The sequence below is a fragment of the Passer domesticus genome, chromosome 5 (assembly GCF_036417665.1).
Source record: "Passer domesticus isolate bPasDom1 chromosome 5, bPasDom1.hap1, whole genome shotgun sequence".
Classification (NCBI taxonomy): Eukaryota; Metazoa; Chordata; class Aves; order Passeriformes; family Passeridae; genus Passer; species Passer domesticus.
Genome location: NC_087478.1, coordinates 46,892,484 through 47,146,074, shown reverse-complemented (window position 1 = coordinate 47,146,074; position 253,591 = coordinate 46,892,484). Strand labels below are relative to the sequence as shown.

The 253,591-nt window shown below is 46.4% G+C and overlaps 10 protein-coding genes and 1 long non-coding RNA gene across 37 annotated transcripts; 6 read left to right on the top strand and 5 right to left on the bottom strand.

The window, feature by feature from the left end:
• The first annotated feature begins 5,468 nt into the window (after window positions 1–5,468).
• Window positions 5,469–9,835, top strand: SMIM45 (small integral membrane protein 45). The gene is made up of 3 exons (XM_064420079.1): window positions 5,469–5,836; window positions 8,340–8,412; window positions 8,958–9,835. The coding sequence occupies exon 3, from the start codon at window positions 8,960–8,962 to the stop codon at window positions 9,164–9,166; it is 207 nt and encodes a 68-aa protein (XP_064276149.1). The 5' UTR covers window positions 5,469–5,836; window positions 8,340–8,412; window positions 8,958–8,959; the 3' UTR covers window positions 9,167–9,835.
• A 1,635-nt stretch (window positions 9,836–11,470) lies between these two features.
• Window positions 11,471–25,784, top strand: SEPTIN3 (septin 3). Of its 6 annotated transcripts, XM_064420044.1 has the most exons (11): window positions 11,471–11,618; window positions 12,445–12,632; window positions 20,116–20,307; window positions 20,562–20,690; window positions 21,377–21,458; window positions 21,831–21,968; window positions 22,336–22,453; window positions 22,886–22,981; window positions 23,799–23,898; window positions 24,365–24,416; window positions 25,625–25,784. In XM_064420044.1, exons 3-11 carry the CDS (start codon window positions 20,145–20,147, stop codon window positions 25,758–25,760), a joined length of 1,014 nt encoding a protein of 337 aa, XP_064276114.1. In that variant the 5' UTR covers window positions 11,471–11,618; window positions 12,445–12,632; window positions 20,116–20,144; the 3' UTR covers window positions 25,761–25,784. The 6 variants fall into 6 exon arrangements, with proteins under 6 accessions (XP_064276114.1, XP_064276116.1, XP_064276113.1 ...); XM_064420046.1 differs by lacking the exon at window positions 12,445–12,632 and having other exon boundaries at window positions 11,477–11,618; XM_064420043.1 differs by lacking the exons at window positions 11,471–11,618; window positions 12,445–12,632 and adding an exon at window positions 14,843–14,971.
• A 2,945-nt stretch (window positions 25,785–28,729) lies between these two features.
• On the top strand, window positions 28,730–38,197 carry WBP2NL (WBP2 N-terminal like). 2 transcript variants are annotated; one of them, XM_064420051.1, is made up of 8 exons: window positions 28,730–28,889; window positions 31,790–31,898; window positions 32,445–32,580; window positions 33,874–33,966; window positions 34,750–34,938; window positions 35,296–35,424; window positions 35,756–35,832; window positions 36,694–38,197. In XM_064420051.1, exons 1-8 carry the CDS (start codon window positions 28,831–28,833, stop codon window positions 36,739–36,741), a joined length of 840 nt encoding a protein of 279 aa, XP_064276121.1. In that variant the 5' UTR covers window positions 28,730–28,830; the 3' UTR covers window positions 36,742–38,197. The 2 variants fall into 2 exon arrangements, with proteins under 2 accessions (XP_064276121.1, XP_064276122.1); XM_064420052.1 differs by lacking the exon at window positions 28,730–28,889 and adding an exon at window positions 28,979–29,240.
• NAGA (alpha-N-acetylgalactosaminidase) lies at window positions 37,842–44,561 on the bottom strand. Its single transcript, XM_064420031.1, has 8 exons — window positions 44,324–44,561; window positions 43,186–43,360; window positions 42,866–43,043; window positions 42,495–42,589; window positions 41,677–41,838; window positions 41,007–41,204; window positions 40,656–40,799; window positions 37,842–40,424 (listed from the first exon to the last, which is right to left on the bottom strand). The coding sequence occupies exons 1-8, from the start codon at window positions 44,479–44,481 to the stop codon at window positions 40,260–40,262; spliced, it is 1,275 nt and encodes a 424-aa protein (XP_064276101.1). The 5' UTR covers window positions 44,482–44,561; the 3' UTR covers window positions 37,842–40,259.
• Window positions 44,562–44,581: 20 nt separating this feature from the next.
• PHETA2 (PH domain containing endocytic trafficking adaptor 2) lies at window positions 44,582–51,252 on the top strand. Of its 2 annotated transcripts, none has more exons than XM_064420054.1 (3): window positions 44,582–44,782; window positions 45,914–46,010; window positions 46,535–51,252. In XM_064420054.1, exon 3 carries the CDS (start codon window positions 46,543–46,545, stop codon window positions 47,347–47,349), a length of 807 nt encoding a protein of 268 aa, XP_064276124.1. In that variant the 5' UTR covers window positions 44,582–44,782; window positions 45,914–46,010; window positions 46,535–46,542; the 3' UTR covers window positions 47,350–51,252. The 2 variants fall into 2 exon arrangements, with proteins under 2 accessions (XP_064276124.1, XP_064276123.1); XM_064420053.1 differs by having other exon boundaries at window positions 44,582–44,985.
• A 198-nt stretch (window positions 51,253–51,450) lies between these two features.
• SMDT1 (single-pass membrane protein with aspartate rich tail 1) lies at window positions 51,451–54,174 on the top strand. The gene is made up of 3 exons (XM_064420078.1): window positions 51,451–51,673; window positions 52,392–52,532; window positions 53,884–54,174. The coding sequence occupies exons 1-2, from the start codon at window positions 51,518–51,520 to the stop codon at window positions 52,527–52,529; spliced, it is 294 nt and encodes a 97-aa protein (XP_064276148.1). The 5' UTR covers window positions 51,451–51,517; the 3' UTR covers window positions 52,530–52,532; window positions 53,884–54,174.
• A 1,174-nt stretch (window positions 54,175–55,348) lies between these two features.
• On the bottom strand, window positions 55,349–57,945 carry NDUFA6 (NADH:ubiquinone oxidoreductase subunit A6). Its single transcript, XM_064420076.1, has 3 exons — window positions 57,764–57,945; window positions 57,474–57,589; window positions 55,349–56,303 (listed from the first exon to the last, which is right to left on the bottom strand). The coding sequence occupies exons 1-3, from the start codon at window positions 57,888–57,890 to the stop codon at window positions 56,172–56,174; spliced, it is 375 nt and encodes a 124-aa protein (XP_064276146.1). The 5' UTR covers window positions 57,891–57,945; the 3' UTR covers window positions 55,349–56,171.
• A 140-nt stretch (window positions 57,946–58,085) lies between these two features.
• On the top strand, window positions 58,086–85,628 carry LOC135300535 (uncharacterized). Of its 4 annotated transcripts, none has more exons than XR_010362354.1 (2): window positions 58,086–58,490; window positions 68,173–85,628. It is a non-coding gene; the product is annotated as an uncharacterized LOC135300535 (long non-coding RNA). The 4 variants fall into 4 exon arrangements; XR_010362353.1 differs by having other exon boundaries at window positions 67,103–85,628; XR_010362356.1 differs by lacking the exon at window positions 58,086–58,490 and adding an exon at window positions 66,263–66,471.
• LOC135300513 (cytochrome P450 2D17) lies at window positions 58,552–68,466 on the bottom strand. Its single transcript, XM_064420028.1, has 9 exons — window positions 68,254–68,466; window positions 66,095–66,266; window positions 65,216–65,368; window positions 63,786–63,946; window positions 63,486–63,659; window positions 61,582–61,723; window positions 60,864–61,051; window positions 59,844–59,985; window positions 58,552–59,715 (listed from the first exon to the last, which is right to left on the bottom strand). Exons 1-9 carry the CDS (start codon window positions 68,464–68,466, stop codon window positions 59,537–59,539), a joined length of 1,524 nt encoding a protein of 507 aa, XP_064276098.1. The 3' UTR covers window positions 58,552–59,536.
• Window positions 85,629–90,388: 4,760 nt separating the features above from the next.
• Window positions 90,389–220,077, bottom strand: TCF20 (transcription factor 20). Of its 9 annotated transcripts, none has more exons than XM_064420025.1 (7): window positions 219,815–220,077; window positions 208,251–208,361; window positions 131,482–137,106; window positions 105,189–105,282; window positions 98,568–98,617; window positions 95,447–95,541; window positions 90,389–91,665 (listed from the first exon to the last, which is right to left on the bottom strand). In XM_064420025.1, exons 3-6 carry the CDS (start codon window positions 137,068–137,070, stop codon window positions 95,491–95,493), a joined length of 5,784 nt encoding a protein of 1,927 aa, XP_064276095.1. In that variant the 5' UTR covers window positions 137,071–137,106; window positions 208,251–208,361; window positions 219,815–220,077; the 3' UTR covers window positions 90,389–91,665; window positions 95,447–95,490. The 9 variants fall into 9 exon arrangements, with proteins under 9 accessions (XP_064276095.1, XP_064276087.1, XP_064276088.1 ...); XM_064420017.1 differs by having other exon boundaries at window positions 95,447–95,574; window positions 219,815–220,076; XM_064420018.1 differs by lacking the exon at window positions 219,815–220,077 and adding an exon at window positions 215,672–216,124 and having other exon boundaries at window positions 95,447–95,574.
• Window positions 220,078–222,635: 2,558 nt separating this feature from the next.
• On the bottom strand, window positions 222,636–249,107 carry NFAM1 (NFAT activating protein with ITAM motif 1). Of its 9 annotated transcripts, none has more exons than XM_064420057.1 (7): window positions 247,928–248,076; window positions 247,660–247,769; window positions 242,081–242,407; window positions 240,929–241,038; window positions 238,375–238,476; window positions 233,759–233,845; window positions 222,636–227,068 (listed from the first exon to the last, which is right to left on the bottom strand). In XM_064420057.1, exons 3-7 carry the CDS (start codon window positions 242,313–242,315, stop codon window positions 227,006–227,008), a joined length of 597 nt encoding a protein of 198 aa, XP_064276127.1. In that variant the 5' UTR covers window positions 242,316–242,407; window positions 247,660–247,769; window positions 247,928–248,076; the 3' UTR covers window positions 222,636–227,005. The 9 variants fall into 9 exon arrangements, with proteins under 9 accessions (XP_064276127.1, XP_064276128.1, XP_064276129.1 ...); XM_064420058.1 differs by having other exon boundaries at window positions 247,678–247,769; XM_064420059.1 differs by having other exon boundaries at window positions 247,681–247,769.
• Window positions 249,108–253,591: the final 4,484 nt, after the last annotated feature.

The window sequence follows — 253,591 nt, the reverse complement described above, 5'->3', positions numbered from 1 at the left end:
GATTTGAGCTGTGGCCTCACCAGTACCAAGTATGAGGGGAAAATGTTAACACAGTTAATGCACTTTCATACTATAAAGACTGCTTGATAACATAGCTAGGGAAGGGAATTTCCCTAACACTGTGTGGCAGTAGAAACTGGCTTTGCACACTGAATTATCCTGTGTGAGGTTTTGCAGCAGCTCCAGCAGGCTCGACCTCCATCCTGCCCCTTCCTGGGTGCCTTCCCCCTGACCCCCAAGTCTGGTCAGCCTCTCCCCAGCCCAGTGCTCCCCTGCCTGTGGCACAGGCAGGAAGGGGCCTGGGCAGAGGCACTGCAGGAACAGAGATAGGCTCAGTTTCCTCATTCCGAGGTTAGAGCAGGAGGATGACATGCAGTTATGTAAAACCTCAGAGGTCCAGTGTACCTCAGTGGCCTGTGGTCCACCTTGCTGCGTGTCCTGATCTTTGCCTCACCCCTGAGTTTGGCTCCACCTTGGTGTGGAAGGGGGTCCAGAACCCATTCTGCTGCCTGATGGTGCTGGCTCTCCCTGCCCTTTCAACCAGGGTACCTCCAAATGGCAGGAGATGTGCCAGGGCAGAAAGAAGGCTGCAGGAGAATGGAGTCACATCTGCCACTCTGCAACAGTCTGGAGAGGGGAGGCACAGGGGAGAGAGACAGGGTTAACAAAAGCTGACATCACATGGCCACTGTGGCGTTTTTGATCTTGACAAAGGCAGACGGTTTCCCTCATTGCCAGCATGAGACAAATTACAGGTGAAGCAGAAGAGATTACAAGATATTTCTGGCTGTTTTTGAGTTTGGTGGGGGGAAGGGAGGATGAATTCAGGGCAGACTTGTCCTAAAGATGGGAGACAAGCAGATGCAATAAATAACAAGAGCCAGCTCCCAGGCTGGGGGGATGTAGAGAGCAAATAGAACAATATTCATTTTGGGCTGCTGAAGGTGTGGAAATACATTAAAAGCTCTGGCACCCACCTAAAAGGTGTTTGTCCTCTTTCTGCCCCATTACCTATTCTCTGGCCCCACTGAAGGACTTGGGTGGCTTTAGGGTCTGCTCAGGGACATGCTTGCTGTGCCCTGCTGCTGCAGGCTTCTGTCTTCTCACCATACTGGTGTCTGTTGATATTCAGCAGATCCAGATGAGCTACCACTCATCCCACAGTTAGAAAATTATTTTTCGTAGTAGAGGGCATTGTAAGGAAGTGGAGACTCAGGCTGGCACTGTGTGTGCAGCTCTTACCTAGATCTGTAGGTTGGCAAGGAGAGGAGGGCAGAGGGATGAGGTGTGGTTGGTGTTGGAAGCCAGGGTGTATTGTGCACATCCCTGAGTAACTGTGTTAGGTTGTTTCACCTCTTACTGCTCCATTTCCAGTTTGCAAAGTGGGACTAATGAGTTGATCTCTTCTTCTGAGTGGTGCAGGAGAGCTGAGATGGGTGTCAGGACACCGGCCCAGAGTGTCAGCAGAAGGGACAAGAGCAGGGCATGATATGGAAGGAGAGAGCTCCTGATTTTACTCTGTGGGCCATTGTACATTGCTCTGGTAGCACAAACCATTCCACAAATGGGTAGAAGTGTATTGCAGTCAACATAAAGATGTTCTGATGCTGCCAAAAAACCACAACTGACATCAGCAAGATTTGGCCTGGCCATCATGAGTGCTCCCTTGGAATGGAGCAGCTGCTCCTGCAGCAGGACTGCACCAGCCAGTACAGAAAATGTTCAAAAGCACACCTTGTCCTCATGTATCCATGGCCAGTTTGCTGTATGATTCATCCAGTGGCTCATCTCAAGGTATTTTCTCTCTGATTTCTCCCTTGGTTCTCTCTGAGCAGCCAGAGGAGCACAGGAGACAGGTTTTGGAGACGGTCTGGAGAGGAGCACTGACCCCAGCATGATCCCAGCTGTCCCAGTGACAGCTCCCAGCTCCTGACAGCCCCATGCAGTAGGAGCTCTAGGAGATGTCACCTGCTCCTGCATTACTGGCTCCAGGCTGACTTCTCTCTGTCCCTCCTGGGAAGCCTGCGAAATAGAGCTCGTGTGTATTTGATTGCACTTGTTCTTTCACTAATAGACAAAAATTATATCATTTGCAGCAAGTGCAGATTATTAGAGAAATTAATGACATTTTCACATATGTTGCTGGCAACTTCTGCTTCCTTTGGCAAAGGCTCTTCACAGCTATATTTAGACCCAAAGTAAGTCAGCTTTTTTCATTCTGCTCTTTAACTCACTGTACACATTTCCTTCATTTTTTATCAACTCAGCAAAGCTTCTCTAATGTTTTTATTGGTTTGCTTTATTTTTTTTTAAGTTGCAGTAGCACCCAGAAGGTGGGTTAGTCTGCTTTCCCACCAGACTATCCCCAGCTGATGCCCTGCCATGCATCCCATGTGCCTTCTGCATTCTGCAGTAGCTCCCTCACCTCCTGCAGCTGAGCAGGGAAGCGTTTCTGTGACCCTTGCTGAAGTTTTGTCCTCTACTGCAGACCTTGGGGAAGCAAAGTTGGATAAACTCCATCTTCTCCCATGCTTCCACCTACATTGGGAGAGTAATATTGGGAGATTGGTGTTGCTTTAAAGATAGGCATCAACCTGGGTCTGGTCATCTCAGAATGGTGCTGCTAAAAGGCTAAAAGACACTAAAGCCCAGTGGAAAAACTTGTTAAGAAAGACTGGAATAACACTTAAGCAGGCCTGGGATTAAGCTGAGCTCAGTACATTGTTTATGCTGTGATTTATGGACGTGCTACAAGCAGGAAGTATGGAACTGAGGTTGCCTGACCATCTCTTTTTTTTTTTCCAGCCAAGACTTTTGTCTTTGATTTTGAGAAGGGTTTCTTGATTTCTGCTGTGGCTGGGTGGCCCTCTCACATCAAACCTGACCCCATGTTCGCCTTCATCACGCAGGTGAATTTGTGGTTGCCCAGAGATATGGAGGGAGTCAGGGGCTTGGTGGTAGGCAGGTGTCAGGGGATGAATGGCTTTGAGGGGCTCAGTGTGTGCACAGACATTCAGAGGCTTCCTGCAAGCCAGGTGAAGGGGGCTGGAAGGCCCTAAGGCACCAGGCAGAATGAGATGCACAAGCTTATGCCTGGAAGACCTGAGTGGCACACAGCTGCCTCATCTGAGGTGGAAGCTGAGCTGCAGCTGAAGAGTTTCCATGCAGATGGAGCTGCACTGGCACATCAATGCCTGGAGCTGTCTCGCAGCTTTAGCTCTTGTTGGAAACCAAAGGATGTGACAGCACCTGAGAGCCCGGTCACAGGCAGCAAGCAGCTGAGTCAGAGGCACGGGGTCTTCGAGCATGTCCCAGCTCCAGCAGCACAAAGCCCCGTGGTTTTTTCTTGCTGCATCCAAGGGTGCTTCAGACTCATCTGGGGGAATTCCTGCTTGAAGCAAGAGAGGCTGCCATGTCGTGACCTTGCTGCTGCTGTAGTGGTGGCTGCAGAAAGACGTGATCACCATCCCTTGTCACGTCCTCCCGGTGTTTGCGTGGCAGGGAAGTGAGCCAGAGGAAAAAATGACCTCGTGAGTCAAAACTATTGCTGTTCTGGGGTTTTGGCTGCAGGAGCAGCATGCTGGCATTAAGCCGAGCTTAAATCTGGGAATAAGTTGAAGACTGGCAAATACACACTGGCTCTGATGTGCCCCTGAGGTGACCTAGATCAGAGAGTTGGGACAGTTGGCCAGGGACAATGGGAGGAGCTTACACGCTGTGGCATGAATGTACCTGGCCTGGCAGGCTCTACTGAGTGCCTGCAGCTTCACCACAGACCAGTCACCTGGATAAATTAATAGTCTCCTGCCTCGTGCCACTGATCTCCCTCTCATTTTCTCTGCACACCTGGAAAGCAGTTTACCTTTTGCCCTCTCAAATGGACTGTCTTTGCCTGCCCTAAAGATTTGCTCTGAGGATGCAATAAACAATATCCTTCCAAAGTTATTTTTGAAAATCTTTTTCTCCAAACCACAGGTTTCTCTCCTAGTATGGTCAAAGCTGTGGGGCTTGAGTTTTCTGCCCCCTGAAGAGAGATTAGTGAAGCAGTAACTGTGCTGATGGTCAAGGTGTCATGTCCAAACTTCACTGAGGTTAAAATTAAGGCACGATTGCAGGCTCCACTCTGGCAATCATCTGGAGGGCCCACCTTACTGGGGCAAACCAAGAATCAGTTAGCTAAACCTAATGGATCTGATCCTCCATGCAGATATCCTGCTAGGTATGGAGGGCTTGCTAGGCCTATACTCAGTGCTTCTAAGCTGTTATGAAGTTACATCAAGAAGAAGTGAGGCTTAGGAGGACCTAAAGAGGATGAAGAGGAAGTCACAGAGCATATCAGTCAGCTCCATCACAGCCTTGTCTCTGCCCTGGTGGATGAAACCCTGGCACAGACCAGGTGACAGACCCTTATCATGCATTCCCCTTGGAGCTGGCAGGCGTGCATGGGCTCTGTCAGCATCCACAGCTTGGCTTGGAGAGAGGCTGAACTCCTTTGTGCCTGAAACACAACCTACTGGGAATTAAGACCTCAAATCTCACAGCTCCTGGTGTGTAGCAGACACAAATTCGTGCCTCATATTAATAGTATCCACTGCATTTCAGTGGATACTATTAATCCTGAAAACCTTTACAATAACCCACTGTGGCACTCTGCAGGGCTGTAAGTGTCAAAAACTAAGTGGGTGGAGCTGGACAGCACAGGCAGGAGAGCAAGCAGTTCTTCGGGCTGGAGCCAGTTGTCTGATTGATTTTGCTAAAACTCTTTTGTGTTGAACAATTTCTGGGTCTTGGTGAAAATTTCCCTTTGTAAAAAACAAAACAAAACAAAACAAAAAAACCCTAAAAAACCCACATGCAAACAAAAAAACCCAAACAACAAAAAACCTCAATATGAAAAAAAACAAACCAGTTTGCATGTTCCTATTTTTGTGCTGCTGAAAAGCTAAAAATGTTTTAACAAAACATCTCTTCTCAGCAGCAGCAATGACAGAATTAGGTATGGATTCAGGAAAAAGGTATTTCACTGAAAGCAAGAATAGTACTTCAGACAGCATTGTTTTTATGTTTCCTGAGGAAGATTCTTTTGGTCAAAGTATTAATTGTTTTAATTTTACATAAAAGCCCTGAAGGGAGTACTAACCCCGTTTTGCCTCTAACCCCCCCCTCTCTCTCTGCCTCCCGCCCACTGACGAAAAACCACCAGCCCCAGTCCTTGGGCTGCACAGCCAGTAAATCTGTGGAGCCGGCAGGTTCTGTCCGTCTCCATCAGCTCGAGCTCACACACGTGTGCCCCAGCATTTCTCCTCCTCCGGGGCTGCAGCCGGGCTGCGGATGATGCGGGAGGAGGGAGAGCATCCCGCGGGCAGCTCCCTCGTGGCTCTGACCCGGGTACCATGTGCGGGGGAGCTGGGGATGCTCGTTGCCATAGCGACCTCTCTAAAACGCTCCCCCCTCCCCGCGCAGCCCGTTGCAGACAGTCGTTCTTGCGTGTGTGGGGGAAGGGGGCGGTGGGGTGCCCCGGGGAGGCTGCACCGGGGCTGACACTGCCGGGGAGGCGGTGGGGGAAGCCCCCGGGAGTCCCGCTGGGCAATGAGGCCACGCTGCCGGCTGCCTGTCCTTCCCCGCCCGCCGCGGCTGCTCCCGCCATCCCTCCCTCCCTGCCTGCCTCCCGCCCATCCGCGCCTGTCGCCTCCCGCTGTCGCTCAGCTCTCCCGGCGCGGGGTCCCTTCTCCCTGGCACTGCCTGGCCGGGAAAGGAGCCTGACTCATCCCGGCTGCGACCCGGCAGATGCCGGAGAGAGCAGTCTCGTCCCGTCGCCCTGCACCCGTGGAAGAAGGTAAGTGACAGGTGTCAGGGCATGTAGCGGTGCTTGTTTGGGATGCGGTGCATGGGAGCGAGGTCATGTCTGGGTCCCGAGATGAAGCCTGCCCCGGGGTGCCCAGGTCTGCAGCCTGCCCCGGGGTGCCCAGATCTGCAGCCTGCCCCGGGGTGCCCAGGTCTGGGGAATCTCCTGTGATCGAGGTGAGCCCACGGCTTGTAACGCTGCAAAATGAGTTGTGCTCCCAGCCACGCACACGGGAGGGTTCTGTACCCAAATTCTCCTGTGGGCTGCTCCCAGCCTCCCCCAAGCAGTTTGCGCCCTGCCACTACCAATGTGGCCCCTGGGGCTCCTGTCACAAGTGTACCCACAGCTCCTCGGGGGCAGTGGGAGGTGGCATAGGGGATCCACAGTGACAATGAAAGCAAGAGGCTGGAGTGAGGTGTAGCACAGGTTTAAAAGAGGTCAGACAGCTTATCTATATAAGACACGGTTTTGGATGGAAGACCAAGGACTCTTTTGTGCCTTTGGGGACACGTGGATGTCCCAGTGCAAAATGAGGTGCTGAAGGTTAAGGCATATTTTATATCTACAGAACTGCTCCAGAAAGCTAACATCTTTAAAGGAAACTCCCTCTTTTCAGTATTTGCAGCCAAAATCTGCTCACTCGCCTGACAAAAGCAAGTTGCTCCTGCAGGCCAGCCCTGCAGAGGCTGGAGGGGGGGCTCTGACACCTCATCCAGTGCTCGGCTTGGCCACGATGAGGATCCTTCCTGAGGGGGCGGGGTGGTGAGCAGCGTGGGGACACAGCAGGATAGGGCTGCATAGCAAGTAGACTGAAGAATAGTTGCTGGCGAGGAGCTAGGAAGTGCTGGCTCTACTAGTGATGGAGGAAGGATGAATTGGGAAGTGTGTAGGGCTGCTTTTTATTGCAGTGCTTTTTTGGATGGCAGCTTCACTCACACATTTAGGAAATGAATTATCAGGGAAGGGAGTGAAGTTCTTGGCTTTCCTCCCATCAGCCCAGGAGGTCCAAGCTGAGCTCACCTTCACAGTGTCCCTAATCCTGCCCATTGCTGTTGCCCACCAGGGGCAGATACCAGCTGCTGAGACACCTCTGAAAAAGGGGTTTGCAGCAGCTCGAGATACCCAGGATGTCTGCAGCTGCAGCTGGGGGGTGCAGGGGTGCAAAGGAGCTACTTTTGCAGAGCATGTAGGAAAGCTGTGCTGAGGGGTTTCTGGCCCAGGGTTCAGACCCAACTCCTGTTGCAGAAGGGGTTCATGCCTAATCCCCTACATGGTCCCCTATGGTGCCTTAAGGGAAGCCCCACAACTCCTCACAACACCTCTGTGATGTTGTTGCAAGTTATGGTGGGAGCTTTCCTCAGCAGCTGTTCATCTGAGGAAGGCACAGGCTGCCATGAAGAGGCAGCAGCAGTGCTCAGATCAGATCCATGGCAATAAGTGGGAGGAAATCAGGCATTTTCTGCAGTTTCTTGCTTATGGTAATAAGAATTGCAGCTTGTTTCAGATCTTACCCTGTGACAAAAAACTTGCTGTTACAGGCCCTCCTGGGACAAGAGGTGTCCAGCAGATAAATGCTGCTGGGCACTTTGGAAACAGCTGATGGCTGTGGTATTAAAAAAAAAATAAAAAAGCCCAGCCCCTGGTGTGGAAAAGGCACCAACCTTATGGGCCAGGAGCAGGGAAAAGGATGGAAATACTCAGAGCTCTCCCCAACCTCCTCTTAACCCACCCTGTTCAAGGAATTTGGGGATATATGGTGATTGCAGAGGGATGACTTGAGTGATGGTCAGACGTGACAGCTGTCATCTGCCTGGAGAAGCAGGAGTTTGATGTGGGTGCACTTCACTGTGTCCCCACTGAAGTCAATGGGCATTTCATCACTCCCACCAAAGGGTGAGGGTTATGGAAAGCCCCCTTTCAGGACTGCGTTTTTGTGCCCAAGTCTGGCACCACTGTGCTCTCCCAAGCATGAGGGTGCCAGGTTTAATCCACCAAAGCCTTTAACAAGCAGCACATTTGCAGTGAAAACCCAGAAGATCTGGTGCCTGGTGAAGTTGTAGCCATGCTTTTTGTGTGGAATGCTTTTTTATCCCCTTTTCTGTCCCTGCATGATCCACACCCTGGCTGTTATTTTGGTGCAGAGCAAGCAGCAGAGCTGAACAGGCCGGGCACCTTTATGGATTGCAGTGTGGGTTGCTGTCTCCCTCACAAAGGATGGGGATAAGGGGTGGGATCAAATGTGATGGCATTACAGATTTAAATGGCCCTAGGTTAGGGTGCATGCCCTAAGCATGGCATCAGCAGGCCCATAATGGTGGGGAGATAATGTGCCAGGGAACCAGCAGGTTATGGGGCTGGGACCCCATTTGTTCACCCCTCCAGAAATATTCAGCTCTGACATCTTAACAAGGAGATGTTTGCTCCTTCCTGCTCTCCCATTTTTAGTGCTGGGCCAGCAGCAATCACACAGTGTGATGTGTTTTGTGTTCCCCAGGGCAACGCTGCTCCGGACTCACCTTGCACCCGGCTGGCCAGGGGTTCTTGGCAAGGCAGATCGGCTGCTCCCGGTGAGTGCCCCCACTGCACGGTAGCTGATGTGGTGGAGGGATCTCAGGTCTGCTCACAGACTGGTGCTGAACCAAGGACCCTGAGCCCTGGCAAAGCAGGACCTGAAATAGAGGTGCAGTAAGGGAGGGCTCAGCCCTGAGCCAGACCAGCTCAGACTGGGAATTCAAAGGGGTAATGGAGTGTCAGGGGAAGCAGAATTTCCCTCAAGCAGGAGGTGAGAAGCAGCTGTATTTACCCACTGCCTACATCTAATCACTGGCAGCAGGGTTGGGGGCAAGTAAGCTCAACCCTCTCTGTGGGGAGGGAGTAGGATTGACACACTGTGGAGGGGTCCCAGCAATGATCCCAAAATCATTGACCTCTCCCAGTGGATGAGGTGCCTTCATGTGCAACCAAGCATGAACCAGGGCTGTGAGGAGGGACTGGGCACTGCTGATGAGGCAGATGTCTTATGATCAGTCCTGGTGGAGGAGGTGGTTTTGGGTGGTGGAGGTGTGTTTTGGGTGCTCCCACTGCATGAGCTTTCTCTCCTTTTCTCTGGCAGCCATGCCCCACTTCTTGGATTGGTTTGTGCCCGTGTATCTGATGATCTCCATTCTCATCCTGGTGGGCTTTGGAGCTTGCATTTACTACTTTGAACCAGGACTCCAGGAAGCCCATAAGTGGCGAACACAGAGGCCAATCATGGAGCGAGACCTTCGGAAGACGCTGATGATTCGGGACAACCTGGCCTTTGGGGTGCCTGAGGTCTGACAAGCTGCCTGTCACAGCCAGAGGAATCTCTCCTGGGTAGGCAGCAGACCACGAGCCTCACTAGGGATGGCAGTCCTGTCCTGGTAAAAGTGGGGCTGGTCATCACTTTGCTCTCTGCTGATGTGGGTCTCGTACTCATCACTCACCATTCTTCCCCTTTGCTTCTTAGTCAAGATTTGTCTGGCTGGGCTTTCCATGTGCTCACAGCTCTTCAGCCAGCCAAGGACTTCTGCTCCTTCCTGTGGCCAAGACTGATGAACCACTCAAATGAAGTATCCCTTGTTAATCACTTGAGTTTGAGCTGCCTGGCATCTTGACAGAATCTTCAGTGGGAGACATACCAGGTTTTTCAAAGGGATACAGAACCATGTACTGCTATTCCCTAGGTTAAATCTAACACAGTCTAAGTCCAAGGGGTATTTTGGGGAAAATAAATGGGGTTTTAATACAAATTGTTACTTCAGGTGAGCTCTTCCCAGCACCACCCTTGATGGTGAGCTTGCTGAAGCTCTGTGCAGAGGGACCAAGGGCTCAGTGAGCCTCAGAGACTGAACACCTTTATCCTTGCTAAATGCACACCCTTTCTGTGTCTGTTTGGGAGATGGAGAACATCCATCCCTACATCCATTCCAGATGCACCACACACAAATTAAAGGTCTTTATTAAAGAGGTTGGTTCAAGTCCTGCATCAAGCTGAGAATGTTCTGCAGCTCTCCATGCAGGGATACTGCCAGACTTAGCACATCAGCTGCTCCTGGTCTGCCTGACCTTCTGCTCCTCTGTCATGGAGGGGGATGGGACAGTCTGTGAAGCTACTTGCACTTGTTCAGTCCCCTGCACTGAAGAGCCCTACAGCTTGGACAGGCTCTTTTCTTAACTGTTTCCCCATGAAAGCTGTGAAACATCCCTCAGCCCTTTCCCCCCCCGTGTGTCTCTGAGAGGGAACATTGAGCCTGCCATCTAAAAGGGCCCATTGTACCACCTTTGCTTCCTGGACCCAAGCTGTATAATGTGGGTCTGGCACAAAATCCCATGTTAATAGACTTTCTGCACTGTCATGGGGATGACCAGCCACCAGAGTGCTGTATGAAGCTGTGACAGTGGGGCTGAGAGGGATACCCCCATCCTCTCTCTCCCTGACAGCCCGGTGCAATGCCCAGTGTGTACAGGGAGGTTTGAGAGAGCAAGGAGCCTGTGGCAGGAGGTTGTGTCTCCTCTCCTCCCACCCCAACATCCACCCTTTGCATGCATGTAGGTGCCATGGTGCTACCTGTGAATGCACAGAGGGATTCTGTTGCCCCACTCCTGCATACCCCAGGTATGTTAGCTGGTGCCACCATCCTCTGTGCACATGTCTGTGCATCCTGTGCCATCACCTGGGCCAGCCAGGATATTGGCAACCCACATCTACAGCATCCTTGCATTGTTATGGCTCTGTGCCCTAGTCCCCAATGGCTCCTTTCAGCAGCAGGGGTTCCTCAGGCCAGCTGTGAAAATCTGCCACAGCTGCTAGCTTGTGTCACTCAGCCTCACCTGTGAACCTGGGAGCAGGAAGTTTTCTCCTCCATTCCTAAAGAAACGAGTGTTCATTTGGCTGCTGGGAGTGATTTATGCAGTGAGTGGGATTACTCCTGCACCCAAAGTTTTACTTGCCCTGGCAAGCAAAGGCTCAAAGCATAGGTGCAGCCTGAAAGTTGGTAATTCTCTGGGGATCCAAGTTAATTTTTAGCTCTAAGGAATAGATCAGGACATTCTGCAAATATCCTGGGTCTTCCTGGGACATTTCATCTGCCAGATTGCAATTGCATCACCATTCTTTTCCACACCAAAAACAGGCACCCAAGCAGGAGCTTTCTGGCTCTGTTTCAGACAGAGGACAAGTCAAGAGTCCTTTCATTCAGCCAAGTAACAGAGGCTGGGATGCAAGTACCCTAACTGGGGAGTCTCACTCAGCAGGGGAATGCAGAGAATAGGATTACTGCTGTGCCCAAAGTTATACTTGGCCAGGCAAGCAAAGACTCAAAAGAGCAGGTGTAGTCTGAAACAGATACATTTTCATGACTTGGGGCTGTGAAATGGAAATGACAAGGGGCTGGGTGGCATGGTATGATGTGCCACCCTCGGTTGCATGGCTCACATTCCCTGTCCTCTGGCACATCACAGCCATATCTCCAAACACAGCTTGGAAACCTGCTTCCTCACCTCAATTCCCTGATGGGTGGGATTGCCCTGTAAACGAACACAGCTGAGCTGTGGGGTAGCATAAAAACCTCTCCACTGGAGGGGCTTGGAGCAGTCAGGAAGAAGTTAAACTGGAGGAAGGGGAGCCTGCAGTCACAGGGGTGCCCTCTCCCCTGCTCTGTGTTCTCCTCTGCATGTTGCCGTGCCTGTGTGGAGCTCCACTCTGCCCATGACTCAACACAGAAACTGAGCAAAAGAAGACAGCAACCAGGTGAGGGCTGGATTAGAGAGAAACAAATTGTTCATCTCCTCTGGCTTACTTTTTGTGCTGTTCAGTCCTGACACAATCAGCATTAAGCCAGGTATTTTCCATGGCTATGAAGGACTTTATTGTCAGCAGTGTCAAAGGCTTCCCCAGTGGAAGTGTGTGACAAACTGCACGGCTGATGCTTTGTTTTCCTGTTGTTCCCCCTGGGAGCTGCCTCCCTCTAGCACTGGGCAGGCAGCAAGGAGCAGTGAGGTTTCCTTTACAACAGGATAGGTCTCCATCCACCTGGCTCCTGTGCCAGCTACCCTGCCAGGCTATCTGGGAATAATGAAAGGCAAATGCTGCCTGAAAACTGAGATTGTTTCTCCTCTGTGGGATCTGTACAGCCAGAAAGACCTCAGGGGAGAAGGAAATAGTCACAGACACTGAATTAAGCTGTATAAAGAATCAGAGAAGGTACTTATTGCTGGAAATACTACACAGTATCAGGTTGTTTGTTTTTTTGTTTTTTTTTTTTTTTTTTTTTCCCATGTTTTCTGTCTCTTTGCTCTTAAGGAAGCAGAGAACTCACACTGTCCTGAGCTCTGCCTTCTACCAGCATTCCCAATGACTTGATGTGGGTCATTGGATGGTGATTCCTCCTCCACTTCCCTCAGCCCTGGTCACTAGAGATCATGCAAGCATTGTCCCTTCCACACTGTAGGTACTGTGGGTGCCTGTCTCTCCTTTTCTTTGCTCCCACTTGCCCACCAAACCATTCATACTCTCATCCCATCCCACCAAAACACCTTTCTCCTTTCCTCCTTGTTTATTGTGTTGCCCTTCAAAGTCTCTTACAGTGAGGAAGGTGTAAAGTGGCAAGCTGAATCCTTCTCGATTCTGAAAATGCCACAAAGCTGGCAAAAGTAAGAAACAGTCATAATAATGATGATAATGAAGAAGCAGAAGAAAATCAGAATAAGGGAATGAAGCATCAACTTGGATGAACACCCAACAAGTAATCACTGAACTTGCGTGGTGAGATATAAATTGTTGCACTGGAATATGCCATTTGAGGGGGAAAAAACTAAGAGAGGAAGGGAAAGCATTTCAAAAATTCAAATAGTTTTAATTTTTTTTTAATCACACCCAGTGTCCTTGGAAGCAGGCAGCACAGGCCTGACCAGGCAGGTCTGCATCACTCCTGCAGCTCCTGCCATGGAGCAGGGCACGGGGCCATGCTGTGGAGCTGCCCATGCTGAGGGGCTGCTGGTGGCAGAGGTGGGGACGGTGCTGGCCAGGGGCAGCAGTGGCCATGGCACCCAGCGTGGGAGCGAGCCGTGCAAGCCACAAGAGGCCCATTGTCGCAGCTGGAGGCGGGCTGGCCGGGCAGGGCTGGAGGTGGGGGCTCAAGCATGTGGCTGACAGCAGCCGCAGGGAGCCCCGCACCCCGAGACAGCGCAGGCTGACAGCCGGACAGCCTGGGCCCCAGCCCGGCCTGGCCCCGCCGCCCCTGCCCTCGCACCTCTGCTGCCGGCCCACAGCCATGGAGGAGGAGATCGCCCTTCCCCGCAGCTGCCTGTCGGCCCCGGGGAGCCCCAGCGGCCCCGGCCGCAGCCCGGGCCCCGCACGGCCGCGGGACGCTGCGCTGGCCGCGGCGGCCCGCACGAAGCGGAGCTGCCTGTCGGTCACGCTGCGCCGGGCCCCCCGGGAGCGCCTGCGGGGCCCGGGCCCCGGCACCCCGCTCCCCGGCACCCCGCTCCCCGGCACCCCGCTCCCCGCTCGGCCCCGGCCCGCGGCGGCCGAGGCGCCCCAGCGGCACGGCAGCTCTGAGGGGGCCGAGGCCACGCCGGTGGCGAAGATGGGGCTGTCCTGCGCCCCACCACGCTCCGGTGGGTCTCCGCTGACGGGATGGGCTGGGCGGAGGGCGGGAGGGAGGCACCAAGGGATCACTTGGGATGGCATGGAGCCCAGCACGGGGCAGGAGCCTTCAGGAGAGGTAGGGTGCTGAGAGGGAGGACGGGGGCTCCCTCACCTTGGAGTGATTTCCTCTTGACCCACACCAGAATCACGGGTGGGCAGCAGCTGGTGCGAGGACAGTCGTGTGTTTGTGAGCCTGGCAGCCAGCAGGGAGACAGGCAATTGTGGACACCGTGTCAGGAGATTTTCTGGGTGTCGGAATGCCTGCCTGTCTGTCTGTCGGAAACCAGTCTGTCTACTGCTCAGCCTACCCGGGGTAACTGCTGACAATTAATTCCACATGTTCATGTAACCTGCAGTGGGTACAGTTTTCTTTTTGTCCCAGAGCACTGCAAAAGGAGGAGCCCCAAACCCTTTGCCAAGTCTGCCAGGCATCCCACAGCCTGGCCCCCACCCAGGGGGGTTGTCTTGTGGTGGAGGAACACATGGTGCTGCTGTCATGCCACTGACTGGAGGGTCAGAGCATTCCCAGATCCTGGTGCCCCAGCACAGCATGACAGGGACACAGTTCCTGTTGGGGCCAGGGCTCACAGATGCAGGAGAAGGAAATGCAAAGCAGGGAAAGGGCATCCCCATCCAAAGATACGAGCAGCCAGAGGCATCCGCACGGCTCTCCAGGCACAGGCACATCCACAGGGCACATGGAGGTGCCTGCCAGAGCACACGGGGATGTGACCTGTGTACCCTAACCTGGTCCAGGTGGGAGGACCTGTCCCTGCTCTCCCCACACAGGCACACACATGTTTGTACACATACATGTTTGTACACACGCACGCAGAGGGGACAGCGCTGGCTCTGCCTCTGCGCCTTGGGCTGGCAGCCAGGAATCATGGTGCTGGAGGAGAAAAGGTTTCTCACACCTTCACAGCAAAGCTCAAGGGCAAATCGCATTTGATGAACCAAAACATTCTCAATTTCCTCCCTCTGGGAAAGCAGAAGGAGATTTTTGCAATCACCTGATCCTACGAAATACCTAGGGGCAAAGAGCACCCTTTCTCAGCCCCGCCGGATCTAAGCAGTGAAGGGTTAAACATGCCCCTCCCTAAACAAGCGGAGATGCTGAAAAGGCAGGGGAATTGGGAGGGAAAAGGGCAAGAAAAGGCCTGGGGGGAGTGGGTGTGCAGTGAGGGCCCCTCCAGGACATGGGGGCCCCATCGGCAGCGGCCCCTCCAAACCCGAGGCCGTGCTCCCCCCGCGAGTCCGGGATGGAGCCGGGGGCCTGGGATGGAGCCGGGGGAGGGTGCGCGGGGGGAGATTTTGCGGAGATGTTTAATATTCAGGTCACATGACGATGGCAGCAGGAGCAGCACCAGCATCCCCGCTCTGCTGAAATAGCCACTGGAGAAGGAAGGGAAGGAGAGAGGGGGGAGAAGAGGACGCAGGGAAAAAAGACAAAGGTAAAAGCAAGCGGAGCTTTGTAGCCCACCGTGCTGCTTCATCAGCGTCAGGCAGGAAAAGTGGGGGTAGACCCACCCCCTTGGGAGAGGATTCGGAGACAAAGGAAGCTTCATGTTCAAAGGTAGGATGCTCCGGGCTTGGCAGGGCTGGGCAGCGCCAGAGGGACACCGCTGGGGCTTTTTGTGCAGGCATCCTCTGCCGTGCCCCCACGCTGCCCAGCTCTGGGCAGGGGGGAGGGATAGCCCCGAAGGGCAGCGGGGGAAATCGGCCCTGGCTTTGTCTTTCCTCTGTTTTTTTTCTTTGTATGAAGAAGGAACAGGGCTGGTCGTGGTGCTGATGGGGAATAGCTAGTGCCAAGCACTGCTTTGAAAGGAAGGGATAATCCAGCTGGGGAGTGCCCACAAACTCCTCAGCACCTGGCTTGTCCCTTGCCAGTGACAGGCAGTGGGGATGTCCTGTGCCTCTCCCTGGGCATCTGCACAGGAGCCAGCAGGCATGCGGGCAGGGCACAGGCAGCTGTGGTGGTGTGGTACCATGGTCCAGGGGTGCTCAGCATCCTGTGGCCTTGTGACACAGCTGTGCCACCCAGGGGTGAACTGGGACACGGGACAAGGATTGTACGGCTGGAGAGCAGCACCAAGGCCACGGCTGGGGCTGTGGTGGCTGCGCTGGGATGTGCCCAGCTCCTTCACCTCCAGCTTCTGCATCTCCAGAGCGGCTTCGGCACACGCTGCCCTAGATTTCACTGCAGCCGGGCTCTTGCCCAAGCCCTTTGCAGAGTGCTGAGGGGAAGAAAGGCTGCTGTCGGGAAGGCTGCGGCAGCCCAGAGGATTGGGATGATCTGCAAGCCAGGCAAAAAGACCTGGTAAGAAGAATGGTTTTGTTCTGTACTCTGATGTCAGGCAGTGCATCCGGCAGGGCTCAGCCATTGCCCTGCACAGCTGAAAGAAATGCCCTGGGGTCATCATGGGAGCTGAGGAGGGAAAGGTATTTTTTCAGTGGAGAGATGCTCAGGCCAGCACCTCTGCAGATCAGAAGCAAGGAGCAGATCCTGATGGCTATGAGCTCCAGGGAGGCTGTACTGCTGAAGCAGCTGCTTGCTTGCTTTCCTAGGAACCGGGCATCACCCTTTGAGGGCCTGCTTCTGCCAGCCACCTTTAGGTTTTGAACCCATCCCTCCTCCCTGTTCCATGTCTGCAAGGTGTGGGACTGTGGGTCCAGGACTGTATGGGTGGAAGGGGCTGGGGTGAGATGTGTGTGAGGATCACTGCCTCCAGCTGCAGAGGGACAACCTTGTGCTACACCAGAAGAGAGCTGCAGCGAGGCCATCCATGTGTTACCTGGGGGTTAAATAGCTTTTCCTTGCTGGAAGCTGGTTTGTGGTGAGCACTGTTTGCAGCTCTCCCTCCCTCTTGCCAGACAAAGGATGGGAAGGCAGGGGGAGGGGATGCGACTGTATCTGGGTTATCAGGACATGGGAGATGTTGGTCCCCATACCTGAGCCCCCAGGGGACCTGCAGGGCCACCTCTGTCCCCACACCGGTCCTGGGAATGTCAGAGCATGGAGGGTGCTAGAGCAGTAGTGGTGTCTGCTGCTGGCCACATATGCTGGCCTTGCAGGAAGAGGTTCTGGGGTGGGTCAATGGGGGTCAAAAGCAGGAGCTAGCTGGGACCATGAGGACCTCTCTGGGCACTCATTCTGGTTTTACCTGCCTCAAAAGCGGTGCCTTCCCTTGGTCCAGTCACATGGAGCATCTCCTGTGAGCCAGACATTATTCCCTAAGTGCCCAGCCCAGGGCCACCTCCTGCTGGATCTGGGCAGCTGTGGGGTATCACCAGCTACAGCCCTCCTAAAGGAGCTCCTCTTAGCACACAGAACAAAGCAGCAGGGAAAAGGGGGGCCTTGCAAACAGCAGATGCAAGTGGTTAACCTTGGCTAGTCCTCTATTCATTATCAGCTGTACTGGCTGTAGTGCCCTCTCGCTCATTCATTACAGGGGACAGCTGTAGGGCTGCGGGATGTGCCCAGGACACAGAGTGCCACCCTGTGACTAGCCACTCAGCGTGCTCAGGAGGCTTCCTGGCACCATTAGCTGTAGTGCACACAAAACAGAGCCACTCCCAGGAGAGCAGGCAGGCATGTTTCATGTCTCAGGGTGCCTCTTACGGGTCTGCTCCTGGTTTTGCACACCCCAGCAGGCTGTTCCTCAGCTGGCTCCTTGAATTCATCTGTGGGAGGCAAAAGGTGAAAAGGCATGTGCAGAAAGATGAACCCCGGGCAAATTTCTGCAAAATGGGGGCTTCCCTGCTGAGGCTGTATGGGAAGGAACCCCACACAGAGAAGAAGGCAAGTGACCTAGAGGAGAAAAGCAGGTGGCTTTCTCCTGGTCTCAGGGTTTTCTATAGCTGCCCTAGAACCTGAATCTGAAATATCTGCCCTAGTCACTGCAAGCTCCAGGCTCCAGCAATGAAGCTTGCAAAGGAATGGTCTTGTACTATGATGTCCACAGCAGTTAGCAACATCTACTGGCTCTGGGCAAGGCTTTCCTTGGTGAGATTGAGAGATGACTTACGAACCTCTCAGTGAGCCTTGAGGCTGACAGCAAATTCCCTCCTTCCTCCTCCCTGTGTAAGAACAAGGGTTGAAGGAATAAAGGAGAGGGCAACAGATTCCCTGAGGACAAGCTACCCCCCAGGCAGTGAAAGGGTCACAGTCCACATGTTCTGCACCCATCCCATGCAGCTGCTCAGCTGGGCTTTCTTCCCATCTTGACCTGTTCCCTTCCACCTTTGGGATTTATTTGCCCCCATTTCTCCAGTAGCCAAGTGCCTCACTGGGGCCACAGCCCCCTGTCCCTAATTCCCTCATCATTCCATTTCTCTCTCTCTTCTCCCACTCTTAGGGCTAGGTAGGACCCCAGCAGGGCTGTGTGGGGTGTGTATGGAGAACGCTGCAGCAGCATAAGGGACACGGCACAGCCACACAACCATGACAGAGGTGATGTGGGCAGCCTGGGAGAGCACGAGTGAAGGCTGGGGTGCAGGAGAACTGGCTGGCCTGGCCCCCTGTGCTGTAGCAGAGAGATGGGCTTTCCTGGCTCACATCAGCTTTGATAAATCTGAAAAAAGACAACGGGAGCCTCAAGGGGTGTTTCGTCAGCAGGAAAGGCACATACTAGTTGTGATGGGTGTGAGAGAGCATTGCATCTGAGAAGCACTTGGTGTGGCAGGCTGCCTCCTCCAGCAGCTGCCTGGCAGCATGAAGGGCTCCAAATTGCCAGTCTGACTCAAGCAATGGTCCATCTTGTGCTCTGGTTCCCCCAGGGTGCTGCTCGCTGCCTCAGGAGAGGGTGATGATAGTCCAGGGTGCCTTCACTCAGTGGGGAAAAGCAGGGGGGGGACATCCTCCCACTGACCTCTCCTGTGTGGGCAAGGTGGAACAGAGGTGACACAAGAGCCTTCAGATGTCAGCCACAGTGCTGTACATGAGTGGCTGTGCTGCCATCATCTCACACAGGGGAAAACTTCTCCCAGTTTAATATAAAAGACTTCCCAAGCAGTAAAAAGGAGCTGGGTGGAGGCACCCTTCTCCCTGCCAAGGGTGGCCCTTTCACAAGGCCTTTCCTTAGCACGTGATAGTGGGATATTATAGCTTATAAAATGTAAAATCTTCACTGTGTAGAGCAGCCCTTGTGTCAGCACTGGAGCTTTTATGTGGGAGTGCCAGGCAGGGTCCCCATTCAGCCATGGAGCCTGCTCCAGCCTAACCCTGTCCTTGAACAAAATCTCTCTGACCTCTTCTCAGTCTGTCTCTGCCTGGCTTGACTAAACTGTGACAGGAGCCCCAGATTGGTGCCATCAATGTCACCAGTCCGGTGACTTCTGAATCATTTTCCTTGTGAAGAGGGGCATGTGTCACCACCAAATGGCAGTCGCCAGCCTAGCTGTTCATGTCCTTTTCTGCTGCCAGTGGATTCTGATAAGTGGAGAAAAGAACTCTGCCAAAATGATGGAAAGGGATAATTTAGTATGAGGTACTTGAACTGAAGTGGTATCCAAAACAAATGAAGTACTTACCAAGCAAAAATGCATTCTGTCTCTGTCCTGGAAAAATAACCCTCTAATGAGACAAAGCATGGGGGAGTCAAGTAATTAGAGTGGGAGGACCTCTAGTTTTGCAGCTGGCTTTTATATGAAAGGTATTTGATTCCTATCCCCTTCATCTTCCTTTCCAGATTCATCCCTCACGCCTGCCTTCCCCACCAATTAGAGCTTTTCTTCCATGCCCTGTCCTCTCCCAACCTCTGCTTCCTCCCAGCGGGTGGGAGCTACTCATTAATGAGACAGAGATAAATGGGTGAGGCCTGCCCCTAGCAATGTGTGCCATCACCAAAAAAGGGTGAGGGAGGCTGGAAAGCCCTCGGGGTTTTCTTTTTAGCCGATTGTTTTACATGGAAGAAGTGAGGAGGGAAGCAGAGGAGGGAAAGATGCAGATAATTAATTTTCTGATTATAATGATTAGTTTCCTGAGCATGACAAAAAACATTGGTCTATGGGTGGGATGCAAGAACAGAGATTATGGCCATGCTTTCACTTCCACCACTGTCTTCTTCTGAGGAGCTCAGCCTGTGCACCACAGTCAGTAATTGCCACCCGTGGCAATGGCCAAGCGTGCACGTCCTCATGGTACATCCCAAACTCTGGTTCAATGCCAGGACTTGACACATAATTTTTTTTAAGTCTGTTCCATCACAAATTTTATGGTGAACTTGGAGAGTCAAAACACTGGTGATCCTGTTGAAAACCAGGAGACAAAAATAAGGAGACACACCTGGAGCTTTGGGCACCCGATTATCAGCCCAGCCAGCCTTGCTGCCCCTGCTCCTGCTGTTTGGAGGGAGCCATCAATACGCTGCATTCTCAATGATCCCCACTTCACCTCCTCATCTGGAGTGGGACATAGCAGAGTGTGCTGGAAACTCAGTAGATGTTGCACCATGATGAGTGTTACGACTAAAATCTTGACATTCAGTTATCCTCCACAGCCCTTGAAAAGTCTGCTCAACGCTGCCCTCAGCCCTTGTGACAGGTCAGGCTGTTGTTACACCTCAATGATGATTTTTCAATCTTTGTCCCCATGCAGGATCAGTGGAGAGCAAAAACGAAGCAGCCATGTCTGAGCTGGTCCCAGAGCCACGACAAAAGCCAGTCGTACCAATGAAGCCCATGGGCATCAACACCAGCTTGCTGGGCTACATCGGTATTGACACCATAATTGAGCAGATGCGCAAGAAAACCATGAAGACAGGTTTCGACTTCAACATCATGGTCGTAGGTAGGCAGAGACCAGCTGAGGGACTGGGAGCCATGGCCAGGGTCTGTCCCAGGGACTGAGGCCAGGTGGGAGAGCAAGCCCTGCAGGGAGGGCATGAGGGAGCGGACAGAAGCTGCTCTGAGGGAAAACAGAGCCTGCACAAGGCAAGGAGACACCTCCAGCCCCTTCCCCTGCCAGGCTGGCTGTGTTCCTTGGGCCTGCTGTCATCCCCAGGCTGTGGGAATTGTCACAAGCTTCCTCTCTGCAATCCTCAGGTCAGAGCGGACTGGGAAAGTCGACGCTGGTAAACACCCTCTTCAAATCTCAGGTGAGCCGCAAATCTTCAGGCTGGAACCGGGAGGAGAAGATCCCCAAGACAGTGGAGATCAAAGCCATTGGGCATGGTAAGAGCCAGGCTGCTGGGGTGGAAGCAATACTGATGCCTCAGCATAGTCCTGCAGAAGATCCCAGCAGTCTTTTGGTGTTAGGCAGCCCTTTCTCCATAGGAAGCTAAAGGACAGTTTTAGATGGCCTCAGAGACAGACAAGGCTTTTCTTAAACTGAAAGACCCCTGATGCCACAGCCAGAAGTGAGGGATAGACAAATAGAGAGACTTCATCACCTAAGACATTAGTGTGCAGTTGTGGATTAAGCCTTGCTGTAAGTCATTTCACCTGCATTACATTTAATAAGCTACATTGTTGGGTCCCATCCCAAGCCTAGCAGTGCACACCTCCTCACAAAGCATCAGCACAACTCCTGCAGTGGTGCAGGGTAATGAGCATCATCTCAGATTCAAGAGAAGTTCTGTTAGGGTAGGTACTACCTTTGGGCCACAGACCAAGCACAAATCCATTTTCTGGTGACAGACTGGTGTAAGGTGGCTTTTGTGTAGTTATTACCAAAATCTGGGGTCAGACATGGAAATGAGGGTCATAACTGTTGAGGCATGACACAAGCTGGTCTGGTTATGCTTGCTGGGCAGGGATGAGGGCAGAGCTCTGTTGTTCCCTTGTGGGACACAAAGACATGTTTCATGTCAGAGCAGGTCCCCAGGGAGAAGTATAATTGTTTGCAATTTTTCCCCCAGTCATTGAAGAAGGTGGTGTCAAAATGAAGCTGACAGTGATTGACACACCAGGATTTGGGGACCAGATCAACAATGAAAACTGGTGAGTTTTACAAGGTCAAGGCCTTGTGTCCCAGAAAGGGCTGAAGTTAGGATGGTATATAAGTGACTGTAATCTGCTTGGCCCTTGAAAGCATCTGGGATCCTATTGCACTCATTGGAGTTCATAATGGGGCTGTGGGATTGAAACCACGGGTCTGTGTGTGTGATTGGGGATATGCACATATTACATGGTGAATGCTTATTTCTGTGGCCAGTTACAGGATCTCTCAATGTGCTGTGCTGATGGCGAGATGCTTCAGGTGGATTTTTAATGCCTGAGACTGCTTTGCTGCTGTCAGAGCTGGGAACACTGTAGGCAGGAACATGAGGAGATTTGTACCTGTCTATTCATCTCTCTTTCTCACTTCAACAGCTGGGAGCCTATTGAGAAATACATCAACGAGCAATATGAAAAGTTTTTGAAAGAGGAGGTGAATATTGCAAGGAAGAAGCGAATTCCAGACACGCGTGTGCACTGCTGCCTCTACTTCATCTCCCCTACGGGGCACTCGTATGTACACAGTCCCTTCTGTCCTTCCTCCAGCCCCTGGTACCTCTGTGCCAGATATATACCCTACACTGCTGCACCTCAGACATGGATCCAGGGATCCTGCCAGCAGGACTGGGCACTGTTTAGCTTAACTTCGGGAGCTGTGGGGCTTGAAAGGGTCTAAGCTTACAAGAGCGGGAGAAATGCCACTGTGTTTTTTGGGAGAGGACAGAATGGATGGGAAGAAGGAGGTGAGAACATGGTGGCAGCAAGCAGGGTGTGTACAAGGGAGGGTTCACTGGTGCCCTGGTGCTTGGACAGTCATTAGGATGAAAGGCAAGGAGGGTAAAAAGTGACCCGTTCCCTCTTGTTCCTTCTTGGGCTGCAGCTTGCGGCCTTTGGACCTGGAGTTCATGAAACATCTCAGCAAGGTAGTGAACATCATCCCAGTTATTGCTAAGGCTGACACCATGACCTTGGAGGAGAAGACCGAATTCAAACAAAGAGTGAGTATCTCCTCTTCTGGATGGGATCCTTCCCTGCCCTGGCTTGGAGGTGGGAGAAATGAGTGGTATCCTTCTTCCTGGGATTGCAGTGCAGTCCCCAGGGTGTGCACAGAGTCCAGTGCTGGGTTAAGTCCTAAAGATGCAGCTGTGTATATCTCTGAGGGCATCTGTTAGAGAAGGGAGAAATGTGTGTATCCTTGTGACATCTTGTGTATGTTCTGTCATGGGAACTGGAGAGCCAGACAACTAACTGAGGTTGGGAAGAAAGACTCATTGCTGCCTTGTGTCCTCACTTTACTGTGCACTTCCTTGGGACAATCCCTCCAGCTTCTGCCCACTGGAAGGGTGTCCCAGATGTGTTTGCCTGGCCTTGCCAACTGCCTTCCCTTCAGGTTTGTGCAGCTTTGTGCTCCAAAATGTCTTTCTGCTTAGGTGCGCAAGGAACTAGAAGTAAATGGGATCGAATTTTATCCCCAGAAAGAATTTGATGAGGACTTGGAGGATAAAACAGAGAACGACAAAATCAGGGTAGGAAACATTTTATTGTGGGAGGGGAAGGGTGGATGAGGAGGGCACCACATTGTGTTCTGCACTTCAGTATTATTGCCCTCACACATAAGAAATAAACTGCTCTTTAATCTCCATTCCTGTGGTAATTGCAGTCTCTTTCCAGGGATATCTGTAAAGCAGAGTAAACCTATGCTGCACAACCCTATGGATTGCAGAGTCTCCTGCACTCTGTGCTCTGGAAACAGATAGTTTCTCCCTGTGCTTAGAGATAACTGGGTCCACAATAGCTTCACCTACTGTCCTACTTCCCTGGAAAGCTGCACACTTACTCCATTTCTGGCTTTCCTCAGTATAATTTCACCCATTAAACTTGATGAATGTTCATGTGGCTTATGGGGAAGGATTATTTGAGTCCCTTCTTTCTATTGTAAAGAACTACAAATTTGTCAATAAATATTCACCTCAAACTATCCATATGAGCAGCTCTGGGCTGACAGACCCTCTGTTGATTATGCTGAGGTACTTCTCTGCTCATCCCCCTCCTCAGAAATGCTGCAGAAAAGCTCTGTCCCAGCTCTGGAGCCCTTGGCACTGCTGCAAGCTACCCATACAGCTTGTTGGGGTGCAAGGACACCTGGAAAGCAAGAGTCCAGAATTCTAGGGATAGCACTGAGGGGTGAAAAGGCCAGCCAGTGAAGTTTTGCTCTGGAGAATCTCTTCCCTTTGAGAAGGCCTTGTGTTTGTTGAGCTGAGAGGTGGAAAGGTGGATGGGGAACCATGGTGGTGCTGGTCTCTGGAATGGGTTCAATGGATCTTTCCACGTGTCTCTCCCCAGCAGGAAAGCATGCCCTTTGCAGTAGTGGGCAGTGACAAGGAGTACCAAGTGAATGGCAAGAGAGTCCTGGGCAGGAAAACACCTTGGGGAATCATTGAAGGTAAAAGACCTCTTGCTTATGGGAGCTGGAAGTATTGCCTGCAGATCACATTAACAGACAAGGGTCCAGATAGCATGTCCTGTGGCTACCTTTCCATCCCATTTGTGACAAACTGCTTGAAACCAAGCAAAAGGAGAATTCTCAAATAGCTGTGCCAGGAGGAACTGCCACGGTCAATATGGTGCCACTGTCACCACCTGGCAGAAGCTGGAGCCACTCTGAACACCATGGTGTGTGAAGCTAAGCTCCTGAGGTTGCCTTGGTTTTCAAATGAAAATTCATGTGTGACTGCTCAGCATCTCTTAGTGTGTCTCCTCAGTGCTCAACAGCGTGGCGTTCAGACAACTGCCTGTCCTTTCTGAAGCACTTGGAACCTGCCCCCATGGCAGTGACTTTCCTATGCTCTGTAACCATAAAGGGGCTGTTGAAAAAAATCAAATGTAACAATTGCTTGCTTTCTTTTCAGTGGAAAACCTCAATCACTGTGAATTTGCCCTACTTCGAGATTTTGTCATCAGGTAAGGTCATGGTCGTGCTCTTGATGAGCTGGGAGTCTTCCTGAGATCCAGTCAGAATGAAATAGCTCCTACTAAAAGGGAAATGAAGTAAATTTCAGGCAGTGGAAGCTTATGTGGTGTAGGGTTGGATTGAGTTAAAGGGTAGATGTTATAGTGCCTCTCTTGGTGACATGACCACTGTGTCAGGTAGGTGCTGGTTTTCATGTGTGAGCTGGATGCCTGGAGAAAAGCAGGATACTACCACCCCTCTCAACGCTGCAAAAACTCTCATTAAGGGAGTTAAGAAAAATCCCATTGTGGTTGCAAAAACTTTTATTTGCTGCTGACAACAGGTCAGTAATAAAGAGGTCACTACCACATCCTAGATTGTGTTTCTTTCCAGGTTGAAGGATGTGCTGGAACATATGAGTTGGAAGTGAAAAGCTTCCTATTCAATTAACTTTCATTGTCCTGTCTTATTTCTACTCTGTTTCATGAAGTTGCCTCAGCACAAATTTTGCAGGAGAGCTGTAGATCCAGGGTGACCTCTCTTCCCTATAAAAATGACAAAAAATAAGAAAATAACAGAAACACAGTTCAAAACCAAAGCCCTGTGGCTCATTCCACTTGTGGGTATGGTGCCATTGAGACATTTGGCCAGGTACAATGCTTTGACATCACCCTACTTTTACAAAGCTATTTTTGCTTTGTAATACATTCTGCAGCAGAGGTGCTTTTCCAAAGTCTTTCAGTAAAAAACATCCTACCCAAATGATCCTCACAAAGCCTATAACAATCCAAGCCCCCAGGCTGTGTGTGGAGGTCAGGGATGATGCTCACAGCAGTGTTGTGCAGTGAACCTGATACACCTCCTGATGCTTCCTTGCCTCACCACTGCTTCAGATAAGCCCCAGTCTGCAGTGACACACCAGGGTGGCCAGTGGCTGGGCCAGCTGCACAGGTGAGAGAAGGGCAGGGCACTGGCAAGCACAGCCAGGAATTTTAGCCCATGTCCTGCATCCTGCCTGTGTGCTCTCAAATGCTGACACTCTAGCTCTCAGTTGTGTATGATGGCACCCATGCAGAAAGAGGGGTAACAATAATTAGTTTGATTGACTGAAAAAATATTCCATTTATTTTGGGTAATAAAATTATCATCAGAAGAATAATCCTTACTGTGCTGATATTGGCTATCATGTCCTCTTTCCCAACCCACTTTGTCCCTGCAGGACCCACCTTCAGGACCTAAAAGAAGTGACCCACAACATCCACTATGAGACCTACAGGGCCAAACGGCTGAATGACAACGGGGGGCTGCCCCCCATGACTGTGGAGACAGAGGAAAACCACGAGAGTAACCTGTGAAAGAAAGAAAGAAAGAAAGAAAGAGTAACCCCTCCACGGTCACCTGGTGACTCTGGCTAGACACCCCCCCCTGCTCCCCTTGACTGAGCCGTGGGCCTGTCCCTGCAGCACGTGGCACGTGCTCCGTGGAGGGACAGGATGCAAGTGTGAGTGCGTGGGCGTGCGTGTGCCTCCCTGTGTGCCGGGAGGGACAGGGGCACGGCCCCCATCCTTCCCACAGTGTCCCCATGCTCGGTTTGTTCCTGCACAGTGGACTGTCCGTCGGCTTCCTTTCCCTCGTTTCTGTGTCTCAGCTGTGTATCTTGCCTGGGGGGAAGTAGTGTTGGGGGGGAAGGATTTCTAGGGGCATGGATTTTGGAGGGGGGAGGTGTGGGGCATGCTGTAGTCCTGTTTTTATCACTTGGACACATGGCAAGGAGAGACTCTGGGAGAGATGCTGGAGTCAATGCATGCATGTTTCAAGAGATGTCAGCAGAGATTTCTCTTGGATCTTCCATGGGTGTAAAGGCAGCTGGTTGGTCTGAGGGCATGGTGGCCTGGCATTTTATCCCCTTTTCTTGCTGTGGCTTCCCAAGGGGAAATGGCAGCTTGGAATAGGGTAGATGAGAGAAGACTGGCACGTTTTGTGGTTCAGAGCAAGTGACTGGTGGGAGGAGACAGAATTAGTTCTTGGCCTGTAGCATCTGTTTGAGAAGCATCAAAGTACTGGGGGAAAATGGATATAGTTTCCAAAAGAAGCAAAACTCAGGGGGAAGGAATGTGTTCCTGCTGCAGAGGGTGCATTTGCCCCATTGCTGGGGTCACCCCATGTCCCTGCTGCCATCCCCCACTGCAGTGGTGTCTCTCCACCAGCAGCGAGCAGGTCCTGGCCAACCCTTCCCCACAAGAGCAGGGGGACACAGTGCCACAGGGGTCCCTGCTGGGGCCTCCCCAGGGACAGCTCCGCTGGGCACAGCACCATGGGGATCCTGGAGGAGTGCACACAGCCACGGATGAGAAGCACTGGGCCGGGGTGGGGGCACAGGAGATACCTCTTGCTCATTCTCCTCAAATGGCTGCATTTGTTACTGCAGCAGTGCTGTTCCTCTGCTCTCTTACTGCCCCATGTCCTCCTCCACTCCTGTGCTTTTGTCCTCATTCCCTTTTAGACCTCCATAGCTTTTTTCCTTCCTTTCTTTCCCTGTCTCACTTTCTCTGCTTTTTATCCTTTAAGTCTCTCCCTCATTTCTCCAAGAACTTGAAAATTCCTCTTCTCCAGGCTGTTTCCTCCCTCTCCCAAGCTCTAACACCTTCTTAACAATGTGCTTTTGTGTCCTGTTGAGGAGCTGTTGTTTTACCTTTCCCTGGAGGGGATGGGGAGGGAAGGTAAAGACCTGTGAGCACAGTGAAGAGGCACAGCTTCACTGAAGGCTGTCTAGCTGGTGTGTCAGCCGCTTTCTGGGTGTCCCTGAGCGAGGTCAGAAGTGTCAGGGAGGGGAGAAGACCAGAGATGTCCTGAGCTTGTCTCTGCGTGTCACGTGGCCGGCAGGGGCTGTCCCCTCCAGGAGAGTTGCCAGCCACACTTAAAGCACCCATGTGGAATGCCATGGCAGCACTGCCAGCAAGGGGAAGTGCAGGGGCTTGGGATGGGGGTTAGAAAGGCTGGCACGGGAGGGAGGGAGAGGAAAACAGCAAATGAGCAGCAGAGGAGGACTCCAGTCACACTTGATGTTGGCTGACGGAGCTGCATGGGGGCCAGGGCTGCAATGGGGCTCTCCAAGCCTCAGCAGAACTGTCAGGAGTGTCTGTCCATCCTGTGGCTTTCTCTGGGCTGTCACTGCAAAGCAAAGGCTCTCTTCACTCCCACTCCCACCTGTCCACGCACATCAGCCATTCTCAGCACCACCAGGGCCATTCCTGCACTCCCATCCTCTCCCCAGCCACGTTCCCAGCTCCTGGTGTTCCTGTGTGCAGCCTGGCACACCTTCCCCCTGCACCAGGCTCTCAGTCCTGCAGGGAACAGCAGCCCTGTCACCGGTGCCAGCAGCTGTACCGTGGACCCCTGCAGAAACCATCCTGCCACGCTGCCCTGCTCAGCCCAAGGACATGGAAGACGTGAGCCTCATCAAAGCACTGCCAGGGCTCTGCTGCTCTCAGCACCGTCACCCTGGGCTACAGAACAGGGATGTTTGTGACTGCTGGGCCCCAGCACGCATTAGGGCAGACACACAATGCTGCCCTGCCTAAAGAAAGCAAAGCAGACCCGTGCAACTGAAGAGAGAGACTTTCCTTTGCCTGCAATGTGGATTTCAAGGACGAGGTTGTGTGTTTCGCCCTATAGGTTTAGGAACTTTTATTTCTTTGTAATAACGTGGTTTTTACACCCTGCTCTGTAATTTCTTGTCGGATCACAGACTACATCGAAAGGATCCGTAACAGCTTGTGACAAAAACTCGCTCAGGTACCCCTCACTGCCATCTGCTCGTGCCAATATCCTGCCAACACGCCGTGCACCTACCGGGAAGTCCACAAACGGCAAACACAAAAAAGAAACAAAACCCCCCGCGGCATGACAACGGGAAGAAGCCTCTGTGAATGGATGAGCCGGGAAAAGTCTGACTCGAGCGCCACCAGCTGAGCTCCAGGACGGGCACAGCACGTCGGCTGTTCCCTGAGTTATCCCGAGGGATGGTGCACAGGGGCAGAGTCCAGACCTCACACCAGCGATGCCCGCTCCGCGCGTCCGGGGGCTCCCACGCTGTTCAGCACAAAAGCCGTTCGCCAGAAAAACTTTACTGAGCGCGGCAAATCCCGGACAACTTCCACCGAGGCAACCGCGGCGGCGAACGGGCGCGGTTGCACGGAGCAGAGAGAGCCAGAGGGGCGAGCAGGGCCCCGGTGCCCGCGGTGCGTTGCGCGGCCCGTCCCGCCGCAGCGGCGGCCATTAAAGCACCGCGCGCCGCCTCGCTTCCGCCTCGCTCCCTCTCACTTCCGCCTCGCGCGGGGGGCGGGGCCGGCGGGAACGCGTGCCGGGGGCGGGGCCGCGCTGGACGTGACGTCACTGCCGTTACCGGTCAGGGGCGGGGCCAAGATGGCGCTGAACAGGAACCACTCGCAGGAGGGCGGTGTCGTCATCCCCAATGCCGAGAGGTACCGCGGGCCGGGCGGGTCCCCCGAGCCCCCCGTCCCTTCGTCAGGGCCGGGCGGCGGGGCCCGGTGCGGGAGGGCGCGCTGGGCCGAGCCCGGCCGTTCCTGCCCGGCCGTTTAGGCCCGGCTCGGCCCGGGCTCTGCGGCACCGAGGGCTCCTGGCAGGGCGGGGCGGGCCGGGGGCAGCGGGAGCAGGCCTGGCTCAGTCCCTGGGGCTGCGCCTCTTCCCCGCGGAGCTCGGGGGTCCTTGAAGTCTGGGTGCAGACTGCGGCTACCAGCGCTCTTAGAAGTCAAGGAATCGGGTTTGTTTAAGGTCTGCACTCAGTGACGCCAGAGAGGCAGAAACTGTTTGAGGTAGGAGTCTTGATCGCTTGAATTCCAAGTTGCTCTGCGCGGAGGAGCGCCTCTCTCTCCGTGGAAGCACAGGCGGCTGCCCTCGCCCCGGGCGGGGACTGACAGACCTGGACAGACTGGGGCTTCAGTGCGGTCCTGCCGGCTGCTCCTGGCAGGAGAAATCCCAGAAACCCGGGGCCCAGTAAAGGATCGAAGTACACGGATCAGAGGAGTTGGTTTGGGTCTGGTGATTAATAGGAAAATTACACTCGAAGAATGTGCTCCATCTTGCGTTGAGTTTGGAGCTGACTCCTGATGCTTCAGTCAGGAAGGCCCTCTGAGGTGTTGGGGTTGTGTCAGTTTAAAGGAGATTGCTCCTTGAGTCCTGGGCTGCACCCAAAGCAGCGTGGGCAGAAGGTCAGGGGAGGTGGTTCTGTCTGTATTCCACTCTGGAGTGACCTCACCTGCAGTGCTGCATCCACTCTGGGGTCCCCAGTGTAAGAAGGATATGGAGCTGTTGGAGCAAGTCCAGACGAAGTTGGTAAGAGGAATGAAGCACTCCTCTGTGAAGACAGGCTGAAAACATTGGGGCTGTTCAGCCTGGAGAAGAGAAGGTTGTGTGGAGACCTCATTGCAACCTCCCAGTGTGTGAACAGGACCTGCAGGGAAGGCACAGAGGGAGCTGCAGTGCTAGGATGAGGAGTAATGGGCACAAGCTGAAGGAAGGGAAATTTAGGCCTGACATTCGGGAGAAATTCTTTACTCTGAGGGTGGTGAGGCCCTGGAATGGGTTGCCCAGAGAGCTGTGGGTGCCCCAGCCTGGGCAGTGTTCAGAGCTGGCTTGGATAATGCCCTGAGCAAACTGATCTAGTGGAGCATGGCCATGGCCATGGCAGGGAGACTGGGACCAGGTATTCTTCAAGATCCCTTCCAAGCCTTAACACTGGCTTGAGATCATGAAACCACACATTCCTTGGGGTGCTGCTCAGTCACAGGTGAGGCAGTGTGGCTCCCCAGGGACACAGCCCCCGTGACAGCCCTGGACAGGCACGCAGCTGCAGACCGGTTCAGCAGCCTCCTCACTCTCTGTGGGGCTGGCTGCAGGCTGCCTGCTCGTGCCAGTGGCTGCAAAGCAGTAAACATTGCAATGACTGCATGGAAACTCTTCCCAGTGAGGCAGCTGTGTGAAATGCTGCTCCAAGACATGATTGAGGGAGTGTTCTGGTAAGATTAAAGCTGTCAGAAAGTTGGTTGTATTTAGCCTAGAATATATGTTTCCCACTTGCATTTTGGAAGTGGAAAGAGCTCTGCTGTCTCATAAATCTGTCCCTTCCAGCCAGTCTGAGAATCTCCATCTAGCTCAGCCATGAAGCAGTGTCCCAGTAGAATTTCTTGGTCAGGTTCTTTTTTCTCATCAAAGCTAGACTTTTCAACATCTTCATTCTTGGGTAGCTGCATTTTTCATATACATCTACAGTGTTCTTCTCTTCCCCAAAGAGCAAACAACCTGAAACTACAGGGCATTTGGTTGTTTTTCCATATGGTGGCCCTGAAGATTCCTCCTTTCCCCAAATAATTCCACAGTTTCCTGACTTTGGCTTCTACAGTATGCTGAGCAGAATTTATAAGGATTATTTTAGATCCAGCCCATTCAGGGATTGTGGTTAGATTGTGTTGGTTTAGGGTTTTGTCACTTTGTTTTTCATGCTCTTGAACCATAAAACACCTTGGAGTCTTCTGCCACTGTAACATGCTGAAGGTTTATCACCCTCAAGGTTCTTTTGTTTATTCTGCAGATTTTCTTACTCTGTGGTATGTTTAGATCTGCACCATAGACTCAGTGACATGCTTTCCCAAGATGACTCATTTTTTTCTGAAAATATATTTAATTTTTCATGCAGCTCCATACCCCTGACCCTGCAGCGTTCACAGCTCTCGTTTGGGTTTGTGTCATTAGGAAACTCTGCTAATGTTCCCGTAGATCTCCAGCAGTAATATCTTTGTTGCTGGCACTGCTGACTCATTGCTTCATTCCTCAGCGTGGTGCTGTTTGCTCCAAAGCTTGCTTCAGTCACGGGAGGCAGGCTCAGCAGCGAGGTTTCAGTGCAGCCACTTCCTCAGCTTGCACAGTGGGTGTGGTGACACAGCAGTGCTGTTCCAGTGCAGTGGACTTGATGTGAGCATGGGCTGGGAGGGAGGATTGCTCTGAGATTGCATCTTGGCATCACGGGAATGGTTTCTGACACCTCAGCCCTTTTGTGCCCTGATCTTTGGGCTGAGGGTCTTTGTGTGTAGAGTGGAATTCCTCAGTGTGACACCTTTGGAGATGGAAACCCCCCTGTGTATTAGAGGTGCCCTTGTTGAAGGAGGAGCAGGGCTTGTCTGAGATGAGAGGATGAATTCTTCCAGTCTGCATAAATCATCCCTCTCTGTTCAAAGTCAAAACAGCGGGGCCCACAGCAGGACTTTGGGATAATATTCAGAGTTCTGCTGTGCTGTTCCCTGCCCTGTGTGATAAGGGTATGTGTTACCAAGTTTCTCTCTCCAATTTGTCTGATTTCTTCCTGCAGTGTCCTCAAACAGTGCAAAGATGTGGAGCTCTCCTTCAGTGACGTGACAGGCAAGCCTGAAGTCTTCAAAGGCACTAAAAAAGGAATGCTGTATCTCACCCCTTACAGGGTAAGTCTGGTGCCAGCAGGGTTGGTTCTTTCTCAAGGGATCTTGTAAACTTTAAACCAGAAACGTAGTTGATGATAGAATAAGGGATTTTTGTTGTGGAAGGGACCACTGACAGCACTGCGTAGGAGAAGGAAAGGTGGAAATGGGATAGTTCATACCTATGCCACAAATGGGATAGTTCATACCTATCCCAGTCACCTACAAAGGCACACACAGTCCTGGAAATCACTGTCTAGAGTGATTATGTTTCACATAATGTTTTCCTTTGCAAAATCTCATAGATTATCCTTAAAGAGCAGAATAGTAAAACTCCATAAACGTGCAGGTGTGTTCTAAGTGGTTTATTATTTTGGAATGTACCTGCCTCAGGTGAGTGAGCCATGTGCCGTCAAATCTGTTGGGGCTCCCCAGTGCTAAAGCTGTGAAATAATTCAATGCATACTCATACTGGAGGTTGTTACCCTCTTTTTGGATACGGTGAGGGCTCCATCATCACTCTCTCTGTTGAATTCAAGTCATTCAGAAGCATTCCCTGCTGTCTTGCAGATGATCTTTGTGTCCAAGGGCAAGGATCCGATGCTGTCCTTCATGATGCCGTTCTATCTGGTGAAGGGGTGCTCCATTGAGCAGCCTGTTTTCTCTGCCAATTACATCAAAGGACAGATCCAGGCTGAGGCCGGAGGTACGTGCCTGTGCTTTGCAGATGGAGCTCTTCCCAAGCATCACAAGGCTGTTTCTGCTGAACACCACACCAGCTTTTGTGCACAGGAATGCCAGAGTAGCTGTGGTGGCATAGCTGGTGTGTCCACACCGGGCTAACTCCCCTCTCCTGCGCTTTAGGGCACTGCTGCCATGTCAATTCCTGCCCTCAGGCCAGGGACTGACTTGCCCAGGACGACTTTTGTATAATTATTTAACTTTGTGTATTGTGTTTACTCACTTTCCCAATGTGCTTGTTTTTCTCTTTTCTTTGACCTGAAAGGGTGGGTAAATGACCAAGGCACCAGTCCATGCTATTGATACACAGAATTAGAATTAGCCACCACTTTTGGTTTTTGGGAAGTCAAGAGCCCCTTGGGTATGGTTTGCATGGATCTGGGAGTCTGCTGTCCATCATTGATTTAGCTCTGATCCCAGTTTGATCATGAAGCCACAGTAACACTTAACAGAGGTGTTTATGACCAAACATGGGGAATTGCAAAAGATAAACAGGGATTGGAAACATGGCTTTTGGTTCAAATTTCTTCCCTCTTCAGCCTTTTCATGTGCATTTTCATGGCATCTGAAGTGTTTATTCTTTTTGTTTTCTGTTTATAACAATATTTTAAAGTGACTGAGTTGTCTGGGAACTGTGGATCAGCTCACTTTCTTGGGCTGAGGTCATACTAAGACAGTGATTTTGTGGAGGTGAATCACCAAATGATTGACTTTATCCATGATGGACTCTTCTGTTGTATTTCTATACTTTATTTCTATTTTGTCCCCAAGAGACTATCTCTCTTGATACCAATTTAATTGTTAGACAAGGAAGATAAATCTTACATTTAAATGACACATATTTTTTGTTAAAAACACACATTTGATTTAAATCCTAGCTTGAGGTGCAGGTCCTGATCTGTAGTTCACTGAGGATATCAATAAAACTTCATCTGAGGGCTTTAAGTTAATATCCCCAGTGAAATAAATGTTCCATCTTCACACTGCTCTTTATTAGGTTCCATTAAACCTTTCAGGAAAGAACAAAGCAGTCTTGCATCTAGAGTGGGCTGCTTCTACATGACTATGCCTTTCAAAGGGTAAAACAATAAATTCCTGATCCTCTTGAGATAGTACTTTGGGGGATGTCTGATAGCAGTGCCATGACACTTTCTTCCTGGTAATAGGATGCAAAATAGTTTTGAAATAAAGAAAAAAATAATAATTAAAGTATAAACAATTTTGTTGTCTTGGATTAAATTCTAATTCTCTCTCCTAGGTGGCTGGGAAGGGCAGGGGACATTTAAACTGACTTTCAACAGTGGAGGAGCCATTGAGTTTGGACAGCTGATGTTGAAAGCTGCTTCTAGTGGTAAGGGATTTTCAGATCCTGTGGTTCCCCCATGGCTGGCTGAGCTAGTAAGCAAATTGTGCTCGTTCTGAACTTCATGGGAAGGGGGGTACCCCTGGCCCTCTTCCACAGCAAAGTATTTTTTCTTTTTCCAGGGGAGCTTTTGGTTTCCCTTTCAATCCTTTTTCTTTATTTCATCTTAGTGCTTTGTGCAGTCAGAGTGTTCTGGGGTTTGGGCTTCTGAGGTGTACCACCTTTTTCTACAGAACCTTATTTCTACTGGAAAAAAGTTGAAATATGTGATGGTGAAAAATTGCTTCACTTAGCTACTCCCAGTTCTCAACTAGTGCAGTAAGATGGGGAAAGCTAAAGTGCATATTTGGAGAGGGGAAAAATAAGTTTTAAAAAACAAATTCTTTTAAAATTTTCAAATGGAGGAACAAGAACTCTTTTCCTGATGAAGTTTTCTTTTTTAAAAAATGTGTGTTTTAAAATGTACTTGTTTTCAGAACAAAAGTATGTTAAAAAAAAAAAGGAAAACATGCTGTACTGCTACTTGCTTTAGAGAGGTCTTTCCTTCAGGCAATGGGAGCTCTGTGGTGGGACTGGGACCTGTGGGGTTGTATTGTTGCAGCTGGTTTCCTTCAGCACTCTGTGCCTAATGCTTTTCAGGCACAGCACTATGCCAGGACTATATAGCGAATCTATTGAGGGGAAACAGCGCTGCATTAACAGCACTATTTTCATTTTATTCTCTACCTTTAGTTTTAAGAACTAAAACTAACCTACGCGTGTGTTCCTTAGCCTCCAGTGGCGTTCCTCTGCAGCAGCCTGGCTATGGCTACACCCCCGTTCCCGGAGGATACGCGCCTGCCCCCGGGGGCTACGCTGGCCCTCCGCCCCCCGGCGGAGCCTATCCCTACGCACCGCCCCCCGTGGGTGCCTACGGACCTGCTCCTCAGCCCATGGGCTACCCCTACGCCCAGGCTCCAGGTTGGAAGCTGTGCATGATGTCTCGTGTTAGCTGTGAGGAGGTGACAGTGCGGGTTGCTGTAGTTTTGTCTCCATCAAGGACCCTTGTCCTTGCAGGAATCTGTCACGTGCTGTTGATCAGACCCGTGTGTCGCTGTAGTTGTAGCTACGTGACGATGTGGTTTGCAAATTGTGGTGCTGCTTGGTAGAGAATTATTGCCTGCTGACATGACAGGCATTAGTAAATTATCAAATCCCTGGGAAGCCTGGAGAGCCCTTACCACTGCTCTCATCCCCAGCTAATGTGCTGTCAGGCCTGTGAGCTCTCTGTCCCATGGTCTGTGGTCCAAAGCATCAGCCTGGTGTTGTCTTTTTCAGGTATTTACCCACCACTTCCAAACATGAACCCCATGTACATGCCACCCCCACCACCCTACTCTGGGGCACCCCCTGCAGGATCCTCAGCCCCCACAGCTCCCCCAGCCTGGGTGAGCCCAGGAATGCCAGGTAAATGGGATTGGGCTGTCAGGGTCTGGCTGCAAATGGTGCCTGGGGGCTTGGGCTGAGGGTGGCATGGGCACAGCATGGGGTGGAGAAGCTGTTGTTGCAAGAGCTCCAAGTCTTCTGTAGGAGCTACTCTGCCTTGCACTGCACAGCTTGTGGTCAGCCCTAGCCAGCTTTGCTGAGCTGCTCTGAGTTCTGACCCAGCTTGTTGCAGCTCCTCTTGGCTCCTCGGGCCTTTGTTGCCTCCTTGGAAGAGGTGAAGCTGGGGAGAAGGCTCTGGGACCATGGCCATTGTCTCAGATATTTAAGGTGGCTACTTCTCCTTCCTTTCCAGGAGGCAGCAAGGCCATGGAAGCAGCTTCCAGTGCATATTACAACCCTGCCAACCCCCACAATGTGTACATGCCCATGGTGAGTACCATGCCTGGTCTTCAAGTGCCTACTCCCTCCTCTGTCACTAGCAGAGATGGTGCTTTGCTTTCTTAGAAAGTCTAATGCACCTTCATGTTGAACATGAGCAGAAATTTGTATGGGAGGGAGGCTTCCATGAGGAAGACTGGTGACTTTTTCAGTCAGGAAAGGAGGAAGGCCTTGAGATTGATCCATTGACAGCCATTTACTTCCTGTCTTACTCCTAAAGGCATAGCAGCCTTGCAGGGCACGTAGAAAACACAGAGCTCTCTGCATCCATTGGGCCTGAAAATGAGGAGAGTTAAAGAATAGGTCACTTGAGGAAGATGGCATGTGGGTTTCTGTTTTGCTTTCTTTCTGTGTTGGGTTTCTTACTGTTCAGTCAGTGGCAGCCAGTAGGTTGTCTGTAGCCTCCATCTGGTACATGGCAGTCTGGCTGTGCCCCTCACTGCCTTGCTTGGCTCTGGCAGGCTGGAGAGTGATGGAGCAGCAAAGCTGGCCCTCAGCCCAGGGTTTGCTGTCTGCTGGGTCAGAGCTATGAGCTTCAACAGGGACAAAGCCCTGGAAGGGAAGGGAGAATGGCATTTAAAACAGATTAAATGGTCCATTTGCAGTAGACCATTTGTTACCTGGTTTTGAGGGGACTTTTCCTAAAAATGTTATGGAGACAGCATTTGTCATGGAACATAGCTGATACTAGAGAGGAATGGTGTGATGAAATGACAGCTTAAACCATAGAACTTGGTTCTGTCTGTAGCTCACTGCAGGGCACTCATTTCTGGTGAGCCAAGCCTGGGAATGCCTGGAAAGAGCTGGCCCTAAAACAGGCATGGTTGTTGACTCTACTGTATCTCTTTCCAGGATCAGCCACCTCCTTATGCACCTCCTGAGGATAAGAAGAACAACTAGCAGAAGGAAATTGCAGCCAGCCTCCCACCTTCTCTCTCCCTGAAGACAACTTGGCTGTTAGTACCCCTCAAGTTAGCATATCTCTAGATCTCTGTTTCTCTACAATAGATACAGTGCTGGGCAGCTGAGCACCTGCCCTCATTAAACACTGAGTCAGTGGCAATACAAGGCAGGACAACAGCACTTTCCTACTTACTTGCTTTATCTCATGGGGTCGAAGGACTAACCTTGTGCCCTGCCGTTGGCTTGGAGAGAGAGATGGACTTACTAAATTGTATCACATGACTAATCTAGGACTAAAATGTGAAGGCTCTGGGATCTTGTTGGAGTGAAACAACTTGGAATGCTAAACTTTTGACTTCTGAAGCACCATCCAGGAGGAAAGGTGTGGAGAGCTATGAGGTTCCCTGCACAGATCCTCTGGTGCCCTAGAAAGGTGTTAAATGTCCTTAAATTCTAGGGCAGTTCAGTTTGAGATGGGACTTTGGAAATCCTATATTGTTTTGGAAGTGTGTGGCATTCTGAACTAACAGTTGAGGGGTCATGACCTTGGGAAGTGCATTCGAAGAGATGCTGAAGCATTTGGCTACGAAAGAGGGAAGGGGATGGGTCCCTGTCTTTGTAGCCGTTGAACAGAGAAGCAAACAAAGGTGTGCCTCAGGGCAGTGAGCTCACAGACTGGCAGGCCTGGGGATCAGTCTGTCCCACATCTGTGCAGTGATCCTGTGTCAAGCAGCCATGCCTCGAGCATAATGGAGTCTGCACAGGAGACTGCCTGTCTTGGAGCAAAATATGTGACATTAGGCAGATGACCTGGCAGTAGCCTTGTCAGGAGACAAGTCCTGCAGCCCTGGCTCCCTCTGCTGAGCAAATCTGTGCTGTGTGCTACCTCCACAGGGGAAAACTGGCCTTCATCTTTTCCTTCAGCTGCTGGAGCCAGGCTGTGCGTGGGCAGGTGGGCACTGTAATGCCAGAGCTGGTTGCTTACAGGTGCAGTGCCCTTGGCTGGGAACTGCTGTCTGGGTGGGAGTTACTAGTGCTTGGCTCTCTTGCAGGGACTCTGGCTGCTCAGCCACAAGCTTTCCTTTTTCCTTAGGACATAGTGCTATTAAACCTGCTCTGAAGAGCCTCTAGTCTGGTGGAGACCCTTGTGGTTCTTTACATATAGGGTGACTGTACTTCTTCCCTACAGCCTCCCTGCCTTCACAAGGAGGGGGAAGGAGTGTTTTCCCTCTTACTTCCCTGTATGCCAGGGCTCTCCTGCAAGTCAGGTTTGCACAACTTAAAAGTATGAATTCCTAAAGCAGTTCCACATGGGGGGAAGTAAATTTCCTCATCTATAAACACTTTTTCTGACTTAGAGATATTCTAACAACTCTGTATTTTAAAAAAAAATCAACCTTGAATGTTTGTTACTTTTTGAATTGCACTTTAATACAGGAGTGTTGATACTTTATCTGCCAGTTCAGTGTTGTGTGTGTTGTGTTGACCTTAATTCTTGCATACTGCACAGAAGGCTGGAATGAACTACAGCCACTGCTGCTGTTCCCTTGGGTCACCTGTGGGTCAGGACATCCCTCTCCCTGGTATGTGGCTAAGCTGGACCTGGAATCAAGTGACTGGGGGGAGTGAAGAAGGTGGGGCTTATCCCCTTGCTGCCTGGGAAGGGTGGAAGGCTGGCTGGTGCCTGTGGTTATGCCCAGGTATCCAGAAGTGGCACATGTTCATTTTCCATCACTCCTTGTAACAAGGGCTGTGTCACACTGCTACTCATCACAGCTGCATTTGTAGCACCTCTTCTGTGTACATTACACCAAAGGGGAGCCTTTGAAGTCTTTAAAAGAAACTCCTCATCAGCAATGGAAAAATAAATATATAATAAGGAAAATGGCACTTGGTTATAGACTGTAAAATGTTTCCCCTTGTGCCAGGAAATACTGCTGCCCTGCTGAACATGTAACTACTGGAAAGCCATTTCCTACTCTGCAGCAGTCTAGTTTCTGACAGGAAACCAGTTCTATTTCCTAGCATAGTTGTTCCTGTTTTGAGGTAATGACCCTGTAATCCTGCATTAACCAAGCAGGTATAGCTAGCAACACATGAAACAGAGTCTATGATCTACTTCCCTTTATTTCAATCAATTTGCCTCAATCACTCCCCAAGAACAAAGCCAACACCTTATTTAGCTGGCAAGTCCTCCCTTATTAGAACTGCAAGCATTGTGGTCAGAATCTTGACCCTGCACCTCAGAGAAAGTTTCTGGAAGGGTCCAGAATCAACCATTTGGTCCTTCAGGAACCAGACTGGACAACAGATAACCAGGAAACCTCCCACAGCTGAACAGAAATAGAGAAATTTTTTTCCTAATCTAAAATGTGGTATTTCCCCATTCTGAGGCTTAATCTTGTGTCACCTAGAACTCTTCCATGGGTAGTCTGCTCTATGAAGGTGAAGCAGTTGAGGGCTTTAGAGTGTCCTGACACTCACTTCCAGTTTATTAGTGCAGGCTCCTCCTCAGGATAGAGTTGTGGATGCAAGGGCCCTTGGGAGAAGAAGCCTTTTCCTGAGACATCCTGAGTTTTCAGCCTGCTGAAGTAGGATCTGATCCTCCTTTTAGCAGAAATTTCCTTCTAGAGAAAGAAAGATGCAACTTTCAGCTCGGAGGCATCTGTGACCAACTCCCAACCCAAAAGACCACCTCAACTGAGCATCAGAATCTTCCTGCCAGCACTCCTACACAACGTGCCATAGCTCTACAGTTTTTGGTGTGTACCACAGCGCAGCTCCTGGGGTTGTGCATGGCTCATGGAGATTTTTGCTTCCTGTAAACTTCTACCAGAGGGGCTTTAATACAATGCGAGCACGCACACCAGGGTGCAGTAGTGCTGGCCTCTAGAATCGTGGCAGCAGGATCAGGCCTGCAGGAAAAGCCTCACTGCACAGGGCCACTATGCCTCCAAGAGCTCTTGGTCCTGGTGGGGATATGTGTGGGAGGCAGCCCAGCTGACAGCTCCTCATCCTAAACCAAGCTGATTATAGCAAAAGAAAGAAGGTGACCAAGTCTGATCCTTGAGGTTAATGCCATCACACACCTGGGGAAAAAGGGAAAGTCACAACCCTCAGAGATACTAAAGCACCCAAAGCCTTTCTAGACGTGTAGTTCAAACAGACCCTGCAGCAGCCAGCAGAACCCAGCTCAAAGCAATGAAGTTCTCAGGTGTCAGAGCTGACAAACTTCAGTGGTGGTGGACTCTGCTTATATGGCATCTTCCATAAGAGAATCTCAAAAGGCTTTGCAAGCACCGAGGCACTACGCTCTGCACACCTTAGGCAGTGGGTAACAAGAATTCCTGATTTGTGCAGATGGAGCAGACACCATCAAGCTGGTACCAGGGGATGGTCAGTGCCCAGCACTGCTGGGCTCTGCAGCAAAAGGCACTTGTGCTGTGAAGAGCCACGTGCCCCAGGGTCTCATGGCTCACCCTGGCACTGGTCCACACCCCATCCACTGGGCCCTGTCACAGAAGGGCTGGGCCTTGCTGTCTGACAGCCTGCCAGGGTTGTGGCGGGAGTGCCGTGGGACGCAGATACCACATCACCACCCCCGAGGGGTTAATAATGACTGAGAAGTTGTCTGCTGTTCTCAGGGCCCCAACGATCTTCCCGGCGTACACGTCTTGTACCTGAAAGAGAGAGATGGAGCTACCAGCAATTCCAGACCTTGCATCTTGGGGTCCAGCTGTGGTCACGGACATGGCACAGTGGGGCAGGGCACAGCAGTGGGCACCTGCCCCTTCATCCCAGAGGCACGGAGTGAGTACCCCGCCTCACGCCCCAGAACACAGAGATCTGGGAAGAGAGGGATCCATGTGCCATGGGACTGCCCTGCTATGCAATGTGTCAGTGGGGCTCACCTCATACACAGCATCCTCAGGGAAGTGGAGCTTGGCCAGGCTGGTGGTGTAGCGGAAGGGCATATCTGTCCTGCGGCTGAAGAACACAAGGGCGCTGGCAGCCCGCGACAGTGGGCGCAGGAACACCTCGATGTGGGATTTCTCCTAGGGGCGGGGATAGGTGTGTGAGCCAGAGTTGCCAGGAGCAGTGTGACTTCTGACTTTGCCCTGTGGGGCTGCTACACCAGCAGGCCCACAACTCCCACAGCTCTCTTGCTCCTCTTTCTCTGCATCGCTTCCCTCTCCCTCCTTATTCTGATGTTCTGTGCTACTTCTGTCTGCTCTCCCAAAGGCATCTGCTTTCCCCCTAACCTTGACAATCCTGCGCCCCTGGATTCCCAGGGGGTCCTGGTTGATCTGGATCATCAGGCGGTTCTGCAGGATCTCCTTGGCACTGGGGGAGATGGTGCGGAGATCCGTGGACATGAGGAGCGGAGCTGCCATCACTGTCCACAAAGCCATTTGGGAGCGTGACTGCTCGTAGCTAAGGCCGAAGTTTCCAATGATGAGCTGGAGGGGAGATGGTGAAAAGATGGAAGTAGCAGAAAAAGGTTAGAAACATGTCTGTTTGTCACCCGTGGTGATGCTGCTTCCTGCTGGGAGGGAATGCACAAGGGAAACCTCCCACTCACTTTTGCTTCCCCTTAAGTAGACCACCACTGCCACTGGGAGATCTCATCCCTGCTAGCAACATACACTCAAATACACTTGTTAACACCCCTTGTTTCACCACTATTTGCCCTCAGGCCGTGCAGGGAAGGACAAGAACACCTGAAGAACCTGAGAGGTAAATTCAAGTGGTGAACTGTTCATTGCAATCACTGTGGTTTTTCCCACAGCTTAGCCAAAGGCAATACCATCTTTGCCTCTGAAGCAACAGGGCTCCTGCTCCTGGAGCTCTTCCTTTGCCCTGCCCCTAGGAGGGGATCCCTGCAGATCCTCATCCCCAGACAGGACCAAAGCACCCATCACCCAGCCGCACCATGTCCGGGTCGTTCCAGTGACCGGGGCCAGCTGCCGGCTGCAGCACATCCTGGTTTGTGAAGAACCAGTCCACGATGGAAAGTACACTGTCCCAGGAGTCCTGGATGTCGTCATAGTTACGCCACAGGTTGCAGATCTCTGCCAGGATGGTGTAGTTCACCTGACAAGGGGAACAGTGTCAGGCAGGAGAGGAAAAAGAACTGCTCTGCAAGGTGGGGGAGGCAGGGCAGCACTGCTGAATTGTTGAGAGCTGCACTGTCCAGCAAGTGTGTAACAGAGGAATCTGGAGAAGGGCAAGGAAGCAAGACAGAGACATATCCCACTATGTCTGGGCACACCCCAGTATTATAGAATGTCTGGCAAAAACAACCACTGAGGCCATGGGGAAATCTGATAACCTATCAGCTACAAGAATGAGAGCAGCTCAGGACTGACTTCAAAAAATGAAAGAGGAAATATGTGAGTGCAAGCAATTCTCAAGAAAGATATACTAGGAAGATTATCCTATTTCAAGTACTGAAACCAGACAAGATTGTTTCACAAGAAGACTGCCAGGACCAACCCCACACCATCTGAGTAGGGTGGAGAGGATACACTCCAGAGCCTTTTTCCTACAAACTCCCATCTCCAGCTGTATTGGGACCCCCAAGTGTCCCCGGGTACCTGGCAGGAAGGCCACATTCCCTCTGGAACCTGCAGCACCATCCAGGGGTGGAAAATTAAGGGGGTGCAACTCCCTGCTCATGGTGCTCCAGCAAGAGCTCCTCCAGGGCACAGGGGACACGGGAACTTGCCAACAGATGGGAAATCCCTTACCTTGGGGGGAAGACCCCCCTGATATGCTGGCCAGCTGCAGGAATAGACAATGGGGCGGCCTGTGGCATTCAAGGCCCTCGCCATTTCTGGATATCCTTAGGGAGAGAAGATATCAACCAGTGAAGGGGGTGCTGGCAGCAGCCCATGTCCCAGTAGCAGCCTTTGTCCCAGCCCACCCAGCAAGGGGAATACCAGGCTAGCCTGGCTTCCTTCCTTACACCAGCTCCAGGGCACACAAACTCGCCTCTTTTCCCAGCATTTGCAATAGGAGGCACAAGGGAAGAACTGGCTGGCCCAGTGCTGCTGCAGAGGGCCAGCTGCCCCAACCCAGGCAATAGGGGGAGGAATGCCAGAGGCTGGTGAACTTTTACCCTTTGCCTGCTCCTCTGCAGACGAGTAGCATCCATCCAGCTTCAGCATGTCCACACCCCACGCTGCAAAGGTCTGGGCATCCTGCTTCACATTTTCCAACATGGTGCCTGGGTAGCCCCCACAGGTGAAGATGCCCAGGTCACCATAAATGCCCAGCTTCAGGCCCCTGGCATGGACCTGTGAGGAGAACAGAGCTGCAAGGAGCAAATGAAGGGATCCAAGGTGTCTCCCAGGTACCAGAGTCCTCTTTTCCCTCCCAGCTCTCCCACCATACTGGCATGGGGACAGAGATCCCCAGTGGCCCCCAGCGGGCACTCACATAGTCAGCCAGAGCCTTAATCCCGCTGGGAAATCTCTTGGGGTCGGGAACCAGCTGTCCGGCCGCATCCCGCTGCTTGGCAGACCAGCAGTCATCCATGTTGATGTACTCATAGCCCAGCTCCTTCCAGCCATCCTCTGCCAGCCGGTCTGCCATCTCCAAGAAGAGCTGCTCGCTGTGGAGTGAGGAGGCATGGCAGGTGAGACCCTGCCACCCTTGCACAGGTGACCTGCACCCTCAGCAGGTGAGGTAGGCAGAGGGAATTGGGGTTAACTGGGGGCTCTGGAGGGCTGGTCCTCCATTAAACCCTGGAGACGGGAGCTCTTTTTCAGAGTAGTAATTGTTAGTTAATGTTGATGAAGTTGATAGGGTCTTCATTTGAAGTGTTGGTCTGTTGTTGAATATTGAATGTTAAGAGTTCTGGGACTTGCCTTTGGGTGCCACTTTTAAGTGTTACTGTCTTTCCCTGTATTTGTATCCCTTTCCATCAGGAACCACTTCCCCTGCTCCCAGAAGGACTTACACCCGGACTGAATTTAATGAGGGGCTGTTGGTACTATATGGACCCTCTCAAAAACAACAAACTAGCACATAAACTATGAATTTAACCTGGCAGCACCACAGGGAATCACCCACCATTGACCAGAGCCGGATTCTGTCCTGTCACCATATAATAGTACTCAGTCTGGATGGCACCCCTAAACTAGAAGCCAACATTGTCTCAGTTCTGCCGAGAGACAAAGCTGCACTTCTCCTCCTCCTCAGCATCACCCTACGGGAGCAGCGGCGGTGTGCGTGACCCCTCGGGTTCCCCACCCAAGAGCTGTTCTTAGTAAAGGCCTTTTTAAAGGAGCTGGTCTCCTGGCCCTGTTTGTTACAGTCCGGCCCACAGGAGGGTCTCCAGCGCTCCCATTTAAACCCTATCCGTGCTTACTGACCTCACCGAGGGGGAAGCATTTCCCCGACTGCCCGGAAAGCCTGGCTACATCTTTCGGCTCTGGGGGCTCTCCGGCCCAGCACCGGGGCGTCTGAGCCTCCCTCCTCCCATGCACCCCCTACCCCGGGGTCCCAGGGATGCAGACGGTGCCAGATCCATCCCGGCCCTGAAGTTCGACCCGCCCGAGCCCCATCCACTGACCTGATGCAATTGCGGGGATCCGCCTCGCAGTCCACGTTGCAGCGGAACCTCTCCCAGGACATCCAGCCCATGGGGGGAGTGCGCGCCAGCCCGTTCTCCAGAGCCACGGAGGGCAGCGCCAGGGCCAGGGCCAGCCCGCTCAGCACCAGCGCCTCCATCGCTGCCGCCGCGGCGCGGAGCGGCTCTGCCGGCCCGGCCCCGCTCACATGATGCCGCCTGCATCAGCTGACGGACCGCCCACGGCTCCCGCCCGCCCGCGGCCACCGCGCCCCGCCGCTATTGCAGTCCGCAGCCGTGCCTGCCCATCAGTATCGCTGCCCCGCTGCACCCTGTCCGTGCTGCACACACTGCTGTGGCCGGTGCCAGCAGCCCTGCGCCCAGCCCCTACTGCGCCCCGCTGCCGGCACCCTGCCACCGCCGCCGCCGTGCCCCAGCAGTGACTGGCAGCGGGGGGTTGAGGTCAGCCCAGGTTGCGACCCCGCAGCGGTGCGGGAGCACGCGGCTCCGCTCCGGCCGCGCTGTGCCCGGCCCCCCCGCTCCCCGGCCGCCGGCGGGGCGGTGCTGCCGGCGCGGCGGGACGGCCCCGGCGGCCGCAGGAGCCTTCCCCGCCCGGCCGCGGCAGGGCCGGGCTGGCCCGCACCGCCGAGCACCAGCGGCCGGAGGTGAGCCGGGCCGGGCAGGGCCGGGGTCCCGCCGTCCAGGGAGGCGCTGGGCAGGGGCCGGGCGGCGGCGGGGCGGGAGCGGCGGCGGGGCCGCGGGGGTCGCAGGCACAGGGCGAACTCACACACGGAGGGGCACAGACACACACAAAGACACGCAGCCCCATCGCACAGGCGTGCGCCCGCACACAAAGAGCAGAGCCCAGCGCGGCACACGCGGGACCCCGCAGCCCCCCGGCGTCAGGGCCGGCCTGGGCTGCCCCGCTCTCCGCAGCCTGAGAGTGCCAGGCTGGAAGCTCCCCAGGGCAGAGCACCTCCAGGGAACAGCCTTTCCTTGTGTCTGATCGGCCTCTTGGGCATTTTTCAGTGCCCCCGTGTCCTTAGCTGTGCCCCACAAGCCCTGATGGGAGAGAGGGGCTCCAAGAGGGATTCTGGATGTTGCTCAACATGGGGAGCTCCTAGCGCCCAAATCTGTTCTGGGAGTGGTGGCTGTGGTTTGTTTTCTGCATATTTCTATGTGTGGAGTTTTAGCGGTTGGAAATCCTTTTGCAATTGAACAATCCACAAAGGTTGTGCTGGCTCTGTCCTTCAAGGCTCTGTCCTCCTTGACTTGCTGAGTTGCCTGCCAAAAGGCCTCCACAAATGGGGCAGTGACAGCTTCTGCAAAACATTTCTTTTTTTCTTTTAACAAACCCAAAAACAAACCCGGGAGCCAGAAAACAAACCCACAGAAGCACTGGCCTGTGCTGGGATGGGGCTCAGGCTTTGAAGCAAGTGCATGTTCCTCCAGTTTTGCTATCCCAGTTTCCAGTGCAGCTTGCCTGCACTGAGGACCCTGGGTTTCTGATGTGGGAGTGATACAGCTCTTAGCTCTGTCAGTCCCAAACTGTTCTGGCTCGTAACTCCTTCTTTCTCCTTCTCCTCCACCAAGGATGGTGCACATCACGCTGAAGCCTCCTTCACCCTCGGCTAGGGAGCAGGCTGGCCAAGGAAGACAGCGAGGGTTTGCAGTCTGACCTGCACAGCTGGTACGGCACCTGGCACCCCACTGCTGGTGAACCTGCTGGAGCTGGGAGTTCTGCTGCCAGGAGGGCTGGTGGGGGTGGGTGGTCCTGCATGGAGACAGGGAGTAGGGAAAGGGGACTGATGTGTAAATTCCAGAGCTCTTGGGTCTGAAACACTCTCCTTATCCTGCCTTCTAATAGAGAGCAAAATGAGTGCCTTGCAGGCAGAGAGGCAAATTTCTTTGAAGTGCTCCATTAAAAACCAGCAAAGTAGGTCACTTGTGGAATAAGAGAGGAAGCAGCGGTGTTGGTGTTCCCAGGGAAGGCAGGTGTCTGGCTGGTGAGGCTCTGGTAGTGACCTCCTCTTTGCAAGGAGGAACCAGCCTGCCCTTTTAGGGGTACCTGCTGGGTTAGACGCTGTCCTGTAGCAGTGGCTGCTGGAGTGGGGGCTGCTTTTCCCTGGGAGCAGGATCAGGCCTCTTCTGGTGGGTCCAGTGCCATGCTCCTCACACCAAGACAACCTCTTCCCCCTCTTCCTCTACTCCTAGGTGGGGCGATGAAGCTGAACGAGCGGAGCGTGGCCCACTACGCCACCTGCGACTCGCCTGCCGACCACACCGGCTTTCTGCGCAAGCGGGTGGAGCGGCACCACCACCATGGCACCTCCTACCAGCGCCGCTGGTTCGTCCTCAAGGGCAACCTCCTCTTCTACTTCGAGGAGCGGGAGAGCCGGGAGCCCGTGGGGCTGGTGGTCCTGGAGGGCTGCACCGTGGAGCTGTGCGAGGCCGCTGAGGAGTTCGCCTTCGCCATCCGCTTTGACGATGCTGGTGCCAGGGCTTACGTGCTGGTGGCTGACGGGCAGGCTGCCATGGAGGCCTGGGTGAAGGCACTCTCACGGGCCAGCTTCGACTACATGCGGCTGGTGGTGAGGGAGCTGGAGAAGCAGCTGGAGGAGGCCTGCAAGAGCTTGGCTGCTTGCCGTAAGTCTCCACGGAGGTCCTCCTCCTCCTGCTCTGACAGGAAGAGGCATCTCTCCAACCCTGCCTTGCAGCCTCTCCAGGAGAAGCCCACCACCCTGGAGAATGGCTACTCCACATGGAGTAGTGGTGGTTGTGTCACCAGTGGAGCCACCTGCACTGACCATGATGGGGGGCAAGCGAAGCCCCCGCCCCTGCCTCCACGCCGGCGCTCGGCTGGCAGCAGTGCCACAGGATCCCCAGCACCTGGCCTCTCACCAGCCATGCTGGAGAGCCCAGTGCCACCAGAAACCATCTGCTTCTCCAAGCTGCACAACTGGTACGGGCAGGAGATCGCAGTGCTGAGACGGGAGTGGCAGGAGAGGCAGAAGAGGGGACACCCGTGACTGGGGACACAGGACACAAGTCACTGGCCAGCTGACACCCGGCAGCCTGTCCTGCACGCAGGAAGAGGGAAGTGAGGGACGCTGCTTGCCCCCCGTCCTCATGAGTGGCTGAGTGTGTGATGTGTGTATGCTTCACTTAGGAGGGACTCAAGTCTCCTCTAAACCTCACATTTAATTTCTATGAGGCTTTAAGCAGTCCGAGAGTGTGTAACACCAGGGGAGCCACCTTTATTTACACTCTCTCTGCTGGAAATAGGAGCTGCCCAAATCAGCACATATGCAATGAACCTCAGCCAACAGGCTTGGCCACTTGCTGTCCTGACATAGTGGATGCTTTGGCTGTTTCATCCCCTACCTCTCCTTCACCACTTTTTTGTTTGTTTTGTTTCTCAGTGTGAAAGTTTGCTTTTGGTCAGTGCTTATTACTGTCTGTGGTCTTGTGCCAAAGTCCTTCTGCCTTTGTTCTTTTGCTAGAGATAAGGCTGGGCTCGTACAAAGTGCCTCTGACAGGCCACTGGCCCGGCGCGTGCCTCCAGCCTTGTGCCTCTCCCACTACAGGACATGAGAGCCATGCAGCTGCTGCTGGCCAGCAGCTGGGGCTTTTGCAGTGTTTCCTTACTTTCATCTGCACTAACCCTTCCTTCAGCTAAATCCTTCAGGATGTGGATATCATGGTCTTGCAACTGTCTCTTTGTGTGCTCGTACTCAGCAGCAAGCCTGAAATGGAGACACAGAGCTTAGCCTGAAGCCACAGCAAGGACACCAGGAGCTCCCCAGGGCTGGTCTGGACTCTGTCAAGCAGTAACCAAGCCTGCTAATGCCTCTGGCTCAAGGTTTCCCCGTTCCTAAACAGGGAAGCCTCTTTGCCTGGGCAGGAGTAAATTTCTCAGCCTTTGCTTAGACACAGCCCCTGCAAAGTGCCGTGTAGGGCTCAGTCAGCTCATGGGGCTGCCTGCCCAAGGGACTGTCCAGAGCCACCCTCCTCTCTCAGCGCTGTGGCTCTGCCCAGTCCCCAGCAGGGCTGTGCACTTGGAGCAGAGGCTTTGAAGGGTGGGGAGTGAGAGAGGCCTGCTCTCAGGAGAAGTGAAGGTGTGGGAGTGAGTTTGGGGTGTTGGCAGTGTCTGGGCTCTCCTCTCCAGTGTCAAAGCCATATCGCTGCCTTCTGCCAAGCCTGTACCTGGCCTGCCCGCACTTCCCTCTGATTTCATGTCAGCATTGCTTGGCTGATCTCTGCAGCACATCCCATCCTCCCAGCGGGCTGGGAGGGCTGCGGGGAGGGCAGGCCTGTCACCTCACTGTGGAAACAGACTTGTCCATCAGTAGGTCAGAAACCTTGGCCACAAGGCACACGGTACAAGTAGGTGGGTGCCAAGTCCAGGGACTAGAGCACCCTTGGGATGGGGGTTAAAAATCTCCCTTATCTAGTTGCCTACTTCCATCTAAAAACCTGGTTTTATTGTCCTTTTTTATTAAAGAGCTTTGCTGGGAAAGCAAAAGCCCATTTCAGATGGTGACTGGCTGGAACCTTTCTGGACTTAAACACACTCAGCTTCCTACTTTGCAATAGCCTATAGAGATAGCCAATGCAGAAATCAAATTAATTCTATTAACTCTTGGTGCCTTTTAAAATATGTCTCTGGTAGTTTTGGATGATGAGCTTCCAGCCTCCTGCCTAATTATGGCTCGATGGTATATTGCAGGAAATCAGATCTTAAATTAGATCTTACAAATGACCTTGGGCAGTGAGAATGTAACCTTCACTTGTGAGTAACACAATCCAGTCCTCTCCAGTTCGTGGTTGTATTGCTTCACAGCAAGTTTGGGAGGATTATTTTTGTTCGGCTTTTGTGAAAACAGTTCAGAAAAATGTGGAGCAGGTGGCCATGGGGCAAGGCCCTGGCTTCATCAGCAGCTTGGCTGGTTGGACATAGGGGCCATTCCTGCTTCCCTACCCTGCTGCTTGAAGAGTTCAGTACTGCAGCTTTCCTGGCTGCAAATGTGTCCCTTTTCCCATGGCAGAGCAGCAGCATCAGGGGATTGCACTACCTGGTGCCTCCTTGCTCTCAGCATGGGTATTTTGGGACCAAGGTCAAGCATTTTCCTGTGGTTATTTTTAAAAATGTAATACAGAGACAATATTCCTGATGTCTCAGATTAACATAAGGTGGATTGACAGTAGAGACTCAACTTCCAAAACAAATCAAACTGTAGTGGCAGTTCCTACATGAGACCCAAGAATTGGGAGTGACTTGAAAGGGAAGATAAATTAACGAAGCCAGTTCTGTCAGAACTGAAACTGAGACAGTATTATTCATTTAAGGGCAGTTTCACTTTTAAGAAGCTTAGTGTGTTTTAATAAGCCAGGATTGTGCTCCTAACACTGCTAAAGAGCTTACATTTAATGCTTTAATCTGTCCCATTCAAACGGCACAATTTCCACGCTACCTACCTTTGCATTAGCCCACATCCCAGCTAAATCCCAAATCCTGCACCAGGCTCCGCGCTCTGCTTTCCATCTGATTGCCTTTGGAGTAATTTTGTGGTTTATTCTGCAGTGCTGACAAGAAAATAGCTGAATCCTGATCCACATTTATGCTCAGCCCAACCATCCATGCCTGGGCCTTTGCTAGGTCTCCAGAGCACTGCGTGACTCTGGATGTGCTGAATCAGGCTTTCCTCACCATCCCACTATTGTAGCAGCCACGTTGGAGCCTTGCTCACATTTTTATGGGGCTACAGGATTTTTAATGACCACTGCCACTTGCTTCATTAGGCAGGAAGCCCCCGAGTGCTGCAGTGCCTCCTCAGAGATGGAGGCTGCCCCGCCGGCCCAGCTGAGCTGGATGTGCTGGCAGTGCCTTTGCAGCAGCCCTGGCAGAAGGTCGGGATTTCAGCTTCCTGAGGCTGAACATTCAGCAGCCTGTCTGTCTTGCTGCAGGCAGAGGTTGTTACAGGAAAGGCAGAGAGTTTTCCCTGCACATCGTCCCTGGCAGCAAAATAAGGCTGGATTGCCACCCAGGGTTTTTCTCCAGTTGTTCAGGTTTGGACTGTTGCACCTCCTGCCTCCACTTTCCCTTTTTGTTTATAAAAATAGAGAATGTCTATCTAAACAGGTTCCTAGGCAAAGGGGGAGCTGAACACTCATTTGAATAGGTACTTCTCTTAAAATACTGAAGTAAGATCCTTTTCTAAGAGTTTTCTTTAGTGCACAAGTGATGAGAGGAAGGTGCTAAAATTTAAAAGAAATTGAAAGAGGAAGGGCAAATTCTGACACGGCCTTTGTGAGCTGTGCCAGAAGGGCTCCCAATACTGCTAAAATAGTTGGTTCAATCCTTACTTTTTTTTTTTTTTTTTGGTAAAACTGTTCTGTTTTCCACTGAGTCCAGGTGAAGAGTAACCTGAAGGTTTTACCTGGCCACTCTTGGCCCCGTGGTGGACAATCACGACCAAGGTCAGATATATTCCGTGTTACAGGAGCTGCTGCGCTGATGGTGCCCGGGGCAGCTGCCCCTCAGTGTCACCTCTCTGGGCTGTCTTTGCTGAAAAGAAACCCCGGGGAAATGCTCGGGGCATCTTTCAGCAGCAGCACCAGCCTGGTGCTCTCTCGGCACAATTACCTGGAACACTACGAGCGACTCCTGCCTTTCCAAGCGCTTCTATTTAGGCAGGGCGTGTTCCCTTTCCTAGGAGATGGTTTTGCATGCGCCTCTTTTACACACGGAACTTGTATTGTACATTGCATTACGTTCTTTGGAGTTTGTTTTACACGCGGAACTTGTATTATACATTGCATTACGTTCTTTGGAGTTTGTTTTACACGCGGAACTTGTATTACGCATCCCATTACATTGTTTAGAGTTTGTATTTTATGCCGCGAAGCCGAATAAACCGGTTTGATTTGTAGCCCGTGCGCTGTTAGTGGAGCCGTGAAGCCCCGTGGCGTGCCTGCAGGGCCAGCCCGTTCCCTCCCGGCCCGGTTTTCCGCGGACCGGGAGGTGCCGGGAGGCGGCCGTGCCCGCTCTCCCCCGGGCACCGAGAGCCGCCCTCAGACCCGGGGGGCGCGGCCTCGCCCCGCGCATGCGCAGCGCAGACATCGCCACCTCCCCGCAAGCCTCGCGAGACCCCGGGTGACGCCTGGGCTGGGCCGCGGCTCGGGGCAGGCGGGACGATGGCAGCGGCAGCCGGGCGGCTCCTGGCGGCGACCGTGGCTCGCTCGGGGCGTGCGGGCTGGGGCGAGCCGGGCCGAGTCTCAGCCGTGCCGCTGGTGCCCTCCCGGGGCGCCACCGTCACCCGCAGCGGCGCCATTTTGCCCAAGCCGGTTAAGGTGAGTGAGGGGCGAGCGGGCGGAGGCGGCAGCAACGGCCGGCAGCGGTGGCCAATCGGTGAGGGCGCAGCTGCTGTGGGCGGGGCGGCGGCGCTGAGTGACAGTTCCTGGGACCAATGAGCGGGGGGCTGCGGGCGGGGATGCGGAAGCGCTCGGCAGCGGGAGGGAGACGGGAGCGGCCCCCGAGCGTGCGGGGCTCGCCGGGCCCGGGTCCCCCCGATCCCCCGAGCGTGCGGGGCTCGCCGGGCCCGGGTCCCCCTTGTTCCTCCGAGCGTGCGGGGCTCGCCGGGCCCGGGTCCCCCCCTTGTTCCTCCGAGCGTGCGGGGCTCGCCGGGCCCGGGTCCCCCTTGTTCCCCCGAGCGTGCGGGGCTCGCCGGGCCCGGGTCCCCCTTGTTCCTCCGAGCGTGCGGGGCTCGCCGGGCCCGGGTCCCCCCGTCCCCCCGAGCGAGGCAGCGCTGCGACGCAAGGGGCAGAGCAATACCCGCCTCCCCGTCCCTAATCCACGGGTGTTCGCTGCCCCGGGCTGCCCACTGGCCGGTGCGGGAGTGTTCGTAACGCTGCAATACGGTAATAAAGCGCGGTGCCGTGACCGGGGCTTGGTTCTGCGGGCCGCTTCCCGGGCCCTCCGCATGCCTGTGGAGCCGGGAGTGCGGCGGTTCAGCCAAAGTGCGGCTTGCCTGGATGTAAAGATGCACTTTTTACAATGGACTCCTTGCAGACGCCCTTCGGCCTCCTCAGAGTGTTCAGCGTCGTGATCCCTTTCCTGTATGTTGGCACTCAGATCAGTAAGAACTTTGCAGCCTTGCTTGAAGAACATGATATCTTTGTCCCAGAGGATGACGACGACGATGATTAAAGGGTATGTCATTAACTACACCAGCAGTCTAATTATTTGTGCTTCCCGTTTGGCTTGGGGCAGGGAGGAGAATCTCAGACAAGGAAATACAGCCAGCAACAGCTTAGAAGATACACTTGCAGTTAAACACGGATATGGACACGGATATGCCTTTGGCTATGAACTTTTTTGTTTCCTACCAGAGTAGGCCAGACTGGTGTCTGTGCAACCTCCATGCCACGCATTCCTTAGAGACTGGAAAAAGTGATGGTGTTTTAGATGTTGCCAGCTGAATCAGAAATAAAATGTAGTCAGTGAGGGTCTGTATGGCAGACAGCAGAGACACTTCAGTGGTCCTACATTACACATGCAAAGAAGGACAGCAGAGCTGCTGAGGGATCTGAAGCACACCTGATAAAAGGAGTGGCTGAGGGAGCTGGGGCTGCTTAGCCTGGTGAAAAGAAGGCTCAGGGGAGAGCTTACCACTCCCTACAGCTACCTGAAAGGAGCTGGGTTCAGTCTCCTTTCCCAAATGACAAGCAACAGGACAAGAGGAAATAGCCTCAGGTTGTGTTAGGGGAGGTTTAGATTGGATATGAGGAAACATTTCTTCAGGGAAAGGGTTGTCCAGCACTGGAGCAGGCTGCCCAGGGAAGTGGTGGAGTCCTACACCCTGGAGGTGTTTAGAGGAGGTGTAGATGAGGCACTTGAGGACATGGTTCAGCAGTGGACTTGGCAGTACTGGGTTAGCAGCTGGGACTCGATGAACTTGAAGGTCTTTTCTGACATACATGATTCCATGATTTTGTTCTACCTGTTTATCTGTTTAAAAGTCTTCTCCTAACTCACAGAATGACTCTTTTAAAACAGAATCATGTACTGTCTGAAATTCTGATACAGGTGAACAATTTAAGAGCATTCCAGAACCCATCAGAACAAACTGTCTGTTGGGTGTTACAACACTGATCTCTGGGTAGTAGGACCATTCAGTCTCATTGCAGAAAGGAAGAATGGAAATAATTCACCTTTATCTGCACTGTGCTACACTTTCTACCATTTTCTAGTATTTAGCTTGTTTTTGTGTGAAGAGTTTGAGTTTAGGTGTATTTGATTCTTTATAGAACAAAGAAACTCTTCTAGAGAAGTTGTTGTAAGTAATGTAGATTTATAGTCAATTTGGTGGATATATTCTAGTTGATAAGGGGTTTTCCAGCATGCACTGTGAAGCTAAAAGCTAAGACTTAAAATCCTGCAAAGTCTGCACTGGCCTGTTGGAAACTCCCTTTATGTAAACCCCATCTTGTGTCGTTTTGGGAGGAGGATGCAGACTGCAGCTCAGTAGTGTATCTGTAACAGCTTGTTCTTCTCTTTGCAGCACTGGAACAGAAGATCAGAAAGGAGAAAGCCATTGACAAAACAATGGTCCCAACATCTGTCACCTGTGTTTTGTCCTTCCTAAAGGGGACAGGGGGCTTTGTATCCCCTTTTGCCAGTGAGTGTCGTGCACATCTCTATGCTGGAAATCTGTACATCAGGGTTGAAGGAAGTGCTTGATAGGCCCTGTGTCCTTGCACACACATGCTCACCTCATCAAAGACTGCTTGGGATGCCTTTAATTAGCAACATGGGAAACACTTAATTAAAGATCAAGAGATTGACATGTGCAGCTTTGGTCCCGTGGTTTTCTTTTTCTGTCTTAACCTTTCTATCTCTGGATGTCTGTTCCAGTAGGGAGGCTCTCCTCATGCTTATTTTCTCTTTTGAGTGCTTTCAGTAACTCAGTACTGATCTACAGGACATGTGGAATCCTAGGGGAAGCAGCAGCCCCACAACACAGCCCTGTTAAAGAATGGAGTGCACATTGACAGTGGCACTGTTCAGCAACCTGGCAGCTGTATCTGATGGGGACTGTGTCATTAACTTCACCTCACTGAAGATGAAAGACAGTTTTATCATCACAGAGTTAAAGCTTTGAGTGGTTTTGGTAAAAGTTGAGATCACAAGCTGCAAATGAACTTGCTCACGTGTTTTATAGCATTTGATCTCTGAACACTGGCCCCGAGTATCTAATATTTCCTAGGTAGCTCAGTACTTCCTTCTGAAAGAGCCCTAAGGTATTTATTTTCTTCACTGTATGAACTTCAACTCCTCTTTTCATAAAAGTGTTTGTTCTTGCACTTAAATCCTTGGATCATAGACTTAAAAGGTCTTCTTTGCTGTTATGGCACAGAAGAGCATCTTTAGTCACAGCAGACCAGCTGTTCTCTCAAAATGAAACCTTGAGAGGTTGGTCAGTTGTTTCTTTTTCTGAAGCCAGCACTGCCCCACTGTCTCATGGTTTCTGGTCCCTAGATCTGGCCTCTTGACTGCCCACTTCCTCCTTCCTAATTGGTGTTGCTGTTGAATTGGGAGCAGTGTATAGTTCCAAAAGCACATTTGCTCCCTTATTCTTTGGCACAGCTTTTAATGTTTGCTCAATAACTCTCCAGCATGGCTATTGAGAGAAAAGGGAGCCTGTAATCTGAGTAACCCCAAGAGCTGCAGCCAAAGGCAGCTGTCAGGTTCTTGAGGCACTTGAGCTGCCCCCTCCTTGCCCGAAGCCACCTGAGAAGCAGTTGTTCCAGTTTATCTGCTCTTGGCAGCCAGACATGGACCTACTTCAGTTTTATATGCTGCCAAAATCCTTTTCACTGTTTTGTCCCACAGTCCCTCCTGGGCCCCTCCTGACTTTGTCAACCCTGTCCTTAAAAACATGCCAACCCTGGAGCTCCAAGGTATCCATGCACACATCCCTGAGGAGTGCTGTGTTACAGTCCTCATGGGAAAGAAAGGCCCAGTACTTAGAGGACAAAAATATGTTTATTTAGGCTGGAAAAAAAAGAATTTTGAGTGTACTACAAAGATCCAGTGCTGGTCACATCTGGAAGAGCTCCAGCACCCAGTTACTTGCTGAAAACCTGTTCTCTGCTGAGAGAATAAATTCTCCTTATCCCTCTCAAAAGGGAACTAGTAATCTCTGATTCAGTGGATGAGGTGATGGTGGGACAGCATCTCTTGACAGGCTTCAGAAGCTCTTAGAGCTTTCCTATTCTAGAAAACAGTACAAATCCCCCTTTTCCAGGTAATTTCGTTTTACAGCAGAGAAATGGACTCCGCTGATGTTTTATTGCACAAGGATTTATTTGCCCACTGGATTTGATATGTTCTCTGTGAGAAACAAAGGAGACTGATGTCCAATAAAAACCACAAAGTCAACACAAGTCATAGGATGAAACTGCAAGACACTGCATGAATACACGTGTCCCTCAAGCACAAGAACATTTCTGTGAGTACAGTGGCTTTTCTGAAGGCCTGCCCTCTCCCTCACAGAGCTAACATCTACAGATGGGGCTGCAGGCCGAGCACAAAGAGCCACAGCCAGGCTGTGTGTGGTTATTCAGCAGACACCCCAGGGCAAGTGATGGGATAAATGCCATCTGCTGAAAATACACATTGGCAAAACTAGGAAAGGACAGCTCTTCAAACAGATCATAATCCCTTGCACATGCTCTGGATTCACCATTAGGCTCCTAAGATGCTAGAGAATCTCTCTGTATGGATTTTTTTTTCTATTGTATAGAGCTTTATTTGTAATATGAGGCAGGAAGACACAGAGTCAGTTCCTCAGGGATTGTGGCCCGCATAGAATTTGGACAGAAAGTCTTTAGGTTGCGGGGTTTCCGTCTCGTGGAAGTACCTCATGATGTGAGTCCTCTGCTTCCAGACATGAATGGTTTCTTGAAGCTCCATTTTCCCCTGCACACACACAAAAGAATTTTAGACTAGTTGGCACTTAGAGCCCAAGTCTAAGCATGCAGTACTGTGAATGAACTTAAAAACACCTATGAAAATAACAGCTGCATCAGCAGTTCTGTACTCCTACAGCCTGCATGCATCATCTGCACTGTGACACAAATACACTGCTCCTGCCTTGGGACTTACATGGATTTCTCTGCAGCACAGCTTCCCAGCCCTGTGAAACAGGCAAAAGACTCTTTCCCCTTCTTAAAACCTGCTTTGTTTCTCTCCTGACCCGCACCTCCCATAAAATTCTACACAACATTCCTAACTTTCGACCACCTCTGCTGAATTTGGGTGAAGAGCAACACTTCAGCTGTAAAATTAACTGCTGCCAAGTGCTTTGCACCAGTATCACTGCCACTGAGACGTGCAACTTCTTCATGATTTCATTCTTTTGTACTGGTTTTATAGGATGGCAGCACAGAGCAAAATGAGACTGCCTGGAATTGTCACCTAGCATACTAAGATTTTATGAGATTTTTTTCATCATGTAAAGACAGAGTAATTGTCTTGAAAGGCAAGAAAAAAAAACCAGGAGAGCATGGCAGTCCTTGTTTGGAAGCTTTCTGATGCATTAGAACTGCAGAAGTCAGTTGCTGTTGCTCAGACACATCTTGAAGGCTGTGGTGCTGATTGTTGCTTTGAAGCAGACAGGTCTCTCAGGCCTGTAACACCACCAGATGTGTTACAGAGCTGCAGTGTTCTGCCACCCAAAACCAGCTTCTCATCAAGTACTGACACTGTAATACGTGTTTCAGAATCAGTAAAGAAAATCATTCTCCAATCTAATGAAGTACTGTAGAGGGTAGAAAGTTCATTTTTATTAGTAAACTAGAGAACAGCACCTATTTTCCATTTGATTGCTGTTGTTAAAAAAAAAAGGCAAGCAAGCAAGAAAAATAAGGAACAAACTTGGTATTTTAATTGTCGCTTTGCTTGGCATACACTTGCTGAATTCTAAAGCCACCTGACCCCTTATCAACAGGTTTGCTGACACAGGTATTACCAATCCAGCTGCAAGAGACAACCACAGGCTGGTACAAAGCCGTCCCTCTCCTCCATCACACTCAGCACCAATCATCACACTCTCTACAGCTTCAACAAAGCAGAAATAACTGCGTGTACCTTAATAACCAGCATGTCTATCACGCGTGGATCCGTAACGTGCGCGTTCTTCATGAACATCTCCCGCACCTTGTTCCGCCCCTGTTTCACCGTGAGGTCCAGCTGGTACAGGTGCACTACGAGAAACACAACACCTACTGCGGTCACCGGCGGCGCTCCGCCCTCGCTCCCCCGGCACCGTGCAACCCGACCCTGAACATCGCTACACCGGCACTCGTTCGGCTTCGCCAATGTCATTCAGGCCGTTCCGACCTTGAGCCCGCGCGGCAGGCCCCGCGTCCCTCACCCACCCGTGTTGGGCACCTCGCGGTACCAGGCCCGGTACAGCTCCCTGACGCGCCGCTTCGCCTCGCCCAGGTCCCGGCTGAAGATCGGCTTCACGGCGGCCGACACCGCTCCCTTGCCCGCCACCGCCATCTTGGTGCCGCCGCCGCCGTCCCCGCCGCCCGCGGGAACGCGCAGGGCACGGCAACTCCTCCTATTGGCCGGCCGGGCTGCCACTCAAGCCTTCCAGGCCGGCCGCCTCCCATTCGATTGGTCGGAAGAAAGCCAATCACCCAATCGGTGCGCTGCAAGGGGCGGAGCAGCTGCTGGGCGGGCCCCGCCTCCTGAGGCCGCAGCGCCCCTCAGAGCCCGCTCCGGCCTCAGGGCCCGCTCCGGCCTCAGGGCCCGCTCCGCCCTCAGGGCCCGCTCCGCCCTCAGGGCCCGCTCCGGCCTCTGCCCTTTGCCCCCGGAACGCCGGAACCGGCTGCTGTTCGGTCTGCCAGCTGAACTTTCTCCCGGTACACTCTTGCATGCTAGAAGAGACACTCCCTACTTCAGCTATACCCAAGTTTTTATCCAAATACACGGGTCCCAGGACCTCTCCAAAGTTAAGTTCTCTTTAAACACACTGGGGAATGTGCTGGCCCCTATAAATCCAAACAAATGCAGTTCGGTGTCAGTGAAAGACCAGAAAAGTAACGCTGACGTGATCTTGAAAGACGCAGGTGCTGGGCGTGAGGAGAGAAATGTCAGGTGAGTACCTGAGGCAGGAGCACAGCACGACTGAGGCAACCACAAAGAGGACAGACGAAAGAAAATTTCACATCACTTTTATTCTTTCGAGTTATTTTGTGAATGAAAAGCATAAATGCTCGGTTCCTGCTGAAGTTCAAATCTTAATGATGTATTTGCATAATTCAATAGTTTTCATAGCTTCCAAAATTACTATTACACTAAATTACTGTTGCACACAAGCATTCAATTTTAGATTTTTATTTTTTTTTTTAGTGGGGGTTATACATAGCAACTCCTTTGTGCTATTGTCTCTTTAGATGTGGTAAAGGAAGTATTGCTAATTTAAAAATCAACATACCCTTGCAACCTCCAAACAATTTGTCAGGAATATTACAGAAAGAAAGAGACAGGTAGCTCTGAAACATATGGCTATACAGTTTCAAACAGTGTAATTCCATCCCTTTGTGAGTCCCAAACCTGCCCAAGAGCTGACTTTATGTAATGCCAAGAATAAAACAAAGTTTTAATTGGAGGAGATAGTAAATCTAAACACCAGGATTTCTCTTTAAATGTATTTATCAAAATTTCTGTATTTCACAAATGACCGTCTTCTGTGGCTGAAACACCGTATGGATTATTTATGTACTCCTTGGTATTTACTCCTAGTGGAGGCATAGCGTGACATAAGGGTTGTCAGCATTAAAACTTACTTTCTTTGAGGCTGTAAATGAAGACAATGCAATATTTGTTCAACATAGAGAACTGTGTAATAAACAGGAAGGAATGAAGGGGACTCATATGTCCTGGACGGTAAGATTTTCCAGAAGCACTACTCTGAAACTACATTTTATTGTCACCTTGTTGCTGAATGTGAAGCTCTCATCTGATTCAAGAACCACAGCTAGAATTAAGCTCCACAAGATATTGGCCGAGATCCTTACTTTACACAGATGTGGCCTTGTGGACAGACTGGAGATTGAACCTGGCATGATCCTGCCTAGAGCTGCAATGTTCCCGACAGAGTTTGGAGGGTGGTGGTCTGTCAGTGAAAGGAGTGGTGTGCTCTATCTTGGGAGAGCTCGCAGCAGGAATGGGTGTGGAGAGTTCGTGAGCGCAAAGTGAGCATCTACCCGTGGCCTGGGCTGGTCCTCAGGGAGCACGAAAGTGAATTTCTGCAGGAGGGTGGTAAAGAAGAGAAAGAGCTCCATCCTGGCCAGCTGTTCTCCGGGACAGGCACGGCGACCTGCGAGAGAGGGAAGAGGACGTGTCTGTCAAAGAGGGCAATAATCGATGCTGGAGTTGCCACGGGGGGAGCAGATCACCTTCCAGCTGTGCTTCTGACCTGCAGCTGGACCCTCCCCTTAGATTTACCTGCTGAGAAGGGCAGGAAGGCCTCTGGTTTCACAAACTGCCCCTTTGCATCCAGGAAGTGTTCGGGGTAAAACTCGTTTGGTTTCTCCCAGACTGTCTCATCCTTCAGCACGGAAGACAAGTTGGTGATGATGGTTGTCCCCTGCAGAAGAGGAAACAACGTAAGTGAGAACAGCAGCATTGTCTTGGCACAACAGAACAGTGCCGGTCCCTCTCTAGTCCCTGTCTGCCGACTAATAGCACCCATTTCCACTTCTACATCTTATCTGAAGCAGAGGTAAAGCAGGGCCCTTTCCAATGGCATTTGGTGCCTGCCCTACACTCTGAAGCACCAGAACTTTTGCAATTTGTAGCCTTTCAAAGGCTGCTGCTTGCAAATGCCAATTTCACAGTTCCACACTGGAAACAGCCTCTGCTTCTCAGATCCTCCTGGACTTGTTCTATAGCTGCAGAGAAGAAGCTGACCGACAGACTTCAAAGGCCAACTTTCACAGGGACCATGGAAAATCACAAATCACATGTCAAGGTTCTAAATCAGAGGGGATACCACACAGCAATAAAAAAATTACAAAAATATCCCAGACTTGAATTCTGTCACTGCTGCCAGGGCACCTGCTTGTCACAGAGGAACTGGTCTGAAAGCCAGTGGCATTTGAGTAGCTTCAGAGGTTAGAATTTAACTGCTACCATCTCAGGAAAGCCAGTAAGCTGGTGTTGAGTGCCTCCAGAGAGCCTGATGGGCTTCGTCTGACAGGCAGTGAATATTACAGCTCATTGAGAGGAAAGGAAGCCTTTGCACTGAGCTGCCACTGCAGTTGCGTTCCCTCACAACGAGCGGAAGCCTAGAACACAGACAGGACCATCTGCCTGAATTTAGCATTTCAAAATGTCCTATTTTAGTGCTCAACAGTGACTGTAATTGGGGCTGGAAGTGAAACACTGCAGGGCTGGACAGGATCATCCCCACCCCATGCCTGGCATCTGCACAAGGAGAGGCTGCTGTGTTGCTTATGTGGTCACCTTGGGAATAAAGAAGCCTTGCAACTCAGTGTCCCTATATGTCCTGTGAGGTAGCCCAATAGGAACAATATCCCCACAACGCTGGACTTCGTGGATCACAGCATTAGTGTAAGGCATGCTTGCTTGGTCCGTCATGCTGGGGGCTCTCTCTCTGCCAATCACGTTATCAATCTCTGCCTGGACCTTACCTGAAAGCAGAAGAGATAAAGAATTAGAGGACCCTTAGAGAACCAGAAGCAGCGGGTACAAGCTGATGGGAGACTGGCTGCAGTTGGAGGACAGGACAGGCAGTTGGAGACAGAAACCAGACTGGAAGGTGTTTTGCAGTTGACGGGTGACTCTGTATAACTGTTCATTGCTCAAAGCATCCTTAATAAAGGCCGTGCCACTTGATATGCTACCTTACCCCTCCTCTAAGCAGCTTGAAAGATACCTGATCAAGCAGCATTAGAGAATTTAACCAATCAGCATCTATTGCAAATACTGGAAGAGGGTACACTGACCACCATTCCCCAAAGCCCTCAAAATGAACCTACTCTTCGAACTCCAGTCTTGTTATCGTGGCAACCCCCTGCCAGAACAGCTGTTTGGGACGTGTTTCTCCTCTGTTTCTGCTAGACCAACAATCACCAAAGCTGTTCCTCATTGTGAAATCCTTGTGGAAAAATGAGTCTTGAAGGGAAGAGGCTACACTTCTGTAAGTAAGTTTCTGACTTACTCTGTATTTCTGGGTGGAGAAGCATGTACAGCAGTGCCCACCGGAGAGTGGTGGAGGTGGTTTCAGAACCAGCTGTAAACAAGTCCAGGGCCACCAGACGAAGGTTGTTATAGTGGAAACCATTCTCTTCAGCTGCCTTACCCTGTTGACAGCAAAAAAGTGGGTGACTGGAGCTGGGGTATTTGCTGGGCAAGAAGACCACTGCCCAGAGAAGTGCTGAGAAAGACTAGATCCATTTTTTAGCATGTGTTCCTGTTTTTTATTGGAAGAGTAGAGCACAGCACAAGCAACAGTCTGAGCATGAGTGATGTATTTTCTAAACCTGTTACCTCCTGTATTTGAATGTCCTCAAACACCTCCAATAGAGAAGAATGCCTTGAGGACAGAAGCAAACACCTTGTGCTTTTCACTCAAACAAACAGCAGGCCCTTGTCACTCACTGAAACATCTTCCTCCAGAGAAGGTGGAACGCAGTTATGCATGTTTGATCAGATGATAAAAGCCACAGAGTAGAGAGGAAGCTGCATTGATGTGGCACATGAAAAATTAGCATTATTTTAAGGGTGTTATCTCTAGCTATGCATTACAGATTCTTGCTGCTCCTGCCCTGGTATTTCCTTACAATTAAAAAAAAAAGATCAGGGTTATCAGGTTAAAGGATTATTGTTGCCTATTAAATGTGCAACACCACTTGCAGCAAAACTGGTCTCTCATCCAAATGCTAACTGAGCTCAAATTTGTTAGCATATGAGATATGACAAGCTCTCTGCATGAGTTCATCTGCTTGTCTTTTCTAATCCTCTTTATACTTCCCTTTCCTAGGGACTAGCTTCTGTTAAGGTATTCTGTATATTTAGATGCTGTTGTAATATGGATAGCAATTAATAATGCATTTAAGACGCAACTGTTATTCCAATAAAAGATCTCAGACAAGGGAGTTTGGGACGGACTTGACCCAAGTTAACTCAGGAGAGGGATTTATCAGACTGGCTATCAGGTGATGTCAGTGAGCAGAAGAGAGGCGTGACAAGAGGCAGCACCCACCCCAGGCTGTAGTGCTCAGTGCAGAGTGAGGTGGGTCACCTTGCTCTGCCCATGGGCTGCAGGTGCCCGACCCCCACAGCACGGCAGGGTTTGTTATGCAGAGCAGCAGCCCAGCCTGAGGACTGCAATGGTGGAAGTGATGTGCAAGCAGAATCTGCTAATATTGCTCATCTGGCACTTGAAATTTAGTGAATCCATGTGCAGAAACATATGGCAGATGGACAGGCTGACCCAAATATCTTTGTGCCTTACTAAATTCAACGCAAGACTCCTTTCAATTTCAGTGAAGTTCAGATTTAGGCCTTCCTCTGATACCAAGCAAACTAATTCTTAGCAAGCACTTCAAACATATATATCTCAAAGGAGACAGTAGTTTCAAATCATAACTTGGTTTAAAGGCAGTCTATCGATGGGACAATGACACCAAAAGTCCAACTGTTGCTCCAGTTTTGTGACTGATTTGGAGGCATCAGTCACTGAGGCGCTGACATTACACAGAATCTTTCATGCTGACTTATTCCCTGGTACAAACTTAGGACAATTATTGAATTCTCAATCATAGCCTTTTAAAGCCTTCAAATTTTGGTGGGCTGGAAAGAAGGAAGTTCCTAGATTCTGAAGGAAATGTGAAGGCAGAAAATGGAAGCAAGAACATCAGCAGATAACATGGTGTCTTAAGACAATGAAAGAGGTTCCGCCATGAAGAATATCTTTCTTCTCAAGATACAATGTGAAATGAAAAAGTAGGATATTAGTTGGTAAGAAGTTTTGTGCAGCTCTAGGAGGAAAGTCAGCTTCACAAGCTTGAACAGGCAAAGAAACTGCTTCTGACCCTGGAGGGTCTGCTAGTGTCACCCTACCTTCTCCATTTCCTTTAAAAAGACATCTGTGATATCTCGGGTGTAAGCAGGGTCCCAGGTCTTCCTGTGCTTATCTAAGGCCACATCTATGAAGTCCATTAACTCCTTTTGCGCTCGAAAGACTTTCTGTGGCACTCCAGGGATGCGCACCAAAATGGGCACCACGTTAAGAAGCTGGGGTGTGAGAACCAGGGAGAGCAACAAAGAAAAAGAGAGAAGATATTACATGATGCAAAAAAAAGAAAAATTATGAAAACACAATTTTCTCAAGCAAGCAGCTTCTTACAGCTTGTGGTTTACCTGAGGCAGGAATCCAGTTTCTTCATCCAAGGAATTTTGAAATAACTGTGACAGCTTCTTGAATGTCTCATCATTGTAGTCAAAACGGTCTCCAAAGACAATGCTGCAGATCATGTTGCAGATAGCATTACTTAAGAGAACATGTATATCAAAAGATTTACCTGAAAATGAAAATGGAGACGTGTTGCAGTGTGTTATCATGGTGTGCCTCAGTTTCCCCGGTCCCTCCCCTGAAGTTTCCTTCCCCAGGTGGTGTGTCAATCACCTCTCCTTTCCCCCACCTTGACTCCTGCTGGGCACAGTCTATCAACCCAGAAATTCCAAGGGAGCATGGAGTGATGGGCAGGTTCAAAGGATGCTCTCCACCCCCTGGGGGGCCCTTGGCCCACCCAGGTGTCCCTCTCACCTGAGACCCCCTCCCCCTGTGCCTGGTTGGTGCTCCCTGTGCTCCCTCCCCTGCCCCTCTCCCAGTTAAAAGGGGAGCACACCATGGGCCCAGGGTTCTTGTGGAGCTGCTCCTGGATTCAGAGGCCATGCGGTCCAGAATAAAAACTCTGGATTAAACTCTCCATGAGGACCCACTCCTTCCTTCACCATCGCCTTAAAAGGTTTCTCCAGCTCAGGGAGGCCCGAGGAGTGACCCTCTTCTACCAACAAGCTCCAGCCGTAAGCACTGGAGCTCGGGACATGCCTGGACTTGTCCCCACGTGCTCAGCAGCGACTCACAGCGAGCCGGAGCTCTCTGGGGTGCAAAACTCCACAGGGGATGTGTTTGGCTCAGCAGCTGGGACCAGGCAAGCCAAGGCAGTCCTGTTCCGTAACACTGGTAAAATCCAATAGAGACCAAGCCATGAAGCTCAGCAATACCAAACTGCTGGACCTCATCTGTCAGCCATGAGAATACACAAATGCCACCTCGATGACACCAGGAGGAAAAGCCCCCAAACTACTCAAAGCATCACACTACAAAATGATGATCATCCCATTCTTACTACTATTTGCTCGATCTATGTTTAAAGAAGAAAACTCCCAAGAAAAATTGAGTCGCAGAGTTGTTCTATGACTTGACCAGGTAACACTTTTTTCTGTGTCTAGATGACAGGCTGTGAACTCTCAACTGCACTTTTATTGCATGTGATAATATATTCCACTAAACTTCATCAAGTTAGAGTTACTGAGCTCTGGGAATAATTCTTTTACCTCTCTATTTCTAATTTCCTATTTGTTCATTGTTTCCAATGGATTAGTGATACGGTAGCCCCACTGTGTAAAGCAGAAGTGGCTCCAAGGAGGGCACATAGACTGGAAACACTGGATTTGCATGGGAAGAGAGCACTGCATGCAAACAGGAGTGACTGTAGAATTGCTTCTCCCTGCATCACTGTATTGCCTTTTCCTGTGATTTCCCCATCCTTGTGGATGTCACAAACCTTCTTCAGACTTGATTTCAGAACAAAGAAATCCAGCTTCCTCTATCACGCGCTCCTCCAGGGATTTCTTTCCCATCCCAAAGTTCCTCAGCGTAGAGAGTGCAAATCTCCTTAGCTCCTTCCAGACATGCCCATATCTTGCCACAATAATTCCTGGAATTGTAGATGAGCAAGAAATGTCAGATATCTGACTTGTACATCAAGTGGATTTTGCTAGAGAACAGCAATTGTGAGTCTGGAGTAACAGGTCTGTATGGATAGATGAAACAGCCTGACCTTGTGCAGCTTGTTCAGACAGCAATTCAGAAATGGATCACTGCACCTTCTACTGCCTGTGCATGGCTGGCAAAGGTACAGGGGGATTCCATGGGAGCAAAAAGGCTGCTAAGGATAAAGGAATCAGCCCTCCAAACCATTCAGCATTGTTCCCATAGCTTGTGTGAACTGGGTAGCAGCTTGTGCCACCACACAGCAGCTGAGGATGTGATGTGGGCAGGATGCAGGAAAATACTCTGTCTTGAATGAAAGTCACCATGTTTTTTTAAAACAACTTACATGGGACATTTTGCATCAGCGTTTTGTCTTAAATAAGCACCATAAGCATTCATTTGTGGCTGTTGGGAGTTGGCAGAAAGCTTGTACCACTTCTAGTGTCCTTACACAGCTGAAGAAGTGTGTGCTTGCTGGAGCTGTACTAGAGCCACTAAGGGGAGCCCCCATTGAATCAAATCAGAATTTGTCACCACCAAAGGGTGCCAGACATGCAAGGAGGTTGACCAGGAGGACACACAAAGGTGCACTGCACTGAGAAAGCCTTGCCTCTACCCAATCCTTCTCACACTACTGCCGTCAAGGAACGTCCATTTTCATGGGACTTGCCTTCAGAATTCTCTCCATAGCCCATGTGCTCGTATATTGGAAAAGGCGGCCGGTCAGCAAAATCCTCTGATTTGTGGACCAGAGCTTCCTTCACTGTTTTATACCCATTCAGCACTACCAGGTTGGTCCAGCAGTTCTGGAGACTGAAGATGTTTCCAAACTTCTTCTGGAGCTGCCAAGATAAAAAAGCATGTCCCTGAAAATGAGCTGAGTGTAACCACAGAAATATCACCATATCCTTCCTGAGGGCATTTAATACTGAGTGACCTTTGAGGTACTTTTATTCAGAGATCTTCAGCTGATCTTTGACCTTGATCTGTGCAGTGCAACAGCTCCAAACAGTGCCAAGCAGCAGCTGTAGCAGGGATCAATGCCCTGTAAGTGGAAAAATTTAGAATATGCCTATCCTGGCCAAACTGTTGTCATCAGCATTGTGCAAGTACTTTTAACTTTGTCACGAACCTTTTTGGGGATTTTTAGACTGCATGCTCAATAATGAAGTATTTCCTAATGTTTCTATTTTATCTGAAAGACTAAGTAAGTTCTGAGTTAGATTACTTCTGCTGAAGGAAATACTGATAATAAGGTGATATGTAAGCCCTTTAACGGGACATGGACTCCTGTGAAGGCAGGTCAAAGCTCCCCTCCTAGTTAGGGACACTGAGCAAAGCTCAGAAGCACATTGTTTAAAGACAGTGCAAGAGTAGCAATGCCCCACAGTTTTCTTCTACTTTTTTTCCCCATCTATTTTTATTTGTTTAAAAGCTAAGATTCTTGATTTCTGCACTGTAGTATTGCAAGGCATTAAAGTACTTAATACTGTATTTGCAGTAGGGTTCAAAAGGGAACTAGCACTTCACTGGCTCTAGAGATAGATCATTAAAAATGATTACTGGTCAAGATTGTGGTCAGCATGACCCTGACGTGATGTGATTTGAAAATGGTAAGCTTTTGGACTACATGCAAGCAAATCATACAAATGCTAAACTTAGTTTCTCCACTTGGCAGGTTTTGGACAGGCAGCTGACCTAGAAAAGAGGCCTTTAGAGTTTGCAAGCTGAAGCACAAAACACCCCTGGTTTATCTGCTGCAGGCTGTGAAAGCCCTGCCTTCCCTCTGAGAAATGCTAAGCCCTGACTTTGAATGGGAACCTGCAGAGATTTTGGGCATTGCTGCAGGGGCAAATCCCACAAGCTGGTCTCTTTAACTGAAACTGTCACAGGCCTGCAGGCATCTTCACTAACTCCCGGGAAAGCCTGCCATTCCTGCAGCCACATTCCCAGCCCACAGATATTTGTTTGTCTCCCTTGTGTGTACAACCCCTGCTCCTTTGCCTCCAGGCCTGCCCACAGGTCAGGCTGGCAGCCAGCTCTACAGCAGCAGCACCTCTCACTGGGGCACAGCCGTGGTCTCCCACTGAGCTCACACAGAGATGGGGAGACAGAGGATGGGAAGTGTTGGTGCACGATGATCTCTTTGTCTGTGCGGGCCAGGTCAGTGTCCTTGAGCAGTGACTTGCTTCATCCTGGACTTTGGAGAGCGTAGTGATACTGAAGTTGGCCAAAAATAAACTACCATAATTTGAAGTATTGCAAAGCAGGTATGCTTTCCTGTAGCACTGGACTCCTCGAACTGAATGAGTGTCATGAAACACCCTTTACAACAGGGTATTTATTCCATCTTGGTCATACATATCCATAGCAGCGTGCTTCCCAGCTACTACATAAACGTCACTATTCCTAGGGCTTACCTGCACGCATCTGCCTCCTACTGGAAGTGCTTTCATGGTCCTAGAGGGTCATTGAAAGCTGGCTCTGGGAGTCAGACTCGCTGAGTGCTTCAATATTACAAGTGGCCTTCCCTTGAACTCTTTCTTTGGCCATGTGCTCTCGTTGCTTGTTACGTACCTTGCCAAAACACCCACTATGTTCCTCATTATCTGTTTATCCACCTATGTTTATCGTCCTGTGTGCACGATTTTACATTCTTTTATCTTTTTTTGCTACTTAGTCTTAAAGCTCTATCTAGCACCTTCAGGGGAAATGAAAATTCCTTTTCTCTGTGTTCTGTAACTGCAGCTGATGCCAGGGTGTGACCCACCCCTCCTTGGCCCGCGGTGGATTGTATGTGCAGTGTTCTGTTCAGGGGCTGCCACTCACCTGGCCGAAGGAGTGGTGGGGCTTGTGGAAGTCAATGGAGAACATGGTCCCGACGAACGGCAGCGAGGCTGGGCCTGGTGGGTAACGGCTCCACTTCTTTCTGCGCTTCATGAAGTCAAGCAGTAAAGCAAACACTGTCAGAAAAACTCCCAGGACAGAGATGTTGCTCCAGACGGATGACAGCTGGGACATCAGCCACAGGAGCAATGCCATTTTGTAGCCTGTCTACTCCTTGTTCTTCTTCTTTTGACCCAACACTGTCACTGCCAACTTTTGCCTTTCCTCTTCTCCTCTCTCACTTTCTTGCCCTGACAGCTGCCCCTTTCTCCTTGCTCCCTCCTCTTCCCTACACTGCCTTTTTCTGCTGCTCCCTTCTCCCTGCACTGGCTGGCTTTTGATTGTGAAACTTGGCTCTCCCTCTAAGCTCCTCCTCTGCTCGGTTCAGCCTTCGGGGAGTGGTGATGGGGGTCACCCCTCCTCCTTTCCTCCTCCCTCTCTTCTTTCCCCAAGGCCGGAGCTCAGAGGGCTCTGTTGCTGCTGAAAGTGTTGGCTGGTGCTGACAGTGCCCTCAGTGGGGCAGGGCTGGCTGAGCCCTGGCGTTTGAGTCCCTTCTCTCACAGACAAGGAGAAGTTCACAAGCAACCAGTCCTGCTGCATTCTCATGGGGCGATTTAGAAAAAAGTTGTTTAAATGTGAGTCACCTTCTTGTTAGTACGGGCAAGTCAAAAAAGAAGCAGCTCCTAAACCCAGATCATACAGGTTTTTGTTTGCAGGCTAAGAAGAGGTTCCATTGGAACTTGAGGAAGTTCGGGTTAGAGCAAACATTCCCTTACAGAAAGCACTTACTACAGAAATTAGCGTAAAACACTGAGATTTTAAAAAGAATTTGTTTCTAGGATTAAAAATGTTTAACAAACTCCAAGTGTCAGTCAGCACAACAATCTCGGCTTTTGTAGAAAACAGCTCAGGTGCAAGGAAGAAGTCACACTTATTACGAGGTGCCTCAAATATCCAGCCTTTGGGGCAGCAGTAATGCCAACACAGTTATGGAGTTAGTCAAAGTATTTCCTAAAGCAGCACAGCTGTGTGCTCCTGGCATCCCTGCCCTCAGCAATCAATAAGCCTTGCCCTTAGGAGAGTCAGCTCTAGATAAAAAGAAGCAGTAAACCCATCAGAGCTTGATCTGTGATCTCAGCGTGATCAGAGGAAAGACTCCTAATGGAAGAGTTGCTGCAGCAGTGATGGAGAGCTCAGGCTGCAAGGCAATGCACCTGCAAATCTGTGCAGGCAGCGCTGCTGTGCAGCCAGGGCCTCCAATGGCCTTTCCTCTGCCAGGGGAGGCACCTCCATGCTCATTGTCTGTGTGCTGACCTTACCTTGCTGGAGTCTCCACAGCAGAATCCTGTTTTGAAGGCATCGTGACTCAGGGTTCGGGGTTTGTGTCAAGTAGTTTGAAACAAACATGTGGAATGGGAAACAACTGGGGGAATGACCAGCTCCCACACCAGTGCAGTATTGTGATTTTTTTGAGTTACAGAGACATGCCAGGGTGGTTCACACACCTGGAGAGCTGCCCCAAAGAGCACAGTGTCTTCAGGAAGCACCGGCTGGAAGCAGTGATGAGAGGTGGTGTGCTGTGCAGAGGAGAGCCCAGAACTTGGCCATGGCAGGGGTGGTGGGGCCATCTGAGAGCCTGTGGACAAGGAGACGGTGGCAAAGTGCTATGGGCAGTGCTGTGCCAGGCACTCACTGCAGACTTCTTGGGAAAGGAGACAAAGTCAACAGAGCCATCCCAGACAATCACAGGCCTTTGGGCTAACCCCCAGTGTGCCTTGACTGAAGGGCTGCGTGGTCAGGCACCACCTGGGAGGTTTCTCAAGGGTGCTCAACACAGCTTCATGACACAGGTGATTGAAAAGACATCAGGAGGAGACGCTCTGCTCAGTTTGCTGTTCACAAAACAGGAAGACTTGAATCAGGATATGATGGTCAACAGTGAGTTTGCCTGAAGCAGCCATGAAACTGTGAAATAGTAAATCCTGCAAAAACTCAGCAGTACCAACAGCATTACTGCCCTTACCTGCAGGAGAACAGGTTTCATTTCATCCAGGGATCTCCTTGACAGAATCCCAAAGGGAGCTGCCCTGGAGAGTGAAGGGGCACAGGAGAGCTGGTTGCTCTTCGAGGGAAGACTCCTCAAAGCATGAGATCAGTGTATCTCATTTATCTCCTGGACACTGTAAAGCTTTTAACACCATTTTCCACAGTACCCTTTTGGCTAAATCCATGATATACAGACTGGCAGGGTAGCTGATAAAGTGGGTGGATGATTGTTCAGATTGTGGGGCTGAAAGAAGTGACAGAGTACAGACAGTGACAACAGTACAGAGTGCAGCTGGTGGATGATCACCAGTGATGTCCCTTAGGTGTTTATACTGGGGCTGATAAAGTTGAGGTTATTAACAACGTGGCTGATGGGACAGAGAGCACTCTTGGCAAGTCTGGCCTGGGAGAGCTGCCAGAGCTGAACTCTGTGGTGTAGCCTGGGAGCTTGTTGGCTTTTGAGTGTGAGGTCTCAGGAGACAGAGCTGCAACAGTTCCCTACTCAGTGGGCTGGCTTGAGCAGGAGATGGCTGAATGGAAAAAGGTGATCAAGGGCTTCCTCCCACTTAAATATTCATGACCCATGCACTCAAATGACAGAGGAAAGATGGGAAATGTGGCCCCAAGAATGCCAGTGGACATTTCCTCAACACCCCACCAGTAAAAGGATGTAACCTTGCCTGTTTCCCTTTATTTTAATCTTGACCCTAATGAATTTCTGCTGAAAAATATTTACCTAGGTCCTTTCAGTTTTGCTTACCCTGGCTAGAGCCAAAGGCTGTTGGACTCCCATCATTCACGTGTGGGCTCTAACAAGGATAGTCGATCAGAGTTCAGGAAGTGGATTTAATTCTAATGAACATCACCCTTCCAATGGAAAGTCATCAGAATAGGAACTCTCCAGCTACTCTGCTTTGTCTGACTCAGCCTTGACATAAAGTGACAGAGCCGCAACCTGAGAAATGCATCAGCTTAAGAAAAAAAACCCTACACTGACACTGACTTCCCAATTGACATCTTTCCAAAAGATCATTTGGTAAATGATCCTTTCCTGCAAACTTGACAGCTCCTCCACTTTTGGCTAGTAGCATGGATGGCCAGTCCTGCAGAGGAGTGGAGCAAGTGCTATAGCTTCATAATTGCAAAAGAACCGTTTTCAAAGCCAGCAAGAAAACAATAGACAACAAATCTCTTTATGACAGAGAGAAAGAGAAAAGGCTAATTATTCTTCTGAAGAATAAAAGATGTTCATTTGCATTTCTTTTCAATAAAGTAATATTTTGAGCAACTTTCAAGTCAGGGAAAAATCCCTCCAAATCCAAACATATTAATTTTAGCTAACTGCTGCCCTGCTGTGCTGGGTGCATGTCTTTGTGCACAGTCAGTTTAGAGACTGTGGAGTCCTGTGGGTGGACAGGGAAGGTATGCACACCCCTTCCCCAAGGGAAAACTCCTCAGGCCACAAGCTCAGGTTAGGGTGAGGCAAAAGGCTTCTCCCAGCATGCCTTGCTGAGATATGCAGATTCCATGTCTCCCATTGGCCCTTCCCCCTCACTCCACCCCTGGTCCCTCATCCCATTGGCCCTGGTGTTCTGCTCCGCCCCTCCCAATCCCGATCTATGCCCCGCTTTCCCTGCCTGAGCGGCGCTGTGTCCCTGGACCCCTTTGGGGAAGAGGCTCAATAAAGGCTCTCCTTGGAACCCCGCACAAAGACCCCGTCTGTCCTTCTGCGTCACCCAGATCACAGAAGAGCTGAAATCACCCAGCCTAGGCACAGACTGTGCCCCCACGGGGTCTTTTTCAAGACGCTTCTTTGGGAGGGTTGCGGCACTCTGAACAACATCTGCCATGGCATGAGACGAGCTAAGTGGAATTACAGAAGTTCCATGCAGTTCCATCACCATTCTTTTAGTGAAAACACTGAAATACAAACAGAAAGGCAGGTTTAAGAAAAAATTTATTAATATTGCAAAACAAAGCATCCAGAAGCAAGATAATGCTGGGCTTACCTTTTTAAAAATTTCTTTTAGGCAATTTTAGTTGAGCCTTTTTGCCCATATTGTCCATAAGATCATATTTCATTATAATCACATGCTGTATTTCCTTTTTGAAGGACCCTCCTTTTATTCGGGGCACAGAATAGATGATGATCATTTATTAATCTAGATTTAATAACAGCATTTGTCTTCAAAGTCTATTTTGCCACCTACTGTTCACACCCTGCCCACAAAGATGGTTTAGATGGGCTTTTCCATAGTGGTCATCAGTGGCTGCATGGGTGAGGAGCAGGCAGTCATTTGTCCCCAGAGCACCCCTCAGAGATGCTACCAGTGGAGGCAAGTGACCTTGTAAGTGTTGGAACCAAGAGTACAAGTCTAGAAGGTGCCACACACAGCTGTCCATGGCACATGCCCAGCTCCCAGCTGAGGCTGCAAGCAGCTTCTGCAGATCTTCCTGCGGGATCACAGCTTTGGCACCCTGGACACGGAGGTCACAGTGCCTGGTTATGAAAACTGCTGTTTCAGTAACTACCCAGCATGGATGGACACAAACCTCAGCAATTTTTCATTCTGGAGAAGCAAAGTCTCTTGCCACAACATTGGTTAGTGTGAAGCCTGCTGCTCTCGTTTCCTGGCTATCCATCTCCCAGGCTACAGCACAGCTGTGGGCTGCTGAAGATCCCTGAAACCTTTCCTCTTTGGTGGCCTCTTCTAAGGCAAAAAAACCATGGTCTCCCACCTAGTCCCACCCAGGCCTTTTTTTGGGTCCTTCCTCCACCTCCTTTTTTCAGCACACAGTCTCTCTTTTGCCTGTTATGCCTTCGCTCAGATGGCTTCCCCCCTGACCATTTTGTTGTTGGAAGGGGCAGGGGGTGCATGGCAGAGACCAGCTTCACACTTGTCATTTGCCCTTAGCAGCCCCTGGCAGCCAGCAATAACCAGCACCTGCTCCACTCAGACATCTCAGGGGAATTGAGATGAGAAACTTAGAGCTCTATCAGGTGCATGCACACTGGGTTTTCAAGGGCTTGTAGCGGAGCCAAGTTTGAGCACAGTTCTAGAGAGCTGCTGCAATGTGTCTTCCTAACAGAAAGCTGCCTCCTGCCAAATTTTGCATGTAACACTTCAAAGCATTCAACTGAGAAAGAAAAATAGCACCAGAACTATTCCTAATGGGTTAGGAGAAGGTCAGATAAACAATGGATTTCTAAGAACTATGTCAGCCATTAGAAAGGCATGAAAAAACTCTTGGCTGAATGTTCCCAAACAAATTTAGCCTGAAGCCTCACCCCAACTCGGGAACTTTTAGTCTCAGCTGGTTCATTGTGACTCTCTTGGCCTTCAGATGGGGATTTTAAACATTAGAAGTACTTCTACAGCCTTAAGATGGACTGTGCTAACAGTTTGTTCCTAATAAAGCAGCCAGCAGAACTGAAATAGCCAAGTCCTTCATAGTTACTGTTACTATGACTTACTGCCAGCCTTCCCACATTGCAAAGAAATCTGTTCTTCAAGCTTTTCTCCCTTACATTCCCCAAGGCTTCCTACCCATTTTCCTATAGCAATCACACCAGTTCACTTATCACCAAAGTGAGTTGTGGTTGAACATTACTTCTTTCACCCATCCCTGCCCATGCCATTAACCCTTGTGCCATCCCATCCCCATTCCTGTCCCTTGCCCTGAAAGAGCAATGACCCTGAACTTGGCACCAAAAGCAAGGCATGTCTTGGGCCCCATCTTTTCCCTCAGAGAGACAACTCTGTGCTGGTGCTGGAAGATGCCAAAGAGACTGGCTCCAGTCATGCTGTGAGCAGTTTGACAGAGTTGTGCAGTTGCTGCAAGCACCAACATCTGGAGGAATAAAGCAGCCACTGAGATGAAGTCACCCCTAGAAAAGCCTTGGACAGTAAGGGCTGAAAAATCCAAATGAGAAGAGCAGAATGGCTTATTTTGACTTGACATTTCACAGAGCTTGAGATGATGCAGGACTGAGCTCACATGTACACGTAACGCTGCCCAGCAATGGCTCCACCAGCTCAGCAAGCCCAAAGCTGTGGTTATCTGCCCTGACCACAGCATCCTTGGCATGTTAACGGGGGTTAAGCACAGAGATCAAAGCAAGCTGGCTTGGTTTTAGTGGCCAAATTCAGTTCTCTCACAGGCTAAAATGCTCCCACTGTCACTTCAATCTGACTTAGCTGAGCAGAGCTCAGCACGTGCAATTTCTAAGCCCAGTGCAGGGCTGCTTTGCACAGGTTGTGGTTCCAGCACTGGTCCAAGATGCCTCCTGAAGATTCCATTAAACCTCTGAGATGTATCTGAGCTCTGGGAAGATGCCTGCTCATTTGGAAAGTGACTGGCAGCAGTTGCCTTGACTCACATTCTCTTGTGAAACTGTCAGAAAAACATGGCTTACACCCCCGATACCATAGGCTGTTGATTTCTCTCAGCTGCTGGGTTTGGTTTCCTGCTTTTTAAGCTTCTCCAGAGCTGTGAATATATTGCCTTTTTTTTTTTCATTTTTGATTTAATACTGATACCTTGGGGTTGTTCTTTGCTGTAATGACAGCATCCTGGGGAATTTTGGAAACAGCTACTGGGTAAAACCCTGTTATTATTTTTTTTTCCATAAGAGATGCACTTAAGTCCATCCGGAAAAACTTATCCTACTTTTCTAAAGTGTGAGATCAACAGACACCTTTGGACAGAATGGTGGAATTAAATCCATGTTTTGGAAGCCAGCCAGACAAAAGCATCTTGGTTTAGTTTCTGCCATTGATTTGCACTGTGACACTGAGCTATGGCACTGTTCAGTTAATAATAATTTCATTTGCTTATATTTTTCCTGAACTTCTTGAGTTGGAGATGCTCTGGTTGTGATTTGTTCATATTTCAATTGTGTCATTTAGTACCAGAATATAGTAAATTTTAGCAGCTTTCCTATCTATGAATTTGTATATGAAGCCTACAAATTCATGGATGTAATGGAAAATGCAGACAGCGATAGGAAACTTGTTTTGCAAACCAGCAGATTGATGCTGGAACACATTTTCTCGGAGATCTGGATCAATACAGAATGCATTTTAAGATTCTTTTGTCTGTGTTTTCTATGGCTTCAATTAGCCTGGCACAAATAATTTCCTATTCCATGAATGTGATCCTGTAAGACTCTTCTATTTAAAGGTTCTGAAGTTGCCAGGAGAACAAAATGGACTTGCCAGGGCACAGGGCTGGGCTTTCTCATGACTGTCTGGGAAATATTGAATACCTGGTCTCAATATGAGTATTTTCTAATGAAAGAGCACAGTGTATCCCAGCACTAACTTTCCCACAGCAACGTTCATGAACCCAACATGCAGAAGATGGAAAAAGGCTAACACTTCTACCAGATACATTTCTGGGAACATGGTAAACAGAGAGTGGATGTTCTGTCAGATAATTTTCCTGGGTTTAGGATTTTCTTTGCACTCAGATACCATAATGATAAATGCAACTACATTTCTCCAAACATTAGATTATATTGGTGATTTATATGTCCATCCTCAAATGGAAAATGTCACTACTTAGCAATGCTGAAAAAATTTGTTACCAGTGAAACTGTTATTTAATAAATCTTTCTTCTGTTTAAACTTTTCAAGGAAATACTTGAGAATAGCTTCCAGTAAATTCTTCTAGTTTTGCTGCTTATTCAGTGCTTTATATATTAGAAGTAATGACACTCTGCTTTTAAGATACTGTTTACCTAAGTATCACCTGAAGTGTAATATAAATATAAGGAGTCTGTCTTGCCTCCAAGTGGCTTAATACATTAATTTAGTTTTAAAAAACATTGCAGTTTGAGAATAACATTTTCCTTTCTGTATCCATGTGAATAAACAAAGGAATGTTACATGAAATGTCTTGAGGCAGTTCCAATAAAAACCCAGCATGGAATTTGGGTGCCGAGATCAAAAGTTCAAAGTCTGGATGCATAACTGATTATCTGCTTACCAGGTTAGCATGTACTTGGTTCTCCATTGTACTTTAATTCTTTTGGTTTTTACTGTCTCGTATTCCAGATACTGTGAATGTTAATATGGACACAGTAATTTTGATAATTATTTCATGCTTGGTCTGTTCAGTATCTAGAGACTAAACTTCACTGTGTTTCACTCTTCAGAGAGGCTTATTGTGTTAGGAAGTTTCAGACCATGTGGGAAATGGAGGCTGATTTAAAAACCTTGTGAGGATTGGTAAGAGCTATTGCTTTTTGAAAAGAATATAGAAAGAAGAGGCTCTGCCCCACTTTCTCTGTAATGCCTGAGCAGATAGTGAACCTTGCCCCAAGTCAGAATACAGAGTTGTAAGAATTGCTCAGCCTGACGGGGAATCAAACCAGAGCTTCCATCTGTTGGGACTGTGGCCTAGCTACCAGACCTTGGCTGCACAGTTTAATAAGATGCAGGAACTGTGCTTTGGAGGTCGTACCACTGCACAGAAAAGGAAAAGTGCTCCACTGAAATAGTGACAGAGTGGATCTGTCTGCATGGCCCTGCAGTCCCACGGCCTACATTGGCCTGATATTGGGTAAACTGAGTTTGACAAATGAGGGTTTGTTATCCAAAGAACCCTTAACATGGGCTACAGTTGTGCTCTTTCATGTTCTCCCCGACTGTTCCTGTGACTTTTCAGCTCTGAAAAGAGTGGCAAAGCAAAATGGTGGAAAAATGCAACATCCTTCACAATATTGGCACTTGCTGGGGAATCAAAGCTTCCTTCAATCAGAAGAGGACCTTGAACCTGTATATTCCACTTTGTGGACAGTTTTAGGGGCATAAAGAGAAGGGGAGAAAACAATAAAAGAAAATCTCTCTAAAAGGCAAGAATAAGCTGTGCTCTTGTAAAGAACTGGGATAGAAGGAGCCTCTGTTTCCCAGCAGGCAGAGATATTTTCTATCAGGTATGGGTGATTCAGTCAAGCTGGGAAACAGCTGCTGGCTGACTGTCATTTCTTTTTTGCTCTGTATGCTTCATGGCTTGGAGTCTCTTCTGAATTATGGGACTGCTCCATGAACCCTGTGTGCCTCAAGTCCACTAGCACAGAAAGTAAATGTGTGACTTTTAGTTGACTTCTAAGTCAATTATTGGATATCACTCAGAAACCATGTACTTGAAAAGGGAGCTAATTCTTTATTTCATCTCTGGTTTTCAGTCCCGGACACAACATCAGTAGTTACAACTGAAGAAGGTTCCTGCATTAGTAAATCTCTATACAGGTAAATTTACTTAGGCAAAAAAACACTAAATACCTTCTCAAGCACCTACTCAAAATGTATTAGAAATTACAAGAAATTAAAGGTATGGTATCAGAAAAATACTAATTAAAGCCAGAGATGCACTTCTTGTTCTTTGTAAAGCTTCTTTTATAGTTTCTTTCATTGATGAACAAGGAGCTTCTGGCAAAATTCAAATATAAAAAGGCAGTTTATAGAGGGTGGAAGCAGGGATTGTTAACCTGAGAGGAATACTAAGTGATGGTTTGGCATGCAAAGATATGTCTAGGAAAGCCAAAGTCCACTTGTAGTTGAACCTGAGAAATTATGTCAAAAGCAGCAAGATAAAGTTCTTGAGTGCACAAGTAGCAAAAGCAAGAGTAGGGGAAAAGTGAACATACTGCTGAATGGACAAGTCATCCCATTCACTTTTATTATATGCACTTTGCTTCAGAATTTTCTCCTTGTTTTTAAGCATTTAATTTCTTCCATTTCTTCTCCTGTGTCTTTGTTTACCTTTCTTCTCTGATTTTGGGATTTCAGTGGCAATAATTTTGGCAAGTTTCAGTGTTTTCACTGCACCTCATTTCATCTCAGTACATTTGATTGTAGTCACTCCATTTGCAAATTTTCTGGCTTTTTCTCAATTGCATTTTATTTCATCATGTCTCATTTCCAGAGGGTTTGTTAGACTTTGTTCTCTGGTTTCAAGGTTTCAATGAGGATCAATTGGGCAAGCTTTGCTCCATTTCCCTGCACTTCAGGTCATCCCAGTCACTTTTTTTGCTTTCATTTGTTTCAGAATTTTCTCTCTTTTTTTTAGCATTTCATTCCTTCAATTTCTTCTCCTGTCTCTTTGTTTACCTTTTCCCCTGGATTTTGGGAAATGAGGTGCAGTGTAAGAAGCAAAACTTGCCAAAATTATACTAATTGAAAATTATACTGATTGAAATCCTGAAATCAGAGAACTGCATAAATGGACAGGACAAGGAAGGATGAGATGAAATGCTAAAAATAAAAGAGAGAATTCTGAAACAAAGTGAAAACAATAAAATGGTCTGGGATGACACAAAATGCATGGAAATGGCCCAAACCTTGCTGAATTGCCACTCATTGACATCTTGAAATCAGAGAAGAAAGTGAAACAATCTGAGTACAGCAGACTTATAATAAATCAAAAATTCAATATAAAGAACTAAAATTCTGAAATGAAGTGATTGTAATGAAATGTAATGAGGTGACATGAAGTACTTTGCATGCATTTGGGAGTTGAAGCATCCCTGAAGGTCTGGGCTTTGTGGTTCTCACCAGCCTAACCTGAAGCATAAGCCTAAACCTAAGTGGTTGTGCCTTAGAGGGTAGCACTCCGCTGGCTGCTGGCTCCATTGCCTCGCTTGCATGATGTGTTTAACGGAGCTGTTTACTCAGTTGTGATAAAGAATCTACAAACCCTGGTGCAAAGGGCATTAGAGAGCACTGATACCAGAATCATTATAAAGCAAAGATATATGTTGGTAATGATCTCAAATAGAGATTACAATAGATAAAGAGCTAACCTGAAGACTCTCTTTTTTCCAGGAAGTGTCTAGTTAGGATCTTTTTCTTCTGGCAGAGGGAGTTTTTCACAGGAAGCATTCTACGGCTGTTTCCATGCCTTGGAAGGATAGTCAGGGATGCTGCTTTTTCACAGTTAGGTCCTCAGTTAGGTCATTTATGAATCAAAAAACAAAAAGAGGGGAAGCAAATCTGGCTAAAAAGAGAGTGACATTTTTCTCCTGTGCTTTTGTTTCTCAGGAGCAGGCAGAATAACCTTGGGTGATTCTGTCTCCTCATAGGAAAGTCAGATTTCAGGTTTCAGCAATAATTCTCTATCTTTTCACTCATTAATCATTAATATCAGATGATATTAATGCACTAAAATGAAACTATTCAAACATACAATTTTGATGATCTAAACCCTCTGTTAATAATTTCTGAGAGAATAGTATGTTTGCTAGAGTACAGAGTTTATTATTGTCATATATAATACAGCGTCAAGCTCTTATTAACAATTTTTCATGGTTTTATCTGAAAAAACTCTTTCAGGAAAAAACAATGACTTGAATACAAGTCAGCATTTAGAAGTTTTTCTCAGTGTGCTGGAAATAGAAGATTGCTGTGTGTTACTATGACAGTGAAATGGGGGTTGTTTGTATTTTATTTTAGTGTGATGCTCCCAATGATAGTTTATGCTTCACAAATCCAAATGTGCATTGGAACTCAGAATGTGTATTTTGTATTTCTGTAGGAATAGAAAACCCTCAAATAACTTTTGATTTGAAATACTGGCGCAGTTGTGCTCACAGATGAATTAGTAACAGTGGGAGCATATGGAGTGAAATAGAAATTATGGAAGTGCATGCAAGACCTTACTACTGGGCTTTCAGTTTGTCAGTTGCCTTTGGAGCTCCATACCAAATGATCTGCAGGTTCCTTTTGCCAAAAGTACTTGCTGCACTCTCACAGCAACCGTATGTAGCAAGCCTGATTTTCTGTGCTCATTTGTAATTGTGTTTTTGTGTCAACAAAAATACTCACTCTTTTACTCAGGAGGTATCCACAGGAAGGAGGAAGGATCAAGGATGGTGGCTGCAAGGGAAACTGAGAAGGAAAGTATTTTTGTGATTTTTAAGCAGACCAAAAGACCAGGTTGATGCTGAAAGACATCACAATGCAATGAAAGAGGTGAGTGGTAAGGAAGCACCCTGGAATGTGCTGGGGCCTGCTCCTTTCCTTCTGATGGCAAAACAGCAAGCTCCTTGACACAACCAGCTTCCTCACCTGCACAGAACCAGCAGCTTCCTAAACCTGCATCCCAGGTTCCCTGGGAATGGCTGCGTGGCCCGGCACCTGCAGCTCAGAATGAGGTGTCCCTGAGAACCAGCAACATGCAGGGCTGAGCTAGCCATGAAAAATGAATGCTTTTGTGTAAAGGCTGGTCTCTCCTGGGCGTTTGGGTCCGATCCAGCCAGCTCTGGACCACTGGCCCCCTGCAGCCTTTACAAGGATAAAAGACACGAGGTGCTCTCCTCCTCGGGACCAAAGTCCTGTTTTACTCCTTGAGAGAAGTCACCTTGGGATTCAGGCGACGTCCCAGGGAAAAAAGAGAGAGATGGGCTTTTAAGCTCAGGGGAAGGGGAGCAGAGGAAGGGGGCCACAGACAATGGGATACAAGTGAGAAAGGGGTGAGGGGAGAGGTAAGCCTGGGACAAATCATTACCACCAGGGCTTAGGCGGGGATAAGACCATGTGATAAGAGAGGATACAAACGTACTATTCATGCAAATTACCAAACACCAAGTGCAGAAACAACAACTAGATAAACTATTTAATGCATTACAACACTTTTGAGGTAATAACACTTTAAAACTTTCTGTTGGGTTGCTTAAAAAAACCCCACAAAACGGTGAAAATTTTCAAAGCCATGCCACAGATGGAGATGACAAACCTTCGTTCTCCTATGGGCTGAGCACAGGCACTGTGTATGTGAGTTAAAGCCTTTCTGCAGGTCTTATTTGTGCTACTCCAGGATAAAACATATTGGCTTAGATCCAGAAAGAGGGAAAGGCCTCATAAAACTCCTCAATTGCTTTATTTACTTAATGACACTTTACTGCCTAGTTCAAAATCAAAAGCTTTTTGATTTGTGTTCACTTTGTTTGGACCAAAAGCCTAATACCTGGGATAACCTTTGCACTCAGAATTAAAAATCAGCAACTATTTCTAACCCGTTTTCTTGTGCAAGTCTTTTGATAGTGAAGGGCACCTCCTGTGCTGACAGCCTTGTGGCAGACAGATCCCACCACCTGCATGCACCTGTGGAAACAGAATCCACATGGGTTCCTACAGGCACACCTTTTTGCTTGTGCTGCTGGAGGGAACAGCAGTAGAGGGGAAAGCTGCCAACCTGGCCAAGCTGACTTCCATGGTCCCTGCTGTGTCAGAGCCGGCACTGGTCTCGCTGTGCTCCCCCGGCTGGCTGCTCTCCGAAGGCGGCTTCAGAGACCCTCAGGTCAGAGGTGTCCCCTCAGCGTCACACAGCGCTGCAATTTCCAGCCAGAAGCACAACGGGAATGGAAAGGCTGCAGATCACACAACACGCCAAATAACAACAAAATTTGCCACCAAAAAGCATTCAAAGTGCGAATGCATCCACACCTCTAATTTGTTGCTGAGGGCCGATGAAAACAAGCCTCAAGGCCTCTCTCTCCCCACGGGGGCGGCCGGCGGGCAGCAGCGCTGCCATCCCTGCCGGAAAGGCAGGTTGGAAAAACCTCTGAGAGAGAAACTTTCATCTCCTGCCTCTCTGCACCGACTCTGCCCTACACACTACAAAGGATGGTTTCTCACAAGCCACTAAATCAGGGGGTGCACGCAAAAACTTTCGTGAAACGCCGCTACACTTTCCCTGAGAGGCGGTGGAGGAGGCAGCGGGCTCGGCGGGAGCGGGGCGAGGCCTTTGTGTCACCTCCAGCTGCCTTTGTGTCACCTCCAGCTGCCTTTGTGTCACCTCCAGCGGCTACAGACGGCCCCTGGCCGTCCCCAGCTCCCCGGCCTCTGTCCCCAGGGAAGGCGGGCAGGGTTTTGCTGGAGAACGAATTTGCAGCCTTAAGGTGGCAGCAGCAGACAGCGCTCAGGGCCGCGTCCGCAGCTCCGGGCCCGCCAGGAGCTCGGCAAGGACAGAACCACCGAGGGCTGCGAGGCGGCAGCGACTGAGGAAGGGGAGCAGGGAGGCAGAGCAGGGTGCGAAAGCTCGGGGCTGTAAGAAGGAGAAAAGGGTTTCGACCCGGCTTCTCTTAAGCAGGATAGGCTTGGCTGGAGTCAGGATGAAGACCTTGGTCTTCACCTCAACATCAGGTTTGAAGGAAAGTAGGAAAAAAGCAAGCAGGGAACTAGCAGGGAATTGCAGTTAGAAGGAAAGCTTTGAAGACTCGAGTCTTTGACGCTCTGGTAGCTCTTTCCGAAAGGAAGGCAGGCAGTGATCTACACCCCCTGTCCTGGCTGTGGAGGAGGGATTGGATTGAGGCACAGCTCCCTGCAGGAACTGGATCCAGAATAAACACTCAGTGCTGCCCCAATTCCCCAAGCTACTCTGGACAGTTGCACCAAAGCCCTGCAGGTGTGCTGGATTTTGGGATTAAAACTACTGCTAAATATTTTCAGGGATTCAAGCAGCCTGATGTCATGTCCTAACCTGTCATACCACCATGAACTGCTGATTTTATAGGCAGGGTGGAGTCAGATTCTTCTCCAAAGGGCACAGTGACAGGGCAAGAGGCAAATCACAAGCTGCAACAATCAGAACTGTGACTAGACACAAAAAATTGCTGCTCCAAGAGGACAGCTCAGCATTGGAACACAGGCCCAGAGATAGTGTGGAGTCTACCCTGAAGGTTTTCAAAACTTGACTCTCCAAAGCCTTAGTAGGCTGGTATAGTTCTGAGGCTGACCTTCACAGAGCCATCAGGTTGGACCAAAGACCCTGAAAGGTGCCTTCCAGTCTGTTCTGTAACTGGATTTCTGGAGAGCTTTAAAAGAGGAATGGAGATGACAAGGAAATATTTAATGTGTGTCCCGTTTGTAATAGTCATGGCTGCTGGATGGGATTCCTGATCACAGTTTGAATTCTTATTTAATTTTTTTTTTTTTTTTAATCTAGAGCAGGTATGGCTTTGCAAACACTGCAGAAAATTTCTTCAGTTTTGGAAAAGAAAAAAACAAAGCTGGTCAGTGAACATTTTTTCTCCACTTCTGAACCCTTATGTATTTCCAGACATATGTACAGGCTTACATATCAAAAAGTTAAGGACAGATGCTCTTAAAAACTACAAAATGGTATATCCTTAATGAACCTAGTGAAAACACGGGTAGGCCAAAAAAGGGCTGTGGCTTTCTTGTAGGGGGGTGTGGCTAACAGACATGAAGAGGCTGCTCAGACGAGCCCCTGACTTGTTCCTCCTCCTGCACTGTAAGGAACAAGAAGTTCCACCAAGCCCTGCACTGCACACTTAGCTGCAGACTGGGAAAGGTTGCTCAGGTTTTTCATCAGCTACTCCTAAAGTCCAAGTAAGTCAAATAAATATTAAAAATAAAGGGCAAATATCATTCCTCTCTCTCTCTCTCTCTGCAAAAATGGTAAATACAGGTTGCAAAGACTTCTGGTGTCTGTCTCAAGCAGCTCTTTCAAAGAGGTCAAATGAAACCCTAGAAAATGAACATCAGCTGTTGTATTCCAGTTTCTGTGGCATGCCACTGACTGGAGGTAGAACCTCATATTGGTGCATTTATGAAGAGGGACCACCCAACCCTGGTGACATGGCCAACAGTCCCCCTTGAAGCACAACAAAGACCATCCCCTATTTGGAACAACCATTTGGATGCAAAAAGGATTTTCTACGTTAAAGGGTGAATTTCAGGGCCTGTTGCTCTGTGGTCTAACAAATGGCACAGAAGGGATTTGGTAAAGTGCCTACCTGGACTGCTCTTCCAAAACTCACAGAGCTCCCCACAGAAAAGGTCATTAGCAACAGCCACCTCCACCAGTGAGGCCCTCAAGTGCCTTTCCAGTGATCCCAGGGCTCCTCTCATGGCATAGCATTCCCTAGAAGCAGCCTCAGGAAAAAACCTTCCCAGACTTCTACTGACCTGTTATTTCTCCATGACTCTTGCACATGACTGGGCCATGCTCAGCTCAGGGGTGAATCCATCCAAGGTGGGTGGTGGGCAGTGGTTGGGGCCAAAGGGCCATGCTCCAAAGCAGAATTTTCCCCAGTTACTGGCAGTCTTACAGTCACTGCTGCTGATTAGCAGTGTTCCTAATAATAATTTGTACATCTTCTGATCCATTACTCTTCTAGACAGCAACAAGTCTGCACAGTTAAAAAGATGCACCTTCTTTCCCTCTTCTGAAGCAGCAGACCATAAACTTGGTGTTTGCTAAGTCCATCTTTCACATCTGTCATAAGGAATGTTTACACTTCTGCTGTAACAGCATCTTTTCCAAGTCTTTGGTGTTCCTGTGGCAACGTGAAGCTGCTGATTTTAGTAGAAATGAATGGTGCAGCTGGAGTCAGTTATGAGGCCTGCAAACCTTGCTGTCCTCTTTAAGGCTGCAAATGCCCACTTGCATCTCACAGTTCTGGAAGCTGTTTCTTCTCCTGGCACACTTTCCTGTCATGTAAAGCCAAGAATGATTCCCACTTGGAGCAGAGTCAAACACAACCCTGGAAACCTGCTTAGAAGCTACAAAATTGGGCCATTTTGTATGGCCTCTGCTTTTGGTTGCAGGAAAAGTCTCTATCAGCAGTATTTATTTTACTGGCTTATTTTCTTGCAGAGTGCAGCTCTTTGGCTTCATTCCCAAATGGGCAGTTGTATTTTTGCCATCTGTCACCTGTACAGGTAGTGGTTCCTCCTCAGAAGTTTCAGCCACAACAGGACACCAGGCGAACAGCGAGACTGCAACATCCACTTTATACAGTGACTTCCTCACCTTGGTTTCCAAAGCAGCAAAGTATTACAAAACCCAGGAGTGTAACATTAAATTGGTCCTTGTTCTGCTTACAACACGGTGCTTTCTTGCCTCTTTGAAATCCATTGCCACCTGCCAGTTCTGAATTTCACAGTACAACACTAATTTGTTTGCTCGTCTGTATTTCTTCTGACTACAAATGTGAACTGTGAGATCTGTCTTGCATGCAAGTTACTTCGAATCCAAGGTCATGAAAATTGCACAAGAAGAAGTAGATATTGTTATGCCCCATAATCCAGGTTGTTGTAATTCCAACAGCCTTCAAAGTAATGTCCTCAAAATAATCTACAATTTGTAAGGATCTAATAATTCCATTTCTCTTCTGAGAGGAAACCTGTTTCCAGTGGGCAAGAACTTGGGTGAAAGTCCAATTAAGTTTTTATCATACAAATGCTGTGAAGTGTACAGACTCTCATTTTTTAATAAAACCATGAGAAGTGGTGACATTTCTTTGATGAACTGTCTTTAGCTCAGAGGACTCTCGCTGTACAATGCAAATTTACCCTTATTGGATTTTACCAGTATTACAGAACGGGACTGCCCTGGCTTGCCTGGTCCCAGCTGCTGAGCCAAACACAGCACCTGTGGAGTTTTGCACCCCAGAGAGCTCCGGCTCGCTGTGAGTCACTGCTGAGCACGTGGGGACAAGTCCAGGCATGTCCCGAGCTCCAGTGCTTACGGCTGGAGCTTGCTGGTAGAAGAGGGTCACTCCTCAGGCCTCCCTGAGCTGGAGAAACCTTTTAAGGCGATGGTGAAGGAAGGAGTGGGTCCTCCTGGAGAGTTTAATCCAGAGTTTTTATTCTGGGCTGCATGGCCTCTGAGTCCAGGAACAGCTCCACAAGAACCCTGGGCCCATGGTGTGCTCCCCTTTTAACTGGGAGAGGGGCAGGGGAGGGAGCACAGGGAGCACCAACCAGGCACAGGGGGAGGGGGTCTCAGGTGAGAGGGACACCTGGGTGGGCCAAGGGCCCCCTAGGGGGTGGAGAGCATCCTTTGAACCTGCCCATCACTCCATGCTCCCCTGGAATTTCTGGGTTGATAGACTGTGCCCAGCAGGAGTCAAGGTGGGGGAAAGGAGAGGTGACTGACACCTGGAGAAGGGCCTGGGTAACTGAGGCAAGCCATGACAGCACACCGCAACCTACCCTTACACCACCATTTTTACTTTCAGTGTAAAAACCTCCCAGCTCTTTCCTCTGGGAATTTCTCTGCCATTCTTTGCTGCTCCCCACTAAAGGATGTGGCACTGAAGCAATTTCAATAAAACTCAGAAAAGCACTGCCATGCTGTATCTCAAAGCCAGGGAGCACCTACCTCCAAATCTACTGTGAAACCCAAGTTTGTCTGTCAGCAGGGGTAGCTACAACCCAAAAGCCCCTAATGCAATACAGGTGTATCTGCAGGTAACCTGACCATGCTCATGTTCAGTAGCACATGCAAGAAGTTTTTATCAGGCAGAGAACACATCAGTATGAATCCTGAAGGCCAGCTAGAATGGAACATTTCTTTCACAGGGGGTTTGCTATGAGCTAGAAGACTATTTTTCTTTTTCAAATTATTTGGATGGGAGTTAAGTCTCTCTGGGGCTGCTAAGAAATATCAGCATTTCTAAAGCTGGCCAGGTAAGGTCAGAACCTTGAAACCACAGCGTTAAAACTGAGTTAAGCAATAAATTGCAAGAAACCTCTGGAGGATGAAGGAGGAAGAGAAGCAATCTCAGCTCTTGGTATTGCCCTGTGGAAGAAGCCAGCAAACAAGCAATGTTTTCCTTCCAGTTCAGGATAAACACGCTGAACAGGAAGAGGGATCCACTTAAGAAATTAAATCCTACAGGAAGATTCTGTAAGCAGCACTCTTCACTTTCCAGCTGGATGACAGAGTAAACCTTTTGGATTCTGCTAGAAGTACAGACAGAACAAACAATTCAACAATCACATGTAGGGACGATGACAGCAACTATTTCACTGACCTTTGCACTCTAAGGAAAAACCTCATAATCTCCTTCAGAGCTTTACACAATAATTCCTGGCTGAATAGCACAGGTCAGGTAGGGCTCATGGTGCGTGATATTCGTATGGAGCCAATTTTTCAGTGATGTGCATTAGCCAACCTCCCACTGGCCTGCAGCAATGCCAGGAGAAAGTACCAGAGTGTTACTGGTCTCCCACAATTTTCTAGTAATTACTTTTGTCCTCTACCTTTGCTGACTAAATTATCTGACTTTAATAAGCTGCCAGAGTTCCATCTGAAAAAACCTGAAACGAAAAACTAAACCCAAACCTAAACTTGTTTGTTGGAACTTCACAGCCAGACAAGAATCTCGTCCTGTTTCACAAGAGGAATTTCTAACCCAAAGCCAAGACTACAACTACTCTTTCAGCATCTCATAGCAAAGTCAGTAAAACCATATCTTTGTGTTTTCTAGATCTGTAACTGAACCTGGATTACCTGTACCCTCTTCCTTTTCATGTAACTTTTAATAATTTAAAAAATTCCACAGCAATGGTGAATTATTCATCCTCAACCATCTAAATATCCTGTCCTACTTCCAAAAGTATGAAATTTACACTTAATTTTCTACATTTTGAGATAGAGGACTGCTTCTTTCAGTCATTCTGATAAGTCAGGGACTAGATCAGACAAACCAATGCTGTATCCTTCTACTAAATATTTCTATCACGTGCAGGACACCCATTGCACTTGGGACAGCACAGGTAATTCCTTACATAATAACTCAGCTAATAGGCACGATAATTTATAAAGTTTATGTCCAAATCAGCCCCCAAATGTGTGCCAGTTTAAGGTAGTATCTTTATCTTTCCTAATATTAATTTTTATGTACATTACTGCACCTTAAATAGTCAAAATTCCAGAGCTGTCATTCAGTATCTCAACAAACTTTTTGGTTTTTACACTCATGTCCCACCAAAAAAGCATTTCTTTAGCTTGCCATGAGCTGGACTCCATGAACTAGGTGTACACCATTCTTCAGCAGATCTTGCATCCTGAACCCCTGAATGTTTTTTATTTCAATACTATTGAACATCATCAGTTTGTCTTGTTCTAAGCAATTCAAAAGGTTCAATAATGTCACAACCCCAAGTAAAACTCTCTCCTACCTCTGTGGTACAGTTAGTGAGGTTGGCCACTGCCCTCTGCAGGAGCAGCTGAGCTGGCTTTCTCCTGTGCTGCACGATCCACAGCGGTCTGTGCCTCGCATTCCCAAGCATGGATTTCAAGTATGGATTTCAATACATACAAACAACAAATGTACGGATGGGCAGCTCCTGGTATCGAGATCTGCTCTGTACACATCCCAGGGCTTTGTCATATCAATAAACATCCTTTTCATGCTGAATCCATTCCCTATTCTTGATGTGAAAACATCTTTTTCTTCGACCCCCTGCAGCAGTGCTGACTCACTCTGGTTAGCTTGGAAAGGCTGCTAAACCATCACATTCACTTCCAGCACATTGGTGTAAGTCTCTTTCAAGTCAGCACGGAGAAACACTTTGAAAATGAGCTGCCTTATCCAAATTCTCGTTAGTTCATTCCTCATCCAAACAGGTAAGTCCCAAGCAGATGCCATTCTCATCTATACATAATCTCTTTCAAGGTTCTGCTGCAGGTCATTTCTGCTCCACAAATTCCAAATTAGCCAAGACTTCCAAACCTTTTCTTTCTTTCCAGTTTGGGGTATCCACAATGTCGAGCTGTTAATTGCTTTTGCAAGATGGAGGAGGTAAATGTTTCGTAAAACAGCTTTCAAAATCCACTCAGCACTTTGTATTTTCTCAGCCAAAAGAAATTTTTATTTCCAACAGGATTTTATGACTCTTCTGGATAATTTCCAAGTTCTCCCAGGAAGCCATTACAGAGTTTGAATTCCTCCTGGCTCGGGTTTAGAATCACGACAGCTCTGGTTTCTGTAAAGACTTGACCACCAAGCACAATCCTGCTCTACTGGAGATCACCCCTCACCTCTGACCACAGCACTGGGGGGATTAAGCCACAGCTGAGTTGAAGGATTTTTTTAAGCACTTCCCACTGTGAAATACTTCCCACGGAATTCACTGTGGTACCATTGCTTTATTTGCTCTACACAACTGCCACCACTTTCCAGCCACGGTGCACGAGGAAATATTGAATCTCCATACTTGCCACAAACTCCCACATGGAAAACCTCCAAGGCTCCCTCCCAACTTCCCAAAAACCTTCTGCCCCTGCTGTGACACCAGCCTGAAGAGCCAAAGTGAAAGTGTCAAATTCAGCAGTTCCAGCACACACTGTTCTGCTGTCACAGTGCTACATACAGAGTTGACTCTTCACCAACATAAAATCAATGCAATAACAGCAACTTTGTTTTTTGCATATGTAGAATAGAACAGACACTATGAAAAAAAAAACCAATTTTTATTCAGTTGAAAAGAAGTCATTTACTCAATCACATTAACTATGCTAAAAATGACTTTTTTCTGACTACACCAGCAGTTAAATATTTTCAGCACCAATTCATGACACATTAGTGACATTTATCACAACAGGTCTATTTCTTAATGTAAAGGACATACTAACTTCAGTAGCTGCTACTGGGAAAGGAGTAAGCAGAAGGCTGCCTTTTCTTTCCAAATATTTATGAGTGAGAGTAGCAACTTATAGAAATAAATAACTGCCAAATTATCTCCCAAATCTTTAAATCGATCTTTTAAAAATAGAGTTAAAATAGATATCTTAATATGAGCTATCATAGATTTTATTTTTATGTGCTGAATACTCCAAAATGTGAGTAGTTGAGCAAGCATCCAGTACATAACTTTTAAAATAGTTCTTCCCACAATATCAACCCCATTTTTTAATCCATGTCATGCTGGTTAGATCCCTATCTCTAGTGACTTCCCAGTAAACAACACGCTGTTTGACACTGCTAGGATATGCAACCATCCTATGAGTGAAAGAAGTCAGTGACCTGGTGAAATACCACCAACTCACACGAACAGAAAATTCATCCAGTCATTGGCTTGTTAACTCTGAACATCAAACAAATCCTAAGCTTTAGTTTTTCAAAGCCTTTGTGGTCTTCCTCTTGCTGGGCCAGTTCAGAAGGTCATCACTGAAGGCAGAACCGATGAAGGCAAAGAAACCAAAAAGCAGCAGATAGTACTGTCTCTGTCCTTTTAAACAAATCAAGTTCGCACAAAACAAAAGGAGACAAGGTTAAAATGAAGTTTATTAGTTTTTTTGGTTTTTTTAAGCTTTTTTTATATAAAACTGTTTGTGAAACAGCTATTTTTATTCCCATGGCAGAGTGACCCCTGAAAGATGCACTAACCCCTTTCTTAAGGCCTTAACAAGAAAAAAACCATGATTTTTTTGTTGTTGTTCCTAAAACCCAAATGTTTTAAAATTACATAATTTACAAAAAAAAAAAAAGGAAAAAAAAAGAAAAAACCCAACCCCGAATAACCATATAGTGTAGACTGTTACACTGACATTCCTCTTCCTTCCTTAGGAAAAGTAAAAATATAAAAATAAAAAGAGGGCCAAGTGGATTTACCCCAATCAGTTTGAAGATACATTGACTCCACCAACATTCAGACTTCCTGGCAGGTAAACCATGTCTTCCTCTCACCTGCCTTCCAAACTGGAGGCAGCTTCTTGGAATGATCTGGGGGTCAGATACTCCCTTCCCCTGTGTGTACGGGTGTTCCCACACCAATGAGGTGTATGGGACCTAGCAAGCAGCAGCCACCTCTTACTTCATGAGTCTCATGGGCCAAGAGTCTGCAGATGTTATTCAAGCTTACATTGTTAATAGTGTTTCTCAAAAATGGAAACCTCCCTACCCCTCAGACACAACTACTGACACCAAATTACCTGCAATCATCCAAGCCTTCCTCCCACACCCTACAAACAATTTATCAGTATTTCATTGGCCTTTCAAAATTGAATTTCATCAGATGTTGTGAGAAAGAAAGCAAGAGGAACAAAGACAAGTCCTGTCTGGAGTACTCCCAGTTTTGCTGTTCTTTCCCACAAAATGTTAGGCTCCACATGCCTTGCTTTAATTTTGGATTTAATATTTACTTTAGCTATAGGTTTCCTTTTTAATTTATATGGGGTTTTAAAAATCTTAATCAAAAGCATCAAAAGGGATATAGCGCACCTTTCATTTAAAACAAAGTCTTTCAAGACTAAAAAATAGATCTTTATATATATATATATTTATCCCTCCCTCTTTAATTCCCCCCACCTGTTTCCTTTTTCCCCCTCCCCTCCCCACTGTCACTATGGAGATTGTGTCCATGGAAACAGCTGGTTCAGACTCCTTGGTCAGATTCTGTGATGTCATCAGTCTTGAGTGTGATGTAAGAATTTATGAAGGAAGTGCTGGCATTGGCAGGCACGTCGAGAGGGGGCATGGCTGCACAGTGGGAGAGATTCCATTCAGTCACGAATGTCCACCGCTTTTTATCTCAACAGCCTAACCTGAAAAACAAAGTCAAAATAATATTGGAATGGTTCCTTCCCTCCTTTTGCAAACAGGCCCCTCAGGCTTTGGAAAAACTCACTCAGCAGCCTATCACAGCAGCAACACCAAGAGCTCTTTAGCTTTGTGAACTGAAAACAGATGTGGACAATGGCGAGTAGTTCATGAAAGCTAATCCATACGATAAAAACTCTTTGTTTAACAACCAGCAAAAAAAAAAAAAAGCAAGCCCAGTTCTGAAGGAGGTCTGGAATGACAGGATGACCCATACCACAATGGCACAGCACTCACCTCTACCTCCAGCAGCCAGCAGGAGCTCACTCACCTCATGTCTGCTCCTCACACTGACCGTGAGATTGGCAAAGAGAGGGGCTGAGCACGTCCCAGCATGGTGACAGCTCCTGGGATGCCATGAGGGACTGCACCCAAATGTTTCCCTATGGGCCACTCTGCTACCATCCAGTGGTGTTTCCAGTGAATATGTAGCAGACAGTGAAACAGTATCAAAATTACAGGAGTCCAGGAACCAAACCTGGGAAATTGCCAGATTTCACCAAGTAAAGGTAAAGCTGTGTGTGGTTTAACTAACTGAAGGACAGGTGATATTTCTTTCTGCTGCTTTTTTGATCTAATTTTCATATTACAGAGACAGTTCATAGAAGGACTAAGCTTGTGATGTCTTTCAAGACAAATGTGGAAATGTCCAAGTGCTTGGCACATGTTCTCCCTGTCCAGAAATTCTCTGAGGTGAGAAAATGAACTTCAGGAGTTTACTAAGTTGGTGGAGGCTCAGCTCAAAAGAGAAATTACAAAGTTAAAATTTAATTTCTCTAAGTTTGGGTTCTCATTCTTACTCTGCATAGAGAGACAGCAAACCTTGAAATAATGTATTCCTTCCTTCCTTCCCTTATCCCATAACACAAGTGAGCCCAACAGCAATTTATTTGTTTAGTAAGGTTACTTAGATATGGCTTTGATAAATCCCTTCCTACCAGCTAGTGAGCTTGAGAAAAGAACTTGCACCAGAAGTGATGCATACGGAAAGCAGTTAACGGAATTAGAGGTGTGCCTGGGAGCAAAGTAACACCCATGTTTGTTCATAGCTGCAATTAAACTCCAGGAACCCTAACTAAGTGTGATGCAGAAGTCAATACTGCTCTGATCATCAGCACACCAATTAGACGACATCCCAGCAAGCCCGACTCTTGGCTGCAAATATCCCCCATCCAGGGGTACCAGGCTGCGAGTGAGTAAAGAGTCAGGCAAGCACATACAAAAACCAGATGGGCAAGGTCAGGAGCAGCAGCTGAAGAGGAAAGGGGGAGGTTCCCAGAGAGCTCAGGCAGCTGCCCTTTGTGGTTTCATTACCGTGCAACTGCGAGCCCTCACTGAAGGGGTGTCAAGGCCGTGTTGCTGTCTCTGGCTCCCGTACAACTGCAGCTTGCCCATGCCTGGAGCTGGTCCAGAGCATTAGGCACTGGCTCAGGGAAGAAACAGGCTCAACACACAGAGAGTCCTGCCTCATTCCTGGACAAGATCCAGAGCACCAGACTTGCTCTCACAGTCACTCTCCAGATCTGGACTTGATCCAAATGTTCTAGAGGCAACTGGCTCAGGGAGAGAGAAGCAACGAAGACAGAATACACTGACTTGCCTGGATGTTATCCAACATGCAGGATTGTTCTTAACTTGCTAGGCCTGGGAGTGAACCAGGACTAAAACAGCCCAATAATCCCACAAATGAGTATCCATTGTATCATACACTAAGGCCAGCACAAGAACAGTTCCAGTACTACCTGGAATGCTGCAGAATTCTCCTGAAGCTTTTTAATTACCACAGTAATACAACAATTTTTTGTTGTTGTTGTTATAAGGATGTTTTAGATTTTCATGGCTTTTATTTTGAAATGCAAGATCAGGTTGGAATTGGAGAATCTAATTTTTAAGATATTCTGAACATTGAAAGGGGGTGGCTAAATAGAACCTTCTGGTAAGAATTACTTGAGGCAAAATTGGATTTCAAAAGACATGATGCCTTAGAGAGATATCTAGAGCATATAGTGAATACCATGGAGAGATTCCACAGCCTGCAAGGTCTTAAGTCAAGACATTCCTATGATGTATAAAAAAAGAGCTAGCACTGGAAAATAATGCAGGGAACAAAGCTGTGTAAAGGTCTCTGGGACACAGTAATGTTCACCAGTATCTTAAAGGAATGGCACTTCCCTAGTGTTAAACAGCCAGAAGAGGCACTTTGGCTGTGGGACTCTTGTCCTGCTTTAACATTATGAATTACACTGCCTGTTACATTTTAAGGAAAAGAGAAAAGCTTAAAGGAATCCCAGTGACCTTTACCATGGAAGGAGAAAGCTACTCAAACACTGAATACTGTTAAACACTGTTTACATGGTAACTGTTAAAACAACACTCCAAAGCCAAGAATGAATGCTATTAAAAATGGAAAGTCACAGGACACAGCTGAGCTAAAGCAAGTCAGCAGTCAGTCCACAAAAAGTGTTTATATGGGTCTTCTGCTACTGCACCAAAACCCCACAATCTTCCAATTAATCTCTCATCCTTCACACAGAACACCATTAGAAGTACTTCACAATTACTTTACTTGAAAAACAGGAAAGATAGGAAAGATTTTAAGTCAGGAGAGGTGCCTGGGAAGCAAGGGAACGGTAATGAAGGAAGGGGATTACCATCAGCAGTTCCAAGAACTGACACAGAAGAGCAACTTCCCCTGCATGATTGCAAGAAAAAGAGAAGCAAAGAGCTTGAGTAAGAAATGCAATTGAGTAGTGAAATGAAGGCAAGAGACCTTCTTGGGCTGCAGTTTCATGGACACGATGCCAACAAGTATTAATTTGAAACTGAACACTTATTTAATTTTAATACACCCTGTTGCCTTTGAACTGCAGTGCACTCGTGATTGAGTAAGAAATAAGAAATCCCAACTCATCCCATTCCCCAGGTGCTGACTCCCACCTCAGTGCTACTCCCTCCTTGTGCCAGTGTATTTTCCCAGATTTCCCCATCTGTATTGAACCAGATTAGGAAGATGACCCAGCTCTGATGATAACACGTTTGAAACAAAAAGCTGTTTCAAACAAATGGAATTCCCAACCAAGTTCTCACCTGGCTGTATGAACACTGGGCCTAGACAAAGGAGGAGGCAGGAAGGAAGTGCAGTGAGGAACTTGGGGCACACTACAAAGTTATGGAATATGACCACTTCAGGATACACATACTACCTTCTATGCCCCACTTCTGTTTGCAAAATAGAGAAAAAAGCTGGGCCAAAAGAAACACAGTGATGTCCTGCTAAGACTGATTTACTTATCCCTGAATCTCTCTACATTTCCAGAAAATGGGAATCCTGGGTTACAATAATACTGAACTCATCAATATTATTTATTCTTTATATATAGAATTTAAGATACTTTAATGATTTTATTTATACAGAAGCTTACTAACTACTCAGAGACTCACAGAAAAACACCTTCAGATCCTTATGGACATGATACAAAAGGAGATTTCTGCCACTCATTTAGCTGGGAGAGTAATCAGGCAGTTGTAACAGCTAACAAGCTTTGCCTTTCATTGTTTAACAGAAGGAACTGCTGCAGAAATACAAAAAAAATGAACAGGATGGTAGCAGAGAAAAAAAATTACAAATTTTCTAAATATATACAAAAGCACCTTAATTTCTCACAAAAATGGGGAAGGCACTGGATGTAAGACAGCAGGTGCAACTGGAAGCTCTCCCCCACTCACCTGTGCTTGCTTTTATATCCATTCCCAGGAGTACACTTCCCCCCTCACCCCCGCTCCGACTGCTCTGTGCTGAGGCTGCCTTTCACCATCTTGTTCTGCAAGGAGGGAAGAGAGCAAGGAAGGAGGGGCTGACAAACCACCAAGCCACACAGAGGAGGAAAAAGAAAATGAGGGAGAAACAGAAGACAGGGGTAGGGAAAGGGAACATACAGAAAGTGAGAGAGAGAGAAAGAGAAGTCAGTATTAGGAGTCAGAAATAGACTTTTCAGACAGAGTTTTCCCGAAGACAAAAGCAGGTAATTCCACAAAAGTAGAGTCTGAGATATGAAAGCATGGTTAATTTTAAGAAACACAGAATTTAACACAAAAAGTTAGAACAAGCTGAGAAGCATCACTTGAAAATTGCCCAAACAGATGGCTTAAGACAATCTAAGATGCTGAGCCACCAAAAGGTGAGGTATCCCATCCCCTTTAGAGCCTCTCCACGGCTCAGCATCCTCATCAGGTCTGTTGTAACCTCACTTGCTGTGATGCAGACAGAGCCATTTGGATCTGTGAGAGGAACCCTTCAAAAGATGACAGTTTTCAGACAGCATTTTCCCTGTGATAAAAGCTGATATTTTGCATAAGTAGCACATTCAGGACATGGATGGTTGAAGCACCAATCCTGACAGAAGGAAATGGAAAAGCTCACTGGGGAGCACATGGCAAGGCAGGACCAGTCCCCTCTGGACTCAGCTTGCTTATGCCCTAAGTGTCAAGCACAGTTAATGAGGCAAGAAGCACCTCTGCTCTCCAGGAGCCGCTCACTTTGATGAAGTGTATTTACCCGTGTGAGGCATGGACTGCCAAAGGGTAAGAGGCCCTGTACTGCAGGACTTAATGCTGGAGATTTATAAAGTTAGCTCCTCCACCCATTAGCTACAGAACAGCAGAGTGAGCTATGAGACAGTTACTCATCTGCTAATAGTGCTAAGCTGGTCTTACCTAAAAGCATCACTTTCAACAGACTAATTGAAAGTCTTTCTTCCTCTCAATTGCTCATACTCATATCATGCAAAAAAAAAAATTGATGCAATTTGTTCTCCAACCATTCTAGAGCAATGGTTTTCAGCCTTTCTGTTCCTGCACTGTCACTGTCTGGAATTCCCCTTCCAGCCACTACAATGGAAGGAACAGAGTGAGCTTATATTCTGCCATGCAGAATTGGGAACAAACCAGTCATGATTAGTGAAATACACGGTGAGGGCAGAGAAAGAAAGCAAAGAAAACTCTACTTGACTTCAAAGAAATTATTTGTGTCTTTACTAAACAAAAACCAACAAACTTCAGTGTCAAATAAAGGCTGATGTTGTTGAATTTATGTTTTTGATGCAATAAAGAAAGTGATCTGCAGTGGGATAGCTCTGAATAGAATTCAAAATTTTATTGCCTTATGAAGAACCGTTATGAACTTAACTGGTAGTTGTCCCACTCCCATTCTGCAAGATTACTTTAGAAGTCCATGTGCCTTCTCAGAATTTTCTCTGAAAAGATGGATTCTTTGCCTGAATCTAAACCAGTTCTTTCCTTTCATGGTTTGAGCACCATCACTGCAAAGTGCTCACATACAGCAGCAGTGACCCAAGCTATCTATGTAACACTGTATTTCCCTGGAATACTTCAGGCAACAGGCAGCAAAAATAAAACAGCCTTCAAATGCACAACCCTCTGTAATAATTTAACCCCAGCTGGCAACTAAGTACCAAGAAGAAAACAACTATCCCATCCAAACCATGGAACATCCAGAATATGCACCAATTATCTTTAGTCAAGTATCCAAAGTTGAGAAGAGGGTGGCACTTAGGGAGTTACATTATACAGAAAGGGGAGTTCATCCTTCCTGTTTTCTTCTGGCAAGACCTGCAAGTTCTTGTAGCATTAATACATTAATTTAGGCTTGCTGTACATTGTCAACATTATTCCACAGTTGTGCAGAATAATTTATTTTCTTTTATACAATGAAAAGTAGGCCAATTCTGGATAAGAGCCTGAATGTGCACTGAATCTTCCAGTGCATTTTAAATACGTGTGTATAAATACATTATTTTGTGGTAGAACATCCAGAAAGGAACATGAGGCTAATTCCTGTATGCTTACAAAAGACAGATTAAGAATAAGCTGTGAAAACAAAAGACCACCAGATGTCAGTCTAATTCTAGGCAGGGATCTACAGACAAGAACTAGATGGAGACTAATCCCTGCTAAAAAGCAACGCAATTCTTCCTTATTATCTTTTCCTTTTCAGCACAAGCCATCCAAACTCTTGCCCAATTCCTCTTGTATTCAACTGGCAAAACGAACAGGTTTTTTTTTTTTTCTGGGTACTCTCTGACCATTTCAAACTGCAAGACTGGTATCCACAACCTCCCAGGGATGTATCCTCCCTGAAGGGCTGGAAGAGGTATTCCCAGCACTGTATCCCATTAGTTATGGCTACAAGAGAGTATGTGTGGTCTACCTTGTCCCCTCTTGCCATGCAGAGAGCTCTTTGCACCACTGTGTTTGTAGCCTCTGGGAACAATCATTAAGGACTGTCTTCTGCCCAGACCCTGGGCAGAAGGAGCATAGGGGTCTTCTGATGAACCAAAGATGTACAGAATAACCCAGATCCACTGAAGGCTGAGTGGCTGGACTCAGTCCAGTTACTACTGGTAAACTAGAACAAGATGTTTCCAAAAACCAGAAGAGCTTTTTCATAAAGTCATTTTTCTTCTTCCTTGCATCCTCAGTAAATCCAAGGAGAAAACCTCACATTTCAATGAAACATTCAAACATGAATAGCAAGCAACACACTGATTCTATCACAGAATTCAGGAAATTAAGCTGAGCTTTCTGAAGAGTCATCAAGGACCTAAAGAAACACTGAGCAGATGGAACAAAAATTTTATCTTCTTAAACTTGTAGTCTTGAGTTTATGTTTGCCCCCAGAATATACCACAAGCATACACCACAGAATAACTGAACTAAAAGCATCTCTCTAACTACAGACATTATCCAGGTAATAAAATTACTAATCCAAATTTAGAAACCAGAAGAAGGCAACACGAGATCCAGGTATAATCCAGGAGAGGATTCTTACCTTGTGCTTGGGGCACCTCACTGAGAAATTCTCTTCGTTTAGTAAACAATCTAAAGGAGGAGAAGACAGCAATGTATTATTTTTTTTAATGAAAACCAACTTGAACAATACATCACATGTGTTAATCTTGCCTCACAGGTACACATTTTTCATTAGCGGTTCATTCCTTCCACTCCCAAAATTTTAGCAAACAAAGTAACTGAACAGCCCAAGTGACAATGTTCCTTGGATGACCAAGCAACCTTGGTTTTCCCAGTGATCTGTATGCAGTAAGAATGACAACAGCAAGCCTACAAATCCTGTATCCCAACCCCCTTCAGCTATTCCAGCCTTCTTTGCTTTAGCACACAGAAGATGGACACATTCATCCAATCTGAACAGACAATCCCTGCATTTCATAGTACAAATGCTGCCTTTTGCCCTTACCCCAAGGCCCTGCCAGCACCAGGGAGAGCAGGGGTGTGTGTCTCTAGGTATGGGTGTATCCTGTTTACTTGCAATCACAAATCCTGGTGGTAAGTTTAAGTTTACACTACCAGACACTATGTCTGGTAGTCTGGTCACTCATGCTGCTCTTAGATCTGCTTTCATGAATCTTGTATGTGAATTTTATGATCAAAAAAATGGTTAATTATTTAAACATATTACATAAAGTGAGGCATCTATATGGAACTGCTTATTTAGGAACAAACAGCAATACTGGCATTTGCAGAGCACTTATTTAGCAGCACTGACAGCGTATGGATTGCTTCTCCTTGCATCCCCCTCCCAGACTATGCCAGAACTTCAGCCACAGGAAAAAGCAGCACTCCCCTCAGAGCACTCAGCTGCCTCCCCTGGGCACCCTGAACTGCAGGGTCACCACCCAACCTGCCCAAACGCCTGGTACCGCTCGGTTCCAATCGCCTCTGGCATTGGAGGCTGACCCAAGGCTGTCACCTCAGGAGCAGCACCAAGCACCCATCCCCAGGTCAGCAGGACCGAGCAACGCTGCCCAGAGAACTGAGCAAGGTGCTTATGACCTCCTGCCTGCTCCAACACACCCCAAGAGCTCACAAGGAGAGAAGTGCAATGGTAACTAAGATGTGCTAATTTAAAACGCTCTTAAGTATGTAGCATAACCAGTGCTACCTGCTGTTTCAATCTGCTGGAAGAGTTTAGCAGACAGCAGGAGACTGGAACTAAAGCTTGAGGGAAAAGCTTTCTAGATATCCAAGCTTTGGCAGAGTATCCCTCTCTTACTGAATGCTTAATGTTTCAACATGAATGCCTCTGGCCTGAATCAAAGGGAAACAGCATGCAAGAGGCTAAGTTACTTGAGAGATTTTAGCAAAGGGGAGTAAAACCCTTAATCCTGACACAGATAATTTCAAATGTAGCATTAGCAAATCACAGGAAATAAATAAAATGTCTTCTCATTATAAGGGCAGGAATCATACATTTAGACTACAGCATGAATTATCACTGCATAATACAGCAATCATCAAAAATATACAGAGCAATCATCAAAAACATACACAGTATGTTAGAACAGAATGGAGTTTTCTTCTTTGTTGGAAACCCAAAATCGGTAATGAATGCAGTTCTCTAGCAAGTACATCAGAAAGGAAGATTGTACAAGGATCAGGAAGAAGTGTCAGAAACCTTGTACCTAATGCCTGATCTGGGTATGGAGCTCTATTTCTTACTCAGGTCAGCATTTTTGTTGCAAATACTAATAGCAGATCCAATTAATAGCAATTTTTTTTTTGTTTCTGTTAAAGGACAACTATGAAAAATGTCATCAGCACACTGTAGAAAATCAGCTGAATACCAATAAGGCAGAAATTGTTCATCATTACAAAGCTGGCCTGGATTTTGGTTAGCAGTTCCAAGTATTTTATATAACAGATTACAATTTGTCATGAAGTCAGCAGACACAGAGCTATGATCAGCTCACTGTGGCAGAAAGCAAAAAGAACCGAGACTCGTCCTTGTTTCCACAGATTTTTCTCCATAAAGTAGTCAGGGAAAACCTAAAACACTTTTAATAGAAGCAATTATTCTTCTGTAAGCTTCATACTTTTGTCTCACCCTCTGTGTTCTGCCTGTTACTCATCTTTAATGATACTTGTGAAGACACAGGATTTCTGTTCTCTGAAAATTCATTTTATTTTCCTGTTAATCTTTTCCTAATTTACAGTCAAAAATCTTCTGTAAGTGGAACTGCCTGCAATATATGTTGTAGGGACAAGTGTGCTGCAACCATCAGGATCTGACTCCAGGTGGGGAGGAACAAGCAGAGGGAGAGGATATAAAATTTCAGAAAACAAAGATCCTGTTTCCATGGAGACATCCCTAGGACTAAGTTATCTTGAGACATCAGAGGCTCTTCATAAATTTGGACAGATGAAAGCCAAACACAGACAATGTTAACCACAATCATTTCCATACAGAAATTACTTAAGTGGCACTACTGATCTTGATTTTTATATAAATGGCTAAGAAATGTTCAGCCCTCTTACACCCTGTACTGCCAAAGACTATTTTCTGTGAAAGGAAATTAAAAGACAGCCTGAATTATGCTATATAAAAGCATCCATATGTACAAACTGGCAAGTCACAAAGCCATGTGCCTTGCACAGCAATCCATTAGCAACAGTGGGGCAGAGCCCGGCCCCTCAGCGGGGTGGGCTGGACACCGACCATGGGCACAGAGCCAGAGCCAGGTCCCACCCCAGGGCTGCCTTCGGTGCTGCAAGGAACTGAAGCTGTTTGACACACTGCAGCCTCCAGCCCTTTCCCAAAAACTCACTGCCTTTCATGAGGCACAGAAACTGACTGGGATCAACTTCCAACCCACACAAACCCAAAGGCAGGAACGCCTCAGCTCACGCTGCAACTGCTTCAAAATGTAACATGGGTACTTCATCTCAGCTAAGGCATGGTCACTTCCAGGAATTCAGACAAACCAAGTGTGTATGACTCCACACAGCCTAAAAACCACTCCAGCAAGTGTTTTCTGTTTAGCTTTATTTCTTTGAGATACAAAACCAGTCATACATATTCCAAAAGCCTGAAAGCCTTTGTAAATACTAACACAAACTTCTGAGGATTCAGAACAGATCTGTGACAGATCCTAAATAAAGCAAGGTGGCACCATCCCTCAAAGCAGGAAGGTTGATTTCAAAATGGAACTACCACTGAGCTGAAGGAAGCTGAGAAGTACAGTTTCACTACAGGAAGACAGTAGAACTGCAAAACCAATAAAAAGGGTTTACAGGCTGAGCAAAGAGAAATAATGTTGATTTGTTTCTCAAGAAAGCCTACATTTTCTGCTTGGTCATAAATGAAAAGCAGATCTTACACCATAGAGATTGCTTATTTCTTTTACACAGATTTATTGGAAGAGTGTCTATAGATTAAGACAGCTTGATTACACCCACAGATAGAACCAACTGCAAACAAGGTCTTTTATTGTCACACCATCAGGCTGAAATTTTAAATGCTGAGAATCTACTTCAAGCTGGGGCTTTTTTATTTGTTTTGGTTGAAAACTTCAGCTGAAGCAGCCCAATGATTTCCTTAAAAATCTTTCTTGGAAAAAAGTTATTCCGCCCATGATAAACATCCCAGGATTTTTTCTCTGAAAAGCTCTACAATATCCTGATTTTCAGTAGGATGTGGACTTTAGCTAAGGCATGCCCTTGCCAGCTACCACAAAACCAGCAAACAGAACTCCTTGAAAAGCAATATGGGGATTTTCATGCGCACATCCTCAGAAGAGGCCTATTAGATTTTAGTAGCTAGGTACTTTTAAAAATTCCACCAAATATACCTCTGTTTGGGGGTGATCAGGCCTTTCCTGTAAATGGACCTCTGCCCTCAGATTCAGGCACCAGACCCAAAAGCAGTGAAGCTGTCAGGGGACATTTCTAAGACTCAAGCAACCCAAAAGAAGAAAATGACCATTTCAAAACTGCAAAATGGGAAGTACTAGTCCAGCAGGCAGAGTGAAAACAGTACTGAGAAAGGCAGCCAAGACACAGAAAGAATGGAGGCTAGCAGGAGGGGGACCAGTGCTACTGGAAGTCAGGAGCAGGGAATTAAGGATGAGTGCCAGCAGGAGCCTAAGACAAAGAACTGACTGGGACAAGGCATAGAAAGGTGAAACAGAATATAAAGGACAATATACGAGAACAAACCAGGACTAGCAGGGTGAGGTGTGACAAGGAGCTGAGTTAGGAGAACCAAATGGCAGTAATAAAGCCCAGAGAGGAAAAAGAACTAGAAACAAGAAAGGAGAGGAGGAGGTGAAGTAAGAGCAGAGAGGAGGAAGCCAGAGCGAGAGCTAGGAAACTGGAAAAAGGAAAAGTCAGAAAGAATTAGGAGGAATTGGATCTTAAAAAGAGACTGGAGTAAGAAATTTGTAAAGAGGGGTCTGAGACCAACTAGATTAAAGAGCTGTGGCTGGTATGAGAAGCCAAAGAGAAGAACACATCAGACATGCAGATGAAAAGGAAGAAACAGATAGGAAAATGTATTTAAGAAGCACCAATGAAGTATTTTGTTCTCACTAAACCATACTCTTCCTGAAGTGAACCAGACTCACCAGTTTTACCAACTCCTCCACTATTTTTTAAATATGTTTGTGAAACTCACAGTCCAAGTATCCCATCTCCACGCAGCTCTTGCAATTTAGTACTGCTGTATTACTCAAAGGAGGGAAATTAGCTTGGAATTGTGCACTCCAACAGATGGCCACATGACAACATGATGTCTCATAACAAAATTAAAAGAAGTAAGCATAGCCTTGGAACTTGAACACAAAAAGCTATTCTAAAAAAATCTCACAGGTTGCAAGGTCAAGACAAAAGTGAAAAAAAAAGCCAAATTTAATCTAATCCAGGTCTACACATTATATAGCAGACATGTTACATTGAAAATGGACTAAACAGTATGATTATATACTGGGTTTTGTACATGAAGCTGCCTCTTCCAGGCATGACACAGAACTGCTCTTGGGAATCAGTCATGATTGTTCAGTACATTTCTCATTTTTTAGAATCCTACATTTGCTGAACTGGAATAGAGTTAATGAGTGGAGTACAGTTAATATAACTGAAGAAAAAGGAGAGTATCTGAATTTTGTTGTCTGAATTTAGAACCCAGAAAATGCTACATACTGTATTTAGTAAAACATAAATTTTTGGTTTTTCATGGTACTGAAAAGGGCAAGTCACAAACCAGAAACAAATACATACTAAACACAACATGAATGTGAATCAGATTGGTGATTGTGTGTCTCAAATACACTGTACAAAAACAAGTTCAATAATGTTAATGAAACTCTCAGGCATGATAGAGATGAACATCACAGGAAATTTCCCAGTTCTACTTTCAGAACCGAAAAGGAATCATCTGCAGTATGACACAGATCCAGCAAGGACAACACATGTTCATGAATGCACACCCCTCCATCCCACAGGCTGAGGCAGGGCCTTATGAAAAGACTTATCAGCCTTTAATTAAGGGATTACTATAAGATATGTTCATAAAAGACCAAAATTACACTTACATGGACACCCTTATTTCTGGTATTTTTTGAGTATGTGATTTTTGCAACCTGAATAATCTTTTTTTTTTATGTGAAGTCAAGGATTCGCTCTGCTAGTAGTATTGTGGTACTAGAATATTCCACTATTAATATTCCAATATTAATTTAAAAATAACATTCCTATTAGAATAAAATGCACATCTCCAATAGGGCAGGACTTCACAGTGAGAGGTGCAATGCAGTCATACAGAAATGAGCATTCCTACTTCAAATACTCTAACATTTGGAAACAGTATAAAATGGGTGGTGAACAAATGGGACAAACAGGAAGCTTGCAATTATTTTCCAGTCTAGAGTTGTAATCTTGAATCCTTTCCTGTTTGTTATCAGATGAAGTTTTGTATGACAGAAGTGAGTTACAGGGGACTGGAAAAGTGGGGTATTGCTTACTCTGAGGTTGAATTTTTTTTACCCAAGAACAAAGTTTATCTCCATGAAAAACGGTCATTACTTCACAAAACCCACCAAACTCACAAGCCCAGGCTCATAGCTGGAAATAATGTCATCCAAACAATTAGCTTGCATAAGGATGAAAATTGGACCTACTCAAGAGACTGGCTGAAGTGCTTCTTAGGAGGAAGAAGGATGGTTGTGCTGCAAATGGTACTGATGATTCTACAAACACAAACACTTGAAATCTTTACTAGGACCACCCATAGGAGTAGAACCCTGAAAGAAGAAACCCCTTGCTGCTTACTTACATCCTTTTAACAAAGGGTTTCTATTTTTGGCAAGAAAAGAGTGATCAGTTCTCACACTGCAGCCAAATTTCTGTCACTGGAGCTGCACTCCCCCAAACCAGGCTTCTTCTGCTCTTTCAGGCAGATTCCTTTTCATTACAAGCTCCATCTTGTCCCAGCGTGTCACTGTACACTGTTTATCGCATGCCATTTCTCACCATTTTTGTTACTTTATCTTCACAGTAGGAAAAAAAACTGAGAGGGAGTAATTTGTAAAGTAGCTCAGAATTATTTAGTGTCATATGATTTGAGTCATTATGGAATACCGTTGTCATTTGTTCCTACCTGCATCGATGGCACATGGGTAATGGTATCGGAAGGAGCAGCCTTTGTTGTAGCAGCCTAAGGTGGCTCCTGGTTCCTGGCAATGGGAACATTTCTGAAAGGGAAACCAAAAAACAGTAATGAAGATTGCAGCCATTTTTCTGAATACCTGTATTTTCCTGGGAATTTTATCAACCACATTCCAGCACAATTTTTTTGATAAATCATGTTAAACTCTATCTTTCTACATCATACAAATAAAGGCCTTTCAAACAAGTACCAACATAAGCTCTTTCAAACTATGAACTTTTCAGTTGTGCTAAGCAGGCAAGAGATACAAATGTTCAGCCATTCAGAAACAATTTGAAATACTTCTGTTTTACCAGCCTGTGTTTCAGTACCTGACAATGACATCACTATTAAAATAGGAGGAAAAAGAGTGGTTTTGGACCTACAGCAGCTTTAAAAAGAGAATTAGCATGACAAATAATGATTTAGAAGACACCACCATAAAGTAATTTGGTTACATCATTCTCATTATCACTAGCAGCTGAAGATGATCATGGCCAAGTTCAATGTTTTTTCACACGTGATCAAAAAGGGTTTATCTGGAGCAGGAGAAGATGCCATCACGGGAAAACACCTCATCATCACAGAAATGGCACATGTCCAAAAAAACGCACTTGCAGTGCAACAAGGATGCTCATACAATTATTGTCAAAGTAGCTCAGACTCCTCTGATGACCACGTTCAATTTTCATTAGTTAAATCCTATTAGCTCAACTAGGCAATGATGAATTTGACCATAATATCAGACAATTGTGGAAGCAGAAAGAAAGTCTCTCACCCCTTTACTTCATCCTGAATGACTTAAGAAATTACCTAAGGAAGTATTTCTAGAGCACACCTCATTCAGACAGCCATTTTATTTCTGGAATGTATACACTAAGTGATTTTTGTTCACTAACCTGATTCGGATGAAAGCTGATTTCTTACAGGTTGACATTTTTCTCTTAAAAAAAGATAGCCATACCTGGTAGAATTCACCAAATGCTAGGAGACTGCTACTATTTAAAAATTAAAAAGTGAATTAACTACTGGCAGAACACAAAGAGAGGAACTACCATAATTTTTGAGTTATACTTTAGAAAGACAGGAATTTTGTTTATTCTGCTAAACACAACCAACACCACAATAAGGCCCCATATAACTGGTACAATTCACCTTGAATTCAGGCTGTGAGAAGCTGCCTTTGGTCCCTGCCTGCACACAGGGATGATGACATGATCTAAAATCACTGCTGCTACTGGAAAAGCTGGTGCCAAACTACACTGCTGCTACCAGCGAGCTGCAGCTGCACCACAACCAACAGCTGTGCTCAAGCCAGCAGCACACCTGGCACTGACACCAGCACGGCCTTCCCACCGTATGGGGACGCTCGTTTGCCAGCATGGCCACATCCCCTGGACCACACGTCCTCAATCCCTGATCAGCACACAGGCTGCACTGGAGATCTGCAGAACACACGTGGTCAAAGCTAACAGCCACAGCAAAGTTCCTCACCAAAGTAAAACAGGGGGTTGATTACAGTATTTCCAAAGCCTCTGAGAGTATCTGACAGTTATTGTTCTTCCTACTATTCTGTACTATGCAGAGATGACTATAGTTTGTATTTAAATGCCTGAATGAAGATGAAAGCAAAACTAGCTCCAGCCATAAACCAGGGGGCCCTCTTCAAATCAAAGCAGATGCAACTAACAGAAAAGCTTGTGAGACGTCAGTTCTCGTGACATCTACAACTGCAGTTTTGAGTAACACCTTCTCTTTATGGGTATGCCAAAGCATCCTGAGCCTGATCTTCAGTGCTTCCTACTAAATCGTGTCTATATTCCAAGCACGACAAACTACTGCAGTATTTATGATGCAAGGGAAGTGTCCCTGAGGCCTGGGAAGAGACACACAAGCAGCTTATTATTGCCTGTCAGAACATCAATGCAAGCTTCCAAAGATTAAAAAAAGAGGCTAAACCAATATTGAAATGCACACCAAAATATACGGACCACTAGCCAAACTGCAACGTAACTCACTCTCCCATGGGAATAAAACCAAACCTCATCCACAGAAAATGTCTTTTCCTGGCACTGAAGTAAACTCTAGAAAGATATTATGTACTGGCGACAGTCCCAGACTCACCTATGCCAAGTACTCACAAAGTGCAGCTTGAGGAGTTCTGAAACAGAGCTCTGTACCTGTGTACTTTATTCTCGCTTTCAGATGCGGCTGACTGGGATTAATTATTCTAACAGGAGAGAACCCAAATTGACTATTCTTTTTGAATGCAGATATGAATTTCTAGTCTTGTTCCTCAGAGGCATTCTGCCCTCCCCACTTGATCTCATGTTTTACGTACCATCACACTGTTGCAACAGAAGGTCATTCTCCCCTGGAACACTGTGTCCTGTGCAGAGCAGTCAATAAGAGCATAAGAACTACAGCAGCAGAGATTGAACTGCAGCTATATAAAATATGTCTTAAAAGAGTATGGTGTGTGATATAACAGAAAACAAGACCCCTAGCAAAATCTTTGATACTTTTCCAAAAGGTAATTTATTTTTTGAACTTACTCTTTGGTGCATCTAGCATGGTTCAAGTTGCTATTCTGAAAATCACATTCTGAAACATGACAGCCATTTTGACAAATTTTCAGCTGAGAATGGGTAAGGAATGCTTTCAAATTGTTTGTGATTTTAGGAGTGATTAGACAGTAAAAGTGGGTAGTTAAGATGCCAGTGCATGTGCATCGAGCCTTCACTGCCCCTTTTTTTAAGTCTGGCAGACAAACAGAGATTTTACCAAGGCTACCTGTGCTACGCCCACAACAGCAATTCCCGGGTGGATGACTGTGCCACTGCCGGCTCAAGGCAGAGATCATCTGCTGCTGCTGGCTCCCCTGCTGCTGAACAAGTCTCCTTTCTGGCAGATGCTTCTGCTTTTCACAAGCCGCTGACAGTCTAATGGCCCCATTTCTTCTACCTCCCGGGACCCCCAACCATCTGCTTCTTTCAGGGGAAGCTGAGGGAACCACATACACAATAACTACTCTTTTTTTTGAGTTCTTCCTTATTGGCACACCTGAGTGACTGAACAAAGCAGACACCCTACAAAGCTGTGTGGTTCTAAAACAACTTCTGAGTCTATCACCTTCTCTTTGAAAGAGATCATCATCATGTAGTGCCACATGGTTTCCAAACACACCCAGGTGTTCCCATGAAGACAAAAAAAAAAAAAGCGCTTAAAAAATTTCTGGATGGTCTCACTTTTCTTTTCCAAGACATTGCTGCTGTGCCTTAAAAGGTAAAAAAAGGTGCCTCGTTCCTGCTGGTACTTTATGTAGCTTTGGTTAGAACTCTCATCTCACATATTTATGCTTCAAAACAAAAAATACGCACACTACAACTAGGAAACATGTTAACACCAAAATAAAATCACAGAACTTCTTACAAGGAAATGTGTAAATTCAGCATAATGACAACTAATTGTTCTCTTGGTCCACCAGGAAATTTTCACCCAAACACCACCATCCTGCAGCCATTCACCAGCAGATGGTAGCAGCCTGCTTGTCACTTGTAAAGGAATTATAGCATTCTTAGCCAGGGAAACAGCACTCCAGCTCTCCTGGGAAGAGAAATTCCTTTTGCTCAGTAAGCAGCCTGCTTAACCTCCCCTGCTTGAAAGAGCTGAAGGCTGGTACTTGGAGTGTGCTCCCAGTGGGAGGTGCCAATGGATAGTAATCATTGCCAGGCATCTAATCAACTCTTGGCTTAAATGTAAAAAAAAAAAAAAAAAAAAAAGAGAGAGGGTAAAAAGAGACCACACAGCAAAGACTGATTCATAGGTCCTATCTCCACAATTCATCTCTGGCCACAAGGCACATATATCTCACTTAGAATAGGCTGAAGAGACTGAAAAGTGCCATTTAGGAGAGACACTCCATCCCATGAACTAAATTATCAATAGTATTAAAGCCAGATACATTGTCTCTACCTCTCCATGCTATTAGCAGCCCATTTCTTCCTTGCTACAGCTCATCATTCTATGTCTACCAAAATGAAGTAACAGCCAACCTGGAAGTGTGAACAGCTGGGGGACAGCTACCACCGCGGCAGCAGAACGGCTCTGATTCATTTAAAATGCTACAGCACCTACCAACTATATTTCTTTTGCTTTATGCTTGGCTTTTTTCCCCCTTGCAATCTGTATTCTTTCACTCTCCTGAGACCACACTGCTATATGTAATAAGAGTATACTTTTGAGTACCTTCTTTTGCTTCCTTTAGATTTGTACCCAACTCCATGTAAGTGCTGTAACATAAAGATAAAGATGTTCTGAGCTACCTACCTTCCTCCTCCCGAACAAGCACAAAGCTCTGAGCCTTGTGAAAAGCAGTGCCCCAAGCTGCTCCAGTGAAGCACTCACCTGCTCACTTTGGCCCTGCACTGACAGAGATAGTATCTTTGTCCCTAGATAAACTACTTCTTAGTACTGCAATCCTACAGTGGATGTGGTTTCGCTGGTGGGAGGATGGAAGCTGCCGACTAGCCCTTCCAAAATATTCTGGGCTGGAGCAGGAACAGTTGCTTAGAAGAAGAAATTAATTGCTTGTAACACAAATATAAGGTGTTTTCAGATGACTCCTCAGCCACCTTCCTTGCTGAACAATCACCAGGACATTCACAACAGGATCATGTTTTCTGCTGTCTGTAATACAAAGCATCCTTTCTTGATCAGTGGTTATATACCCTATACTCAGACCTCTTGGCTTCCTCTCTTCCAATGACCAGCTTTTCCTTTGCTTTTTCTTTCTTTTTCCTTTGCTTTGCTTTCTAGGCATCTCCATGTTTTGCCCCTTCTCCCATACCAGTCTCTTACTCCTTTTATGCATTCTTGCATAAAAGGAGTAAAACAGAAAGCAACAACTGAAGGTTACTAACAAAGCAAAGCAAACAAAAAATGAAATATACGTGGCATTAATTATACAGGTACAATTCTTCGCTTTACGTGTTATATGTATTTTTCACACTCTCTCCTTCTCCTGTTTAAATTATAAGCTTTTAGGAAAATAATTGCTTCTGTATAATTGCACTGCACAAATGCAGATGTAAGATAATGAGGACTTCAGAGTCAGCTGCAATATTAGGAAGGAGGGCCTTCTGACTATTTCTGATTAAACAGTTGGCAGGCTCAGCAAAGGCTCGGATTTAATATCCAGGCGAAAGGGCAACAGAAACAGCAGGCAGCCACATTCTCTTTCCTGGAAAGTGGGATGCAGAGAGACAACTTATTCCAAAAAGCTACAGAAAAAAATAAAAATAAATAAGTCTGTGTGTGCGTATACATATATATATATACACTGCTTACTACACGAGAAAGAAATATATGATTTTGGAAGACTTCTGCAAAAAGGGACCAAGATAAAAAAACAAGGTGGGAAGACATTTTTAGGAAACAGAAGAGGAAAAGACTACTCTGATGTGCAGATACTGGTTAATGAAAAAAATTGTTTATGTGACTGGGGCTAGAGATAACAACCAGTACTGAAGGACACAGAACTCTTAGTTTGCATTTCCTGACAAACAATTTTAAGTTATCAAAAAAAACCAGGCACAGAATATCAGTAAAATGAACCCCACAATTAAAAAGATAAAAATCTTTCAACCTGCATCACAAAAAGGCATCTCTTGCCAATGATGATATCTTCCTGTAGCAAACAAATCAAATAAATAATAAAGGATAATAGTCCAAAAGTAAAACTGGACAGTCTTCAAATCAAGAAACTAAGGACAAATTTAGATTCCAAGATTTCAGCAAACAGACAAATCAATGATCTGGAAGATGCTATACTAACAAAGCTGCATTAGGAAACATAACAAAAAGTTAGAACTGCAGTGTTGCACAGGCTGCTGAGGCACAAAGGGAAGCTGCAGCTCAAAATGGATGGCATAGAAAAAAAAAAGCCACAAGAAATCCAAGAGCTGGAAAATGTCTTAAAAATGGAAAATCCTATCCAATACATGTGAAACTGATTATGCTACAACAGAAGCACTTGAAAGTAAGAGCAGAGCATTTTACCCTCAACTAGAAGAAAAAATAGAATGCAACAAGAACAGAAATAAACATTTAGCTTTAACAAAGAATGGTTTGCTAGCAATAATTTTAAGGTCATAAGCTATTCAACTGCACTTATAGAGACTCTCAAGAAGGGGGGTGAACAGTAAGATGTGAAAACTTGTGAAGTTTGTAAAATTATTCAGGGTGGCCAGACCTCAAACTGATAGTAAAAAGCTGCAAAACCATCTCACAGTTATCATACAGATAACTGTATGATAAAATGGAGATGAAAATTAGTATCGCTAAGTGCAAAGTGATGTATGTGGTAAAACTATTTTCACCTATGCATATACATGATGACAGATTCTAAATTAGCTTTTACTACTCATAGGAAGGCATTAGTAGTCATCCTAGACAGAAACATCATGCAGTCCCCACAAGCACAAAAAAGGACAGCCAAAGCAGTTATTTAGGAAAGAAATCCATAATGAAACTCAAATGTTCATGACGTCTGTCTGTTACTCTTGTAGTAGTCTGACATCGTAATTTTGTGTGTGGTTCTGATGACCCTCAAGAAAGGAGTACAGCTGACCAGAAACAAAAATGGACAGACCACAGAGATAACTAGGACTGGAAAGAACTTGTATATAAAAGAAGTCTAAGTATTCTGGAAAAGAGAGAACTGAAGGGGGATTGAAACCTACAAAATTCAATATGATGTACGTGAGGGAATGATTCTAAGCCATTTCCAAGAAGGAAGAGCAGGCTCGAGTGTAACATAAACCTGTGTTTTTTTCACTCAAGTAACTAAAAGTCACTGCTAAAGAATGCTGCACTAGCAAAAAGATAAGTTTAAAACCAGATTAGACAAGTTCATCAAGGATAGGTATGCCTCTACCTGGAAACACAGGGGTACCAAAGCTACAACTCTAAAGCCGTGGTTGCTGAAAGGAGGGAGAAAATATGCAATCATCATCCTGCACATGCCTAGTTTACTACAAATCTCTGAATACATGCAGTGAAGTGGTGAATATTCAGCCATTGCTGGAGACAGGACACCACAACAAAAGGTACTTTTGCACCTGTCTGGAAAGGCAGTTCTTGTGAAGCCCAAGAGATGTGATTGTGAAATTCCACAATGAACAACAAACCCCTCTCCCCCTCCCATGATTATCAAAAAGAATGCAGGCACCAAATAAATACTGTTTGGTTACAAGTTTTTAAGACTCTTTAGTTTTACCTCCCTAACAGGAAGGTTGAGCTAAACTGTACATTATATAAAAGACTGAAATTCAACCTCAGTGATAAATTCATGCTCATTACTCCTTACAAGCCTTCACTTGGTGGAGTGATCAAAGGCTTAAATGTGCATGAATACATGAGACTGCTGAAGAGCCAAGTAAGACCTGAAGGGGGATGAACCCTTCCCGCCTCTTCCACACAATGGAAGGAGAAAAAAAACCCCAAATGAAAAAGACCCATCGTAACTGAGTCAGAACACAGGTTAGGTCCTTCAAGAGTCAACCAGAGGCTAACTAAAACAGATTTAGCAAAATTAACAAAACTAGTAATTTTCAATGGTGCTGCAAAAGCATGTTTAATTTCATGTATAGTTAAACAGGCTAAGTACATACCTACATAGCCATTTCATATTTTAAAAGGAGTATTAAAATAATATATAGACCACCAAGTCCAACAAGCCAAGAAATTTGTAAATCATGTTTCATTTGATTCAAAGAGCCACCCTGAATGAGAGAAACATTTAAGAAAACCACGTGTAAGTATAGGGATTTGAATTTGCCGAAGTATGCAAGTCTAGCAGAAAAAATAATACAGTTTATGTTATCTTGACTATTCATTTGGGGAATTAAACATGCAACAATAGTGCAATTTAGTTACAAAAAGGTTTGAAAGATAGAAAAGCAGACTTAAAAGAGGAAAAAGAAATTCAAATTTTCAAGCAGTGATTATGTGATAAGGACACACAGAGTTGTGGGAACAGCACAGTCAGCAAGAGAGCATTTACTCCAGCTGAATTTTCTACCAGTACTAGATTTATTTCCCAGCCATCTTGGATACTGATTACAGGAAATATCCACATATATCGTGAAATTCTATTTAATACAAGACCTTCCATGTAGAGCATAAAACAACAGCATGCAGTTACCTTAAAAGAAAACAACATCTCCATCATAATCAGAGATTTTGGATAAATTAATTTCCAGAAAAGCAATAGCTTTGAGTATCAATGTTTGAGTGATATAAAAAAGGAAAAAAACTGACATAAACAAGAATATGCCATAAACTCAAGGTTTTCAAGAGGCAAACTGATTAACAGAGCCAGCTTTTTTCTAATGAAAGAAAAAGAGAGATGATGCTCACTATTTACTAAAAGGCTCAAAACAACAAAAAAAGACTGGTTCATTAAAGACACGATCACTATGTTATTAGGAGCAATGGATACAACAGAAACAAAATATAAAGGCTTAAAAATAAGGAAATACTTTTGATAAAAGCAAACTGTAAATGCAAAATATTTGACAAGATGTTACATATCTGTGCAACCTGACAGGAAAAAGGGTGCAGCACAAACCCCTCCCGTCCGTGACTCAAAGACTTGTAACACTGGACAGAAATACACCATTTGTCATTCCTTGTAATAATCCGTGCAAGCCTTCATCATAAACAGAGCCCCACTGTGCAAGACACTTGGGTAACAGAGAACAAAGCTTTGGTGGATGCAAAAGGATGAAATGGGAATGGTGAGACTGAGCCAGCAGCGTTGGGCAGAGTCCATCTCAGCAGCAGGCTAAGCATATCCAATTATTCAGCACAAATCCCAGACAAGAAGGGCTTTGAAGAAATGCATGAAGAAAAACAAAGGTAAATGTGCAGGGTTTTGAAAGTGAAGCACTTAATTTAGGAAATTATAAAATTAGCCAGGGTGTACTGATTGGAAGTAAATCTTCAGTTCTTGAAAACTGAAAGAAGAAAAAGCAGCAGGATAAAGGCAGATAAAATAATGACGAGTACCTTATGTTTGAGGTGTAAGAAAATAGGAGGTGGGCAAGTGAATGTGACAGAAGTAGAATGTGAAAATGACCATTTAGAACAAATGTTTGTGAGAGCATTCCACCAAAATTGCACTTAGTACTAGAAATACCAATTCTTAAATTGAGGTCTGAAGAATGACTCCTGCACAGTCAAAATACATTTCACTGTAAGGATAGGTGAAAAAAATGTTTATCTTACTGGAAAATAAATAACTTGTCTCTAGAAAAAAGGTAGCAAAGGAAACTCCCATTAAAGAAAGAAGACAGCTCCCCCAGAAAGCCACAGAAGCAGTGGCTGGCAGCAGAGCTCCAATAAGGAGTAATGAAGGGCACACCAGGATTCCTGAGGTCACTGGTGGATGTTGCTACCACTGAGGAAAAGCAGCAGAAGGTGAATCTAAGAGAAGAGGTAAAGGTGCAATGCTTTGCAGAAAGAGAAATGCTTGCAAGTCAGTAGATTTCTCTTTAGTGATAAGCTGTCAAGTAATGTATCAGTATTAAAAAATAAAATTACAATCTTATGAACCACAGCAATAAATCATCAATCACAGTTGAGGGCAAGTAGACAATTAGCATATACTGATGAAATGTCCTCAGACAGACAGAAGATGCTCTATGTAAAGTAACATTTACTGGCCAAAAATCTGCATGAGTTTAGAGAGGAATGTGTTATTTCATTATTCAGTAATCAACAGAAAAAAAAACCCTAAAAACCATAATAATGTATGTGCTGCTCAAACTGCCCATTGCAATAATAGGCACGAATTTACGAATTCTAAACTGAATTTACACAAGAACATGGAGTATCTGTTGGCTTGTCACAGACACGACACAGGAAAACATGGTATGAGCTAGCAGCAGTTTAGAAGAGGCAGAAAATATAAATAGCAGCAGTCCAAGCCTGGATGGCATTCCAGCTGGATATTACACAGCAGCTGAGGTAGTGTCAGGAGTTTCTTTAAAGGACAAACATAATGTGGTTCTCCTGAAAGAAGAACTTCCTCCATCCAAGGATTAGCTGGAATTCTCCTGAGAGCTGAAGGGAAAGGACTAATGAAGATCTTCTGGGCTCAGAACACTGCTGAATCATGGTAAAGGCAATAATATTATTCATTTGCAAGCCACACCTTCAGTTTTATAAACCTAGATCAATCTATGTTATGAAAAAAGGGCTGGGATGAGCCATAGATTACTAGAAATAAATCACTGGACAAGATCAAAGAGAAATTTCGATTTTTTTTTTCACCTGAGGTAGAAATCAAAGGATATAGGCATTTTTGGTTTGTTTTTATTTCATTTTACATGAACACCCCCTCTTCTTACTTATTCCTTCATCTTCTGAAGGCTCTAGCCCAAAAGCAGAAGAGTAAGTCAACATTAAAGTCTTCCATGTTAAGACAGCTTCAGAATAGACAATTCTTCTTTTGGCATTACCCTTATAGTTATTTGTCCAGGAAACTGAATTTATTGGTAGCTATTTGTAACTCCTGCTCCCCAGGAACTGCCTCGGAAAGTTTCTGCTTCAAGTGGTACCATGTGGCATCACTAAAGAATCCTTATACCTCCCAAGGATAAACTGTAACACTTCAAAGGAAGAATAATTAAATTTAAGTACAGGACTGAAGACTGCATAAAAAACACTGTAAAAGAGTTTTATGTACCTATAATGTGAGTATTGGATTTTTCCAAACAATTTCCTAAAGTCAACATTAAAAAATTTAATAATGTTGGTTTTCTGGAAAGCATCAGTTATGAACTGTGTCAACTCTGAAATTTTAGTGATTAAATTTAACTTGGAGAGTTACTCCCCAAGAAAAATCTTAACAATTATATATAACACTGAATTTACATATGGGACCACTACATTGCTATTAGTATTTTCAGCATTTTAACCTTTTACAAGAAAAGAGAAAGCTAGCAGCAACTGAACATGTTACAAAACATTTTTATTATCTTTTTGGACATGACTCTAAATGATACATGAACAAACTTAAATTTATCTTCCTGCCATTACATCTATGCAACTAAACCATGAAACCTTGTATCAGCTCCCTAATCTTCCAATTTAATTGAGAACATCAGACAACTTAAACACATACTGTACTTTCAAAGCACCCTACCAATTTGCCTTAATGGTCACAAAATAAGTGATCTTAAAGCCTACTTTAGAGAATAATTAGATGACTTGTCAAAGGCCATGCAGGCATTTTCTGACAGCACAGGCACGATGTCAGAAAAGTTCACAGCTCTCATACCTGAACTCAAGCACATGAACTTACTTTTCCCTCCCATCCCCACCCACCTTTTTTATTTTCCTTTTAAGCTTCACATTGAGCAGCAGTACCCTTCAGTGAAAGTCCCCATTTCAGAGATTCATGCCAGGATGCCCTCCTCCTCCTTGCCCTCCCCTAGCAGTAAGTCTTTTATGAAGCTGGTCAGTCGCCTTTAATCATCAATAATTTTCTGAAACTTAACAAGTGTGAGTTCTCAGTAAGAATAAAGGATTTGGAAGCACAAGAAAAGCTGCAATTAACAGCAGTCTAGTGCACAGTAACAACAAAACCATGTTGTGAAATGAGTAGCCATGAGAAAAAGAAACACAGCTGAGTTAAGTCTCCTAGTTGTAAGCACAAATCAAAAGAAAATACAGAAGATAGAAATGGGGGGGGGGGGGGAAAATCACTAGTAAATGAAGACTGCACAACCAGTTTTTAACATCATTTTCTCAAACAGAAGGAAAGCTTATGCCCCAGGCAACAATCAGCTGGGCTAAGACCTGACTGTACTTACGCTACAATCAGTTGTGCAGCCAGACCTCAGGAAGGCATATGCAATCTATTTTTACCACCAGCAGCTCAGGTGGTGACAAACAGTGCAGCTACAACACCCCGAGCCCTGGGAAGGCTTTGCCACTCAGCACTGCCTTGTGCCTCAGACTGGAATTTCAGACCAGGTCCTCCCCCTATGGCAAGTCTGAAGACAACTTAAGTAGATCTACATCATTAATGTCACACACTGAGCACTGTCAGAATTTCTCAGAAGAAACTGTAGTTACTTGAGACCTTTTAACTGGAAGATTGAAATGTCTGGTTTAGGCTACTCCAGTTGGCAAACCAGGCTGGCGGGGGGGGGAAGGGAGCATCCAGCCCCTAGTGCTTCTGAATCATGGGATCATCATAATAAAGAAAAACCCCATCTTTTCCTATGTCTAGACAATGAGATGGATGTACCTGAGATCAGTAATAAATAGATACATTTGACAATCTTTAAACTGTTCCTTTTGTTTTTTGTTTTTTTTTTTTTTTTTTTTTAAATTTACTACTTTGTATAATTAGTAATATCATTTTGGACGAGCTTTCCATCCGAAGTCATGATCTTGACCAGGCTCCCCACTTCCAAATCATTTTAAGACCTGAGTTTACTCTTGCACAGCCTGCAGCCCTCTCCTATGCCCTATGCCTAGCATTTCTCTGTATCAGTATTGACACTGAAAGTCAAGAAAGCTAGTCCAGCCAAAAATTAGCCTGATTAAAATGGGAATGGGGAGAGGGAGGGATTTGCTGGCTAGATCACCCATCTAACTCGCTTCAGTCACAGAGCACTACTGCGGGCAGAAGGGGAGGTGTGGACAAGAAGAATGGCTTCTAACAACCCTAATTTAGCCTAGATGAAATTACCACCATATTTCACCTTCACAACAGATTCCTCAGTGAAGCAGAAATGGTTTACATGGGGCACTCTTTTGTATCTCTAGCACGAAGAAGCCTTGACCTTTTGCTACACTCCTACCTCCCTGTGCCCTCATCTGTTTCACTTCCCCCAGCCCTTGCCCTGCCCTCATCTTTCTCCTAATTTATCCCAGAATGGCACAAAATAATCAAGGGCTGCTATCAAAGTAAAAGAAAGAATTTCACCAATTCAGAGGGGAATTCTGAAAAAGGAGTTTTAGCTGTGACAAGGAGAGGGACAAAATATTACTGTGAGAGCAACTCAGACCTTCAAAGGGCCTTTTCATGATGATTATTTTGTTAACTCCCTAAACTCAGGCTAACCCACAGCCAGTCTGTGCCAGATGTGCAGGCTGTGCTCTCCTGGACATTTGCTCCATTCCCCACTCCCATCCACCCTCCTGGCTTAATGCTGCAGTGGGAATGAGCTGATGAAGTCAACTAACCTTAGAATTCTTATTCCCATATTCCAAACAGCTCTGTGCCCACATCTCCAGCTACAGACCTTCTCCCTCAACATGGCTCTAGCCACTTAGGCTTACCCATAGCTTTAGCAATACAAGACTGCTGTTGAATGCTAATTGCTTACTAATGAAAACTAATCATCATGCAATTAAACTTTAATCACTAAGCAGCTGGCTGGGATCCAATCCGAAACAATAAAGGCTTATTAATAACTTTTTGCCAGAAGACTATCCTCTACACAGAGTCCAGCTAAGTGTATAACATTGTTTGAAAAATATTTCCTCTGCCAACAAACTAGCCAGAGCACACCAGGATAAGAGCAGCATAGCATAAATTAGCTAAGAGGGATGGGTTTATGATTCAGGGAACCCAAACTACTCTTTTAGCTCCTTCCATAACCTCAGGCACAATTTGCTGCACAGAGAGAACTTCTTTTCTCCAGCTCTTGTCTCTGTAGAGTAACATTCTTTAAGGCAAAAAAACCAGTTATAATTTTGCTGTAGTTTCTAAAATTATTACATGAATACTCATCATACTTCAGTTTTATTTTTACTCATCTTTCTAAATCTAGGGAAATTAATCTAACCTCTTTCAGAACACATTTCTCTAATTAAAAAATATATTGAGGTTATATAACTAGGCTTATAATGGACAGATTGAAATCTACTTTTGAAAAGAAGAAAGTTGAAAACCTGCTTTCTGTAAAGCCACAAAGTTGATGAGAGGGCAGGAGCACCTTTGCTATGAAGACAGAGAGAGCTGGGGTTGTTCAGCCTGGAGAGAAGGCTTCAGGGAGACCTTACAGACCCTTCCAGTACCTAAAGGGGCTTATAAAAATGATAGAGAGCAACTTTCAACAGGGGCAGAGAGTGACAGAGCAATGGGGAATGAGTTTAAGTTAGGCATTAGGAGAAAATTCTTTACTGTGAGGATGAAGCCCTGGAATGCTGTACAGAGAAGCTCTGGATGCCCCACATCCCCAGAAGTCTTCAAGGCCAGGCTGGATGTGGCTTTGAACAGCCTGGTCTCGTGGAAGGCGTTCCTGTAAGGTCTCTTCCAACCCAAATCATCCTGTGAATTCATGATTTTAAAGTAATTTCATACCACCATCAGTAAGTGTCCCAGTTTTGCCTGCAGAATTTCTATCCCAATCTGGCATAAAGCCTTATGTGTAGATAGCTTTTTATGAACTTGGTTTCCTTTGCCATGCTTGGAGAGCCTTCCTTTATTATGAATAGTGGAACACTAGTATAACTGAAGCATTATTCTTGTTTATTCAGTGATGAAAGAATTCAATATAATGCTTATTTTAAAAATAAAATGGAAAAATGTAGATATTTTATTTTAAAAGGTCTTACAAAAGATAGAACACAATTCTAATAATCTACTAAATATTATCTAGAAGAAAGTAATGAATTCTTACCTTCAGAAATTGACCTCTTTTCAAAGTCAGTAAGACAGATGAAAGATTAAAAAAGAAATTTTTTTTTCCCAAAAATCAGGAAAAATACATTTAAGCCTGCATTTTTGCCCAACTGTATCCAAATATACACCATTTTAAATACAAAGGCATGGAACAGAATAAACTTATTTACTAGTAGTGTTCTTGTAACAAAGCTAAAGGAATACAGCTGAAGTGACAACCATCTGGAATTAGTCTAAGTTAAAAAAATTGGTTCATTTTAAGTTAACAAAACAAAACAACGACAATGCAACAACCATCCTCCCAAATTTTGGGAATCTTAACAAGCTTTTTTACCAGCACAGCTTAAAAAGGTTCAAGCTAAAATGGCACAAACTGCATTGCATTCACTCACTATTGAAAATTTAGTAAGAGTTTGGCAACCCTATGGTAACAGGCAATTGAAATCTTACAAAAAAACCCCAAAAAACAAACAAACAAACAAAAAAAACCAACCAACCAAAAAAAAAAAAAACCCACACCAAAAAACTGTGTGAGCTTGTGGGTAAGCAAGACAAAATCTCTAAAGCTTTGTCTGGAAATCTCCTGCACAGAGAAGGCCCCATTCACATTTGGAAGAGCTTCTCCAAAATTAAGTTACTTAAATGTATTTTTAAATTAAAACTGTACAGAAATTATGAGGATCCCTGATGCTTTACAGAAAAGCAACTGTGGAATGAGCAAGCTGCTTTTTGCATACAAGTTTCCAGTGCTCTTGGCTACAACTCATCTAAGTGGGTAAACATCCTATTCTTTCCCAACACTCCATTGTCAGTAAATCTATTTTCCACTTTCCTCACTCCACATGCAAGACAAACAGTAAAATACAAAACCACATGCAAGCAAAGACATAATGCCTGTACTTTGGGATAAACTAATGACAAAGGAGTCTGCTAATAAAGATGCACAGAAAGTACTTCCCTGCATCTTCTCTCTTCCCCATTACAAAGGGGTCAATACTGGAGTCTTTCCTCTTACCAACATCAACTTTATGCTTGAGATCACAACTAAAATGTGCTAAACTGTGCTTCCTTTTACCTTCAGGCCATAATCACCAATAGGCTGCACCAAATTCACCTCACTTCTACTCACAACAAAGCTAAAGAAAACCAACTTCATTTCACAAATGTAATTACTGGCTTCTGATAATTTAAGATATTGAAACATTTGCATCAGACACGTACATGTGGATTCTATCTGCTCAGCTCTTTAGCATTTAAGGCTTGTGGTACCAGTGCACAGAGCTGCTGTGAGCTACCAAGTGCTGCAGCAGTAGTGATTCACACTTCCAGGTCCCCAAGAGAGGAAGGCAGTGAACTGAGACACAACAGGGGCTCCTCCCAGGTTCTCCTTCCGTGGAGGATTACTCTTACAGACCAGGAGTCATGACAGCACAGCGTTTCAGTGGCACAGCAGATGGCAATGCCTTTCTGGGAAAACCAAATCTGAAATTCATCATTCAGCTGTCTTTCAGAATTTCTCCTCCACCCAAAATTTCATGCTTTCTTATTTTTGTAGCACTGCAGAAGAATATTAAAGATGCTGCCATTTCCTGAGGAATGAAAACGAGTATTATGCCAGTGTGCACATTTCCAGCTCAGATAACTAGGTATTTGGGCACAGTCTGCCAGTGAAAACCAGGAGTTCAGCCACTTTAAGGGTAACTGTAGAAAGTGCCTCAAGGTTCTGTGGCAATCCTCATTTGAAGGGCTAAAGGATAGTAAAAGCTGTTTCCAGAGATAAAAACAAGCAAATGATGTTCTCAATACACTCCTTTTCCAACTAGTGCTGGCAGTGATTTTAAATCTGCCACTGGTTTCCTTTTCCCCACAGTGCAAAATTAAAAAGCTCCAGCGTCACTTCTTCCTACTCTTGAAATGTGTCCCTACTAACACAGCTCTAGGTGTGGAAATACAACTGTTCCTTCCTGTGTGTTGTCAGGCATGTTATTTTTGAAGCAGCAGATTATTATTTCAGTTGAACCCTGACCTAACACAGAACTCTACTTGAGGGGGTTTTTTTTGTTTCATGCTTTGGTTTGGCAGGAGGGGGGGTGAGTGTGGGTTTGGGGGAGAAAAATATTATTAGGTTCTGCATGTTTTTCTTCTCTACAAAGATGGATGATGAATAAAAGGTTAACATTCTTCTCCCAATGCTATTAAATAGTAGTACCATAGACCTGAAACCCCTTCAAGTGCTGGTGGCATCTGGGCACGATTTTATGCTACAGCTAAATTGATCTAATGGTTATCATTACCAGTGGAAAGGACACTCCCTCTAGGTGCAGCAAACATGGCTCAGAGGGTAAGCAGTCAGATGGCTGATCTGGCACAAAGATCCCCCACCCCAAGCTAGTCTTCTGATGGATTAGCTGGCTACAAATGAGCCCACTGTGCACATGCACAGGCGGCAGATCTAGCGCAAGTGAAGAAGTGGAAGCAAGCAGCTTGCAGAGAGGATAAAGCAGGATCCCTCTTCATGACAGCAACTCCCTCCTGCTCTGGTGTAGGATAAGAGAGCCCACCTCCACCTGTGCCAAATGAGACAGACATTCAGAATGAACTGACACCTTTATTCTTGTGTGGTACTACAGTAGCCAGGTTTCTGAGCCTAGAAACTGTTTTGCTTTGTTTTGCCAAAGGCAGCTAACCTGCCACAATTTTCCTAGTTCATACCAATTCCCTGGCTTAGCCACTTGATTAGCTATGCAGCCAGGAACCTTTTATAAGCAATTACTTACAGAGCGTGGGAGCTTTTTTGTCAGGCTTTGATTTCCCAAATTTGAGAATATAAATAGCTTAAATCCTAGTGATCCCTCCAGGCACCTTTCCTTACCCAGTTTACAGCTAGGGTCCAGAATTGTAGAGGTAAACAAAACAAAATGGTTCATCAGAGTAAACAAAGTATTATAGAAAGGCAATTTCCTCCAAATAAGATACTGGGAAAGATCAACTATCAGGAGTGTTAAGTCAAGAACAACTTACCTGTGCAAAACCAGGAGCTGCACTCTGTGAAATATGGGTAACATGTAAACCTGCCTCTAACACTACAAATAACAAAGACACATTCAACATGAAGCACAAGGCTGCCACTGCCCAACAGTCATGAAAACTTCAAATATCTAGTATCAAGCTGAAGAGAAAGAGACTTCAGGCATTTAGGTTCTAAACTTCTCATCACTAAAGTCTATCAGACCTTCAAAACAGGCCTGTTAAGATTCTTAAAGCAGGTAGATTTCTCCAGTTTGCATAAAGAGCAGGCTTTGCAAGAATCCAGGGAGAGCTGGACAGGCAAAATTACAGACTGGTGAGAGAAAACACAGAATCTTCTGCTCCACTGTAGATCATGGGCAGGTTTCATCCTTCACCATTTGTTACTCTAAAGTTCACCTGACTGAAACCCAAGGTGATCTTTTCAATAAGGAGCAGCAAAGGAAACAGGTTCCAAGAACTTTTTTCCATGTATAAGGATTAAAACATTTCTAAAGCTGGGAGAGATGCAGAGATTGATGAGAAAAGCATTACATTTTTTTAGACCTTTTAAAAGAGATCTTTAAAAGGGGGATAAACAAGCTTTCCTTTCACAGAACACTCTCAGCAGGAACACAAGCTACATTTATCTTCAGCAAGGTCAATTCGGATAAGAGTAGGGGTAAAGAAGAAAAAAAAATACAAACAAACAAAAAACCCATCCTAAAGAGAAGTAATACACGTGCTAGGCCAGAGCCTCTGCCTTGGGAAAAGACATGTCTTACAAAAAAGCCCTGTAAGAAACAGCATACCATCTTCTAATGAACAGCTTTTTAGGAAACAATAGCTGAGCTACCTTGGATTCAACTTAACACAAAGAATGTTCTCTGCATTGTTCTTCTCTTCATTTACAGCTTCATATATTTAATACTGAGAATAAAAAGACCATCAATTCTTCTGAGCATTAAAACTGCTGACAACTACCAAAGTGACTCCATAATTCTTCCAGTTTCAAAGGTAACCAATTCTTCATCTTACATGGAAATGAACTTCTCATTGTTAGAAAAATGGTGAAAAAATAGACAAGACAGGAAACTTTCTGGCCACCTACAGTATTTGAAAGAAAACATTTTATAAGCAACAATATCACCTAGCACTAAGGGGATGGCTTTTTTGCAGTTTAAGATTTCATCAGCATTGGAACAAACAAAGTCTAACTGCAAGAAGGGCACTTAGCACTGTTACTGTGCATGCACAGCTTATGAGGGAGACAGACTCCCTGGCAGTTTGGCTCATCTGCCTGGGGGAGCTAATTTGAGCCTCAAAATAAGAAGGATTACGTCATTCTGCATCTAAAGCAGCCCAATTAATTGGACCCATTCTCAGAACCAAAAAGCATAGCAGAGTGACCAGAGTAAAAGGAATATCTTTTTGCCTTCAAGAAAGGCAGATTCTAACACTTTGGAAACCACCTGGATTGCTGCTTAGCAGGTAACACACACCATTTTCAGTCCAGAGTGAAAACAGACCTTAAGGAAAGCTCAAAGCTCAGGAGAGTCACTTCACAGTTTGATAAACCTTTTTAAGATAACACCTTCTCAGGAATTCTTCTTGAGCATCTGGTACAATTTGATCTTTGAGCACCTTCACATACATAAAAATCCTTTCTTGAGATTGACTATGGGGCAGTTGTCAAAAAAACTGCAGTAAGACAGACATTTATTCACATAAGAAACAATTTAGCAAGAAAAATTATTTTCTGATCTTGGAGAGCATGTGAGAAACAGGTGTTCAGGGGAAAAAAAAAATCTATAATGAGCTTTCATGTGATGAAAAATAGGTGAGCTTGTGTGAGGAGAAGAAGAAACACAGGATGGGTTACTTGTATCACTACCTACATCAATGGCCTTTGACTAGAGGTTTAAGTTTCCTATTTCTGTACTAGAGTGCTGCATAAACAACAGCAACTGACCCAGGTGTCTAAAGAAAATATTTCAACTCACTTAATGGTATGGATTTAGTTTAAATTGGTGCATATTTACCCTGTTGGTACCACAGACAGTTGACGTAATTTTTAGTTATGGGAGTATTGAATTTGCACAGAATGAGTTACATACATGAATTATTCACTTCCAGGATCATTGACCCTTCATATACCATATGCTAATGTCCTTCCTCACCCACAGACAAAATCCAAGAGCTGCATTCCTGTGTTCCTGGGAGGAAGCAGCTACTTGATTTGCACATCTGCTTTTCCAGGACAGCAACACTAATGAACTGCATGTCAGAGAAAAAGCGCTTGCAAAGCACAGAGGAGGTAAAGAAAAAGCATATGCAACAAGCACAGGAAATCAGCTGTGTGAGCCAGAAGGCTTTCCTCAGGCAGCAGGGCAGGAGAGTTGAGCTCAACAGAGCCTTTCCACTGCCTGGGGATGGCTTCTGGCAGGCACACCTCTGAATACCCCATGGCCATCTTTGTGCTGCACGTAACCCTCTGTGAGCTGAGGGGATGAGGTTACACTGCTTCCAGAGGAGAACCCAGCACAACAGCCTGCTACAATAGGAAAAGAAAAATGCTAGAAGAAAACCTTTTCCATTATTTGTCACAGGGTGATAAATGGATTATTCTTACGGGTGTTATACAGAGGATCGTGTTAGGATACTGAGTTTGTATGAGACACAATACAGAGCTTTAAACTCTGATTTGGGAGGGGGACAGCATTAGGCTTGTCCTTGGCAAGCTGTGGGATGAGATGCAAAGGTTAGAGGAACAGGGTAGTAGTGAGGACACTCTGCCCTTGACTCTGAAACGTGCTGGCCACACTGGGGCACACTTGGAGTCTTACAGAGCTGAGCCAGGGACTCCTGAGGTAACAGAAGGCAGCAGGGATACCAGCAGGGAAATAATCTCAAAGGAATTAAGGGGTGCTCCTCTGGGAAGGTGCCTTTACACCAAAGCACACAGAATGGGCAACAAACCAAAGGAGGGGCTGGATGCCACCACGCTGCTGGAAAGTTATGACCTTGTTGCCATTACTGAAACCTGGTGGGACAAATTGTGTGACTGGAGTGTGACTACCAATGGCTGTGAGCTGCTCAGAAGACACAGAAAGGAGGGAGAGGTGGAGGGGCTGCCCTCTGTATCAAGAGGTGCAGAGTGTGAAGAGCTGTCTCTGAAGAACAGCCATGAGCAGGTTGAAAGACTGTGGGTAAAAATCAGACCCTGAGGCAACAAAAGGAACCTTGCAGCCAGGCTCTGCTACAGCTGCCTGACCAAGGGGAGCCCAGTGACAAAGCCTTGCCCCAGTTACAGGAGGCATCGTGCTCACAGCCTCCAGTCCTGCTGGGGGACTTCAGCCACCTTGACATCTACTGGGAAAGTACCAAGGTAAACTGCAGGCAATACAGGAGACTCCTGCAATGCATGGAAGATAGCTTCTTGAGCCAGGTGATAGCCCTACCAGAGGGAACTTGATACTGGATTTGATGATCACCAGTGTAAATTAACTAAATGGGAAGGTCAAGATAGGAGGCAGCCTGGGTTGGAGTGATCGTGCATTGGTGGATTTTGCAGTCCTGAGGGATATGGGTCAGCTAAGGAGTATAGTTAAGCCCCTGAACTTCAGGAAAGCAAACTTCCAGCTCTTCAAGGAGATAGGGTACCCTGGGAGACTGCTCTCAGGGACACAGGAGCAGAACTGAGCTGGCAGGTTTTTATGGAAGTCTACAGTTCAAGAGCTAGCAATTCCCAGGAGCAAGAAACTGAGCAAGGAAGGCAAGAGACTGGATGGCTGAGTAGGGAACTCCTGGTCAATCAGAAGGAAAAGAAACAAAGACACAGGCAGTGGAAACAAGGACAGGCAATGTGGGAAGAGTATAGGGATGAAGTTCAGTTGTGCAGTGATAGTCTGGGGAAGGCTGAGGCAAAGCTGGAACTGAACCTGAAAAGGAATGCAAGGAATAACAGGAAGGTCTTCTATAGGTAGGTTAACCAGAAAAGGAAGGACAAAGAAGGTGTACCCTCTACCATAAACAATGCTGGCAAACAGCTAACAATGGACAAGGAGAAGACTGGGGTACTCAACAGATTTTTTGCCTCAATCTTCAATGGCAACCTCTCTTCCCACACCTCTCAAGTGGATGGATGACAGGATGGGGACTGGGGCAGGCAAGTGTTCCTCCCACTGTATGCAAAGATCAGGTTGACAAACACCTGAGGAACATGAACGTACAGGAGTCTATGTGATCTGAAAAGATATATGCCAGATTCCTGAGAGAATTTGCTGATGTAATCCCTAAACCACACTCTGTGGTATTTGAAAAGTTGGTAGTCAGACGAAACCACATGTGAATAGAAAAAGGGAAATGTACACGTCTGTAAAAAGGGCAGGAAGGAGGACCCTGGGAACTACCAACCTGCCAGCCTCACTTCTGTGCCTGGGAAGATCATGGAACAGATCCTCCTAGAAGCTGTTCTAAGGCACACAGGGGACAGGGAGGTGATTCAGGACAGCCAGCACAGCTTCACCAAAGGGCAAGTCCTGCGTGACCAACCTAGTGGCTTTCTAAGATGGAGTGACTCGCTCCTCCCTGGGAAAGGGCAAGGATGTAATTTATCTGTAATGCTTTTGAAATGTAAGGCTTTTGACAGACCTACACAACACCCTTCTCTCCAAACTGGAGAGTGATGGATTTGACAGATTAGATGGATTAGGATTTGGTTGGAGAGTTACATGAAGAGGGTAGAGACAACAGCTGAGACTCCCAGTGGGCATCAGTGACCAGTGGTGTCCCTTGGGGTCTGTATTGGGACCAGTTATCTAATAGCTTCATTAATGGCACAGATGAAGGGATCAGGTGCACCCTCAGCAAGCTTGCAGGTAACCCCAAGCTGATTGGTGCTCTTCACTCACCTGAAGGATGGGATGCCACCATAGGGATCTGAGCAGACTCAAAAGTGGGCACATGGGAATCTCATGAGGCTTAACAAGGCCCAGTGCAAGGGGCTGCACCTGGGCTGGGGCAAACCCGGAATCAACACAAGCTGGGGATGAAGGGATCAAGAGCAGCCCTGCTGAGAAGGACTTGGGAGTGCAGGTGGATGAGAGGCTGGACATGACCCAGCAATGGCACAGCACAGAAAGCCAGTTGTATCCTGGGCTGCATCCAAAGGAGCGTGGGCAGCAGGAGGAAGGAGGGGATTCTGCTCTGGTGAGATCCCACCTGCAGTGCTGCATCCAGCTCTGGGGTCCTCTGCACAAAAAAGGACATGGACCTGCTGGAGCAAGTCCAGAGGACACCACCAAAATGGGACAGAGCACCTCTCCTTACACGGAAAGGCTGAGAGAACTGGGATTGTTCAGTCTGGAAAAGAGAAAGCTTCAGGGTGACTTAATTGTGGCCTTCCAGTACCTGAAGGGAACATACAAGAGAGAGGCTATTTACAAGAACATGCAGTGACAGGACAAGGGCGAATGGTTTCAAACTGAGAGCAGATTTAACTTAGATATTAGGAAGGAATTATTTACTGTGAGGGTGGTGAGGCACTGGAACAAGCTATGCAGAGCAGCTGTGGACAGCCCATTCCTTGAAGTGTTCAAGATTGGATGGGGCTCTCTAAGCAGCCTGGTCTAGTGGAAGGTCTTCCTTCCCACAGCAGGGGGCTTGATCTTTAATGTTGTTTCCAATTCAAGTAATTCTGTGATTCTATAACAAAACAAAATGTACACACAAGACAATGGTCCCTGCCTCTGAAAGTCCAGTCTTATAAACAGATAAAAAATGGATCTAGACAGAACAGTGGAAAGTACTGAAAGACTAGATATTACTTATGATATACCAAAAGTAAGCAGTATTTCTTGCAGCCTTAAATAGGAAGGATTAGGAAGAAATAATTTTAAAACCAAATGAGATTGTGAATCTGAGCGACATGAAAATCAGAATAAAATGACAGAAAACGTATTAAGGATGATGTAGATTAAAAGCCACGTTTTAAAGTGAGATTTTGAAAACTCACTGTGAATTCAAGAACAATTTTAAGTTTGTGCTGAAAGAACATGAATCTGGAGAAAAAAGAAAGCTCTACAAGACTGTAGAAGAAAGTGACTGAGTTACCAAAAGCTACTCAAAAGCATGCTATTCCTGGATAAAAAAAAAGCACAAGCAAACTTCAGTGAGCCCCACAGAAAAAGCATGAAGTAATGAGAAACAGCCTCTCTGAAGAATACAATGGGAAGCAAGGAGGTAATCAAAAGACACAGGCAGGAAACAAAGGTGGAACAACACTTCAAAAGCAGCACAGCTGATAGTGATAATGTAGTCGACAGAAAAATGGAAAATTAGGCACTGGATCTGAACCTTAACTGGGAAAATATCACCATAAACACTGATTACAATTGCAGCAGAGCACAACTGAAGCCATAGTGGAGGACAAGAGCCCCAGACAATGCACTCAAAGAACTTTGAGATAGAAAAAGGAAATTAAGAGGCAGTTGCAAAGACAAGAGAGGCCACAAGCATTTTGTGCTTTTTTTTTTTTTTTTAAAGAGAAACACTTGTTCCTACTGGCATTATGAAGGAAAAGAAAAGACAGAGGAGTTGAGCAACTGATTGAAGGAAAGAGGTAGAGGAAAAGAACACAAAGTTCAAGGGAGATAAGGAGATACTTTTGTAAGGTGCCATAAAGGCAGATGAAACGGTTAAGAAGAAGAGGAAAAAAATTTTTTTACTTGTAAGGAGGAGATGATTGTAACAGTTGGAAGAAAGTGCTAAAGGGTAAGCCAAAGCATATTCAATCAGAAAGTCAAAGATTCCATGCAGAGAAAGAACGAGACGTCAAACAAGATGCAAAAACCCACATAAAAATGTGGATAACGGGCTGCTATTATTGAACAAGTTTGATTAGAGCCTCTCAACACAGCATGTTTTAGCACAGCTGGGCTTATGTCCTTTGCACAAACAGGGACACAAAAAGGATCACTGGAGGATAATTCCAGTGGTTCAAGAACTTGTAAAAAAGGTATTTGCTACTGGAAAAACCAGAATCCTAAGTGAAAGACACACCCTACACACAGTAAAAGGGGAAAATCAGGCTGGAGAGATACAAATTCAAAATACTGGTGAGCTACCAGACAAATGAAAGCATGGCCACATTGCCAGTAGAATCCAAAACGGTGGCGGAGAACCTGAAAGAAACTTTGCAATTATCAGAGATAAGAAATTCAGCAGTTCCATCAGAACAAGCACGCAGGGATGGCTCGATGAAAACCAAATGAAATTAACTGACTATGTTTAATGAGAGACTAGAAACAAGAATGCAAGCCAAATCAAGTTAGGGCAGAGAAGCATGTAATTACTGTCAAAGAACAGTTGAGTGAAAATTTAGAAAGAGCCGGGATCAAACTTACAGAGAAAAAGCTCATGGGGAGGAAACAAGCATGCTGTATGTAACAATACAGAGGAAAGAAGATAAAAACTGGATCCCAACACTATTTAGAAAAGGAAGAACCTGAAGGCAACAGGAAAAAGTAGTTCTATGCCTCTTCCATAGTCTGACCCAGGACAGAGAACAATACAAAAAAAGATAACCATAAAAAAAGCAATGCAGGATACTGATGATGGCAAAGCAAGGCACAGAACTGTGGTTTTAAAGCATCAGCTTCTGCCTCAGGAAATCAAGAACAGTCAGTGTGTCCATTCTCAATCAGGCAGTTGTGAAGAAAGTTTTTCCTTTGTCCCTGCTTTAATTTTACCTATTTCTTCTTAGTCATTGCATACACATACTCTGGAGAAAGTAAATTATCAGTGTCATTTGTGAATGCTGAACTCATCAATACTAAACCCACACATATTTCACTCAATGCTTACAGACCTTTGTGCAATTCTGCTCTATCCATTTTATTTTGTAAGGACTGCAAATTCTCCTACAGTTGTGTAATATGTATTATAGTGCAGAGTAACTCACACTGGAAGGAGCCCCTGCTGAAAGCAGAGCCAACTTTGAAGGCAGACCATCTTCAGATGTAAAGATGCTTAGAGTTCTGCCCAGAACCAAATTTTGCATCTCCAAAACCAGGGCATTCCACGACTTTTCTGTCATTTCCCCTCCCTCAATCCAGTGTCTGAATACCCTTATTGAAATTTTTTGCCCATTGAACTAGAATTTTCTTTGCTTCAATTTGTGTCTGCTACCACTTGTCCTTTCACTCTATGACTCCAAGAAGAGCCCTAGAGATCACCAAATAACAGAATAGAAGAAGGAAGGCAAAGAGATCACTGTAGTCACGAGAAACCCTTTGGACATCCAGAACTTTTACTAGGCAATAAGCTTTTTGATGTCCAAAAAATCTTATCTGATCAGGTGTGGCACAGATCTAAATGAGGCCATCGAAAGGACATCACTAGAGATTTATTAAAGATAAAAAATGGCTGTTTAAGACATGAGAGAAGAACCAGGAAAAACAGTAATCCAAATGGTATATATCTGCTAATGAAAGAAAATAATTTTGTATAGGAAGGTTAGGTACTCACCATCTCTCTCGCAATCTCCACAGCTTCCTGCAGCCCATAGAGCCTGCCACAGACCAGGTAGATCCCATTGGCCCAGAGAATACAACCCTCATGGACCCAAAATTCATTGCTGTCAAGAGGTAGTTCAGGAATTTGTAACTCCAGCTCAGTGCCACCTTCTGAAGTGGGCATAGACGGTTTTGAGTCCAAAGGAGTCTTTTCACCACCACTGCCACCATCAGTGGTTGCTTTTTTACAAGAAGCTCCCCTTGAAAGTGACCGAGAGGCTCCGCTACAGTCCTCAGAGCGGTGCCGCCTCTTAAAGCGGGGATGAGCAGCCAGGCTTCTTTGTTCCTTCTGTTGTTGCTGTTCCTCCTCCTCTTCAGTATCTGTCTTGGAACCATTAGAAGCACTTTTGTGCCGTACCTTGACCTTGCTCTGCATTTCTGTGGCCCTCTTTGGAGGTGGATTCTTGGGCAAGGTAGCTGCATAATCCTGGGGGTAGAAAGGACCAAAGAGGTCACCCATGTTACGATAGCTGGCCCATTTGCCACAGAGGCAGCAAACCAGATGCCCCAAGACAGAAGACTCCGTTACTACAGGGCCTTGCAGCATGAAAGTTGAGGTGGGCAGCACTTTGCTCTCCGCATTGCTAGGAGGGGGTGTTGAAGACCTCTGTCCTTTCCGACCCCTCACCAATTTGTTCTGCTCCTCTTCCTCCGCGTTGATGATTGTGCACACAGCGCCTAATTCACACTTGTTTACCACATGAATATAAGGGAAAAAGGACTTATTCTTGGAGTCAGTTTTATCTACAGACTGGGTAGCATATTTAAGCTTGATCTCTGGTTCTTGAGGCTCCACGATCGGAGCAGCCCGTCTAGGCTTCCGCTTCCGTGGCTGTGCTGCAGGTTTTCGCCTCTCCCTCCTTTGCCTCTTGGGCTTTGGCTCACCAGCACCCACCCCTTCTGCAGGCTGTGACGGTGCTGGTGGGGGAGGCGGGGGCACAGGCAGCTGCTGCTGTTGCTGCTGCTGCTTCTTCTGCTTGTTCACACTCCCAATTGGCCTCCCTTTTTTCTTTCCAGAGGGGAAATATCCCTTTGGAGGGAAACCATCTGGCTTGGGTGAAATGTTTGTCACATCTCCATCTTTTTCCTCAGACTTTGGATTTGGTTCAGAAATGAATACACTGGAAGGGGAAATTGTTTTTGAGTCAGAAAAGTTCAGAGTTCCAGCTCCACTTACAGATCCATCAGACCTTCCCTGACCACCTGATTTCTGAGAAGGTGGTGGTGCTGCACCGGATCCTGCTCCCTCTTTGCCAGTACTGGCGGTTTCAGGGACCTCTTTTTTGTTTTTATCATCCTCGCTGCTTTGCCACTCTTCTGAAGATCTTGGAACAGTTTTTTCACCACTTGTATCCTGGTTTGCTGGCCCCCCTTGATCTGATATCTCTCCTTTTCTCTTCTCAGCCTCTGGTCCATGTCCAGCCACATTTCCTCCTTCAGGCCCACTCTTGAGGGACAGGATGTCATCAAGAGTGACAGTATCTGGACCAGTTTCAGCACTGTTGGTAGAAACACTTCTCCTAATATTGGGAGATGTAATTTTCTGAACAATAGCTTCCAGTTTTAATCCTCGCCCCTTTCTTGGGGGCAATATTTTGGTCTTCGCTGGGCTTGTGAGGGAAACAGCAGGACAATTCCTATTATCGGGACTCGGCAGGTCCTTGAAGGAATCTCCCTTTGCAACTGACTTGCCAGCATCTTGGCTTTGAGATGAATGGGCATAGGAGTTGTATGTTTTATCGGCTCCTTCTTTTGCTGAAGTCATCAGTCGCCCTTTATCTTCACTGCCACTGTTCTTCATATCATGTGGCTGTCTTTTGGTAGGGATAGGAGAGATGAAAGAACGGACCCTCCTCCTCATAATTAATGGGTTTTGTGGAGACTGGTCCTCCTGGCCAGGGAGCCTAAGCATAGCATTACTAGGCTTAGGCAAATCTGTAGCTTCCTCTCGTCGATGCCCATCGCTTTCTTGAGGGCAAAATCTTTTTTGGTTTGCTGCTCCAAGAGGGCCGCTGCTTTTGGCAGGAGAAGTTTGCCGAGAGAGGTCCCAACCAGATTCATGATGCTGCAACTTCTGGCTGCCATGTTTCAGTTCGGCGCATTTGCTCTGAGTACTGTCGCTCCCCATGACACAGCGCCCAGCTTCCTGGCTTCCAGTATCATGGTAAGAGCTACCTTGAAGGTACATCATTCCATCCTTGTCATTTTTTAAGGGACTCCTTACTCTTTCCAGAAACTGCTGTTGTCTTGGGCTCTTCCTTGCTCCTTCCTGCCTGTGCTGAGCTGCAGCAATCACACCCTGAGCAGCGCTGCTTGCCCAATCTTTGTATTCTTCCTGCTGTTGCTGGTATATCTGTCTCTTGTAATGATACTGGGAATTCAGACTCTGGCTGGGGTCACCAAAAGCATGAGGCCTAGCATTCGTGTGATATGCTGAAGCCAGAGATGGGCCTTCCGAATTCTGAGGGTAGACAGAATGCAAGGAACCCCTGCTAACTCTTTCAGATAGTGTCATGTGAGGGTTCATGTGATGCAGATCTGCCCCTGGGCCTCTGCTTCTGCCTGGTGACATTTTCAGCTTATCAGCAAGATCCTGATATTGAGAGGGTGATTTACCCCTTCCAGTTCTGCCAGGTCCTCGTCTCATCTGTGTTGATCTGTTGTCCTGCTGGGGCATGTAGTCTGGAGCAGCATCAGAGACTGCAGCTCCAGGGCTGGCATTGCCTCGAAAAGATTCATGCTTGATGCCAGCAGGATGACAATGGTCTCCTGTTTTTTTATTGTTGAGACTAGCTGAGCCCTTTGACTGTTCAAAATCTTCTTCCTTTATTTGCCCACTGTGAGCTTTCATCTTTGTTTCCATGGATACTAAACCACCAGGGAGTATTACTGACTGGCTCAAGCCAGGGGCAAGACGTTCACTCCTTCCGCTTCTGGCCTCAGGACCCATGTGCCCTATGGGGTGAGGGCCAGGATCTCTTACAAGCTGCCTTAATGGAGATATGTCACAGATCACTGATCTCCTCTCTGAGAGTGCTCCTGCCTCATGGGCAGCAGACTGAGACTCTACATCAAACTTTCTACCAATAGGGTAATCAGCTAAATTTATCTGCTTTATGTCTGGAGCTGCACTGCTAGACTTCCTATCCCAGGGACCCCAGTGAGGGCCTTCTAGGAGGGACCCCATGCTTTTGTTTAAGAGGCCTCTATTGGTCAATTCATTGGTTTGACTAATTAAAACATTGGGTCTCATGGCTCCCTCCAAACTCCCAGCCATCCCAGAATGCTCCTGCGCGTTCCTAGAATACCTTCTGTCCGGATGATGGTGGTACCCCTGTAAAACCTCTTGTAGGAGGCTAGGAAACTTCTCATTACGGCCTTTGCGCTCACTGTGCCCTGGAAAATCCCCCTTTTCTTGACCAGATGGATACTGTGGAAAGCCACCAATACTTCTCTGGATACCAGGTGCTATATTATCCTTGTAGCTGTATCTTAAACTACCAGGAGACTTGGAAGATTCTGTTCTTGCAGGAAAATTTGGCCCAACAACTGCATGACCAGGCTGGCTGTTCCCCTCCCCATTATGGTTAGTGTTATCGCCACTTTTGCTCCCTTTACCTCCTGCTTGAGTTTCTTGCTGTGTCCCTGCATGCCCAGCTTCTTTTGCTCCACTAGTGCTAGCTGGTGCCTGAGGGGCCGTGGAAGCATCATCTTGTGCAGGTTTATCTTGTCCACCTGACTTTTCTACTCTTCCTGCCATGGCTTCCCGGGAGACAATGACCCCAACTGCCTTTTCATTCACTTTTGGGGCATTTTCCACAGCCACCACAGCTTCCTTCCCATCAGGGGAAGCCACATCCTCCCTAGCTGCAGGACTGCTGCTGAGTTTTGATGGCTCATTCTGAGAGCCTTGTGCTGGTGAGGAGTTGGGTCTTTCTAAATTACCCCCTTTGTAAGTGGTGTCTGAGCTGGTGCTCTGGCCACTCAGCTGTCTCACCCTTTCCCCATGATCCTCTGAACTACTGGAACAGCCACCATCCAGAGACTCTGCCATGGGAGACTTGAGTTGCTCCTCTGCCTGGGAAGAGCCTTCTGAGTTGGTGCAGCTGTCAGCCTTCTTGGAAGAGGATGATCTTTTGGAACTTTTTTTCTGAGGTGCCAAGGCATCTGAGAGCAACATGTGCTGGACTGTGTTGGGCAGATTGGCAACTTGAGAACTTAGAGCACTCAGGCTGCTCAGTCCTGGATCTGTGAGCCTTTTTTCCTGCAGTCCTTCCAGTCCAAAGCCCTTGAATCCACTTGCATGAGCATTGGGGCTTGGCATCATAGATGGTGTAGGACTAAGCTGCGGCATCATCTGCAGGATTCGGTTTCGAGAACCCATGGACATGTTGCCTTGCCCACACTGGATATTTTCTCCACCTGGCATGAGTGGAGAAGGGGTAGAGCTGCAGCTTGGAGACTGAACCACAGATGCAGCAGGAGACGGATTAGAGATTGGACTGAAGTTTTGGTGGAACTGCATCGGTGACCTTACAGGAACTTCAGTCTGGCTGTACTGTCCCACTTGACTTTGAAGAGAGAGTTTGGTGGCAGCATTTGAATACTGCATTACGTGCTGAGGTGGGTGCTGCTGCTGCTGCCCCTGCTGCCCACTTTGGGGCAGCTTAGATTGCTCAAAGCCTTTCATCGGTTGAGTTTGAAAGCTGTAGTTTGACTGGGTCCCATAGGCCTGCGCATTGGAACCCACAGCATGGCCTTCGTACTGCGACCCAGAATTCACATTGTAGCTTCCGTCATAATTCTGTCCTGACTGGCCAAAACGCTGTGGGGAAGGGAAAGAGGAGGAGGAGGATGACGAAGGTGGCTGATAGTGTTGGCTGAACTGACCCACTCGTAACTGGTAGCCCGAAGCAGAGGAAGGCAGGGTGGATGGACGCTGCATTGGCTGCAAGTGTGAGGTGCTAGAAGCAGACTGGCTGGAAGCCTGGGGTAAAGGCTGATGAGATTGATAGATCTGCTGTCGCAGCTGCTGCACCTGCTGCTGCTGGCTAGAAGCCTGCTGCTGATACTGGGCACTCCCTGGAGAAAAAGGACCAGTATAATCCTGTTGATAGTGGGATACACCCCCAAGGGTCGAGTGCTGTGTTTGGAACTGGCCCACATGTCCCTCACTCCCATACTGACTCCCAAAACTACTCCCTTGAGGGGGCCCATAGCTCTGTACTGGTCCAGAAGGCCTGCGCTGAGGCGGCTGCTGCCCTCCTGACACCACTGGATCTTTGTTGGCAGCCATATAGTAAAACTCTCCTGCTTCTTTTCTGAAACCTTGGTAGCTCTGATGGCCAGAGCTCTCACCAGGCATTGCTGTAGAGGCTCCTGTTGCTCCACGACGTCCACTGCCAGCACCTCCTCCAAAGCTCTGGAACATCTGGGCCTGCTGGCGGGGGCTGAACTCTTCCAGTCGGGATGAAGCGTGCACTTCCTGCGGGTAGCTCTGCTGGTTTCCGTGATAACTACTTTGCTCCCGAAAGGACTGCATGCTGTTCAGCAGCAGAGCAGCAGCTCAAAAGCCCTCCTAAATATGGAGAAAAAGAGAGGGGAAAAAAAAAGGTATAATATGCTTCCCAGTCACACCAGTACCCCATTCAATTTCCCTGCTTCAACAGCAATTAAAATTTAGTATTTATCTTCTACTTTCTGGTACATCAATGTTTAACCCCCTGTTTGCAAGCTGCCAATCTTCTAGGTAATGCAGGCCAGTAGCCTACTACCAGTTGGAGTGCATTTCCAGCATTAATATTTCCCCATCATCATTCACTCACTGGCTGTGTTTTTGTGCCCCTGAAGAGAGAAACTTCCATCAATATTTGCAAAGCAAATGAGAGCAATCCTCACCTCAGCTATCCCCTATGGCTAATACTGGGAGTAATCCAAGTATTTTACTACCATGCTTAAAGACACGACAAGAACCCTGCAATGCTTTCAAACCCCCCTTGGATTTCACTGGAATGATATCCAAGGTCCATGTTTCACACTGGGAAGATCTCTATAAGCAGACATTCAAGATACAACTGACCAAAGCTCAAAGCAAGACAACCTAATGAAAGGATCTATGTGAGTGTGTGAAAGAACTGGCACCTCAGTTCCTGAGTAATTCCAGTGACACTCCTAGGTGAAAACCAACACACATCGCATTTTCCCCCCCAGCCATCTGCTTTGCTTTACAGGATGGAAAGTTGAAACAAGTTCACTCTATTTGAGCAAAACAGTCTACAACTTCCTCCTCAGGACTTTTATATTACCTTGAATGAAACACAACTGAAAACACTTGCCAGTCAGAATATGTATTTTGGAATATCATGTATGATCATCTGCACTTACATAAGCAACTCATAAATAAACAAACTCCAGGAAGGCTCTCCTCTGTACTTCAACATATTATTCAGTATGTGGAATTATGATTCGCCCTCAAGAACTGGACCACAACTGCAGAGTTGTTTGGGGACCCTGGCTGGTCCCTCTATAAAAGCCTGTCACATTACTAGATGCATTAAGAAAAGCACGGAAATGAACAAGTATGTGCATGTACACTGCCTTTAAACGCCAAAGCCAAACAAACAAAGCAAAAAACCAAAACCAACCAAACAAAATAAAACCCCCAAATTAACAGATGACATAAGCATTTCGTGTCTGAAACACTTTGTAGTTTTCTCTTCCTGAAAAAAAAAATGGATAAAGCCACCTGGAGAGACTCCTTCCTTTAAAAGAATGTTGAGACAATGCTCACACTTTCCCAGGAAACAGAACCCCAACTCCTCAGATTGGAGACTTCCTGGAAAACTTGCCACTTGCCTCTATTATGTTTTCATATTTAGCCATGTTTTGTGTTTGCCACGTTCAGCTGAACCCATTTAGAATTAATTTCTAGCTTTGGACTTGAGTTCTGTTCAAACTCACAAAAAAAACCAACCCAGGCACACAAATGAGATGCAGGCAAGATCTGGCATCCAGTTCTTTTTCCATCTGCCTCCCAAGGTTATTTTTTTTTACTAACATGTATGTTATCTATAGAAGACTCTATCCCTGGAGTCTTTCATCTTCTACTATCTGTGTGTGTAGGCTACAGAACACACAGGCACAAAACCACCCCACAGCACGACATGTCTCTGCAGCCCCTTTCCTCTAACTCAAAGGCCTCTTTGTGTTGCAGCCTTGGTTCATGCAGGTTGATGCACATAAAAACATTACTAGAATCAAAAGGGAATTGTCAAATTGTTAATACCTCAAATTCTGTCTCTCTTCTTCCAGGAAGTCAACTTTACTGCTGTTTTAATCTTATATTTTAAGTGTCATAAGAGAGATCTGCTGTTTTGCTGAACCTCCACTTTTTTTAAAGATTACATATATCACATGAATAACACTTCTATGAATGCCACACTGTGCCAATCTGTCCAGTTCAGGCTTATTATGGATAAGCTCCTCCTTTTCTGAATTATTGCTTTTGATGTTATATTAGTTTGAAGCTCCAGCCCTGTCAGGGTAGGACTAAAATTGGGATACCTAAGGCAAGCTTCTTTCTTTTTTTGTGCAACTTGCTGTTAAGGCAAAAAAATGAGGGGGGGAAAAAGGGGAGAAAAAAATACATAGAAGAAAGTTATCAAGCTAAAGGTAAGAGAACATCTCCTGCAACTGCAGATGTTAAAAGCAGCTTCTCTAGATAAGCAGTGTGGGGCTCTGCAATCAGCAACACTCACGTGCCATGAAGGCTGCGTGCACGCCCTGGCTACCACATGCTTGGCATCCATCCTCTTCTCATGAAAGCAACATTTCCAGCCTCTCACAGGCTCAGGCTCCCACAGAATCTCATGCTCAGTTTTTAAATATGACTTTACCAAAGCTTATTCTGCATAGTCTGGACAAGATCTCAGGAAGCCTCTTCTGCATTACATCATACAAAAACTTTAATTGCTGAATGATATTTGTTCTCTGTAACTCTACCAACAGGCTTGAAAACAGCTATGTTTTCAAGCTAATGTATGCTAACAATGCTGGCAAACATTCTTAAGACTTGTTCACTATTAAAAAGGAGTAATTTTAATTATATCATTAATAGAAACAGCAAAAAATGCTGTAAAATGCCATTAAGAACAGAGATACAGTAAAGGTCAACCAAGGCACAAATACTTATCCTCCATAATCTCTTGCAATCATGTAACATTTATTTAGTCCAGAAGTTACATATTCTAACTCAAAACAGGGAGAACATATTTTTCTTCTTCAATTTTTTTTTTTTCAATCTTGGAATTTACCCTGACAAACAAATAAGAAGTTTCCATCAGGACAATACTTGCTTTAAGTATCTCACAAGGAGCCTAACTTGAGTAACATATCCAGTAGAACAGCTGCCAGAAAGAAAAAAGGCATTTCATTAATAACAGGAGTAAAAAAAGATAGAACGTGCTCTGACCCATTACATCACTGATAACTTAAGACATATAGCACATTTCCTGTCATTAATGTGCTATAAATACAGAACTATTACAATTACTACTGCAATAGCCTTTCTTAATAGTAACAGCCCTGTAAAGTGCTTATATCTAAGTGCTATACTCTGAGCAAAACCACTGAGAATAATCCCCTGGACAAGTCTTGTTAATAAAGTACATTCAGATAGATAAGGCCTTCAAAGTCTACCTCCATCCACATGTAAAAAAAGTATCCGTTTTATTTTTTTTTACTGGAAGCCTTTAAAGAAAACATTTTCAGCTGGTACATACTCCTCCTCATGCACGATCTCAAGAGGACAACGCAGCACCTGCCAACTTGAGACTACAACACAACCATAAAAAACTGGTACACATCCATAATGCCATCCCCAGCAGAAGTGACAAAATCCTGCCTCCAAACAAGCGTTTTGTTAACAGCCACAAATTACACACATTTTCAGTACTTGCCAACACACACAATACGCAACATCTTCGTTTCTTCAAAGGGAAGGTAAGAGTCAGCACAGCTTTCACTACTCCAGTGTCACACCTACACTCTTGCTACACGTGCATGCAGCTCTCTCAGTAAAGCTGCATGACTCTAAAGTATTTATAGCCCGTAGCTGTAGAGCCATCTAGGCACATCCATCCAGACACTGCAGACTACGCTCACTAGGCTAAGCAGTTTCACTTTGCTCCAACACATTCATTTCTCCCCCAACAGCCCAGTAATCAAAATTTGCCTTCAACCTGGCAGGAACAAAGGAAACATATTACAAGCTTGTGTGGCTGATAAAAAACAGCCTCACTTATGGAATCACTGCACAGAAGTCTTGAAGAGGAAGAAGCAATAGGTTCTCTTACCCAAATCTCAGACTTATTTGTAAAACATGTGAAGTTATTTCAAGCACTGTATCAATTGACCTTCTTCATGTGAACTTCTTTTTAAGCATAATGCAGATTTTCTCTCCTGTTTAATAATTTGAAACAGCCTCACAGAAATTTGTTAACATAGTGCTTCCTCAAAATATGAAGCCACTGCATTGTGACCTTGCTGTGTGCAATGTTAGTCAACAGCATGTAAGCATCTTTCAATAGTTCCTGCATGTGCATCAGTGCCCCCAACCAGTGCTGATTAACATAACTCATCAGTACTCCCACATCAAGATTACTCTGTGAGATGATCTTCTGCAATGTACAATGCTAGGCTTTCTCTCACAGCCACATAAATCTTTACAACTCTTTCTGTCCTGATTATCAAAGACTGGACAAATAACAGGACAGCTGCCCAGATCTCCCCATGTAACACTGATGCCAGCATAGTGATGCATCACTCCAGACAGCTCATAGTAAGGGAACTAAAAACCAAAATACTGTGCAGACACGCCTAATTCTTGACTATAAGCCTATAAAGGAGCAAATGAAAGCACCACCAGCTCATTCAGTAGGACAGAAGTGAGGTCTTTTCGCTTTGTTAAATTTTCTTTAGATTTGGGTTGACTACCGCGATCCATCTGTGCAGAGAAGTCTCAGGCAGCAGTCAAATGCAATATATCTTTAGTGCTCTGTCAAAAGCCTCTCACTTCCTTGCATGCTTATCAGGAAAGAAAATGCAGTTACAGGCAGGTGATGAACAGTAAGACAGTATTTTCCATAAGCAAAAATTACACTAAGAAGTTGGGAGGGGGAGAGTGCCCACAGTTCTGATTAAAACAGACTCGCTTGCTAAATGCTGTGCAAGTGACAGAGATGTACCTGTACAGAGAAGTTTGCAGCCATTTCTTGCCACAACTCATACAAAATGCAAAAATCACTGTTTTTGTCCTTCCTCATTCTATCTTCTTAAACTAGCAGAGAACACACATAACCAAAACAATCTCAAAAGCCAGAACCTGAGTATGAGCAATTCAGGAGTATATTTTGTAAGAAATAATGCCCGTGCTCCAAATTCAGCCAGAAATAGAGGAAAAAAGGATTTCCCCATACAGAGTACCATTTCCATGGTCAAGGCCAAGTTGCTAACCCTCATTCCTTCAGGTACAGTTATTACTTGCACATCTGATCAATGGCTGGGAATAGACTGACCTTGTTTCAGTTTTGGAGCAACACTGCTGCTTTTAAGAAAAGGCAAATCAGCCACCTACGCCACAAGAAGACTAATTTAAAGATCAAATCTAAGACTACATTTAACAAAGTAACAGATCTAACTTATTTCTTCTACATTTGATGCTTTTTTAAAAGAAAAAGGAGAAGACTTGTTTCAACATTACGTATGCTATAGAAGTAAACCAAGACAGTCAGCCCTTCAAACAGCCACCAGATTGTCCACGCAGTAACATTCACTGCTCACTTCTTTCAGAAAGTCATGTTTCTGATATTATTATTCTGATATTATTATTCACCACCACACTTCTAGAGAAAATTACAGTCAGATCTGGCTCTCACCAAGCCATCAGGATATATTCTGTCAAACAAACCTTACTATACCACTCAAAGCTGAAACAGGATATAGCTACTTACCATGGAGAGCACCAGACCTTATGGTAGTAGCCCAACTGAAGTATCTTGAAAAGTAGATAAAAATTAAATTAAACCCAGTATCTTGAAAAGTAGATAAAAATTAAATTAAACCCAGAATACTGCATTAATGGAAACTGAATTTTATAATTCTAAAAAAAAATCACAGCATGTCTTAGAAACCATATGTAGTGGCTACACATGCTTAAGTGCCTATTAATAACACGTATTAGTAATATGTCTTGCAAATCAGTGGTAATATTGATCTTGACAAAAAAAAAAAAAAAAAAAACAGACACCAAAACTTAATTTTGTCCTTTCTAGTGAAAACTTCTATCAAAAAATTCCTCAAATGAGCTACAGCTTGGCCAAGTGGATTGTAACTAGCTTCCATCATCTCACAGACACACTATGCTTTCTTTACCAAAATGTCTGTTCAGCTTTTCAGAAAGTCATTATGTACTGAGCTTAAATCCAAACAATTAAGGAAACGGTTCTCACAGAATGGGTGAGGAACAGATGAGCGTGGCAGAAGGAGCACAGTGAGCTTTGTCAGCTGAGAGAGGGGAATGCTCTGGAGATTATTGGGCTGGATCTACAAAAATCTACATTCACATCTTTTTCCATACATCTCCTTAAGTGACCACAGAAAAAGGTCATCCACAGTAAGCTGGAGTCAGTGTACCTTCCTGTGTCACAGGGGAGATGTGAGCAGACATATTCAGAGCATTCAACTGCTATAATAAAAGGCATCATGTAAACAAACGACAAAAAATAATCAAATTTTGCATGTGGCTATTACTTGGCTGCTGCTTTCTTCCCTCACATCCAAAATATTTTTGTAAAAAAACATTTCTGTAACAACAAGAAATACACAGACTTTTTTGCATCTTCAAGTTTTCCTTACTAAGTGAAAAAAACTAAAATACCATCTCCAGTTTAGCTTTGCACTTTTAGTGAAGTGTACTGTTAAATTCATATTCCTAAACATGAAGAAAGAAGAAATTTGACAAGAACAACTTCTGTTGTAAGCCAGTATTTAAGATTTAAGTTGTAGTACTATGAAAACATATATTTCTAGAAATATAACAAATGATCAAAGTTCAGCAGAATTTTGGCTGATGCTATGTATCTGATTTTATTATTATGCCATTGGTTCTCAGTCTCAATCAACAGCACAGATGCACTTAAATAGCTTTCAAAAATCTACCAACCTCTTGCTGAAAGTTATCCATCCAAATTTTTAACAGACACTGCTATTTTAAAAACAATCTATGCAAATCAGTCAGATTCCATTTGATGTCAAAGATTAAAACAACAATTTTGGACCCACATATAGGGTCAGTATTCTCTAGGCCAGCTGAAGAGGTCCAGCCTTCTCTGTGGTGTTAACACAGCCATTCACGAGCAAGTCAGATCAGGGAACTGATACGGTCAGGGAAATTCTGTGAGGGAGAAAAGCCATTTCTGACCTGACAGATCCATTCACTGTATCATTACACAAACATCTGTACCAGCAAAACAGACACAGCAGGAACTGTTTTAAGTGGTGTGGCTACTGAAGGGCACTTGAAATCAGGAGCTCATATTTAAAAGGCTCTTGGTCTTTACACAATAGTTGCATTACCCTTCCTAACACCAAAATGAAAATAATGCTGAACCCTCAGCTCATCTTTTTTTTTTTTCCCAAGCTGCAGATCAGCTGATGGCACATCTTAATCCACCACACTAGTCCTTCAAAAATTTTGGCAATTCATCATTTCATTATACACCTCTTATTGTAAATTGACCTGTGTCCATACCCCCTATGTGTTCAAGCAGTCAAACACGATATCTGCCATGGCAGTACAGCGAAATCTGAACATCCACTTCAAGAACCACTTCTGATCTGCTCCTCAGACATGCAAGACAGGGAGCTCAGCAGAGGCGTCACAGCTCTCACTAAACCTTCACCTTTCAGTTACAAAACAATGAAAAGGAGATGTCAATTATTAATTGCAAGAGGAAAACAGTGAAGTGCAAGCAGTGTTGTCAGGTTCTCTCTGCCCAAGCTCCCACTTTCTGTGCAGAAATTTATCCAGTATCTAAAACACTCAGAACTGTACAGTGGAGGAAATAAAAGCCCACCATCCTCACACATTATTTTTAATTAACTTCTATAATTTTTCACACTAAGCTGTAGCCCCAGCCTCGCTGACAAGTTGCTAAGATGAATGCTTATAAGGGTCATACTAAATAGTACCTGTAATATGTCTGTCTTTTCTATTCAACACAGTCTATACAATTACACCTTTTTATTCTTTTTTTACAACGCCTGGTGCAATGAGCCTCTAACTAAGACTCCTGGGAGCTCCTCAAGGCAAATGAAGTAAATTGACATAAAATCTGTATCAGTTATGTGCAAGTATTATTACAATAGAGGCTATGCACTGTACACAAGAATTATATCCATTGATTAGGATAAAACCATTGTTGAAGATAATACCACCTATTTATATTATAGGCAGTAACATTAAAATTGGGTAGAAACAGAACCTTGATCTACCTAAACTAACAAATCAAAGAATTACTGTTCAAGTGCAGAAAAGCTGTACTCAAATTCACACCTTCCAATCATCTTATAGATAGTTTTTGTTCCTTTAAGGCAAGACAAAAAATTTCACTTTAACACTTTCAATTTTCACTAGTCAAGGTTATCATTCTTCCTATTAATTCAGCACTTCGTACCTCTAAATCAATGCAGATTTAAGATGAATTTGAATGTGGAAGGTCTGCAAATACTACTGCTATGGCACACTTTAAAAGAAAATACAGTCAAGGCCATATCAAGTTTACTGATAAAAAAATTAGAGAGAAACCTTATTTTTGCCAAACATAAGAACTGTGTGAACTTGTCTCAAAAAAAAAAAAAAAATCAAAGCGTTTGTAAGATTTTCACACTAGAAGAACAAGAACTTTTTCTTTGCCTGTCATTTCTCTTTGTCTCCTACAACCTATGTCCTCTAAATTCTTTGCTCACTTCTCCACACTTCAGATTCCACAGCATCTGCCTCATGTTGAAGCCACAAACTGAAGCAGAGGCATTCTTACAGTAAGCTTTGTCTTCTGAGACTTAACAGGGAGTGACTAAGACTACAGCCACACTTGCATGGAGACAGGAGAAACAGCTCAGATTAATACAAAATAACTTAATACATTTAAATAATTCAACAAAGAGACTACTTCAGAGGCAGAACTATTTTAAGGAGGTCCTCTCCCTTCCTATCTACCCACCCCCACCCCTGCAGGAATTCCTTGAAATTTTCAGATTGGACCAGTTTCTTGAACCACTTTATTATGCATCCCCACTGGAGCTCCACTGCCATAACCAAGAGGCAGATGAGAAGAGAGAAGGCAGCACAAAGCAATGTAGCAAACAGCTCACAACTCCTGAGGTTTATACTTAGCCTTGGCCTAAAGCACTTACATTGGTTCGCTCTCACCAGCTCCCCCACTGAGTCAAAACCTTTCAGAAGCAATCTTTCTATGTCAACTTCATGCATATAAAGTGATTCAACTTCTAACACAGCGCAGATAGAAGCCTGAAAAATCTAGGTTTTAAACTCAAGCCACTGTAACCAATGAAACCCACACCTCCAAGGTTTGTTGCCACAGCCAAAGGCAGGGAATGTCAACAGCAGTCAGACCACACCACAGGCACAAAATTAACTCTAATGAGCATAAGCAATTCACAGAAATTAACAACCTACAATTAGAGATCTTCTCACAACCGGGTTTTAAAGCGTTCTCCCTTCGCAGAGGATTTCTGTATCACCACAGTGGTACTGTCAGGAGTGTTTGAAGCTGGAAAGCCAATGGACAAAGCTTCCACTGCATGTATTCCATGGCATATCCTAGAGGATATACTCTTAAGGAAGTCAGTTGAAAAGAAAGAGGAGGGATGAATCCAAAACCAGAGCAGAAAAAAGCCTCTGTAAATACTGATTAGTGGAGGATAACAAAGATACTGCACTCAGAGCATAATTTTTGGAAATGCCAGAGTTAATATTTGGAAGTAGGACAGAGGGAGCTTAGATCCTCTACTCTCAGAATCAGTCCCATCATTCTCTTAAACTTAAGTTCTCACACTCCTGCAGTCATTCACCTTGTAGACCAGGGAGGAGAGAAAAAACAAAACCAGGAGGCTCCACTGTTTCTGTATCCACCTATCTCCCCTCATGAGGAGGCTAAATAAAGAGGTACAATTAACATAAACCATACATGATGGACAACATACAACCATTTCATAATGCTAATGTAGTCCTAGTGTTCCATTACCAAAAAAAGGAGGACTACATCTCTTTTCATCCCTGCTCTAAAACATCCCAACTATCTTTGAAAAAAATGAAGTTTGCTATCTTGTTTCAGCTAGAAAGATGGCAACTAAATGACTTTCACCTTCAGAATTGTTCCTGATTTAATTCTTCAAGTCCTGTTAACCAACTGACCGGAAGGATCTTTCTCCTTAGCTTAATCCAGAAAGGCAATGCACATAGAGCCAACATTCTATGAGTAAACACAGACCAATGAAGTCTTTATAAACATTACAGCTGTGTGCATAAGCAAAGATGTTTACTTCCTAAATCCTCCTCCCTTCCACTTTGAGGAACCCCCTAATGCTGTTTCTCATCGAGCTGAGGATGTGCTTTTGCTGGTGAGTTTGACCCAGGTTTACTGAAGTTTTCTTTTTCTGCCAGCTTTAACAGGGTTTTGACTATGCTGCAGAGTATACATATAATTAACCTCTTCTCCTCCCCTTGCTATTTTCAGCAGCTCTATTATATATACACCTCCCTTTGGTTTTCCATAAATTTCACCTTTCAAACATAAAACAAGCTGTATTCCTGCAAGGCAAAAAGACAAGGAAACAAACTAAATGAACACATGGCAAGTCAAATTTTATATATATACATCCATCCCAACTGCAGAATACTACCATCATTGAAATAAAAATGTACTCAAACAAGCAATTTGCAAGCAAGAACACATTTTGTCCCTGATAACCAGAATACAAGAGACACCTAATACAGAAAAGGTAAAAGACACCAAATGTAGAAAAGTACACAGAGCAAAAGGAGAAGAGGCCAGAATGCAAGAATCCCTGCTCTCCAAAGTAAATATTATATTAGTTGAAGTCAGAACTGTAAAGGTGCAGAACACCACACTGCAATGGACCCCCAGCTCATCACCAAAACCAGCGCCCTACCACAGCCAGCAAACAATTCTGCAGCAGAGCTCTCTTTATGCAGTCTCAGAGTAACATGGGATGAGATGTTTCTCCATTAAAATGCAGTGATTTAGAGGGAAGGGAAATAAGAACAGCACAGCTCAGTTTTCTCATGCAAAATAAAAAGTGTCACTTAGGAGTAGTTCTCAGTTATGCTCCTGCTACTTCCGCTCTCCAACACTACAGAGAAGAATCTGCCACTCACTCAGCAAGGCCCTGCAATACAAAGACAATCTGCTACCTCCTTCTGTAACAATTTTGCCCAAGCCATTTAATTTACTGCCTGCTAAGTATCTATTATTACTGTGCTCATCAAGACCTATCTAAAAGACCAATTTTATGTAGCGATACACACAAGGTATGGTCAGGATCAAGAATATCAGAAAATCAGATGTACACATTTCATGCTAAAATGTTGGATAAGGGAGGGAAGAGAAGCCTGCCCCATCTACACATGAGGTGAAATACAGAAAACTTACAGTGGGTAAACCAACTTACACAACATGACAGAACACTGTTGCATTCATTCTTTTCCCCCTGAACGCAAGATGAGAAACAAAAGGGAAAAACATGGTTTATAGCATCATGGAATCCACTGGCTTGTACAAGACCTTTAGGATTATCAAATCCAGCCCCTCTTATAAAACTGACAAAGCCATCACAAAACCATGTCCTTAACCACAACATCTACACATCTTTTTAAATACTTCCAGGGACAGTGACTCCACCACTTTGCTAGAGAACCTGTTCAAATGTTTGACTTTTTAGGTAAAATATATTTCTTAATATTGAATCTAAACATCCCCTGGCACAACCTGAGGCCATCTCCTCCTGTCCTATTGCTTGTTACTTGGGAGAAGAGACTGAACTATACCTGGCTACAGCCTCCTTTCAGGTCCTCTAGAGAGTGATAAAGTCTTCCCTGAGTCTCCTTTTTTCCAGGTTAAACAACCCCAGCTCCCCAGCTGCTGCTCCTAAGATTTGTGCTCCAGATCCTTCACCAGCTCCATTGCCCTTCTGTGGATGCACTCCAGCCCCTCAATGTCCTTCCTGTAGTGAGGGGCTCAGAGCTGGACACAGGATTCAAGGTGTCTCACAAGTGGACAGGGGCTGGCCACACTGTAACTGATAGAAGCCATATTGACAATGGCCTTTTTGGCCACCTGGGCACACAGCTCATGCACAGCTGCTGTCGATCCACTGGGCTGCTCTCCAGCCACTCCCCCCCAGTCTGCAGCACTGCATGGTGCTGTTGTGACCCAAGTGCAGGACCTGGCACTTGGCCTTGTTGAACCTCATACATTGGCCTTGGCCCACCAACCCAGTCTGACCAGATCCCTCTGCAGATCCTTCCTGTGCTCCACCAGATCAACACTCCTGCACAGCTTGGTGTCACCTGCAAACTGACTGAGGGTGCACTCAATTCCCTCACCCAGATCATCAATAAAGACATTAAACAGGATTGCCTCCAGCACAGAGCCCTGGGGAACACAACTTGTGACTGGCTGCCAGCTGGACACAACTCCATTCCTCACCACTCTGAGGTTGGCCATTCAGGCAGGTTTCCACCCAGCAAACACAGCACCCCTGCAGGCCAGGAGCACGGTTTGTCCAGTAGAATGCCAGAGGAAACACTATCAAAAGCTTCCCTAAGGTCCAGCTAGGCAACATCCACAGCCTTTCCCTCTTCACTAAACAGGTTACCTTGCTGCAGAAGGAGATCAGGTTGCTCAAGCAGGACTTGACTTTCCTAAAACATGCTCACTAGACCTGGTTGAAGCATAGATGCCACATGGTGGCACTTAAGGTCTGTTCCATGACATTCCTTGGCACAGAGGTCAGGCTGACAGACCTGCAGTCCCCTAGATCCTCCTTCCAGTCCTTACTGTAGATGGCCACCAGGTCTGCCAACTTCTGATCACCTGGGATGTCCCCAGGTAGCTGCTGATGGAAAGCAGCTCAGGGAGCACTTCTGCCAAGTCCACCAGTACCCGTAAGTGGTGTAGCAGGGTCACTGATCATTTTCCTTTGAATTACAGGAGTTTCTTTCTTCTCCCCATCCTTGTCTTCCAGCTCTGGGGACTGGAGGCCCAGGGAACAACTGGTCTTATTATTGCATACTGAGGCAAAAAAGGCATTAAGCACCTTAATCTTTTCCTCATTCTTTGTCACTTTGTTTCCCCACACATCCAATAAAGGACTCTCTTTGGCCCTCCTTCTGTTGCTAATGTATGTTATAGAAACGTTTTTATTGTCTTTCGTGCTAGCAGCCAGACTAAGTTCTAGTTAGGTTTTGGTCTTCTAATTTTCTTTCTGTGTAACCTCACAACATCCCTGTAATCATCCTGAGTTTAATGCCCCCTGGTTCAAAGGTCATGTCTTTTTTATTTTCCCCAGGTTCCAGCCAAAGCTCTCAGTTCAGAGAGACCAGTCTTCCCTGCTGGCTTATCTTTCAGCACACGGTGACAGCCTGCTCCTGCACTTTTAGGATTTCCTTCCTGAAGAATGTCCAACCTTCCTCTGCCCTTCAGGAATGCCTTCCAAGGGGCTCTGTCAACTGGGCTCCTGAACAGGCCAGACTCCCTGCTCTCTGGAAGTCCGACATGGAAGTTCTGCTGATTCCCCTCCTTACTTCCCCAAGAACTGAAAACTATCCTTGCATGATTACTCTGCCAAGGATGCTCTCTAACCATCACATCATCCAACAGTCCCTCTCTGTTCACAAACCACAGGACCAGCAGGTGCCTTCCCTAGTCTGACACCTCATCATTTGTGTCAGGGGACACACACTCCAGGAACCTCACACACTGTTTCTGCCCTGATGTTTTGTATTTCCAGCAGAAAACATAATGCTAATCACACAGCATTCCGTACATTTATCATATAACCATTTATGTTAAGTTTTTAAAAATCACACATAGCATTTCCACTATTCCAGAACATCTACTCATAGAAAACACTGTTAAATAAACCAAATCCCAGTGAAACTCAAGAGTATCCAGGCATATGAACAAAGACAACAGCAAATTGTAGCTATCGAATTGAAGGTTGATTAACAACATTTCATTATGGTGTATGACAGTACATATTTTTCTTTAAGCTAATAAGTTTTAGGTATGTTTTTCCCAGTCATTAGTGATGCTGTACATGGACACAAGCCATTCAGTTAGCTTTGCTAATACCAAGTCTTTAGATCAGTTAAAAGCTATTAAAAAGACACTTTGCAGCATCTAATTTACAAGGAAAGTGATATGAACAATAGTTCCAATAAACTGTACTAAAGCTTCCAGCATAGCAGCTCCCTATACAATTTCTAGCTAAGTACTGAGCTCTTATCAGAGCTCATCAGAGGGTTCTGTTTAGGATTTGCAATTTACTAGCAATTAGATGACTGAGTTTATGCTAGTAAAATACTACAAAATAAGTCATCATATTCCAGCACAGAAGAGACAATGAATTCCATACACTGATACTGGTATGAAAGCAGGCATGCTGTGTGCTTGTAATGAAGAGGCAGGGGGAAAGAAAATAATTTTCATAGCTTTTTTCTATTTGTTGCATCACAGTTCAGGCAAGAAACAATGGTCTTCCCAAATGGAGAACAGGTCAAATCTCAAGGGACTCAAGCCAGCACTCCCTGAAAAAGAACATGGTAACACTTTTTCCCCTCTTCCAATATCATCACAGGTTACAAAGACTGTGCTAAAAGAGAAATGCAAAAAGCATGGGAAAAAAACCCCGGCATATTCACTGTCACCAGGCTGAGCTGACAAGAGGATGCTTACACTTCTGGCTACCACTGCTTAGCTCCATTCTCAAGGAATCACTGGTAAGAGGCAAGAAGAAACAAGAGCCTTACTGTAACCAACACTGGAAGTTTGACTGCTTGTGCTGTGGTTCATGAAGGCAGCAAGAAGAAGTTCAAGAGTTGGTAAAATGCAATTCTATATTTTTTTGTCTTCAAAGGCAAACAGGCAGCAAAGCACAGAATCCACAACACCCAGAGCAGATCTTATCCTCCAACAGGACCAAACAGAATCCTGACTACATGTCAGTCTTGATTTTTGAGTCTTTGGGTCTTGCTTTTTTTTTTTTCCTTTCCTCTTCTTAAAATGAAAGGAAACCCATGTACATGCATAATGAAGAACACCACATGCTTTGCCAAGTGACCCCAAACAAACCAATAAATATCTTAGTGGTGAGCAGCAGTGGAAAGGCTCAGCTGAAGCAACCAAGCAGTGGTGCAGCCAGACACACACACCAGCAGTGCTGTGCATGGCTGAAGAATCTTCAACTCTCCTAGTTCAGTCAAGACTGAACTCTAGTCAAGAACTGTCAGGAATGGGACCCAAGCAATAAGAATAACTGAACCACCTGGTTTTTTTCCCCCCCCCTTTTTATAAGTAAGAAAAGTTTGATAGGAACAGAACTGAACATCAGGATCCCACTACAGGAATAGCCTCTCCTGCATGATTTTAGAGAAGTATACACCTCTGCTATGTTTGTGTTCCCTATCAGTAACACTAAATGCTTTTCTACAATAAAGAAAATTATACACAGCATATCAACACTATGAGAAGTGGGTTTAAACACTTAAGTCTGCCTTTATTTTTGATTTTAGAAGTCCAAAAACTAAACTAGAAATTAAAATGTTATTTTGAAAGAGATTTCACCAAAAGCAGTCAATAAAAACATCTTTTGCTACCAAACTGCAGTTTTAATTTCTGGAATGGGAAGAGTTGGCTGGTCTCAGTCCAGTCTCCACCAACAAATCAGTTAGCTGGCTCTTCAGAAACTGCCATCCATAATCTTCCCTATTTCAGAGGCCTACCACGGAATGAAGCAACACCAATTCTGACAGCCAGGTAAGGCACACTCTGAAGTCTGAGAAGATAGCACTGCCAAAACCATTACTAAATCTTTGTAACTCATAAGAACTCAGGTTCCCAAAACATGAGTGTAAAACCTTTCATAAGTATAAAACATAACTGAACAAGGGATGAAAAACTAAACCCGTGCTTTAATTAAAAAGCTATCCCACCCAAATGGAGATGTGGCATGCCCTGTGTCAAAAGGCAGGGTATGCATAAGCCAGCTCTAAACTCTTAAATACCCTTATCTCACATTATAGAGAAGCCAAGGAAGCAGCATGAAATGATTCAAGTTTATTGCATATTATGCCCTCACTCCAGAGAGCAGCATGCCAAGCTGTTGAATAGCACAGCAGCTCTCGGGCAGGGACCCTTCCCGGGGCAGCACTACTGCCACTCTGCTGTGCCCAGGGGCTGGGTTACCTAAATGTCACCTGAACAGGGAGAAACGGGGTGTGCAATTATTTTCTCTTTAACAGTGTCCTAAGAGCCCAAAAAGGTTGTCTTTGCACACATCTCCACAACAGGAAGTGGGAGAGGGGGAAAAAAAACCTCAAAATCCTACACATTTCACTCTCTGTCCTACAAACTTCATACACGTATCAATCACAGGACCATTAAGAATGTTTTTCCTTACACTCTGAGTACCCTTTAAAATGTAGCAAACAGCTTAGTAACAGCCTATTTCTTCAGCTGAAGATTAAGGAAGCTTCTGACAATAAAAAGAGGCCTCCTTTACAACTAATACACAAATAAGTTCTCTTTCACTTAAATAACCTTCACTTCTTACTTATGCATTATAGAAACAGATTTACTCCTTCAACAGAAGTTCACTTCAGGTTATTTTAATGTAGCATTAGTAACAAAGAAAAGAAACAACAACAAAACCAAAATTCCTGATCTCCTATCAAAGTCACAAACGATGAAGCTGCTCCCACAGCTTCCATCCAGGGAACCCTGCTTAACCTGCCCCAGGCTGCACAGGTACAGGAAAGCATATGTTTCAGCAAAAACCCATGTTTCATCAGTCCCAAAACCTCTGAAAACTGATTTAAAGGTCAAAACCCAAACTGTGTCAAAACACACACAATTCTACCAGAAAGGATGCTAACAGACTTAAAGCTGAGTAGTCTGAAGAATACCAAAACAGCAAAAAAGTCCAGGAACTTCCCCCTAGACACTTAAACCTAACAACACAAAGCCCAAAAGCTATCCCAAAACGACAAGATTGAAAAGAGTACAATAGGAAATAGTATTTTTCATATAAAAAGTGTTGTCACACTTTCACTCAAATAGCATAGTAGCTTGCTTGTTCATTTAACCAGGACACACAATATGCATTTCATGTACCAGCAATTTACAGAAATGAGGAATGACTCTCCTCCTCTCCTTGTAGCATTAACAAAGTTTAGGAGACAGATGACTGAGCAAATAAATCTTTTTCCTTTTTTTAACAGTAATTCTCTCTGCAGTACACTAATGCAGCTGCCTTTTTAAATGCCAGTGGAACCTAATATTAAGATGAAATAATACAGCTTCAAACAACTCAAAGTGAAATAACATGGAACCCTATTAAAAGATAGAGATTTCAAGAAAAAGAAACAAACAAAAAACCCAACCAGAAAGATTTCAGCCAAATTAAAACTCAAATAACTGTACTAAAAATTGTTTACCACATACACTTAACCAAATGCACGTGGTTAGGCTACATAATACCCATCAATAAGCCTCAAAAAACAAGCTTATCTGACAAAAGAAGTCTAGAAAACGTGTAAAAGAAATCAGCTCTTCTTGAATTGAGTTCAGCCAGCTCCAGAAGCTGCTGCATCTCCATCATCCAGTCACTTCATTGTTCTATAAAACCTGAGTGGAGGTGATCCAACTGCTCCATGCACATCTATTGGCCAGGAAGCATGCTAAAAATCACTCTCTCCAAAGAATTACCCATGCAGGCAGCAACAGATGGCAACAAGCGACACAGACATGAGTAGCTCTCAAAAAGCTAACCTGAACACAGAAACCTCTGAAACTCAATCCCCTCACAGGTGCACCTCTTCTTTTCCTTTTGTTTTCAAAGGAAGGCTTGAAAGCCACGGAATGGTACAGAAAACAGTGCTGCAATGTAATCAAACTGCCTGCCCCTTTAATGCAGGACAAGACAGTATGCACAAGAAATAAGGGATTCTGGTGGAGCCAGATTTACCCAAAGAGACAGTCACTTCTTGATTCACACACTAACGTGCTCTTATTTTCAGGTTAATAACAGAGCCCCAGTACCATCAGGCAGCTCGGATACATAGGTGAGAACACTTATGTTACATAACTTTCTCTTATTCCTTCCCTCAAGGCAGGAAAAATAACTCCCAACTGCAGCCCTAAACACAACTCCCAGCAAGGTAAGCACCATTAAGAAAGGACAAACTGATGCTCACAGCAGCCCGAACACATTATATCCTGATTATCTCTGCAGATAAGCAACGCTACGTCGAACCTCCAAAAAGCAGCGAGGCACTACAAACCTCAGGCATTCCCCACACAGCCTGCCCACCTACTACAACCTGAGCACTGTCCATCCATCTTCTCCAGCAGTTCTAATCGCCTGTCTCTTCAAGGAAAACACCAAATCCCACAAAAACTTCACCATTCCTGCAAAAACCCATTCTTCCGGGACAGGAAAACAGGTGGGCACCCCACCAGGTAGCACGAGGGCGTCTTCGAACACACGTAAACATGTTTGTTTTTTCTTTAAAGAAAAAAAAATTAAAATAAAAACGGGGGGAGGGGGAAGGAGAAGGTTAAACTTCCCAAGAGCGCTTTCACAAGCCCCCTCGTACCCAGGGCTCGCCCTCCAACTCACGGATGCGACCCTCACATCCCCTCCCACACGCCCAGGCGACCCCGGCTCCCCCCGCCGGTGGCTCGCACTCCCTCCCCAGGCCTCCCCCGCACACCGCCACAGCCCGGGCGAGCACGGCCTCCCCTTACCTGAGACCCCCCCCGCCGCCGTGCCCGGCGCCCTCCGCCGCGGCGGGCGGGGCGGGCGGGGCGGGGGCGGCTCAGCAGCCGGGGCGGCGGGGCCGGGGGGCGGGCGGGGGCGCGGGGGCGCCCGGTGCCATCCTCCTGCCCTCACTCACACCTCACACACACACAGGAAATAACACGGGGTCACCTGACCCCCGCCAGCCAATGGCGGCGGGCGGCGGCGGAGCCAGCGCGCGCGCCAGCGGGAACGGCGGCGCGAGGCGGCGGGTCCCGGCCGCGCGAGGGAGGGAGGGGAGGGGAGGGGGAGCGCGTGCGCGCGCGCCCCCGCGTGCAGGGACGTGCCGTCGCGCGCGCGCGCACGCGGAGGTGGGGGCGCGTGAGGGAGCCACCGCCCCTCCCACCACCACGCGCCCGCTTAAAGGAGCCGCGCGCCGCCCCCCCCCCCCCCCCCCGCGGGTCCCGCGCGCTCGGAGCACGTGGGCGAGGCGCGGCCTTTGCGCGTGCCGCCCCGCCCCGCCCCCGCCGCGCTCCCGGCCCGCGGGGCGGCACGGCGGCAGCTCGCGCCTCCCTGTCCCGGAAATCAGTGCCGCCCCTCCGCACCCTCACCCTCCCACAAGGCATTTCAAGAGCCGGCTTTGCTCCGTTTGCCCGCTCGTCTCGGCCCGGCGAGCGGCGGCCGAGCCCCGAGGCGGCAGCCGGCCCGTTCGGCGGGGCTGGGCCGGCCTCAGCGGAGGCGCGGGGATCTCGGGAAGCAACATGGTGGCCGGGCTCTCCTGCCCGCGGCCCGCAGCCTCCGGGCCACCAGCGGTGGCACTGCCAGCCCTCCGAGTCCCCACCGCCCCCGCGCTTGGGAGCCCGGGGCGCCTAGCTGCGTTTCTGTGCTGGAGAGAATGAAGCTTTTTTCAGATCATTCGCGAGTTTTTGGGTTTGAGAGCGAGAGGGCAAGGAGGCTGGTGGATGGGGCAGCTGCAGAGCAGGGATGCAGTGCCTGTCAAACCATCACCTCCTTCACTGGAGCCCGCATGGCAGCGAAGAACGCTCTGTGTGACATTACAGCTTCCTCCATCTGCCACTCAGAACATTGCACGTGAAAACGCAGCAGGGCTGGCAGTCTGCGAAGCTCTTAAGTGCTGGGCAGAGAAAGCTCAAGCATCGTTTAAAACTTGCTTTGCCAGGAACTTTACTGAGCAGATATGATACTTTCAGTAACTGCCCTGTTTCCCAAGCTTTGTTTCCCAGACCCTCAGCAAGGCGTACTCCAAGAGAAGGCCTCTGCTCAGAGCTCATCCAAAAGGCAATGAACTGCTGAGACGGACTGTGCTGTAAGCACAGCCAGCTGACAACTTCACTGATGGCTCCTCCACAGGTCACTTGCTTTTTGTGAAAAATAAATACAAACCACCACATCTCATACCGTGCATTATCTGACAAAAATGATTTGGAGGCTGGCTGAAGTTCCATCTAGATAAGCCTAAAATGATGCCAGTAGTCTGGGGAAAACAACCAGAGCAGACAACAATTACATGTGCTTCTACCGTTTGTCTTTCAAGTGAACAATTTGTGGGTGTTCGGGACTCCCCAGCTGCTGGTCAGGCAGTCGTGCACCTGGAGCATCTAGGAAAGCCTTGCCTGCTCCTCTGCTCACTCCTCTTGGAACTCGAGAGGCACTGGCTCCATTCTGAGATGATCCACTGCTGTGATCTATGCCTTGTCTCCTTCAGATGAGAATATTGCGACGCGCTCCGCATCACCGCCCTGGAAATTGCAGCTGGAGCGCAGAGGCGCTGCCGTGTTGCGTTACCTCGCAGAACTGCACCCCGCTCTCCTGGGCACTGGCTGCCCATGCACAGGTGGCGTTTCAGGCACGCTGCTTCGCTCCCACGAGGTGCAGGCCATCGCTCCCTTCGCCTGGAGAGGAGGCTCCGACAGCACATTCGCCGTGACACACCGCCAGGCTGCTCTGCTCAGGAACAGCCTTAATCCTGTTGACTGCCACGGCATGCTAAGAGCTTGGTTAGAGCAGCGTTCCCCCTGGGGATCCAGGACTGTGATAAAAGCTGTAATGGGGTGGGGGAACTCGATAAGATTTTTATAATTTGGTTTTCCATTATCTGTTTTCTGAGTTTGAAGTGAAACATCAATTGAGGTCAATCCTTTATGTAGATTCGTAAGGCAGGAGTGCTTAGAGAGCTCTAACTAAAGCTAAACTTAAACTTACCTTAAGGTAAAACCTTTTGGTATATATAAAAACAGGACAGCATGCCTTATCTAGATAAGCTTGTTATAACAAGGTATTTTTTACCTAATGTCTAAAATGAAGTTGCAGCATGAATAGAAGTTTTGTAAAATGTTCAAAAATTCATATGAAAATACAAGGACAGCAACCATTCCCAAGTCAAACATTTCTCAAAGGACCAAAATGAGTTCACAGAGTTATATAGATATATCTATATAGTTATATAGATAGATCTCTAGTCTGCTGCAGAGAGGCATTTCCCCACTACTACTTTCTAGTGTTACAAAGTAACTACTAAACTACAACTCTGTAGCGTTGACTACTTTGTAGGTGTTACAACGGAAATACAACAGGAGTTGCTTTTAAAAATATTTAAAAGCTTGAAAACTCTATGGCTGATTTTGAAGGATGAACTGAAGTTTTAAAAGAGCTGATGCTGTAAACACAGGCAATTGTCACACCATCGTCAGCTGTTGCACTACAGTAGGCATCACTGGTAATACACAGGGTCAATTTAAGTGCAGAATGTAAACAAAATTATCAAAACTATATTAGTTAAATATCACGCAAGTAGAGACGCCATATCCTTTGCAGCTTTTCAAGTGATCTATCAGGCTTCAGTGTACAACCCCACTGAGCTTAATGGATAATTTAATTCTCTCAGAAACTAATTTTTGGCTGTCTGCAGACTCACGATGAAAAAACACTGTCATTAGTACACCTTGTTCACATTGCCAAGTTCTCCTTTGCCACTGAACATTTCATTTCCTTTCCAGAAGAAAGAAATTCAGCCTCTGACTTGGCCATTCAGGGACATCTACCTACTTGACCACTGTCAGTTACACAAAAAAAAAGTGTTATATATAAAACATTCTTAGGACTAATGACAAAAGTAACCCCATCATGCTACTAGGGCTACAATCCCACACACACAATCAGGGTGGAAATCTAACATCCATGCAAGCCTTTCTACTTCAGGGTAAGTCCTCAGTTGCATCTATACACTCTCACCCTTCAATTCTGAAAAGAAGAAAAAACTCCAGGGATTTAAGGCCAAAAATGGTTACAAAAAACCAAACCAAAATAAAACAACAAAAAATAAGAAAAAATAAGAAAAACACCCAAAACCAAATTTTAAAACCCACGTAAAGGATCAATTTTACAATCAACACAACAAACAAAACAGATTTGAATGTAAATTTCCAGCAAATATATTCCATTATCCAAGAGTAAGTGCCATAAATTCAGCAAATGTGCTACACCACAGTTCTAAGAAAGATTGAAGTCTCTGCTTTTAGTGTAAGAAAATCACCTCGGCCATAATTGTACAGAGCCACCATGGTACTACCACAACAGAAACTTTCTAAATCCCACCTCCATCCTCCCTGAAATCCTCCCTGCCATCTCCTAATCGAAATGCTTTTGAGGATAGAGGCACAAATAAGGCAGAAAAATTGCCTCAAGACTTGGCACCCTCCTCTATGATGGATGGGCAATTCTGAGCAAAATAAAGTCTCCTGAGCAGCCCTCTGGGTTAGTGCCACTGCTCCCACCAGTGCTGCTGTCATCACACACATGCAAGCAGTGCTGCATCTTACTGCACATGAACGCTGCCGTGGCTAAAGCAAACTTTTTCCCTGTTATGCCTTAATGTAAGGCTTACCTTGCACTTCCCTTTCCCCCCTCTCACAGAAGCCAGCGAAAAATTGTCCTTCTGACCCCAAGGGGACTGACAAATGGAGATGGAGAGTCTCCTTCTGTCTTTGAGGTCACCACTTCTGATCTAGCCGTAATTCAGTAATTACTCAGTTCGTGTGGCTCTCCAGAAGCATACATTAGCAGCTTGGAGGGGGAACAGAAGGATGACACCATTCCTGACCTCAACCACCTCTCATCTTCACACACTCCCTCAGCTCCCTCTGCCTGGAAGGGGGGAGGATAGTCAGTGATGCAGGATGGGGGACTGAGAACAAATTTGCAGGTAACATAGGCTGGAAAGGCTCGGAGCACCCCAGTGTTTGTTAGAGCAAACATGATTTCTGAATGCAGCTGGTGGGGTCCTCTGAGAGATTTCTTCTTCTTTACAAAAGGTTTCACTGTTGATGCAGCACTAGGAAGGTGAAGCCTCCATGGAGTCTGGCACACAGATTCCTCACAGACATGGCCCCCATCCCCTCAAAGTATTACCCTTATCCTAATCTATTCCCCTGTTACACAATTTCATGTCACGCACAGGCTCACCACTGCACTTTCACAGCTTTCATCTAGAGGCTCTTAGATGCTGTGGGAATGGGCATTAGTGACTACCTTGAAGACAGATAATACAAAACATGACAGCAAGATTGGGCACCTACAGGTCACACAACTGGGGACTGAAACTTATATTCACGGTGGGACAGCTACATCTTCAAGCAAGTGTAAAGCAAGGGCAGCTCCCCTGTTTCTTTCTCCAAGAAAGACATCAGCATGGCTACATTCATTAGCATTTCCTACCTCTCTTCCTACCCAGCCCCAGGACTTCCCATACCTTCCTCCTATTTTTTTTACACTTAACTTCAGATAAAAAGTGTTACATCTGAACCTACACAAGGGAGAAGCAGTATCAGACATCTCCCAAGGAACTGCAGCAAAGACAGAGAGGGCTCTCCTCTCATTAATTCACTGATATTTAACTTTTCCCCTTAAGACTATCAAAGGATCTGTGCTTGCTGGAAAGTATTTTTGACAAGCACAGATTTTTCAGCCTACTGATGGTCATGTCTTGGGTGCATCATTTGGAAGGTGCTCCCCTCCAGACACTGGGAATGTCTCCACAAGCAATAGTCTTAAGTCCTACAGCCCCTTCCTGCAACAGAACAACTGGATTGAAATACTTTGGAGCATCTCAAAGGAAGGAAAATGATAAAGCAGCTGAAGGTAGGTAGTGTGAATCATAGCAGGAGAAAAAAATTAAAACACTGCAACTCTTCTGCCTTTTCATCTTCCCATTACAAAGAGCTGATTCATGAAAATAAGATCTTTGTACCTTAAGACCTCCTCTGCTTCTTCTGCTTCTTCCTTTTGCTTCCTGCCAAAAAGCTGCTTCTGGCAGAATAGAATTAGTTGCTGTGAAAGTGATTGTGATGCTGCAGACAAAAGAATCTGAGTCCAGCAGAAAAAGCGAGAAACAACAGAAGCTGAACTTTTAAGGAAAAGCCAATCAAATTTCCATGCAGATGCCCAGAGTAATAAAGGTGGAAATTAAAACAGAAAGCCATACAAATGTGATTCTCCAGCAAGACTGTCTCCAACAAGGCAGAAAAGTCCATCAATAAATCTTCATTATCTGAATTGCTAAGCATATCTAAATAAAAGTAGAAATTCAAATATTAGAACTTGTCTTTTTAAATTATCTTACATAAAACCAACTCTGCCTTGCCTGAACATGTTTTACAGAATGGAATTTTTTTCTCTCTTACTTCTGCTAGCCCTTTACAGAGGTTTCATTTGCTGGGGTGGCTTTTTCTGCCTACGGGGAAGTGGGAATTTCTGGGCTTAACAAGCACAAATCCCCATGACATATAGTTCCAAATTTTAGAGGCAACTAAGGTTTTGATTCTTACTTTGCTCCCTGTTGGCTTCCTCCCTGATGTATGCAATAGCTGTTGAATCTCAGCTGTTCCAACAGGAGAGAAAAAAAAGGTCCCTGAAGGAACAGTTTTAGTTCTTCCAGTCACCTTGCTGCTACCACGCTCCAGAATTCCAGGCACATGAAACAGCACTTAAGAGCTTGCAGGAGCAAGAGGCCAACGCAGAAAGCATCAGACTGGACCAAAACCAAGAGACTCTTCTATATTAATCTGGTAAGAAGTCTGTATTTGTATTGGGTAGTGGAAACCTAAGGGTCCACTAAAGACAGACATTGCAAGAAATCTTATTAACTTCTTCTCATAGAAATCAACTTCTGTGCTTCTTTTTTGTTAGGTATAGTGATGTTCTGTGGTCCTGATTCATCTGAGAGACTGGTTTATTGAAAATATTTTTAAAGTTCTACCACAGTTCACTTACTGTAAATTCTCCTCTTGCTAACAAAACATGAGGGAAAAACACCTACTTCAAACACAACCACTTTAATTACTTTGTATCTCGAGACTCATTTAAGTTTATTCAATGCTCAAACACTCTAATTCTACATTTCAAAAGTTATTAATGTCTTATTTTAGTGCCCTGCATTACTTTAAAGTTGCACTCAAATCCAAATCAGGATAGGACACATGAGAACATACAGAACTTACAACTTTGAATGCAACATATTCCACCATTTATAAATGCTACTGAATGTTTGGGGATGGGGAAAAGTAGCATATTTTCATTCATATTACCTAATCCAAGTGATGAAAACGCTTTAAAAGCTATTAGGTAATGAACACAAAGACACAACTCTCCACAGTTAAGAAAATGGGTCTTTAATTTTTAAAGGCTGGACAAGTCTATCTTTAGAGAGTCCAAGCCACAGAGTAAAATCTTAAGTAACCTGGTTTTGTTTCAAGATTTGAGGAATTCTTCTAGTTGCCTACTACTAAACTAACAAAACCTCTGCTTACACATCATGGCTTTCATCATTCCTCTTGAAATTGTCTTCTGCAGATGGGAATCCTGCTGGCACTCACAAGTGTCCTGAGAGATGATTAGGACTGAAGGTCTCCCATTTAACTTCTCTAAATGTGCTGTGAGTAATTAGACCTAAACAAAATACTGTCAGTTCCATTAAGGCTCTGAAAATAAGGTCAGCATTTTTAGAACAGCAGAAGCAAGAACAGACACCTCAGCAAGCACAGTCCATGTCCACCTACCAACTCAGTAAGTCTCCACTGGTTTTGGCAAGTTTAGGAAATAGCCCAAACTTCCAAATAAGAAACAAGCTATCCCAACATTGACACTTCCAATGAGAAGCAGCAGCATTAGGCGGGATGGGGGGGAGGGGGCAGGCTGCAGCTCTCAAGATCATCCCCTGACAACCCTGGCTGAACCCAGGTTTAATGATGAGACACTAGTTACACTGGTGGACAGAAACCATTTCACCAGGGTGAAATTTCGCATACCCTGGGGTACCTGCCCCCAGCTCAAGGATCCCCTCGTCAGGACCAAGCCTTTTCATAACAGGGAGCATTATGTGAGAGAAGAAATGACTACTCTTCTCCAAAAGTAACAACTCTTGCAGTGTGATTCATTCCACAGGCTAAAGATCAAGGTGTCGGCTTACTCCTAATATTGATGAAAAAGGGCAGTCAGCCTATTTATAATCAGCTAGCATTATCTCCTCCCTAGAAACAGTAAGGCAGCAGCTAGCCTCAGGTGGTAAGTAGGGGGTTTCCTTAACAGTCCTTTTCATTGGAACACAAGTTAAAAAAAAAAAAAAAAACATAGAAAAGAAAGACAAAAAGCAGTTGTGGTTACAAGAAAGGGAATATCTTAACAGAAACGGGGGCGGGGGGAACTAATTAATGCTTTCAGCTCCTGCCCCTTCACCACTGCCTGAAAATTCTTTTCTGATACACACATTGCCTGCCTAGGGCTTTTTTGAGAGACCCTTGCACATCCTCACTGATTACTTCCCCTACTCAGGGAGACAGACTGTCCTTTACCCTAAATGCTTTTATCCTCTTGATGAGGTCTCTTACCCAGCTGGATCCTGCTTCCTTCTCCCACTGCAATCTCTGAGCCTGAGAGAAGACACCCGGGGACCTTCCACTTTGCTTAGGAAAGAGATTTAATCCTTTCATGTCCTAGCATGGGGCTGAAGTGATGCCCATCTCCCCCTGACCTGAACACCTACGGTTACAGTCCTGGGTGACGGATGTCCCCAGGTGAAGAGAAATCAAAGGAAAGGGTTTCCTCCACTGTTTGCTGCTCTTTTAAAAGCAGGTGTAGATAAAGAACTGAAGAAAGCCCCATAGGGGGTAATCTTGCCATACCCAGACAAAATAATGAGGCTTAAAATCTCTTCTGTATCTAATCTTAGCTAAATCACATCCCCAATGTCCTCTGTCCTCAGTTTTGCAGGGTGCATTTCACTCATCGCCCCCCAGCTCCCAGACTCACACGCAGTGTCCAGTCCCACTTGGTCACTCCCACTTCTGCTCTCCCTAGGGCCACAGGTCCAAAGGAGGACACCTCAATGGTTCTTTTGATTTAATTCTCCAAGCAGCCCGTGGAAGGGTTCTAGGTTTCATTTCCCAGGCAAGCTAGGTAGTGACTCAGAGAAGCCAACAGACAGTACTCTGCACAGACAATGATTTTTATCTTCAAAGTGCTTTTCAAACTTATAAATCCTTACTTCCCCTCTGAGAGAAAAAAAAGAAGGAAAAAAAATCCCTAAACATCACCATTGTGATGGAACAGAGATGCAAAAATGCATAAAAGTTCTTTAATGTTGGAGCAGAGGCAGAGGAGAGGAGTCCTGGGGTGCAGCAGCACTTTGGCTTTGAGGTTGTTTGTGGCTTTTACACCAAAGACCTGGATTCGAATCCTGTTTCACATCACTCCAGTAGGACAGAGGCTCTTAAGCTGTGGCCAACAGGTCCCTTCCCCAAGGGCCGTGGAGCTGGGACTCTGAGAAGCAGGTGGCAGCACATGGGTGTCTTCCAAGAATCCACTTGCCTGTTCAGACTGCAAAAGTGCTGCACAATTAATTATACATCTGTGCTACAAAAGATCAGCTCTATAACTGCAGGGGGTGCTATTCATCAGCCTTGAAACATATTGGCAGAGGACAGCCAGGGTCCAGTAGTTGAAATAAAGAAATAAATAACTACAAAAGCAGGAGGTGCTCTGGGTCTTTAGGAGTGAAGTGCGGCAGCAGGACCCAAGTGACCCGGGAGCAGAGAGAAGCCTGGCCCTGCAGACAGTCGGGACGCGGCGCTTTTCACAGGAGCTTCAGGAATCAGAGCAGCACAGAAGCACCGGTCATCGGGGTGATGGGGGTGAGATGTGCAGGCAGAGCGGTGGCAGCAAGGAGCCTGCCTGACACCTGCCCTTTTCGTTTCTCAGCCCTCCCCTTTCATGGAGGCAACAAAACATCACATTCCCAGTAGTGAGAATCCAGTCCGAAGTGGCTTCACCAAAGGGCAAATTCATAAGGACCCCCTTTCACATATCCCTTTCTTTTGAAGCCCTCCTTTCCTGGAGCAGGCATTTAGCAAGTACAAACACACCACAACATTAGGCATCCTTCCACTGTCACTCTCCACTATCCTTCCTCCTCCAGACACGCACACTAACACAAAATGACGGCTTCCTCAACAGACTGAATGAGCAAAGCCCTCGCGCTGATCCTTAATTGTCTGCGCTTTACTCTCTTGCTCCAGTCATATTATATCACAAAACTCAAAGCAGCCCACCCATTGCCCCTGTCTTTGTCCAAAATCTCAAGTGAACAGTAAATTTGACACAGGGGAAAAAAAATCACCAAAGAAGGGAGGGGCAAGCTAACCCCCCACTGCCCCCCCCATCCCCCGTTTTCCTCCTCCCCTTTTTTTTTAATTTTTATTTTTAAAAAATATTTTTTAGGTTGCTGTTTGCTGGTGCACCCACATTGCTATTGTGCAGCTGTCAGTTAAAAAAAACAACAACAACAATCACCAACCTCCCCCCCAAAAAATCAAGAAATTAAAGAAGAAATCATATCTCACAGCCCTTGAGAATGTGACCCTGAGGCCTTGCCCTTCTCCCTCCTGATGCACCCACATATCACGGGGGAATGGCAGGCCCCCTCCCCATCCACCCCCGTGCTACTCTGAGCCTGCAGAGCAAGGGAAAAAAAAACCAACCACATCCAAAACCAAAACAAAACAAATTAAAAAAAAAATCATCAACGAGAGATACATGGTGAAGAAAATGGGGGGTGAACGACACCCCTCCCCCGGCATATGCATAAACCCCATAACCCATTTATGTCGGTCTCGCAGGAGCCAGACTGCAGCGAGCAGCCAACAGCTGGGGCCTTTGAAAAGGGACAAGGCGAGCGGCTCGCCGTGCCCAGCCAGCCACGGCGGGCTCGGGCTGCCCCGCCGCCCCCAGCCCTCCCTCCCCGCCTCCCTCCCTCCCCTCCCGCAGCGCCCAGCCGGCGCGGGCAGCCCGGTGGGCACGGCGGCGGCGCGGGGGCGGGTGACACGCACGGGGCGCCGCAGACACACGGCCGCCGCCGCCGCCGCGCGTGGTCGGCGAGAGCTGGCCTCTGCAGGGCAATTTTCCACTCTCAACTTTCAGGGAGAGGGAGAGAGAGATAAAGCCCATTTACTGTACCTTTCTGGCATCTTTCTCAGCTTTCCCTGCTGCTTCTCCCCACCCCCTTCCGATTTATCTCAGCTACTGGTTTTATAAACCGAGAGGGTGGAGGGGGGGAGGGAAGAGGAGAGGAGGGGGCTTTTTTTCTCTTCTCTCAGCCTCGTCTGCACCTTCTGCTTGAGCCCGCCGGTGAAGTCACAAGACCGAGTCTCTGACATCACACAGAGCCCACAAACGCCGGATTGTGACTTCACTGCAGGGTAGAACAGGGAGGAATAGGAGAGGGGAGGGGAAAAGGCTCTTATTCAAACACATATCTGCAGTAGTAACAAAGGGAACTCAGGAAATGGCTGGCCAAGAAAATGGCTTTTTTTTTTTTTTTAATAAATCATACTCCCTTTTTTGTTGTGGGTTTGGGTGGTTTTTTGTGGTTTTTCTTCACAAATAAACTTTGTGGCCACAGTGGAAATACCTTTTAAAAGTGTCCTGGACAGGACAGACGGCAAGCGCCAGTCCAGGCGCCATCCTGCAGCGCAGCGCGAGCACCAGCAGCCCTCCTGGGACAGAACCACCTGCCCGGGGCCCTCTGGACCTGCCGGGACTGCAGCAGGATGAGGAGCTGGGGTGAAGATCCAGGGGTGGCAGCGGCCACAGGAGAGGCTCGGGGGGCACAGCAGAGGGGGACTGCAGGGTAAGGATGGAAACTGGCAGATGCTGTGGGTTGTGCCTGAGACACGCAGGGAAGGCAGCGCTGAGAGCCACCGGGTAAGCAGGGCCACGCAGGGTGAACACAACTCTGTGCCACAGGTCTGGGAGCCGGGGGCCAGGCAGAGGTAAGGCTCAGCAGTGGGCACTTGGGGGTTTTTCCCCCCACCCGAGGATCTGAAATCACTATTCAACTACAATTTGAATAAAAGCGGTCAGCGTAAAGTAACAGAGTTGTATGTAAGGCCTAAGCAAGGCACCAGGGAAAAGAGGGGAGTTTTTGATTCCCTAGTGTATTTTTAGGTTTTAGGTGCCCTGGGGAGGGGAAGACAGACTGGGGTAGATGAAAGAAAGGCCAGGAGACTTTGATGTACTCCCAATACAATGCAACGCTCGGATGTTGCTCTGGGAGCAAAAGCTGATGATATAAGACTTTTGTAGTCATTTCTGAAATGAAGCCTAGAAGAAAAAAAAGGCTTATTAAGTAGCTATTGGCTTAATGTGACCTGGAAAGTTGTAAGATTTGGGGCTTTTTTTTTGTTTATTCAGCTGGTGTAATTTTTTTAACATCAATTTCTCAAAATTTAACACCACCTCAAACATGTCAGTAAATAAACCCAAAAAAATATAAATCTGTTATTTGTGTTTAAAATGGATTTTTTTTTTTCACCTTTTGAAGTAAGACAGCTCAAACACACTTTGCTAATCATGCCTGAAGGCCAGGAATTCAGAGGAATAAGTCAAGGGCACAGCCACAGCCAAGTGAAATTAAAAATAAATCTTAAAAAATTAAACTGTGCTAATTGCAGACGTTATATTTATGAAGTTATTGGAACTGCAAAGCCAAAAGGAAGACAGCTTGTGATCCTCACAGTGTGTCCACTCCTCTCTCCAACCTCCATCCCTGCCCTCATCAAGACCTACAAAGCAATTCCCATCGCTGTGTCGACCTGGAAGGGAGGAGAAAACAGCACTACCATCGTAGCCTGCCTTTTCCACAACCTGCCAGTGAGGCAGGAGGGAAATGTGCATTGTGGAGCGAGCGAGAAGCGAGCAGGAAGCAATCCAGATCCCTGCCGTGAACCAGCTGGCAAGTACATTCCCACCTTGCTGCTGCTGGACGGTGGGAGCACCCCATGAGTGCCCCATGGTGCCCCAGAGGGCTGGCACCAGCACTGGAAACCCAAGACACTTGTCTGAAACTTTTGTACCCCAGCAGCTCTATGTGCTTCCAGCATAAAATCCAGGCATCCAGAAGATGGTCTTCCAGGTTGGAGCTGCTCCATGGCCAAAGCCTCTGTTCCCACATCAACTCAGAATCCCAGTGCCTTAGGGCATCATCCCAGCCCTGGCAGAGCCACAGTGTTAGGGAAGATTTCCCCTGCTGTTTTAGTGTCTCCATGCCAGTACAGCAATAAACCAGGCTGCAATGGATGGAAATAAACTCTCCTGCCTCTGCTCGTGAGAGGGAGGGAAAAGGTATGGATTGCAAGCAGGGAGGTCCCCATCCAATCTCATATCTTTCAGCACGTCTTGCTCCTTGTTTGGCCACAACTTTACTACCATTTTTATATTGACTCCTTTAATTTTTTTATCTATTTTTTTCCACCCTGCTGACTGCATGAGAAGAAACCTCCATATTTATCCCACTCCTCCTCTCTCGGGGAATCTCTCTCAACCTGCCCGTGGCAGGGAGGCAACATGGCTGCCAGCATGCCAGGATGCAAGGTGAGGAGGTGAATGGGGGAGAAAGGGAGGCACAGGCATTTGCTGGGAAGAGGAAAAAAGAAGGGGGAAAGAGCAAGGAATCTAACACATACATACCGACTAGCATGGGCTTGCTCCAGCTTGGCCCACGATGCAATTACCTGACTTGGAGGCTGGCCAAGCCTCCCAGGTTAAGTCCCTCTGCACTTGTGCAAAATGCTGTCAGAGCTGCTGGGACTGTGAATACTCAGGGCTCCGGCAGCATGCCTCATCCAAAAAGGAAAAAGGGAAAAAAAAAAAGAACAGAGACAGGGCAGGGACTGAATGGGCTTATTTTCACACAACTGCAATTGTTTTGTTGATGCGGAAAGGTAATTAAAAAAAGTTCTGATTTCAAACGTGCCACAGAATTCCCAGAGCCCGGAGGCTGCTGCTTAGAGGCAGATTAATCACACTGAATTCTCCATCTAGATATTGCATGCACTCCAAACTCCCACCGCTAATAGCTCTAATATTCTCCTCAGCGTGTGCATGCTGCTGGTGTTATGTTCCAGGAATATTAATTCCCCAACTCGAGCTCCTTTTGCTTGCGCATGTACCCTAAAGGCTTGCTGCCGGGCACCGGGAGATTATGGAAAAGAGAAAACAGGGCTAGAGGAGAACCAGGGTGCAAAGGTACTGGCTGCAACTCCTCAAGGAAAGTCATTAATGTTCTTTGGATAAGCAAGCCGTCCAAATAAAATCTACCTGAAGGCCAAGTTCTTTAAACAAAGACAGCCAACTACACACGCACAAGATGGTTGAAATTAAAATGAGCTCCCAGTGCTGGCTTTGTGTTACCCGTTCCCACTACCCTGAGACTTGCTCAGAATCTCAGTCCTGTTAACTGTGAGCTCTGAACTAAAGGTTTCTTCTGCTGGTGTCTTCCCCCAGCCCCCCTTACCCCCAAGCAAGGTTTCATGCATCTAAAACTCTTGCTGCCACATACCAGTAAGAGTGAAAATATAGCAGTAAGAGTGAAAATATAGCAGGTTCTATCTAGCACTTTACACAGCAAGTCCCCTCTATCCCTAGCAAAACTGACAGGCCAGGGGTTTCATGGTCCCGCTCAAGGCATCCCCAAGATCCTCATTCCACACAGAAATCAGGAAAGGGGAAGGTGAAGGCAGGAGAGAAACATATAATTTTTCTTTGCATTCAACTAACTGCCATTCCCGATAAGCAAGTCAGAGTCTGTGTGATCTATATATATGGCCAAAAGGCCAGCTGCTAAGCTTTAAAACCAATGCACACTTGAGAAGTACATTTAAAATGCCTACGGTGTAATTTTCAAAGCTGCTAAATGCCCAATGCTTCCAGTGCTGTTCAGCAAAGACTGCAGGTAGTCACCAGATTAAAACAGTTCCCTAAAACTGGCCATACCAGGACTCTGGAAATTACCATGCAGAAGAAACCTCAAAAACGGATGGTGCTGGTCATGCTTCCATTTAGTAGGATTACTTGCTTGACAAGAAGCTGTCATGGGCATGATTTTCTTTGTCAAGCAGTCAAAATATGTATCTCCATGTAATGTAAATCAGTGTACTTATGTCAGTACTGGAAAATCAAAAGGGGTTTTTGCCCCTTTTGTTGCCGGTGTTTTTGATAAGTGAGCCAGTACGATATCTGAGTCATAGGTTAAACTGGATGTTCAGACCAGCCCATCAGCTGTTCTCACAGCTGAGAACCTAGTCTCTAGACTAAAATCTGTAACACCACAGGTGCACAGGTGGTGGCCCTCTCCACAATCATGGCGTTCAAAAATAAAAGCCATATCTTTATGGCTAAATATTTTACAGGGGGCTATTGTTGCTTGGAGAGAAAAGGATAGCGATGTTTCTGAAGCTTCTTCTTCTGTACCATGCAGGTCTACAATCATCAAGAGTGCCTTGAACTCTCAGCCAATTCCTTAAACTTGGCTTCTGCTGCAGGGAGAGAAAGGACAGGACTCCAGCTGAGGCACTGTCTGTGTAAGGCCCTTGGGGTTTAACTCTGCTGTAGAGGACAGGGAGAGGCATGGGCTTCCTCCACTGTGATAAACCAAGGCACTGGCATCACTCTCTGTAGCTTAGGTGCAAATCTGTGATCCTCTTTCTCTCTATGTGCACAAAGAATGAAGCTGATAGTGAAGCTGACATCCAAATCCTCAATAGTGCACACCTGAGATAACCCCAGGTGGTTTTGTTTTTCAAACTCAAATATACAAGAAGGGAGAAAGACAGAAGGATTTCAACCCTTGTCAAACCCTGTCACCAGCCCCCTGAGTTACATGAACTCTCACATGGGATGAGGGCTCTTTGCTTTTATCTCTCTGTGCAGTGTGTGTCCTCAGCCCTTTGCAAACAGATGTTTTGCCCTCTGAAAAGGAATAGAGGGGGGAAAAGAGAGCATGAGCACAGGGGAAAGAGAGAGAGAGAGAGAGAGAGAGAGCAAGCATGAGCATGAGCAAGAATGCTGTCTGCAGATGTCAATCAGGACTCCAGTCTAGGTCTAACCTGCCAGTCCTGCAAAAGGAGGATACATGAATTTTCTACTTGGATAGTCAGTGTCATCAAACAAGAAAATTGTGAGGTTTAGATTGTAATGCAGTCTCACATTCAGTAAAAAGGCCTTGCTACATGGAAATGATGTGGGACTGAGGAGCCTATTCCTAGCACCTTAAAAATTAAAATTTCACTACAAATAACCCAAATGAAATGGTCAAAAATAGTACAGCATTTCAGACCGGTTTTGTAGAGCATGGTAGTATTTGGCATGGGGAAAGTGATTGTAGGTAGAATACTGTCAGGTTTGGGGAAAGCTTTCTCTGCATTTAAAAAAAATTATATGAAGGAAAATATTCTTGGGAATGAAGTCTAATGATTACATGTATATAGAGTGTCATCTCTATCTTGGCGTTTAACAGAAATCAACTCCCCCATGCCAACACCCTCCCCTCCAGCCACCCACCCTGATATTCTTCTTCGCCACTTCCCACCCATTAACCCAGTACCTGCAGTGCAGTGTTCAAGTGGGACTGGCGGAGCTGCTGCCGCTGTCATCTCCTCGGAGCTGGCAGTCACCTGCCAATCTCGCCCCCACTTCCTCCTCCCTCCTGCTCCCCCCCACCCCTCGTCAGTGCAGCTTTCCCTGGGGATAGATCTCTCTCCCCCCCCCTCTCCAGCAGCTTCACAAATAACTCCTGTTAACTCAGTAATATCCCCCTCCTGGTTTTTTAATTACCAGCCGTCCACAGGGCACGAGGCTCGCACAAACGGGGAGAAAGGGGCCGGGGAGGCGGGCCAGCAACAGGGCGCCGGAGAGTTGGGGCTGATGTGGGCTTCGGGCGAGACACGGCTCCCTGTGCTCCAGCCGCATGGCAGGGCTGGCACAGCAGCCTGCAGGGCCCCGCGGGACACTGCCACCCCGGGCACGTAATGTGCCACTGTGCCCGGGAGAGGGGGACTTGGTCCTGCAAGGGCCGCTGGGGAAAGCTGCCCCTGCAGGACAAGGGGATGCTCTGCTACAGCGGCTCAGGAAGCAGCTTCCAGGACAGCATTTGTTTATACGGTATTTTAAATGGGAACCAGAAAAAGAGGGGGAGGGGAGAAAAGAAAAAAAAAATCAGATGCGTTTCTGTTTGTGTATCTTCACCGAATACATCTCTCTTTTCACATATGAAAAGGCCTTTTTTTCCCTTTGCAAGACAATAGTCTTATTTCACCTTTTTTTGTGTGAAAATTCATTGGTCTGTGGCCTGAGGCTTTTTCTTAGCCTTTTATTAAATGGACACGGCTTACTGAACTTTCAGACAACCTCTCCACCTAGCATTTGTTTGTTCACACCCATTTACACTCTCTTGATTTTTAACAGGTCTGAATAAGGCTTATTTTTTTAAACACTCGGTTAATGAAGTTTTATCTGAATAGTCATAAGCCTATTAGTGCTCAAGTTGTGCATCGAATTCCCCCTCCCCCCTAGAGGTTAAACAAGACCAGAAATCCTTTTGTATTTGAAATAACACGCTGGGAAGAAAAGAAGCAAAGAAGGATAAAAAAGCCCAAGCCCCCCATTAGATCCCTTTGAAATCAAAAAGAGACACTAGAAAAGGGGCATAACTTTCCCCCCTCTCTATTCTTCTCCTCCCTCCTTTGTAGGTCACCTTTACTATGAAGACGTTGATGCTTCAAGTCTTCATTTGCTTAAATAAAGGAGTAAGTTCAACACCCCAGTCCGATAATCACCGTACCCCAGGCGGGCAATGAACGAGAAGGGACATCCAGGGAGGGAGGCACCCTGCCTAAGGCGAGCCCTGAGTCCTCAACACACGAGTGGGACTGGGGTCCCTTCCCTGGCAAACAGCAGGCGCTTGTGGAAGAGGACAAGTTTGACAGCATGGCACTGAAAATGCTGGGCTCGGGTGGAAGGGGAGGAGACAGACATGCTGTGCTGAGGGATGGCCCTGACGCTGGCCTCTGCACCCTGGGAAGGGCTGAGGGCAGCAGTCGAGGGGAAGAGCATGGCAGTCATGGCCTAGGAGTCCTTTGGCAGCTGCTCCTCCATCCCGGCAGAGCATCCTGGCAGACGAGAGAGCCCCCGCTCCCCTGAAATAAACAGCAGCCTTCCCAATGCTTCATTAAACTAACACAGCTTCCCGCCATTGCCCCGGCAACCGACACAGGCCTCCTGTTTGCCAGCTGGGGGAATTAAAGGAAGCCTGGCAGCCAGCCCCTAGCTCCTCCAAAAGCTCCCCTCACACAGTCAGAAAGCACCCCCTGGCAGGGGAGGGGACCAGGTGGCTCCCAAGGTGCCAGCTGAGATGGGGGAGACCTGCCCACCCCCTCTTGCAAGCTGCAGTCCCCAGGGAGCCAAGGACCTTGCCACCGCCACCAGCACTGCTGCTGGAGGGCAACACAAAGCTGGAGGGCCCACCAAAATGGTCCTCTAACTGGAAAAGGACCGAATAAGCCCTGGATGGTTCAGTAGCACAAAGGTGGGCACTACTCCCCTCCACAGCATCACCTCTGTCCAAAGGCGATCAACAGCTCACATTAATCAGCAACACATCCCTCTTGCTGCCCATCCACCAGCTGAGTGAACAAAATACATCCTCCTGTCCCTGGTTTGCAAGCTTTTGTCCCTGGTTTTCCTCCTCTCTCTTAAACTACATTTACTGTGGGGTAAGCCTTAGCATGACCCCCACTCCCTCCAGCCCCTTGGTGGACGCAGAAGGTGCCACAGACCACCAGCTGCCCCACCCTTTGCAGCTCGCCCTTGGAGAAAGCGTTTCAGGAGAAGTTCCACATGGAGCTGTGTTGTACCAGCCTGTGGACACCCTCCTGCTCTTCTACCTGTTCTCAATCCATCTGTTCAAAACAAGTAGATGGGTTCTTCAGCCAAGGCAGAAACACCCCTCCACACATCCCCAGCAGAGGAGCTTTGCCCAGATCCCAAAATCAGACCTGCTGGGCTGGCAAAGATGCAATATACCGGCACCTTCTTCCCACCACTGTCCCAGGCCACTGAAACCACAAAAGAAGCTTGGCAAGCTGGTGAGGAGAGGAAAACATCTCACTTCAAAACAGCAATGAATGAAGCAGTACTATTCACTTGCTCGGGCATCCACATCTGTTTTGTCCTGTTTTCCATGACTACTGGCTGTGAGCAGAGGTCTCACAGGGAGGAGCATTAAGTATTTATTCCAGCTCTCGGTTTGTTAGCTTCTGATGCCACCAACGTGTTTTGATTCTGCTTGAAAAACTACATTGCCTTTTTTATTTTTAATCCAGGGATCCCAAAACAACCACACAAAGGTACCTCCAATCTCCCCCAACAGTAGCCTAGCTTTCTGTAGCTCTGCAGCACACATTTCATAACAAACTTAACTTGGTCTGGAGAGACCCATTTTCAGTCCCACCTCTGAACAATCTATGCCCTACTCCTCTCTTATTTTGAGATGATATTTAGCTTTGTGAAATACTACTTAGCTACATTTAGAACAATTAAGGGGAAAAAAGAAGGAAAATAAAGAAATTCCAGATTCTGGCCACAGCTCTGCATTACATGAGGAAGTGGCACATGGAAAATGTGGAGCTGTTTACATGCATTCAATAACACTCTCTAGCAATCTTGCAGGGGTAAATATAAAGGTAATGAGTCCAAGCAGCCTTACAAAAATTAGCTCAGCGATCCCACCTCAGTGACAGAAGACAGCACTGTAGTTAAAGGTGTCTGAGCAAATCTTGAGCAGAGGGAAATCGGGGTAGGATAATACAATCAAACACGTCCCTTCAGTACTAAGCTCTCAAAAAGAAGTGTTACAGACTGTGAAAGGGGCATCTTTAAGGTAAAAGGGACTGTAAATTATAGGGAAGAATACTGCCTTATCTTTGATGAGGGATGTAGAGAAAAGGGGACACTTTCGCCTACTTGCAGGAGAAATTAAAAGGGGAAGATGTGTGTGCAGACCACTGCAGGTAATAGCCATTGGACTGGGGAGCCTGGTAAAAAGTTGTAGGCCTGCCAGTGGTCCTAGTTCAGCCATGTCTCCTTCTCTGGAAGTTTTTGATATTCCCACCTGGTGTGGGGCTCTGACCTCGCAAAAAATCCCATATACACATACACAGAAAAAAAAGGCAGGTTCTTATTTCTTAAGCTCTTCTTTACAGCAATAAAAGTCAGATCCTGGAGATTTAAAACCAAATGCTTTTCCCAAACGTTTTCCCCAAAAGAAAGTCAAATTACGTTTTTATTTGTTGGGGTTTTTTTCCCCTTCAGGTATTGCCAGGGTGCGGAAGGAGAGGCGGCTGACAAGTCCCGAGGCAAAGAGACCTGCAACAACAATCTGGACTGGTCTATGCCCTGTCCCCACCTCTCCAACTGGGAAGCACTTGCAGCCTGCTGTTGCCAAACCTACTTTTATTTTTTCCATTCTCCTCGCTAATTAAACCTTCAGTCAGGTCTGTCTCTCCTCCCACCTGGACTAGTTCAACTCCCTGCTTTCACATTATTTTTCATTCTTCTCCAGACCCAGGAGATTTAAGTTCCTCAAGTCTTAAAGTTCCTGGAGGACGGGGTGGGTAAGGAGCGGTCTCTTGGCTCAGGCGAACACGGTCCCCCTCTGGCTGCCCTCCTCTGGGACTGGTTTTCCGAGCAGAAGAGATCGCTGTCAGCGAGCCAAAGGCGCGCAGGGCTAGGGGAGGTGCTGGTCTCCGTGTGCACACCGCGTCCTCCTTCCTCACTGCTGCCATACATGATTAATCATCCCTGAGACACGCCTGCTGCTTCCCTCTGGCTCTCCAACAACCACAACAGCGGCGGCGGCAGCAGCTGAGAGCACGGAGACCTCCTCAGGTTCCCGGCCCCAGCCCAGCGAGCGCTTCCCAGCGGGGACCTCTGATCCTCGCACTCATCTCTCCCGCACACGCCGGTCCTGCCTCACGGCCTCGCAATCAATCGTTCCCCTCCCCCCGCTTTCAAACTCGGCTCATCTCCCACCCCTCCCCCACCCCCCCTCCATCTGTGTCTAATTGCATTTCATCTGTAGTCATTCTCTGGAAAACTCACCGGGAAGGTGTCCAGGAGACTAGCACAAGCTCAAACACGCGCTTGACACGGGGAGCCGGGGAGCAGCCCGCCGCTCTGCTGGGCTGGAGCAGGGGCCCGGGGGAGCTGGTCCTCTCAGCAGCCCAGCCCGCTCCTCCCCGCTCCCAGCCCCGGCAGGGGACGCGGTGCCTGCCAGCGGGCGGGGGGCTGGCAGCTGGAGAGAGGCGGCAGGCAGCCAGGAAGGGCCGGTGAGAGCCAGCGGGGCAGAGGTGAGGCTGCTCAGATGCCAGCTCCTGCTCCGCCGCGGGAAGCATTTGCTCCCCTCCTTCCTCCGCCGAGCACCGTGGGCTCCGCCAAGGCCAACGTGGGGCAAAGGCAGGGGAGAGGCAAGGTCCCAGCGGTACGACCTGCCCCCAGCGTGATCCGGAGGCTCCCCCGGCTTCTGGCTCTGCAGAATGATGTCCCCATCCCCACACAGGCACTCTCCACTTGCATCAGCGATGTTCCTGCCCTGACCGGGGCACACACGTTAAGCCGACACGTCCCAGCTGTGTCTGGTATGGCACGTGCATCCCTGCTGGTCTCACCGCTCCACAGTCCCACCCCATCGCCTTGCTGCTGCTCTGATCCTGCATGGCCTCCTGTAAAATCCAGACATTTCCCAAGGGCTTGCTTGCCCTGGGAAGGGAGCGATTAGCTGGGCTCTGAGCGGACGGCACACTGGGCACTGCACACCGACTCACGCTGTAGCCGCTCTAACTCAACACTGCCGGAGGAAGCAGCTCCGCTCTAAACTGCATATGAAAAATGCCCACACAGAAGAGTCAAGAACAGCGGGGGAGCCATAAACTCACACCCCAGCGTACTGCATGCCAACTTCCTTGCATCGGCAAGCACAAGTGCCCAGTGGTTTTAGACTGAAAGCAAGGTTTCCTCCTGGAGAGGCAGACTGTGAATGTGGGCTTTTATGGTTTTAGACCTTGGGTAGAAGATCTGCAGCCCAAGGGCTGGGCACAGACCACAAGTTCATTTTGCATAAACTGGAGCCACCTGACTTCACACATCACTTTGGAGAAACGTGAAGCTGTGGACTGATGCATGGCTACCCAAAACCCCAGCTTGGTGCTCAACAAGGGGAAGGTTAGCCACCTTTTCCACAAAGAGTCAGTCTTCCAGCTGTGGGAGGATAGGGAATAAAATACTAACCTATATAACACCACCTTCAGCGTTGTCCATTTGCAGCCAAAACTCTGAATATAAAAATTCACAGCTCAGATGAAGGTGACAGATTTATTTCAGTAGGCCAGTAACATAGACACAGACAAAACTTTTCCCATTTCTTTTTGCCATCAGCTCTACAAGCAAATCTGCTTTTATCCAGACTGTCCAGAGAACAGTGATTACATCCAGGTAAATCCCAGGCTTTTCCTTTCACTTGCCTTCCAGTGACAATGGTTATCCAGCAAAATCAATTCAAGAGCTACCAACACAGAAATAAGCAACTGAATTACCACAATTAACAAGTTACCATTTGCCAGCTGAGTCACAGTAACACTGAATCAAGCAACCTCCTGATAGTTTAGGCAAACCTTTTAGTACTTACTGCAATGAAGAAAGATCACAGAGTCAAACCCTATAAAAACAAACTATAGCCCAGGTGATAATTTATAATCTTATTTTGGTAAATAAACTTGCTGGCAATCATCTGTTCACATGTTTTGCTCTGCCATTATCACACAGATACAAATCTTGATTCCACCAAATGCCATGAGCCAAGTGCATTCCTGCAGTACAATTGCAATGCAGTTTGTAGTGAAGATGCAAAAACCCCTACATTTTTATCCTTCTAAACCCCTTCTCAAGACAATTATCCTAACGAAAAATGAAGCTCTTCATCTCCACAGGCCAATTCAAGACAAAAATATGTAAATGTATCTTTAAATAAGCACAAAAATCATCCTGCCTTTTTCCTCATTCTTCCTGAGTATTGGAGACCGAACCAAAAATCTGAGAAGTCTGGGTTTAGTTCCCAGTTTTAATGCAGACTTTCTGCACCATGTCAAACCACACAACACAGTTCTTTATTAAGCTATAAAATGGGGACACTACTTTTGACACAAAGCAAGGTGAAATACATGAACCAGTGCTTGTAAAAAGCTCTATACAAAAGACAAGGGTTGCATAAATAACTAAATATAAATATACACCTCAGATTTACCTCTGCCCCAGAACTCTAACTCTGTAAGGTAGTCTACAGAGAAGGGTATTTCCCACGCTGATGCTTTCCCATCTAAAGCAAATGAATACCTATGAGAGAACAGACAGCACTCCATCTGCAGATGAATTTTACCTGCTTTCAATGTCAGTTCACAGCCAGAACATGCTGGGAGTAAACAAAATCCATTACAAGACAACAATTTATGACAAATGAGATCAACACACGGACTGAGGACCACTGAACAGGTTCCACCATACACAGCAAGATGACAGAAGCTACCATCACCCTTACAAATTCTTGCAGAGGTCAGCTGGGCAAGACAGAAACTTACCTGGTCTCCCACTGCAAGTGGCACTCTGCTCCATGTCAACACATCCTCCACACTGGCAGAGGAAGTTTTTACTGACAGTCTGAACTGTACAGCTATGGTGCAATGACTGTCAACCCTGTCTCATCAGCAGAGTTCTCCTTATCAGAGAAGGGATGCACAATAGGGAAAGAGAATTACGTACACCCAAGCAGTGTTTCTCCAATGCTCAGCATAAAAATCTAATCAAAATTGTACCAGAATGGTGATGTGAAAAGCACCCTGCCAAGTCAGTAATAAATATAAAATTCATATCTTACATTTCCACAATGTATCACCTCTCATTCCATAGTACTTTACACATTGTTGGGACTCAGATGAATCCCCAAATCAGAACAGATTTGTATTGGAATCTAACATTTTTGTTGGCTTCACACTCATTCAAATTACAGCCCTAAGCAAGAGTAGGATAACAGGCACTTAAAATGGCCCCTTGAATGCGGCAGCAGCCATTTTAAATGGGGCCCAACTCCTTCCAGCCACCAGACTGATTCCCTGAAGATCATCTCCCACCCTCCCTTCACTCCTGAGCCCTTCCCCTTCCATCCACTCAGTGGCAGAGGAAAGACAAAGTGGTTACTTTAGGGTGCATAAACAGCAGTTTCTCCCCAGTACGCCCAATTGAGGATCCAAACATAAACCATCTAATTTTGGAGACTGCAGCCACCAAAACCTGAGCAAGCCTCAGGGTTAAAGATAATAAATCCCTATCTTCTTGGTTTTCACCCTTCCCAAGCAATACCACTGCACGAGTATTACACACAGCATCTGCAGAGATCAAGAACTCTGGAAGAGTTGAGCAATCAGCAATAGTAACAGCTTTTCCTTTTTCTGAAAACCTTGTGAACTGGGAGAAAAGTAGAGACAGCAAAGAGTGAAAAGTCATAGTCTACCTCCCTGTGGCTCATTATCTTAACACCCATCACTAAATCCTTCCTGACAGATGCATTTGCTAACTACTCTGATGGGAACACTGAGCAATGCCATTCTTTCTTGTCCTATCAATATGGCTATATGACAAAACTGTGCTGATTTTTGTTCCAAGGTTTCACTTTCTGAAAGACAGATGCACAAAAGACAGAAGGTGTTAGAAACTGTGAGGAGCACTACAAGTGGTAATAGTAGCAGGTACCTTAAGACATAAATGCTGATTGCAGTCCTTCAAGCATACCATACATAACCACTGCAAGTCTAAGAAGGAAAAGCATCTTCTAAATGCTCAGCTAAGACTAAGGTGTCTAAACAAAGACCAGGTTCTCATGACTGGTCAAAAGCCTTGAGCACTAGGTGCTCAGTTCTACATTCTGATGTTGCCTCTAACAAGCCACAGGTGATCTCAAAATCCTCTGCCTCATCACTAGTAGTAGCACAGCTAACTCAAGGTAGCAGCAGTGGAATGCCTTGTAAGGTTTCCCTTCTGTCAGTAAGGTTTTGGAGACCTTCATATTTTTCATAGTCATATCTATTCACTTCTTGGGGCACTGTCTACAAACCAAGTTGGAAGAAAAAAAACCCTTGGAAGCCATAGTAATATGAATGGCTTAAAGTCCATTAAAGCAAGAAAAAAGGAGCTAGTAATACTTGGAGATGCTTCCAAAAAGAATTACATTATAAAGGTAGGAGTCTTCTGTAGCTCCAACTACATTTATCTGCATCTACACTGATGAAATCAGGACAGTTATTTCACCTCTGGCAGTAGAAACACAGCTGCAGCACATGCAAGAATCTGCTCCTGACATTAAAACCACCCCAAACCCTTTCACAACGCCATTTAGCTTTACAATGAAACGATAAACTATGCATCGTTTGTCTTCCTTTTTCTAGTATAGATAAGGCCCTAGAACAGCATCACCTAAACTGTGGTCCATAGGTCACTGATGGCCTGTGAAGCACAATAGGCAGTCGGTGCAGTGCCCTGCCTGCAAGCAACACTCTGCAAGCTACAGCACCCAGTACAACTGCCTGTGCGTTGCCCCGTGTCATTTTTCTCCTTGAAACTCTGCATGTTTTCATGCTTGCATGACAGATAAGCATTTACATCTACATGTAATAAACCATCATCCAGAGGGTACCTGCTTTTGCCACGGGGAAGAGACAATATGAGACCCTTCCTGAGAGAACCAGCCATCACACCTGAATCACCAGCGTTTGGGACTCAGAGCCATTGCAGTGACACAGGCACAGGAGATGCAGCATGCAGTCTCCTGAAGGAGACTGTTGTGACAGAGCTACTTCTGTGTACAGGTGGGCACTGCTGGAAGCAAATAGCTGCATTTGCTGCATGTGCTTACTGTATTATTAGCAGTCTCTAGAGCTGACAATCCCCAAATTATTTTGGTTGCAACCATACCAGAAAGCTAGTATTTAACTCTGGGCTAAACCTGCTCAAAGAATACTCATGACAAAATCGAAGGTTGCAGAAGAGCAACAAGTGCATTATCAAGAAGCAGAAATTATTTACAAACACAAAGACTAAATAGGAGATCTCACTAAGCAATGGCCAGTGAGATGGGACCAGAACTGCCTACGAAGCTCTGAGAAGCACAAACTAAAAGGAGGACCATTCAGTGTCACCTGAGTATTCAACACAACCTGACTGTTGCTGCGTGGGGAAAAGAGGACAGATCACCTTAACAGGAGACATCCGGTCTTGTCTTTTCAGGAAAACATTGGAAATGCAATCACTCAGGACAGCTAAAATGAAATTGAACACAAACACCAGAAAACACACGGAAGGAAGTATCACATCTACTGGATTTTGATCATGCGTGGAGCTAGGCAATCAGATTAGTGGGGTGAGGGGGGTTGTTGTTGCTGGCTGAAGGATATTTAATTCTACAGCTAAACTGCAACTTACTCTTCACATCCACCTTGCTTGTGTCTAACCAGGCTCCAGTGTGGGTCAATCCCTGTCACAGGACTGTGACACTCCTGTACCTACAGTGCAGTGAAAGAGGCTTCAGGCAGAACCTCCGCTCTTGACTCTGCCAGGATAATCAAATAACCCTGCTGAATCAGACTGGTTGTTTGTTTTGCTTAAGATGTATTTACTTCAACAAGTAATTAATATTTTAAGTAGAAAAGGCCTTTGTTAAAGATTCACCACATTCACCCCTTTAATTAACATTTTAAACATTCACATTCATAGATTCATTTACACCTCCCACTTGTCCTTCAGCAATGCCAGAAAAGATCAGAGTTTACACTCCTGGCATCTCAAAGATAAAAAAGAAAGGGAAAATAAAACCAAATCCTCCAGAAAACAGCAACATCAAAACCTACATCAACCAAATTACCAAAAAAAGGCAAAGCAAACAAAAACAACCAAACCTAAACCTACCGGGTCTTCTATCCATCTCCAGAAAGAAGAAATGGTGTCCGAGCTGTTTAGAAATCTCTCCCCTCTCACATGCAATATTGCAGCTGTAGGATGAATTAGAGGAGCAGCTTGGGTAACTGGGGCATCACCAGCCACTGGAGGAGAAGCCCTGAGCCCCTGAACCAGGACATGGGGCTGAAAAGTCTCACGCTGCAGCTCTGCACCCCAGTGTGGCCAGTGCACAGAGGTGTGGGGTGGGGGGATCTGGGCCCCCTCAGTACCTGCAAGAGGGCCCAGATACTTCTGCTGTGCCACAGTGAACTCGGGGTACCCTGGTGATGGACAGGTACCACCGGGGAGGCAGGGATATTTGCATATGTTAATTGCAATGTCAAGGTGTTTGTGCCCGCCACACTCACTTCTTCAGGAGGAAACAGCAACGACAGCATTCGGATCTACCTGTGCCTGCTGGTGACGTCACAGGCAGCTATTTCCAGCCCTGTTGCCATGGAAACCACCAGGCCTCAGCACCAGTTAGCAGTTCAATATATAATTTACTTATTCTTTTTCACCTAAGTGATTAGGACTCAAAATACAGAAGCATCTCACACACCCTCAAATCATCAGATTGTTGCATAGGAATTTCTCAAAGGCGAAAACCAGCCTGAAACAGAGAGCTGGGCACTCTCCAGGGGAAAAAAACCCAGGCAAACAAAAGCCTAAACAAGATTTGAAAAAAAACCCACAACCTTTTTCCCCCGCTTCTTCCCCTGCCGTGCCAACTTTCAAGGAAACATTGTGGCTCCTGAAAGATTTCACAATGCTGTCACCATCTGAAGGAGGTGAGCCCACAGCGAAGGAGGAGATAAAAGCTTAACACAGGAGCTGCCACATCTGGCAGCGCCTTTGGTCCATCCCACCCAGGACACCACGCTCCCCTGTGTCCTCCAAAATGCCACTGACAGGGCAGGGCACCTGCCCCACTCTGTGCCAGTGGTGATGGGCTGCACCAGGATACCCAGCAAGTCTCCCTGGCTCCCATGAGCGATGATTCTGCAGTAAGGAACAAGTCTCTCCTCCTTATTAATCTCAGCAGGAGTGGTTATGGGTGCTGCTAGACAATGCAACACCTACCAGAGCCCTGGGGAAGGCAGCTGCTCCATCTCCACCTCTTCTTACAATTCAGGATTGCAGTGGTTGCCCATATTTTCCGCAACTTTCTTAACTAGTGCTGCGGTCAGAGGTGAGGTGATTTCTCTGCTTTTCCACTGCCTAATTAGTCACTGCAGAAGCTTATTGGAGACCCAAGGTTACACTTTAACATACTGTTTCATTGAGAGAAAATAGAAATATTTTTACTTGGAGAATTTTCAAGCGATCCATCTGCCTTCAGGTAGTTTCAAAGTATCAGTCTTAATGTTTTTTAGTGTGCTTCATTATATTTTAAACCAGTATTTTTCAAAATGGGAAGTTCTAAACATTAATTTGGAGAACCAGCTGCTTTGTGGCTGAATCACGCAGTCTGGCAGAACAATAGGAACAGCAGCACTCCCCAGCCCCCCTCCCCATTGCAACCCTGCATGGGCCATCCCGCTCTGATTTCCCAAAACAAGTCATCACAAACCACCCCTGCTGCATCCCTTCTCCTCACCACTCCTTCCTCACACACAGACTGGGCTGCAGGGAAAAGGGAACAACCACCACCGAGAACAATCAAACAAAGCTAAAGGCTTTATTGGGCACAATTTTAAATCAGGCACATTGCTCTCTAAACAGTAAAGGAAGACAAAAAAAAAAAAATCCACAGAAAACAAACTTTCTGTAGCTACTTTTTGTTGATGTTTTAAATGCTTTACATGTTAGAAGTTGTCCTCTACAACACAGGACAACAATTTGAAAGCCAGCAGGACAAACTGGCAGGGGACTGTGCCAAGCCATTAACACAACAGTTTGAGGGACTATTTTCTAGGGAAAGGAGGGTGCTATCAGACACCATTGTGACCTCGAAGAGCAAACTTTAGAGATCTTCCTACTCCAAATTATTTAATGTGATAATCTAGAGTGTTCAGATGCTTTTTTTAAAAAAAGGAAGCCTCATTTTGCCCTAAGTTTAGAAACATAAGGGTAATGCCTGAAAAGTACAAATCAGATAATCTACAAAGCTAAGTGAACTGAACAAACCCTTTTCCTTATTCCATCCCTTTGCTTTCTTCCAACTCCTTGACTTACCCCACCTTTCTCCAAATCACTGCTTTCATTTGCGCTCCAGTTCCTTTCCTTCTTTGATCTGCAGTGTCTCCTTTCCTCTCACTTTTTGAATAATTCTTCCCATTCCTGCAGCTCAACACCGGCCTCCTGCCAGTACCTCTCAGTCTAAATTTCCCTTTTTTTCTGTCACTGGTCCTTTTCTGCCCCTTCATGCTCTTCTTCCTAATTCTGCTAGGTCACCAGGTGTGTCCCCTCTTCTCTGATATTAAGATTTTTCTTAATAGTATCAACTATATTAAACAAGCAGGAACTCCTCTGACTTCAAAGATAATGGAAATAAAAGATAAATTTACAACTGACTGAGCAAAGGCACATGGCAAGTCAGTAGTATCGTACGGAATAAAACACAGAATCAGGCTGATCTGTACCTGCGCCACTTCAGAGTCTGAAACGGATCATAGCATTGACCAATTGAAATAGATTTATGTCAGGTTTAAACCAGAAACATCCACTGGAAAAAAAAAAAAGTTGTTTGGCTGTACATTGAAGCTATGATTAAAAAGATGATTAAATGTTTCTATTTTGGACAAAAAAAGAAAAAGAAAAAACCACCAACAACCACAAAAAAACCCCCTCAACCCAAACAACAAAGAATGTCTTTAAAACCCTTTTGCTACAGTAATTCATTTCACACAGGGAAAAAGGCAAGAAAAACATGTTGTAGTGACTTTAGTGATGGGAAACTGACTGATACTTCGGACTGAGCTGACAGCTCACTTAATAGTCATCACCAGGGCTAACATCTTCCTTCTCCCCATAGCCTCAGTGGTCTGGCATGTCTCAAAACTTGAAGGAAAAAAAAACCCTGCTGATTTCATAGAGAAGTAGCCAAAGAGCCTGTTTGGAGGATGAAGTCAACTACATATGGTTCTATTTATTTGTTTGTTTTGGGGTGGGGAGAGGGAGTCAGTGGCAAATTCTCAGCCCTAACAACCAGCTCACAATAAAAGCTTATGAAGTCAAGAGTTCCTCAAGGAAAAGAAACACTCTTAAAGTTTGTGTTTATTACATAAATGCCAACATATTTGCAAGATTCCAAAACTCGGGCAGCATCCAGCTTGAATGATTAAAGAGTATTTCTCCTTGAGGATTTGAATCCAGCCCAGATAAACTGTAATCCAAAACTGCCTTTGGATAGCAGGTCAATACAATCTACACAAAACCCCCTCTCTGTATACAGAGGTGATACAAAACAGGTACACTAGGCAAGTCATGTCCTAATGCACACTTAGACCTCTGCACCACAAACCAAACTCAGCTGCATTTAAATGCTTGACCAAAGATTTCTGCATTTTCTTTTTAGTACAGAGATAAAAAATATCTCCCTAGGAAACAAAAATATCCCTTTCTCTGTGCTTTATGAATGGGAATTGACATTTTAAAAGGCAGAAAATGAGAGAAGGTTGTTTTCTTTCCTAATTTTCTGTATTATGAGCATGATGCATGCATACATTGCTACCTTTAAGAATATAGCCACATACTCATATATAGCTGCATCTCATCCAAGCACTGGTCACTTGGGAAAACTTAGAAATTCAAGAATTCTGTGACTCTGATCCTACAACCATTACCAGTTGGGAGCTAACATACATTTCTTTTTTTGTTCATCCTAAAGCTTTGAATTCTAATTTGCTCATTAGCCTAATAAATATCTCATCCTTGTGTGGCCCATAACAGCAGAGAGAGCAGTTCTTATAGCAGTTCCCCACTGCAGCAGAGGAAGCTTGTCTGACCTCAGCATCCCTCAGCACCTTAAGCAAACATGGATCCAGTAAAGCCACGATCCTCATGGAGCTTTCCTGCTAACCCAGACACAGGAAAACAAGAGGTGTGACTCTTCTCTCTCCAGAGTGCACAGAGACTTTTCTCCAGTCACAAGAGAAAAATCCCTTCCCCGGGGGTTTTCTCCATCTGTTCTGGGTAAGAGAAAATTAACAGTCTGTGGCACAGGGGCAACATGTGCTGTAAAAAAGGTTCACTAGCTCAAGTGCTTTGGTTGTGCTGAACATTTCAGTTGTGACCAACATAATTTCCTGTCATTTCACTTTTCCCAAGTTACCTCTACATCTGTCCTGAATCTATGTGAAACTCCTGTTTATACTTGCCTAAGAAACTGAGAGATATTAACAGTAAACAGATTTTTATTTATTTCTAAAAAGCTTCTCTATGCATGACCCCAAAATAATGAGTCTGGTTCAGTGAATTTTTTTGGTTGATGAGGTTTTTATTTCTTTTCTCCCCGCCCCCCCCCTCCCCCCCCACCAGGTTTTTTGGTAGGTTTCTTTGGTTTTGTGTTTTGTTTGTTGTTTTTTTTTAAAGAAAAGAAAGCTGAGATTGTGATTTTGATTCTGTTGAAAACTCCCCTGGCCCATTCCCAAAACATATGCCTGATGAGCAGAACCATGACTCTCCCAAATGTACTAAATGGGGCAATTTTGGGACCACTTCCAAAATCTCTTTCCATCTGTCCATCTTCTGCCCAGCAATTCATCATCTCCCCCAAATCTCTAACTCCCCTGCATGTATTCTTCAGCCCTGGCATTGACATTTGTCTCTGTCCCACATTAACCCAGTCACATCCCACCTCTGAGCAGCACCTTTGCTCTTCCTGGAGCCGTTTCCTTTCACAGACATGACACCAGCTAAATTCTCCAGTTTACCATTCCCAAAGCCAGGTGTCTCTGGGGCAGAATCCACTGCTGGCAAAAGGAAGAAGGATAATTCTATGTCACAGATCTTTGTTTTCTGCTGCAAAAACAGGCATCAATCCAAAAAGCAGAGGCCTCAAGTTCTGCCTCTCCTACACCAGCTCACACAAGCTCCAACAGTTCACTTGTCCAGTTTCTCTTTGGGATTCCTTTCTAAGCAAGGCTGAACCCTCTAGCACCATTATCTGACCTAATCCAGCCCTGCTGAAATCCCGTCATTTGCCTGCACAAAACATGGAAAGAACCAGAACTACCAATGGTCCCTGTACACAAGAGTTAAGTACTAAATATTGCACATGCCCAGAAGAGGTGGCAGAAAGACTCTTCTGCCTGCAGCAGGTGAGAGACCTGCAATTTTCCTGGGAATCGGGCTTTTTCCTTTAGCCTTCTGATTTACAGAGCAATCAATAGGTTTCTGCCCATTGCTGCCACCCCCTTTAGTTTCAGAATTGATGGGCGGCAGCGCTCCAGAGCTATTGTGTTACAGACGAACTGCGAAATGCCACCGAGGCAGCAGCGCTGGGCTGAGTCACGCACAGTCAGCACAACACAGAGGCCGGCAGGGCTGGAAAGCTCTGCACGGACCTGACCGTGCCAAGGCATCCCGTTCCCACCTGTCAGCAGCCCTTGCCAATGCCACTTCTTGCCCCGCAGAGGTTTTGACAGCAGAAATTATTCTTAGGTCTCTCTCCCTCTCGCATATGCATACAACATACACGCGTTTCATCGGATCACTTCTCAGCCTGCAATAGCCTTATCACACCCTCATAAAGCTGGGAAGTACTATTAAATGGGGATAACAGGAGAGGGCAACGGCAGGAAGCAGATGAGTTAGCTAAATGAGCTGAAAACAAGTTGTCAGATAACACGTCAAGACAATCCAAGTCCCTACTTCTGCTGAAGGGGCAAAGAAGCCCCTCCTGCCTCTTTTCCCCCAACACATTCCCCTGATTAGATCTGGCTGAAAAACGTTATCTTTGCTTGGCTACTTTACCACAGCATACTTGCAGCAGTAACGAGGAATGCGGGAGACAACTGGGACCATTCCATTTGGTAACTGCGCTGATCTCTGTCTACATCAGCCCACCACAAAGCCGTGCCCTTATGAACAACCTGACCCCTGCAACCCAAATGCCAATATTGCTCCATCTCCGGGCCATAGATTTCAACTCCAAATGGTGAACTGAATAAGTGCAAGTCTGCTTTCATTCAGGTTCTTCCATCTTCTTCCCTTCCCCCAGCTCAGAAGGGGTTCAAGCCTAATTCCTGCCTTCCTCATCAGATGCCCACAGCCAGAGTTTACAAAGAGAAGCCCTCCATCACATCCCCTTCTGGAAGTGCAGAGAAGTTAACAACATCATCAGGAGATGCAGGCTTGGGTTTGAAGTGCAGCAAGCCGAGTCCTCATCCAGCACCTTCTCTCCAGTGGGATGGCCTATCTTCTCCCCTTTCCCTGAACTGCACATGTTCTAAATGATACGGCAGCCACAGCACTGCCAGGACCACCTAACACTAACCTGCAGCTTGACAAACAACTGTTTAGTGCATCATATCAACAAGTACCTGGTTCATAACTTGACACCCAATCCTGCCCTTTCACCTTCCAACACCTTTTGAAGGCATTTTCCAGGAACAACTTAGAACAAACCAGCTTTCAAAGTAAAACAGACTTAAGAATGCCTTAATTACACTGCAGCAGGTGATACACCTTTTCAAAGCTTTAAGGAAACAAAACACAAACCAAAACAAGCTTCTCCTCCCACTCCTCACAGAACGGCATGAAGGAGTCTTATGGAGAAGCTTCTCCTCGACATCTTCACAGCAGGATCCTGGCTGCCGGTGAGAAAGCCATTTCCCAAAGCCATTTCCCCACTTGCTGTCTCTGGGTGTCACTGGGAAGCAGGATCTGTTTCATAAAAGATAGCCATGAAAAAACCTCTTTGCCCACCACCCTATCCCATCAGGAGCAAAGGCTTTGCTCTGGCTCAGAGGACAGCCTTTGTGCTGGCAGGCTAGGGGATATTCTGGGCAGCCAGACAACACCACATTCCTTTCCCTGTGAAACTTGTATGAAATGCTGCATCTTAGACAGACACTTACTAGTGTTTAAACTAACACTTTCCAAAAGAGAAAAAAAACCCCACATTTAATCAATATTCCCCAACTGGCTCAAGTGCTCATATGTACAATGCATGGAGAAGAGAAACACTAAGAGGAGCAAAGAGAGGGAAAATGGAGTGTTTTCAGATTAAATGAGACACATGAGAGAGAAATGACAAAATGGTCAGCAAGTGCCTTCCAAAGTCACACAGCTGTACAGGAGCTTTTTGTACCAGAGAAGAGATCTTACAGCAAGCCAGAAAATAAGCTGCTGTCTCCAAAGGAGTGCAAGGTATAGTGTGAAGAGAAAGTAAAGGAAAAGGGAAGCTCAAGCTGCTCGAGCAGCTGTAAGGCTTTGACTGGAACCAGTAGATGATAAGCTGTAAAGCACATTAGCTGGATGTATGGGGTAAGTATGAACAGTGGGATCCTGCATTTTTTACTCCAGTGCCTGCAGTTTTAGCAGGAGGCTCCCTGGATACTTGGACATGGAGGACAAGTGAAATTTCTTAGATGCAGGCACCAGCCAGGAGGAGGAGGTCTTGCCAAATTGCAGTCTCTGCAGCCACAGGATAGAAGCACATGAGAGTTCCTTTGACAGTCCAGAGGACAGACTGGCCAGTATCTTAATTCAATTAGATTTTTGAAAAGATAAAAAAAAATACCCACAGTATTTTTGCCTGTGGTATCAGGCACAAAATCATCCACAAATTAGTGCAGACCTTCACATTTCAAAGTGTATGAAAGCCAACTGACAGAGACATAAAGAAGCAGCTTCTCTCTTAGGGTCGTTGCTCCAAATTACCTACACTGGAGCAGTTCCTCACTTTCTGAGGACACCTGGCATCAGCTCTGGCATCACAGCCAGCTCCAGTGCCCAAGACAGGGTATCAGACCGAATGGGTCAGTGGGTCCAACATGGTCTATCCAGCCAACACCTCACTCATTTTCATCCATCATTTATGTTTATCTTATGTAACCAAAATAATGAAAAATCCAGTTCTGTGGTATTTGACATTGAAGTTTGTGCTACCCCACTGCATCAGCCTGCAACCTCAGTCTCAAATGCATGAGTCCTACAAGAAACAGGAATAACTTGAATTCCTACAAGGAAAAACCTACATATATCAGGAAAGTAGATGCCCCTACCCAATAAGAATGAAAGATGAACAGTTCTCTGGGGCAGAAATGTGGTTTACAACAAAAACTCAGGGGAGGGGACTAAGAAGGAGGATTGAAATATAAAGCTACATTTAACATAAAGTTCTTCTGCTGTGCAAAACCCAGCATGGCCCATCTTTACCTGAATGGCCCACCCATGGGGTCTGATCAACAAAAGTGCACATTCCATTGCCAAGGGACAGGCCAGACAGGCAAAGGCAGGTGAAACTGAGGGCCTCTGTGACCTCCACTCTCCCAAGGCACAAGCTGGAAGTCATTGCTCCTAAAAGGTAACGAAAAATTGAGAAGTTTGGAGGGGGGGAAGATCATATTCTATATTTGAGATTCTGGGAGCTGAAAGGGAATAAAAAGCTGGTTGAAGCCTAGCTCTGCTAAAAAACCCTATGTGCAGACATGGAAACAATGCTCATTTTACATTAGAAACCAGGAAACGAGGTGGAAGGAGAATGCAAGACAGCGCTGTGTTTCTGCATTAGGGTTTTTAAGTACACTGCAGGATTTCTGTCTCAGAGTACTCATTGAGTTACATCAGACTGTAATGGCCTGTTGATTTTGAGAGATTATGGCAGCGCTGCTGATGCAGGGGGAGAGGAGATGGAAGGAGAGAGAAGATGTGATGCATCAGCCAGCGTGCACACACATTTCAGATGATTACCCCTACACTCCTGTGCGAGAAAGACACGGCAGATTCACAGCAGGTCCAGGACCAGGGGCAGACCGAGCACGGGACCCTGTTAGCAACCAGCACAGACACAGCAGGGGGGTTTTTGCCCCTCTGGGGCAGCAGATGCCAAAAGCAACATTTCTGCAGGGGAGTCCCATCCAGGGCTGGCAGGACCAGAGCCACACGGCGTGGCATGGCAAGCATAATGGAGAAGGTCAATCCCGTGTTCAAGGTGTGCAACGTGTTCCTGTGATGGATTCAATCTCACTCTGTCTGGCTGACAACTTTGCTTGCCTGCTTATTTCTCTCTCCTGTATTTCACAGAAAGATGGTATCCTTTCCTTTTCCTTTCTTTGCTCCCGGGCACAAGCAATCAAGAACAAAGGATGAAAGAAAAATGCAGGGGGGATGGGGGGGGAGTGAGGCGGGGGAGGGACATTTGAGAGTTAGGGAGCAATCTTTAGCAGAGAGAAGATAATTTAAAAAAAAAAAAAAAGCAAAAAGGAGATGCAGAGGCTTAGAAAAAAACCACAATATGCAAATGAGGCAGAACAAAAATCAGAGCTGGGAAAAAAAATAAAATCACACTAAATCAACCCATGTCTCCATGAGCTCTCCATCTCTCAGACAAGGAGATGCCATTGGGGTGAGGGGCTCCCACACCCTTCTACCAAACCTCCACCTCCAGCAGACACCCGTGGCTCACTGCAGGCAGGCAATCTACCCTCTGGGGCATAGCAAAGGAAGGGAAGAGGAAAGAGTAAAGCAATTCTGGAGCAGTGAAAATCCTTGTTTTCTCTCTGAGGTAGGGAGCTGTGGGGCAAACAGAACCAGCCAGGTGCTTCTAACACGATGTCTGTCAAACAATCTGATTTCAAGCTTCACTGGAGGAGTCCCTCAGCAGCTGCTTTAATCTACTGCAGCACTTTTCCCCCACAGCAGGCTGCATTCCCCTTGTGCCTCCTCCACTCTTCCACCTGGACAGAGGTCCCACAGGAGCAGAGACCTCCATCTCAGCTGGCAGCAGGTTGCCTCACAGACTGAAACACCTCAGGCCATACCACAAGCTAAGGAGGATCAGGCTTGAACTGGAGCTTTCCAAAGGGCATCCAGCTGCAAAGGAAAAGCAGGATTTTGCTCCTGCAGGTGACATACTATTCTTGATGCAGAGCCCTCACACTGCTCAGAGGTGGCCTCAGCAAAGGTGGCTTCTTCCCTCCAGACCATGGAGTAAATAACTCATCCATCAGCTTGATCATTAGCAACACCGTGGCTGGCGGTGTGTTACGACACACTGTAGTGCAGTTACCCTTCTACTCATCATCATTTATTTCTTCTCCTTCCAAGGTATGGCAAAACATCAGTGCGTGCTCCTCAGCTGGGAACAGCGAGAGCTGTAAAAGGGATCTAGGAAGCAGCAGGATTCCTGGCTTTTAGACAAAGTCTGGGGCTGACTCACCTGAAATACCAATTTTAAGCACCAGGAGTGCTCTACTTTCATGTAAACAGCAGCTCCTCTGCTCCAGCTTTCTGCTCTCCTATTTGTCCACATTTCTATTTGAACCATTATCTGCTTGTCCAGTTCTGCCTGTGAACACCTGAAGCCAGGGACTATAGGCTATAGTTTGGTCCTAACAAAATATTTTTTAAAAAATCTATCAATATCAGAAACATGGCATTACTTTTACTTATTACCAAGGAGCACCACTTTACTTAGTAAATACTAACTGACTAGAAGTACAAGTCACAGCTGTGTTGCAAAGGCTAGTTAAAAAGCAATTTGAAGAAGCTGACAAATTCCACACCAAAGGTGTCTAAGCTCTGGTGGCATGTGTGAAAGCAAAAGCAAAGCCTTGCACCATATTTTATAAAGGACTGTGGATATCAAGGTAAAGCAAACGCGGGAAGCCGTGCTGGTATTGAGGGCAGTCAGATGTCTAAGAGGAAAACAGCAAGAGAACAAAAACACAATAGCGAGAGGACAGGGACAAGAGAGCAGTAAGTTTTAGCAGGGATTTCTGCCATGCAGATTGGTAACTCCAATCAACTGCAAAGGTCACCTGCACCTCCAGAAACCAGAGTGGCTGCAGGCACTGGCTGTATTTCCCAGGAGCTCCCTTGCTCCCAAGTGTGACTTCCCCACCCCAGATACCCACAGGGAGGCAGAGTGAGAAGATGTATGATGTCTCAGTTCACATCTTAGCCAGGTCTGTGTCCCCATCAGTAAGAACTGCCACCACAACTGACACTAATTGGGTTCTCTTGTCATGCTGCAGAGGTGACACAGACCACATGGGCACAGACAGGAAGCCTCCCTCTCCCTGGTCCCCTCAGGTCACAGCTAGGTACCCTGGTAGCACAGTGTGCATGCATAGCTGGTGTTGCCACGATGTGTGATGCCTGCTTGGTGAAAAAAGAGCATCACTATCTGGAGCTGTTGAGCCTGCGTCACTCACTGCAAGAAGCGGGGGGGGGAAGACAACTACCAGCTTAAACCAGATTTTACTGGTAGGAACATCACCAGAATCCAAGCTCTCAGGGACTTTACAAGGGATCCTGAAACATTACCAGCTGCAGTTGCAGCCTCCATATCCTCTGTCAGCCTGGAAAAACAACAATTAGCACACGTGTGCATTAGTGCATGCATGTGTTTGCATGAGCCTGCGGTGAAAACATACACAATAAACAGTACGAGGAAGAAAGAGATTGTTGTTTGAAGCTCAAAGAAGCTATTTGTAAAAATCTGTGTGCAACTGAGAATGAAAAAAAGGCAAAAATTACTTTCATCTTTCTGTGAGGCAGAGGGGGCAGGGAATTAAGCACACACACCCCCCAAAGCAATGCCCAGGAAAAATTATGCTGCTCGTGATAAATGCACTTTTCTGGTTCTGTGAAAAATCTGACATAATGAAAGTACCTTGAATGCAATTACTGGCACTTGTTTAGCATGGCAGGGCATTGCACTGCCACTGGGCTCGCTCCTCTCTGCTCCCAATTAGCATGCCAAGTACTCCAGCCACACACATGGGCTCACGGGTCAGGGATTGGCGCGGAGGAGCAGCACACAGCTACCTGCCCGCCAATGAGGGAGCGAGAGATGTGCTGGAAAGCTCCAGCTTCCTTCATTTTACATCCTCCCATCCCTATCACACTCTTTTCCTCCACTCCTCCAGGGTCTCTGGAGGCAGTGATAAAAACCGCAAGCTCTCCCCCTCCTCTCTCAGCTGGTCTCATTCACGGCTCATGGCAGACCCGGTTTCCTCTGGGGACTCACTAATGAAGACGGCCAACGTTAATCTCTTTCCCCCTCCCTGACGGGTCGATTTATAGTTCCACGGAGAGTCCTGGATTGCAGCCAGAGGGCTTGACACATTCTTCTTGTTCCAAGACGAAAGGGGAGGGGGGGAAGAGACAGGCTTGCGCGCACACACACACACATTTGTGATTTGGATTCAGCTGGAAGATGCAGCTGGAAAACCTGTTTACCTGTTCTGAAACGGCAGCTGAAGGGAACAGTAGCCAACAGTGCCTTTGTATATATGTGTACACTCCAAACATCTTTGTGTTTCCATAGCACCTCTTCCAGCCCAAAGACCCTAAACCACAGGGATCACTCCCTCATCACCAGGATGAAATAAAGCATCAGTTGTGTGCCAGCAGCATTACCCATGAGTCATTAGGAAAGGAAGCAAATGATAACTTCTCCAGGATAAACGGCAGGGGGAGGGAAAGGGGAAATTTTAGACAGGCAGAAAGTAATGAACTGGAATTTGGCCAGGACACTGAGGTTACTGTCCCCTCATCTCGTGAGAAGTGGAGTGGGATCTTTAACAATCGATTGATCAAGACCTCATCTCTACCTCTCATCTGTAAGAGTTTCCAGTACTCCTTGCAGCTTCTTCAAGAGCAATGCTGGTGCATGGGCTCGGCTGTGGCTCAGGGAGAAATGCACCCCTCTGGTACCCCCACCTGCTCTTCCACAGCACTGCAAGGCACTGCCTGTACTGGAACTCCTCAGACCCCTCACTCCCACAGCTGCACCTTCAAATGAACCAGAGAGAAGAAGAGACTTGGCTATTTTTTTACAACTGAGCTATGAGGGAGCATCCTTTTCTTTCCCCATGTGGCAGCCTCTGCCGTAGCCTTGTCGGAACCCCTGAGCTGGTGCTATTTGTTCAGCTCAGCTCCCCGTGCACACTGGCCTGTGCTGACAGCACAGCTCTGCTAATAGGGTCAGTCAGTGAGCTACTGCTGCAGAGCCGCAGGGGAGCACAAAACACTGCCTTTATTCCTGTAAGACCTATACATTACGTCCTCACCCCCGCCCCCTCAGGAACAGAGTGGTGGATTTAAAAGGAGCACTGTCAACTCATTTAGGCCCATTATTTTGCACTAGAAGAAATGGCCTTTACAAATCTCAGTGGAAGCACACTCCCATTTCATCTTTAGGTAATCTTGAAGGTTTCAATTGCAGGGCTGTAAACCACAATGCAAAAAAGCACAGACAAATAGATCAGATCAGATATGAGACTGCCCAGACACAGAGTTCCCCCTTGCCAAGCTGACTGCAGAGCAAAAATAGAAATGAACACTGCACATAATTATAGTATTTTACATTTCCACTGCACTTTCCATCCCGAACAATCCCCAAATGCACGCACATGTGCATGTATGTGCATACAGAGAGGTAGGACATTGGGAAAATTCACTTACTTGTGAAAAAAACCAAGAAATTGTAGTCCAGTGGTAACAGCTTGTACTGAACCAAAGCCTTCATTAACACAAACACACACACACAAGCTCATAGAAAATCATTATAATGTGAAACAAGACTAAGCCAAGCCACAGCAATCTGTAGATCAGCAGCTCCAGCACTTCTGCTGCTGCTCAGCATTTCCCCCAAAACAGAAGATTAGAAACTGATCTTTTATTAGCTCTCGTCCTCTTGTTTCCCAGCAAAGCCCAAGGTGCCAATTCCACTTTGCTACTGCAGGGCAGGGGCAGCTCTGCAGCTGTCGATCCACAGGCTCCTTTCTCCCGCTGACGAGTGCTTTGCAGTCTGGAACAGGCACATCCCCCAGCCCCATTCTGCAGACAGCAGAGCATCTGAACAGGGGAACTAAAGCCAGGGACAGTGCCCAAACCACAGTGCTCCTCTTTCCCTCCTGACTAAACAGCTCACACCAGGAACAAAAGCCTGTTCTCTACTTTGTGCCACCCAAGATGCTCTGAGCAAGGATGAAAAGAGCCAGGAGAGAACACTTGAAGATAAGCAAGAGCAGAGACCTGATGCTCTAGCAGAAACCTTTGACTTTGTCAGAAGGCTAAGAGACAGGGGAGAGAAGAGCACACACCTCAGCCCGGGATGCTGGATCACTCCTTTCTCCTTCCTGTGTGTCTGTGGCAATTCAGTCTTGTCTTCCACATATTAAATATCTCACAGTAGTCTTAAACTCCCATCTGAGCACACAGGCGTTTCAATGCTGGTATGTGGCCAAGCACATGAAGAAAAAATAGGGGTAGGAAGTTCAAGAGGAGACAGAGAAGGAAGCAGCTCTGAAGCACTACAAAAATGAACTAATAGGTCAGAAGCAGGGAAGGAAACAGTCTGAGGTTATGAAATGATGTAACAGCTGGCTTGAGAAAGCTAGTTGTTTGGTTTTGGTTGTTTTTTTTTTTTAATGAAAAACAGGAATCTCACCAACAAAACAACATAATCAAGTGTAGTACACAACTACCTGTTCAGGGAAGAGTCTTAGCCCTTACACTAGCACGAGGCCAATATCTGCCTTTGATGCTCCTCAGAAGAATCTGTTCACTCAGCAACACGCTGCAGTAATGTCTAAAGCTCAGTGAATGACTGGCCCATGCCTCTCTTGGCAGATATTCTGGGGAAGAAAGATATTTTGTCAAGGACACTGCAACAACACCCTCCCCTATACTTAAGGAAACAGTCATGGGATTGCCATCATCCAGAGAGGACTCCAGGTTTTAGTAAGGTTACATCTGAAAGAGCCCCACCTAATAAGGGTGACTTCCTGCATGGAAGTCAATTTATCGACCTCAGCACATGAAGTTGTGGTTGCAGGGTGTGTAGGTAATTCATACCTGATGCTCAAGGCCATCCCCTCTGGCTAAAAATGGGAGACCAATGCAATTTCTTAAATTTAATTGAATTTAGTAATCCAGTGCTTTATTCAGAAATGCAAGGAAGAGCCTGGTTAAAACAGGATTTTCATTTTGACAATGTCACTTTAACAACAAATAGCTGGCTGCTCAGTTCCCTTAGCAGGAGACAGCAGGTGCTCAGCTGGCTGATTTAGCAGCAGCCACAACTGCCACCACGAGCTGCTGGGGTGCAGTTCACAGGCTGTAATTCCCAATTCCCCCATGCAGACTCCCGAGGAGGGGGAAGGGCTAAAGACGTGAAGGGAAAGGCAAGGGGGTGAGCTTGGGGTGAAGTGTTACTGAATTAATGCACACACCTCAGTGCCACTTCCCTGGGACATCCTCACCAGCCTGACAGACACCTACATCAGCTGCCTTCCCCCAGCCTTGTGTGGGCACCTTCCTGCATAAGGGAATTCAAGGCCTTTCACCCCTCCTTCCCCCTCAGGAAACAACATGCCCACTTTTTACATGCATGCAACACCAGCAAGACACTCCGTGATCTTCTGAGGCCTTCCCCAATGGCCTCATTTTATGGAAACCAGTGTCCTCAGTAAACAACTAGAAAGCAGGAACACCATGTTGTACAGCCTTGTGCCTACAGAAAATCAGGGCTATGGAAACACATCTCAGAAGAGGGTATGGTACAGCTAGAGGCCTGTGGCAGAGATTGTTAGAGGCCACCTTACAATCATATTTAAAATTAAAAATAGATGCACGTGCATGTGACTTTGTGAGTTTGTTTTTGTTGCAGTTTGGCAATTGTATTCTTTAAAACATACAACACAAAAATGTCAAGACAAAAATTCTTGCCATTTCCTTTGCCTCACCCATCTAGCAATGAAAGTTTTTTCTAGACTGAAAGACTGAGAATCGGTGGGCCAAGAAAATGGTTGTCTCCTGAACAGTGAGAAACTGAAAGCTGTGTTGTTAAAAGGGAATGGGATTTTACTCAGCTCACAACAAATTCTGGATGGTCTTCACTTGATTTTGCTACTGTCTATACCAAGACTTGTATTTATTGAGTTGTTTTAAGCTGCAGAAAGGCAAAATTCTCTTACCTGCAATTAAAGTATTAGAGCTCACCGAAACATCCATTATACCTCAGTAGCAGTTCTCTAAGGCCTCCAAAAAATTAAAACACAGAGCACACATTACTCTTTATTGCAGCCTTAGATATATCAGGCTTGATGACAGTACCATTTTTTAAATCCATTGTGATGGGGTGCATGGGGGAGAGCAACTGGTACAAGCCTAGTTTAGAACAAACATTCCCTTTAGGTCATCTGTAAAACTAATCTAGATATAACACTAGAAAGCACATTCAAGGACAGAAACAAAATCCTTCCACTTTTTTTATAAGCATACTCTCAGTGGAAGAGGTTTGAGTAAAAATAATAATATATCAGTACATTAGCCGACTGTTATTGTTGGCTACTCAAGCAAAGTAGGACTTCAACAACCCAGAATTTACAGGGCTGGGAGCCTGGTCGGTCCCTGGTTTTTATTTTGTGCCAATTTGCATTCACTCATGCTCCTGGGTAAGTGATGATACCATCAACAACTTCAGCCCAGCTGGAAAAGTGGGTTAAGAAAGCAGCGGACACTCATCAAAAACTAGGTCTTGCCTGCAGAGGGGCACACAGGAGAGGCAAGCTGAAATACTTTAAGTGGATGGCTAAAATGACATAAAACACCCGTATGGATTTATACAGAATGCAAATCTATCCCTGATTTGCCTTCTTCACTACTAAACCTATTTTTACGAAACCAGCTGAAAGTTAATTTCAATCTAAATAAGGGTATGGTCAGATTAGCCAAGCAATTGGGTCAGGGCAGACTAATAAGTTGTTGTCCTTTCAGACAACAATCAGTAACTCACCATATGTGCTTCCAGTCTTCTGCTACACAAAGAAACTTACAGTATCCTCAGAGAAATCTCCCACAAACTGTTTTTGTGAGACTTAAAAATCAGAGGGGCCAGTTTGGCTGGGAGTCAGCAATCTGGTACGTTGGCAGGGGCAGGCTACAAAGGATATCCCAAGAGTTGCCAGTCTAGCACTATTTCTTGGCTCCAAAATTAAACAGATATCAAATTCTTAATTTTCCCCCAAAAATACAACTTTGACCCTGTAGGGGTGCTGCCTCGGGAACACCCAGAGAAGTTGCCACCAAGAAGAGGCATGTCTGCTGTGGGACGTTTTCCAGCCACGCAGAAACAAGAAGCCAGGCAAGGGCTGTTGCCAATTCACAAACGCTACTCCAGGACTGGGCAGTGACTCAAAAAAATTGCTTCCTGACATCTTCCCAGCAGTGACCCCAGCCATGCACCTGCCTCAAGAGATGCTAGCGTGCCTTTATGGCTTTGACAAGAGATGCCTCACATATATTGTGGCTTCTTTACTTGGAGAAGGGCCACCAAGCCACCTGGGTGCAACACTGGGTGGACAAATCTCGTCCAATGTAAGTGGACATTGAGAGATGAGCTTGTCACTGAATACAGGGGAGATACAGAGCTGGCACAGCAGCTGTTTCTTGAGGAACAAGTTGCTGGCAGCGGGGAAAACCCTAGTTTGCTGTCTACCTGATTTTCAGTCCTTCCTGCCCCAGGGTTACATCACCCTTGATGGGGATTTTGTAAGAATGAGAATACAAGGACAGAGAGAAATGTCACTGCTCCCCCAACCCTCCTACACCAGGGTGTGGACTCAATCCACTGTAGCTGACCTTACCAAAACCCTTCCAGCCAATCTGCCCATGTGTCACAGGCGCCATTCTCTCCTGGCAGTTCCATCTAATCAGCACACACCAAGTGCCAGGGTTCATCGCTGTGTGCTCTCTCCCCCTCTCACCAGGGCTATGCAGCATTAATGTTTCATCAGTGGCTCTCGCTCTCCTCACAGCTCCATCAAGCACATCTCTGCTCTGACCTACTGCCCCAGGCAGCTGGCTCCTGACCCCCAGAACCCACAGCTGCCCCAGCCTGACTGCCCCTCAATCCCAGCAGTGCCCTGCATGCCTTTGGAACAGGCAAGCAGCAATACCCCTCACTGCCCCAGGCAGCTGGCTCGGACCACCAGACTCGTCCTGCCTGCAGCTTCACTGGCATATTAAGGCTGGAAGGGGAAAATGCCCAGCACCCGCCCTGCATCCCCGCCAGCCCACTCCCTTCCCCAGCTTGCCACCATAGTGTAAACCCTTTTGTTTCTCAAAAATATTTCTCTGCAGAAATACAGCAATTATTTCAGAAAAATCTCGCCCCTCACCACTGGTAGAAATACCATAGTCTGAGACAGTAGCTCTCTTGATGATTGCAGACAGTGGAATATTCCAGAAAAAAAGGAAGATTTGGGGAGGGGGAGGGGAGGAAGTATCTGGGATCCAATCTTTCTCTCCCTGCCAATCCCCTCCATCTCTAGCAGATTTCATTTTTATCAACAGGATTTCTGTGAAATTTTCACTCAATCCTCCCTCTCTCCCATTTCAACTCCCAGCTAAGCTCAAAGGTGCACAAGAATAACGTGCTGCCACCCTCTTCTCGCAGGCTGGACAAATAAGTCTTCAGCTAGCCACATGGAAGCCATTAAAAATATATTAACATACCCAGCAGGGTCTGTCACTTTTTCTTTTCCTCCTCCCCCTCCCCTTCTTCTTAAACACAGAGAAGGAAGAAATCTTGCCACAGTAACAAGAGGTTTTCATCAAGTCTCATTACCTCAAGCGCAGCCGCGCACCACAGCCCCCACAGAGAACAGCCTTCGGTTCCCGCTGTCATTAAAGGAACGAAGATCTTAAACAAAAATTAAACCCTGGACAGCATGAAGTTGGGAGCACATGAACGGATCAGGCAGGGAAGGGTAAGAGAAAGCCAAGGGGAAGAGCAGGAGCAGAGCCACCAGACAGGGCTCCTCTCTAGCAGCTCGGGAGGGATGGGGGCAGGTTAAATGTGTCCCACAGAGAAGGGCAGGGGAAAGCATTTTCAACATTTCGAGCCAGCATCAAGGTATGCTGTATTTCCCACACTTAGTGACACAGCAACATCCTGGGATATTAATAAGGCTCAGGGTGAAACCAGACCAGCAATCATGATAAAAAAGCACAAAGCTTTGTCTCAGTCTGTGATGTTCCATGAAAGGACGATTTTGCACACGTTGACACATGCCCATTTTTACTCCAGGGGGTCCTCATTCCTTCCAAACAGCATCGTGTCCCGTGCATCCTGGAGCGGCTGCACAGCACATCTTAACCTGCAGCAGCTGCTCTAAGCCTGAAGCAGGTGGCTGCTGGTGTTTAATAGCTCGGGAGGAGGGTTGGAAGGGCGGAGGCAGCAACTCTACATTTAAACAAGGGATTTCTATACCAGGGGGTTGTTAGTCAAAGGGCTATCAAGTCAAAGTGCTCTTAAACTGTAGTTTTTCAAGTATTTCTTTGAGCAAATCATTGGGTTAAGCAGCTTTCCTCTTCACCTTGGCTACTTTAATCCAGATCAATTCCCTGATCCAGTTCAATGTGCAGCAGCACATTCAGCTGCACTGGCACAGCTGAACAGGTAGCTGAGAAGCAGCAGCAGGAACTGCTGAAAACAGCCCTTTTAAAACGACACCCTCGGATTCAACAGGCATGACACAGAGCCAGGGGAGCAAGACACTGCATCCAAACCCCATGAAAACAAAGGGAAGAGGGATACTTCATGTGTGGTTTAACAGGGAAGAGATGAGCTGAGTCAAAGAGGACACAAACTAAAAATCTGGTGACAGTGTGGCCATGTTTTATGCACCTCTAGACAAGACAGAAGTTTTACTTCTCCCATGGGAATGGAGAAAAGCAAAAAGCTCTCCCTTGTGTAGTAAGCAGTACAGTCAGGAAAGGCAGAGCTTGCAGAAGAACCAACGACGGCAAAGCACCATTTGGAAAGGTGGACAAAGACTTCTGAGGATCAAGGAGGATAGGAACCCACAGCTGGTGAGGAGTAAGAACTGTGTGGGGATACCAGAGAAATAACTCACTTGCAGAGCGGTGAGGAGCAGAAGGGAGCCAGGATGTGAACTGGAGAACACAGAGGCAGGATGAGGACCTAGAGGGCCCATGTTGGGTACACAGGAGGAGATCAGGAGAAACACTAAGAAAGCAACTTCACATCTCTGGTGTCACAACCATTTTGCTTGTGAACAGTTTAATGGGTCATTGTCCAAACAGTTCATACATCCCCTGCTTCTGGAGTAATTACATCCATTCTTTAAAAAGACATCACATAACAAGGTCTACCAAAATTATGGAAGCAGATAGGAGTACTGACTATACTAGAAACCAATTAGAAAATGGTGTCAATTTCATAATGATACGATGCAAGTTGAAGATACATTTGCCTCTGTAGCACTGAAACATGCTCTACTCATCCCCCCTTGGAAAGGGAATGCAAGAAAGTGAGGAGGTTCAGTGACAAAGAGAAGAGACCTGAAAAGTATCAAATGTTTTCATGAAGTCCACATGGGCAAAACAACAGCCAGGTGCTGTGAAGTCTTCTAGTGCCTCTATACTACAGCACATACCAGGGCTGTGACAGTGGGTGCACGCTGCTCTCCCCAGGAAACCTGTCCATCTGCTCACAGCCACCACAACCTGGCCTGACTGCCACCAGCCCGGGAAGAGCCACTCCTTGAGGAGCTAGCAAGGCACACTCTTCACTCACAACTGCCAAACTGGATACAGCACAGCATACAGAGTCTACACTGCTGAGCCTCATGGCTGGTATTTCCACAGCCTCGCAGATGAACAGCTTGGCTGGGTTGCTCTTCCTTGCTGCTTCAACAGAGGCAGCACAAACTCTGTCATGTAAAAGAAACCAAAAGCCCTGCTTTAAACTGATTGCAGGAAAACACTGGAGTCTTACTCACACTTTTAGATTTGACAGCAACACAAGTAGGTCATGGGATAGCTGTGCTGTAACAGATTCCTTGGACTTGGCTCTATCCAAGGTAGAGAGACACACAAATGATGCTTCAGTGTCTATTTCCTTACTTGCCAGCAGCCTGGATTCCTGAAAATGGACTCAAACGACGAGTCCATCTCAGATCACAAGTCAGGCCCTTGATCTCACTTCTGCAACAGCCTCCAACAGCAGCACTAAGGACAGTGGAGTCTGAGCCAAGGTACAGCTGCCTACAGTTGAAACAGGCCTACAATAAATGCCAGAGGAGGAGGAGAAGAAGGCTTAAGGCAGCACAGGCAAGGAAGGAACTGGTATTGACATAGGCTAAGGTCATCCTAGGGACCAGCAGTCTGACACCCATGATTAAAGCCCAACTAAGAAATGTTTCCTGACAGAAAAGTCTATTAGGTTGTGAACAGGCTCCCATGGGAAGTGGAAGAATCCTCATCCCACCTCTCTGTAAGGAGCAATGGGACAGGCAACAGGCAATCAAGCCCTAAGACTGGTGAGATTGCCTGATATGGAAAGTCTTGTAAGATGCCTCAGAAGTAATACAAACTTTAGAAATTTCCTCTGGCCCTCCTGCAAAGCATCTCCTCCCCAGTTCTGCTGATACTGCTGCTTGCAAGGCAGCACCATGGACTACATCACTGTAGCCTGATCATATCACATATTTGGAGGACTGGGGCTTCTAACCCACAGCAGGTAACTAACGTATGCTACAGCACAGTCCTGCCAATGGCTGCACCCCAAGACCAATGGGGTGATGGTGGCACAGGACAGGAATGAGAGGTGAGGAAATGAGAATTTCTCAGGCCATGCTACAGGCATCTTTCTATTAACTCTGTCTGCATGAAGTAATGCAAAGAAAGGCAGTGGAGGATGCAACTAGGATGGAGGGTGTTTACTAAACTGTGAGTGAGTATGGTCAGACCTGTGTAATAGGATATGGACTAACATAAATGGAGATTATCTTAATTTACAGCAGACAATGCCCCTGTTGATAATATATGCAGTATCAAGTAAGTGCCAGTTCAGTGTGTCAGAAACTAACTTAAGTTAGTTTGTTTGAGGTCTGAAAGATTGTCTCAGTTAATAATTTATTTAACATTTCATTGCACCCCTTACATATTTCCTTTTTTCTATTTTTTTTTAATGCAAAAAGATCAACTTGGTTTTAAACTGTGCAGATCAACAGGAATGCTTACTTTGCCATATTTAAAGCTAGCAGATGCCTATCTCCTATTTGGTTTGGGGGTTTGTTGTTGTTGTTATGGTTTTTGAGGGTTTTTTAGGGTTTTTTTTGTTTATTTGTTTGTTTGTTTGGGGATGTGGGTAAAAGGTGCTAAGGGTTCAAAAATTAATGTTTCACAAAGTTCAACATTGATGTCTTAACTTGTAACACACTTCCCCTGTCCCACAACACTGGTTGTAGAAGCTACCAAGGGCTGACACCACTCATGAAGCTCCATATGGTTCTGCTTCTCCTCATTTTTCCTCAGCCTAACAAACTTTGGCACTGCTCAGATTTTCCTTGTCCTGAGGAAACAGGAGAGATTCCAAGAATTCCAGTTTCTCCTTCCTTCACTTTTACAAAGCTCCCATGGTGCCATCTGAGAAAAACCTATTGTAATGGCAAAGCACAAAGGCAAACCCGTCTGAAAACCATTGGCAGTGTAGAGTTTTTCATACTGCATTCAATACTGGCAACAATTACTTATATTGCATTAGATTTGAAGGACTTCAGTAACATCAGGGCACCTCAAGCTCAGCACAACTTACACATACACCAACAAATGTCTGTGCCTGACTAACAGGCTAGTAAAGATTTTTAAGGTAGAAAGGCTTCAAAACAGATCGTCATTTTAAAGCACCCATGAGTTGACAACAGTTTGTACAATTATCACAAACCACTCAGAAAAAGCTTGCAATACACCTGGGAGGCGACCATGTACACAGTAAGTACCCTGTATGCACCATAACTCAGCAAGTGCCTTTTGCAGCTCCCTTCTACACTCAGTCATGAAGGATATAGATCATTACAGCCTCCAGCTACAGAGCTTTAGCTCAGAGAGTAGCAGCTCACACTTTCAGCTCTGGAGATCCCCAGTTCAATCTGCTGCATGTCAGCCAAGAGGGCAGCTGTCATATAATTACAGCCACAACTTTGCATGTGAAAAAGTAGGGAGAGCGAGCAGAGATCTTATTATAGAATTCTAGTTGCAACCTGCTGAACAGCTCCCTATTTAAAGTAACTTCTTGTAAAGAGGAGGGAGAGGGGGCCAAAAAAAAAAAGGAAAAAGAGGAAAGAAAATCTTTCAACTCAGCTTCCCAATTCCCTCTGTTTTGCAGAGCAAACCAGTGCTGCTTTGCAGTCTTTTGTCCCAAATGCATATGTACACTAGATGAAGCACACAAGTGCAGAGCCAGGAATAAGGCTCTGGGCTTATCAGTCCAAAAAAGAGAAAAAGGAAAAAAAATTCTCACTGCTGCAACTGAGGCATCTGAAGTCCAACAAGGCATCATAGCTTCTTCGTGAACTATAAGCATCCCACAGCAGCCAACCCACTTAGTTATTCAATTTAAGTATTAAATTTTAAGATCAAGAAATCTTAAGTCAGTTGCATCCTGTTTTCTTTAAGCTTTACATACAAGTTCTTAGGAAGATTTAACAGAACAGACAATCCAGGAAAAGAATATGTTTGAAATACAAAGGTACAAAGTATAGTGAAAAACTGACTCTCAGATGAAAAGTTATTTTAGTGAGTGCACATAAAACAATAAGACCAAGTTTCTTCTTATCCATTCATCTTTCTGCAGATCCTTCTGCACACAGAGTAATTTTTGAGCCAAACTTTCTTCCAAGCCAGCACAGTCAAAAACTACATTTGAAACAATGTAATCCAGTTTTGAAGAAACTGGGGGGAAAAAAATCAGTTTTCCCCCAAAAACAATTCTAGAAACCTATTTGAAGCTTAACATACAGATTCCTTGCAGAACATTGCTTTCTCCTCGACAGTTCCATCCATCCATCCATCCATCCATCCATCCATCCATCCATCCATCTATCCATCCATCCATCCATCCATCCATCCCCCAGCAGTACAAAACCTGTGGATCTCCCACTGCATGAGGTGAATCAACCATTTTGGACCACAAGTAACAAATGGGAGCAAACTCTCCAACTTCCTGCAAACTACTTACTTGCCTACTAAATACCACTTAAGTGGACTAATCTGACTCAAACTGTTCAGTACCTGCCTGCAAGAACACAGGCTTGCTGAAATACCTCAACTAGTCCATGCATTCTACACCACTGGCCCTCCAAAGCTCCCTGAAACACACTGCCATGCTTCCAACAAGATTTGAAGAAGTAGTGGTTGATGTACTTGGTTGAAGAAGTACTTGGCTGGTCTGTAGCCAAGCTGGAAGGTGCTCAGGTAAAGGCTAATGCCAAGCACAAACCTGCAACAGTAAACTCCAGAACAGAATTCAGCAACACTTTGTATTTAAACAGCTGAGTTCTCTGCTGACATCCTCTCATCAGCCTTGTTTCTGAGGACCCCTTTTCATTTGGTTCAGTCTTCTGCTTCTCCCTTCAAGCAAGACCTACTCAGGAAACACACAAACTAGCTGACCATCTCCCTCCCTTAAGAAGAGAGTAAGGGAGAGAATAAAGGACATGAAGCCCAGTTCTGAAGAAAGCTACATGCAGCTTCAGCAGCACAGATGCATTTGGGGTTGATTATGGACATGCAGCAAAACCCTGGCTGGGGCTCATCCCACAGGAGGAACACATAAAAAAATTCGCCTTCCACTCACCTCCTGCAACTGAGGAAAGCTCACAAACATCTGAGCCACACTTGTCCAACAAAAGCAGAACAACCCTATGCAGAGATGACTGAAATGAAACACCATTATGCTATTTTCTGGTATTACTTCTGTGAATTCAGCATTGCTAAAAGGTTCCAGACAGACACGCTCTGAAGACCCAAATCCTCTGCCTACCTTGAGAACACATGCAGAGGGAACAGCAGCAAAACTTATACATACTTTTCTCTTCCAGCCTCTCAAGGCTGAAATGACTGACAAAGGTCCAAAATGAGGAACACACATAAATTATTCACAAATTATTAACATTGCACTAGTAGTTTCATTGTTGCTGTAACAGTCTAAAGACTTAACAGAGGCAGGCTCTGAAGGGAAATACTACTTCAAAATCATTCATTCAGGAAACTTACAGAGGAGAAAAGAATCACTCTGCAGCACACTCTGTCAAACCCCTCAGCTTTAAGACCCTTCATTTTTAAAGCAAAAACAATTTTAACAAGAACAGGAAATTGATGTGAAGCATAAGAAGCTTCAGTTTTCAAGTGAGCAACACTGGAGCAGCATTACTTCCAGACACAAATCCCAACACACACGTCTCCTCACGCCTGACCTGCAAAGCCCATCCCACTTGAGACAGCCAGGTAAACATTCTGTTTCTGCAGCCTCTCTGCTGGAACAGCCAAGTGGCACACCAGTGAGAAAACAATGGGGAGCCATGCTCTACCAACTGGAAGGGAGCCAAAACGCCGCTTCAGTTTGTTTCTTGGAGTGCAACCTGTGCTTTACACCCATGCAAGGCTCCAGATTCACATTCCCACCAAGCTTTTGTTTCATTCCAGGTCTCAGGCAGTACCTGCTGCCACAGGAGCCACGTGACCACAGGCAGTACACAGAGAGACACAGCTTCCTACTGACATATTCCCTCCTCTCCCTTGTTGCAAGGGGAACAGTTTATGCAGTGGTATTAGTCTGTTTTATATTAATTTCAAGAACTAGGACAAATAACCTGAACTTTGACATTTCTGAAAAAAAAATTAAATTATTTTCATCTCTCTTAGTAATCAGAATAGATTTATTTTTCATTTAAAACATGAAATTTCCCTCCCAAAATATCTGAAGTAGTTACTGAAATGTTTTCTTTACCAAAGCCTGCAAAGCCTCAAGACTATTAATAACATTTTGAATATAAAGAGGCACAACTTTGCTCCATACCAACAAAAAAGAAAAAAACCCAGTCAAATGTTCACACAATGAAGCAATTAATTTTTAATCTAGTACTTTCTATTAAAAGTTCTCACATTTAAAAACCCAGAAAGGTTTGCAGTAACTCTAGACATTGATGGGGACAAAGAAAAAATAGACCCTACCCCCAGCTGGATGGCATTCCTCTCTTTGGGTGCAATGTGGTAACATTTGATTGATGCATCTGATCCATTCCAAAACGCCAGGCGTTGGTTTGATCATCAATGGGTAGAATCCTATTAATTTTCAGGGGGAAAAAAAAGAAAAACAGAAAAACAGAGTAGAATATGGATACAGGACACAGAGCACCTCACATTTGTCTAGCAGATCCAGCTGATTTAGCTAGATCCACAATAATCAGCAGATTGAAGACTGAGTTGATGACAGAAACTCACATCTACCAGCAAAAGCCCCTTTTTCCCTTCCACCCTCTTTCTGTCATTTCAGCTCAACCCAGTCTCTCAACACAACCTGGAACATTAGTCCCATACCAAAGGAAATGAAATAGGAATAGGGAAAGGAGTGGGAAGAGATAAACCAGGGTAAATAGGATAGCATGAAAAGCCCATTGGCATACAACCAAGAGCCTACACAGGCCCTTGCTACAGCAGAAAACAGGAGATCAAGCACGAACGAGGAGACAGAGGGAGAGCACATGTGGGAAGCAGGTTCAAGTGTCCCTGGGCTCAGGGGGTAAGAAAGGGCAGCAGAGCACAGCAGTGAGCCCCAGCACACACAGTGATCTCAGCCTTCAGCAGCAGCACCAGGTGACCCACTGGCTTGGTGTCTGCCATTACAGGCATTTTCAGTATATCAATATTGATATTGCATGGTACGAGCAATGTCATGTGAACCTTCCACATCAACTAAGGCTTCCCAGTCTGCCCATAAATTTATTTGGCTATCAGCCAAACCCAGATCCAACAATACTAATCACTTTTGCTCTGAAATAAGCCTCCACTCACAGTCTTGCAACAAACAGTCGCTGTTGTTTCATTTCAGCGCTGATGAGAACTGCAAGCCCTAAGGACCCACAAACATAAGAGGTGGCACAATTCTAAAGGAATTAACCCATTCCAGAAGCAGACAGAAGGTGAGCATCTGACCCTTCCAGCTGGCCAGCCGACACATCAGACCAGCCCACACATCAGACTAGCCCACATCCCATTCACTTGAACCTGGAAACTGGTATGTTCCCACTAGAAGTGGAAACCTGGCTGAATGGTCAGCAGGACATCAGGAAAACACTCCTGGTCTAGCTGACCAGCTGCCTGTTTGGGAACACAAGCTGCACAAAGGTCTTTGGACACCCTGCTGTTCCTTGGTTGTTCTTTATATCTGTTATATGTTCCCAAGTCTCAGGAGGATTACCAGCAGGGAAGTGCTGGGTGAGGAAAAGCAGAAAAAGCAAGAACAAGCTGATGTACTGCAAAGGGAAGGAAGCAGCAGGTTGGAGATGGGATTTTACAATAGGAAAAGTGGTTGCTAGAGTGTAGAGCAGAATCCGGGGGGAACAAGAGGTGCTGGTCACAGAAAAGAGTCAGGCAAAGGCTTGCTACTACAGTGAACAGCAAAGGCCTGTAGCCCCGGGCTGATAAATCAGATATTGCTGCCAAAGTGTCACACCAGCCCCTAAAGCCTCTAGCACTGACTGGGGGGCTCAGCATCAAGCAGGATCTGCCACAAGTATGTCCACCCAACAGCTTCAGGTAGTCACTTAAGCTATCTCAGGTCCAGACCATAAAGTGCCCTGATGACAAGGACACGGACCTTGAATTCCACATGCCAGGTCACTTGGAACTCACACAATGAGAAGGATACGCTGCTTTGCCCAGCCTACACAAGGACCACACAGCTGCAGCTCGTGCCTCCCTTAGGCTCCTCAGAGCCAGCAGCTGCATTCCCAGCCAGCCTGCCTTTGTAACCAACCCCCTGCCCGCCAGGAGGGCCTGAACCCTGCACCATCAGCAGTGAAAGCACAAACCTCCACCTCACGCTCTAAATAATTAAACTCTGTGGGAGCATCAACAGACTCATAAAACCCTTACACAGACCAAGCCAGTCATTAATGGGGGTCAAAGATGAGTGCTCTATTTTTTTTAAGAGTGCTTTGATGCGTGGGGAGAGTGGTGAGAGGAGATGTTCATTACCCTTCCCTGGTACCTGATGAATTTTTCCTTTCCTGGCTATCAACACCTCCTACTTCCACCCAAACCCCACAGCGCTGGCAATCATCCGGACAGCCAGAGACAACTGGAAGGTGTGTTTGGATGACATCTGTGCTAGGTGGTCACCTGCAAGTAGGGAAGCAAGGGGCCTTGCTGAGCAAAGCCAGGCTCTACCAGAGGCTCAGCCGGTGCTTATTACGAGGTCTGGGTTTCCCCAGGGCCAGTGCAATGCTTTAAGTCATGCAAACCACTACCTCACACACTGTCTCCCCTACAGCAAGGCACAGAGCAGAGCACAAGGCAGTAAAATATGTCAGGATTATTAGCCTGGGCTCAGAGCCAGAGCTGGGAGCTGCCACAAGGGTAGGGAAGCTGCCTGCAGCCCTGCAGGTCAGCAGGAAGGAAGTGGAAGTCCCCTGACAGGCAAGGAGAGACAGCACGCAGGAAAGGCAAGCCTTGGCTGAGAAAAGGTCATAGAAACACTAGTTTGACCCACCCCTCCTAGCCTTAAAATACATACATACACACACATATGTATTTATACACACATGTGAGCTTCTTGCTCCTGTGCTGTGTTCAGACATTTTAAGGAGAGGTCTGCTCTTCCCATTCCATCTACATTTCCCCAATCCACACCAATTTTGGAAATGGTTTCTTAGACTTCCCATCAATGAAAGCCTTTGGTGGAAAGAATGGAAAGCCGTCAGTTTTGGGGAAAGGATCACCACAAGACAGAAACACCCCAAGCAGCAGGCACGGGTGTTGGATGCTCTGTCAGCAGCTCCAATTCCAGCCTGCACCAGCCCAGCCTCTGCCTGTTTTCTCTGCTGCATTTGCTTTGTGTGGAAGAGAGGCCTCAGACTGGAAGTGGCTCCAGGATCTCAGCTACTGTGCCAAAAAACAACTGGTGTAGCGAGGCCAGCTTCTATTTATTAATTATAAGTAGAACTGATAGATGCCCATTTTTTCAGGTCACTAGAAACCTTCTCCCAACAAGCCCCAATACTTGGACATTCAGAGGGAAGTTAGGAGATCTACACACAACATCAGCACTCATCTTTTCCATCATGGCAAAAGCAGCAGCTGTTACTTCCCTTATTCTTGGAAATAAGGGGGAAATAGCTAGGGCTCGAGCCTTGGCACCTCTTCCCTCTCACCCTTTGGCTACCAGAGCTCCTGTTACTATTCAAGGCAGAAGTGCTCCACAGGGCACACATTCCAGGGGGCTGAGCCATCCCACGTGGCCAGGCTCAAAATGGCAGACAGCGATGAATAGGATAATTAGAAAGTACAACAGCAACCACAACATAAAAACAAGCAGCTTCTATTACAAGAAACAGTTCTATGGCATGGCTAGATCCATCACCCCATATGCTGGGTTGTGGTGGTGCCTCAGGAGCCTGCTGCTATTATCTGTTTGCAATCACATTTCAGCCCGTCTTTCTGCTTAATGCTCGAAAAGCAAAGCTAATCAGATTCACTCTCTTTCTGCTTAATGTCTCCAGTTCTCAAGCATGCTCTGTACTGCTTCAATTGATGTTCAAGTAACACTAGCCAGGAGCATGCAGTGCAAACAAAAAAAAACCCCAAAAAACAACAACAACAACAAAAAAGTAATAACCTATTAATTTTAGTCCTTCTTTACACCTGTTTTGTCTAAAATTTCTTCTATGCTTGATCTTTGCAAAGAAAAGTCAGGAAATTCCCATTTCCCCCTCTACACCATACCCAGCTCCCATAAGAGTTCCCTTCTTCAAACTGCTCCTCCAGTGGTATCTGGGCAATTAATTATAGCACAGACCTCTCAGGCTTCCCTCTCACTCTCTGGAATAACTTTTTAAAATATTTGCTGGCTAGGAACCTCCAGATTAGGATGCCTTCTGCTGGCACTGTAATAGCCCCTCTTTGTTAATCTATCTGAAATGACCATCACATGCTCTGCTACTCCCTCTCCCTCCAGTACTATTTAATTACTACAGTACTACACAGGAACTCTAACGTGCTCTCAGCATTTCGGGTCTGAGGACAAACAGGATCCCAAAAAGGCTGCTTTTTAACTGCATTCCTTCACTCCAAAGGGCAGCTGGAGCATTGCTGGAGTCAGCTACAGTACCTGGATCTTTATTAGAGCAACCATCACAAGAGCAGATAAGATGCCCCCAGACAAGGCAGATTGCATAAAAATTCAGCAAAATGATCCAGGAAATCCAGGAAGAGACTGGCTTACAGGAACACCCATCATCATGAGGAGAAAAGTCACCCATTACAAGCACAGTAGAAGATTTGCCAGAAGAACAACAATTTAAAAAATATCGGCAAGTATTTACATGAGAAGAGAAAGAGAGGTAGGTGGAAGACAAATCTGCCAGGATACATATCTCTATCCAGGAGGAGTGAAAAAAAGGGAGACTGCAGAGATGAAACCCCAGACAGCCCATCAGCCTGTGCATCTGTACACATTCCCCAGCTAATACCCACTACACCAATCAGAACAATGGCAGCTCCAGAGAAGACCCCGATTATCCAAGCTCCTTCACTAACATCTTCCCCAGAGGCTGCATGCATGTGCAAAGGAATGAAAAAAACCATATCTCTCAATGAGATTACTTCCAGCATTTTCTATATTGCTCCCTCTCTTACAAATGTGTCTTTAAAAAAAATATTGCAGGTGGCTTATAAATGTGTCAATTTTTAAAAAAACCCAAACATAGCCTTGAAAACAAAGACACTTTGTACTCACCATATCCAGTGGCATCATTATTTAATATCAATGCACTGATTCTTTCCTTTATTCACTCCATCCTTGGAACACAAAACCACTGTAACAGCCACCCAGTGTATAATCTTACCATTCAACGCAACACAACCCTACAATAACCTTTCTTTTGCCATGTCTTCGGCTACCAAGGAGAAGAATTTAGGTTTAAATGCTTCAAAAACCCAACCCAACTACAGTACAGCATGAAACAAATCTCTAACCCTCAAAGCTGGAGCGAATTCTCTCATCCCTCCCTATGACTTTCCTGACTTGAAAATGGCTGCACAAACATTCCTAATTTGTGTACCACACCAACTGCAACCTGCCCCTCCTGCCAAGTAAAGCTGCTGGGTCAGTCCACACATGCACAGGCTCACTGCATCCTGCTGCCTCTGCACACTGCTCCTCACTGACATCATCTCCACCTTCATGCTGTACAAAATTCACCAGACAGGCACTGCTTCTGCTCCTTTAGCCATAGGGCAATTGCTGTAGGCCAACAGATGGCCCATCTCATCCCCAAATGCCCACTCCAACCTGCACTGTGCCCCTGCTAAGCAGATGCCTGGGCACGTGTCTCGTTGGACACACATCCTCCCTGCAGCCAGCACAGGCTAAAGCAGATACACCAAAGTGTCAGTGACAAAGCCAAGGCAGAAACACCACCCCTGCCAGTCAGCAGATGCAAAGTTTGCCTTGGCCAGGTCCCACAGAGCCTGAGCTTCACCTCATCCCAGGCTTCATCACATCCCTGGAGCAAGACAGCACTATTCTACCACAGCAATGTCCCGCAAGGCCTTCCCAATTCCTGCTAGTGTCTGAAAATTAGTTAGGCAGTAGCACCTGGAACAACTGCAAGCCACAGTTCAGAGAAGGAGAAAGTTCCTCCTGGTGCCACGGTACCCAGCTTCAGGCCTGGCTCACCATGGCATGCAGGAAATTCTCCAGATTTTTTCCCTCCTTGCCATTTACCCCAGAGCACCTGGTCCCACCAGCTCCTGGGTCTCAGTCCAAATAGCTGCCATCACCAGGTTTGGGGAAGAAGCTCTTTTACAAACTTGGCCTACAGCTATCCCACCAGGCAGTTTCCTTTTGCCCTCTCATAAAGAATGATTACAGCTACTATTTTTTGAGCCTGTTAATAAAAATACATGAGCCTAATAATAATAATAATAATTCTTAGGCTCCCAGCAATGGCTCTCAGGAACTACAGTTTGTCTCCAATTGTAGAGACAGTGAAACTCAACATTTTCCCTTTTTTTCCTCTTTTGAAAATACTGCTTGGGAATGAAGTCAGCATCTGGAGGCACATGAGTATATCTGAGGGACAGAAGAGGTGCAGGGGGAAGGGAGGGATCTGAAAATGAAAGCTGAGGGTGAGGCTTCACATTACAACTGAACCAGGCTAATAGGTCCCTGCTGCCAAAAAAGGGGGGACCCTTTTTCACCTTTCTTTCATTCCTTACCTTTCACTGCTGGCAAAACAAATCTTGCCCCTCCTTAGCGGCAGCTCTGATACGAGCCTGAACCTGGTGAACAGGTTCAGCTCTCTGTCCCAGGAGAAAACTATTCACTTTTTATGGTTTTGGGCAAGTCAGCTTTCCAAAAGCTGAACAAGCTGTATCCACAAGGCAAGGAATACAGCCACAGAGCCAGGAGCAAGGCACGATCACCCCTCTTAGGAGGAGCAAGTGGTTAGCTTGGGCCAGCCACAGCAAGAAAATCCACCCTAATGCACATGAAACTGCAGTTTCACCCAACAAGGATACTGGTCAGCACAAAACAAGTGGCCTAACTGAAAAGCCTGCTGATGTGTTTGCTAATACTCTTAAAACAGGTAGTTTTTCCTATTTATGTAGTTTTACCTGGTGCCCACACCACTAGCATTTACGAAGGCAGCCATGCCGATGAAAAACAATATTAAAACTGAGCAGACCCAAACTAGACAGAAATACAAGAGGAACTGCAGGATTTCTAATAATAATTTTCCCCATTTCTAAATTGGACTTTGTTATTATCAAACAAGATGGCTGCCTTCATCACTATGTTAAAGAAATGTCTGTTTTATTACAAACTTAACAGTTAGTTTCGGGGTGAATTTTTCTTTTCCCATTAGCTTCTACATCATCAGATGAACAAAAATTATGCTTTTCTTTTATTAAAAAAAAAAAACAAGCCCATATTAACTCCACTGTCTTTATTTCTCTCCACCTCCTCTGCTCAATTACTAGAAGCAATTTACAGACAATAAATGTAACTTCACAGCTGCCTGTATGAAGTATTCCCTTCATTTTATAGATGAGGTTACAGGCTATACAGAAATTAATATCAGCAAGGTCTACTTCAAAGCTGGATAAGCAAGAGGAACAGATGCACTCTTAAAGAATACAGATCATGACTGTACTCTAGTAAAACTAGTAATAAAGGATTAAGAATGTTGCCAGTTGGATATAAATTCTTTGAATGCATCTGCTTAAACACAGTACCAAACAAAGGCTTGCTTTGAGGTTTTGCTTGGGTTTATTCTGTTATTGTTAGGAACAGCATTGTGAGATTTCAGATACACCGCTCACAGACCAAACATGCTCGCTTTACTAGTAAACATTGCTTAACTGCTCACCTCAGGACTCAAAGAGGCTCTCTTCCCCGTTGGTCACCAGGAATCTGCAGCTAGAAGCTCTGGACATAATTTTAATCAATACAGATAAGCAAGCCAGGAGAGAGTCCAGTGTTATCTGACACAGCCTCACGGGCTTTGGCAGGGCTAGGAGCAGCAAGAACCAGTGTCAGTTGTTATAGCTGCCAGACGTGACTGTGAAAAAGCACTGGGAGTAGCAACACTAGAGGGGGAAAAAAAATCCAAAGGTGCAGTTTTGTGCAGGCACTCTTCTGATGATAACTGCTCCTTAAGGCTTCATAAAAATGCACAGCCAACTTGTCTTCTTCCACACATTATCAGAGCTCAGAAATAGCACCTCAGTCTAGTTATACAATTCAGCAGGTACAGCTTCTCCTAGGAAGCAACCACCACTGGCATGCAGGTACTCCAAAGGCTGAGTCATCTCAACAGGCCCTTCAAGGGAAAATAATCCTATTAAGAATTGGTGTGCTGATATTGAAGGCAAAAAGGAGTGTTAATTTCGGCAGTTAATTACACTGCTTGCACTCCATCCATTTTCTACCCAACCTAACACCTGTAGGTCAGTAAATTCACCATGCTCCCCCATCCACCCCCAAGGTCCTTTCTTGACCCTAATCTTTAGCCAGCAACTCCTTGTCATTGCCCATGATTCCTTATCCCTGACTAACACAAATTAGTATTTGTACAGCCACAGAGCTAGAAAACCTAATTTAGGACTTAGGCCTTCATTTCTAGCCTGCACACAAATTCCTTCACCTGAGGACAGGTTACAGCAGTCCCCCCTCTCCTAAACTCTTCCAAAAGGGTGGACTGAGAAAGAAGCCAGTGGCTTAGGTCAAGAATTTTACTTTTGAAACTGGTAGATCTTTTGTGGAGACTGATCCACTGATATTTTTCTAATATAAGAAACATATAAAATGCCTAGAATTTGATATCTGCTTTTTAATTAAATTGAAATAAGTAAATCACAGCCTGTTGCCATGGAGAATGAACAGACACGGCCTCTTGACTCCAGGGCAGGATCAAGCAGGAGAGGCAGACAAGGCTGTGAAATTAAAAACACCTATTTTAAAGCAAATGGTCTTGATAATTAGCAAAAAATGTGGCATAGGGAAATAATATAACCATATGGCAGGAAGTGGTTTTCAAGGTGAACTACAAAGCCGTTTTAAATAAATGAATAAACTGCTGGAGCTGCTGGGTCACCCACAGAATCATATACGCAGGATTAAACGTGACTTGAAAAATACACTGAAAAATAGCAATTAGCTCTTCTTTCACTTTCCTACCTATAGCCTGCATCTGTGTCTGTTCTTATTTTTAAAGACTTGTTTCAAGCAACTAATGCTTGCACCTATTTGCATTTAGCAGACAGTCATCAAATTCAGACATTTTCAAAAGCCTTGCAGTTTACCCTGAAGCTAGAACCAAGTTTATGGGACATAAACCCTTTTATCTATTACTCAGTGTCATCACACAATCCTGGGCAGGTCATCAGACACTAATAATCATTCCTGAATATGTGCATCCTTGTTATGACTTCCACGACAAAGTGACTTTGGAGGGAATTTGCCCTCCACACACCATATGCCCAATCCTGTGCTACACCCCTCAAGAAGCACAGCTCAGAAAGAGTCAAAAAGTAACTCTGGTTTATCAGTGGGAGGCTGACTGCACATCCACGCTTGGCTGGTGGACAAGAGCCTTGCATGCTCCCTTCCCAGTTTGTCTGGAGAACAGGACATCAAAATATTTCACCCCTTTTAAGATACTTCTACTCTGCCCAGATCTAAAAAGGTGCAGCAAGGAAACCCCCTCATCACCTTTTTGAGCCCAGCCAGGGCAAATCTGAGCAAGAGTGTCTGACAGCTTCCAGTAAGCATGTGGCCACAGTGCATCTAATTCATAACAGCTTAAAATACTCGAAATAAACTGTACCTGATGACTCAGTTTCAAAAATGTGCTGTACATTCTTTTAAAGGGAAGGGACAGATGAACTAACTTTCACTTCAAACCTCCCATCCACGCTAGAGAAAAAGCCAACCTTTTCTCCTACTCCATGAAGACACAAGTTGTCAGCCACAATCATTTGGTCTTCCACAGCAGTTAATGACCCACAGGAAACAAATTCTCAGGGTCTCAGGTCAGACCCTTGTGACACAGTTAGCTGTCTAAACCAGTCACATTCTCAAACCTCAGCAGCCCAACCTGAGCCAGCTATTGACAAGTTACCTTCTGTTTTCCACCATGACCAAGAAACACCCACAAAGTGAGGAGAGCTGGGACAAATCTTGGGGAAAAAAAGGAGTTGTGGAAAAATGCACAATTAAAATTAGTATTCTCTGTTTTCACAGTTTTGCCCAGTTTTGGATCATTTTGCTGCTTTAAAGTCACACTGCTTAAGATGTTTGGCTTCCGTTAAAAATAAAGTCCAAGTCCAAGTTTGCATGAAGATAGGGATAAACCTGCAAGTCTGGTTCACCCTGAAGGACACCAATTCCTTAAAAATGGAATGGCGGGGGCAGCACATGTGGCTTAATTCACAGTTTTTGAACAGTCAAGGCTAGCAGCAGTATCTGCCCAACTTCTTTGCTCATGCACCCCATTTCTTTCCAAACCCTGCAGCAGAGGAGCTGTGAAACACCTCAGGACACATCAGCTGCACTGGAAGGTGCTACACACCCTTGGTTTCTTCACTGCCCAGCACATTCCCTGGCATGCCAACAGTTTCCTACTGCTTGAACCACAGTCCTGCAATATCACTCAAACACAGGTGGCTTTGCCAGAAACTGTTTCTGCCCTGACCAGCACCTGGCACACAGAGGGCAGCAGGTGGCTTCGGTCTCCTCCCTTCGTAGTTCTACTTACTTTTGACTTGAAGAGATTTAACACAATTATAAAGGCTGGCCAAGCATCTCCCTTTGAAAGGGAACTGCCTTTTCTTCTCCATCCACACAAGCCAAGAGAACCACACCGAGGAAGACTCCTTCCCGGGGACACTCCCAGTTGGACAGAGCCAGGATTTAGGGGTGCCACCATTAAAACTCAAGCCGGTGGTCACTTGGCATATGAAGGAAGATGCTAACCATGCCCAGGAGAGATTACTTTCACATCACAGCGTACTAGGTCACAAGCCAAAAAGAATTCTTTTTAAAAACTAACAACAACAAAACCCACAACAACAACAACAAAAATCAACAACAACAAAAAATTTTAAACAACAATCAAAACCAGACAGAAAACCCCCACACCATCCCTCAGACTGTTCCCTTCAGCAGCATCACACTGAACCACGTACACAATAGAGGGGCCAAGAACCCTGCCCAGGCTGTCCACAGCTCCTCACTCCCATCCCCCGTGCCAGCTCCCCGCAAGCCCCTCCTGCACCCCCAGCAAACATCCCCAGGACCGCCTTCACCCACCCACAAACTCTGCCTGACATCTGTAGCCCCGGGAGCCCTTCAAGCCCCACCAGCCGGGTAGAAGGCTTCCCGAACAAGCAGAGGCTCCAGCCGCCGGCCTTGCTGGGGTGTTTTTCCCCCGGTGGCGCGGCTGCCCGGGCTCCCAGCGGGAGCTCCCAGCCCCGGAGCCCGGCGGCCCCGGCAGCGTGTGGCACACGTGCGCGCCCGCCGCTGTCAACAACTTCCAGCCACCGTCCCAGCGGGCAAGCCCCGGGGGCGGGGGGCTGCCCTCCGCCCCAGCAGCGATCTGCCTTGGGAAAGGCCGCTCGGAAGCAGGACAGCGCTTTAACAAAAATAAAGAGCACCTTAATATTATCCTTAACAGCCAGAAAGGTCACGACGTGGAGGTCCATAAGGGGGGGAGGGGAGGGAGATGGGTAAGGGGAGGGGAAGAAGGGGGGTGGCAACGCACAAACCCCCACGGTTTTAACCGTTTGACTGCCGTAAAAAATGAAATAATGTGAAGTAACTGGAGACTTAGGAGACGGACAGAGCCCCACGCGAGGGGCTGCCCGAGCCCCCGCCCGCCCTTCACACGAGGGAAGGCGGCGGAGGGAGGGAGGATGTGGGAAGCAAATACACCCCCAGCAAACGCCGCACACGCCGGGGTCCCTCCCCACACACACACACACACACAGAGCCCCTCACCGCCGCCGCTTACCTGCGCGGGCCGGCGGCCCTCAGGGTCCCATGGCAGCCCCGTCCCGCCCCGCCCCGCCCCGTCCCGCGGCGGGCACAGGAGCTCCCGAGCCTTTGTTGCGCGGAGGGAACGGGAACGGGAGCGGGTCCTGTCAGCTCATGTGACGCGGCGGGCTCGGTCTCCGCCGCCCCTCCTTGCTGCTCTCCCCTGCCCGCCCTCCGCCGGGCTGAGCGCAGGCCCCGCAGCCGGGAGCGGGTCTCGGGCCCGACTGGCGGCTGGCGGAGCGGCGGCGGAGGAGGAGCCGGCGGCGGGGCGGGCTCGGCGGCGGGGCCGGGCGCGGAGGAGGGCTCGGAGGCTCTGGCAGCCGAGCGCTGCCTGCCTGCGGCGCGGGGCCGGGCGGGCCGTCCTGCCCCCGCGGCAGTCCCCGCTCTGGCTGCGGTGACACCGAGCCCGAGCGCGGCGTTTGTTCCCCTCCCGAGGCTGCTCCGGTGCGCTCGGGGCCCTGCCGCACAGGCCCGGGCCTGCCACTCAGGAAAGTAAATAAAAGCCTAATTATGTGCTTTCTAGTTGGGGCTCGCAAGGAAAGAGAGGAAAACCCCTCGTTTTCTCGAGAAGAGATCTGAGAAGTAGCAGTACTGGATCAGATCAGCATCCTGCCTTTGAGATTGCTGAACAGACAAACCCTAGGAGTCGGCTACAAGAAACAGACCATGACCATGATCCTGTGGTCAGACACTTACCAACAGCTGGGGTCTTCGTATTTAACAGTTCTCAAAGGATTTTTTTTTTTTAATGCATTCAGTATTTTTGGTTTTGAACCATTTGAAATGTTTGTGTCTGCTCCATCATGCAGCAAGCATCCAGCTTTCTTCTCCAGAGAGCGTTTAATCATCTTCTTTTGTTTGCCAAACTCTAAGTAGGGGGCAGAGAGAGATTACCTTCCTGCAGGTATTTAAAACCCCAATATGCCGTTTTTCTTCACAATCCAAGACCAAGAAACAAACACCACAAGCCAGGCCTTGTAGAGGAAACACAGGTGACATTTCTATCAAAAATGCAGACAGCTCAGAAAACCTCGGATTCCCTCATCAAACACAACCACCAATTCAATGAGCAGCTTCCCTGCCATCCCAAGATTGCTATTCCATGGGAATCACCTTCCTAGACACCACAGCTGACCTTAAAAATGGCACCCCAAAAGCCAGCACATACAGGAGAACGCACAGACCATCAAACGTGCTCTATAGAGCAGTGCAATAAGATCAGCAGCCATTCACAACACAACAAAAAGCTGCGAGATTCAGCCAGTCCTGCAGATACTGTTACACCTGCTCTGAGGGGAACACCAGCGATCTGCTTCATACACCAAGGTCACTCTTCCGTAAAATAGATACAAATTTACTACAATAAAGATACGATAGCAACAACAGCAATTTTGGAAAATAACTTTTCAAGGAATCGAGGCTTATTTGGTGTTCGTCTAATGCTACCAAAATTAACAGGGATTGGCAAAGTCTCTAACCACATTAGCTCTGTGCCAATCTGTTTTTCTGCTTTTTATTTTAGTCCCTGCTGTAGCATTCTCCCCTGCAACCACGTGCTCCTGCTGATGATAATACTCCATGCTAAAATCCACTCATAAAATAATCTCTTAAACTACTGGCTCTGAAAGGGTGTTTTTTCCCCCATGTCTCTCCTGCTAACCTTCAGGCTCTCCCTTTTGCAACTCATTACAGGAAGCAAATCCACAGATGCAAACATAAGAAACAGAACCAGATACCACCACAGCATCAAATATGAAATATCTCGGTACTGCCTCACAGACAGCATTATCAATGGCCTTCCTCCCATAGCAAATCTGCCAAAATTCTTTGTTCTTGCATGTATTTGTTCCAAATCTCTACAGTTCTTCATTTCATCTAGCACAGGAGATACCCCCACAAAACCATGTGAATGAAACTAAATAATTGCTGTCTTACAACAAGCACATACAGTCAGCCAGTAAAGGACATGAGGAGAGTATTTGTCAGACTGCAACAACGTGAACGCTTCAATCCTTACCCCAAAGGAGACCAAAACCTTCCCAAAAGCTAAAGCTTGGCATTAAAACTTATAATCCCTCGATACTAAAGCTATGGATTTAAAGGAGATGTTGCCTGCCTAGCCTGTTACAGCCTCCCTGCTGACCTCTCCTTTGTCACCAGCACAAACAGCCCTTTTTCATAGAGGTCCATGAGAAAACCAGCAGCCTGCCAGTCACTGCTGTTTACACCCCTCTCCACTTCATAGGTGCTCCTTTTTTTCTTTTTCTTAAGTGGTCCAATTGATTAATATAATTAGATTAAACTAAGAGCAATTGCATCTAACCTGTAGCTAGCTTGAATATTGCTGTTTTCTGTCAGATCTGATAAAAAGAGCCTGAGCCCAATAGCTGTTTGCTTTTTCTAGTTCTATCAGTTGATCTAATACAAGATATTACCTTTCACCACAAACCTTGCTTCCCTAGGATCTTTACACCATCATGGCTGCAATACCATTTTAATGTTTTGCCTTAACTGATTCTTCCATATTCTCTTATCTATGAAGTAGGATATGATAAAATGTGTTCACTTCTGTATCACTTCTTACACTGTTTTCATAAACATAATATTCAAGCACTTTCCAGGACTGCATTAGCTGCTCTGAATACCTTCTGTCATATGAAGGGATTGGTTTTATTTTTTTTTGTTCTCTCCCCAGAAAGAAAACGATGCATAGAGCAAAGTTTTGGTTTCATGATTGTTTCATCCCCTTTATTCATGTTGCTCTGTGTTTATACCATAGAAAATGAGGACAATGGCAGTTCATGTGATAGATAGACCTTATTTCCCAAGGAAGCTAATTTCAGAGTGTTGTGCCACCCATAGAAACAGTCTCCCGCACAAAGCAACATTTTACTATGTCATTCCCCACCAAAGAAAAGCTAATCCATATTCTTGACATTTGGGACAGAAACTTCCTAAGGCAAGAACAGCATTTTCTTTTCTCCAGAAAAAGAGTTCCAACCTGTGATCCTCAGTATGCGACATTCAAACAGATTGTGGCAGATTATTAACATACAGGCCAGTGCTCTATACAGTTATAAATAGGAAAATCTGGAAACCAAAAAGAGTAACACGCTTTTTAATTGCACTGAGGCAGAGATCATCATAGGACAGCCTGGAAGGGAAATGGTGGAGACAGATTATTTCATGCTAAAAAAAAAGAGAGGGAATTTACTTATGTGTAAGGAATCACACTGCTGTTCCTCAAAGAGGAACCCTGAACGATCCCACGTGTCTACAAAGGCAGTAGGTACAACACACGAGCTGCTGAAAGACAGAAATTGAGGTGAAGAGAGGAATCATCTGTGCTCAAGCACTGAAAGCAGAAATGCCAGAAGACCTCGGGGAGACAGTAGACAGCAGATTTAATATGTTTTTGCAATGTGATATGGCAGCAAAAATCATGCACTTAATTTAATTTGGGGTTGTAAAGGCAGAGACCTCTTCTCAGAGATACAGGCAATAGTCCCATTTTTTAATATAGTGGTGAGACCGCAGCTCGAAGACATGTTTAGCTCTGGACAACGCGGTGCAAGCTACATGTCAACAACTTGGAGGGAAATAAAACAAGAGGAACACAAAAAGATGGAAGGGATTACAGCGTGTGTAGGTTGGCCAAATAACAACTGTGAAGAGCATCATGGGAATTGCAGGTGAGAACTTCAGGGGCAGAAGCACCAGGGAGCAAGAAGGAATGTTTAGGGTTGTCTGAGCGAGTATAAATGGGATAAATATAAAGTAAATTAAGTAAAGGAAACATTAATCTACAAGACTGCAAGACAGCATCCCACAGGAGCTCCCACCACCTGATTCACATCACACAAGACTATGGAAACAAGCACACAAGAAACCACTAAAGAAACCCTGACTGCAGGAAAGGATTGCATGAGGACAAGATGCCTTTGGGACCATTTAACTGCTCACAGACTGGGACATCTGCAGAGCAATAGGTCCCAGCCCAGTACGTGGAAATCTCCCTTCTCCACACCATTGCTGGAGGCACTTGTAGACCAAAATAACCATGTTGGTAACCATAGATGGAGTCTTGTATTGAGAAGGGCTGTGGGGGGGAAGGTCTATTGTCAGAATTTTTCCCTTTTATCACTATGACTTCCTTGAGATGTCACGGGCTCACCATCTGCAAGAAAACAGCAGTGATGTTTTAATAAACATTAATTGGGATTACACAGACCTTGGAGTAGATGTCTTGGGCAGCACTAACCTCTTCCAAGGTCTGTGGCAGATAGAGTTGTTAATTAGAATGAAAAAAATCTTTCATATTCCATAGTTAGAGGGATGAAACCAAGACAGGATGTAAAAAATGTAACACAGGAAAGCTTGCACCCATAATACCTTTACATCACATTGTGCCATCATATCTTCTAGCCTGCCTGCTATACAGAAAAGGAGACCTGACAGTTTAATATGTTGCTTCAAAACAAGGGCTGATACACCATGTCACTGCTAAGCCCAGATGTGCCACACACTCATTGCTGGGGGGAAGAAAAAACAGGGGAAAAATAAACCCAAACAATTTTATAAATGCTCCAAAGAGAGTCTGAATGGCTTTTCTTTTAAATTTGGTCCATATTTTTTAAACACCACCCTTTAGGGAGGCATGTGCATGATCATTATCAGTTCACCCATAACAAAGCACACAAAAGTATAGTCCCCCATAAGTGTTGACCTTAAATTGTCTTCCTCTACATAGAAATGTCATGAGCTTCATGAAGGAACCCTTTCTGCTTATTTATGTACATGAAAAACATGGCCTAACACACACAAATATACAGCAAATGTAAGTATACTAATATTTGATATAATCTTGTAAGGAATTACTGAAGCATATGCTAAAATTAATCCATCACCCCTCCCCCCCAGCTTATCACAAACCTGTGTCTGCTTCATTTGCACTCTGCTTAATGGTCCATCTTTCTCAGGACAACATGTTACAAATCTCTGTAATTTCATGCTCTTACCTTGCAGACCATGCTTAAATAAAAGGAAAAAAAAATAAAGAAAAAAGAAGCATTTTCTCCTTTCTTTCAAATGTAGTTCTTGTCTAAGTGCTTGGACAGGCACTGTCAGCTCTGAAAATTCAAGATTAATCAAGCAATTAAGAATTGATATCTAGTGACTTATCATGACTGGAAATGAGAGATGCTGTATTCATTTTAGTTCTGCAAGAACCCAAAATAGCTAACCTGATTTTTATGGACAGCAAGACCTTAAACCTTTTGGGGAGAACAGTTACAATTCCTTCTATTAAAGTGGTTCTTCAGAATCCCCACCTGCATCCTGCACCTTTCTTAGCAAAGGGCCAATCTGCACAGAGGGCCATGCTGGGAGAGCTACATACTTCAGATTCACACCCTGCCTTTACCTGAATGAGTCAGAAAATGTACAGAAATCCCAAGAGAGCCAAGATGAAATTTTGCTTTTTCTCCCCCATGTGCCAGCACAGCATTGCGTTTCACTGTCTGAATAAACAACCCAACTGAGCAGGAATTACATCACTTCAAAACTGTGGTTTCCTTTAAGCATTAAAAAGAATGGCAAGCATTTCTATTCTCATAACTATCAGCATTATCACCTCTCCTCACACCTCCTTCTCCAGCATCTAATTGTGATGGTAGGGATTTCCCTGCCTCCTTCCTTGGGAGTGGAGAGAGCCTTTGCAACTCAGCTGCAGTCATTTGGTTTCTTCTCCATAAGCTCAGGAACTTCTTCAGCAATCAGAAAGACTTCATGGGTTGGATGAACAACTCAGCACATTCCCTCTGTAAACATTTATTTGGAGAATTACAGCATACATATTTGGACTTTTTATGGTAATTTGGATCTGATAAGCTTTCCTTATTGTAAAAATGATGGATGCCTCTGTAAAAGAGAGGAGTAACTTCTTCTGCAGCTTTGCAACCTCAGCTAGGCAGATGCAGGTCTGACTGATACCTGCATGAGAAATCAAAAGTGAAAAGCAAAGTGCAGCAGGACCCAGTGCTGGTGACTCAAGAAGAAACTTTATTTTTCCCTAAACTGTAAGTAGCTCAGTAGCTCTTACTTAACCAGCTACTGGTTTCTTCCTGGACAACCTGATAGAATTAAGAACACAGAAACCTGAATTCTTTTCCAAACTTCACCTCTGATGCTCTGTAGTCTTGGAAAAGTCATTTAAGCTCCTGAGTCTCCATTTTTTCCATGCATGAAGCTGAAATGACATACTGAGCCTTGCAAGAACTTCTGAAACCTTTGATTTTAATAGTACGTGTCAGTGCCAAAAGCACCATTACGGGCATTACAGCACTAATTCTCTCACAAGGGAGGGAAGCTCACTGTGTCACAGGTATTTTGGATACAATTATTACCCCTGGAAGTGCTCAGATATCATTGCACAAAATTGTAGGCAGATGAATCTTTCAGATGGGATAGAAACCAGAGGCCCTGACAGGTTATTAAAAGACACAACGTTTTGAAGAAGCCCATATGTTAGCTTTTTCATGTTCACCCTGTTCCAATTTGGATAATTACGTTCTAACTCTTTAAAGCAGGGTGGCTGACCTGCCTGGCCCTACCAGCTGTATATCCAAATCTTCATGTGGCCCAGAGTGATACAACACAACCCACATATTTCAGAAAGCTGAAGGAAAAGAGGAGCTCTAGGAGAGGTTCATCAGCTAGTGAGAAAGATTTCCTCCTGGAACGGGAGCCCTCCCCTCCTGCTGAAACAGTCCCTCCCCGAGAAGCAGCTTCTCTGTGTCACTTCCCACAGGAACCTGCCCGGTACTGTCAGGGCACCATCACACTTTGTCCCCAGGCAGCTGCACAGTGGCAGCTCTCTGATGCACAGATGCTGTGAACATTGAAGTTTCACTGCTCACAACACATTCCAGCAGTTTACAGGCCTAGGTATTAATAGTGAAGAACCTAGTGACATACTAGTTACTAATTGTAATCTGCATTTCTACTTCATTATTAAGAAAGAAAAACATTTCATGCCTCACAATAAGTGGAGCCTGGCTTGTCCAAGAATTAAGGAAAAGAAGACACTGAAGGTTCACTTTCTTCTCTTGGAGATCACTGGTGCTCTGTTGAGCTGCTCCTTTTTTCTTCATAAACTCTCAATGATAATTCACTGTGTGTTGCACATCTTGACCACCACAGAAAGAGCAATATCTGAGCCTTCATCAGTTTCCTGACATAAGAAAGAAGAGAAGCAGCATATGGTGCAAAGAATTTTTTTTCACCATAGACACACATTTTCCCAAACCCAAGATAAGATTCTTCCAAATGGTGAAAGAAAGTGGTGGCAATTCTAAGCAGCCCCCAACATCTGGCTAATTTTGGATTTCAGATGCCACTCTGACCCAGAGATGGTGTCAGCAGCCACTCTCCTGTCCCTTGCATGGGCAGTCCTGTGCCCAGACATTGGTATCTGATGAAGCAATTGCTCCAGACATCATGGATGCAAAAGAGGGGAGCCTGTCCTGTTCCCATCTCTTCACAGGTGCTGGTGGCACCTGGGCCAAGGTGCAGACCTTTGAGGAGTGTCAGAGTCACCAGCCCGAGGGGTGGCAGACAGTCCTGGCTGGGGATGTTCTGTGTGCCTGTAGCTGCCCACCCCCAGGGAGTCTGTGGTCTGAGGGTTACCAGGGAAGCTGGCGGGGGCATGTGGGCACGCAGGGGACAGGGAAGAGAGCAGAGAGGACCTAGGGCACCATCTGGTGGCTTCACTCACTGCCTTCCCTAAATCCTTGTCTCACGGGGTCATAATATGGCATGGCCAAGGGCTAAAAGAGCACCAAGTCTTCCCAAGAGAGAGGCCAGCTGGAAGAGAGACCCCTGCCCTTGGCCCAGACTCACACACCTGCAGGGCACTCTGGGTAGGACAGCAGTGCAAACCAGAGCCTAGCAACCATTTTTCATGGGTGCTGCGCAGTCAAGTGCTTCCCTTGATAAAGAACCAGCCCTAGCTGGGTATTTAGAGATGATTTGCAGTAGAGACACCCCTGAGAAGGCTAAAGAAGAGAAGACAGAAGTGATGAAGGAGAACACTTTGGACACGTGTTTCACTGGCATTATCTACCACAGTAAGGTCTTGTCTGCAGATAAAGGAAAATATAGTTTGCACTGTTTTGTATGACAAACCAGTACCCATGCAAGAGCTTGTCCTCTGCAGAAAAAGATCAAATCAACAAACCTCTCAATTGCACCCTGGTTTTTGCCTTCTCAAATAAGAATTTGCTGTAAAGCATTATGAAGGAGTCCATTTAAAGGAAACAGATGACCTCAGTGTCACCAGCACCCTTTGTGGCAGTTCACTCTCAGGACCAAAGGCACATGTCTGGTGATGTGGGCAAAGGATCCTAGTCCAAACACAGCACCTCCTTTAGAAGAAGGCAGGCAGTGCACTTCTACCTCACACCACTGCTTACTTTGGTAACAGGCCTCCACTTCCCTGAAATCCTGCCAATAGAAAAGGATAATTCAATACCTGGGAATCAAATGTTATACCACTACCAGGGAGCCTGCTCTGTGCATAAGAGCACCATGCTGGGGGAAGCAAGTGAAGCTGAAGCCCTTAGAGACAGTTTTTAACAGGAATCCATTCTCAGCGTTCAGTTTAAAGCAAAATGTACAGGGTGAACACAATAAGCCAGTCACTGCTTCTCATATTTGTGGAGCTGGGGAAACTGATCCATCATTTCCTTTTTTTTTTTTTTTTCCCAATTGCCTAACACTTAGAAATGAACACATTTCCTCTTGCTAGTAGCACTCATTTTTTGCACCTATCCTCATGGGCCACAGAGCCAGGTAAGACAAAAAGACCAAATGACAACAAAAAGATCAAGTGACTGCCTTTTCCCTGAACAAATCTCTGCTACAAAGTAGCTATACCAATATTATATAAATTATATTTCATAGTCTCTCCTACCTGTGCCTTCAGGCACTTCCTCATACCACCTTGGAAAACTCCATACCATTTAAAAACATCCCTGCTCTCACAGCCTTCTGCTTTATGCTTTTCTCTCTCACACAAGCTGTTGCTGCCCATGGTGCATAATACTAAAGAAGTGATTTTAGATTGGGGCTTCATAGCTTTAAACTTCCTTTTCCTCATGCAGCAGCCTTTTGCCTTCCTCAGGGCCAGCCCAAAAGCCATTGAAATCAACACAGCAACCCCCACCCTGATTTTGACAAAGTCTGGCACACAGCCCAAATCCTCACATTTGCCAGTGTTTCTTAGAAATTTTTCATTTTTCACTTAATTGATCAGAACCTGGTGTGATTCTTCCAGTACTTCAGCACTGACTGTTCTAGAATAGCATTTTCCATTCCAAATACTGTTCTTTCTTTCATGTTTTATTTTAAACAGCTTCAGCTTTTTAATATGGAATTGTTCAGGCATAAATGTAAGAAACATGCTACTTTAAAAGGTAACAGAAACACAAGACAAATCAACTCACTGCAAAGAGAGATCCTTGCCCAGAAATTTCCAGTTGCATCCAGTATTTTTAACATTTATAAAATTTAAAAAACAAAACACAAAACCTAAGCATCATTATTTTGAAAGTTTTTACTTTTCATCTAATCCACCAGCATCTGCTGAATATTTTATTGCCATACTGCAACATATTTATAATTCATCTCATCATTTCTTCAAATTTGTTAAGGAAAGGAATTGTTATACCTGTACAATCCTCTGTAAATTCTTCTGTGAGCACAAATATTTCCTGGTCGTATTAGTAAAATGTAAAACTTTTTACTTCAAAAATATTTATAATTGTTATGATCACTTAAGAAATTATAAATGGATCTAATAAGACATGCTGTCCATTCATTGCCTTTTCTAAAATGAATTTCTCAGTGCTGGGAAGAGAAAAAACATTTTTCTGTGGTTAAAGAAAGTCCAAATTGCATGTTTGAAATGGTTTCTAATAAAAAGAGCAAAGCAATAAGCGGATTATCTCTTTAAACATGGTATAGGAAGGTTGGAGGCCCCGGAGACATTTTCCACAGCCTCTATCTCTGATACATAGCAACATTATCTTCAGCTAGAGAGGGTCCTATGACCCTGGAGCTCAATTTTAATTTGATCTTCTTCTTTAAAGAGGTTTCTACAATTCCTCTCAAGTTATGCTGCATATTCTTATTTTGGGTTGGCTTTGTTTGGTTATTTCGTTGTTGTTTTTAATATGAGATAAAACAGCCTCAGCTTTTTGATGTGCTGGTTTGATCATGTTATACAGCTATTTACTATAACAGCTTCCCTATCAGAACCAGAAGATGCATCAACACAAATGGTAGGCAAGTTCCAGCTGACAGGGGAGAGAGAATTTGGATAGCAAATTCACTTCTAAGGCCTCCTTCCTCCAGTTGTTCTAAGTTTCAGAACTGATCTCCCTGGCCAGTAATGTACGGTGGGGGCGTGTAAAGGAGCTTTGCACTCTACCCCAGCCAGCTGAAACAAAGGCAAACCGATTGGTTTTGGTGGGGCAGAGGGTCTGCCCATGCCTGCTCCCACAGAGGCTCAGAATCCCAAGCGATGACAATGGCCACTGCCAAGAAGAAAAGGAAACCGGCGAGCTCCCCTCGGACTTCGGCAGGCTGGAGCCTGGCCCCAGACCCGCCCGGCTTAAGCAGCCCCAGCAAGAGAGTTTCCTCACGTTCCCACCTCCTTGTTCCTCTTTCTTGCTCTGGAATGGACACTGTCACTGAGACGTTGTCAGGAAGGGATATTTTCTCTGCGTTCCTTTTCTCCACCTTTATCTCCATCAATGTATCCGGCCCTCACCGTGTACTGCTGATATTGCTGAAGGGGAAGCATTTTCTTACAGGCACTGATTTGAGTCGCCCCAGTAAGGTCGCAGCAGGCATCTGTGACTACTTGATGGGATTAGCAGATTATGAGAAAGCGTGTTTGCTGTGGGGCTCCTGAGAAAGGGAAATGGGCAGGTGGATGCTTGGATCTGATTAAACTATGCATGAAGTCCTGATGGCCATTTCGGCAAAGCCGCAAGCATAGGATCAGATGAGCGGCTGCAGGTCAGGATCGGAACATCAAGCCAGCAAGTAGGGAAGTCTCTGGATTGTCCTGCCACTTGCAGAGAGGATCAACAGTTAAGTATTTCAGCCGGGGCAGGTGAGAGAAACCTTCACAGATTGCCCATTCCCAAGATAAGTGCTTGACAAAAGCAGCTTTTCTTTTGCATCAAACAGCTTTGCAGCAAAATAGCTTTGCTGCATCAATGCAGACTGAGCCCCGAGGGATTTCAACAGATACATTCTCTTGTTAATGAAGGGCAGTTTAGAAGGGGCAAGGGGTTCACAATTCCCTCGTGGTTGTGCTCTGAAGTCAGTGTGGATCTCTCCGTGTATCTGCATCTCATCAGGGATGTAAGAGAGTAGCTCTGCCATAGAGAAAGATGTCTGGTATCTTCCCTGTTAGATATTCTCATACAATGTATCAGAGGATTCTTCTAGATTTTCTTGCTTCTTAGGTGTCTGCAGAATGATGAAAAGGAGAAAAATGAAATGGAGGAAAATTATTCAAAAGATGATTAATTAATTCTTAATAAGCAGACACTGACGTTTGTTCTGTTAGAAATGGCTATAAGTGATCTGCTGAAACAGAAGCCACTACAGTGAGAAATGCTGCTCCACCAGAGACGAACGTGACTAATCCAGCCCAAGGGATAAAGATGCCTCCTCCTTTACGAGTCACTCTTCCCCAAAAAAACTGTCAGACAGGGAGGGGAGGGAAAATTGGACTCCGTAAGAAAATAAATCACTTTGGATTCTGTGAAGGAGGAATTCCCTGACCTCCTCAATCCTGTTTCTTCAACAGTTGAGTCTATTCCTCACGACCGTTCCTTGTGTAGACAAGGCGCTGACAGACTGATATTTTAAGTGCTGTGTGGCACAGGCCTGCTGTAAGCAAGGTTACACAGCAAGCAGCTAAAATGCCACCGGCTGAACTGAGCCCTACCTACACTAGCATTTTCTCTGCTGCCACCACCAAAGGGAAACTACAAAAGTGCTGAGTGGAGGCACCTCCAAAGCATGGAGGATTAACCCCTTGCTATCCAAACTGGCCACCAGTCCAGAGTGACAGCATGCAAATGCTCTTTTCCTGAGGCTTTCTGCCCTGCTTCCCTTTACAGCTCCCCCATCAATTGTGCAGGCTCCCACAGCAAGGGTTGGGCTGGACCCCCTGAAGCAGAGTGAGCCTCCACACCAGCACAAGAACTGAGGACACTTGGAGTTGTCTGCTCTCAGTGTGAGAGTTCACCCCATCCCCTCTCTGCTTTTTTCTCCTCTCTTTCTCCCATCCCTGCTTTGCCTCTACCCCACCCTGGCCGAGGCTGCCAGTGCCAGACCCACTCACACACAGATTCTCCTCTGCTGTTGCTTTGTTGCTGCTGTGTTTTACAGACCCTCTGTCCCTCCAAGCAACAGCTGAATGGTGTGGGCCACACACAAGCAACTCAGCACAGCCTAGACAGCTCCCTGGTAGGGAAAAACCCCACACATACTTCATCTTACCATCCAGACTGAATCATTTCAGAGGGAGCAGCTGGTAAAGGTATACAGAAGAGTAAACAGGATCAGAAAGAGGGCCCCTATCCAAATAATTCAAAATGCAGCAAAACACAAATGCAGGGATGCTGTCCTTTCCAATGCATCATATAAGACAAGCCCATATGGAACAACCCATCCTTCTCCTCAATAACCAGGAGCCTGCCACTGCTTTTGCTACCACCACCATGGTGGTGTCACAGCAGTAACTGCAGGAGGCCAGTGGCCATGGGACCAGACCACACAACAAGGAGCTCTGACACAAAGGGGGCTGCTTGATTTTAGACCACCTTTTCTTAAAAGGTGGGAGTTGTGAAAATGTCTTGGACACATGTCCTTCATGAAAGAGAGGGCTGGTACAACCAAGGAAACTCTCCCCCAATAGAACATTAATGGGAGAGAGCAGCAGATGTTTTCCAGGAACATTTTCTAGCAATGGAAGAGAATATATTTTTTAAGCAGATAAGAGGTCTGGAGAAGAAAAGAAAAATTAGGTTCTGAGGATAAGAAGGAAATGTTCCCTGGAGTGCCTGATGCAAGTTTTGTCCATATGAAACAGCTGATGCCTGCCAAAGGGAGGGTAGAAGGCTGTGTGGGCCTCTGGTCTGCTTCATGTGGCCCCCACAACTGATTTACACCTGCATATTCCTAGTTGCCTCTATTTTCACTGTGAGTAAATTTAGTTCCTTGTCTCTCACTCATAATTCTCAGCCCAAGAAGAAGAAGATCCAAGTCCAAAACATACCCACACTGCCTTTTCCTGAGCACTAGAGCTGACAGCAGAGACTGTATAAGCTGAGCCTCTGCTCAAACCATCTTGGCTTCTGCTACCATGAAATGGCTCTCAGGTGCCTAGTGCTGGTGAGAAGAAAGTTGTGGTTCAGGGTCTGCTGCTGGTGCACTGATTCCTTCAGCCCAGAGGATGTCTCAGCTGCCTAAACAATTTGGAAAGGGCAATAACAGGAGCAGCACCTGCCCAACTCCTCATGAATGCCTGTCTTGTTCAGAGGGAGCAGTGATGCCAAACCCCTCGGTGCCTTTCAGCGTACGTCATACAGCAAAGCATCTGCACAAAACTGTGAGTGCCAGAACTGGCAGAGCTGCAGGAGCCAGGGCTCTGCTGGAAGAGGGAACAGAGGCTACATGTGCAGCCCAGCTGGTGAGTGCATGTCACATCTCATTTTCTCCTTCTGGTGGGACTGCAGACACGTTTACTGCCTGCTAGGTCATGAGATTGTGTGGGGTTTCTTCCCTGAGGTGCCCAGGGCATACGGGAACTTTCCAAGAACATGGCCCTGGCCCTTACCTTCCCTGGAGAATTCTTTCTGTGTGATGGGTTGTTTGTGTTGTTCTCGAGGCTAGAATAGACATCAACTTGCTGCACATCCAGGCTCTGCACAGAGAAAAGAGAAGAAAGTAGGTGTCAAATAAAATACTTAGGTTTAATATAACTAATTACCCACTGGGTTGCTCCCCATAGAATGCCTGACATTTTTTAGGGACCCCTGCCACCTTCAAAATTTTGAAGTTCCTGACCTTAACTTGGGCAAACAGAAAATCCTTTTCCTCTGAAATCTCTATAGTACAGCTGCATCATCTTCTTTTTTTCAGGCTTACAGAGACAGGCTTTGATGTTGCCTACCCTGTGTAAGGCAGTGGAGAAGAATGCCAATGCCCCTACCTCCCTCTGCTCCAGAATAGTCCCAGCATGCAAAGTTAAGTTGTGCACCAGGGTGACCACAGGTAAGAGGCAGTGCTCTGCACCACCCAAGACTGTTTAGGTGCCTGACAACCACAAGTTCTTGTTCATGTTTATTCTGGAGACACAAAGGTGAGAAAACGGGAGAGGCTGGGGGTCCTGAAGTGAAGAAGCTGTTGAAAATGAATACAATTTGTGTTTATTGTTTGTTGTTTTTTTTTTTCCCCAAGCCAGAAGTCTCCTTTCTTCTTTGAATGAGCAAAGAATAATAAAAAAATCCATATGCTCCCAGGCCCTCAAACATTACCATGGTCCCACTCAGCTACACAGAGAAACACACACACACCCTGCATGCATATGCACCCGTTGTCCCCCAGGTAATCGTGTCACAAGAGATGCATGTCAGTTTGAGTGATATTCCAGATCTGCCTGAAGGATCAAACATAACAATCATGAGGACTTTTCCATGTGTGTTTCAAGGATGACAGCAGGTTGCCAAGGTGGCTGTTTCTCTGGCAACAGGAAGATGGGAGGAGCTGCTGCTGCAAGAGGGGCAGATGGTATTAGTGGAGAGCGAGGCACCCTGTAATGCAGTGAGAAGGATGAGTAAACATGGAGGATTCTTTGGGGCTGCCAATCACTTGAACCCTCATAATTTCATGTGGAGTTGCAAACACTCAGCATCTTTAAGGATCATGGCCAGCAGGACAGAGCTTTGAACAGGGCCAGAGGATACAGAAGCAGCACTGGGAAATGAGCCTTGGAATAAACAGGCACTTAGACATGAGCTGGCCCTAGTGCATGGGGAACCACATGGCTCTCACATTCCCACTGCTACTCTGGAAACAGTCAAATTATTTCACCTGTCTGCTTCCTGCTCCCAAAAACCTGCTCTGCCTACTCAGACATCCCCACCATCTGCACGTGCACACAGAAAATTTTATTTCCTCACTCTCATTTTCAATTCTCTTTGTGATGCTCACAGTGACGACCTCGTCTTGTGTGCTGAGCTTCCAGAAGCCTGGCTCCATGTCCCCTTGGCAGGACAGGCAGCCTCTTTCTCTACTCCAGTCTGAAGCTATTTGCAAGCAAGGTTCAACTGCCAGGAAAGATTCCGTTCCCTCACATGCCTTCTTCTCATGCAGGCTGTTAACAGTGCTGGTCCTTTTCCGGCCAGTTGGAGAGCTGGTGTCTCCAAGCACCATTTGCAAGTTAATTACTTTTACCTGGTCACTGATCACCTGCTACTGTCACAGTGAAGGCACACAGGCCACTCTCCTCCCTGCTGACAGATGCCTTCCTATCCCTGAACAGCCTCCTGTCTCCCTCACACCTGGAAAATTTCCTGTGCTCTGGAACCTGACTGCACCTGCACTGCAGGAGTTCTGTTTGCTGCTCAAAAAAAGCTTGTTTGAAGTGTAAAACAGATGAAGCAAGTCCCTCAGATTGTTATTTCCAAGCTGCTGGTTAACTGAGCAGCTAAGCTGGAAGTCAGAGGATATACAGGTTTGGTTCTGGGCAGTGCAGTGAGGTAGAGCTACTCTACAGCTGCAGGAGGGCAGAGAGGTCAAGGAAGGCAGGATAGAGAGAACAGGGTGGGCTCCCAGCTGCCCCCTTATTACCAGGCTTTCTGCTGTCTTGTATACTTTCCATTGCATACAGCCACCCTCAGGGACCACAAAATATATAGTGGCACCTAGAAGAGCCACTGGGGAAGGTATTTTCTCCCAGGAATGTTCAGCAGGACAACTTTGCAGAAGGTGTGTTAGGACCCTTCCCACACCAGGGATGAGCCTTGCTACCGTGTAAGATAGCACAGAGGGTTTAATGAGCTGTGCCAGCCAGTTCCAACAGCATCTGTTACTTTGATGTCCACTGCTCCCTCTTCTTGCTTCTGCTCCCAGCTTCAGACCTGCAAGGACACTGTGATTCCCTGGCCTCACCTTCCTCCAGACTCCAGCCTCTTGTTTTCCCACAGAGACAGCATGGCTAGCATGTGCTGGCCTCCTGTCCAGCCCCTGATCTCTGACCTCCTTCTTTATCTCATCACTGGGAGCTACTTTTCACTTGTCCTTCCTTTTTTCCCTTGCCTTAGATTACCCTAATGCTGATCACATATTTTTTCCTTCCCCATGAATTAAGCACTGAGTTCAACCCCCACCAATAGATTTTCACAGCTCACCTATTTCAAACACAGTTTGCAGGGCTGAGTTTACACCATGCAGAGCCCAAATAAAATTTAGCTGCGGAGCACCAGTTATCATTTAAAGGAAATAAGATTTGTCAACTTTCTATTCCCTTCATCTGTTGTGAGGGCCCATCCAATGCAGATTTCCATCCCAGGGCTCTCACCCTCTCTCCTCCCCTGCCCACTATGCCTCGCAGGGCTGTGCTTGCTGCTCTCCACATCACAGCCCTGCTCTCAGCCTGTGCCTTGTCTGGAGTGGGAGTTGCTGCTTCAAGCCCTCCCACTGCAGCAGTTGCTCCACAACAGAGGAAACTCCCATGGGCAGACTCGTACCCCCCAGCATGCAGGAGATGGTCCCAGGCTGCTTGCAGCCCTGCCAAAGAGGGCCAAGCCACCTGCCCTGCACACCGGGCTGGCCACGAGCCCTGAACAGCTGGTGTGTGGTTAACAGGCTTCACAGCAAGGCTTCTTGGGCCAGCTCCATAGGGCTCCTGCAAGCACAGGGCTCAGTCAGCTCCTGGGATTGCCTGTGCCTAAGGCTGGCTCTGCTGGCTTGCTATATTAGCCTTAGTGGAGCCTGAACAGAATAACATGATGAAACATGTAATTAAGATGGAGCTAAGGATGCATGACGAGGCCGACTGAGCGAGAAATGGATTTGATTTTTTTTTTGTCTCCTTGCAGAAATCATCCACTTCAGCAGGAAACTACCCATTCGGATTTTTATAAGCCTGAATTAAAAAGAAATTACTTGACACAAATGAAAAGGTTTATAACCTGCAACCTCCTTTACCCAAAGCATTGCTTTTTGCCCAGAATAAACATATCACATACAATACACAGTGCTCTCTTTTAAACTGCTACTCCAAAAATTAAAGGGCCACAAAAAGGTGCCCCCCCCAACCCCACAGAGTGAGAATGAGAAGGGGCAGGCTCATCCTCTTGTAGGTATCTGCCCCTGATCAGGTCTCCTGCCTCCCTGGCAGAGATTATCTCCTCTCTGTAGTACATTCTCCAGAGCTTTGCTTTGTTTAGTTTAAATGATTAATGCAGCAGAGCTCGTAGGTTTTCCTTGGAGAGACTTTTCCAGCCCTTGTAGACCTCACAGACAGAAAGGTTTCCTAATATTCAGGCAACATCCTTCTCTACTCACTTTCATTTTATTCCTCCTCGCTGGTCCCACAGATCACAAGAAAAAAAACCTAACCCTTTCCTTCTTAGTGGAGCAGCCATCCCACAGGTGTAAAAGAAGAAAAAGGAATCCATATAAAATGGAGCTGGACAGGTTGTAAATGGGATCAGGAGTCACGGTTACTTGAGGTAGCTGAGGTCTAGGCCTGACATTTCAGGGGAGCTACTTCAATTCTACTACCTAGGACACTGTGGCTACAGGAGTGGGAGCAGTGGCTCAAGTGTGGCTCAAGGAGTGGGAGCAGTTTGGGAAATGAAAAGGAGATCCTATACAAAGAAAAGGGAAATGCTTAAAAAAAAGAAACTCCCTTTACTTTCTCCTTGTCCATCTCCCCCTGCTAGCCAGTGTGTCTGCTCAGGACTGGAGTGGTCTGTGACACTGACACCAGTGAAGATGCCACAGCAGAGGCCCAAAACAGCTGGGGGTTGGTCAGGGCATAGTGTCTCTGCTCCTTTCCTGAGGCATCATTCTCCAGATGGGAAGGCCATGCCCTTGTGACACTCTGCAGTACAAAGTGGGGCTGAGAGTCCCTCTTCCTGACTTTTGGAGACCCTTCTACCTCTTCCACCAGGAACCCTCCCTGGCCCCACACTTGCTGCTCTGTGCTGCTCAGCAGGGCGTGGGGCAAAGCTCGGGCACTGGGGAGGCCATGCCTGGGACTGGGATGGAACACACCCAGTCCTGAGGGAAGCCAAGCAGGGCAAGGTCACCAAGACCAGGCTGGTATGAAGATATTGTTTATGTTTCACACCATGACACTGGCATTGCCTGTAGCATGGCAGGGAAAGGAAGGGTTGTACCGTGATGTGGACAGAGGAGATGAAGGGTGATTCTGGTACTCACGTCATAGACAGGAGGTGGTAGTGGTGGTGGGCTGGCTGAAGGGAGCTGTGTTTCCACCTTCTGTCTCAGGATATTTGGCTGGTTCCTTCTAGGGCACAACACCTGCTCAGGACAACACACCAAATGACACATTTGGAGAAAATCACATGTCCCCAAAGCTAAAATGAATACCAATGTCATATCAAAGCCAGCTGTTTGCACACCTCCTGAATGCTTCCACAAGAAAGAGTGCTGGCAGTGCCTGTACAACATGTGCTGGTTACTTTCCTCACTAAGAGCAGAATCCAGTGACTTACACTGGAGCAGTGGAAAGGAGAACTGGGCTCTGTGTGTACATATAAAGCACTTTCACCACCAAAACCTTACTGGCTGAAGGGTGTAAGTACTGAGCAGCACAAAACAATGCTATAAGACAGGGAGTAAAGCAGGGCACTGGTCATAGTGCAGAGAGGAATTTCAGAGAAGCAAAATGAAATTACTTTTATCAGGATTTGGCAGGGAAGCTTTTCCTAATACAAAGAGTCTACAGAAGAGCACCAGACAATCATTAATGGTGATATCTAGTCAGTGATACATGGATGCACAAGTCCAGCATGGAGTTGAAAGAAGAAGGTACCCTTGTCTGAATATTTCTTGCATCACGAGTTCTCCTTGAACACATTCCGTGCACACACAGAGAAGGGTTAGCCCTGCTCAGCAAGCAAGAGAAGAGGCAGAAAAGGCAGAAGGCTTTGCTAAGTATCTCTGTTCTAATTCAGAAAGAAGTGGGATGATTATATTCACATCACATGAAAACGACAAACTGCTTTCCAGTCCATTAGTAACTAAGGAGGATGCTAAATAGCTTCTCTTAAAGATAAACATTTTTAAACCAGCAGGTCTGAGCAAGCTGTGGTGAGAAATATGGGCTGTGTTCTGCAGGAGGGCAAATGTAATGACTGCACAATCTCTTCAGACCCCAAGGAGAGGCTATAAGTCTGAGATTCACTGGCCCACCTCAAAACCCAGAGATGCCAATCAGTGAGTCGTGACAGTGCCTCCCCTCCTCATCCCCACAGAAACACTCCTGAGGCAAACAGAGATGGGGGCCTGTCTCCAGCTGACTCCCTTTACTTCTCACACTCTGTCCCCCACATCAGACTGCCTGCAAGGTAAATCTCAGGAGATAAGCTGGGCTGCCAACTGCTGCCGTGCTGTTTTCAGCCTCATGATCTCTGGCTGTGTGTGCTGAAACCTGATGCTCCTTGGAGTCGAAGGACTGGACACGCAGCACAGCCTCCACATAAAAGAGCATGCACAGAGTCTGCTGTTGGGGTGGCAGAGAGCAGCTTCAAGGAGTTTGGGCATACTCTACCTAGAAACCAACAATCCCAAATTCCATTCCAGAAGACGTAGGGGTATTTTCAGGCCTGCCTTGAGATCTCTGGAAGAATGCAGATGATGCTATTGGAACACCTGAGGGTGGCAGTACTAGAAGCAGTAGGTTTTCCCCAAACAACAGGGATTCCAATATTATGACTCCAGATGTTTTTTACACAGGGTCCATCTCATCCAGCTCTTCTAGCTCTGCTTTTGGCTTTTCTTCTTCCACTCTTCAAATCCTTTCTTCCCCACTCCTTTTGCTCTCAGATTCCCAGATTCCACTTCCTTACTCAGCTGGTCCCAACCTGGGACACCAGTCTCCTCACCCAAGGGGCTCTGGCAATCCAGTCCTAAGACCCTCCTAGTGCTTCCTCACTCCATATTCCAGTCCCAATTTCCCCCCTGAGGCTCATTCTTCCAGCCTACAGAATCACTGCTAATGGAAGGTGTCCCTGGAGATTGTATAGACCAATCCTCATCCCTTTTTTTTTTTTGTTTTTCTCAGTTATTTGTAATTTTCATACAAGCTTCCTTGAGATCCTTGCCCTGACCTTTCCCTTTCACTCTGTCTCTTAATGTTTTCTCTGCCAACCAGCTGTCCAAGGCGTTGGTCCCCATCATTCCACAGAGTTTTTTTGCTATGGTGCCCAAGCTCAGGAATGCAGCTCCAGACTCCTTGAAAGAGTAACATCCAACTTGAAAGAGGATCAGAAATAGGGAAAGTCCTGCCACAGGGTTGTAACAGATTTGCCTGGGTGCACAGGACATTACTTGTCTAACTGGCCCCTTCACAAGGGTTTTAGGCAACTGAACTGGTAAATTGACAAAAGCCAAGACTGAGTATGCACAAACTGCAATTTTCCAAAATCCCATCACAAGGCTACATCTCCTGGAATATTCTCAAGGCCAGCACACTGCTAGTGTGCCTTCTTGCACTGTGTCAAATCCTTGCTTTAAAGCAGAGCATGCTGTAGTCAAAATGATTGCCAGAATTTCTTTAATGGGCAAATCACTTACTCATTTTGTCTTTCCTGCAATCTTTTTTCTCAGAAAAACTTAAGAAAATAAACTGGATCAGACACCCAGCATGGAAAATTTCAGCATGGGGACTTTCTATTCAGCCAAGTTAGAAAAAAATGGAATTAATTCCTAGGATGCACCAGGTATTGCTTTTTATTTGGTTATTACTTGCCTTTCTTTTCCACAGAAGCAGAGCTGTTGCGGTGATGCTCAGTACAGCAAGAAGAACAGTAAGGGTAACAAGGATTTCCCACCCATAAGAGGTATTTATGTATCCTGTATCTGTAAGAAAGAAGGCAAAAAGGTTCACAATGTGAGTGCAAGCTGTAACCCTGCTGTATTTTTAACCCTGGAAAGAGCCTTGAGGAAACTAAAATACAGGAGTGCAGAATATAGTGGCAGAAATGCACACACCCTTCAAACATACTCTGACTGAACAGAGGGCAGGGTGCAGCTGCAGAATCACACAGAAGATGCAGGGTATAAGCAGCTCCACTTCACAGAGGGTGGTGATATAACTGTGAGAGACAAGAAATTTGGTAGACAGAGGCTGGCAAAGGTCTTTTTGTGGTAGGAGCAGAAAGACAGATGGTGGAATGCACATAGGCCACACGAACTGGGAGGATGGGTACTGCAGGTATCCTCTGACCAGTACAGCAAAGCTACTTCATCACAGCTCTTTGCATTTGGATTAACAAGTTCTTCATATCCAACACTCATTAATGCACATCCAGCCAGTCAGCAGAGTGCACTTCCTTACCACTTTTAACATTCCTCTTATGTTGCACCAAGCTTTCCACTGTGCTCACTAACAGACCAACCAACTCCCTGTACCAAATGGAAAAGAGGGAGGCATGTTGGTGAGGCCATAACCTGTTCATGAGTCCCTAAAACTGAGCATGCTGAATCTGTACATGTGGTAACAGCAAGCACCCTAATGAGTGACCTTATCAGCTGCCTCTGTCACACTGCTGAAGGACAAACCACACTGTCTCCTGAACACTGACACCTAAAAGCACTGTCTGATCCAGTGTTCAGGGTCCCTGGATAGATCAGGGTCCCTAGATAGATCCTGATTCCCATCTGGCAGGGCAGATATAAATTACTGCCTCTTTATGTCCCCATCTATACATTGGGAAGAGCAGAACACCTGTGCCGAGTGCATTTCAACTCTGATGGCAATTAGTATTGGGCATAAAGCATTATTCATACCTGACTTCATAGCATGCATGGAAAGAGAAAAACAAGAGCAAAGATCAGGTTTCCATAGCCAGATACAGCTGATTTTTAACTTCCTGCCCTTACTTTCTGTTTTTTTACTTACCTCTAATATGGACAAACACTCCCTTTCCCACTTTTTGGATATCATTCCATTTGACCTTGCAGTAGTATGTGCCAGTAGAAGAGGTGTTTATTCTGTAGTTGTAAGGTAAGGCAGCAGTCTTATTCTCTTTTCCAGAAGGAATGGCTACATTTTCCTCCTTACTATAGATAGTTGTCTTCTGATGCAGTGAATTAATCCAGTAATAGTCAATTGAAAATTTGGTGTATTTAGGCATGTAAGGGAAGATGACTTCACAGGGGATGGATATTTCTTCCTTGAGCAAGGCAACCTGGATTGGAGGTTTCTGCTGTACATCGACATTTCCTCCTGTAAAGGTAATAATTGTTAGCAGTCACCTAACCTCACTTTTAGTGAGGAGAGGGTGGCTGCCCCAAAGACAGGATCACTCTGAAAACAACCATACACCAGGAAGCACGCCCACAGCACGCAGTGCTGGCCCTTGTCAGAAGCTGAGTGATTCAGAGCATGTGCCCTGTGTGATCTGCCACATCTCTTGGGTAATTGCTGTCTGATCCATGATAGCCTGCTGCATTCACAGGCTTCCCCTTTTCTCTTGTGAGCTCCTCCACACAACAGCAGCACACAGAAAGACAGGAAATTAAGCAGGAAGTGAACTGATTTTGCAGTGGTGTATGAACATATTTACAGCAGGTGAATAGAAAGCAATTTTCCAAGATAAATGTTAGCTGGACATCTCCTGAAACTCCTAATGTATAAACCACACTTGGGAATGTACATGTGGCCCTGTGCTGGCTCTGTGGCAGAGGTGTTGTACACAAGCAAGTGTTATCAGTGGGGCTGTGTATTTCTGAATAGAAAGTGAGGAAGAATATTGCATATTCCATATAGGGGCCAGCACCAGGGCCATGAGAAATAAGCCACAGCTTAATCACTCCAAGCCTCTGCTGCTCTAAAACAGCAAAGCACAAGGCTCAGTGTTAGCTATGGGAACTATCTGCAGATGACTGCAGATCTTAAGTATTTATACATGACAGTATCTCAGGCAGAGATGAGACATGCCCTTCTTATGCTTCCTTCTAATACATACAAGGCAGTTTAAAGTAATCTATCACTGTAACTCAGCAGACAATGATGTCAGAAGTTAAAAGAAAGGACGAATAAGATGGGGGAACACACTACAGTTCACTCCCTGTTTTGTTTAATAAAAAGGAAAAAAAAACCTAAGAGTGAGCCACAGGCTAGTAAGGAGACTGGGGTACAGGACTTCTTTGGTTCCCAGACAAAGGGTTCAATATCAGGCAGTCTCTGAATGTATTTATTTGTCAACTGATAGAACATCACATATAAAGCAACTTAAGAGGAGGCTCTTTGAGAAAGGAAACTGGAAACTTACAAGTCTTCTCACAAAATGAAGGATTCTTTCAGAGACATGAAAAGAGAAGAGGGAAAAAAAGGTAGAGAGAGAAAGTAGGGGATGGGCAGGCTTTTCCATTTATGTTTTTGATGGGATTCCCTGGAGTTCTGCATCTATGAACAGGCTCATAACAAGGTATTAAAGCTGTCCCAGAGCACAGCCAGGCTTGCTTTTCTGCCACCAGGGACTAAGGCTGCATCACAACAGCAGTGTCACCTCAGCACAGCAGCAGCTGGCATTGGAAAAGGCAACTCAGCCTTAGCACTGCTGAATGCTGAGCACTGAGGATTCGTGGTGGGGGACAACAATGGAGAGAGGGCACAGCTACTGCCCAGAAAGGACTGCTGGGAAGTACCATGTGTTAAGGAAAATTCTCTGTACATCACACAGCCAGGTACAACAGCCTGACAGTAACGAAGAGCTTAGGTTACAACACCAGAGAAAGGTTCTTGGCTGTAAAAGCAAGTGAGATACATACAGTAGTCCTCAGGGACATGCTCAGTGCTGTGTATACTAGCTACAATATTATGGAAAGGTGGTAATAAAAGCCTGCAGACACTGTGGGTGTGATAACCCAGCTGGCTTATTCTGGGCCATAGTTTTCAAAATTATTCATCATCCTTCTCATCTCTACATAGCAGAACACACATGAATATAGTTTCCATGTAAGACACACAGCTAAGCACTACTGTAACAAAAGAGAGGAGAGATCCATCTTCTCATATTATCTCAGAAGCCACTAGGTTGAAAAGAACATAACGAGGAAAAAGCCAAACCATTTTATTTAGGTTATCTAACCCTTCTCCCATGTTCCCCCTTTCTTGAGGATTCACTCTCTTAGCTTTGAAATGCTTAAAAGACAGAAATAGCAGCAGCGTGCAAATTCCTAGAGGGGATCTCTGGAAATTAGCAAAAGATAGCAGCTGGAACTGCTCCAATAAGAAAAACATGAGAGTAAACAAAAGGAATTAAAAAGAAAAATATCTGTTTACCTCCACAACGAAGCAACCAAAGAAACAGGAAGATGACTTTTAGATTTGGGATCATGACGGGTAGGTCAAAGGCTGTAAGAACGCAACCAGACACAAAGATCCAAAAGGCAGAGGAGGTGGGGGTTTGTCAGGTATTTTCATGCCAGGGCAGCTGGTTGATCCCCTCCTGCTTGTGAAGGGACGGGCGAGATGTGCACACACCGCATTTGGCAAGCAGTTCCTGGCAGATGCAAGCTCTTCTGCTTTTTGGTCAGACTCCTCCCCACACCAGGGCTGACTTCTCTGTACTACAAGGATGGTGTCAGACCCACTAGCGGGTGTCCAAAGACTAGACCACAAGCACTGTAACACACAGAGCTTTGCTTCCTGATGACTGTAAAACATCGCATGCATTTACAACAAACTCTGTCACCTTCCACTAAGTGTGGGATCACCTGTTTTGCCTTCAACACAGAGAACCAGTACACACATGAGTAGTCAATAGAGAGAAAAAGCCTCTACTGTACCCCTGACTCCACAAAACAGCCCTGCAAAGCTGACTTCTCCACTAGGTCCCTTCAGAGGAAGGCACTCACATCCACAGAGTGAGAACAACCAGACAGCAAATTTGTGCTGAACAGCTGGAGCATTTCAGATCCACACCATGCTGGCCCTGACTCAGCTTCGCAATGCAGACAAGCTTTAAGTAATCTATTGTAGGCAAATCTAAGGAGAGCCCTTTGAAGGAGAAAAACCACGTTTTGTGGGAGGCTCCTGCCGCCTATACTCACGAAGTCTTTGATTTTCAATGAACGCTTGTTTTTAGCTAAGACATCTGCAATGCAACAGCTGAGCAGCATCTGACTCATAAAAACTCCTGAGGCTGAGAGGTCTTCACTTCTCTTTAGGCAGCTTCCTCCTTTCACACTTCTTGTGAGACAACTGCACTGTCCACAGGAAAGCACTTTGCTGCAATTTCAAGGGTGCCCATTCACATGGGGTGCTGTGCTGCAGACACTGGTGTGGGACGGTCATGTGGGGAAAGACCTAAGGCAGCAGATGAGCCTGTAAGCTCCATGTATTCTAAAACATCAGCTGTTTTATGCCTCCAGACTTTATAGGAACGAGGTTTACTCCAAACAACTTTTGGTTTACAGCATTCTTTCTCCTGTTCAGCCTGGGACAGGTCCCCAGGAGGAAGAGGGGACATGTAGCTGCACAATGCCCAGGGATGGCTCCAGCACCTCTCCGAGAGCCCTGACAGATGGGGAGAGGAGAAAGTGGCTTTGTGTGGCTCTGCTGCACAAAGTGGTGCAGCAGCTGCACTCCTCCAGGGAAGGTTTAGCTCAGATTAGCCAAAACCAACGCCTCTCCCCAAGACATGCTGATGTGAGCTGCACGGGGCTGGTCTCAGCTGGAAATCACTCCTCACAGGTCTTAATGCTGAGCAGCAAGGACAATGAAAAGCAGTAACAAGACACTTGGGGCCCACTTGGTATTTCAGATATGGAGGCACAGATCAGGCAGCTGTGGCTCTGGGGTCACAACAGTATTCAGAAGCCTTTCTCAGGCCTGCACAGCATCTCAAGGTGGTTGGGGCAGGGAGAGAGAAGGAAGAGGGGCTCACTACCTTCCAGTGGAAAAACTCCACTGAATAGTGAGGGCTTCCTCAGCACTTATATCACGCTCATCCCCATGGTAGCACGCAGCTTTGTGATTTCCAATATTGATGTATTTCTAGAGGACAGAACATGCTGCTCCTGCCAGTGATGTGTTTTAACTGTTATCAGCATTTATCTGCTTCAGGAATTCAGGGTGATAAGTGGATTAAGAGTGGTAGGTTTGTAGGGCTGCTAGGTCAACATCATCCTTCCGTCCTTTCTGTTCTCTTCCTATAAACAATCCTGTTGCCACTCGAAATGCCAAGTCCTAGAAATATCGCTGTCTGGAATTTAAAAAAAAAAATTCTAGCATTTCAAAAGAGATCACACATAAGACTCAGCTGTGGGATTAAAGGCACAGCCAGGCCAGAAATACATTCACTGCTGGGATTTGCTATGGTAGAGCTCACTGAAAAGAAATGGCTTTGAAACGACTACCCAGCAGCTATTAACTACGAGACAGGATGACATTCTGTTCCTTAGAGCCTAAAGGGAGCCTGAATCTTTGAATGTTAAATTCTAATTCAATTTGGTCTGGGGATTCTGAACTGAGTTTTAGCCCTGGAGACATAAATGGGAGGAAGATGAGGAAAAGCTGGGGAGTTGCTATTACCAGCCAGTAGCAGGACTGAACTGATCTCCCCAAAACTTACGTGGAACTAAACCAGGATACCTGTGCCAAAGGAAATAAATTAAAAAGCACCAAAGAAACGGGTCACTGTATGACCTTCACTCATGTATTATACAGTAGGTTGGTGCATGTGAGCCAATCTCTACAGCATGATGAGGAGAGAACAGCCTGGCCAGCTGTAAACCCACCACAGCACTGACTGGCTACGACCTGTATGGCTTGGTCCTTCCCTTGATGCAGCAAATGCTGACACTTCCTGAAATTAAATACAGGATTGGGGTAGATTCAAGCCTGTTTCTGCCTGTAGATGAAAAGTTATATTAATTTCACTGAAGCACTTTAAAAAGCTCACAATAGTGGCCAGCATTCCCAAGCGTGAGGAAAAGCACATTGTTCCAGCATGCATGAACAACAAGTTTGGGCAAGTGCTGCACCTACCAGAAGTGCCTGTTCACAGCTGTGTCCAATGAACACCCACAACTCCAGTCACACACACGAGCCCACACATGCCCCCACAGCCAACTCCAGGGAAAGCATTAATTCAAATAAAAAGGCTGCTGCTAGCCAAGGCAAAAGCAATGCTGCAGAGACCACAACAAAGCCTCTTTATTGCTGAAGCGTTTAACACCACAACCATCCAAAAGAGAAACACCGCCTGGCACACAGAAAAGCTGCAGCAGCTCAGCGAGCCTGATTGCACAGAGCGCTTCAGAGCATTCCCCAGCACGGCAGCTCCGGGTTTGCTGCCTTGTCAGAGACCAGCTCAAACCCCCATCGCTGGAAAGGCAGCCAGTGGCAACATGTGCACCTCTGAGGATTCACAATCTCTTTGAGTCATCTAACCCCAGACTCCAAGGCACAGAGTTTCCCTCTGTCTGGCAGCAGGAGTGATAGCAGAGCCAGCGTGAGCAGGACCGTACCCCTGCCAGCATTTTTACCACCGTTGTGTGTCGAGTGCCTCTCAGCAGGGCTGCGTGACGCTGAGGTAAAAGCTGCCAATGCCCTCACGACATCTCTACCCACTGATGTGCTGCAGGGAAGAGAATGATCAGTGACTTGATGGGAAAACGGAAAATTAGAGGTGTTGACATCACCATGGGGAAGGGAGGGGACAGTTCTCTAATTCCCTTTCACCAGCAAAACAAGTCTGCCTTAGAAATCACCCACTCCTGCTTTTCCTCTGCTCACCTGCTGGAAAGATTCCCAGAGACTAAGTTACCCCCACAGGCCTGACGCACTCTCAGGGCTGTGCCTCAGCCTCGCGGTGAATCCCACCCGCTCTCCTTCACTGGCTCCTTGTGTGGCAAGCTGCGGCCAGCGGGAATTCGCCTGCTGGGAGAGCTTTGCCTACTCAGGGTGACACCTTCCACAAGAACACCCACCTGGCCGGGCCTGGCGCTGACGCGCGCCCAGGGCGGAGCGGGCCACATTAGGTCCGCCTGATCCAGGGGGTTAAACCTTCCCCCGGGCAGCCCCCCGCCGCCTGCGGGAGGCAGAGCCTCGCACACCGAGCCCGGTCGGGCCGTGCCGCGGCGGCGGGGCGGGCAGGGACGGGCGGTGCCCGCGCCCGCCGCCCCGCGCCCTCGCCCACAAGATGGCGCCGCCGCCCCGGCCGCCCCCTCCCTCCTTCCCGCGCCCGCCCGCCCACCACGGGCCCGGGGCGCCGGAGGGGTTGCAACCCTGGAGAGAATGAGCGCAACTAGGATCCACTTAAGGCAAAATTAATGCTAATTAACCGTAATCAACAGCTCGAGGAACAACTTTGACTCGGCAAGCTGCAGGTACTGCAGCCGCAGTTCGCCCGTCAGGCAGGGGAAGGAAAGGGAAAGGAAAAAGAACGGCTCTGTAACCCATCCCCGCGGGGCCCTGCCCTCGTCGCCTTCCCCGCGGCAGCCCAGCCCGGTCATCCCCGCACACCTCTTGCCCCACACACCCCTCGCAGCCCTCTCTGGCAGCGGCAGCAGAGTCACTGCTGCTGAGCCCTTTCGCGGGGCAGCAGCCCCAGCCGGGGGGCAAAGCACAGCGAGCTGCCGGCAGCGCTGCCTCCAGCCCCGGCACCGCCTCCGCACTCACAAGCCATCCCTTCTATGCCGAGGGTGCTCTGGAAACTCCTGCCAGTGCTAGTGAGGAGCACAGTTTTGTTATGAATGACAATTCTCAACTTGCAGAGGCCTCTTGGCACCTCGCATGGGTGCTTCCCACCACAAGCAAAGCCCAAGTACCTATTTCATCCCAGTGACCCTGCACTAGTCAGGGTGCTGGCAATGGTGTTCAGCTTGCTGTGGTTGTCTCAGCAGGGGCAGGCTCAAAGGAGCGTCCCAAACAGCCAGACTCGCACACCTCGACAGCCCCCGTGGGAGCATGAGTACAGGAGCAGCAGACACACAGCCCTCCCACGGTCACAGGATGTGTCACCAGCCCCTCAATGCCACCACCAGGCCAGCCCAAACTTTCTCATGTTAGCAGCAAAAATGCTGGGGGTGGGATGCTGGGCAGGAGCAGGGCATGCTGCCAGCAGTGCTCTCCTACAACAGGAGCCCCTGAGCCCCTGCTTGCCAGCTGCATGCCTTGAGGTGTGCACATCAGGCTCCGAAACTGTCCTGAGTGAAGGGCTGTGCATCCCCCCTGCTGCGGGTGGAGCGGGGCAGGCAGGCAAGTTTGGCAGGTGCTGGATGCTTTGCAGGGCACACACAGGGAGGATCATGTTGGACAAGATGGCAGCAGTTGCAAGGGAGCCGCAGGACTGGCTCCTGCCAGCAATGGCCTCGCCAGATGGCCCTTCTGGTCCTGTCTGTGCAGGAAAACTCCTTGGGCCTCAGCCCTGCTTCAAGCCAGCCAGCTGTGCTAACCCCAGCTCCCTGCAGCCTGGCAGCAATTTCTGACTGCCCCCAGGTACCCAAGCCTGCCCCACAGCTGACTCCCAATCTAAGCTTCTTCCCCCTTGAGCTTGTTCAAGAAATCCCTGCAATCTCTTTCACCAAAACCACCTCATTCCCTTGCTGCTCTTTCTCTCCCTTTTTTCCTGACTTTTGTTTTTTATTTCTTTTTCTTTTTAATGTCTTCCCCCTTTTTGGTTTCTTTTTGGGACCCTTTCTTCAGCCTGCAGGAGCTTTTCAGCTCAGGACATTGGGAAGCAGAACAGGCAGCACAGCTGCAGTGACCTTGGGAGCCAGCATGGACCCCCACAGCTGACACTTGAGTGCACTCACACCCTGCTTTAGATTGGCACAGCTTTCCTCATGCACTCCAGGCTTCTACCAGCTCCCAGGAGGAAAGCTGGGAAAGGATTAAGTAGCTAAGTATCTCATTGGCAAGCGAATATATTGTTTTTTCTTTCTATTAATTCCTCAACTTTGCTTTGATTGTGGACTGTGGAGAATATGCAGGCTGATACAGCTGTAATAGCACACCCTCCTAGGGTGGAAAAACATAATTTTGCCACCAGGCCCTATTCTGGCTATGAAAACTAAATAAAGGATCCTGGCAAAAACATGTGCTGGAAGAACCACATCTCTGCTAGGATTTTTGCCAATACAGAAATGTGTTTCATTCTGTTTTTCTCCCTGCCCCTGAATTTCCCACCTGCTGGCTACATTCCTGGCTGACTGAACTACAGGACAAGGATTTGTAGTTTTGACCTAATGCAAGAGAAACATCATTGGGTTTTGTTTTTCAAACCCTTACAGATCACTGCTGAGTGCACTGGGAGCATCCAAGGCTGCTGCAGGCCATGGGGACACTTGGGAGGGGTTTTGTGAACCTCCCTGTGGGCCTGGAGGTAAGGCACTGAGCCTGAAGCCACTCCAACCCCTCCAATGGAAGGAGGTCTCCTTTCCCTGGAGAACTGCATGATGACAGATGTGGATCCCACAGGGATGTGAAATGCAAAAAACCCTGGAGTATAAGAGGAAGCATATCCTGTCTGCATGGAGACACAAACGGGAGCAAGTGCATGGAGTTGAAACTGTATAGATACCATAGCAGGGTTCCGACATCTTCTGTGACTAATTCTATCTCCACTTGCTCTTTATATATATGTACAAGAACCCACATTTTATACCTAGCCACTAATACTGCTGAGGTTTCCCTAAGGCACCCCCTCTGTGTCCCCCTACAGCCCAAGTAGCCATGCTGAGACCCTCTGCCACAGCTGGGCCCATGGCTTCTCCTGCAGACCACTCTCTCCTCACTCTGTACACTCTGGGGAAATCCTTCCCCACCCCAGTACTGCTTCCTTTATTATCTCTGCCCAGTTGTGGTTTATAAGTTGTTTAAATCTTTTCTAGGAACAGATAAAGATCACAGTTACCCAGAATCCAAAAACACAGACAGCTTGAAATGCGGTTAGACTCTGCCCTACTTTCATTGAGTCGAGAGCAAGGTGCTCAGGGGAGACAAGAAGAGAAAGACCCATTTCAGCAAATCACCCCTTCCCCCCAGCCCAAGAAATAAACCTAATGCATCCCTCCAAACCTGCTGCATCTGTTCACACCACATCGCCTCTCCTCCCTGTTTGCCCAGGACTTGCAGGTGAGCAGGGCATGGAGCCATGGAGCCTGGGAGAGATGCTGTCCTGCAACACTTCACCCAGGCACGGGTACAGGCACATCCCCAAGCTGAGAGAGGTGCAAAGGATTCATTAAATCAGGGCTATGAGGATGGCAATGCAGGGTGTGCTGCAGATTAAGATGTGTTGGTAGAGTTTTCACCATCCACATGTTCACTGACAGCTTTTCCCCATAGCAAGATGCTCCCTAAGCTGGGGGAGCTGCAGAAGTGGAAGTGCTGCCTGGGACTTCCCTCCTGTGAAAAATCCCCTGCCTGGGAAGTCCACAGTGGGTTTCAGAGCTACTGTGTGGCTGTGCCTCCAAGGTGAGCTGGCTCCCTTGCACTGTCAGGCTCCTCTTACAGCAGTATTTCCAGGGATACTGCTGAATAAATGCCAGGAGTTTTGTTCCTTCTCTTGAGTGGTGCCAGCCCACAGGACCAACCTGCAGGCAAGGCAAGTGTGTTTCCTTCACCCATTTTGCCTGTGGTCTGATTCTGATAACCCTGGGCTTTTCTAACAAGCACCACTAGCATTCAGAGGAGATGGGATTCAAGCAGGGGAGAACACCTTGCAGATATATACCTCCAGCTCTATGATTTTCTCCAAAGTAGAGAATCTTTGCTGAATGATTCCACCTATATTCCAGGTGGAATACATGGAGCAGTACACAGACAAGCCACTTGCAGACACTAATATTTAATTTCAAGGATATTACTTAACCCTGCTTGGAAGGGCTTGTATCAAGACAAGGATCAGAGCAGCACAGGGGTATTTTTTTGCTGGTGCTCTCATTAGAGGTAGCAACAGTGAGGTGTTTCTGGAGAAGGGTTTGCTGCAGTCAAGGCCGTAAAGAGATGCTGAAGAAGGCTTCATCTGAAAGATAGTATAGATGATTATGATATTTAGTAACGCCACTTACAGGGGCTGACTTGAACAGCCTTGGAAGGAAGAATGAAAAAATCCTTCCTAATGTGTTTGTGCCAGGAAACACATTAGGATCTCCTGCAATAAGTTTTTCCATCCTATTGAAAAGCTTTGTTAGAAAGAATGATGAGAACGGTAATAATAAGGCACTATAATTATACCTGATCCTTCTATAATCTTTCTCTCTGCAGAGTTCAGGAGCACTTTACTGCTATTATTGGATTTGAACAGTCCCATCTGGATAACATACGACTGATTTGTTTGCATGGCTTATTTTAGGTATCTCAGCACGTACATTAGACTTGCCTTCATATCTGGTTGATTCCCTGCACAGTCTGGAAGAGCAGGAAGAGATCTGCACCCCATTCTCCCATCCCAATGCCTAGGAGAGCTCCTTACAGAAGACCAAGGATAAAAGGAACCATCAGTCCTTCCTAACTCAGTACCACAGAAGGTGCAACTGTAGTACTGAAGCACTTAGAACATGGAGGCTGGATACTACCAGGAACACCTGGATTTGCACCTGTATTATTCTAGGCTTGACATTCCATGGATTCCAGAACAACTCAAGATGCACTGAAAGTCTGGCAGCAAGGACCTGGCAAACACCTCATGCTCTGTGATCGGAATAGCTGCTACCTGAACCTTTTCAACAAAGGGATGAACTGTGTGTTTCCAGCAGACACAGAAGCAGGGGAAGCGTGAGGGTGCTCACATCTTTCTGGACATAGCATTCCTTGCAACACCATCTCAGTTACAGAGACGCTGCTGCGCTCTGGCTGCAACTGCCACTCACCATGTCATTAAATGGGTGACCATCAGTGTCACAAACCTTGTTGTCACCTTGCAGAAACTCTTGAGTGTGAAGCGGGGCCCTTGCTGCATCACTCTGCCAGGGCCAGGAGAAATGAGACATAATGGAAAATAATTCAGCCCATACTTAAAAACCCTATATAAAAATGAGATTAAAAAAAATTAAAAGCACAATACAAAAACTATGGTTGACATGACTTGGAGAATTTTCAGTCTGAAAATCACAGCAATTTGTCACTAGTTTGCAGTTTGAGGAGGGAATGTCCCTTTCAGACTGAATCACCATAAAACAAGCACAAGTTGCCCGATCGTTTTGTTCCTCTCACTGCTTTTTAGGGATATTTTTGTCCTGAACTGAAGAAGGGTTTTCTCCTGCATCCCTTACATATCCCACCTGGCTTCATTCACAAGGACAGATGAGGTTTCTAATGTCTGCCCATCCCTAAGGCTGTGGGACATCTTGTTGAAAAGTTTAAGAGGACCCATTATCCCTGTCTAGTTTTCCCCTACTTAATTTTTGGTGTGTTATATCCAGTCTCTTCACTTTCACTCTCCTAGATTCTTCA

What these genes read in the sequence shown, in the direction of transcription:
- LOC135300513 (XM_064420028.1), bottom strand. Translation starts at nt 68,466, where the DNA reads ATGGCATTGCTCCTGTGGCTGATGTCCCAGCTGTCATCCGTCTGGAGC. An exon ending in CCCACCACTCCTTCGGCCAG is followed by an intron (nt 66,267 to 68,253) that starts GTGAGTGGCAGC and finishes TTATCTTGGCAG; the next exon opens with CTCCAGAAGAAGTTTGGAAA. An exon ending in AAGGCTTCTTTATTCCCAAG is followed by an intron (nt 59,986 to 60,863) that starts GTGACCACATAA and finishes CCTCTTCTGCAG; the next exon opens with GGGACAACCATCATCACCAA.
- SMDT1 (XM_064420078.1), top strand. Translation starts at nt 51,518, where the DNA reads ATGGCAGCGGCAGCCGGGCGGCTCCTGGCGGCGACCGTGGCTCGCTCG. An exon ending in TTTTGCCCAAGCCGGTTAAG is followed by an intron (nt 51,674 to 52,391) that starts GTGAGTGAGGGG and finishes GACTCCTTGCAG; the next exon opens with ACGCCCTTCGGCCTCCTCAG.
- NFAM1 (XM_064420055.1), bottom strand. Translation starts at nt 244,523, where the DNA reads ATGATCCCAAATCTAAAAGTCATCTTCCTGTTTCTTTGGTTGCTTCGT. An exon ending in TTGGTTGCTTCGTTGTGGAG is followed by an intron (nt 242,408 to 244,468) that starts GTAAACAGATAT and finishes TTACCTTTACAG; the next exon opens with GAGGAAATGTCGATGTACAG. An exon ending in AGTGTTTGTCCATATTAGAG is followed by an intron (nt 241,039 to 242,080) that starts GTAAGTAAAAAA and finishes TCTTTCTTACAG; the next exon opens with ATACAGGATACATAAATACC.
- NDUFA6 (XM_064420076.1), bottom strand. Translation starts at nt 57,890, where the DNA reads ATGGCGGTGGCGGGCAAGGGAGCGGTGTCGGCCGCCGTGAAGCCGATC. An exon ending in CCGCGAGGTGCCCAACACGG is followed by an intron (nt 57,590 to 57,763) that starts GTGGGTGAGGGA and finishes TGTTTCTCGTAG; the next exon opens with TGCACCTGTACCAGCTGGAC. An exon ending in TAGACATGCTGGTTATTAAG is followed by an intron (nt 56,304 to 57,473) that starts GTACACGCAGTT and finishes GTGTGTGTGCAG; the next exon opens with GGGAAAATGGAGCTTCAAGA.
- TCF20 (XM_064420017.1), bottom strand. Translation starts at nt 137,070, where the DNA reads ATGCAGTCCTTTCGGGAGCAAAGTAGTTATCACGGAAACCAGCAGAGC. An exon ending in TGGAGATTGCGAGAGAGATG is followed by an intron (nt 105,283 to 131,481) that starts GTGAGTACCTAA and finishes TTTCCCTTTCAG; the next exon opens with AAATGTTCCCATTGCCAGGA. An exon ending in TGAGGTGCCCCAAGCACAAG is followed by an intron (nt 95,575 to 98,567) that starts GTAAGAATCCTC and finishes GTGGTTTGTCAG; the next exon opens with CCCCTCCTTCCTTGCTCTCT.
- PHETA2 (XM_064420054.1), top strand. Translation starts at nt 46,543, where the DNA reads ATGAAGCTGAACGAGCGGAGCGTGGCCCACTACGCCACCTGCGACTCG.
- WBP2NL (XM_064420051.1), top strand. Translation starts at nt 28,831, where the DNA reads ATGGCGCTGAACAGGAACCACTCGCAGGAGGGCGGTGTCGTCATCCCC. An exon ending in TGTATCTCACCCCTTACAGG is followed by an intron (nt 31,899 to 32,444) that starts GTAAGTCTGGTG and finishes GCTGTCTTGCAG; the next exon opens with ATGATCTTTGTGTCCAAGGG. An exon ending in GGTGAGCCCAGGAATGCCAG is followed by an intron (nt 35,425 to 35,755) that starts GTAAATGGGATT and finishes CTTCCTTTCCAG; the next exon opens with GAGGCAGCAAGGCCATGGAA.
- SEPTIN3 (XM_064420041.1), top strand. An exon ending in CTTCAACATCATGGTCGTAG is followed by an intron (nt 20,308 to 20,561) that starts GTAGGCAGAGAC and finishes TGCAATCCTCAG; the next exon opens with GTCAGAGCGGACTGGGAAAG. An exon ending in ATCTCCCCTACGGGGCACTC is followed by an intron (nt 21,969 to 22,335) that starts GTATGTACACAG and finishes CTTGGGCTGCAG; the next exon opens with CTTGCGGCCTTTGGACCTGG.
- NAGA (XM_064420031.1), bottom strand. Translation starts at nt 44,481, where the DNA reads ATGGAGGCGCTGGTGCTGAGCGGGCTGGCCCTGGCCCTGGCGCTGCCC. An exon ending in AGGGGGGTCTTCCCCCCAAG is followed by an intron (nt 41,839 to 42,494) that starts GTAAGGGATTTC and finishes TCCCCTTGTCAG; the next exon opens with GTGAACTACACCATCCTGGC. An exon ending in AGGGGCGCAGGATTGTCAAG is followed by an intron (nt 40,800 to 41,006) that starts GTTAGGGGGAAA and finishes CCCCGCCCCTAG; the next exon opens with GAGAAATCCCACATCGAGGT.
- SMIM45 (XM_064420079.1), top strand. Translation starts at nt 8,960, where the DNA reads ATGCCCCACTTCTTGGATTGGTTTGTGCCCGTGTATCTGATGATCTCC.